Raw genomic sequence first — 284,327 nt, 5'->3', positions numbered from 1 at the left:
TTGTCAGTCTGCGAGAAAGGAAAATACTCTTTTAGATCTTATTAACCATTTTCTCTGGAAGGTATTTCCAGTATATCTGTATAATATGTAGGCATCTCCAGAAGTTTCTACAGCTGAGAAGAAATTGCACTTTTGCTATTTTTGGACGTACTTGAGCATCCTGCAAGTTGAAGTCTAGCCTTGCTTTTACATGGTTATATTAATTAGATTTCTGCAGTCAGCTTCCTGACTTGTCTATTTCTGCACACACTGGCCGCTGAATTGTTCTGTCATTTTGACTTCCGGATTTGTGGCTTTTAACAATCGGTTGAGGCAGTTACCAAGATTTCCCCCAAGAGACAAAGCGAAAACACTCTCACTTTGCAGCTCTGAGACAAAGCAGAAAATACAGGGCACAGTTACTCAGGCAGTGCTTTTCTTCAGAGAGATTTCTCTTCTATGCAACAGCTGCTGTTACAGAAGGAAATTCTGTAAAGCTGCTAAAGGCACACCAGCAGGTAACCTTCCACCCACGGCAGAGCCGATGACCACCTTTTCTGATATTTCTGTCTAAAAGGATGCTTTGATAGATTTGGGGAACGAGGATGAGACTACAGGTGAGAGAGCTGGCTGCCTCTGAGCATACTCTATTCCTTATTTCTTTGACCAAATGACATTTTTCAGTGAATACCATATCCTTAAGGAAAAAGCTTGGAATACTGACTCACGTGGAGCATAACACCATCTGTACCAACGCTGACAAATTTTCCCAGATCTGACCTACTATACTTCTAGTAAATTAAAGTATCCATTCTTATATGTACTCGCTCCTATTCAAACTGTCGCAAATTAGTCATGATATTTAATCTTTTACTCTGGATTTCTATTAGGCTGTTTGCCCTGACAGTGCCTCTAAATACCAATTTCAAATATCCAGGGTTTCTCTTCACTAAGGAAGCACTGCTGATTTCATATTGACATTTTCAAAGGTCTGCTTTTGATCAAAGCAGGAATAGGAAGGCTTAAGCCTTTTCTCTTTCAAGTCAGCTTTAAATGATAAAAGTCTACTGGTAGATTTGCTTCAACGCTAAGGAAAAGCTCAGAAGCTATCTGTTTTTAAGAAGAATATACAAGTTATTTGTAAAATTTGTAACGGGACTCAAACAATGCGTACCAGATGGTAAATGATACTCCCTTTTCACAGGTACATTTGCTCATCCTGTACTTTTCCTGGAAGATTACCTGGGTGGCACACAGCTCGGCAGCCAAGCAGAAAGTTACTGCTCTCGAGCAGATTATGACCTACATAACAGAAGTAAAAACATTAGTTGCCTTGTCAAGAGAATCACTGCTAGGATTGACATAATTTTATGGTCTGCTAATCCGCTGGCAATATTTCTGTTAACTGGGGAAAAAGCTTGATATATTCCTGACACACAGAGCAACCGTTCAGGAGAACTGTATTACCCTGGTAATTGGATCGATTGAGGCAGTTTAACAGTTGTCATTCGGAGATTACTTAACTGTTAATTGAGAAATATGAAGAGGATTCCCTGACTTCTCATTGTATGATTCATGGGTATTAAAGACCTCCATGAGAAACACCTTTCAATCAGGGCAAAGGATATTTCAAATGGTAGACACACATGGATCTCTCTACTGCCACTCACGATGCTCCTATCAAGCAGAAGCCCTTTGCTTAAGATTTTCTGCTCCCAGTACATCCTTTAACTTTTTGGGGGCAGGCAAAGGCAGGGAGGGGGCAAGTCCAGACCAATTTTCATGGACAGTTTAAAACTAATATAGTACCATCAAAGTAACTTGCTGTCCTATTATTACTAAGCTGGGATTTTTAATACTACCAGGATGAACACGTCCATCACTTGACTTACCACCTATATTTTATTTACAAGTTTCCTTTGAACATTTTTTGCCCTTAAGACAGTGCTTTAGAACGGAAAATGAAGTCACAACTGCTTTTTATGGTAAAACCTGAAAGTCTAAAAGTAGAAGACAAATGAAAAGCGGTCACAGACTTGATGTGTGCAGGAGAAGTTTCCCAAGTTCAAAAGAAAACACCAGATGGGCATAATAGCTCTCTGGGTTACAGTAGGGCATGAGATAAGCAATTGACAGGCTACATGTAGTCTGATAAGGAACAAAAGGCATCCAAAAACAAGAAGAAATTATACTTATATCCAAAGTTGCTATAATTTATGACAGATGAATTATGACAGAAGTCCTTTTTTTTCCCCAAGCTAGAACCACCTTCCTGCCTGTTAATTTCACAGTGCAAACTTCGAAGTACGTTTCCATTTACAATATTTTGTGAGTCTGTGTTTAAGATATATCAGCTGAAATTCAAGTTTTAACCTGAGAAATACAGCTAGAAAGAACTGTGTGTGGGTAAAAGCACGCGAGAACAGAAAGCAGTTCAAGAACATTTGATCAAGTATTAATAAAAATATTGCATCAAAACTGAAATTGTTCCTGTTCAAAAAAAACCAACAACCCAACCAAAGCACAGATTAGGTACCATAGGCACAGCAGGTTTATTTGGCAAGGGGCTGTCCTTATTATGGCTTGATTTTTTGTGGAGTTTATATTTTTTCCCCCTTTAATCTGTTGCTATTTTGCAGGTATATGAAGACTCACTAGCAACCTCCCAAATTCTAGAGCTATCCTACCACTTTGCAGCACATCTATATTTAAATTTGGCATTTCTAAATCAACTACTCATTGGCATCAGATGTTTTGCCATTGGGCAACAGTTGCAGCTTGACAACAGAGTTGCGGCTTGCAAATTAGAAACCTTTCAGGCTTCATTTGGAAGTTAGACATGCTGGGAATTGCTCATCACCTTTATCTTGCCTTTGCCTTATACCTGCAGCATTCTGGTGAGACCCGGGAGCTGCTGCCTGGCATTTGTGACTGCTCTTCCATCCAAACCACAGCCACCAGGCTCTAACTACTGCCCAGTGACTGACCTGGGCAACAAGAACCAGGCTGGGAGGGACCTGAATGTCATTATATCATGACTTGGACCAGTCATTCCTGAAACAAAATGTTATTTATTAGCTTTGTCTAGATTAACAACAGAAACTTAGACGTTAGCATGTGTTTCCAGTAATTTTGTAAAAACCTTTCTTTCATATTGCAATACAATGATCCCATATGCTATACCAGCTAAATGCTGATGTACAATTTGGAAATATTGACACTGTATAAAATGCAGCTTTTAAATGTGTTTAAAAACCTAATAGTTGCAGCTCAATACATGACAGGCAGGCACTTTTGTATTTTCTTTGGTAAGGAGCTATAATTTCAGCTTAGAAATTTAAGACCATAAATATTACGTAGTTTAATCAGTCTAAACACCTATATGTAACCAAAGGACGACAGCCTCTAAAGCAGATTCTCCCATCCCAAATATTAAAGAGAATGCTTGCCTGGAAAAAAGTATTGAATTATTTGGGTACAGAAATAGTCTATAGAACTAAGCAATTTGTATAGATGAAGGAAATACTGATTGAAAATTCTGTAGATTCCACTGCATTTTTTTTCCCCCCTAACAATCAGCAGATTTTTAAGGTGAGGAGAATCTGGCTTTCTACTTGAACTATTTCTATGTGGACATGGAGGAGATTCATGGTGTCTCTATTAGCTAAACTTTTCTAATACTAGAAGTTGTAGTCTGCAAATTGTACAAGTGATGTTACAGATTTGTTTTTTTCTCTCCTCAGGTGTTCATTCTTTGTTATAAACCAAACCAGTGTCTTCGTATGCAAATACTTCTAAAGCAGGCAGAGGTAGGAGGTGGAAAAACATCCATATTCATCATTCTTAATGAAACATTTATTTCTGCATGTTTAGTTGAAGGTAAATTTGTCAAATATGATAATTATATGAATTACAGCTAATAGGGTTTAAATCTTGTTCAATTTCCACGGCTTTGCAAACATTATCTATACATTTCACAGAGGGAGACAGAAAAAGGAAGGGGGGAATCATGCTTGAGGCTCTTGCTGCAAGTACAAAGATTAAATATAAGCTATATAAATATACATGAAAGTGTATTAATGTTTTAATGCTTCCAGTAATATATAGCTTTAATTACTATCACATTGAAAAGACATTTTCAGTGATATATTGACTTCTCTTTAAGTTTTATTAGAAAGTAAATTGCATTCTGCTTTGGTAGGATTTTTCATTTGGCTTGATAAGCACAAAAATCGATGTCAGTGAAAGTATATCTTAGCAGCCTGAAGAGATCAGTGTATTGCATAGCTGTCCCAGAGTGTGATACGTGCTGGGGTGCATCATATGCTATAAAATTAACTAGAATGTGTTTGTGAATGATTGAGCAGTGTCTGGGCAAGATGCACAGCAATGGATCTTACAAGTGTCCTGGGTTGAGAGACACAGGACTAACTTTTCTTCTAATACTGGGGAAAATTGCACTTTTAGAAGACTCTAGTGTCTGAATTTGTGAAAATATTTACTTTATAGCCAGCCAGGCTCTGTGGGATTCAAGGTTAGTGTTTTCGAGCCTTGCCAGGTGCAGGGACAAGGAGGAGCAAGGCCTGGGCATTTGACCCAGGCTGGCCAACAGGAGTATTTCATACCATGAACGTCACATCCAATATAAATTAGAAAAGTTTGCTGTGTAGCGGGCTCTCTCCCTGATGGCGGCGGGTCCAGACAACTCCTTGCCCCTGTGCCAGAGCCCTGAGCCCTTCCCTTCCTCCTGAAGCCATTGCGCTCACAGTGTCCGATACTTGCTGTCCACTGCTGGGAGTGCACAGCTTCCTACTGATATAGTCAGCTGAGTATAATTTCTGTATCTCTTATATCAGTATTGGGATTAATACTGGTTCTTTAGTATTATTGTTAATTATTTAGTCTTAGTCTATTAAATCTATTTCTATTTCAACCCTTGTGTTTCTTTGTGTTCCCCGATTCCCCTTTCTGGGTGGGGAGGGGTCATCGGGTGATAGAATAATTGTCTAACAACAATAGATTGTTATGGGTTCTCTCAAACCATAACACTAAGTTAAGGGTAGGAGCAAGACCCTAATATTCTCGAGCAATCAGAAGAATTACTACTGCATTTTAAAAGTAGTATCATAATTTCTGCAGCCCCTGGAGTTTTTTGGGTTTGGTTTTGTGGTGTGGTTTTTTTTTTCCCCCCTCATGGTGACTGATTAACTTACTGGAGGACTGCTTTATGGAGTAGTACTTTTTTAAAAGATAAACTGTGGTCTTAAGATGGAAGACCAGCATTCACAATTTCACCAGCCATTCTCAATGCAAGATTATGGATGAGCCTTTGGAGCAAAAGCTGTAGAAAACTAGTAAAATCACTCTTGTTTCATGACATTTCCTAAAGGCCTAACTGTATTTAGAAGCCTAGACACACAAGAAAGTTTCCACAAGAAAAGTAGCTCTGCTGCTCTAAGGGCCTCTTTTTTACTAGTTTGAGTCCATTACAGGAATATGCATTTATTTCTCTCTCTCCATGTGGTCCAGCCATCTTCTACTCTCCATGTAACAGGATAAACTGGGCATCTGCTTTTATTTTACAGGCTCTGTAGCTCCATGACATTCTGCAGTGCATTCACAAAGCAGCAACACTTGCATTTGAACCTAAAGCATCCAGAAGTACTGTTAAATATGACCAGTGCACACAGCGTACCAACAAACTCACTGCTCTTCAGGGAGTTTGGGCTATGAGGCCATTTGGGCTATAGGACAATACAACTATTAAACAAGGTGGACATACATCTGTGATGTGTGTCTTCCCAACAGTTGTTTAGAGCAACGATTCAGTAGATAGCAACTTATTTTTTATGTATAAAAATATACATATATATGGTTTTTTATATATATCTTTACATATGTGTGTGTATATGTAAAAACAGAAAAGATCACAGTCCTTTCAGTATGTGAAGTATATGGTCAAGCCATTAATCTTTCCTTCTGCACCAAAGAAAGGAGTCTCAGGCATCCCAGGCACATCTGAGCAATTATCAGAGCGGCACAACATCAAAAGCTGTGAGGAAAATCTGCTCTACTCCCCTGGAGAACTTTATCTGGACTGATGTGAACTCCTGCATTTTCTCACTGCCTTTTGCATTGTCACAATTCAATGCATTCCTCCTTTATCATTGCCTCTTTCACATCTGTGCTCTGTTCACAGAAGAGTCAATTGCTGAGTCACAGAAAAATCAACTCACAATTCAATACTTACAAATTTTCCAGAGTGAGCAGAAAGAACACTAAAGCTTCTTGGAGAGAACAAGCTTGGCTTTAGGATTTCTCAAAAGGACCTGAGAGAAAAGTCAAGCAAAGAATAAATCAAGACACAACAAAAACTCAGCTCCCTCAGCCTTTCACAACATTTGAGAGATGGATTGTTTCTGAAAAAAATTACAGCACAGGAAGCAACAAGGAAACAGAGTTGCGCAACAGGATTTCCTGCCAGGAGGCTTCTGTCACAGGCACTGAAACTGGGTAATTTGACGGCTCCTACTTACAGGAGTATGAGGTTTCTGCCATTTATTAAGCTGTCCCTGGGGCCTTACGTTTTCCGTTCCTGAGCAAGCAGTTGCTGCTTTGTAAATATCTTTCTCATATCCAGGAAATTCATAACATACTTCAAAAGGCATGCCTGGAGCTGCCGAAAGAGGAAGGAGTCTGGCATCTTTTCTTATTGCTTTTGTAAAAGCAAGTAATTCCCATAGTTTTAGAGAACGGCAGCACTGTGCCACCCAGCCTTAGATCCATATCTCTGGATCTCTCCATTAAAGCTCAGGGCAATTTTCTTTCAGCTATTCTCACAGCTGAAAGCTTAACAGAATTTGTCTAGAAAAAGCTATTACCTCTTCCTGCAAAACCTCACTTCTGCACTCCCAGACTCTCACAAATTCAGCTTTAAGCTGTTGTCTTGAATAACAGGAGAAATCCATTGCCAGCTTTAAAATTTATATTTTGATTTAAATTATTTCAGCTTATGGTAAGAGAGCGTTATAAAAAATAACCTGTTAACTAGGTTCAGCTACCCAGTACACATACTGGAAAGGAAAAATCACTTGGAAGAGTCAGTCATGACAACCTTGTGGTGTCTTCCCTAAGACTCTGCTGAGTGACGTAGCTTCCATAAAATAGAATTCACCGCCAGCTTCCATCCTGCAGTTCACAGCCTGTCAGCTAAGACATTAATAGACATCAATGTTATAATTACAACTCACTTTCTTCAGATTAATCTTCCAGCACTTGATTAGCACTATCCTGTCTTCAGTTCATTTAAAAAAAAAAAAAAAAAAAAAAAAAAAAAAAAAGACAGGAGAAGAAAAAAAACACTTCCTAATACTGGGGTTTCCTATTTATACTCCAGTCCTCCCAAATTAACACCTACTCAATGGGCACACCTGCAGGAGCTTACTAATCAGATCTCTGATCTGGAGGTTTTTTTAACCCTATGTTTGCCTAAGCAAAAGATACAATGATTTTTCTCTCCCCCCGCCCCTTCTCTTTTATTTAACAGCTATTAAATCTTTCATTCATGCCTCCAGTTTTCTGGGTCCAGAAGCAATGTGTCATCTCACCATGCAGCTGTATTTAAATACTACTTTGGTCATGGTAAATACAAATAAATAAGTAACATAAACAAAAAATATATTCTATGAGTAACTGAGTGTTGATAAAGATTCTACAAGGAAAAGTAAATAACTAGGCCCAGGGTAAAGCATAAACAAGAATATGACAAATCAATATAATGTAATAAAAAAATTTAAGGAATTCATCTGCCAGTTTATTAAAATGTGTGTGAGAATGAAATGGAATGCTCACCCTAGTGTAATTTTTAGCATTTTTTCTCAAGAACTGAGGATGGGATGAGTAATAGGGAAGGTATGTTCTAACCATGGCTCTGACAAGCTCTTTTGTGCCCACAGCCATAGCTCCATGGGGGCTTCAGGGGGTCTAGTGGGCACTGGCGCCTTGTGGAGTTTCTGCCAGCTGCTTGTTCCCATCCTACAGGGTGCACCAATACAGCACCAGTCATGAGCACTGGGAATCCAGGTCCCTAAACCAGTCTGCTCCTGCCTTCCTACCATGGCATTCCTTCCCCATCACCTGGGGGCATGAGAGAGATGAGACAGTGTGTGTTTAGCAGGGGCTGGAAAGCCAGCACGTACTGTGCATCCTTGCACACACGGGAAGTGAGCAGAGGAACCAGCAATTTTCCAGACACCCACTCATGGCTGCAAAATCCGTACTGGACAATAGAATGTGGCACTTGTGATCTCCCCTTGCTGGAGGCTCCATGCTTAGAATGACTTCTCCAGGGCAGTAGTAGTTGAAACTGCCTCAGCACACAGCTGACAGTGTAGGTTTAAAAAGCTCTCTTACAACCAGCCGCATCTTGTTACAAACAAAAAAGCAGAATGAATTAAGTTGTATTTTTGTTTCCCGGGAGTACGTGCTCTGGGGAGGTGAGTGTGGGACCAAAATCTCTGAGAAGTGCTCCATGCAAAAAAGAATTTCCAAACAAAAGATGCTTGGAGCCTGTCGCGTTTGAGCTCTCGGCTTATGCACTGAACAGCTTTTCTTTTCCTTTCTCTTTCACTGTAAATGCTAGGGACAGGCCAAGGCACAGGCCAAGGCTTTCTGTGGTTCTTGTAGCTCATCACCTGTGAGCACCACAGTTCCAAAAATAAAAACTACTGCACTCTCTCTTTGTTACTAATAATAAGACTAAGTAGGATGTTTCCTAGTTTAAAGAAAAACCATGGAGATGACCTGTCTCTTCCGTAAATGCTTCATCTGTCTTTTCTAAAGTGACTCAGTTTGTAAGTGGTGCAGCACCATCTATCCCACCGATCAGGCAAAAAGATCTTATTTTTATGACATCGCAGTCTATTTCCAGGACTATAATTCTCCCATCAACACAGCATTGTGATTGCACTACATTGTAAACATGAAAGGAGTAGGCATTGTGGGGTGAGGAATGCAGCTGTATGTCATTTGAACTGTCTCAGGAACGTTTAAAATAAATATGAATGATGCACAAAATAAAAAGTATATGGCAAAAAAAAAAGTTTCAATATATTTTGCTGTAGAATTCTTGATTATAGAAAATAGCAAAAAAGCAAGAGATGGAAAGACAAATCTTCCTTATGTTTGAGAAATTGAAGCCCCAAGATTCCCACTTGCCCTTCAGACCTGTCAGTATTTAACTTTTATTCTGTAAAGAGAGTGCAATAAAGTTAATAGGAATAGTAATAGTTTGTTTTGGGGTATTGATTTGAAATATTAGGTTTAATCTAAATGCAACTCAAAAAGTTGCCATTGGATATTATCCAAATCATTTTTAGGTAGGAAAGAAAAAGAACAGCAACTGGTTCTAGAGGTTTTTAAATTTTTGTGTCTCGTTATCTATGTGAAGAGGTACATGATGGACAGAACAGTGCTAATGAAGCAGTCATTTAGCCTGGCCAGTATGTCCATTACTGGAGCCATGAACCAATGCCTTTAGCACTGGAGCCACACTTTCAAGAACTGTTTTACACACAGCATGGAGGACCAAGACACTTTTATTATGCTGCAGATCTGAAGAAATACAGAACAGATGAATTTGTAGTGCATCTCACAAATCTGCAAAGCAGCAGACATGCTTTATTTGTTTCCTTCTCCATTTTTTTGTCACCATTGTCACAATTCACTGAGATCTTCCTAGGTTTTATTTCCTCATCTCTTGTTTCCCTGATGTCAGTTTTGATCAAAGACTCTTTTATAACACAGAGACCTGTCCCCTCCTGACACCTGCATCACAGTCAGTATTTATTTCCCTTGTGGAAATGGTGTTGAGCCCAGCTTAGGCTGTTCACAGGTCAGGAAGCACAAAATGTGGAAAAGAAAGGCACTCAGGAGACCCAGGGAAGATTGATGCTCTTAAAAAAAATCATGTTCTATCATAAATATTGATCATTAGCAAAAATGGCAAGAAGGATTACAGAAACTTAATTATTTATTCCATGTTGACTGTACAAACATTGAAGATTGCACTTAGGAAAAGCAAATTGGTACACAATTAGTTTAGCTGTTAATATCGTATCCATTGCTAAAACTCTCACTGTCTGCACTAGGTACATTAAAAATACATCAAGGCCCCTCCAGAGGAGCTCTGCTCTCACTTCATGTTCTGATCAGTGAGAACTATTTACTTGAGGAATTAAATCCAGGTATTGACCTTCCAGGGGGATGTTGCCTGGGTAATTCCATACCTGGGAGAAGGCCCAGACAAAGGGATGGGAAGCCTGTAACGCAAACTGATTGTGGGAAGGCTGGAAGCCAATCCTTCCCTGGCATAACTTCAGTGGGTATATCCGTTCTGATATTTGCCTTTCACAAAAGGTCCACAGCTAAGCAAGAGAGCTTAAATATCTTCACTGATGTATTTCACAGAGGTGGAGCAGTGGTAGGAGGAATGTCTAAGGCATGTTCATGTAGTATCTTGAGGCATGTCCATCCATATGACCTCCTTGAAAGTTGAATTCAGAATCAGGGCTGTGGGGGTTCACTACCTCAGATCCACAATCTAGAACTTAATCTTTCATCCTGCTACTAGATGGAGGATTTCCATGGAGGATATGCAGCAATTATATTTCATCCTTAAAAAATTTCATTCTTCTGTTGGAGTGTAGTTTTTTACTTGGAATGAGTGGCAGGGCATGATGTTGAATTTGTCTGAGCGCCAAAGGTCTGTTCCCAGAAGCTGCTGAGCATCCTCATTTTCCACTGAACTCACTGTAAGTAGTTGTTATTTAGCATAGGATTAGACTTGAAGGAAGTGAGTGTAAAATAAAACCACAAACATTTGCATTTCATATGTAAACTAGAGTTAGTATCTGTATTAACAGATGGAAAATGGTTTGCACTATGAATACAAATACTGTAATGTTCCTCCGTGTTTTCTCACATGGATAAGGGATTCTGCATTTCCATTATTTGCAAAGGTCCAAATCCCACAACCCTCTTCCAAGTTCCTACTTCCTCTCTGCTGGGACAGACAGCCCATGTCTGGACTGAGTTCCTGTCTGGTAATTACATGGAATATTGTTGTTATGCTAGCACTGAAAGGCACCAGTGCTCTGTGCTGTGCAAAGTGCTGAACAAAGGATATGGGGCATATAATTTAGTGTATGTGGTGTACAAAGACCATGGCAGGATGATGCATTCACCTGTGCAACTGTGTGTGTGCATGTGTACGCTCATGGAAGGCAAAAGATCTGCCCCAGGAGACACTGAGGCTGCCCAAGTGCCAGTCTGCTTATTCCTCTGAATTCCAGATCCTCAGTGATTGTGAGCACACTGGGGAGCTCCAGAATGGCCCAGCGTAAAACCCACTTGGATCCACTGAGGATCTGGAGAGTTATCCCCTAGTTTTGCTCTCTCAAGTCACACACTTACAAAACACCAGCTTTTGCGACTCTACCAGTCCCTTGAGTGAACACCAAGTGACTTGGAGTCTGAGGCGAGAGCTGCAAAGGGCTCTAGTGTCCTACTTTGCTAAAATAGCATAATAAATATGTATATGGAAAACAGTAGAGATATATTAAAAGGACATCACTCATGATTGCTCTTTCCCTTTGAATCATTAACTGAAATGATGTCTCTTGCTGGAACACCAAGCACAAGAGTGTCTCTCCAGCTCAGATCCATATGTCAGAAAGTGTTTGGGGACAGAACCAGACCCAGGGATGAAGTTATAAATTAAACTTTTATGAAGGCAGAAAGAACATCCTTATGTTCTTTTTATATCACCATATAAGGGTAATGGTGATAAATTATCTGATGCCCTAGAAGGACATTTTACCCTTGTGCCAACACCGACTGCTTTTCACTTTGCCTTATCTTACTGGAACTCAGTTTATATCTCTGCATCTACTAATGTATTTACAAATTCTTATAAGGGTATGTTTTGCATTCTTGTCCCACCACATTCTTTAGGATTGAAGTATAAATTGCTCTCTTCAGCATGGACAACTCGCTGATATTTTTCTTACTGTACTTTTAGGCAGTCTCACATCTGGGATATTACCCTATACGCCCTTAAGCAGTTGAATGATTAACTGTACGTTAGTAACACAAATGAATACCCAAGTGCAAATATAATTACAAGAACTAAACCTACTATGCATTGTCCATAACCGAAGTGTCACACTTGAAAAAGCATTCAACCACTGTCTGGAGAAGGTCAACTCTATCAATACTTTATAAAATCAAGGAATGCAAAGGAAATACAGACACCATCCATAAAATAGGGATATAAAATGAGCAGAGTTTAAAAAGAACAGCTACGATGGCATGTCCTAAGTTTACTCATCACGTCCAACATTTCTATGTTTGGTGGGTAGAGGGCAAAGAAGGAAAAATTGCTCTCTGAGGCTTTAGAGAAGAGGGCGGGGGGGTGGGGAAGAAAAAAAAAATAAGCAGCACTTCCCTAACTGCCAAGTTTTAGGACTATGATATGGCTCAGGGAAAATTAACTTCTGGGATGGGAAAGGGAAGGAGACAGTGGGTGGAGTCCTGCGCTTGCTCAGTGCAGGAGAAATACAGTGCCACTGAGACCAAGGTGTGATGGTGTCCTTCCCCCAGCTGGAAATGACAGAGGTTACCACGTCCACCATTCCACTTGCTTTGCTGAGCTTTGTGGAAAAATTTCTCAGGTCATACATAGGGACTGTGGGATTACATCCGTGGGGATAAGAGAAGGAAGATTGCTGGTTCACCCTTGGGGTGACACAGAAATAGGGAGTTTAGGGTCATGCTTGTCCTTGGAGAGTGCTAAGAAGGTGTGTCAATCATCTGAGCCTTCTCAAGTTGGTGGATTCTTGCAGGGTGAAGAAAGCAAAAGGGATCAATTCAGAATGTGCTATTTGTAACCTGAAAAGATCAGTATTAGTAGAGAGCTCTCAGGGTGTGAGCACTCAGCACAGACACCACAGAGAAACCGGTCCCTCATCACCACTAACATCAGATCCTTTTTTTAGTGATCTGATGGGGAGCCACACACTGGAATTCGGGTCTGGTGTACCAGAAAATGTCCTTGGTCAGATGCATTAGCATCCCAACACCCCCTTCCTGGCTGGGAGTGCTCTGGCGAGTGCAAACAACCCCCAGTGTGGGGTGAGGCATCTGTTCTGCTGTATAGATGCTGTAAATCGAGCTGAGCACAGTTCAGGAGTGGAAGGGGAGAATTTAGCCAGCAGAGGGCAGGTGGCTTGTTACAGAGGAAAAAGTCACTGGAGATGAGAAGCAAGGTGTCCCTGCAGACGTTCACTCCTCAGCTCTGACATCACAGGCCGTTTCCCAAGTTCATTATGTCACATCACAGGGCCGGGAAGTGAGTAACGCTGCCGGAACATGACCTCTGTGGGACAATCATGAGAGCAATTAACAATGTGTTGGTGAGAGCTTGTTAGCATCGCCCTTCACCTTGCTTCTATTGCCGTCTCCTCTAGTCCTGCAGATAGTCTCCCTCATCAGCAACAGGCTGCCTCCGGATAACTTATTCTAGGGCCGGCAACAACAACAGCTACCTTAACTGGTCCATGGGAAGAGCATCCCGTTTGTGTTTCAGGAGAGTAATTACTTTGGTTCCCATGCACTTTACATGTGCTACATTTCTACTCCAGCTGCACTTGAGCCACTTACAGCATCAAAAGGAGCTGGCGCTGCAATTCTTGGGAACATCTAACGGCCCTTCAACCAGCCCCACTCCTTTCACAAGCCACATTGTGGATATCACCTAAACTGAAAGAGCTGCCACACTCACTGAATACTTCCAAGGACCTTAATTCTGGTGGGATTTACTCTTCCTTTGAGCCACTGTTTATGACTGTTTATATCAAACTTTCCTTGCAAGCCACTATAGAATCAGCCTAGACATTTGGAAAGCCAACAATCTCCTAGGCGTGGTGTCATGGATCACCAATGATTTATAGACCACGGTTTAGCCATCGGTCCAAGCCACTTAACTCCTTCAGAAATAATGGGCTAGAAAAAAAGACCTGACCTTATGTCCAGGGAATGGATGCTATCCTTGCTATTTGAGAATCTACCCGCGAGTGGCTGAATCATACAGCCGCAAGCCACCGAAGAGTAATAGTCACATGAGTTATAGAGTATCAGGAAAATTGCTATGTTGCATCTGTACCTTGTAATGATTATCTAACCGTGGTGCTTTCCTGGTGACTACAGGAAATGAAGAGCAGTGCAAAGTTAGGTACCAGGTGGATCCAGCATTTGAATGAGATTAAACTACAGAGGCACATGGTTCCAGGACTTGGGCTTGGCCTCATCAGTAAAGATGGCCACCACTTAGAGGACAGGAATCACCCAAGGGACACAATCTGTGGCTCTAGCTAACAGAAGCGGTTTTTCTCTGAATCCTTATCAAGCTACCTTAGTGGGCATTTATCAGTAATGCACAATTTTCATGGTATTTCTCACTCCACCATCTGTTTATAGAGTCTTATCCCTCTGCTCTGGCACGGTACTCTGCCATGCCAAGGGGCACAGCTTGTCCAGTGATTGCTGCTTGCACTGGGGTCACAGCAGCATTTCTTAATGTTGTCTGGGCTTCTCGTGCACTGCAAAACTTCCTCAGCTGTAAAATGAGATAACATCCTTGATAAACATAGTCATTGGAAGGCTCAGTTTACTATGTCTGTGAAGTGTCTTGAGATTGCCTGGTAGAAACAGTTACAGAAGGATAAAATATAATTATATTAAAAGTATCCCACAGTGAGTTCTCGTCTAGCTTATCTGATGACTCACCAAGGCTCTTTCCTGACAGTACATAATATATACTTCGGAATTTAAATAGCCCAGTCTAGCCGTAGGTGCAAACTACTGCAGCAATGATAAGACTTCAGCTAGCTGCACGTGAAGCCAGACAAATAAAAGAGCTCCATGAGTTAGCATGGGAAACAGCACTTAATGGTGCTGTTTACCACCCTGGAGCATTAATTGCATAGAGCACCAGGCCTTCTTGACTCTGAGGAACACCGTGGGATCAAAAAGTGATGCTAGCTTGAGGCCAAAGAATTGTCTGCCAGGAAAACGCAGGCAGTGCTGGGTCTCACCACTTCTTCTGCATCTGAATAACAGATGATAACGGCGTAAGGTGGAGAGCACAGCTACTGAGCTGGATGTGTGCCAACAATCACAGAAGCTCTGCGTGTATATATATTTTCACTGGCATTCGGTAGCTTGGGAGCAGGCACATGAAGGTGTGAGCTAATAGAAAATATAGCCTAAGTAGCATCCTCCTGCTGTAAGCATTTAACCCTGCGGAGAACACAGCCTCAGGATGTAGCCCAACAAATGAGACCTGTAAACAACACCCAAACCATGAACAAAAAGGTAGCACCCCCAGAACTGCTAAGTGGTACATAATAATGAGAAACTAGCTAGCCTTGGATGAAGGGGGAGAGAGACCAGAGAAAGCTTGTTGCTCGTTGTTTGGTGGGTTTTGATTTTAATTTTTTTTCCCATCCATCTTTATTCGGTGGCTTTAGTTTACCTACTGAGATGAACTACACAAAGAATGAGAAGAGTTATATACTTGGGCAGTGGTAGAGGTAAAGAGAAGCCAAGAAAACAGCCTAAAGCTATAATCAGCAGTCTGTTTTTCTTACTCTGCAGCATACTTTGCTTCTTTTCACACCAAGGAGCCTGGCTTGCAAGTTTTTAAATGGTCATGTCCTCAACCAGCTGGTAGCTTCTGTTAGAAATAATCTTTTTTCATTACAAATCTTCCTAAATCCCCCTGAAAAGAATACATACCCTTCAGAAGATCTCAGCAGTTCAGCCACAGTCCTGGATGAGATGGCAGCAACTATTGATGCTGGGGAAATAAGGAGAGGTAACAGTGGAAAGGATCCGACAATTGAAAGCTTCGATATTTCAATCACAGTTATTCACTGCAGGTGGGATCCTGCACCAAGTCTGTGGCTGGAGCCTCTGTGACCGGCCCTGTCTGGTAGGCAACACCCATGTCTCCCAGGTTCCCATCTACATACACAATCCAGGCAAAGGCTATGACCAAAAAGGAAGGCTTACAATTCCTTTTCTTAATTTTATTTCATTTATCTAATTGTTTATTCATTTAGGAAATGAGCCACAGAAGTCCATGGAAATCAAGTGTTTTGCTTGAGGTGACAGCACTTGTAACCAGAGATATGTGTCTCCTACATTTCATCCCAGTGCTCCAGTCACATCATCTCCGTTTCTGCACGGCTTAGCAAAAATCAATTTAAACCATGTATTTTCAGACTGCCGTTTTCATACCCCTACCCCTCTACACAGGGAATAGCTTTGAGAAGCACCTGAGGTGTGCAAGGAAATAACAGTATTATAAAGTAACAGTTTCTACTTGGTACCACTGCTGCTTTAAGTGCCAATGTGACAGTATGTGCTCCCACAACAGATTGCTCCCAGTCCTCTGGGATCCACCCAAGACCAGCTGCAGCTCCTGACATGCTCAGTCAGTTCCTCCAAGCAGAAGACAAAAATAACAGCAAGCCTCCCACTCACTTTTGGAAGCCAAGCCCTCACCGTCATCCCAGTAGGGTGCTGGGTGTCAGCATGCTCCGTGCCGCGCGTACCCAGTGTGTCCTTGCAGAGGGAGGAGTGTGCGGGCATGCATGGGGCGGTCCAGTTTGCCCCAGGCTCTTGGCTTCTGGGTTGGACTCAAGTCACGTTGAGGGAAACCAGCCTCAGAAACACTGAAACTCTGAAATGGCATTACTCTGCTCATGCTGCAGGTCAGAAATCCTGGTCTTGTCAGTGGGTAAAGGGCTTAAAATGGGCCTGTGTCTGTTTTTAGAGCATGATCAAAAAGCAAATCAGTGTTGCTCCACTGACTACCAGGGGAGAGGGTCTCAGCTAGACCCAAACCAAGGACTTTTGTTCCTCAGTGTGTTACTGAATGTAACAACTCGATACGTTACTGAAATGTTCTTAATTTTGAGCCCAGTTTACCAAAGTGCTTAAGTAAGTGACTAAGTGAGCAAGACTTTTAAAAATATGATTTACATCCATTCATCAGACATCCTGCTTTGTCAGCCCTGAACGGTGTTTGCTCCTGGCCTCACTCATCACTGCACAGCAACATAAATAGCCAGGGGAGTAGAGCGTGCTGGTATAGCGTGCTCAGCCTAGAGTATGGATTGTTATTCCTATGGTCTATACATGCTGCTACACCATTTTGAGGCAGATCTGGGAAAGTTTAGTCTTAACCTGCATTCTCCATTGAGGTGTTTGTCTTCCAGAGTCACCCATGGAGCTCCTGGTGAATCCACTGGAGGAACAATGCTCTAGACCAGATCCTTCTAGCTGTGGAAGGATCAGGTAACCTTAGTTTTAATCCTAAAGCTGATTTAAAACGTTGGTAATTTCAACATTCTTCACTAGAAGCATGATGAACTGATGAGTGACCTCAAAGAGGAATGTGGAAGCCAAAGCGAGTTGTATCTGACTCCCCCTAAAGTCTATGGGGTTTAGACACTTCTCTGTCCCAAGAAATGAATACAGGTCTATATATATTTTAGAGTGAAGTTTCTCAACCCTTTTTTAAGATGGGACTTCCTGATGCCATCCTGAAAAAAATCCACGTACCATCTTGTGCTGTGCTTTTTTGAGAAACTGTATTTGACAAGTAGTATTTGCAAAAAAATTAGAAGCAGACTAATTTCAAATGTTTGTCTGTTACTTCCACCCACCAGCACACACACGCTTATTTTCTTATCTGCACGTGAGTGTAAATTTATTAGTTCTTTTTTCTGGATCATTGACTGATGTCCTTTGAACCACAAAAGGTTTGCAGGTCAAATAATATTTCTCTATGTCAATTACTACCAAAAGCTGCAAAGAATTAAATTCCTTCTCTGTGACAATCCATACAGTATTATTTTGAACAATTGTATAGGAGGTTGGAGCAGACATACAATTGTATAGAGTTGTTCAATCAATTTATAAACAGCTTTTGGGCTTTCAAATTTATACTGGATTTTTCTATTTCAACAATTTTTTTCTCAACCAATTGCAAGAAATTTGACTATCAGAATCTTGTTTGTGCTGTTAATCTGAGGCACTTTCAAATTATTTGTCCTTCATGAATAAACAAGAGGAAAATAACTGCTATTTTTAAGTGTCCTCAAATTTTCTTTCAGAAGATTTACTGCCCTGTGAAAATGCGCCCAGTACATCTGCACAAACTGGACCAGATTATGAAGAGCGATTAAGAAAACCCCAAAGCTAGTCAAAGAACTGTGAGAATTTACCAGAAAGCAGGCAGCCTTCCCCAGTCCGGAGAAGAAGAAGGAATAAACATTTCTCCCATCGCTTCCCCGGGGCAGGCACAGGCGGGGTGTCCTCGCAGCGCTGCCCCTTATCAGGAGCATTCCAGCCTGTCCTGTTTGTCATAGAAACCGGCCGGAGCGGGAGCGCTCGCAGCCAATGGAGTGATTCAGTGGTGATGGGGAAAGGCAGGTGGAGCAGGTAAGTCACCTCCAGACAGGAAGGTATAAAAGATTCTTGAATTACAGCGGCAGGGCCACTTGTTCGCAGGGAGCTGTTAGAGGTTACTTGTCTTGCCAGCCCTACTGTGCTTGGAAACAACTCGAGAAGCTACCGGGGAGCTCAAATACCAGAAGGCGGCTTATAAATACAAAACAGTCTGAGCCTAAGAATATCCTCTGGAGAGAAGACTCTTCAGGGGTAGAAATCAAGAGCCCAGAACATGCTTTTCTCCTTCTAAACAGCACTCTGAACAGGTATTTATAGACTTTAATCTGCTGTACGCCTCTTAACTTGCTGTGTTTTCAGTTGCTCCGAGTTAAAGATACCATTAGGGAATCATATTACAGAAGAGTGTGGACCACTATCTTAACTGTGTGTGCTCTTTTGTCTGGTTTTATGGTGTGGAAAGAAGTTTTCTAGAACTTGTTGGGGAAGTAGAAATTACTTAACTACTTAGTTTTCAATCTGAGTTTATGTGTCTCTCCTGAATGGTTCAGTTATTTACTGATGTTCCCAAAGTTTCTGGAAAGCCCAGGTAAATAGCTGGGGGAAGTGAGGTAAATAGCTGCAGGGTCTGAGGAAATGCAGTGTGACCGTGGAGGTCTGAACAATTGAAGATATTGTCTTGTATTTTAAAATAAAAATCACGTGATTATGTAGTAAAAAAAAAAAAAAAAAAAAAAAGCAAAACAGAAAACCAAACAAAACCCCCAAACCTTAACTGATTTTGTTGAGATTCCACACTGCATGTCTTCACTGGGACTCTCCAGCTCTAGTGACTGGATCTCATTTAGTAGTACAGCAGTAATACTCAGGAGAACTCCTGGTCCCTGCGTTAGCTGCTGCCCAAACCCAGTTTAACTTTCTGAGCATCAGCTCTACGGCAACACAGCAAAAGGCACGAGAAGCAGGCAGAGGCTGACCTGTCCCGTGTGGCGGATTATGAATTAAAACTGTCTTTCCCATGCCTCAGCTCTGTGCCCTACTCTTTGTATCTTCCCAGTTTAAGTCAACTACCTGCATCATGTCTGATTGAGGTATCACACAACACCAGGATGTTGATAAAAATAAGTAGACTTTAAATTTATTAAAACTAATGAGCATCTATAGTGTCAGGATCAGCTTTAGCAACGGGAAAATGCGGGCAAAAGCTTGTATCTGCATTTAAAAGCAACTGTTGTGAGCAAACTTCCTTGAGTTTACTCTCAAGATACTGCTGTTGTTACAGCTGTCATACGGCAAACTAGTAAAAACCCCAACAGAACAGCTTTTACACATAGGTTGTGAAATTACAGTTTGCGTAAGCAAAGGCTCTCTCTCTGAGGTTACCTTCTGCCACTGGTTCTGCTGCTCATATTTTTTGACAAACACTCCAAGCTGAGGGACTGCAAAGAACTGGACGTAGGGGATGGAGTTCTGCAAAATAGAAGATTTAGCAAAAAAAGAAACCAAACTAAAAACCAACAGAGGTTTCCCTCATCTCTGTGCCAACACGGGTTTGGATTTGTAATTCATCAGCGTCTGCCAGATTGTGCTAAAACATGCATGGAGATCTGTAGCCAGGAAAAAAAATACATTAAAGAAACATTGCAACTTGCTGAAAAGCGCAGATTAGTCTGTGCCTGAAAATTTAACTTGAGGAGGGGCTTCACAAAAATGTCTTAATTTAGAATAAGAAAAGAAAAAGAAGGAAGGTTCTCTGAAATCGGTTTCAGCGCTGGCAATGCTAGCTGTGATGGGAGAGAATACTTCATTCTTAAATAATGGAGACTTTTTTTTGTGCAATGTGAGGAATACATGGTCTTTCTGATACTTTGTTAGCTTTTATGCTGAGTCTCTAGCCCATGCTGGTGAGCCATTGCTGGATTGACCGGAGACCTATAATTACAGCAGCAATCTGAATTTTCTGGCTTGTCACAGGTAAATCTCCCAACACAAAGAATCAAGCCCAGCTAGTTCAGTGACACAGCCTAAAAAAATGTTCCCCAGGCATATGGCGTCAGGGCCATTGGTGCTGGGAATTTCCTCCAGCTAAACACTTGCTTACAGGTAAAAGTACTCAATAGCTGAGAAGTCACATATCTAAATATCAGAATGTCTGCGAAGCTGGGTGTTTAGCCTAGGATAATGGGAATTCAAGGTGATATTAGGCTGCTGATAAGGCTAGAGTAAGTTGTAAACCAATTTCCTAGAACTGGCGTATTGGCCACTCAAGAGCTCGAGGCTCCTGCTTGCACACCACAACAAAGCAGAGAGCACACAGCAAGGCTTGGGCCGGGCTGGCTCTCCTCCAGGGCTGCAGACAGGGAAGAACTGCGTTTCCCTAGGGAAAGCAGAGCAACAAGGAAGCAACGGAGAATTCCCCTTGCTCTGGCACCAAGGCCATTTCCTCCAACATTGCTTTTCTTGCTGTGTCACGGTGACAAGACAGAGATGCTTCTTGTGCTGCTTGGGGTTGAGGATGGAACAGACTTTGCGAGCTAACAGTGTTTCCTCACCTCCCTTGGCTTCTCCTGTGACATGTCTGTCTGTGGATAGACAAAACCAGGCGGCATCGTTGGGTGGTGCCTCCCTTGCCTGCTAGGCAGCATGCAGAACCACGATCCAAGGCACAAAGCTCTGTCTGAGGCACACCAGAGAGAAGAGATTCACACACCACCCCCCCCTCCTGCTACCTCCACAACTGAATAGTGTTATCTGTCTCTTAGGCCTTGCCCATGCTGCCACCATAATATCTGAGTGCCTCCCAGACTAATAGACTGCCATAGTGAGGTCCCTACTTGACCTCATGGAGTCTTCTGCTCTCCTCCCTGCTCAGGTGTCGGGGAGCACCACCTGGGGTAGGTTGTTGCTGTGTTTTTTTCTGCCCAAAAGGAGGCATGTAGGGGGGAAGACTGCACCCATCTATAACGCCATGGTGGTTTTGGTGAACAGGCTTTGGCTGGATGGTGGACCTCTGCTGGTTGCTTGCTTCTTTGCAGGACTTCACCTTTGGTACGCAGCTTCGAACAGGCTACCTGTGTCATTCTCAGCTCTAGCAGGGATCTACTCCAGCCTCAGGATGCAGTGGAAATCATGAACTTGCTCTTTGTTCCTTTTAAGGGGTTAAAACCAGGTCTGGTGACGGGTGTCTTCACATTGTCTAAAATGAAGGCTATGGTTTTCTTCTCTTCTAGAGTCTCCCAGGGCTCTCTTTATTTCCTCGGGCTCCGTCATGTCGTGCTTCACACACCTGTGGCACTCCAACACGCCAGACTCTCCCACCAGCCCAGTCCCTGCCTCTCCAAGTGAAATCCCCATCCCCATCAGCCCCATTGTCGTCACCTCCCCGGGAGATGGCAAGAGGAAGGCAAGGTCCCCAACCGACAAGCCAAGTTCTCCAAACCCAACGTCTCCGAAGCCAGCCTCCCCTGTTGAGTGTTCCATTTGCTTCAACACCTATGACAACACCTTCAAGACGCCCAAGCTGCTCCAGTGCTCCCACGTTTTCTGCCTGGAGTGTGTGGCCCGCCTGAGCAAGGGGCTGCCCCCAAACCACCCAGAGGACCAGCTCCCCTGCCCCTTCTGCAGGCAGCTGACCAGTATCCCTCTGGAAGGTGCCCCAGCGCTCCAGACCAGCAAGGAGCTCCTTGCCACACTGCCTCCTGAACTCCAGCAGGAGAAGGTGCTCTGGATGGAAGGGACCAAGCTCTGCTGCCGCCAGTCATCTGATGACCCTGAGAATCCAGACTCATGTATCTCTATTGATGTTGCCATGAGCAAGCCAGAAAGTCCAGAGACCCCCCCGACAGGGTTAGCTGGGAGGCTGTCCCGCTGCGACATGTGCGATGACTGGAAACGCATAGTCCTCCTCTCTGCATTGATCATCATCCTGTTCTGCATCATTCTGTGGCCGGTCCAGTGTGCCCTGAAGACGGGGAACCTCCGCTGCTTCACGAGGACTGTTGCAATGAGCAGGCCGGAGTATCTTCCCCCTAAACACACCACCCCAGCAGCTCCCGTGACGCAACTCCCTTTCCAGTAGCAGCAAGGCAGCCCCTTGCTCCTGTCTAGTGAGGCTGTTGGATCCCTCCCCACGGCACATCGGGGAGGCAGGAGCAGGACCTGCTGCCCTGATGACATTCCTCGGTTTGCTGGCAGACCCTGTGGCTCGCTCCCCACACTCCTTCTGTTGCCTACAACTTCCAACACCCGCATCCACCTCCAGGAGCTCTGCTGAAGTACTTGCCTGCCAAGCTGTCTCCATCCCAGCAGTGCTCCAAGGAGCTGCCTCAGCATCCGGCTGCCAAACTCTCCATGGAAACCAGAGCTCTGAAAGCAGCAGACAGGGTTTCTAGGACTGTTTGCCTCCAGTGGCACGCAGCCGTGTGCTGGCTGGGCCGATACCAGATGACAGTGGGTACAGTACCTCTAACTCCCTTAGGGAATAAAGGGCTATTTTTGCAAACTGAAGGATCGATATGATTATTCCTAAGAGGAGCTGGGATTGGGAGGGTAAAAACATGTCAAAGTCGTGTAAGAGATGAAAATTATCGTTGTTCCACACGCTTGAAAGCTTTCCATGGTGTTCGTCAATGTTGGAGGTGTAAATGCTGCCTCCTGCTGACAAAACACGCATCTGTCACTGCTACCCACCTGAGCGGTGTTACCACCCCGAAGCGCTTTTGAACAGAAGAGTAGCCATTCTACTCGCTTTTTACCTAAGATGATGCTTAAAAATCATTCATCCCTACCTCTAAAGCAATTCTGAGCACAGGGGGCGAGTTCTGTTAGACACACTGACACAGCAACGTAACCCTGCCCCGAAGTTACCTCATCAGAGACCTTCGTTCATACTTGTCACAGGCAAACCGTTGCCAAAATGATAAAAGTTCCATCTTTTGACAGCTTTACCCTCTTAATCTTAAAATGTGTCAGTATTAAGACACAGGCCAGTTGCTTACACTATATTTTTATTTAATGCAGTGATCTTCTGACAGTGATTAAACAAAAGTCTTCATGATGAAGGCGGCTTACAATTAAATGTTTTCTATTCAGACACGTGGATGTAAGACAGTATTGTATGCAAGTACCATACGTGTATGTATTAAATTATGTTTTATACAAATGCAAGGTGTCAATTTGTAGCAATTACTGCCCATTTCCCTTCTCACTTGGGGTTGGAGGCGTTCACTTCGCAGTCCCGAGTCCAGCTGCATTCCCAGATCGCGGTAGCTACTCAGCAGGCAGCATGTCTGTCCTCTGGCCCGTGAAAAGCTGTCCCAGTGCTGTACAATCCCGCACACGTGGACAGCTTTATCCTGTAAATTCATACTTACTACCATCTCAGCAGCGTTGTCCCAGGTGCCACTTCCCTCTGTCTTTACCCGATTTCACCTGAAAAATGAGAAGCTGCAAAGACTGCTCATCTCGTGCTTTCTCCCACCTGGATGAAAGACACTTCCAGCCTCCCTTTCCCAGAAAATCTAATTGGAAATAGAAAAGGCCGAAGCAACCGCAGAAGTTATCTCAAGTCTGTTGCTATGCAAAGCTTCTGTGGAAAGCTGCTGTGAGTGTGCTGTATCTGCAACACCTTTGTGGTTGAGCTGGAGGCTGGTATTATCTGTGCCAGCCACGCGTCTGCAGAAACTACTCCAGGCACTGTAACAACTTCTGCCAAATTCATTAGGCTTGATGGGGATTCTCGCTTGTATCATCCTGCCCCGTTCCCCCCCGCTCGCCACCGAAAGGGTGTCTTCACAGCACCAATTCTAGTGTGTTCTTGGAAAAAGTGACTCACCAAGACTTAAGGCAGAGAAGACACTTCCATTGTACCCAAGGTGTGTTTGGGACTGAGCCCAGCATGCAGACACTAGTAGAGATGAAATGCTTTGTCATTGTGTCTTTGTTACCATTCAAGTCCCACTGATGAGACCTGAGGGCAGGGGAGAGGGAAATAACATCTTCAGCCTCATTAAAAAAAAAAAAAAAATCTATTTTTATGGTGGCAAACGGGCCACAGAGATGTTCTCACGGTTCCAGCTGTTCCTAGTAGTCTGTCACGGCATCCTTAGGGGGACTGTCCTTCTGCATTTCTCCTTCTCACCATGTGCTTGGAAACAAAGGTTGAAGGTTTAGCTCAGAGGCAGCTGAGCTTCTCGCTCACGCATAGTCACAGGGAAGATTCAAATCAAACAACAACGGGGCCCTGAACAGCCATTTCCCAATAGGAGACATTCAGGATACCCCACTGTCCACACTGTCAATGACTCCCCCCAAAATCAAACTACTTAAAAAGAAAGGAGGAAAAAAAATAAAAAGCCGTGAGAATATTCAACATTTATTAAAAGTGCAATAAAAATAAACAGTTCTCCTGTCCCTGTGACAAGGGACCAGAAAGACCAGCCAGGAAATACAGCCAAGGTATGTCATTGTGCTTTTGTTCAACCCCTTCTGCTCAACACTTGGAACTGGCAACTCCAGGCACTAATACCCCAACCATGCAGCAAGTCCATCCAGTCCCAGACCATCCAGACCTCAGCATCAGCCCCATGCAAGCTCTGGAGGTTCAGGCACTGTCCCTCAGACCCAGGAGGACCTCAGCATCAGCCCCACGCAAGCTCTGGAGGTTCAGGCACTGTCCCTCAGACCCAGGAGGACCTCAGCATCAGCCCCACACAAGCTCTGGAGGTTCAGGCACTGTCCCTCACACCCAGGAGGACCTCAGCATCAGCCCCACGCAAGCTCCGGAGGTTCAGGCACTGTCCCTCAGACCCAGGAGGACCTCAGCATCAGCCCCACGCAAGCTCTGGAGGTTCAGGCACTGTCCCTCAGACCCAGGAGGACCTCAGCATCAGCCCCACGCAAGCTCTGGAGGTTCAGACACCGGTTCTCTGACCCAAGGCTTCCCACAGAACGCACTTTCAGAGACTGATGAATCCTGCAGGAAGGGGTTCTTTGGCAGGGCTATTGTCAGGCCTTAGGGCTGGAACAGCAGGAAGCACTGGCAGTCACAAGTCGAGACTCATCAACAGAGCTGGAACGCTCCACTCAGTGACACACTCATCTTCATGGCACTGGTCAAGTCACAAACGCTCCTACAACACCCCTACTCAGCAGACACAACACTTGCCTTGTCATATAGCTGGGGGTGGGTGGGGGGGGAATAAAGCGGTGACACAGCAAGGTAATGGCAGAGCTGCATCAAGCTTGGAGGGGCCCAGCTCAAAAAGTTCAGCTCGGATTATTATCCTCGGCTGTCACTCGCTTGGGGTGGCTGAAAGCACAGCGCACGGTCAAAGCCCCCCTCTTCAGCGCCCATCAGCTAGGTGGGATCTCACGCAGCTCAACATCCAGAGCCGCGCAGTCAGAGATGGAGATGCTCCCCCCACAGTCAGAGATGGAGATGCTCCCCCCACTGTCTCAGTTCCGCTGCGAATCTCTCAGGCGCACACACACACACACACTCACACACACACACACGTGTGCATCTGCCGTGCAGGGGCTGCTCGGTGCGCTTCGGCAGGGCTGCACAGAAACCCAGAACCCGAAACAGCCAAAAAGGAAGCGTGAGAAGAACAACCAGCGGAGCAGCAAACACCTGGCTCCAGGCAGCGCTCTCTACTTCTCACCCTCACAGGCAGCAAAGCTACTCCGGGATGGAGTCTAAAAACGCTCCTAGCTTTAGAAATGATTGACCTAATGAAAACATTAAAGTGTACTAACGTTTTACTAACGCCCAAAGTGGGCAACCCTGGGAAAGCTCCTAAGCAAATAGTCATTTCCATTCCTTTTAACAATTTGAGTGTAAAAAATAAGAATCTTAAATAAAATAAAAAACCACAAAACCCAAAACTGAGCCTTGATGCCCTAATGAGTGTCCAGAGGCACTTCCACATAAATATCAACCTACTGATACAGGGGAGAAGGGGAGAAGAGCCTTCTCAGGAATAAGTTAGGTCAAGGCATGTTCTGAGGCGCAGGCTCTGCTTCTTACAGCCAGCTTCTTACTTCCTCGCTGAATCCAAGGTGCTTGGGGAAGGCAAGACGGGCAAAAAAAAAAAAAAAAAAATTGTCCGCAGTTGCAGAACTTGGAAAGGGTGGACGTAAACACTGTAAATCCTGCATTCCAAAACAAGGAGGAAGAAGGGTGGTTTATAACCGGGAGAAAAGTGCATTGATAAGGTTCCAGCGCCGAGACACTCCCCAACAAGACTCTCCCACTAGTTTGCATACACAGCACAGTCTGGTTCTCTCAGCCTGACACAACAGTCCAAAAAGTGGATCTCCCCCATCACTGGTACCGCTGTAAACGTGTTTCCCTGTGGAGTTACCCCATTTCCCCCCGTTCTCCCATCAGCAGCTGCCCGCAGCCACATCTTTAAGCTCCGTCAAATTTAATCAAAGCGTAGCTGCCTTCCCGGCAGCAGGGAGAGCCAGGGAGATCTGAAGAGGAGCTGGGTCAAACGCAACGTAAACAGGCTGTGGTGACACTCGGTTAATCAAGGGAAACATTCCTACCTGTACAGCCTCCATACAGCTCACCTCCGGCTCCTTTATCGCCCTGTATTACTCATCCCTGAAACCTTTGGGCTTTTGATGTTAAGGTTCTCGTAGACGGAAGCTGAGTCATCGTCAACCCTGTCAAGAAACAAAGCCTTGTTATTAACAGCCTCCCTGCTCTGGATCTTTTCCCAGAGGCAGGCAGCCAGTGGGAAGCGGGTAATGGCCCAGCCAAGCTCCCTTTTTTCCCTCCCCAGCCTTGTGGATAGGAGTTCTCAATCCCTGTTTTCTCTCCCTCTGGCTGGGCCACCCCTTCCTGGTCCAAACACAGCTCGGGGATGGAGCCTTGACCCTTCCTCCGCGTCAGCCTTTCATGGATGCAAAGTTTCTGCAGGATCAGTGGATACAGCTCCTGGTGTTTCCTACTCTTACTTTCTCTACATACCCAATTCCTCTGGATTTTCCAAAACCTAATGGAAGGAGGGGGCTGCTCCAAAGACCAGATCCAAGTACCCCTAAAGCAGGTTTGACACGCAAAGCTGAACTCACGGGAGCTCTCTGGAACCAACAGTACCAGCCACGTAGAGCTCGCCTTGCTCAGCTCAGTCCCATTCAATCCTCCCCACCCTCATTTATTCAGAGCTGCGCTTTCAAAGTTGGGCATTTTAAACAGGACACGAACGTTTCTAGAGTCCAGCAGGGAAAATCCCGATGTGTGACATCTCCTTTTGCCCCCCTCTCCTCTTCAGTTGGATTTTTCGTTCTGCACGAGCCCAGCAACAGCATTTCTGCCTCCACTTTACACCCACTCCTCTGCTCCTGCCCAGCCAGCCTTTCCTTCAAAACCCCTCCTGCAACTCCAGGTGCCCAGAAGCTCTGATATTGTCTAACTGACATATGTCCCTACCCACTCGCCTTCAACTTATAACCCCCTCTCTATCACCCACGGGTATCCCATTACTTGGGGCAAAAGGAGGAAAAAAACCATAATTTAGGGGATTTTATCTCTGCTAGTGTACGGAACTCATGCTCCTTGGCACATACTCCCTTCTCCACATGGATGCAAATCCTCCTCCCGCTGCTCCCTTCTCGTCTTCCTTCAGAGTTTGCTGTAAAAATCCCTCAGCAGCAACAGCACAGCTTCGCTCCCTAGGTGATTCTCTGGAGACATTCTCCAGAGCCAAGGATATGGGACATTAATCGCTAAAGGCTGGGATCTATTTCCTCCTCTCCTTTCCAAAAGCACAGCACACAAGCACGGTGGGCTGCTCCCATCGCCACTGATGGTGTGGTGGGATCACCTGCTTATTTTCAGCCATTCTCATAGGATAACCAGCAACTGGTCAGGCCAGCAAAGGATAAATACTGGGGCTTCGCTCAAACTGTTCTCCCTCCTGCTGCAGAAGTCCTTAGCCCTGGCAGAGAGACATTCAGCTTACACAGACTGGGTCCGCGGTGAAGGGGGCTGCCCTTTGGCTCTGCCTTTTTCCATAGGAGAGTAGCCGATGTTCAAGTAGTCTCGCTCTTTCCTTTTATTCCTCTAAAAGAGAAAGCAAAGACAATAAAAATCCCACTCAAAGCAGAAGGAAAGCCTTACAAGATCCCAAATCCCAGCAGGGGAGCAGTGGATGTGGAGGGTTGATTTCCACTTGTTCAGGGCAGTATTTAAGTTCCAGGGAGAAGGTGTCGGGAGCGGGGGAAGTGGGGTTTGGTGTGGGTCAAGTTCTGCTCTTGCTTTTCTGATGGAGATGAACGGGACTTGCCTGTTCTTCTTCCAACCTCTTCTGCTCAGCCTCGATGTACTGCTGGACAGCCATGTAAACGAACTTGTACTGGGCCTCGGTCTGCACCATGCCCGAGCGCTGCCGGCGTACCATCTGGATAGTCTTGGGGATGTCGATATCGCAGTCCAAACCTGCTCCGGAGGGAGAAGGTGAGGTTCAGGGAGTGGGAATTAGGTTGAAAAGTTATTTTCTTAAGACAGCTTTGAAAGCTTTCAGTACCTCCCCGCACACAGAATATCGTGAAAGGATTTGGTGCATCTCTGCCTTGCAGATTTTTCTTTTAATTTTCTTTTTCATCCCTGCCAGAGCTCCTTGGACTGAGAATGGCTGAGGCAGGGCTGACTGGCTTGGAGCAAGGGAAGGGGAGTTAGATCTGTTCCACGACAACTTCCTACAGATCCAGACTCGCCACCCTTGCAGTTTAGGAAATAGACACAACCATTGCTGAAGAGGCTCCACGGGCCTCAAGGCTCCGGACCAGACCCAGGAGATACCACAGAGATCTACAACAGCTCGAGAATTTCAGGTAAGAGTGACAGCCCTTCCACACAGAAGAGTCTGGGGCACTTATTTTTCAAAGGGCTACTGGAGTTACACCCTTACTGAACCTATTTCCCCCCCACTCAATAAAAGAGGGTTGTCCAGGAGACCTTGAAATCCTGGCCCCACTGATGCCAAGGAGAAGACTCTCCTGAGTCTTACATTATTGTCCACGTGCAAGTCCTTTTGGAGAGAGCTCACGTTTTATTACGGTAGAGGTTCATTTCTTGGCCCACAGAGAAAGGGGGGAGTGGGCACAGTACAGAAGCCCCTCTCGCTCTGTGTTCAGGCTAAGCCTATCCCCACCGTTTCCCAGAGAAGTCAAACCCACTGCCTGGAGATCAGGTGCCCTCTGCTTGCACAAGAGCAGGGTTACCCCACAACTGGTCAGAGCAAGGTGAAAGCCACGAGACAGACAGGGAGACATACCTTGCCTGTGAATAATATCCACCAGAATATCTATCACTATGATGGTGCCTGTGCGTCCTATTCCAGCACTGGAGAGAGAAAATAAATAAATAATTAAAAAAAAAAAAAAAAAAAAAAAAATCATTGCAGGAAGAAACATTCCCCCAAGTTAGTCAGCTCAGCCCCCACACTCATCTGGTCCATCCCAGGCAGATTTGGCATGGTTCCTACAAGATAATCCCAGCCAAATGCTGACCCGTAAGAGATCACAGACTAGATGGCTACATCAGAGCCACCGACTCCAGATCAGGTCTGCTCTTCCCTGCGCTATCACCAGTGAGGCTCTGGAGGAGGGATGTATCTCCCCATCTGAACACTTGTATCCCTATTGCCCACCATCAGATCACGCAATGGCCCAGCTCCAAGTGTAACAAAAAAAGGAAGAGACACGTTTTTATTACCCATCCCCACTGATGGCCTGCTGGTTCCTACCTGCAGTGCACTATGATGGGCCCCGTGCCCGGAATGCTTCGCTGTGCCCGATTCACTTGGTCCAGAAAGCTCAGAACCCCTCCTGGTTCATTGGGCACCCCGTGGTCTGGCCAGCTAAAATACTGATAGTGCTTCACCAGTCTCGGGCGCTCGTCCTGCGGGGAGCAGAGACCCACCACCTTGTCAGAAACCCCCCTCCTTCCAGGAGGCTTCTCCTTCCTTTCCTTTTATCAAAGCTGGGGCAAAGTGGCCCAGAACTTAAGCAGTGGGACCATTAAGATTAAAAAAACCCCACATACAGAGAAGCCACAGCTCCTCCAGCACCAGCCCGTTCCCAGGACAGTGGGCAGACAGCAGCAGAGGACTCACCCGGTCAGTCCGCAAGATCTCCAGCTCCCGAAGGTAGTAGCCCTGGGCCTCACGCTCGCTCACGTTTCGCACAGAGATGCACCCGTATTCCTTGGTGCAACTCTTGTCTGGCCAGTAGCGGAAGCACTTGTTCTGCAGCAAGAGAATTCAACAGTAATCAAGAGAGCTGCTCGTTAGTCAGGGCTGGGGAGCTGGAGGAGGAACCCCTGAACGCCTCGCTCAGGGATGCTGCTGCACTCCAAGGGTGTGCAGCCCCAGCGTAGGGGTTTAAAGGAGAGCCATGCACACAGAGCATTTCCTTCCAACTGGGGATGTACTGGAAAGGACTATTCCTATATGAAGGACATGATCCCTAAGAGAATTGTCCTCCTCAGCCCCAGCCTCAGGTAGGCACTGCTATGCCAAAGGTATAGTCTTGACACACAGCACCTGAGCTGTTGGTCTGGTCACTGCCTAATTCCTGAGTCAATTCTCCATCCCAAGAGGCCACATAGCCCGTCTGTCCCCCTCCTGTCCCCCAGCCCTTCCCCTCTTTGCTATAGTGACTTTGCTAATCCAAAGGAACCCCTTGGCAAGGGGGGTTGGAACTCAATGATCTTCAAGGTGCCTTCCAACTCTAACCATTCTATGATTCTATCTATGATTCCGAGTAGAGCTATCTTTATCTCATCTCTGTACCAGGCTGCTGGAAGCACAGCCTCCCACTCATTCTTAACTGCTAGTGCCAGTCATAATTAGCTCCTCTCTTTACTAGGGAAGGCTGTTCTGGCAAATGGCTCTGCATAGAATTTCACTGTATTATTGGCCCATCAACCCACTCTTCGTGAAACACGTACAGGTGGTACACAGACAGGTTGTATAATTACTTTTGTCCCACACGCAACCTGCAACACACATCCCCCCTGCTTTCCAGCTTGCTCTAACAAGCACGATGCTTTCTCTCTTTCCCTCTGCCACCTGCAAATCCCCAGAGCCTTGAAGCAAGTCATATGGGGGACACTCCATTAATATTTATGGGGCTGGGGAGACAGGCTGTGCAGAGCAAAGCGGCGTGTTTCTTTCACGAAGAAGAGCTAAAGCAACGACACAAGACAGAGGAGAAATGAAATTAAAGCTTCGCCAGAGACAACTTAACTAAACACAATACACCTTACAAGCACTCACCCTGCCCCGCTCCACCTCCTTGGTTGTCATGACAATGACGTGACTGTTCTCTTGATACACCATGGCCCAGAAGTCATTCACTGTGGTCTGCAGGCAGCCCTGGGTGGCTATATAGATCTTGCAGTGCTCCGAGTTCCTTCCATCTTCAGGGATGCTCTGAGGAGCAAAGGAGAGGGGTAAAAAAAAAAAAAAAAGAAAAAAAAAAGGCAGCGATGCAGGAGTGAGGAACCGAGAGTTGCTGTAGTGCACTTTTAGCAGCAAAGTCAGCACAACTTGCCATGTGGGACTTCTGAGCTACCTGATTTTCCTCTACTCATCAGACCTGAGGACACGAACCGCTCTCATCACCAGCTTCGACAGCATTGCCAGCAAAACGGTCTGGGGACCTTCACGCTGCTGTAAGGCACGTTACTGCCTGACAGAGCCTTGCCCAGAGGCAGCTGCTGAAGTTGCAGGTGGACGTGGCTGGAATGAAGCCACCTTGAAGGTTTCCCAAAAGGCTGGTGCTTAAGCGCCAGAGCAGCGTTGCTGGAAATACAGCTTCAAGCAGCTCTTCGCTTACAGGTGGCAATTATAATTTGACCTCAGAGATAATGTTCAATGGCAGAGAGTCTGGGTCAGTCCCTTAGGACCTCCTGAGCAGGTAAGGAAAGGAGGGGACTGAGAGAAACTCTTAAGAGCAAAGAGGACATGGCAGAATGAGGAGATCCCCTGGGATACAGTAGAAAAATCCAGTGTTTGGCCTGGACCCAGTGAAAGATACTGGTCCTGACCGGCCATTCCCTCAAAACTTACACCATTACTGCACTTACCCCCCAGAAACACAGCACTGGGCTGAAGACAGTCCCCACATGGTGTCTTCCCTTTCCCAAGTACCTTGATATAGTTGGCATTGATGTAGTCTGACCCAGGCACGCTCTCATCTACATCTCGGAGTGCCACCCGCGTGGTATCAACTGAAGGAGAAGAGAGTCCAGGATGAAGAGAGGAGCCTGAATGGGCTCTGCTGCTGGGCAGTCCCAGTGGCTCCCAGCAAGGGCTCCCACAAGGCTCCTACTATGAAGGGACATGGGTAACTACTCCAAAAGAGGGTGTAAAATGCTCTCCTAATGACACTTGGCAGTACTCCACACTACCTGCCTCACAGCCGTGTTGCCAATCTAGTAACTTGGATGGGCATTAGTGATACGCAGCGTTGCAGACAAACCTGAGCTCAAGCTGTCCACTATTTCTTTTGGAAGTTCTAGCTTGACAGGATTTTTGAATCCCACTTGAGCTCTGAAGCATACCTGGACTCACAGCACAAACAGAGGAGAGCAATTTACCAGTTTCCCATGCAAAAGGGATGGAACAGGCTAGAAAGGGGATGGAGAACACCATGAACTAACTGGACCTCTCCACTAGGATAGTGTACACCTCCTTCCAACTCAGCTATGATCAGAAAGCTCTGCAGGGTTAACCAGCCCTAGAGAAGGTTGCAGAAACGACGGTGAAAAAACCCCAAACCAGTGTTGAGTGTCTCCTTACAGGGAAGGATGTTCTTGTAGCGGTTCTTTGCCTTGTTCTCTGGTCGCTGTCCCTCCTTCCTGGGGTAGAGGAGCTTGCACTCTTGCTGCTGCAGCATCTGTGGAGCAGAATACAAAAGAACAAGCTGTTCTGGGCAGACAAGGGCAGTCAGAGGCAAAGGAAGGGGTCTCTCGACCAGCTGCTTGGGTTCCTAATGCTGAGAAGAGCGGAGGGAGTGCTGGCAGGAAGGGAAAGGGAGCCAAGAAGTAGGTTGATGAGGGAGTTAATGAGGGGAGAAGACACAAATCCCCGCAGGGAACAAAAGGCACGCATTCTAGGATGAGGAAAGAGAAACTGCCTTGGACATGAGAAAAAGCAACGAAATAAAGGACCAGGAAGTAACTCAGTTGAGCGTGGAAAACAGGGAAAAGAGAAACAGTGTTGAGAAGAAGCCTTCAGTGCTGGAAAAACCACAACACTCCCATGCAAATCTGATATTCTTCACCCAGAGACACAAGTGGGACAGAGCACAGGAGGATTCTGTACCTCAAACTCTTCCCAGAACCCTTGTTTGGCCTTCTCACTGTGATCTGCCATTTTGTTCAGCTCCTTCACCCTGTTCTCAATGTTAGCTGCATTGATGCGTGTGGCATTGAATGGCTGTAAGACAGATGAAGACAGAATAGAAATCGCTTTCAGTAACAGAAAGACAGATAAACTTTCCCCTTGGAAAAAACAAAAGGGTTCCCAAATCCCTGGGCGTCTTGGTAGGAGTTGGGTCCATTCCTGAGGCCTTGAGTATGGACCCAGGGACCTCTCTGGTTTGTCTCCTGGACAAGCAGGAATAGCAGCCAGCAGGATGTTCTGGGGGCAGGGTGTTCCCAAAGAGCAGGGACAGATCTGTGCACTCCCCCAGGAGTTTGGGCAAGCCCAGAACCAACAAATATGCACCAGAGCCACTATTACCTGCTTCAGATGAACCACAGCTCCCGATTTCTCCACCATTGGGTTTTTCTTATAGTGCTCCACCAGGTCTGTGAGGGTGTCGAACCTCTCTCCTCCTCCCACGTCGTACTTCCCGTCTGGCTGCAGGAGAGAATGACAAAGCCATAGTGACATTCGAATGCACAGCTCCCAGCTGGGTCACCTGCCCAGCCCCTGTGGTGGGGTGAGCGGGGACAGCCCATTTCCCACCTGGTAGTGGATCATCACGTGGGTCACGTGCGGTTTTCGGTCCCCAGTCTCCATCTTATCCTCATTTGTCAGCACCGACAATACAAAGTCTCCTGGTTTGCTCTGGCTCTCCCGCACCAGAAAGCTACCCGGTTTCCCCTTCTCTGTCAGAAGCTTCTCTGCCTCCTTGCCAGTGAGGTGCCCATGGTACCACCTGGGGAGCAGCGATGGAGAGCAAGGTCAGCTCAGAAAAGCACAGAGCATCGCCTTTAGTCAAGAACCTCACTCACTGCTGGGGATGGCGTCGGTGGAAAACCCATTTCCAGGCTCCCAGTCTGACTGCTCTCCCCTCCGGCACGACACCAGCTTGGAGTTATTTTAGAAACAGTCCCCAGTGACTCTCCTCCAACACTTTGCAATGTCACATCAATATCTTAGCCCGAGGCTGGAAGCGTCAGGACTTTGCTCAACCCTCCAGCCAAATGCGAGATGGCATCAGTGTATTAAACTGCCACGTGATGTGTGACAAGCGCTGCCATCTAGGGATAGGGCTCTGACCAAGCTATGAGAAACACAATTCTGGCAGCTCTTACTTGAAGGCGGCCACATTTTCCTCTGGTTTTTTTTAATAAGGAAGAAAAAGAACCTTTGGAGTCAGCAGGCTGTAGTCAGACAGTATCAGACACAGGGCACGGACAACACTGACCGGGAACAAGATGCTTTGATGGGATTTGGGAAGGATTTTCAGAAGGGCCCTCCTGGCTGTAGTTACTGCTGCTCCCCTCCCCGGTCACCAACCTCAGCTCAGGGAGAACAGGCTCTCCTGGTGTGGCAAAACTGGGTTCCCCCCTGTGCCCAGGAGGATTTTCCTCCTCCAGCCCTGCCCGTGGCCACATCTCCGGCCAGTGGCGACTACAACGTGCTGAGGTTTGTGCTCAGCAATTCCCAAGCCTCACCGTGTGGGCATGAGTTGCTCCACCTCTCCGTCTGTGTACATCTGGCACGCACGTGCCCCTGGTTTCTCCATCTAATCTCTCATAATCCTTTCTCTTGGTCTGCTGACACACTCACTCTGCAGCCCCGGTGAAACCCAGGCTATCTTTGAACCGGCTGGGTCAGAAGCCTTGCCACAAACGCCTTGGGGGTTCAGCACACAACGATCTGCCCGTTCCTGGCTGTGTCCTCTGCTTCCCAAAGGGCAGCACTGTTGTCCTAGCTCCATGCTCAGCGAGGCAGCATGTCCCACCTACCCACGCAGCAGCTATCCGGGGCATGCCTCAGGGCTAACACTCTGCTACAGCCTTCCAGAGACACAAATCACAGTCTGGAGTGAAGCTGAGTTGGGTTTGGGGTTGGTTTTTTTGGTTTTTTTTTTTTGTTTTTTGTTTTTTTTTTTTTTTTTGTTTGTTTGTTTGTTTTTGTTTTTTTGTTTTTTTTTGGCCTGGGAGGCTTCAATCCCCACACTCCATCAACACTCAGCAGTGGCTCTGGGCAGATGCCACAGGTCCCACTTTGAAGATGCTGGCTCCTGGCCTGCCAGCCAAGCTGCCAGGAATTCAGAGAGGCTCAAAATAACCTTCCAGGGGCCATGCAATGGCATCCCGTCACATCTCAGCAACTTTGTCCCGGCGGACGAAGTTTACAGGAGAGCAGTCAGTGATGCCGGGCCTTTCGCCTCCTGACTCATCATGCTGCAAAGGCTGCCGTCTCGAGCCTGGATGGGAAAACCTCTAAAGAGCAAGACTGCTTCCTGCAGGCTTCAGAAGACACAAGGATGGTGGGGCTGCCCGAGAGGTACTGCTGCAGAGGGCAGAACGACCCACCGCTGGTGAAGGACCTGGGCTCCTCCTCGTGGCACCGCTGCTATTCGGGCCCAGGTCTTGGAAACGCTGCTACCCTGACGCCCCCCGCTATATTCTGACACCAGCGTCACTTCGTATATTTAGAGGATTTGCACCATTTTCCCCTCCCTTCCCCCTGATGCCACCAGATGCACGGTCTGGAGCAGAGGCATTTATGGAGCTTCCTTGCCAAGCCAGACTTTCCTTGGCGGGAGAAGAAGGGGAAACCCAGCTGAAGGGGGTTTCCACTTTTCCAGAGCTTCTGCTAACGCGAGCGGCTGCCCGGCCACCCTTCGCCCTGCGATCTGGAAGGAGGAAAGAAACCTCCCTGGCAACCAGGGAGCACATGAGCTGGAGGGACTTCCCAGGGCCTCAGCTGACGGTGTGGAGGAGAGCGTCTCCGCTCCATTTCAGGAACCGAGACCAGCCACGGCCTCGGCTTTACCCCGGCTGCTAAAGTTAGAGCACTCAGGAGCCGGCATTTGGCATCGCCTGACCAGGCGTTCCCCTTCCCACCCACCCCGTCAGCCACGCCATATGACACTGGGGAAACTGAGGGGGAGGAAAAGGGGAAAAAAAAAAAAGGGGTCACTGGAGCATCACAGGCAACAAGACCTTCACAAGAAGGTCACTCATCAGCTGACGGAAACATCCTGAAGTAGCCTGAGGGAAGCTGCTTCTCGCAGCGAGCTGGCCATCCCCATCCCTGTGGGACAACAGCGTGTTCCTACGAGGATGAGCAGCGGTGACAGGCTGAGATGGGATGGGGACGGACTTTTTACAGGAGCATTCCTACCCAGCACTCTGCAGGCGGACACAAGTCACTTAAATGCCCTTTGTTTCTTTTAAAACCAAAGCTGCACGGCTCCTAGGATGCACCTGCAGGACCCTTTACAGATGGACTCACACTGTTCATGTTCCCCGTTGCCTCCAAGCTGGAGAAAGCCTCTCAGCTTCTGGGCCTTGCTCGTGTTATCTAGCCAGCTTCTGCAGGCAGAGTTGCCAAAGAACCACATCCCACAGACGTGCAGCTTTTGGGTCAGGAAAGCTAAATCACACCCAAACACGCTCTGTTTCAGGCTCCTTTCCAAACCTGGGCCAGGCGCAGCTGTAGGGTCTGAAGATGGTGTCACCATCACCAGGAGAGGCTGTGGGAGAGCAGGGCTTACCTCTCAGAGGTGGGGTCCTGGCAGTTGAGAGGGTACTTGAGCTCGATGACGTTGCTGTTCTTCTCCCGCAGCAGCCCCTGCTGCTCGGTGTAGTACTGCACCAGCTCAGCAAGGGTGGCGAACTTCTCCCCTCCATACAGGTCATAGTAATCCCCCGTGTTCTGGATCTTAATGTGCGTCACCTCATCGTTTCTTCTGAAAAAGGAAGGCAAACAAGACTGTAAGAGAGAATGGAAACCCAGCACTGGCCTTCGGAGTCCTCCTGAACACCACCGATACTTCTTTAAGCTGCGTCCCGTGCTCTCCATTGACCCACTCGTGCTGGCCTACAAGAGGGGAAGGGATGGATGCTCTTTGGCCATAGGTACTCAGCCAAGAATTGACTCTGAACCTCACAGGCTCCCAGCCTGCTCTGCTTCCCACACAACCCAACGAGGAGGTGAATAATCCCTCCTCTGCCATCCCTTCCACTTCCTACACTACTCACCCTCTCGGCTGGATGAGGCTCTGACCTCACTCTGGTTTATAGTGAACAGCTTTCCATGCACAGGGATACTTGCTATCATCTACTTAGTTTAAAAAAAACAAGGGAAAGAAAAAAAAAAAAAAAAATCACCCAAACTAATATATTACCTGCTATTTGCAAACCCTATAAAACTGGCCTGAAAGGGTTAATGCCTTCCCCTCTCCAGTGGTGCCCTCAAGGCTCAAGGGGAATATGGCTGGGTGCCTTTATCAGCCCCCTCACCCCAGCAAAGCTCAGCCTCCTTCCTCAGAAGACCACACTAACCTCTGAGAGGCAGGTTTAATTGCATTTTAAATGCACTTAGCAGCAGCCCCCCCCTGAGCCCAGGAGAAGTGGCTGGAAGCCCGTTGGTTGACAGACGGGCCGGGTGAGAGAGAGAGAGATTCGTAAATCTGGGCAAATTTCTCCTTCTTTACCGTGCTGAGCTGCTCCCAGCCTCTCTCAATTTGTTGCCAAAGCAACCGTGACAGAGAGATGCAGGAGACTCAAGGTGGTATAAGCAGCGCACCAGGTCAGACAGAAAAGCCATTTCACGGAGTGGGGAACTAGAAAAGCGACAGTGGTCTGTGCATGAGGTTAAATGGGAGAGCTGGACCACGGCAGGGGCTCTGGGGCTCTCAGTAGGGGACCTGCCCCCATTTCTGCTACCTTTCTGCAGCAGGGCACAGCCCTCGTAACAGTGCAGTGAAAGATCAGGTCACAGAATCACAGAGTTGGAAGGGACCTTAAAGATCATCTAGTTCCACCCCCCTGCCCTGGGCAGGGACACCTCCCACCAGACCAGGTTGCTCAAAGCCCCCTCCAACCTGGCCTTGAACCCCTCCAGGGATGGGGCAGCCACAGCTTCTCTGGGCAACTTGGGCCAGGGTCTCACCCCTCTCACAGCAAAGAATTTCTTCCTAATATCTCATCTAAATCTCCCTTCTTTGAGCTTAAAACCATTCCCCCTTCTCATCTGGCTGACTGGGGCACACAGCAGCCCGGCATCAAGATGAGGCCAAGCTGGAACCTGGTGGCGAGATCTCCGAGTCCTAAGCCTCAAAGAGCCCACAGAAGCATCAACTGCCTGCCCGTCCTCCAGACCTGCCTTTATTGGAGAGACCTGACTTACGAGTAGATGGCAACGCTCTTAGCCACACTCAAGCCCTGGTTGCCACATGTCCTGCAGTTCTCCCCGAAACACCTCCCTGACAAATGGCCATATTCCCATTTACTCCATCCCGGTTGCTAAAGAGGACTTTGTCAATGTAGAATCAGCAATTCCAGTTTGTGCCCAACACAGCCCTTCTTGGATACTTCGTCTGGCACTGAGGTGACTTGCAGTTAGTGCCAATTCAGTGGCAACAACCAACCGAGTGTGAACAGCCAGAGAGACAGCGGCCACAGTATTGCTGTCATCGCAAATTAAAAACAGAAAAAAAACAGCAGAAGACTGGCAAACAGGTCCGAGGTGTGAAAATCTGCGTCTGGATCCTGAACGGTCACATTATACCTTGACAACAAGGTCTTGGAGACACAACCCAACCACCTTAATACAGGAAACTGGTGAGTGGCACTCCTGGGTGTTCAGAGAGCCACGGTTAACTCTCCCTGGTACATCTAATCCTAGAATCATAGACTTGTTTTGGTTGGAAGAGACCTTTAAGATCATCAAGTCCAACCGATAACCCAGCACTGCCAAGTTACCACTGAACCATGTCCCTCAGCACTACGTTTGCCCATCTTTTAAACACTTCCAGGGACGGTGACTCCACCACTTCCCTGGGCAACTTGTTCCAATGCTTGACAACCCTTTCAGTGAAGTAATTTTTCCTAATATTTCCAACCTGGCCTGCCATGCCAACTCCAGCTGTCCTATGGGCAGAGACTTCAAAGTTTGGCAACATTTGCATCTCGGGTATGAGCAGAACTCACTAGATGGAAAGGAGAACTGGCTGTGAAATTCAGATCCCAGCCAGCGCTCCGACGACAATGCCTCTTCTCCGAGAGGAGCTGGCACAAGAAGCGCTTTGGCCATTCAGGCCGGCAGCTGGACGTGAAGAGCCTTTGTGTAGCACAGAAGGCAGCAGACGAAACTGTGTCTTTGCCACTTGGCCTGAGGCTCAAAAGCCCCCTTCTCTCCACAGCTCCATCCCCACCCCATTACAGACCTACAAAGGCTCAGTTCACAGACCCACCACCCCCGCCCCCAAGGCCTCTGAGCGCTTCAGGGATGAAAAGCAGAGAGATAATCAGGGTCATTTATGCCATGAGACCTCAAGGTCACGCTAAACACAAAGGGCATTGATCGACGTCCATTTCCTTCCCATTTTCTTCTCTTAAAGCTTGCGTCATCTCCAAACTGGGCAGCAGGACTGGACCCGCAGTGGCAGCATCCATTAATCCGTGCCCTCGACATGCTGGCTGGTGAAATAAAGCATAAAGGAGATGCCCAAAGTCCTCAGCTGCCCCACGCCGGAGGGCATGGCTACTTCTAAGAGACACTGGGCTCTCACACAGGGACGCAGCACTGTTTAACAGCAGATGCCAACTTCTTTGGCAGCTTTGGAGTCAGCCGTCGGAAGAGTGAGAGCTGCCTCCGTTCCAAGCTAAGCTTCTCTGCACTATCAGCACAACTCCTTCACTAGATATCCAGGAGGGTTTCTCGATCCAAAAATATTCCATCTTGGGAATACGTGTCCATACTGCGGTGACCACCAGCGTAGACACAGTCTGCTCTTCTTCGCAACAAAGCACAGTCCATACAAAGAGGACACGCAAGAAAAAACCCCAAACAGACCCTTTTTTGTCACTGATGGAAAAAGAGGCACTTTAAATGTCAGAAATACCTTCGCCTGTTGCATCCCCAGAAGTCTTTTTTGGTCATGTGCTTTTCCTGCCTGTGTCAGACAGAGAAAGCCTAGAACTTCACAGCATGCAAATAGGACCCCTCCGACAAGCTGCAAAAAGCAAACCAAAACCCCCCAAAGATTCTCTACAGAAAAAAACAAGAAGACTCTCCCGTGGCATTTAGAAACTTTGCTGAATGTTTGCTTTCAATTAAATGAGAGCTCAGGCTCTCGGAGAAAATTCAATGTCCACCAACAGAACCAACTGACGTTTACATGCAATTTCATAGACACAACCAAGTGAATTCTAGACATTAGGTACGGGTTTCAAATTCTTCATTCCCGATTCCTAGGAAGAAGCAGTTCAGATGACTCTCCGTCATCATTACACTTCAGCTGCAGTTGCCAGACCCCTTTCCTCCCTGTTCATGTGCTCCACATATTTGCCCAGAGAACAAGACAAGCCAATAAATCCAAATTCGGTACCCATACTGACGTACCACCAGCACTCCAAACAAAGGCTCCTCAGAAACACAGCCCTCCTGGCACTGGACTAGGGCAGGTGCGTCTGATCCTCCGGGTGGAAAAAGCTCTTGAACTTATCTGCAGAGATGTCCCGTGTTTCAGAAGAGGAAGGAATAACAGAAAGAGCCAGGTTTGGCCGATTACAAGCTGCCAGCAGTTTGGACTGAGAGCTGAGGGTTTTTTGAAAAGTTTTGTGGTTTTTTTTTTCTATTATTTTAAGACCAGGACAGATGTCATCCCTTCATTTAATCATATCATATCATGTCCTCTCCCTATGGCTTGCCTCTGCCTGTTAAAAGCTGAAAAAACAAAGCCCTGTGAAGACTTGTTGCTGTAATGGTAAAGGTTGAAAGAGTGCACCGAGGTAAAGAAAAAGAAAGGGAAAGCAGCCACGGAGTTTCATGGAAACCTCCTCATAACTTCTGCAATATTATTTCCTACCTTCTCTTGAGGGACATGTATCTGGACAGACACCAGCACACGGTCACTTGGTGTGTGGTCTGGTCAGCCAAAACTCCATCGCCTGCTCTCTTTTCAGCCCACATCCTCTCTGTAATTAAAAGGAGCTGCATTTCCCCTCACTGGCTTTCAAAAAGCCTTGAAGAAGCTGAAGGGGAGGGGTTGAAAGAAGGAGGAAGAGGTTTTGATTGTTTTCCTAAAGGTACTTTCTCCTCCTGCCACCTCTATTTTAGGTACTTTTTCAAAGGTATCTGTGTTGTTTCCTTTGAAAACCTTTTATTTCTCAGAAAGGGGAAAAAAAAAAAAAATATAGACCTGTCCAGTTCAGAGACAAAATAAAAAAAAAAGCTCTGTCAGGATACAATCCTAGGTGAGAATGACAACACATTGATCCGTGTCTGCCTTCGTAATGTAACAGGGAAAGGGGAAAAACATAGGGGGGATATAGTCTCCCAAGTTTTCAGCTTTCACAGCACATGAAGCTACTCGTTCTATGCTCTGTTGGGTGTTGTAATTCCCAAGGAAATTTGTGCACGTGTTTCAGGACCATCACCAGTGGGAAAAGAGCATATCGCTCAGAGGAAGTATAAACAAAACTGTTCTACCTAACCAGTGACCATGCCCAAGCAGATTTTCCATACCCGAGATTATAGGACAACCCTTGCCTCAAGTCATGGAGTAGAGATGGGATGAGCCAGGACGGGGCAAGGACTTGCACGTAGAAGTAGTCAGTGAAAGAATTATTTCCTTGTCTTCAATTCACGATGCTTCAAAACTCAACACATCGCCTTTACGCGTGTGTGTCATGTTGAATGTGCTTTCCTGGAAACATGGTATGTGTCACAGCTCTGGTTTACTCAGAACTGAGAGAGCTGGTCAGACTTTCCACCCAGTTAATATCTGCCAGCGGGCTGTGGTGGCATTCTTCAATACTACAATAGCAAAGCATTCTGTATTCCTCTGCTCTTCACTTGCAGCTCATTCCTGCAGGGCACCCATCAGGCAGTAAGGGCATTAATTGCCTCCATCTTATGGCCAAAACCATACTGTTATCAAACATTTACTGCAACACAAAGGTCTCCCTGCAGTAGGAAGTGGTCTAAACCCCCTCCGATAATCTGACACTCGCTTCCTCCCCCCCCTCTGCTTTCTGCCACAGAGAAAGCAGAAAGGAGTAAAGAAATAATCAGAATAATAAAACCGCTCTGTAACCAGCCATAGCTGTTCCATGAGGCCAAGCTTTTCTCCACATGCCACAGCTGGACGAGGGGAGGCAGTGGACCAGCACAGGCGAAAGGCAACAAGCCACAACGACAGAAACCCACTGGCTGAGGCACCGGGACAGAGGAAAGGGAAGAAACCAGTGCAAACCTGTGGCCCGACTCCACGGAACAAGGCAGGAGCGCAGTAACGCAGGTGTGGGAACTGGCTCCCCCGGCAAAGCAATTTTCCCTGCTATTCCAGGGTAATTAAGCTGCCACCTGGGCATCTTTCCACACCAGGACACTGTTGCACAGCCGTAACCTGCACCTGCTTGCACATCGCCTGGTCGAGCAGGGCTGTCGGTGCTTCGTTTTACCATCAGATGACACCCTGACTCACAAAATTACACGAGAAGAGGCACTAAGCTCACATGAAGATAACCCCCCCCCCGCCTTTTACACGTATTCCCTCTCTGTCATACCTTGCTCAAGGCACCTCTCTGCGAGTTTATTTTCCATTCCAATTAGAAGCACTTCCTGCCTCTCTCATTAACTCACAGCCACTTCTGATCTCAAGATTACGGGGGAGCTGGTGAAGCCACATCCAAACGCTCCCCGCCCAGGCGATGGCAGGGGAAAAGACGGGCTTTTTCCCTTCCGCCGCCTTTCTCCGTAGCGTGAGGAGCTCCGATGGGTCAGAGCTGCCGGAGAAGCAAAGGCTCAGAGGGCCAGGTTCCATTCCCCAACACAAAAGGAAGCATTTAAAAAAAAAAAAAAAAAAAAAAAAAAAAAAAAAGGCAGCTGCAAAACCTCCCTCTTGCCAAGCTAAGAAATGGCTGCACTTGGCAGAGAGGAGCGCAGGCTCAACCTGGTGACAATTGAAGGGACAGAAGAAACAAGGCCAAGAAGGGTTTCATCTGAGCGGTTGAGGCAACAAGGAGAAGGTGAAGCCTCACCGGTGCCAGCATCGCCAGTGCTCTGACCTGCCAGCAGCTCCCCCAGCACCCAGCAGGGGGGAGAGAGGGGCTCATGTCCCCTTAGATGAGTTGGGGACGTTCAGCCTGGAGAAGAGAAGGCTCCAGGGAGATCTGTGCAGCTCCTCTCCCCTTGTGCATCCATTGACGGGAGCAGGATGCGCTGGAAGAGACCCTTTGCTCCATCCCTCCCCTGCTGCTGTCTGCTTACCTGACCGAGAGTGTGAAATCTCCTGGGTTGCTCTTACTGGGTCGAGCCAGAAAGCTGCCATGGACACCCCTGGTCAGGAGCAGCTTCTCTGCCTCGATTCCGCTGATGTTGGGATGAAACCACCTGCAAAATGCAAAGATGAGATGAGAAAGGGTAGTTAGCCTGAGCCTGCCCCGACTGTCCGCCCTTCCAGACATCATCTGCCTACTCCTATTAGCAGCACGCCCGCCTTCCTCCCCACCACCTCCCAGTAACAGCTCTCACTCAGAAAAGCCCTCTCTTAGGATATTACCGTGGAGAAAGTCTTCTCACACGTCCATCAAGAGAGGTCTCTCTCCCAAAGGGCTTTGTCCTCCTCTCCCTCAGCTCAGGCAAAAACAGGAGCCGTTCAAGCTTTTCGCAGGACAGACGGGAGATTCCCTCTCTGGAGGAAACCACTGGCCGAGAAAAGAGTTTTGGCTTTTCTGGCTGTAGGTCTCATCCTGGCCGGACACTTCCCACCCAGCACCTTCCATGCTCATACCCTCCGAGCCGTCACATTGATGGCAAATTAACTGAGCCAAAGGAAAGACCTGCATCCCTGAGGGCGCTCAAGGCATTTCTTGAAGGGCTTCCTGACACCATTAAAAGCTCCAATATCAAGGGCACAAAACCTCTTGTTCTCCCCAGCAAGAGCACAAGCCTCAGGCTTTCGATCTCTCCCATTTAAAATCTGTTACGAAGAGGGGGATGCTCGGAGCTGGAGAGAAGAAAGGCTTTCCTTTGAGAGTCTGTCCGGGAAGGAAAGGCACGCTCTGGTCTGTGACAGTGACAAGCCCTTATGCTACGAGAGGATTTCTTAAAACGTTGGTGCAAACCTAATGGAAAATGCATGTTCCAGGATCTCCCCCTCTGCCCAGTCCACAGAAAACACCAGGTCTGCTCCAGCCCCAGCTAAAGCAGCTTTGACTCTTCAATTTGTGGGGAAGCAGCTGCTTTTTGACTCTAATCTCTAAAAAGAGCCCAACCGCACAACACCAGCAAATTTCTCTGCCCAGGACCAGCGTACAGCCAGAGAAGCAGCGGCAAAGGGAATGCTGCAGGAAAGCAACGGTGGAGCTGGTGTCCACGTGTAACAGGACACTGTGGAAAAGGGAAAGAGAGACAGCTCACCCTAAGGGGAAAATAGATTCATCGTGTTGTGCGCTACTTTAATGTAATCTTTGTATTTTGAGCGTCATCAAACTCATCTACCGACCTCATTTCTGATGCTATCGGTCTTGATGGAATCGCAAGAACTGGTGTTTCCCCCGGCTTTAACGTGTACTAAATGTGCACACTAGACCAGTGATTTCCCATGTGGCGCCAGTTTTATGGCTCGATTTTTCAGAAGCCACTGAAAATCCACTTTCTAAATGCCAGGCTCTTTTTGAGTAATCTCACGAGTCCCACAGAGAGCACCCCAAACCGAGAGTCAGTCAGTTCTGAAAATACCTCTCAGTTTTCCATCGTGCTCCAGCAGACGCTTCTGCATGGGACCGCTGTCGTATTTTTCATGAGCAAAGAGGAGAAGATGAGCCATAGCTAATGCTGTGTAATAGCAAAACGTGCTTACTGAATGTTTCTGGGCAGGAGGGGAGGCTGCACACCCGAAACTCCCATCAGAGTCGAAGGGCGATGCTGTAAGAGCTCCTGCCCAAGCAGACGGTGTCCCCCAGCAGATGCTTCTGCATGGGACCGCTGTTGTATTTTTTTCATGAGCAAAGAGGAGAAGATGAGCCACAGCTAACACTGTGTGATAGCAAAACGTGCTTATTGAGTGTTTCTGGGCAGGAGGGGAGGCTGCACACCCGAAACTCCCATCAGGGTGAAGGGCGATGCTGTAAGAGCTCCTGCCCAGGCGGACGGGTCGGCGGCACCGCTCTCAACCGAACGACTCAAAAAACCGCAACGCTTCATTTTCCAAGCCAAGTGAAATGCGGGTTCTCATCTCTGGAAACATTTAGTAAGCTCGTTTCTCGTAGGCAGCTGCCCGTGGATCAGATGAGCTGACGCACTGTCGTTCCCCCCCCTCCCTCAAAGGGTTTGCAAGTTTATCCTGAGTATTGCAGAGAAACGCGTAGCCCAGCGTCTCCCCGAGTGCCCGGGTTAGGAAATACACCCAAAGACTAAACCTACAAACATAAGCACACGCACACTCATCAGAGTGTGTTTGTCTCTGAGGTACACACAGAAAAGGTCAAGAAATGTCACCATCTCCTCCACAATTTGGGATTTCCTCCCTCCCACCGCAAGGCAAACAGTTTTGATTAAAGATCCTTGAATTCTGGAGGAGGAGAGGTCTATTAGGGAAGGGCCATGGAAACAGATGGTAAACAGGAATCCCAGTGTTTCCAAGCCTTGTATTCCTGACATCACAAGAGTGACACCCTTTCATAAACCCACCGTCTGCAGGGCCAGCACTTGACCCTGCCGCAAAACTGCTACTGGCACAGGAACGAACGCCTCTAATGGAGCTTAATGGAGCCCAGGGACAAGGCAAAGGGCCACACACCGCGTTTCCACTGAATGCCTAATGGCAATAAAACGAGCACAATATTGCTAGCCAGGACATAATAGGAAAAAACCTAAGGAAACATCTCCGGTAAAACAGTGGGATGAGAAGTCTCCTAGGTACGTACCCACAGCCGCAAGAACACACCAGTTCTGAGAATATCAGGGTGACAGCAGTGTCCTCCCAGGGCTGCATGCTCCTCAGAGGCTGCCACGAGAGCAGGAATCACACATCCCCTCGTCCCCCATCACTCAAGGAAATGCTTGTCATCCTGGGATGCAGGACCTCAGCCGGAGCCAGACCTGTGCGATGCTGAGAAGGGACAACTTTGCGGGGGTCGTCAGTACCAGGAGGAGGGCAGAGGTGCTGGGGCTGCAAATCTTCCAGCATCCAAAGCTCCCACAAGGAAGAAGGCATCAGGAACAAAAGGACCTGATGTCCAACCTCCCTCCAATGGAAGGATGGGTGCCTGGGAAGGGAGGACCACAACCTTCTTCCTTTTCCACCCCAGCAGCTGCCGACCACAGCTACAAAACTGATTCGCATCAGTCCCTTTTCAGCATCGTTTCACAGTGAAATACTGAGAGGGAAGAACAGGGGCCACTTAAAAACTCTCTGCAAACCCTCACGAGTGGGACAGCACTGTATGTATGAGAGGGGGAAGGAGTATATCGGCAGCAAACCTGGGGCTCTGTCAACTCTGATGTTGTCTTTGTTTCACTAAACAGAAACCTGAACACTAAACACCCTTTCCCTTAATGACTCCCACCACTTGGACAGGAACCAATTCATACACGCAAACACAAACCACTTGTTATTTAGCTTGCGAGAAGCACAAACAATGAGCTGAGGAGAAAACCTTTGCAGCCCTCACAAACAGAAGAGGGAGGAAAGGCCATTTCCAAATTTATCAGCAAGAAAAAAGAAGAAAGAAAAAGAGGGAGAAATCCCCTCTGGAATCGTAGACACCTCTCCCGTGGGTTTCCAGAACACAGAAAACCTCCTTGTACGGCTCATCTTGGGAGGGCTGTGTAGGACAGGAACGCATGGCTTGGCACTGCCTTGCACAGGCTGCCTTCTTCAGCCAGGGAAGAAGGTGTGAAAGGGGTATTTTCAAATTCAAGGTCATCTCCATTTAGGAATTATGGTCCTGAAATTGAGCACTTGCTCCCTGGAGGCTTTTCTACCTGGGTTTGAAAAACCACGAGGTTTGTTGCAGTGTGCATCCTCAACCCCTCATGCAGCTCCGAGAGCTACCCATGACCGAAACCCACCCACCTCTCCCTCTCACAGGGTGCTCCGCACACCTATTGCCAGGTCTCAGCCCACTCCCTGGAAACAAGGGGATAAAAAACAACACTGAAACCAGCCGAAAACTGAACTGAAGGCTCTTTGCCCCATCCTGCTCGCTGGGCATACACCAAGAGCCTGCCTGCTCCAAAGCTCTGCCGCTCCATCCTGGTAGCGAAGGCAGGACTACATGGCCAGAGGTGCTTCTCCCAATACAGCTTGTTTATCTCCTGACCTGGAGTACGCTCTTCTTGCAGAAAGCATCTTTAGAGCTGTTCATCATTATGGTTTTTACTGGAGTACATTTGTTGGTAAGCAAAACCCAACCCACAACAGAGCCGAGGAGAGGAAAGCACCAGCCCACGCATCTCTCGCTGAACGGCAAACGCCAAAACCTGCAACCAGCCTTCGGTGGCCCAACGGGCCACCAGCTCCAGCCCTGCACCTGAGGAGCATGACCACTCGCTTGGAGGGGAACCCTGGGCTTGGAGCCAGACCTTCTGGACTCCCAGGCTGTTCGCAGGAAAAAAAGGCATTATTAATTTCACGCCGTAGTTTCGATGTCAGAAATGACACACGTTATTGTGCAGTGGGTCGTTCAGGCAACCACGCAATTGTTAGCGCTTTTTGCAGAACTGAGTCACCCCTGAAGAATTGCTTTAAATGAGAGCGGGGATCTAACAACTTTTCATCTCCACCGCTCCAAGTAAATATACGCTGCCTGCTCCAGGCAATACCGCTTTCCTGCGGAGAGATGCATTTCCCTTCCATCAGTCAATCCATCCAAAGCTGAACTTAAATTAAAAAGCCACCCGCAAGTGCCTTTCAGGAACCAAAGCTACACGAAGAAATTTATTAAAATAAAGAGAGAGAAATATAGAGAGACTTGCATGCAGTGCGCAGTCCCCAATGCAGACTAACAGTAACAGACAGATACTGCTTGGGCTGCGAGTAGGGTTCAGGCCAGGCTGAGCTCTCCGCTGGAGCAGAAAGGTCCTGGTAGCCAGGAGAACACCAGAAAGCCCATAATGAGAAAAATAAAATAAAATAAAAAATTAAAAAAAAAAATAGCTCTGGAAAAGGGAACCTTTCTCTGTGTTAAAAATTATCAAATAATTTCTCTTTAATTACTAAAGTCGTCTTTTCCACACAGTATTACTCATTTCCTCCCTAATGTGAGCAGGAATGCTTCCTTCTGCTGGAACGCATCCTTCTGCCCCTGTCTTGGGACGAAACAGAACAAATAGTTGAGCAACACCGTTACACCCTCAGAAATCCATAAAACAAGGCGTTTTTAAAAGCCTGACTGGGAATCCTGGTATTCTAAACAGCTCCAGCAAACATCCCACAGATAAAGAGCACCGTATCTGAAATTATAGAATCACAGAACTCTCTGGGTTGGAAGGGACCTTTCAGATCATCAAGTCCAACCATCAACCCAACACTGGCAAAAGCCATCACTAAACTGTATCGCTAAGCCACATTTTCTTTTTCCCCTTCTCTCACGCAGCTCAGAGACGACACAAGGTGCGTCTCGCACAGAAGAGAAAGCCGCCAAGTGAAGAACACGTTGGCTGCTGGGACTCCTGGACCAGCAGAGATGGGATGTCTACCCCAGAACATCACACAGGTGAAAGCCCAGCATCACCACGGAAGACCTGAAAGCAAAACTGCCACGGGGCTTAGGAACAGCATGTGACTCGGGTTTCACCACGCTTATTTTGGGGCATCCCCAGAGAGGCCAGCACCAGGTGCACATCTGCTGCAGCCCCTCGAGTGCCTGGGTTTGAAGGCCGATTTAGCCCCGCGTCAGCCAGAGAATCTGGAGCATTTGTAATGGTAAAACTCCTTTTTGTTAGGCTTGGAGAGGATCAAAGCAAATGTGGCTCAAGAGACACCACCTACGCACTTCGTGTGTGGTTAGCACTGTTTGGTTCAACACAAACTCCAGCCCAGCAAGCTGAGGTGGCTCAAGAAACTGGGAGAGGGGGAAGGAGGGGACCAACCCACCACCAGACTTCCCTTCTGCTGTGCCACAGCCCCTCGACACCGGCCAGGAGCAAGGGTCAGTGTTCACGGCAGATGCTGTCGGTACGGGGCAGACGGTCCCCTCCCCGGTTCCACCGGGGTGAAGGAAGGGTGGGATGTGGACCCTGCCCTTGGAGGCAGCCAAGCAAATAAACATCTGAAGCTTCTTCCAGCGGAGAAACGCGGAGGCTGACTTGCAAGAGCAGGCGTAACTTGGGGCAACGCAGCGCTTTGTGAGACTAAGTTTCCCCTCCAGCAGAGAGGAGAAAAAAAAAAAAAAAAAAATAAAAAAATCTTCAGAGCTGCTTAAAGGACCCAGACGCTTACTATTCATTTAAAATAGAGACCCATCAGTCTGCATTTGCAGACAGAGACGCTCCTTTCAGTGCTGAACAGCCAAGTACACACCACCGGAGCTCTCACAACGTAGCTGGAGCAGAAGTGAAGGTGGGACAGTCACAGAAGCAATTCACTCCCTGTAAAGTCATTAATCCACAGAATGGGATTAGTAGGTGCAAAATTCTGGGCTGAGTGAACGCTGATGTCCTGTTCCTGCGACACCTCTCTGGTATGGAGGTGGAACCCCCGTGAATAAGGATCCTGGCTTGAAGAACAGAGAAGCAGCTCTTTTTTGGAGGGAAATTCACTCCGACCCTGCTGCCTCTGGGACCAGCAAGGCTCCCGCAGCACGGTTTGTCCTCTACAGCTCGTACGTGATGCTGGGGAACATCATGCCCACACACTCAGTGAGGCTGATTTGACCTCTCGGCTGCCTGGCATCTCGGCCAGGGTACCAGGTTACAGCAGGAGACCCAACGGCAATATTTGGAGCCATTTATCAGGGCAATGCCACCTGTTGAAGGGACCAGTATCCATCACATCCACTGGTTTCCAGGAGGAATGAAGAGCAGTAGCGTGGGCTGATGGTTCCTCACAGACCACCTGGGGTCAAGCTGAACACTGTGAGAAGTCACCAGAAGAACACATGCTGCCAGCAGCTCTTCGGTTTATAACCCCCCCAGGCTGCAAAGGGAATGACAGAGCTTCTAGAAACTGCTCAGGTCCCCACGCAAAACAGAAAGCATCCCGAGAGTCAGCAGTGCCAACTTCACATCGACATATAAAACTAAGCTAGATGCTAAAACATTGGCCATCAGCAAAAATCCACAGCAAGGTGCTTGCATGGCATGGAATGGCATTTCCCACACCTTCGGGAGGGGGAGGGAAAAAAAGGACAGACTTTCCTAAAGAGACAGAAAGAAGCAATTCCCTGTTATTGAGAAGGGGGTCACGCTTGTGCTGCGACATTAAGGCTTAATTTAGCAAACTGTGTGTTTAATATACAGCAAGGCTGCTCTTGGGTTTTGGGATGTTTCCATGCTGAATTATTAGCGTTCACATCTTTATTGAAAGCTGTTCTACGCAGGCATGGCTGCCTATAAAGCATTTCTCAAACCTGACAGAGCCGCAACAGCCTCCTTTGTTGGTTCTAGCCTGGTTCAATTCAAATCCCATCAGAAGACTCATTATACCAAGCACAGCCCCCAGGGAGCGCATTAAATAAATATACCCTGCAAATCTAGTCAGTTCTACATACAGGTAAATATTTTCATTTTCCTAAAGCAATTAGCATTATGACAGCTAACCGTGCCAGCGCGCATCATCTAATATCCCCCAAGACTTCTGTAAACAACTTTAAAACAAACAAGATTCTTTACTACATTTCTAAATCAGCATATCCATTTCCAGAGCAGGTACCGAAGTCTGTGTCGCATTCTCTGGGGTGCAACAGTCACTTCTATAGAAACCAGCTTGTTTCCTTCCCTATATACTTTACGGAGCATCTCCCTAATGGATCTCAAATGGTGAGAATGGTTAACCACCTTTCCTGAGAAGGTACACACCTAATTTTCACCAAACACTCCAGTAGAATCCTGATGTCCAACATCCTTTGGCTCATTTAGAGGCCAAACCAAGTTCTCAGCAGTAGCACAAACGCAAAAGCAAACAAGGTGTTTATGCAGAAAGCCTGGCCTGTTTCCACACGCAGTGCTGGGGACTCCAACCCTTGAAGACAAGCATCACCACAAGCAACAGCGAAGAGCAGATGGACTGGTTGCTGAGGCCTTGACCCTGAACAGAGGTTGGTGGGATTGCTCCCAACGAGCAGATTCACAGCCTTCACCTACTTCTCAAGTCGCCTCAGAGAGAAGGATGGTGCCTCCAGCCTTCCCAAGCCTCCCGCAGTCACCGGAGCAGGGCAGCGTGCCTTCAAACCACCCCATGCCCCTTCGCCAACAGGTTTTGACACCCAAAGAAAGGCTCCAGTGATTAAAGGATGGACCAGATGATCCTTGAGGTCCCTTCAAACCTGGTATTCCATGAGTCTATGATAAATCCGGGATGCAGAGGCACAGAAGCCTGGGTCATGCAGCACAACCCACACTTCACCTGATATCATCGAGGTCCTCTGGTTCTTGAGGAACCCAGCAATAAAAGTGACACAGAGGAACCGTACAAGAGCAGGTAAGCAGGATAAAGCCCTGCCATGCTTTTGACATGAGTAATCAGCTTGAAAGCAATATTTAACAGCCAGGATGAAAAGGCGTGCTGGGTTGGAAGAGGCCAGAGACCTTTTTTCTGCTGCAGAGCAGAAGTCCAGCTCTCATTTCAGGAGGGGCAGGTTGGCAGTTTTTGCGGGCAAGCTCTGCAGCTATTCACAGGGCTTTGTAGACTCCTCTTTCAAACAACTGATGTACCCCCCCTGGATATAGAGACCACAAGAAAGAGCAGATGTGACCAACGGCCAGCCCAGGCTGAGGACACACACACATTTCCAACCATCAGCCCCACCTCCTCGAGAAAGGCCAGGTTTCCACTGACACCCTGTGAAAAAGAGCTGGGGTTTTGCTCAGCAGTTTGGTTTGGTTTTTTTTTTTAAGCCGTTCAATTTCAAGGTTAGCGAGTGTGTGTGCCCAGAGGGACTTCCCCAGAGAAAACACAGCCAGAACAAAGCAGAGCACTATGTCGGAGAGAAGAGACGAGACAAAGCAGTTCAGCAGAGGCTCAGTGATGCGACAGCAGCAGGCACAGACAGCTCTGGGGTACCAATGAGCTTTACCGTCATCATTAGGCATGGCCGGGTCCTGCAGAACCCTTCTGCCAGGGCTCAGGTCAGGGAAGGTCTCACCCAGGCCCAGCAAAGCAGCAGGAGAGCCAGAGACACAGAACCCAGAGCCCTGGTCCTGCGTACCAGGCTGCTAGCCCACCGGCAAGCCCCGGTGAAGCCCTGAATGAAGCTGTTCTCAACAGCTACCAACGCTGCCGTGGAGGACGACCAGCACTGCCCAGTCTTCATGAGCTGAAACTGCTGTAAGAACTTCTCACAGCCCCTGGGCAGCTTAGACACCAAGCCCTAACCTCCAGGTCCCCGGAGAGCCACATTCCCTTCCCAGCACCCGCTGTCTTCTCGGCAGCTTTTCAAGCCAGCTAGCACACCAGAGCTCAACATCAAGGCAAAGAAAACTTTTCCATTTCATTGAATCCTTCAATGAGACCATCCCCAGCCCACTGCCCTTCTGCAGGATGCGCCACTGATGCTTGCAGCAATGGAAACCTCAGCCCACGTCTCTGCCCATTAGACGATGACCATGAAAGGCAGAGCAGAGCGGCTTTGAGCTGCAGAGCAGCCACGTACCCAACGCTCCTCCGTGTCACGTTCAAAGAGGGGTTTTAACTCACCACCCACGTTTTGGTCTGAAACTCGAATACTACAGATCAGAAACGGTTTCATGAACAGCTCTTCAGAAGAGCTTCTCCATAAATGTCACTTGCAAGGCAGTGCACTGGGCACAGCGGTTTCGGTCGGAGAAACTGGTTTTAGCTAGAGAGCAGCAGCAGCCTCTGACTATAGCTGTAATATCAGTTTTATGACTTTGTCATTTCATTCCAGTTTCGGTCCTGTCCCTGGGGGAAGGTGGCTGGAAGCTGCCATCCTGGGGGAGGGAGGTGGCTTTTGCTGAAGCAGGAAGAGCAGAGTACAGAGACAAAACCCAGAGACGGCAGTAAAAGCCCTCCAGGAGCTCTTTCCTGCAGCCCTTACAGAAACAGGAGCAGGCAACACCCTCCTGGCAGGGAGCTGGTGCAGACAGTTCCCATTTACTGGCTCTGGAGCCTCAGCTGGCATTAATTGTTAATTAATATAAATTCACATCTGTGCTATCTCCCTGACACAGGCAAGATTCTGTGCTCATCTTCTGCCTATGATTCAGTCCTTTTATCTAAATTATTCTAGTCCATGCTTGCCATTGGCACCTGTTCCCTTTTTTTCACGCGCTGTCCCATTCGTTCTCCTTCCGAGCCATCCACCCCATCTTCCCCCACCACCTGAAAGCAGCAACACACTCATGGTCTGTCACAGTCTCTCAGCAGAGGGCTTCAAGTGGGCTAGGTGTCTAAAGCAATGATTTTGCCTAAGAAACTAGATAGCTTGTTAAATCTGGCTGACATCAGAACAGAGAGAAATCACTCCAAGGACAAACACCACAAAAAAAAAAAAAAAAAAAAACCTCCTGCCACATAAACAGCAACTAGTTAAGGCATCAGTTCTTCTGCCTGGGATGGGCAGGCAAATACAGCATCCAGAGGGCCTGGCATCTCTCGGCGGTCCCAGGCTCTCTGCTTTGCAAAGTTGGCAAGGGTTCGCTCTGCTTTAATGCGAAACTGTTAAAATTAGCATTTTTGACTGATGCTCTTTCCACTTCAGAAACAGATCCTGCTCTTTTCTCATATCTCACTCATAGGACCCGAAGCACACAGCTGCAGTGTACCCTCCTTCATCCCTGGAGCCCGGGAATGGCCATCGAACCGTGGAGATGTAGCAGCCACCACTACCCAACAACATCCCCGACAACTAACTTGGCTGCCGTATAGCCAGGACACAGTCTGGACCGATAAAGGTGTAGCCAAGTCCTCCTCTGAGCTGCCCTCAGGGACAAGTGCAGGCACAGAAGCCCTTCATTCAAGAACATTGAGGTAGTACTTTTTGACATCTAAACTCCCTTCATAGCGCAGTCACCCTCAGGAGCAAAGCCCCACCATCACAGGTGCTGCAGAAAGCACCCAAAGGGTGGTCCCTGCACCAGGATCTCACCATGCGAGGCCCAAGAAGAAGAGCATGGGAGAGGCCAGAAGTGGCTTGAACTTGCTGAAGTACACCCAGTGAGACCAGGGCTGGGACTGGTGCTTCACACTCCTATTAAATGCGGCCTCCAAGCTGCATTTCCATTACAGAATTCCATTTTTCCATCGAGGAAAGTGGCACCTAGCAGCGACCTTTGTGCTCAGCCACGGTTCCCTCAACCCAGTCTCCATCCCTGACTGCCCGCTCGGTGGAAGTGGCTCTGCTCTACCCTGGCCAGAGAGGAATAAGCTAAGGAAAGCACGGGAAAACTAGGATGATGTCCTGCTGATGGTTCAGCAAGAGCTTCTGGCCCTTTTTTTCTGACACTCATTTAGTCACACGCCTGTTCCAACGGCATTTCTATCCGGATCCTTTAGCTCTGGTTTTAGAGACAGGGCTCACCCTGGGAGGAAGATCAGCAGCTCTGAAAGGGAGATGCTGATTTCACAGCTACTTGTCCCGGTGGTCCCTCCAGCAGTCGAGGTTAGTTTAGGCTATATCCAAGCTGAAGTGGCTGCAGAGAGCCCGATCCCTCCCCCCCCCAAACTGAGCGTTGTAAGGCTCTGCCTAACGTCGGGACTTCCTCGCAGCCTGTCCCGTACCGCTGATATGGACAACCTCTCTCACCAGCATGTCTTGCACTCCCCAGATAAAGGCCCTAGAGTGACAATAAGGAAAAGAAGCCACAGATAAAGTTAAGATCCAGGACACAAAAATACACCAGCTGCAGACAAAACAGAGGGCGTGCTCCGCAGGAGTAGAGCAAACAGCGAGGCACCGGAGCACGAGTGTGTGACCTGGCCTTCAACTGCAGGCTGAAGCCGAGCTGTGTTATACCCATGGGTGCACGTAAAGGATGTGAAAGAGACTGGCACCTGCCTGCTTTTTTGCCGTCTCCTCCTCACATCATCTCACGAGCAGCTCCTGCAGCCCTCTGGGAGGCTGCCGTAGACGAGGGGCTTGTGCAGATGTAGAAGAAAGGAGAGGGATTATGCCTGTGGCATCACGAAGGTCTACCATCACTCACGGTCCATCGTTTTGCAAACACGGTCTAACAGCTCTTAGTCCTTAGAACTTGTTAAAGCTCAAGCTCTGCCCTTGCTAAAAAGAGTTCCTTCAACAACATCCCGATAGCCAGCGTGCTCGCTTTCCTTCAGCGGCAGCCCTGGGTTTCTCTTTAGCCCGCTCGTGATCCAGGAGAGTCTATCCAAAGGGTGTAGAGGGAGCATTAGGACACAGTGGTGGCACAGGGGACATTTACCACGCATCAGGGAAAAGTCTAACCGATCATCCCACCCTGCTGCGGATCAATGGAAAACGGAGTGTGCCTGTTTGCCTTTATGCTTGGGTATTCCTGCACCCACATTGCCTTGTGGTTACCATATGCAGGATGCCTAACCATAGCCACAGAAGGACACTGTCAAACATCGGGCTCCAGCTGGTCCTCTCTCTTGCCACAGGAAGAGATGCTTCAAACTCAGAACTGAAGGCAGGAAGGAAGGAGGAGTTGTTAGAGAGCTTGGCCTCCCACCACAAATGCAAACTTATATTTTTCACTTCCAAAATAAAATATTACATGCTTTTGCTTGGACGCAAGAGTTCCTTCTTCAGAGCATCACACAGTCACCTATCCCACAAGGGGATCCCCACCAATCTACACGTGTTATCAACAGACCCAGGTCAGAGGACTCCGAGGACGGAGTCACATCAGAAAGAAGACTGTAGAAACACTGGCATATGAGCCATAACAGATGAAAAAAAATTAGATTAGATACTAGGAAGAAATTCTGTGCTGTGAGGGTGGTGAGACACTGGCCCAGGTTGCCCAGAGAAGTTGTGGATGCCCCATCCCTGGAGGGGGTCAAGGCCAGGTTGGATGGGACCCCCCCTCCAGCCTGCACAGCCAGCCCTCGGTTAGCACGGTGATGCTATGGCTGAGGCTGAGAACGGGAAGCACCACGCAAGACCGAAACTGCTGGGAAAAAGACACAATTTTTCCCTGATAATTCTCAGTTTCCAGCCCATGGGAGAGGCAGACCCAGCTGGATCAGGCCAACGTACATTTCAACACCCAGTTATACTCACCTGCACCAGCAGGAAACTGGCAGCTGGGGCTCTTCCAAGTCGCCCAGAGGATTTACACCCATGTTCTCTTAATTAAAAAAGGTGTAGCTGAGTCCCTCAAGCTGTTTTGAACACATCAGCCCCAAAGGTGTGTGAGGTTATTATTTTCAGCTGCAGTTTTCAGTTTTTCTGGATTAATTCTCTGAATAAAACTTATATTTAAATCAGCCTTTTCTACTCAAAGGATATTCCCCTGTTAGGACCACTGTAAACACTGAGCTACACTTTAACCTCAGCCAGAGAAGGCTTTACCTACCAGTCTCAAAAGGTCTAATAGCAGGAGAAATCTCTTCTGAACTCCCTCCATTCATGGAAGTTTACTGGCCTGTATATTAAAGATGTTTTTGTTCTCATAAAGCAAGTTAAAATTAAACTGCAGGCCCACCTGCCAGACAGTTGGGGCATTAAAAATACATATCACCAGCCAGCATCGAAACTAGCCCAGCTGCTGTCTGACTGACAGGCTTCCTCCTGGAGCAGAAAAGTATTTGTTGAGCTGCTTCGCTATGATCCAGTGAAGCAGAACACACCCAAAGAAGAGACCAGAAACTGAGAAACCCGTCACTTCTGCAATACCTGAGAGAACAGCATTGAAATGAGGTTGGTGCAAAAGCCCGGGGATGCTCCTGAGGTAGCAGGGAATGTAAATACCAACAGGCTGTAGTGACTTTTCATCATCTGAATCCCTGCGGAGCATTGCAGAGCAGCCCACGGCCTCTGCACGCCCATGGAAGGAAGGAAGGAAGGAGGAAAACCCGAGGCATGCTCCACATTACACGCCGTGGCAAAGAGCCATGGCCACTTGCACAACGATCCCATCGCGTTTAAACAACCTCAGCCACGGCTTCAGACACAGCCCAGTTCCTGCCCTGGATGCATTCCCTGCCTTTCCAGAGGACAGGATTGCTTTTCTTCACACATCCACTCTCCTGCTGTGCTTCCTAACCTGGCAAAGGGATCGGTTCACTCTCCCATCCCTGCTCCAGCAGACCCTCTCTCATACAGACGCATCTATAGCTCATACCCCCATATAACCTTCCCTATTAAAAACTGCCTTTCCCACTAAATGTTGACATTTCATGCAGTTTTTAAGGACCTACAGAGTTCAGCTAGAGGGGTTCAGCACCTGGAAATGACAATGCTCCCACACAGGCAAGCAGTTATCAGCGCCTGAAAGAGTCCTCGGCCAGAGCCCTGGCAAGGTAAATGAAGAGATAAGCGAGGAACTATTAACACAGCACTGCTAACGAGGTATTACGAGATAAAAATCTAATAACATCACAAAATAACAGAAGGGATAACCTCTGCCAGGCTGCAGTCAGCACCAAAAGCCTCTTCAGTAATCATATTAACAGTAATCATCGTAATCATATAAGCGAAACTGCTAACACGCCGTTTCCCAGTGCTGAAGCCAGCACGAGGAGAAAGTTACCATCACCCATGAGCTGCAGAGGCATCTGAGGGGTAGTTTCCACTGGAGAATCTTGCACTTCTGCAGAGAATTTGCTGGTCTGTGGCTAACGAGCCCTGTTAATCACTAATTCCCACCCTATTAGCACCCACACCTTCGTAGGTGCTCTCTTGACTGTTATTAGCTCACATCCTCCTGTAGCACAAGTGGAACCTTTCTGCGCAATCTAAACTACAGAGATGATCTCCGTGCCTTCTCCCCTTTGCCTTGTTCCCACTCAGAAATACCAGCTTTGTTAAAAATAGAAGCTAGACATAGACGGAACAGATATCCTACCTCACCATAACTGGTCAAGGCTCCTGACCCGGCAGAGAGATTCGTTAGTCCACAGAAACCACAGGACAGCTCAAAAGGCAGTAAGATTCGTAGGATATGGGAGGTGGGGAGAGCTCGCTCTAGGATGCGGAAGGCAGTTTGCTGCCCGATAGGAACGTTCCAGCCTCCAGCATCCTTCAGGAGGGTTGGCCAAGGTGGTGGAGCCTGGAAAGTTTCAAGCGAAGAAGTGACAGCTAGTTATTTACCAAAAAAACAGCCCAGCTTATTCTGGAAGGGAGAGGGGGTGGAGAGAAGAAAAGGAAGTCATCTCGTTCTCTTATCGGTACAAAGCCAGCAGCTGTGAATTAGGTGTTTAGAAGGGGACCGACCGGGGAGGGTAACCACCAGGCGCACATGGTGCATGACGACATCTGTCTGTCAGTTCACGGGCAGCCAAAGCTAAAGAAAAAGAAAGAAAAAAAGAACGGCTGATGGGCCAGGTTATGTTCCATGGAGCTGCTGTATCTGAACAGCACCTCCTATGAAATCTTCCCCCTCCGTGCAAAGCAGCAGGAGATATTTCTGCTCCAGGCCTCCCGTGCAGAAACAGTGGTCATGGCCTTCATCGCTGGGAGGGGAGAGCCCACGGATCCAGGCTCTGCTCCTGTCGGAAACAGGTCTACCGTGCTCCTTCAGGAGGAACCTCCAACATACTCAGGAACACCTTTGCATCCCTGCTTGCTTTTCTGGGTTTCCTAATTTCAGATTAAAAAGCAGTCCCTTCATTTGGTGCTGACTCGGTTCCTCTGTGGGGTTCATAACCCACTGCTTGTGCACCTTATCTCTCCGCCCTGTGAGCTCTTTGGGGGAACATACGGCCCTGCTCCCCACGTTCTGCTGGGCCCCAAAGACAACTGTACCTCGGGCAGAAGCGTTTCTACACAGCTCTTCTGAGCTAGCTTCTCCTGACACGTAGACCACGTAGCTGTAAGGCACCCAAGTTAGAGTCCTGTCTCCTTATTCAGGCATGGAGAGAAGTAGTCACTTAAGGGTGATGCAGAACAGAACCCAATTGTGTCCCCCAAGAACACGGGGACACTCATCTCTGCCACCCAACACAGGTGCCTAAACTTAGATGGCCCAAACATCTCAACGTGTCCAGGTCTGGGGTTTAATGTGGAGAGATAGCAAGGTTTACAGAGAGAGAACATCTTTAATTAGATCAGATGACATAATTGGAAAACACAGACACACTTTCAGGTGCACAGACCTTTCCTCAGGCCACCCCCGGGCAGAAAGAACTAGTGTTCTCAGTCCTGCAAGAAGCCAAAGGCTGCGGTGGCAGAGGATGACTCCACTCTTCCAAACAGAGCCTGAAACCACCACCGATCTCCTTCTCCTGGCTCAGCAAGCTAGGGAGGAAGACACAACACCCAGTCCTAAAAAACTTGGAATTTTTACAGCCCTGCGACTGCATGACCGGCCAAATACCTCGCTCCTGCCTAGTCCATAGAATCATAGAATGGTTCTTTCACATACTTGCATCACCAGCTTCATACAGCTGGAGGAACAAGAGCTCAGAAGGCTGTCCTCCCGTGGGCTGGCAAACAAGTAAATATACATCAATCAAGGTATTAAATAGCCGGGAATGTGGCTGCCTCTCCAATCCTGAGTATTTAGTCCATTATCCCACAGACGCTTAGCGCAATTAGGGTTGCTTTGCGGCTGGCCTTTAACGTGCCAGCGGAGCAGCTGAGGCACAGAGGAGATTAGGGACCAGCAGCAGTCCCAACCGCAGAGCAAAGCCGAGCTCGGGAAGCCCTGTCTCACCCCAGGGAGCTGGAAAACGCTGGGCAGGACTGGGGACTGACCCCATTGGTCAGCTTTTAGGGTCTGTTCCCACCAAAGTAGCTCGCAGAGCAAGAGCTGGGCTTCTCGCCCTGCTAAAGGAGGAAGAGCAGCTCTTGCACCCAAGAAGGATGCTCACTTCCAAGTCAGCAGGAAAAGCTGATGGCCCCAGAGGCAGAATCGGAGCAACTCAGGGGTGTGATTCCCGCTAATGGAGACGATCCAGGCAGCCCCCCAGTAGTGCCAAGCTTCCCCCATTTGCTCCCCGGGTGCTTGATGCAGCTGGTGGGACCAGAATAAAGCTTCAGGATGCTGCGCAACCTGCTGCATCTGTTTTGATGGTCAAAAAGGAGGTGTCCTGGAAAAGCAATCCTGAACTATGGCTCATGGCCAACCCTGCACAGTACTTATAGATCCAGGAGGGCTCAGCGGCCTCTTTTTCAGGGATATTTCTGCGTCTCTTCTCATAGAAACCATTGCTGCACTAACAGGAAAAGAAGGACTCTTACACAGCAATGAAGCCTCAAAAAACTTTTGTCTCTGGGAAGGGCATTGCTTGGAACTGGCACTTGAGCTCTCTTCTTATCCCTAGAATACAAACAGAAGACAGATTTTCTGCAGAGATTACCCTAACAGCCAACAGGCAAACGCTTCCGAAGAGACTCAACAAAATATCCAAGGAATAAAACCACATCCTATCTCTCTCTCTCGGTCGTCATTCCAAGGCTGAAAGCACCACTGAAAACCAAACCATGCTCTGCCAAGGAAGAGCTGAACTGGCGTCTAACAGTCAAGGGCATCAGCGATTTCACAACTAGAACAGGACTTTCCTTTGTTTACTGCCAGCACTTCCTTGCAAACCTGTGCTTTAAAATACACGCCCCGTTTCCTACTTAACCCTCATACATTTTTCCTCTGCTCGTGTAGGCAGACAGTGCTACCTGGCAATGGTCAGGCATCAGAGATGCCGGAGATAACAGCTGCAATGATGCAAGAAAAAAGAGGGGGGAAAAGTAAGCTACGCTGTGCTGGCCCTCTGTGGAGCTGTGTCTTCCCTCTCCACAATAGGTACATCCCAATATATTTCGATATACTGCCCACAGGGCTCAGCTGCCATTATGGCCTTGGAGCTCAGCACTAGAAGCAAACTAACGTGGGACTAAAACTTTTGCCTCATGGAACTCAATATCCAAACCGTGTCGGCACCGAATACGGAGACTGGGCTTTTATTCCCTTCCTCTGCGAGCGGTGCACACGATGGCAAAGCCTGTGTGTTGAAGACATGCATCTTCCATGCCTACTGGAAGCTATTGCTGGGAACTGCCCCTGCTCCCTGCAGCTCCCAGGCTGTGCTCTATCGCTCCTGGGTGGAATGAGCCAACCTGCCCCACGCACATGGGAAATGACCAGGCAGGACATCCATCGCAGGGCTGGGAGGAGAACGCTGAGCCAGGAGACACCTCTGCTTTCTTCAGCATCACCCAGACTCACTGATGTCAACCGTCTAGTCAGTACTGGAGAAGAATCTCCAACTGGGCGTTCCAGGCGCCGTGCTTAAATATGACCCCCGGGACATTTATCGTTTGAAACCAGACTGCTACAGCGAGGGCCGGCTGTTTGTGTGAGATCCTGCGCTGTTTTCCTCAGGCTCTTTCCTCTACGTTTTGTTATCGTGCCTCATTGCTGCAGGATTCTTCACGGGGTTCAAACTCCATCTCCGCTCTCTCCTGCAGTCACTACCTGACAGGATCGTGCTCTCCACTGCTTTTTAGCCATCCCTTCAAGCAGAAACCTGTTCAGTGTTCCCTTCTCCCCCAGCACGCTTGCCAGAACCCTCTGCCACGAGCCAAGTAAACCTGCAGTGACTAAGGCAAGAGCCTTCTTCTGGGATAAATATTTGTAGAAGCCAAAGAGGGGAGGAAAAAATGGCTGTCTGCCTTTACATTAGACAGAGTCACTGCCCAAACACCCCTGTGTGAAGTGCGAGTGACAAGAGGTGGGAATCCTGCCCTGGCTGATGCCACGTCGCAGCTGCGGGAGCTGATGGGTTGGAGGGTGGCTTGTCGCACCGGAGGGACCATATGCAAACAGCCCGCGCTACTATTTGTCCCCAGATCACCAGCTGCCGGCTTCAAGGCTCTCCTCTAAAAACCAGCCATGGGAAATTCCAGACCATTTTCCCTTGCACTAGTCTGAAGATCCTTAGTTCTGTGGTTTATGCCCAGCTCTGCTATACACCAAGCTAGAGGTTTAAGGTTTGGAGATCCCTACTCAAATTCCAGAGATGCATGGTGTCCCTCTTCTTCCAGAGGTCAGGAGAGACACCAAAACCATGATTTCAGCCCAGTCAAACACTTCAAAACTCTGCCTTCCTCACCAAATTGCACTTCTCAAAGTACACCAGTTCCTCTCAGCTTTAACCATCGAGATGACACCACCGATAGTTTCCACTGCTTTAAAGCTACAGCAGGAGCAAGTACTGACACCCCCACTCCTCAGCCCTCCCCGGAGCGGGACCGAAACTGGTCTGAGCCACAGATGACAGCAGGCGTTGGGCTGGTTCAACGAAGACAGCAAACGGGCATTGCTATTGCAGCACATCCTTCCCTTGCCCAGGTTGGAATAAGCCTCGACTGAAGACATGCCAGGGAGTGGGAACCGCAATCTGTTTGGCAGGTTACGACCGAAGGGCAAAGAAGAGGTTTGAAACGCACGTGCAACTGCATCTACCCTGCCATCTCACCAGGACAGCCCCCGGGACAGCCCCGAGCCCTGCTTTCCAGGGAAAGGCCGGAGAGAAGGAAGTCAGTGGCAAGCCTGGCAAGGTGCAGGTCCAGCAGGTGCCCACAGGGCAGCGGTTACACCTCAGTGCCCAAGGGCAGCCCCTGGCCAAAGTGTCAGCCGTGGGTGCTTTAAGTTCCTTTGCTCCATCTGGTGGTTAGAAAGTTTTTAAGGGCGCGTAGAGCAAAGACACGCTGCTCCCTTGTGTGGCCTGCTCATCTTCTGGGCTATCTGTCTGGAGAGGGTGAGGAGAAGCTTGGGGTGAGCCACATTGGTAAGTGCAAGGAAGCATTTTGAGAGAGCAGAAGGATGCTGAGTGCTCCTGTGAGGGGATCACCAAGAGCAGAGGAAAACCAAAACCAGCCCCCAAGGCCAGACAGAAGCCAAGGAGCCCAGGAGCTTTCACCATTAACCAGGTTCCTCTCCAAGGCCAGGTTGGACGGGGCTTTGGGCAACCTGGTCTAATGGGAGGTGTCCCTGCCCATGGCAGGGGGGTTGGAACTAGATGCTCTTTAAGTTCCCCTCCAACCCAAACTATTCTATGATTCTAAGTACCAAAATGAAATGAATAAATAAATAAGGAAGCCACAGGCAAGAGCAGAGCCTGGGATGAGAGGGACCAGACGGGTGGCCTTCTGCTAACAGCATCTTGGCTTCCCCAGGCTCCCTCCAACTTGGCAGCGGGGCCGGCAGGAGGAGAGGAGATCCCTGCGGTGTCACCCCTACCCTGACACGCCACCTTTGCCTGCCACGATGTGTCGGAGCCCGCAGCATCACGTGCCTTCTCCCTGAGCCCAGAAATCCTCAGGCCTTCGGGATTATATAACCCGGCGAGCTAATTAAAAATGAGAAGGTTTATTTCGGACCCGGGCAGGGTGACAAGTCAAAAATATAGCCCATAGCAGGCCCATGTCCCCTTTGAAGAGTCGCCAAGGCTATTTTTTACCTAGATACATCATGAAGAATTGGAGAGAAAAAAAAATACCACGGCTATATTTAGAATTTAATCAGTGGCAGGGCTTGTTACACTTCTTAGAGAGGAGACTGATGGAAATATTTCAGGAGGGTGGGAGGAAGAGGAGAACAAACAAACAAACAAACAAACTACCCCAAAACATCAAACCAAGGACAAATATAGCCCTGGCAACCACCTTACCCGGCAGGGATGCTGCTCAAGGGTGTGAAGGGGGATTTTTTGGTGTTTTGAAATTAAATCTTTGCCACCTTCCCACCCTCTTGAAATCCCCAAGGCCAAACAACATGTTCCGAGGGATGGGCTCGCCTCTGCCCATGTCAAGTATTCATCGTTACCCCAAATCCCGAGGCTGCTCGAGCTGCCCGTTCCCCTCTGTGACATGTGCGCAGGGTGATGGGCTGTGTTGGGGACCAGCAAGCCGTGGCTGGAGGAGCTAACACAGCCCCAGCCTGCGAGAAACCTCACCGTTATCCCGGAGGTGGCATCTAGGAGAGAGACCCAGCACAACGCCTGGTGCTATTGCTAATTTCTTACTCTCCTGTCTCTGTGATCGGGTCTTCCCCCAGTTTCTCTGACCAGAATCGCTCCATTTTCAAAAATACTCCAAAAGGTCATTGCAGCCGGGGGGCGGGCGAGGGGAAAGTTGCACATTCCAATCTCTTGCCTGTCTCCTATTCATCCTTTTAAGGCAGGTCTTTTACCACTGTTTTGCCAACCCAACCACTGACTTTTTACACCCCCTCGGTACCCACAGCACCCATCTCCTCAAACCCGTCTCGGTGGGTGCCCAACCCTGCAGCCCTTACAACTCCTGCTCCGACCTGCACCCCAGAAGGTGAGGGAAAAGAAAATGAGATTTTTCAAAGCGGGGTGGGAAGGGGACCCAAAGACCCTTGTGCCACCCTGGAGGGCAATGGGAGGGAGAGGGGACCATCTCCTCAGTGATGCTGGGCAGGCTGCCCTCCACCAGCTCCCTCGGCTGGGTTAAAATAGCCGGGGCTGGGGAGAAACACTTCCCTTGAAAGCAAACTGGTACGTTCGGTCTGACCAAAAAGGGAACTTTCAAAACACATCATTTTGGAGAGCCGGGGGTGGGGGGAGGGAAGCCACATTCAGGCTGGCACCGCAGATGTGAACTGCGGTTTGCAGCCTTAGTCTCAGCTTTGCCACCATGGGGACAGAGCTAGGGAACGGCCTGGTGGGACAGGGGAGCAGAGAAGGGTACAGAGGGTACAGAGAATGGCTTTCTGGCCCAGGTGACCCCCCCTGACAGATAGAGGACAACCTCTCTCCTCCTGCTGTCTCCACTCACACACAGCTCTCCTCCACACCAGTACAGAGTGGCAGATTTCTTGTTCAGCATCTGCTCACAAGGAGAAACTTCTTCCTATCTAGCTGTTCTGGTGTGGGCTATTGCCAGCCTGAAATTTATTTACATGGACCAAAAAAAAAAAAAAATCTCTTTTGTAGCACCCACAGGAGATTAGCAGACAGCCAAACAGAGCCACGGCACCATCCAGATAAATCCAATGACTGTACATTGGGAACGGGAGGAATTTCCAGAACTTATTCTTTCTCCTAAGGTCACAGGAAGGTTCTCGCTCAGCTGGATAGAAAAAAGGATGGGGTTGCATGAAAGGCCCTCGTGCATCAACAGCACAGATATTTTTCTCCTCCAAATAATACAAAAGGTGATGCCAAGGCATGAAGTTTGCCTGGACTGCAGGAGGAAAGTGAGAGCCCAGCCTGCCACAGCATTCCTGCTGCTGGTGCCTTTTCTCCCAGGTCAGCAAGCAGTCCCACGGCCGTGCTCTCCTTTCCCTTGGGAAGATCAAGAGCCACCAGCCACAGCACGTACAGGCTGGGAACCACCCCCACCAGCTTCGTGCATGGGGAAACCTTGAGCAGATACTTGCTCCGAGACGGGCTCTTCACCTGATAACGTAATCGGGACACTCGCAGCAAACACCAGCCCAACTTGAAAACTCAGCTCGCCCTCTCCTCCCCCGGCTCTTCTTTCAACACCAAGAAGCTGCAACAAGCAAGATAAAGTTAATCACTCCTCGCTGGGAGAGGCTTCCCCAGCCCTGATCCCTTGTGAGGGGAGATGTAGGGAACGCTGCTGTGATTTGCCCTGGGCACCCACCCTCCAGCAGCCACGGCTGGACCAGGGGACCTCCTCCTGGAGGCACTAATATTAGGGTGCCTGCTCACTGCCCCTGGGGATAAGGGCAGGAACAAAGCTCATCTGTCTCCCGGATAAAGGTCCATGGAGGCCCCTCAACCTGTTCTGCAGGACAGACGGAGGGGACAGACAGACAGAGCAGAGCAGAGGGGCTGGGGCTGCTGTATGGAGACAGACCATCCCATCATTAACAACCCCGAGGGCGTTTCAAAGAAGATGCAGTAGAACATGAGGATGATCTGTTTGTCTTCTCCACATGGAAATATCTGGGACTTGACACCACAAAATCTCCAAGATAGAGCCAAGGGGGGCTGCAAGGTAGGGCTCCCCTGGTCCTCCCGAGCCCCAGAAGCCTGATACTCACAGTCCCACATTCCCAGACCACCTGACAGATGTTTTTGCTGCAGCTGGATGGCAGCAACATCCTTTCCACATGGGACCCGCCTGGGACACCTGCGACAGCCCCAGCATCTGCTAGAGGAGAGCAGCAGCTCGGAAAGCCCAGGAGAAGATGCTGAAGCTGAAGCATGTCCCTCAGCCACAACAAGCAGGCAGAGAGGTCTTTGGAGAACACCACCAACACAAGCAGCAGCATGAGCTGTTTGCAGGAAAAAAAAAAAAAAAAGCCTGCCTCTTACAGGAAGCACACGGTTCCTGATTTCCAGCTTGGTTTAATGCGAAGAATTTCCTTCTTCCCTTCAGACTCACGCAGGAAGCCTGAAAACAGACCAGCCCCATGATCTGATTAGCCCCCATCCTACACACATTTCCTGGAACATGCAATCGGACCCCAGGAGCCGCTTTCCATCCCTCCTCTCCGAAGGCAGCAAGTGCAGCCCTGCCCCGAGCCACTGCTTGTGGTCAAGGCAGTGATAAAGCAACAGGATAAACCCATTCCTACTGCAGAAAAAAAAAAAGAAAAAAAAAGAAAAAAGGGATTTATCAATGCGTAAAGAACTGCAACCTTAGGAATACTTCTCCCCCTTACACCCCCAAAGAGCACGGGCCTGTTTTTAGCTTGGAAATATTAGCTCTGTTCATCCCTCAGGGCAGAGATGGAAACCCAGGTGTCAACATTTGGGAAATAAGTTTTTCATGAACCATTTGTGAATCAAAGGGCATCTACACTGCAAGGGCGGGAGGGTGAACCCCACAAAGATGCTGTGGGGATAGGTACTAGATCAGTGACCCAGCTGGGAACGGAAAAGGTCTCAGCTCTGGGTTCCCCACTCACAGGACCCTCCTTAAGAGGTACCAGGCTGCTGATTTCATAGAATACCAGGTTGGAAGGGACTTCAGGGATCATCTGGTCCAACCTTCCCCTCCAAACCTGTTTGCTCATGGAGTGAGTGGCACCACGGATAAAGGAGCCCTTTGCCTAGGCCAGTCCTTTTCAAATCAAGGAATATGTCAAAGCCCCCATTACAGACCACAAACTTTCCCTCCAACTGCCTTAAACTGACTCCACAGTGAGACATGCAGCACGTAGTGGTCAGCATGAAAAGCCAACCTCTGGGAAAAGCTCCGCGAGAGCAGGGTTTGCCTTGCAGAGCAGAGGGAAAGGACAATACCCACCAAGAAGCATCTCCAGCTGGGCTTTGGGGCTGACAGGTCTTCACAGAATCATAGAGTGGTTCAGGTTGGAAGGGACCTTAAAAGATCAATGAGTTCCAACCCCCTGCCCTGTGCAGAGACACCTCCCACTAGACCAGGTTGCCTAAAGCCCCATCTAATCTGGCCTTGAACCCCTCCAGGGATGGAGGTGCTAGAGGCACTGGGCTCTGCTCCCCTTTCCAAGGAGCTTCTGCTGGGCCCCCACCAGCTGAGCCATCCTTGGGGGAGAAAACGCCCACTGGGGGGGAGCTCAGGTGATGGGGGCGTTGGGACCAGCCTTCCCCACGCCTGTGGGCTCACTCACAGTGGTCACACATGTCCGTACGGAGCCAGATCCCCACTCGGACAGCCGGGAGAGCCCAGCTGGCCGAGCTCCGCCGGAGCACAAAGCTCCAATTCATTCATTCAGGTGCCTCCGAGGCTCCCGAGAAGAACCATCTCCTAGAAACCCCGATTAATTTAAACCCTGCTGGAAGCAGCAGCGAGCAGCTCCGGCACCACCCAGCCACAAAGGAAACTCGCCCTCAATATAGCTTTGGCAGGAGGAGCTGGAAGAGCGATTTCCTCCTCGGTGCGCTGTGCCTTACCCTGCCGCTGCAGACGGCGAGGAATTCTCCTTGGCAGCCCGCAAAAGAGATACAGCTGCATCCCAGAAACGCGTTCCAGGGCCGAGAGTGCTTCATTTGTCTGGGGACCATAACGAGAGCAGCTCACTCCGCCCTGGGGGAAACCATAGGATACTGGAAAATCACGGAGGACCCCATCCAAAAACCTCTCCTAGGCAAGGCTAGTGTTCAATCTTGGAGTGAGGCCATTAACTGTTCTTATTCCCTCGCTGGAAAAGGGGAGAGAACAGCGTATTTGCGCATTTCATGACCTGCGGTAAGGAACTCGCCCTGTCTGGAAATAAACAGTGGGCTGGGGGCTCGGAACTGAAGTGTAATTTCACAGAATCACAGAATCTTCATGGTTGGAAAGGACCTCGGAGATCACCGAGTCCAACCGATACTCACACAAAAGACCCCCACCCACAATCTCGGCCACTAGATTTTAAGTTGCTGCCCATGTTCTCCTCCTCATTTTATCATAGTAAAGCCTGGTGAAAAGGCATGTCTGCTCCTTTCACTAACACAGCATCTCCCATCCCTCGCCTCCCTACCTGCCCAGGCAGCCTCAGCGCAAGTTTGCACAAAAACCTTTGAGCTTTGATTCTCCCGTGCTGCTGCTAACGGAGCCTGGGTCCAAAGACATACTCATACAGAGAAAAACAGGGAAAATCTGAGCCGAGGGTCTGGTGAAGCCTGTTTATGGGAACAAGGCACTGGAAACGAAGCCAGGGTGTGAATTCAAGCTGCTGCTGTGCCCCGTCTCCAGCCGCCCGACCCTTTTCGTGATGGACCTGAGGCATAAGCAGCTCCGTCTGCCCGAAGAGATGGACACGAACAGCTCGCGGAAAATTGCCAGGGGACGTTTCTGAGCTTAACACCGGGAACCTGCACCGCAGAGACTCCTGCCAGCCAGAGCCGCAATCCCCCCGCTTCCAGCCACCCTTGCCCTCAGCTCTGCCCACGGTGTGGTGTCGGTGAACATCCAAGACGCCCGAAACACTGACCTGGTTTTGCTTCCTGGAGGACCAGAAATTACCACATCCCCACCACCACCACCCAAGTTGCCAAAGTAAGCAGCTATTGCAAATACTTAAGATTAATATTTACATTTGGCTTCGGCGCAGGAAGTTTTCTCCCTGGTGAAAGGGAGTGGGGAAGCTGGGACCACAGGCTGCCCGGGGGGCTGGCGCTGTATTTCATGTCACCGCAGCAGATGCTCGAGTTTGGAGAGCAAGCAAGGTCTGAGGATACAGCTGGATGCATCGGATGCCCCGGATGCACAGCAACGTGGCCTGCTCAAGGATGGCAAACCATCCCGGAGAAAGCACAGGCAGGACTTCGGCCAATCCCAATTTATTAGCCACGCTGGAGCAGCCACCGCTTCCCACCCCAGTGGCAACAGCAGCCCTGCTTAGGCTCGGAGTGACAAGCGATGGGAGACTTCAAAGGGAACCACCCGCAACGTGCCGTAAAAATCAGCGCGCGCAAAGTAATTGGGCTAAGCGGTAATCTAGATTTTTTTAAAAAGGTTTATCTGAAAACAGGGAAAAAGTTGTCCAACAAACGTTCTCAGCTCTGGGTACGGGATCCCACACAGCAGCTCTTTGTCAAGTCTGCTACGGAAATGGCAGCACTAAATCAGAATACCAGTCCCCCCAAAACCATTCGTTGCCCCAAAAACTGGGAATTTGGGTCCTCTCAGTCTCGGCGCTCCCTTCCCAGGGCAGTTTAACCCCAAAGGTGCTGGAAGCTGCCTGCCACCCCATGTTTTGCTCTCTGGGACAGGAGGTGTGCGATCCAGCATCTCTCCACCCCCACTTTGAAGCTGGCATTTACTCATCTCCTCCAGCCTTTCCCTTCCTCCCAGGCACAGCATCCCAGGAAACCTGGCTGTAAAGAAAGAGCCTGCCCCGCAGACAGGGGCCACGCACAAACCAGCTGCCACCTACCAAGTGCTCCAGGCACCGCACAACCCCTTCCTGGGAAAAGCAGCAGGCAATTTGGGATCTGCAAGCCATGGGGATGTGAGGTTTATCCACTAATATCTCTGTGTCACGGCAAAACGCCTGCGATCGCACCCGGGCGGACGAAAGCACCAAAGCAGAGGAGGGGCAGAGGTTACTCTTGGGCTCTCCCCGTTCCAGAAGAACCGTGATTTCTCCGTCCTTGCTGAGGGGTGGCACGTCCCTGACCTCCAAACCTTCCCTGCAGTTGAGAGGTCACATGCCAGTAAAGCACGGGAGAGGGAAAGAAACGGCCATTCTTCCCACAAGCCGTTTTTAAGAAATAAGGCACTAAGGCCCTGGCAGCAGCTCGGAGCTCAGTATTTGCAAAAGCTTTGTGGTTTAGGCCGACGGCAACAAATTGGCTTTATTTCTACAGCAGGGCTAGATTCTCCCTCGTGTCACACACGTGCACACCCCCCTGGCACTGACTTTCCAGGGTGGCCCCTCTCCTCACCAGCGTGGCCTTGCAGAAGACCGTAACCAGTGTGGCCAGCATCCCCCAGTCCTTCAGACCTCTCCCTGAGCAAGTAAAACACCTAGAAAGAGGTCTATTTCCCCTTCCATGTGCCTTCCTTGAAAAAAATTAGGACACACAGGTGTCCTAGGGTAAAGCTGTTCCTCTCAGCGAGGGAGTCACCCCATCTTCTCCCAGTCCCTCCACAGAGACGCTCCCACGTGGGGAGGAGAAGAGGCATGAAGCAGTGCCCAGCACTCAGCATCAGAGATACTGGTCCCAGGGCTCACAACAAGCCTGGGCTTCCCACGAGCATCGGTTGTTAAGAGAGATGTGCTTATCCAAACAGCTCTCGCACCGGTAGAATCACACAGCCCAGGAACAGGAGGGAGGGTGAAAAATAACCCTTGGGATTAGATATGTCATTCTTTTATTACAGGCTTGTGGCCCACCTTGCCTGCTCCTGAGGTCATTCCCCCAGTTCAGACACCAGTATTACCTTGTCCCTATGCCAGGGCAGAAGGGAACGCAGCGTCCTTCAGTGCCAGCAGATCCTCTCGAAAGCTCAGCTGCATCCACCAGAGCATCCTACCTCGCGGCCATGGGACAGTGCTGTGGCAGGGGGACAGTCACGGCAGGTCACGCACACTCCAGACCCGAGCAACAGTCCACAATCACACCTGTATCCACACCAGCTCCCAGGATTTTTGGCCGGTGACAGCCTCGCAGCAGCCCACCCAATGCAAAGCGGATCCGCAGCCACAGAGGTGGCCCTTGAGGAGAGGGACCAGCACCTCGGTCGGGATGGGGCTACCGAGAAATCACATCCTCACAGATCCCCCTGCTTCACAGTGCCCTCTTTTCGCACAACTGCACCCTGTCTTTCAGCAGCTCCACGCTGCCAGCCTGTGTAAGTCAGCCCCTAAGCCTATTAATGCCAAAGTGCCCTCAATTCCAAGGGTTCCCATACCAGCCTGAACGACCCATGAGAAAGGATGCAGGATGCTGATAATACACAAAGGATCCACTATCTAGTAATTCAGACGGGCCTTACGGTGACCATCCCTCACGAGGGACCACTTGAGCCTCTCATCACCCCACCAGCACAGGTGGAGACCTCAGTAGATCCACCTGGACAGAAGCAGGCCGTGCGTTGAGCCAGAGGGAGAACAGCATCAGCCAGGCTTCAGGCAGAAGAGAAAGCTGCCATACCAATCCAGTAGGTACCCTACGTGTTACTGGGCAAGAGAAGAAAGGCTGTGGCCAAGGAGAAAGGCTGGGACCAAGCCAGTCTTGCCACAAGGCGGGGAAAAAGAACCAGGAGCAGCAAACCCAGCATCCCAGTGGAAAGGATGGGGGCAACAGATGCCGGGAGCAACCCACCCCCAGCACAAAAGCCAACCCACGCGGCTCCGACCCCTCCTCAGCAGCAGGACTACCAGCTTTCTCAGGGTTGGGCTGGCAGCAGCATTACAATTTTGCTGTCTCCAGCACTCTGCTGCCCTCAGAAACTGCTCAATGGGGTGGAGCTAGCAAGGTATAGGCAGCGTGGACAAATATTGACTCGCCTGTGGGCACAGGGAGCACGACCGGAGCCGAAAACGAAATCCAGGACACCCCCCCTCCCCAAGTCCCAGCCCTCTGCTTTGTACTCCATCACCCATCAGCACGTTTCGTAACTTCACGTGGCACCGCCCAGATGAACACTGCCTCTTCCTAAACTTCTTCTGCACACTTGGAGCCAGAGACTCACAAAACACGGCCCAGCGCTCGTACAGGAGGGACAGGCAGTGCTGGAAGGCAAAAGAGACCCCAAAAGCCATAAACCAACCTAAGACCCAACCAATCCTGGCGTTGCAGGAAGGTGCGTGAGGAGAAGCTGGGGTTGTTAGATGTTTGAGAGATGGTGGTGGAACTCATGACCTGCCCGTGTTCGGTCCCGTACCAACACCAAACAAGCACTCCCTGTCCTGTAACCGATCCCGTTTCTCGGCTTGAAGGGACTGTCAGCTGGACGGCTGCTCCCGGCCACCACCCTCCTCGGGGCTTTTCAAAACACACTTGACTTCTAATAGCAACAAACGCTTTTTCAGGTCACCTTAAGGCAGCCCCCCTGAAAGGGACGGCCAAGAACCCCCAAACCAGCTATTAAGAACCCCCTCTCTGCCCTGCAGCAGGGGGGGGACGGGGGACCTGTGCCTGCCACCCGGTACCCTGAGCTGGCTGGCACAGGCACGGAAGGAGAACATCCACCACCCGGTTTACCGGCTATTCACCCCTTTTGAGCAGAAAAAGAGGAACCAGGAAGGGATGATGATCCCAAGTCACACAGGGTCCTGTCCCCACCGAGGGAAAAAAGAAGACCAAAGCTTTGGGAGAAGCTGGAGGAGGCACCAACAACGCACCACATGCACCAAAGTATTTCCTTTTTTTTCTTTTCTTTTTTTTTTTTTTTTTCCCCCCAGCTCTCAGCCCACAAAGATATTTCAAGCAAGTTTTACACCTCGGTGGCGTTTCGGTGTCCCCTCTTCAGCATCTCCAGCACCGCTCACAGAGACAAGATGCTTTAAGGCAGCAGCCAGCTCCCGCGGGCACGGGGCGACCCCAAGCAGCCCGCGGGCCAGTGGCCCAAGGCAGGCTGGCATTAGCCAGGGGCGAAAGGCTGCAGCTTCAGCCCAGCCACCCCCCCCCAGCCCCGCCCGGGGGGAAGGAACCGGAGGAAGCGTCGGCCTCCGGTAGCCACGGGTGCCCCGGCGGTGGCCACCCGCGGGTGCGGGTGGGAGCTCGGTCCTTACCTGCGGGAGGTCATGGCTCCGCGGAGCTCCGCGCCGACTGCGCGCCCCGGCGGGGCTCCCGGGCCCGGGGCCGGCGGGGAAACCCCTCCCTGTGACGCGGGGGAATCCCCGCCCCCCGTCCCGCCCCCCGCCCCCGCCCCCGGACACCCCCGGACACCCCCGGAGCCGGCGGACGGGAGAGGGAAGTCGGCCGCTCCGCACCCCCCCCCCCTTTCACCCCAACCTCCAAAGAAAGGTTGGGAGAAGAGGGAGAAAAGGAGGGGAAAGGAAAAAAAAAAAAAGCAATTTGTGGGTGGAGATAAAGACAGTTTAATAGAAGGGTGTCAGAAAAGGAAAATATCAATAGTAACAGTAATCACAATAATAATAACAACAACAGTACCGACGGTAATAAAAATATTAACAATAATAATAACATAATAATAATGACAATAATAATGACAACAATAATAATAACAACATTAACAATAACAACAGTAATAACAACAACAACAGTAATAACAACAGCAACAACAACAATAATAATAATAATAGAGAGGTCATCTTCCCCCTCTGCTCTGTCCTGGTGAGGCCACATCTGGAGCACTGGGTCCAGTTCTGAGCTCCCCAGTTCAAGAAAGACAAGGAACTGCTGGAGAGAGTCCAGCGGAGGCTGCGAAGATGCTCAGGGGACTGGAGCATCTCTCTGAGGAGGAAAGGCTGAGAGACCTGGGGCTGTTCAGGCTGGAGAGGAGAAGGCTGAGAGGGGATCTCATCAATGCTCATCAATATCTAATGGGTGGGTGTCAAGAGAACGGGGCCAGGCTCTTCTCAGTGGTGCCCGGGGACAGGACAAGGGGCAACAGGCACAACCTGGAACACGGGAAATTCCGTCTGACCATGAGGAAAAACTTCTTTACTTTGAGGGTGGCAGAGCCCTGGAAGAGGCTGCCCAGAGAGGTGGTGGAGTCTCCTTCTCTGGAAATATTCAAACCCCACCTGGACACATTCCTGTCCAACCTGCTCTGGGTGACCCTGCTTTGGCAGGGGGTTGGACTGGATGATCTCCAGAGGTCCCTTCCAAGCCCCACCATTCTGTGGTTCTGTGATTCTGTGAATAACGACACAGGTCACTCTCACCGCCCGGTGAATTAGGACTGTCCCAAGCAGTGATCACAGATCCCCTTGACCCGGCTCTCCCCATTTCTATACTAAGCATGACATCTATGATACGGAATATTCCATTGGCCATTCCATCCTTCTCTCTGTGCTCCTTCTCAGCTTCTATGGGAAGCTGAAAAAAGTCCTTGAAAAAAGATAAACATCACCTGGCGACAACTGAAGCAATATGCATTGTTGACCTTCCTTTCATACCACACCTGAAACACAACAACCACTAGAAAGAAAATTAACTCTGTCCGAAGAAAATTACCCTTCTCCCAGATGAAATCAGGACGCCTCCCCTCTCCCCTCCTCCCTGGAGACCTCCCAGAAGGTCTAGATTTCGGTGTTGAGTTCACAAAGACTGGAGAGCCACACTACCCAAGAGAACGAAGCGAGCCACCAGACACGGAGCACCTGAGGCTGGCAAGGTTCAGCCACGTTTGCTGTTATCCCTAAACACCCCCAGCTCAGGGGTCCCTTTGGAGTCAGGAGGGCACAATGTCCCCAGAGCGGGTTCCCTGCTCTCATCCTAGTGTGAGACAGGGGTGGTGACATCCAAATTTTCCACTGGGGTAAGCTGGGGTCAGGTGTGCTACAGGCACAAATGCTTTATACAAATAGAGCACGTTTTGCCATCTGAAGTGTAAATTCAGAGGCCTTTAACAAACTCACGTCAAATATATATGTTGCTTCAACCTAAAAGACAGAAATCAACCCAAAGAAATGCCCTGAATCTGGCACCTTTCACGAATGCTGGGTGAGAAAACAAAGCCAGCTGTCCAAGAGAGAGAAAAAGCCAGGATACAGCCAGCGAGCCTCCCCCCTCGAGTCTACTCGTAGTGGCAAAAATAGCAGTTTTATAACTATAATAAGACTCAGCGAATTCCATGTCTATTCGGGGAATACCCAGAGAGCTGGCAGCAGGAGCCGGCTCATTTCTCAGCGAGGAGGACCGGCGGGGCGCATAGCTTTCCCGCGTGCCACTGGATCGCTCACGGGGCAACGAGGACCACAGAGGCCAAATAGCAACCCTGATAACAATGACCCCTGTCCTCTCCTTCCTCATTGCCCCCGCCACCGAGGGGCTCCTGGTTACTGGGACCTTCTTTCGAGAGCACTGAGACTTCATTGTGAGGGGACGAACTGTGACTTCAGTGTGTGTCTGTCTCATGTGTCGGGGGGGGGAACAAGACCCTTTCCCGGGGCGATGGACATGGTCAGGGAGGGATTGCTGTTCAGCTTCTTGGTTAAAAACAGATCAAAAGGAAACCCCTGCAACAGATCTCACCCTTCTTGTGAGGTACTGGTTTCTAGACTCTGCAACTGGGACACAGATAACTGGTGGAAATGGTCCCCTCCTGTGTGACCTTAGTCCTCCCGTCTCCTGTCCATTGGAATGCTTTGATCCCATGGAAATACCCAGCAGAGAAATCCAGACTCTGGCCTGGGAGCTCTCTGCAACCAGAACATCCCATTTCGTTGGTGTTGGGATGGTGCCTGGTGTTCAGGTGGACCCCCTGAAACACACCACGACCGCAGCGGAGGTGCTAGGGGTCTGTGTGACCCCATGGGCTCTTCTAACCTGCTCAGTCTCAGCTGGTGGCTGGGACAGGCGTTAGTGGTGTCCAGGTTACACTTGCCCCGGCAAGGACAGATTTTTTTAGGGCTGGTAGGTGGTGGCTGGAGGCACCTCTTCTCCTGTGTGCCCCAGGCATGGGGGAGCAACCAGGCTCCTGTGTGCCTGGCGTCACTGGCCCAGGGAGCAGGAGAAAGTGGGTTTTGGAACCCTGCTCAGGAGCTCTGGAGCCTGGTATTCCTGCCCCAGCCCTGAGGCACTTCCTGCTGCAGGCAGAGGAGGGCATATTTTTGGCATGTTCTCCTGGGAGTATCTACAGGGGTGGGAGAGAGGCTGGAAATGCCATGTGCTAATAGCCAGGACAATGCTGGCGGCCTGTCTAGGAGTGAAGACAAGTGAGAACACTCCTGGGGAGGAATAATGTTTGTCTTGCAATTACAGAGCGTGTGCCTGGGCTGGAGAATTCCCAGGGGACAGGGCAGAAGGTCCCCAGTGAGAACGGGGTTGACGTTCCACCAAAACGTTGGTCACTGCTGGAGGGGAGAAGCAGTCACATGGGACAGGAGACTCGGGAGAAGGTTCATCGGGAACCTTTGTGTCCAGGCTGATCCCTGGATTGAGACACCAGGCTCTTCACAGGGAGCGTCTCCGAAGATGTTAAGTTCCCACAACAATGCTCCCAGGTGCCTTTAATGTTTGCAGTGAGGACAGACATAAAGACCCCGTTTCAGCCGTGTCAGCCATCCAGAGGAGCATCCACTTAGAATTTCCTCCTGAAATAAGCAGAGATTCACACGCTTCCTCTTCCATCTGCAGGCTGGAAAGGGACAGCTGGGTACCAGGACACAGCCATGGCCACATCACGTAGTTCTCCAACAGCTAGTGCTGGGAATGCAGGGGAAGCGACTGGGATTCCCATCTGATGGAAGGGAATTCCCCCAGGTGCCCTTTGGCCAGACATTGTAAACTAGTCCCCTTCCCTCGGGTCCACGTGGGGCTGGGACCCTCGAGTTACACCCACCTGAGAGAGGGCAGCTCGGGCAGCCCAGCACCACGGTGTGTGCTCAGCGCTGGGGAGATGCTTGCCCTCCACAAGCCACAGCCTCAAGAGCTCCATAAACCCTTAAATTCAGGGCATCTACGCAGTCCCGTGACAGGCTCCTTTGATGAAGAGCCAGAAAGACCGCGTTCACGGGCCAAGCTGTCCGCTCACAAACATTGCACAGTCCCTTTTCTCTCTGAATAACCGCCTTTTCCCAGCCAGAGAGGCGAAGGTACGTTACAGAGCGGGGTGATGGATCATTTGGCAGGAGGAGGAGAGTGGGGGCAACCAGTCTGAGGCACAGGCTGTGTCAGCAGCGGAACATGGAAAGAAATCCACGTCTCCCGCTCCCCACCACGCGCTGCAGGATCGGGCCACGCAGCCACGGAGCTGAGGAGCCCAGGTCTATCAACAGCCACAGCCCCAAGCTACAGGGGAGAGGGATGCGGGCCACAGATAGCACCCAGCAGAGATTTAGGTCTGGTCTGCCGTATTCCAGAAGGAGTAGCCCCCACCAACCTGGCTAGTGGCAGCACCCTGGGGAACAAGCAAGTTAATTGCTCTTTCACTTCTCACCAACCAGCTAAGCACTCGGGACAGTGGAAAACTGTAAAAAGCTGATCCACCAGATCAAAGATACACCAGATCCACCGTGGGGCAGCCCTGTGACATCACTGACATGATTGCCAAGGCAAGACACCCACTGCTCTTCGCTTCCCCTGGGTCCCCCCATCACCTTCCCCACCATCCTGCTGAAGCCTCCGCTGAAGAAGAAGGGGGTGAGCTGCTTTTAGCCTCGGGATGAAGGTCCTGGGCACGGGAGACGCTCACAACTGGCTGCCAGGGTTCACTGTTCCCAGAGGTGCCGGAGCAAGTGGAGGACAGGTAAGACCATCCAACCCCAACTGCCCATGACGATCCATGACGATATCGCCCCATTGCCTTTGCTCCCAGACTGGGAAGCCGGGCTTGATGCGCTCGTGGGGTGTTCCTGAGAGCTCTGAGCAGGCTGTGTGGAGCAAGGGCTGCCAGAAAGCCTGCCTGGGCCATTCCCCTGAGTCATGCTTGCTGCTTGCCCAAGCGTGCCCCCAGCACGGCTCCTGTCCTCCTTTCCTTCCTCTTTCCCCTCACAATGGGTTTTTCCAGCCTGTAGTGAAAAAAAAACCCGCAACCATCCAGCTGCTGGAGCTCAGCTTCTCCTTCTGGCCGAGACAACCGTAGCTTTTTCTCCTCCTGCTTTGCAGCAAAGCCGGTGAAACGCCTGTGAAAGAGGTACTGACTTGGCAAGTCCGTGCCTGTTGTGGCATAATAAGGTCATTGTTGAGAAGACGCTGCTGCACCAGGAGGCTGATCTTGAGCAAAGCATGGCCCCGGTTGCGAGTTGTGCAAGCTCTGTGGCTGCTCGAACAGAGGCCTCATTGTTCCCCCATCGTGAGTCTTCGGCGTCTCATTGTCCATTGAAAAGCCGGTTCCTACTGAGCTGGTGCAGGCACCACTCAAATCCGCATCATCGCTGGATATCGGAATGACTGGCTCTGCTAAATTAGCTGCCTCCCAAAGGGCAGGAAACCCACGTTCTTGTCTCGCTTCACACCACTTGGATGATGGCGAGCTCTCGGCTGAACAAAATTCTCCACCTCCCACCTTCTTTTCTTGCAGACAGACGAAGCTGCAGAGATGGGAGAGCCAGGGCTCTGGCCAGGTGGAAAGGCCCCATTATGGAAGACCTTGGTTAGAGCAGGAACTCAGGCGCCGGTACCTCTCAAACGCCTGTGACTGACTTTCCATGGCTCCTCGGCTCACAGAGGGTAAAACCCAGGGCGGGGGAAACTGCTGCCACCGGTGAGAAGCAGGTCACAGAAGCATCGCCTCAGTCTTAGAATCATAGAATCACAGAATGGTTAGAGTTAGAACGGACCTTAAAGATCATCCAGTTCCAACCCCCCTGCCATGGGCAGGGACACCTCCCACCAGACCAGGTTGCTCAAAGCCCCATCCAGTCTGGCCTTGAACCCCTCCAGGGATGGGGCAGCCACAGCTTCTCTGGGCAACCTGGGCCAGTGTCTCACCACCCTCACAGCAAAGAAGTTCCTCCTAATATCTAATCTACATCTCCCCTCTTCCAATTTAAAACCATTACCCCTTGTCCTGTCACTACACTTCCTGACAAAGAGTCCCTCTCCGGCTCTCCTGTGGGCTCCCTTCAGATATTGGAAGGCCGCTATGAGGTCTCCCCGGAGTCTTCTCCAGGCTGAACAACCCCAGCTCTCTCAGCCTGTCTTCGTAGGGGAGGTGCTCCATCCCTCTGATCATTTTTGTGGCCCTCCGCTGGACCCGTTCCAACAGGTCCATGTCCTTCCTGTGTTGAGGACTCCAAAGCTGGACACAGGATTCATTCAGTCTTGTTGATGTGTCAATGGGATACAAAGGCTCTTTTGAAAACGCGACCTAAGAAGAGGTGATACAAGCACACATGGCAAAGGAGGAAAAGCCCGTGGCTATTTGAATAAGTGATACTATTCAGAGTGTGAGCAGGTGGCCACAGAGGAGGAAAAGTAAAGACACAAGGAAATCTTCCTCCTGCAGACATGGGGTGGGCAGGATGGAGGTTGGCACTCGTAAAGAGGCAGCATTTAGAAGACACAGCAGGTACCTGCATAAACCACTCCGGTTCTAAGGGAGATGGAGAGGGAGATGGTGGTCCGACTTCACGCAGCATCTGCCCAGGAGACAGACAGACCCCAGCGAGCAAGCGGGAGGCACACAGCACAAAACAGAATAAAAAAGCAATAGGCCCCTTAAAAAGATATTTAATAGTTTTCAAACTTTATTTCATGGTGATTGACGAAAGACACAAGTTAGTAATGGTTATATCATGCTGCTCCTCTACTGTGCATTGCCCTTCAGAATTCATACAGCAGTTCACAATGGTCATTAATTTACCCTATAAATGAAGCCACGTGGACATCTTTTTTTAAAAAAAAAAAAAAAAGCAAAAAAAAAAACCCAGGAAAAAAAAAAAACCTCAATGTCTTTTTTTTTGTGTGTACATACATGTTATAAATGCTATTAAAAATAAAGCCGAAGTTAAGTGCACAGCCCCTAGGGAGCACTGCTGAATCTGACCTTGGTTCAAGATGCTTGACAACGAGGACGCAAGGTCCTGTTTTAAGGCATTTCCAAGCCCCAGCAAAAGCAGACAGAGTTTTTGTTTTTTATTTAGTTGGTTGGTTTTCTTTTTTTTTTCTTTTTTTTTTCTTTTTTTTTTTTTGCAGTGACCCTGGCTTCATTTCAGTGGCATCCTAGAAAATTAGCAGCTTCCTCTGCGCACGCCCCTTTCCCCCTGGAGTTGGCACATCCAGCCCTCAAATCTCGGCCACCGCCGTGGCATCGCCCAGCAAGAACTCGTGTTCTCCACACACACGGATCGAGGGTCTCCCGCTTCCCTCCCATCCCACCCCCTCTACCTACACCTGGCGACCAAAATGCAGCCGTCCGTCCCTCTCAAAACGCAGTCACAGCAGCCCCCCCCACCAGGAACCACAATTTATATACAGTAGCCACTTAAAATGTGGTATTGCCACACACACACACACACACACACAGGCTCCATCACAGAGGGCATGGTCCCCCGTGAAATATTTAACCACTGGATTTTTAGAGGAATGTCAACAGATTCGGCATAGACCTGGGGGAATGGGGATAGATTCCTTTGAATTAAAAAAAAAAAAAAAAAATAAAAAGGAAGAAAAAAAAAAAAGAAACCCAAGTGGTTTTACGCTACGTTCTTCCCCTTCGTTACGTCTGTGTTCAGAGCTCACCCTGAGAAAAGCAATTTGGCTTTCCGTGGCTCAAAATTTAGTGCCGAGAAACAACATTTGTAAAGAGTGCGCTACTTTGTAAAGGCACCCTACAAGGTGCGCTAGAAATTTATGGCGAAACTGCAAAATGATGGCACCCTGGATATTAATTAGCACTTATTACCTGGCGGGATCCTTCAGATTAGTTCTCTACGCTCCGTAAAGCTGGTTTTACGCAGAGCGATGCCAACTGCCATCTCAGGGTGGGAAAGGGACACAGTTGTGTCCCGGTGGCAGAAAGGGACATACGATGCTACACAGCATCGGCAGATTCCTCCCACGGAGCAGGAAGCTGAATGGAGCGGGTGGTTTCTCTCACAGCTACAATCCATTCATTCTTCTTCTCCTGCTTCCAGGAGATTCGGTGTTTTTGCACGCAAACGCGCTGACGCTCACAAACACACGTACATTCATTCAGGAACACACATACTGGCTTTGTAACTGGCACCACAGTATTTGCTTTCAAGATTTGCGTGGAGGAAGAAAATACTTTAAAAAAAAAAAAAAAACAAAACAAAACCACCAAACCCTCCTCCCCAACCACTCCTGCCTCAGGCCCCGTTCCCATTCCAGCTCCTGCTGCTGGGCCGGCAGTGTCCAGAGGAGCTTTGAGCATGGCATGGAAGACCCTGCAAAAAAACTTGGAAGTCAAAGGTAAAACTCCAATTACTCTTCACGGGAGAGGCTCTACTGCCAGCTCTACAGAGGTTCACGTGCTGGCCAGCTGCAAGCATCCTCACGGTAGGTAGAGGGCAAGTCATGCCCGGAGGCTGGAAAATGGACATGGGTCATGGAAGGACACATCCAAGAGGTTTTTTTGTTTTTGTTTTTTTTTAAGTGAAAAGGGACCCAGTCCCCGTACCCTCGCAGCAGGAAGAGGGAGAGCACTTCCAGCTCTTGAAGACGTGCTGCAAGTTCTCAGTGGTGCATGGGAGGGCAACGCTTGGTACACAGAAGCTCTTGGGAAGAGCAGCCAGGGCAAGCAGGTGGGTTAGGACATGGCTGGATAAACACAAAGCATGGAAATGAGGTTTCACAGCTGCTTCTGCACATGTCCGAGAGGAGGAGGAGGAGGAGAGCCAACAGAGAAACCAACGTTTCCCCCACAGCACCTCTCAGTCCAGCAAACAGTCATAAGACAACCAAAGAGCAATGCTTTCCTGCCTGCTCAGAGCAGACCTTGGTCTCTCTTCCAGTGCATGGCATCCCTGATTTTAACAGAGCATAAAGGAGAAAAGCACTTGAGATCCTTACACATATAAATTATAGTGAGAGGAAGGGGGGGGGAGAGGAGGGAGACAGGGTGAACACAGGGCCAGGAGAAGGCTTGGCAGGGTGGCAATTCCCACTTCTCCGATGGCCACTGCCCTGCTCAGCCGGCACCGCAGAGGGGGCGTTGGGGCCAGGCCTGAGACGGGAAGGCGGTGAATCCACGAAGGCCACGCATCTCGCCAGCACCAGCATCCTTTTTTCCCCCTCAGGCATGAACAACAACCCAAGAACACAAGTAAGGAGGGGAAAAAATACCCTCCCCCCACCAAAAAAAAAAAAAAAAAAAAAAAAAAAGAAGCTTCAAGTATGAATAAGATTTACAATGCAGGTGCAATGGGGAAGTTCTTCTGTCACTTCTTGGAGACTTGGTTCAAGGTTTGTTCTTTGTTGCTGCTGTTTGATTAGAGTCTGACTGACCTGGATAGACTGCAACCGAACAAATAACCCAAAAGAAAAGGTGTTTCCTCCCCTCCCTTTCCCCCCTCCCCCACAAAATATAAAAAGCAATAAGTTTACAAAAATAGAAAATAATTACAGCAATAGGCAGGAGGGAGGGAGGGAGAAGGAAGGGTCCCTGGGGGTCTATTTGGCTGAGCAGTGTAATATCGTGGGGTTGTTTAAAGCGTCCTCCACCAGATGCAGTTCTTGGCGGTCGACAATCACGTCCCTTATGCAGCCAATAAAGCCAGTGCTGTAGGCCTTGGGCAGCTTGTGAGCCACGCTCAGCTTCTCCATTCCCCCTGCAAGAGACAGCCAGAAGGTCAGGTGGGAGGACAAAGGATACCTGTGAATGCCATCCTCAACAGCGGGGAAAAACCTCTCTCCCGGCCAGCACTTATTTTCATTTAAATCGGGGAAATGCCACTTCCAACCAATACCTACAGGTTTTCTGAAGACACTTAGAACAGTAACTTGCATTCTAAAATACCAATCCAACTTCAAATACTTATTTCCTTGGAGGATGGTCCCAAATTCAAACTAAATTTTATTTCATTTACTGAAACATCAACTATGGCTCTTTCCAGGCCCTGAAGTTATGAATGGTTGACTGCAAACAAAGCCTTTGGAAGAGCCAGTGGGGAAGACAACCAAAAAATTTCTCATGGAAAAATTCTGCTTTTCTCATAACTTCTAGGTTGATTTCAGAATGAGAAATGGCCTCTGGGACACTGTCTTTTCAGAGGTAAGGCTACTTTTTTGAACGTGAACTCTTTTTAAGTCAGGTTAGACCTGAAACTACAGGCTTAGACTGGGAAGGAAAGAAGAGATGCTTCCGAAAAGCATAAACAGGATCTAATTCGCTGTTTCTTTATACAGATGATCAAAACCCCCAGGTGAACATTTCTGTCCATGGATTTTTGTGGCCCTTGTGCCCCTTTGCAATCCTGCACGCAAGGGCTGCTACAGCAGCCATGGTGACATGGAAAGGACTGGCATTTGGCAAAGCCAACCCTCTGTCTGACAACCCTCAGCTGTCACCAGCATCCTGCCCCAGCAGGCAGAGAACCAGCAGGGGACTTTTTAGGTCAAGCTTGTCAATGCCACCTGGGAGGCAAAGATGTCCCATTGAAAAGAGTGAGGGAGCGTGAATGTCCCAGCTCCAGCTCTGAGCCTCTCAGCGAGGGGCACGGAGGAGGGAATTTCCACCATTTCCACACCAACTTACCCAGCCACAGGGCCCCGTCTGTATCTAGCTGTGTCGCACCAAGCGGAGAAGAGCCAGCAATGGGGGCTTCGTTGCCAACTTGAAGGGAGCCTTCTCTCTGTACCCTGCTCCCGGAGGGAGGGAAGAAGAAGCAGAAGATGATTAGCAACTCTAGAGGAAAAGCCCAGGAAGCAAAACCTAACCTTAGAGCTAGACCCAGGCACTGGGCACCATCAGCCCTTCTCCACCTGGAGAGGAGCGGGGAGCAGAGGGCATCCCGCAGCCCTGCCAGCGGCCACAGCTTCCTCCAGCCCCACCAGCAGAAATCCCCGGCATGCCAGCCGCATGATCCGCTCACCACTCCCACCACCAATAAAAATAAAAAAGGACAGCTCGGACTCAACCCGAACAGAATGTCAAACCCTCAGCCAGCTAAAATAAAAGGCACGAAACCTTTCGTACCTCCTTGAGCCTGCCCCTTTGACATTTCCAGGCGTGTCACAACACGCACCCCTCCGACGCGGCACTGCCCACATGCCTCTCCTCTATTATTATCATCCAAGAAGAGGAGTGACCCTTGGGGATCACAGGGCACGGAGCCACGGCCGTGAGTCAGGCTCCCTAGCCCACAGCTTGCCCATCCCAGAGCAATCCGCCATGGTTCGGGCTCTCCCCTCCTTCCCACCTGTACGCTTTGATATGAATCCACTGGTTGGTGTTGACGGGGACGGTGGATCGTAGGACGACTGGCTTGGAGCCCAGATCGTAGGTCATTTGTACGAAGCCATCCACTATGGCGAGGGCGATGTAGTCCGATCGCTCCAGCCCTTTCCCGCTCCACAGGATCAGCCCCTGCGTGGCTTCTGTTTTGATGCTTAGTTCAAAGTGGTTGGATTGCAAGGCCTTCTCGCTGCATGGGGAGAAGACAGGGCAGAGTTAAAAACCATGGCTACAAAAGCAACAGGCAGCCAGTCAGCTCCTCGGAGCAGCCTTCTCTGATCCCAGCCAACTAGCTCACCTGCTGAGGATAACCCTCAACCAGCTGTTGGCATCGGGGGTCTCGGTCCCTACCTGCTGCACTTGAGGGGTCACAGCCTTTGCAGTAGTCCAGGGCTACTCAGAAGGCCTGGTCCATGGTGGGGGGAGAAGATGGAAAGCTCTGAACCAGGCCATAGGATCAAAGAAATGGCCCTCTGGAGGTTTCCAACCCATCTCCCACCCAGAGTAGGACCAGTGACAGTGCTAGATGTGGGCAGCTGTGGCTGAGCTTGGGAACACCAAAAATGGAGCTTCTCCATCTTCCTGCTGACCTGAGCAGAGGCTGCACGGTTCTCCTGGGGATGAAGTGCTTTCCCCAACATCCAGCTTGAACCTCCAAAGACATACCCTGGGGCTACTGCCCCTTGCTTTTGCCCTCCATGGAGCACAAGGTTCACACACATCAACCCCTGCAAGCTGTGAAACAAGTCTTGGTTTTGCCTCCTCATATGCATGAGCTGAAGGAAGAGGTCTGTTACATGGGCTAGCCCTTGATTTGGGAGAGGTCAGAACAAAGAAGGCTCTGTTGGCCAGATCGGGAGGGCTGCGGGCAGCAGCTTAGCTGGGGTGGACACCATTTCACCATCCTGCTGGCGTCCAAGGTTCAAGCAGAACTGGGGTGCCTAGGGACCACTGCTCCCCACACCATCACCACACAGCCATCAGCCTTGGGGGCATTTGCTCTACACTGTTCCCTCTGCTTGACCAAAGCCCAACAGGAACCTGAGGCTGGGGACTGTGAGGGGATGAGCACCCTGCGGTTTGATGGAGATGGAGACTGTCCACAGAGGCAGAAAGCCTTCTTTCTCCTAGACACGATGTCTTTTCCTAAGGGAGGAATGAAGGAAGGTCAGGGTTTCCCCCACATTGGCATCCCCATCTTTGCTTGGTTCCTTTTAGAAAAGGCAAAAGGCTCCTGGCAACAGGTGAGGTTGCCATACAGAGCCGCCGTCCGCTCTCCTGGGATGCTCCGAGACAATGTGCACACATAGACCAGACAACATGGACAACACAGACAGCTTTTTATTCCCAAGGGACACTGCATCCAAAGGGCCGGATGAGGGCTCTGTATGAAGCCCGCTCTACTTTCAAGGTAACTCAACCTCTCCCCTCGCTTGGAGCTATTTGCTGTCTAGGTCCCCAGAAGCAAGGGTCAGAGCTGGAGCTGCTGTTCCTATGCTGGAGGCACAGGGCTTCCTTCGTGTTTACTCTCATCGTCTGCAGAGCTGTATCCCTTATAAATAAAAAGCCGAGGGTACGGACACACAGAACACGCACAGAGACAGAGACATGCCGAGGCAGCAAGAGCAGAGCACAAGACACGAGAGCCGAAAGCCTGGCACAGACTCACCTGGGCTCCGCAGGATAGTCCGGCGCTTCGGGACTTAGATGCGGGAAGAAAGGGGAGCATGCGATAAGCGCAGGAGAGCAGAGGAGACCCTTCCCTCCCGCCCCGCTCGACAGCGACAGCTTTTTACCCTACACCGTGTCCAAGCTGAGCAAACCACCCAACACGAGCAGGAAAGCCTCAAGCCACTGCCCTCAGGGATGAGTTTCCTCAAGCCAGCGAGACAAGTTTGCAAGTTATTGCTTAGCCAGGGTGAGCATAATAATGCCAAAGAGGGAACATACAGCCCTGTCCCAGCGGTGCAGGGCTCTGCAATGCTCTCCTGGGTCAGGACTATCAATGTTCCCACCGATCACCCATTGCTGCCCTGCTGGGATGTGCATCCCAGGACAGGACAGAGGGTGGCACTGCTGGTGGAAGGGAGCTTTTGGTCCATAAGGACCCTTTCCTGGGCAGCCCCTGCAGGTAGATCTCAGGCTGGTTCTTTGGGATGCTGCAGAATGGGCTCCCATCTGGGCAGAGAGCTGATTCCACACCTAAGGGCTCTGAGTCAGCCTTGGGGCACTTGGGTGTGCGTGGAGAAGGGGAAACCCAGGACTACAGCTGTCCTGTTGGCACACAGCATTACAATCAGCTCTAACTAGATGTATATATAAAAATGTACACTCAAAAAAAAAATCCCCAAATGTATGGGCATGTCATGGCCAGCAGAGCCCAGAGAAGCAAAGTCCTGCCCAAGGCACACCCCAGTGTCTGCCCAGAGGCAGAAGAAACTACTTTTTATGGGCAGCCCAACGGGTCCTTCAGCCCTGGCTGGGCTAGTGAGTGCCACTGCCAAATCCCAGCAGAGGGATCCAGGGAGAAGCGCTAAGCTCCCTTGCAGGATTGGGCATGCACAGCCAAAATAGGCTGGGCTCAGGCAGGGAGGAGGCTGGGAATGGTGAACTCCCGTTTGCAGAGTGCTGGGAGAGGCAGGACACAGAGGTAGCAGCTTTCTGCTCATCCGCAGGGATGTGGCTCATGCCCGTGCAGAGGGACAGCTGGGCTCTTAGCCACGTGGCAGAGTTGTCCTGCAGGTCACTACATGCCTCTCGTTGCTGTAGGACACCATCTAGCTTAGGAGGATACTTGGCTCCTAGAAAGCCCTTTCCAAAACACCAGAGCAACCCAGAGCACATCCCAAACTGTTGTGGACAAGCAGCTGACGGGCTCTGTGGCTCTCTAGGCGTTGACATGCATGCGTGCATGCAACTCAGCCCCCCGAGCTTCTGTCTGACCCCAGCTTGCAGAAAATGAGGTGGAATGGGGATGTGACAGGCAGGTATCACTCAAAACTCTTCCCCACACTGTGGGGAACACAGCTGCGTGAACCAGCTCTTCTCTTCCACTCCTGCTGTTCAGCAGGACAGACAGACAGCAGATTAACAGCTGCCAAGGCTGTTGTAGGGAAGAACATCTCCCCATCTGCCTGCCCAGGTCCTTCTTCTGCCCTGCCGGCCGCATGGCATGTTGTGAGGGGTTGCCCAGAGCACGCACCCCTGACTGGGGAACACCCTCCTAGCACCCAGCCTGGCCTCCTGGCTATGGCAGCAACACCACATTCATGCTGGAAAAAAACAGGGCAGGATTAGCATCCCTAATTTCCATCACCAATGCCTTTGCTATCGATGGAAGAGGTAAGTCAGAGGAACTTTCTTCCTCTGTGCTCATCCAGTTAAACTAAAGCTAAATCGCAGCATTCTGCTGGGACAACTGCCCGTTCCTGCTGCATCCTGAGCTGTGATCAGTACCTGTGTCCTCCTCCCCCTGGAATGGGAATCCTGCCCATGGTAGACCCTACGGAGAGTGCTCGTATTCCTCCTCCCACCCTTGCCCTGCGTGCCCCTGCAGGTGGGCTGGTGGTCCAGGGTGGCAATGGGAGAGGTGGTGAGGGACAGATGGCTGCAGGGAGGACTGTACTTACGCGGGGATCTCATTGGTCAGGTGGCTTGAAAACAAAGAAACAAGGACATTGAGAAGAGACTGACAGACAGAGACTGACAAACAACAGCTCCAACACAGACGCCCTCCCCAGGCAGGGCGTTAGGACAGCGGGGGATCTGAGGGTATAAGAGACAGAAGGACAGAGCCTTATCCAATGCCCTGCCCCAGCACCGTGGAGCTGGGAATTAGCCACAGGGGCTGTAGGAGCACAGTGCTGAGGAAGGAGACACTACCAAGCATCTCCTGCAGGAGAAATACTCAGCCCAGAGGCTGAAGAGGACCTCAGGCAGCAGCTCTATACCGGGCTCTGCTTGTCTTGAGAGAGAAGCCCCAGGGACCGGTACAGTCACAGAAACCCTAGGGTCCGAATACTAACCCCTAGCCCATGGGTTCAGGGTTGAGCAGATGCTGGAGAAGACTTAGCCAGGTCCCACAGCAGTGACGGCCCGTCCCTGCTGGCAGAACCAACCCTTGATGTGCAAACAGCCAGGGAGACGAAGGAGCTGGCAGACAGGCGTGAATTAAACCCCAAGCAGAGCTAGCTCTCCCCTCAGCACAGCTCACCCAGCCCGCAACCCATTCCTCAGCACGTGGGCAAAGAAAGGCACCGACCAGGCCACATTAACCATCTTCACGGGGTGCACTCAGCCAACTTCACCCCACTCCCAAACCAGACTATGCTAACCCAGAAAGTGGCCCACGTGCTGCAGAACGAGAGCCTCCAGACCTGAAGTTGGCCAGGCACGGCCGTGGTGGGGAAAGCCCTCTGTCAACAAGGCAGCCTCAGAGGGAAGGGCTGGAAGCGAGTGCTCACGGCCCCAGTTTGGCTTGCCCCTCTTTGACTTGTCTCTTTGGATTTCCTCAGCCCTAGCTCTCCCTCCTGCTAACAGCCCCAACTCCTTGTTTCGACCTCGGTTCAGCTCAGCAGCCAAGTTACCTCTTTGTCACGGCATTGTGGTACTCCATATATGTCCTACCATCAAAAGCAATGGCCTCCGCATCTCCAGCAGCCTTCTCGATGATCACTGGAGATGGGAAAAAGAAGAGCTGTCAGGCAACGTAGCATGGCCTGTCCAACCTTGGAGACTAGGAAAATCCCCCTTTACGCTGAGGATTCGTAACAGGACCAAGGCACGCACAAACTTGCCATCCCTTGGGGCATGTCAGCACTATGGCACTGGGAAGGTTTTGCTGCGGCTTTAGAGCCTGCGAGTTTGGACCATCTCCCTGTTTTGCAGCCAACTGTCAGGAAATCTGCAGCCTCGTTGGTTTTCTGGCTGAAGGGAAGGAACATGGGCTTGGTGATGGCCCAAGTGCTAATCTCAGAAGGTAGCAGGGAAGAAACCCTGCTCTGGAGATGGCTTGGCATTGCTCAGCCCCTCCAGCTGAATCTGGTAGGGCACCAAACCGCGTTTCCCTGCCCCAGGCTGCTTCAAGTGAGCACAGCAACACCAGACAGGGTGAGAGTGCGCTGACAGGAGGTGGTGACGGGGCTGGGTGATCTACCCGCGGGCAGCAGCATCTCCCCTGCCCCATGCAGTGCAATGCCTGCATTTCTGAGAAATGGCATAGCCCTGACATCCCCGCTGCAGTGCCAGCCTGCGAATGCCACAGCTTCTTTCCCCTGGATCCCTCCCAGCAGCCGCAACAAGGACAGGACCTCAGGCGGTTGCACTGTCCTGCTGCCACCAGCTAGTCATCAAAGCCGTTTCACTGCCACCTCTGGCTAGTGGGTGAGGGTCCATGTCCAGCCCAGCACTGGCCGTCTCACCTTTCTCGCAGTGAGCCCCGGAGAAGCCCCGCTGGCAGGCACACTCATAGCTCTCTAACCGGGGGCTGCAAGTGCCTCCGTTCTGGCAAGGATTGGGTTTTCGGGTACAGGGGTGGCCTCGGAAGGGGGAGATCTCGACGGCGCTGCGGATGTTCTGCTCCTTCAGCACAGGCACCCCCTTGACAGAGATCTGGCAGGAGGAAGCATAAGAGTCAGCCTTCACCATCCCACCTCTCTGTGAGGCTGGCGGGGGGACAGATACCAGCACCCTCGAGGGAAAGGGGGCGATGGGAGTCCAGCCCTAAGCCCCATGTGTTCCTGTGACAGACCCCCCATCTCCCTGCTTTAAACTGGATGCTGCTGGGACAGCCCGCTCCCAGGCTCATCCTCGCTCTCCTCCAGCGATGCCAGTGCAGATGGCACGTTCCCCAGCCAGATACCTGCCCCAGGCTGCCCAGTAAGGCCTTACCCTCTGCACAGCTCCATTGAAGCTGGTGGAGATGGCGGCTGCTCGAGCTAACTTGCTGAAATCAGGGGCTCCCCCCACATAAAATGGCTCCTTCAGGTTCAGGAAGGTGTGAGGGACCTGGGGAGGAGAAGGGAGAAGATGAGATGGAGAAGATGTCACAGGCTATCCCTGAGCTGCGAGCAGGGCAGCACTGCAGGCAGAGCAGACACCCTGGCATGACCAGAAGCTGGGCTGGTGGGAAGGAAAGCAACACCTGCCTGTCCCCTGTGCTCCCTCTCCCTCAAGGCATGGGCTGTGTCCTGGGGCAGAGGTGGCCACCACTAGCCATCTCTGAGGAGGTCAGAGCAGGAGAGCCCCTTGGAAAGCATGCCAGGGGCAGGCAGGGCTTGGCATTCTGCTTGGGACCAGGTCCCTAGCTTCTCCTCTGCCTCCTGTGCTGCTCCTGCTGGCCACCCTGCCCCAGCCTGGCCACCCCATACACCCTGCAGCCCCCCTGCTCTGTAAATTCTGTTTCAGCCTTGCCAGGGCTAATATTCAAACCCAAACCCATACCAGAGGGATTCAGTTTGGGTTCATCCAGCTACTACAATTCCCCTACAGCAAATGGCTAGAGGAGGTTCTCCTGCATCTCACGTGGCTGTGAGTTTGGAGGAGAAAGACCCCCTCCTCGCTGTCACCCTGTAGCTCCAACTGCCCAGCACGGCAAGTCCCAGGTGAGCCTTCAGCCACACGGTTCACGGGGCACACGACAGGAGCGATGTCCCCTCCTGTGCCCCTGGGATGGAGCCAGAGGCACAGCAGTGAGGCAAGGATGCAGTTATATGAATCACTAGCTAATGCTTTGTGGAGTTAACACGAGAAACATGACCGGATTAATTGAAATGCTTCCGAAACAAAAAATGTAACAACTGGCTGGAAATTAATGACGGAAGAGGAAACAAGTGTCTCTAATCTACAGAGATCCTAAAGCTGCTTGGTCAGATGGGAAGGGGAGCAGGTGAAACACTGAGATCCGAATGGAAAACAAAAAGGAACAATGTGCCAATGGCAGATGAGATGGAGGTGCAGTGGGTCATACTTATCTTTACCTTACGGGATTTCTGGGATCCAGACAGCAGGGGAGGGAAAAATACAAATGAAAATCAAAGGGAGAGAGAGAAAGAGAAAAGGGACATCAGTGGGTAATACAATAACATGCAGGGCTGCAAGACCACCGCTGCACCCAGCGCCCAGGGTAGCCAGGGAGGGGGAAGGGGAACTGCAGAAGACAACAGGAGGGGCTTGCTGCCACCCTGCCAACCAGGTGCATCCCTTGCTTGGAGAGAAGCTTGAAAAGACGAGAGTGAGGGGAGGAAGACATCCCTTCTTTTTGCAGGAGTGCTGCATAATCTTGATGCTGCGCTATGTGGAGTTCAAGGATGAGTTCAGCAGCAGTTGGGGCTTCTCCCCGCATTACCAGCTTCCCCACTGGAAAGGTGGAAGAAAGGCAGGATTTCCCCACGAAACCCTGGGGAGCCACTGTTTATGTGGACACAGAAGCGCAGAGGGGACAGGACACGGGAGAAGTCAGAGAGGTAAACTGCCAGCTTGGAAACAGAGGAGAGGAGGCTCTGATGGGTTCAGTAGCAACAGCGCAACGGGGGTTTTTACTCCATGACCTCCTCTAGAGCCCAGCATCATGGCACAGGCTGAAACCCACGGGGGGCCAACACAGTGGCTACCACTTCCCTTGGCTGCAAGGGTGCCTTGCGTACCTGTCCCACTACAGGGACACTTGGGGACCTGCAAAAAAAAGGGAATGTGTGCATGTGTGTGATGGGAGCTCAGTCAGTCAAACATCCCTGAAACCAAGGACCCAAGAATCAGGGCGTGCGTGTTGCTGGCAAAGGGGCTGCAGCTCTGTGTGGTTGGGGACAAGGAGGGAGGAAGAGCTGGAAGAGGCGTGTGTTGCTGCCCAAGAGGGGCAGGCAAGCTCTGCCCTGTAGCATCCTTTCTCCCACAGGTCTTTCCCACTCCTCCTCCACCCTTAAAGCCATACACCTCAGGGATTAAAAGCCCATGAGCCTGGGAACTTAATTTCACACATGAAAGGAGCGGGGCTGGAGGCCTAGAGAGCTCTCCCTGGCCCATCAACTTACCGGTGACTCTCCCATCACCCTCTCGCCGTTGTTGATCATTACCCCTTTGCGCCCATTTCTCTCCAACAAGACGCTTATCCAGGTGTTGAGGGGAACCGGCTCTTTGCTCCTGGTGGTGAGAAGGGAGGAGAAGACACATGGATAAAAGCTCTGCTGTCACCACCTGCAAATACAGCACTGGAAACCTTCCCTAACCAGCTTGGGCTGCCCAGGCCACCGCAACTTCACCAGCTTGGGTTGTCCCAGCTCGCAGCCACGCAGAGCCTGGCATTAGCCTGGGGGAGAGGTATAAGCCCAGCTCTGCCCTGCCCCACACAGGGGCAGCCAACCAAGAGCCATTACTGCAAACAGCTGAGGCCAGTATGAAGACACTGAAAGCCACCATTGTCCCTTCTCCTGCTTCTGTCACCACCACCACCACCCTGACAAGCAGGTCCCCAGACCGCAGCCCACCCTACCTGAGCACAGCCGCCCCTTTGCCCAGGTCGTATCTGTACTCCAGGTAGCCATTGTGTAAGGCCAGAGAGACAAAGTCCCCTTTGCCGTCTGTCTTCTGCCCATTGTAGAAGATCATGCCACTGGGGTTCTTGGCCAGAAACACAACTTCCATGGTCATTTTGTCCCTGAGGAGAGAAAGATTATGGATACCCTCTAATCCAGCTGCCCACACACTCTCTTCCTTCATCCCCATGTGCCAAGCCCTTGGAAGACCTCTGCCTGCCTGAGACTACAGTCATAGAATCACAGAATGGTTCGAGTTGGAAGGGACCTTGAAGACCATCTAATTCCAACTCTCTGCCATGGGCAGGGACACCTCCCACCAGACCAGGTTGCTCAACGCCCTGTCCAACCTGGCCTTGAACCCCTCCAGGGATGGGGCATAGAGATAGGTATGGCAGAGATGCCACCCCTGTAAGGCACCTTTGCCAGGTAAGAGATACATCTGCCATGTTCAGGATGCTGCCACGTGGTGCCTATTTACCCAGCCCATCCCAACGCCAAGCCCCCGGGGAGCGTTGCTGGCTCAGTGTGGCTGTGGGGATTCTGGCGATGCCAGTCCCTCTGGACAAAACCTCCAAAACGTGTTAAAGGGAAGACCTCTAGGGAGAGCCAGTGAGGATGAGAGCCCAAGCTCTCTCCCCAGATCAGCCACGCAGACGATGCATTCCCCTGCCCCTCTCCTGTTCCCTGGCACTTACTGCAGGTCAGGAACGAAGGTCTGCAGCCCATTCAGCTCCAGGTAGGAGAAGCCATTGAACTCCGGGAGGAAGGGCATGGTGTGGTCCTGCTCTGTCACTGGGCACAAACGAGGGAATGGTGAGGAAGAGGAGGCAGAGCAGCTTCAGCCAGAGCCACAGCAGGCAAGGCCCCCTGGCCACCCAGGGTGGGGAAATCAGCACCTTCAGTTCCACCCCCTTCCCCAGACCCGCTCCTCTGCCAGCTCCCGTCCCACCTAGCTCGCAGAGGTCTCCTTCCCGGCCCATGGGACAGGCGCAGAAGGCACCTCCCTCTGGCAGCACCAGGCAGGTGGCAGAGACGTGGCAGGGCGAAGGGTCACAGGGATTCCTCTCGTCGGCACACGTTGGGCCTGCAGCAGAAAGGGCAGCCTGTCACGTCAGCATCTCAAACCAACAGCCACCAGGCACCGTTTGGCGCTTCGATGTCTCCTCCTGATGGCCCTGACAGCGTTTTTTCTCCTGTCTCAAGTTGGGTTCCCATGACCCAAGAAGCCTCCCACAGCAGACCCTTGGCAGACTACGCTTTGTGTTGCCCCCAAAAATGCAAGGGGAAATTCTTTTGTGCATGAGAACAGACAGAACCCAGCCCTCACCTCACGTGCATATAGGTCTACATCCTAGCAATTTATGGTCTTCGCTGGATGAGGCTTCATCCTACGTTTCTCCCTCTAACCCACTGCTGACACTCCACACTGCATCTACCCCCACTGTAGCTCCCAGTGTGAGTCCCAGAGGCTCTGGGATCCCTCAGGACCAGCCAGCAGGACTAGGACCCCCAGGAATGTGCTGTCTGCAGCCTCCTCCCCCCGTACCGGTGTAGTTGTAGAGACACTCGCAGTGGAACATCTCTGCCTCCTTGACGTGGCAGATGCCACCATGGTGGCAGGGGTTGGGGTGACAGGGGTCGTTGCCGCACTCGCCCACCCCGCTGCCATACAGCACTTCACTGCCTTTCTCCCGCAGGTCGTACATCTGGTTGTTCACGTCCAGGAGACGGATGCAGCCCTTCAGGCCGGTTGTAGCCGCAGTACGATCTGCCACCCTGAGGGGACGAGAGGACAAAGTGGGACAGGGGTTTTGTCCCCAAGGGCGAAAATACAGAGTCCTTCCAAGCATCTGGGTCACAGAATCACAGAATCCTCATGGTTGGAAGGGACCTTTGAGATCATTGAGTCCAACCATGGAAAAAAAAAACAAACCACACAACAAAACAAACCCAAAAACACCCCACACAAACAAACCACAAACAGACATGACCGTCTCAGGCACTAGAGCATGCCCTCAAGTGCCATGTCTACACGTTTCTTAAATACCTCCAGGGATGGCGACTCCACCACCTCCCTGGGCAGGCTGTTCCAGTGCCTGACCACTCTCTCAGTAAAGTCATTCTTCCCAATATCTAATCTAAACCTCCCCTGCCCCAACTTCAGACCATTTCCTCTGGTCCTGTCATTATTCCCTTGGGAGAAGAGGCCAACACCCACCTCTCTACAACCTCCTTTCAGGGAGTTGTAGAGGGCAATGAGGTCTTCCCTCAGCCTCATCTTCTCCAAACTAAACATGCCCAGTTCCCTCAGCCTCTCCTCATATGACTTGTTCTCTAGACCCCTCACCAGCTTGGTGGCTCTCCTCTGGACACGCTCCAGCAGCTCAATGTCCTTCCTGTAGTGAGGGGCCCAGAACTGAACACAGCACTCGAGGTGAGGCCTCACCAGTGCCCGGTACAGAGGCACCATCACTGCCCTACTCCTGCTGGCCACGCTGTTCCTGATACAGGCCAGGATGCCGTTGGCCTTCTTGGCCACCTGGGCACACTGCTGGCTCATGTTCAGCCAGCTGTCCACCAGCACCCCCAGGTCAGGCTGTGCTCCCCAGCAGGGCGTTAAGAGGTCCCCCAGCCCCAGAGAAGCTTTGCTTCACAACAGTCCTCCAGTCTGAAGCCTGGTAGCAGGCAGAGGGCTGCAGCCACCACGGATGCTCTGCCCGCAGATGATGCTGTGACACCCGGGTGCAGTGGTCCAGCGCCCACACTCACACAGCCATTTGGTCCTCCGGCACTCCCCCGATGAAGAGGTCTGTGTCAAGGTTGAGCCCATCGGTGCCCGTCGGGCTCTCCCCGCTGACGTGGGGCTCCCCGTCGACAGACAACATGCCGCTGCGGCGGTTGCGGTTCACCACTAACTGGTGCCACTTGCCAGGCTCAACGCGGACCTTGCTGGTGATGATGCCCGTGCCGGAGCCAGTGTTAAACCTGGAGGAGAAGACGGGGAAGCCTCTGTGCCACCCTGCAGAAAGGTGACATCTGCGCCACGGGGCTGCTGCATCCCAGGGAGAAGCTGGGAGCACTCGGGACCCCCCCTCCCTCCCCACCTCTGGACCAGGGGGTACTCAGAGCATACAACCATCGCCCCCCGCTGAGCATCGGGACTGGCTGCCTGAGAACTCATCCGGACTCTGCAGTCTCCAGAAGTCTACCCTCTACCTCACCTCATTCCAAATCTGCACCTTTGGCTTTTGGAAGTGGAAAAAACATTCATTTCAACTCAGATTTCTGGGCCCTTTCTCCCATTCTTTATTCCCCCCTGCATTTTTTTTTTTCCAGTACAAAAACAGTGCCAAAAGACCTCTCACTTGCTCAAAAAAAAATAAATAATCAACCTCCCATACCCTTCAGCTTTTCAAAATTCAAACTGAAATAAGTGAATTAACTTTGTTGAAAAGTGCCACAGGGAACGAGTCCCCTTAGTATTCCTATTAACTTTGGAAAAAAACAGTCCTCCTTTTCTTGTTTGTTTGATGCTACTGTTTCTTAGCCTGAAAGTTTGAGCCCAGCATCCTCCCAGTGTTCTACGAGAACCATTCCGGCAAGAGGGGCTGCTCTGCTTCCTCCACACCACACGGGGTTGAGGGGAAGCACACCCACCTGAGCTCCACGAAGCCACCAACCAGCGCCAGGGAAATGAAGTCCTTGCCCCGGTTCTGCCCGTTGTAGAGCAGGAGCCCACTGAGCTCCACAGTCCTGAACTCCATGGCGATGCGCACGGTGTGGTACGCCTTCATCATCTTGAAGGCCAGGTAGGACTTGCCACCAAAGCTGGGGATGAAGTACCTGATAGCTGCAAGAGCCCGGGAGGGGAGAGAAAGGAAGAGGGGATGAAATAGAGCAGGGAACAGGACAGAGAGGCCAAACATGAGTGTGTGAACACTTTCCTACCTGCACAAGCACAGAGAGATCTTGAAATAGTAGAAAGAAGCTCACTGTCTCCTCTGGGCCCATGCTCCTGTGAAACTGTCCCCTGTCACTGCCTCCCAGACACTTGTGCTGTTAGCAGTTGACTCCCCTGGTGATAGCATGCCCCCCAAAGATCACTCTCAGGCTTTAGAGAGGCTTTAGGTGTGGTATTGCTCCCCCAGAACTGAGCTTCAGTGGTGTCCCAATGGGCTCCTCCCAGGTAAGGACCAGCGCTGTTGGTCCTCTCCATGCCCAGCTACCACATCCCCTGTGCCCTCAGCTGAGCTTTGCTGCACACACAGTTCCTCATAACTCAACTTCCCCCATCCTTAGGTAATTTTTATCTCTCCTCCCAGAATCCCACACGTCGGATTTACATTTATCACTCCAGGCTTTTATTTATTGCCGCTGAGAATTTCCAAGGGATCTGGAAGGCCAAGCCCTATTAAAACTAACAGGACTGGACACTCACATCCAGTAGCAGCTTTGAGCTTTGGCTTTAGGGACGTGCTTTTCAGGAATAGGAACTCACAACCACCCAGAGCTCCCAGCGTGACACCGGATTGCCCGTGGGAGCTCAGAGTAAGTAAGAACAGCTCTGGTTAAGCACGCTGCCGGTCTGCGGCTGTTTGCTAAGCAGCTCTGAGGGCTGGGGAATAGAGCCTGAATTATCAGCGCACATCTCCTGGTGTTTGAGGTATCTGTTAGACTCTAACTAGCAGCCAGTAGCTGCAGGAGCTACAAGCGACAACGCCACGAGAGGAGATAAAAAAGCAGAAGCTCACACTCCCCATGCTTCAGGGCACGGGTCTATCAGAAGTGGAGCCAGGAAGAAATCGCTCCTGGCACCTTCTTCCCCTGCAGCCTTGCTGTGGTTGCCTGTTAAAATGCACAGTGCACACACAGCCTGTTCTTGGCAGAGTTTAAAAAGCCGGTTAAATTGACCCCTGCCTGGTGCCCGTGAAGTGCCAGCGCTAGTTATGGGGCTGGGATTGCGTGTGCCCCCACGGCTCTCCATCGCCCTTGCAGTCAACGTGGGATGGACAGACGCAGGTCAGAGGCACCTACGTTTCTCGCAGACGGCTCCCCCTTTGCCCGCCGGGCAGCTGCAGGTGAACTCCTTCCCGTCATCCTCGCACGTGCCACCGTGCAGGCAGGGGTGAGAGTCGCAGGGCCGCGAGGGTCTCCTCGTGGTGGGGGGGTGACGCGTGGGTTTCCGCCGGGTGGTGGCTGAGAGGGTGGATGTGGGTCTCTTGGTGCTCCCAGCTCCGGCCGTCTTGGCACTGGGTCGTCCTGCGGCTTCTGGTCGCAGGATGTGGACGGTGGTGGCAGCAGCGGCTGTGGTATACCTCCGGGTGGTGGCGGGTGCCATGGTGGTGGCCGTGGTGGTGGTCACAGTGGTGGTGAAGAGCCTGGGGATCCAGTCTGAAAGACAGCAAAATGTGGGTAGAACTTGGTGCTTTGCAACCCTCTCTGGGGGCAGGGGAAGCCGCTTGGGCTTTTTGGGTGAGATGGCAGCAGGGAGGCTTGGATGGACGGCTCTCCCAGGCTACTGCATGCCCAAAAGCCCAAGAGCCCTCTCCTCTCCACTCTCTTGGCCCCAGGGCTCCCAGTCAGAGCTGCGTGCCCAGTGTGGGTGTAGCCATCTACATTTCTTTCCTGGAAAACCAAGTGTTTTGGCTTTATCAGCAGGAGATCCCATGGACTGGGCTGGCCATCCCCTCGGGAGTACCAGCACTGGGCAGTGTCACATCGCCACGGTGCAGCGCTGCCGCTTGCTGTGGGCTGTGGAAGAGGGGAGCAATTTTACCACCCCTTATGGCCTTTCTGACTTGAGGACAAGTCCGGGCACATGGACTAAGCTCTGAGCCTGGCTCTGGAGGGCACAGTCTGGAGAAACATCACTTACTGCTACAAATAAAAGGACCTGGCAAGACCAGAAGAGCCAACCTGCCCGTTTGAAAGCCTAAACCAAGAGAGGGGGACTGACCGCAGGCAGAGGGGGCTCACCAAAGTCCATGAATTTGACATGCTCCTGCTGAGGCTTCTTCACCAGGATGGTCTTCTTCTTGGAAGCTCTGATCTGCTTCAGCAGGGCCCCTTGGACATCAGCTGCCGTGTAGGAAGTGGCTGATCGCAGCCAGGAGGAGAAAGAAGAAAGCCAAGAGTGAAGATGCAGTCCCACCTAGCAGTTTCCCTCTCATGACCTCCCCACGATGCATCCAAATCATTCCTTTCCCTAGAAAAATGCTTTCAGCCTTCCAGGCACCAGCTTAGGGTGCACCTCCTCCCGGCTCTTCTCACAGCATCTGTTGATTTTGCTGGACAGAAGACATAGCCCTGGGGAATTTTAATAAGGTTTTTTCATGCTTCTTGCCACACATGTGTTTCTCAGGCCGGCAGCCCCACTGGGGGTGCCCACTCCCTCCTTGGGCAGATGGGTGATGCCACAGTGAACCAGCACCTGGAAGGCTCTTACCTGGATCAAAGTGGGACTCCACAATGACACGGACAGCGCTGCTCTGCCCCAGGTCTCGGACACGGATGCTCTTGAAATCCTTCTTAACGTCAGAATTGCGGAAAAGCTCATCCAGCTGGTTGGTCCGAGGTGAAGGAGAAAAGAGAAACAGATTAACGGGGAGATCCTAGGACTTAGGTCCTTTCAGTAAAAGATCTTGAGTATCAGCAAATCTCCATGGTTTTGACCCACAGGAGTTTGCATCCAAGCCTTTGCAAGACATCCCACTGACACGTGCAGGGTGATAATTTCTGATGGTCCCAATTCTTTATGGCCAGGATCCGGAAATAGCATGGGGAAAGTGAGCTGTCCCCATCGTACCCGTGAAGAGCAGAACAGAGCCAGACCAGAGACACCTTGCAGTTCATATAGGGATTTTCTATTGTGTGGCACCTAAGTCTTACTGATCTCTTCTAAAGCTGTGTAAACCTGCTTAGGCACTTCAGAAAATCCCGTAAGGCACCATTCTGCATCGTTAAGTACCTGACTGCCTTTTAAAACTTGGCTCTCAGACATTACAGGATTTGTCTGAAGTCACATGAAGGAGACAGTGACAGTCCAAGCCTTACAGCAAGTCAGGGCCTTAACATCCCTGCCAGCTATCTGCCCAGCCTTGTGTTGGACCAGCAGTCACCAGAGCGAGAGGCCACCACTTCCTTCCTCGGCTTCAAGGCAAAGACAGAAGAAAGTGAAGTAATTAATGGACTAATGCTCCCATGGTATAGTCTCCCCCTATAAATTCAGGCATAATGATCTCAGAAGGGTAAAGGAGCACATCACATCCACGGGCATTTTTGCAGGTAGGTTGCACAGGGACAACAGGTTTCTCCAGCACAGGGCCACGGCAGGAACTCTCAGCCCAGCCACAGATGGACTCCTGAGACAGAGGGTCTGTTCCATGCCTTCATTTCCCCCAGCCTGGGAAAGCAGCAACCAACAAAATTTCCTGCCTTCTTGGGGGGTGAGAAGGGACGAACCAGTGAATGAAGCTTTTGCGTGCGTGTTTGCATCCTCAGAGAGAAGCCAGTGTTGTATTGGGAAATACTGCTATTGTGATACAGAACTGCATGAGCCATATGGTCCATATGCCAGGCACACATCTGCTTATACGACTGTACTGAGGGCTTGCCAACTTCTAAGCGCAGCTTGGAACCAGCTCTAACTACGTTTGTTTCCTTGCAAAGATGCTTTGTATTTGCTGCGCCACACTGCAGGCCACGGTATAACGTCGCCACCCCACCCAGCGCATCCTTGGCATCCCCATATGTAGACATTGCCACCCAAAGTCCACCTACTCCAAAAGCTGGCAACGCAGGGGGGTTCTCCTTAAAGGTGGGAGACTGGATTTACACACACCACTTCTCAAAGCTGTAGCTGAGCTGGAGGGGCAAAGGGGTTTGGGGCACGTTTTTGTCTAAGGGCTTTTCATGGAGATAAGGACACTTTAGGAAATTCAGGGTGTTAAGGCAGAACCTCTCACCTCAACAGCCCAACTACAAATACCAAGCTAAAAAAGGATAATTTGTGACCCAGAACATAACAAAGGATGGAATCCACTGACACAGCACACGGTAGAGGCTAATAATGCACATAGATTAAAAAGACATCAGACAAATTCACACAGGGTACCTCCTAGACAGAACTGGTCCATCATCTCTTTACACTCAAGTGCCCACCCCATGAAAGCGCTGGCCCTGGCGATAAGCTGTGTCCACTCCCAACTTTTGTGGGTTAAGCCCATCTCAAAAAAAACCCCAAAAGAAACCCAACATGGAGCAATGCTTCTCCAAAGCACTCAACACATTTTGCAGATAGGTCTCTGTGCTCTCCTTTAACAGCAATGACGAGCCATGGCCTCCCCAGAAGCCATCCTGAACGAGAAGGCAAAGAAGGAGGAAACCCAAAGCGGTTCCCATGGTGGGGACAGCAGAGTGTCTGCAGTTACAGAGGGTGGTGTTGGCGCAGGGTGCTGTAACACGCACCCAGGAGCAGTGCTCAGAAAGCAGACAGCGCTTGGTCCCTGCAGGGTGGTGGAACGAAGTGCAGGAGGTGGGCAACCTTCCTGTAGAGCACTGGCATCTCAGAGGCCAAGCGGCCACAAGCAGGTGAGCGTGCCACAGGCTGGCTACCCGGGGGAACCCAACCACTTGAATGGAGAAGCCTGCTCATTAGTAGCAACTCGGAGAACTCCTGCTTATTTGAGAAGGGGAGGACTTTTTCTGGAAGTGAACGTTTGGATTTTAGTCATCTGTCCACCACAGTGGGCAGGGTCCTCTCTTGTTTTGTGGAGGCCAGAAAAGCCCTTGCCAGACCCTAAATCAAGTGCAAAGGACTCACCGCACTCTCAATGCTCCTGGCCGTCTCCCCAAAGAGCTCTGACTTGGGGTCAGCCATCTCAGGCGTGTAGAACAGCTCCTGGCCTTCCACCTCCTCCAAGATGAGGACTCCTTGGAAGACTTTGGTAGCTACGGGAGGGAGGGTAAAGAAGACAAACGCCTTTAGTCGGCTTGTGAACAGGGGACAGGCGTGTGGCTGAGAGCCGCAAGGAGTGTTCGAGTCCCTGGGGGGGAAAGGGTGATGGCAGTGTGCGGGTAGTGCCAGTGTTGGGGTTAGTCTGGATGGGTCTGGGAGAGCGCCATGGAGGATTAGTAATCAGAGGGTGCTGGAGCAGATGGCAAAGACCAGGCTGGAGATGGCAGCTTTTACCATACGGTTTCCTCTGAGCTCCGGCCCGGATAGCAGCCCCCCTGCACCGGCTGAGTAACAAGAGAAAGACATTAGCCAGAGCAGCACATAGTCAATACGGCAGGATCAGACACGGGCATGCAAACGGGGGACAGAGGAGGGCAGAAAGTGGACTCTGGGCAAGGAGAAGACCTGTGCTGGGAGAGGGAAGCAGAGACCCTGATAGCTAACAGGTTGTGGCCAGCCTGCAAAACCAGACCGAAACTGCAAGAGGAACCCAAGGTGTGGTTCCCTTCCAGGGGAGCTGTGGGAGCGCAGAGGCAGCTATGGAAAGATGCCCACTGTGGATGATCACATGGGAGTCCCCCAGCAGCTGTCCTTTCTTGGGTTAAAAGGGGAACGCGGTGTCCAGAGGATACGGGGATGTCCTGTTGGAAACCCCAAGGAACAGGGACAGTGAAGAAGGACCTCAGTGAGCAGTGAGAAAACATCTGGATGCCCCAGAGCAACAATTTTTAGGGTAACGAGGATGTATGTACAGGGCAACCAATACTCTGACTGAGCAAAGGTCGCTCTGTGTTTCCTCAACATGGACAGTGTGAAAGGGACTCTAAGCAGGGAAGACAGATCCCACCTAGGTCATGAGAGCAGTGCGCACGCCTGGGAACAACAGCGTGGGTCAAGAAGCTCAGACTCCCCAAGAAGCCCAGCAGGGGCTACACCTGCTCTCCCCACCTGCCCCAGCACCAAACTGGTCCTGGTCCAGCCAGACACAGATAAAATGGGAATCCAAGCAATTCCCTCATCCCCTCTAGAGCCAATCGTGAGCTCTGCAGAACCTGGGCAAAACACTGGCAAAAGGCTGTAGCAGTCAAGGAAGAAAGTGGTCACCCAAGTGAAGAAAACTGTGGAGTGCCCTGGCTCTCCATGTGAGCAGCAGCACCCACCCAAACACCAGGGCTGGCTGCTGGGGGCTGTGGCCAGTGGGCACGTCTGCTGGCTACCACGGCTCAAGCACAGCATCCCACAGGGACACACAGACTGGACACAGGAACCATGCTCACTGCCAGCCGGGCAAGCAGAGCACCACGCTGCCCTCCCCGCTGGGCAGTTCTATGGCATCTCTCCCTCTCCTGCACCCTGCAAGAGCTCAGCCTGAGTCCTGCCCACCCAAAGGGACCCCACAGACCCCAGCCCCGAGGACAAACTCACCCGGACAGTTGCTGCCTTCCGCATCAGCAGCCGCCGTCTTGCCATCAGAGCAGCATCCCAGCGGGGTGTTGTAACACGTCGCCCTCTCGATGGCTGGGGTGGAAGTTACCTGGCTCTCCTCCACCTCCTCTTCCCCTGCAGGGCATTAAAAGGAGCGTTCACCAGCAGGAGGCAAGACCTCACCTCTGTGCCAGAGAAAGAGGCTGAGACACAGCTTCGTTTCATCGTGAGAGACAGGGTATGGTTTAGCCCACAATCATCCTGCCAGGCCTAAGAAGCGCACACTCACCGGCAGAGCCTGCCCCGCTGGATTCCTGGTCTCCACTGATGCCCATCTCTTGGTCTCCACTACCTTCTGCACTGCCTGATTCCACGAAGGGAGGCTGGGTCGTGGCCAGGACCACTGGTGCGGTGGAAAGAGGGCGGATGGTGGTCTTATACACCCCATGGGTCATCCATGGTGTAGTGGCTGGTCTGGCAGTCGTGATGCGCCTTGTTGTGGGGTGACCTCTTTCAGTAGGCCTGGCTTCCAACAGCAGGGAGCTGGTAGCCAGCTCGGTGGGTTCTGGGGCCTGGGTGGTGAGTCGCAGTGGCGGAGGAAGGATTAGCTTGTCCAAGGGCAGTGTGGGCAGCGGGGTGGGTGGTGAGGCGTGGCTGGTGTGAGTGATGGACTCTGAAAGGAGCAGCAAGACAGGGTAGGTAAGGAGGGACAGGTCTGGGAAAGGCTGGCCGTGACACTGGGAAACGTGTCACAAACCCTCAGGCACCTGCCCCAAGCAGAGCATCTGCTGTGCCACGAAAAGAACCTAATGAGGTTCAACAAAGGCAAATGTAGGGTCCTGCACCTGGGGAGGAAGAACCCCAGGCACCAATATAGGTTAGGGATGGATCTTCTGGAAAGCGCTATTGAGGAGAAGGATCTGGGAGTCCTGGTGGATAGCAAACTTTCCATGAGCCAGCAATGTGCCCTTGTTGCCAAGACGGCCAATGGGATCCTGGGCGGCACAGGGAAGAGTGTGGCCAGTAGGTGGAGGGAGGTCATTCTCCCCCTCTGCTCTGCACTGGTGAGGCCACAACTGGAATACTGCATCCAGTTCTGGGCTCCCCAGTTCAAGAGAGACAGGGAACTACTGGAGAGAGTCCAATGCAAGGCAGCTCAGATGATTAAGGGATTGGAGCATCTCCCTTACGAGGAAAGGCTCAAAGAGCTGGGGCTCTTTAGCCTGGAGAGAGAAGGCTGAGGGGAGACCTTATCTACGTTTACAAGAACCTAAAGGGTGGGTTGAAGGATGATGGAGCCGGACTCTTTTCAGTGGTTTCCAGCGATAGGACGAGGGGCAACGGGCACAAGCTGGAACATGGGAAGTTCCATTTAAATATGAGGAAAAACCTCTTTCCGGTGAGGGTGCCAGAGCCCTGGAACAGGCTGCCCAGGGAGGTGGTGGAGTCCCCTACTCTGGAGATTTTCAAGACCCATCTGGATGCAGCCCTGAGTGATGTGCTCTGGGCAACCTTGCTTTATCAGGGGAGTTGGACTAGATGATCTCTAGAGGTCCCTTCCAACTCTGACAATTCCGTGATTCCATGAAAAGTCACGGCACAGTGAGGAACCACAGAGGGAGGCAGCCAGACCCGGGGCTGGTGTCAGGCCAGAGAGCTGGCACTGCCCCAGCACCCAGAGCAGCAGACACTCACCGTGGCACTGCCCCACGTGCTTCACTGTGATGACTTGTCCCTGCCGGCAGGCGATGGTCTTCAGCTGGCACTGGTCCCCGTAAGTGACACCATCTGAGCCACACACCTGGGAGGCAGAGGGGAAATGTGAGCTGTACCTCTGTCCTCCTCCAAGCCCTGGTCAAAATAAACCAGCCTCTAAACGCTGGAAACAGAGGCTTTGCAGGGGTCCCTCTGAGGTCACAGGTGCCAGATAGGGCACAGAGCACCCAGCTCTACTGGGAGACATCTACGACTCACATGTCACCCGTCCCCAGGCACCAAAGATGGTGAAAAAGAGACATCAGACTTCTGCGCTGCCTGCACCAGCCCGACACAGCCGAGTAACCCACACGTGCCCACACACGCCGCTTGTCCCACCATGGCTGCCTCTCCCACAAACCTTGGTCATGTTGGCCTCCGAGCAGAGCGGGGACGGGCACTCGCAGTGGGCAAAGCCATTGACTTCCACACACGAGGCCCCAAACTCGCAGCTCATTTCCTCGCAGGATTTCGGGGCTGACGGGTCTGGGGTAGGGAGAGAAGAGGGAAGAGGTGACCAACAAAGCACAGACCAATCATACAGCAACAGACTATGCCGAATCAAAATCCCTCTCTCCTCCCAGAGGGTCTTGGCTCACCCAGTTCAGACCAGTTCAAACCCTGCAGCAGTACCCAAGCACCCATTTTTCAGTGCCCTGCGCAATCCCTCACCTTTCTCACAGCCAGTCATGCCCAGTTTGCCGCCGTTGGGGCACTGGTTGCATTTCATGCCAGTGATACCGGTCTTGCAGGAGCACAGTCCAGTCATCTGCTCACAGTCATCACGCACTGAGCCCACCGGGTCGCAGTTACAGGCTGGGCGTGAAGGGGGAAAAAAAGACACCGTTTTGCTGGTGGATTTGTAGAGCCAACAGCAGATTCACACAGGTGCCCTAACAGTGCAAGAGAAGAGCGAGGAGAAGAGTCCAGGGGAGGACGATAACACTCACTGCTACCCTGGACTTACTGACCCCACACCAGCAGCAGGAACCTGCCTCCACCCTTTGACCACATCCTATGCCTTGTGATCCCACCTCTGCCCCGCATTCCCATCAGCGCTAAAGATTTACGTTCACCCAGCCCAGGAGACCAGGATAAAGGAGAGGGATGGCAGAAGAGACAGTGGCCATTGGTGTCTGTCTAGCTTGAGGTCAGAGGATTTTACCTACTGGTATTTGGGATTCTGCCTTTAGAGCGAGAGCCCACCCTGATTTTAAGATTACAGGTGAGAGCAAATTAAGTACAGACTTGGGAAGACACTTCAGCAGCGTGATGCCTTTGCTGTTAGAAAGCTATTTCCAATTTAAGCTTTCTGGCTCTGACCTGCACCTACTGAATCCTGACATGCCAGGGTTTAGACAAGCACTCCTTGGGGAGAGGAACCCAAGAGTTTGCCCGCCTGTCCTCTCTCCAAAGCACAAAGCATCCTTCCTACCCTTCACCTGCACCATGGTGTCTCCAGCCAGAGCTTGCTACCTCTGAGCTGGGCGCTTGGATTCAGTCCCTCAGCCGGGGGCTTAGGCCAGGTGGGAGCCTGAGACATACCCAGCCCCCAGCAGGCAGCTATCTGTGATTTCAGCGAGGGATGGGTAGAATCATATTCTCTGTTTTCTGCAATCCCCACCCAGTAACTCCTTTTCCCCCTGGCTGTTGTGGCCTCTACTTTGCTGGCACTTGCTGGATTTCTTGGGTGGGTTTCCAATGCAGTTTGAAATAAACAGAGGGCTTTTTTTTTTTCTTTACTGCTGTTTTCACATGGTTATTCCTGGTGGGGTCAGCATCAACAGGAAAAAATACCACTTGTTCCTTCCACTACCAACCCATTCCTTGGCACCTGCCTGCCCTGCCACATGCAGGGCCACCAGGGCTCATTCTTGCTGGGCTCTAGCAGCCCTGTAGAACATCAGGCTGGGGAGCAGGCCCATGGAAGGAGACACCATCTCCTGGCCAAGCTGCACCATGGGGCAGGAACAGCATTTGGTGCAAGGCTTCAGGCCACCCCCTCTCTCTTGCACAGAGCAAGTCAGCAGGCTCTGCAAAAACAGCCGCTGGAGGTGACTTACAACAGGACCAACCTTAGGGCTCATTTTTAAATGGCACGACATCCCGCCGTGCCTGGAGCCCCACGAGGCAGCCAGGGGAGCTGTGCCGGAAGAGAGATGCACGGGGTGAAGGAAGAGAGATGCACGGGGTGAAGGAAGAGAGATGCACGGGGTGAAGGGTGACGGGACTCACGCGTGCAGCCGCTCTTGCTGTCGGTGACGATGCCACGGAAATTCCAGAAGCCGGGCTCGCAGCGGTCGCACTTCAGGCCCCCCACGCCTGGCTTGCAGGAGCACTGCCCCGTGGCAGGGTCGCAGGCTCCCCCATAGGAGCCATAGGGGTTGCACTGGCAGGTGCCTGCGAGCCAGAGAGAGAGAGAGAGAAAATGTGATGCTGAGTCCTGGCCAAGGAGAAGGGGGGACACCGGGGGCTGCATCGGGATGGAGGGACCGACTGCTGAGCCACCGAGCTGCTCGGGCAGGGCAGGAACGTGGTCTCACACTGGGCAGGAGGTTTCACCAGCTGCTCTCAACACTTCTCCTCTGCCCCAGCTACAAGGGGGAACTAAATCCTCAGGGATTAACCCGCTTGCTTTGCTGTCATCAAGAACTCCTCTCTCATTAACATCAAAGGGGCAGGAAGCTATTAGAAGTTTATTATTAATTCATTAATTAGGAACCTGATGGAGGGAAACGATCCAAAGATAGACAGAGAGACGCTCCCTTTTTCCACAGGGAGCAGAAGAAAGGGGACATGGGGCAGAGCTGGAGAGAAAGGGAGACCTCGGGAGCCGCAAGCAGGGTGCATGTGCACATCCCCAGACTGCCAGGGGCAGGGAAACAGCGTGTACAGAACAAGCAGCAATGGATAAATCTGCCCTAGGGGCTTTAAACTGCTGGTTAAGTGGTAATTACCTCCTGATGTATGCTTGCTGCCCACACAGGGACACAGGCAGGACAGAAACTGGTGGGATACTGAATCCCAGTCAGCTGGGAAGCTGTGTTCATGGATTGGAGGGCAGGGGACAGGATTTCCGTCAGAGACACAGAGGAACATCACTACCAAGGCGATGCTGACAGCGAAATGCTTATCTCCTCCCTAGCACCACTCTGACCAGCTTCTCCCTGCTCTGCTGGCCCCTCTTTCCAGCGCCCGCCTCAGCCTGCAGCCCACCCCACGCACCCCCTGCCAGGGGATCTCTGGACATTCTCGGAATGCTGCTGCTTTTTAAATTATATGGCACATTAAACAGCACTATATCCTCATCAAGCCTGCATTAGCCAGGCCCAAGCACGGCTTGAATCGTGTCTCCACGGGGTAATGTGTTTCCCCGAACAGGCGGCCACAGCCTCAGCTGTTAAGAGTTTGCTAATGCCTTTCAAAATGTGCCTTCTGCTGAAGTGCTGACTCCGATAATTATTTAATAAATATTAATGAAACATTTTCCAGCTCAGTTTCCGGCACAGCGCAGTCACCCACTAGTCACTGGTCCTGGGGTGGCCTGCAGAAGGTCCTAGGTGAACCTGGAAGCTCTGTTTCACCTCAGCCTGCAGTGCAAGGACACAAGCAATATTTTTGTCACTCAGGCTGGTGAAAAGCCCTAAGCCTCCAGCAATGGTCTGGTCTTAGGGGCACCTTCTTGGATGTCCAGCACGGACTCAGCACCAGACAAGTTCTGAGCCATCATCCTGTCTTCCCACGTTTCAGAGGGAATTAGACCTGGAGGTTGACTCAGGGCTTTTGAAAGGACAAGAGCATCACTAGTAGTTATAGAAGGCAAAGTATGAGTGCACATCTCCAGGTGTGCAAGCCGTGAGCCTGGAGCTGGGGATAAAGAGACTTTTTTGAGCCCAAGAGGTCACTAGTTAGCTAAGGAATGGGGAGCATCCACCTTCCTTCGTTTCCCCTGGCATGGGACCCCAAATGCCCCCTCCACCTGATCTCTCCCGCCTTCCAGCTGTCCTTGAAGGTCCTCCATGTCCCCCTCCACCCCCCAGCTGGGAACACAATATTCACTCACTTGGGCATCCAGCTGCGCCCACTCCGAGTGCCAAGGTCATGTTGTCTGGGCAGCATCCATAGATGGTCTGGCTGCAGTGTACAACCAGGAGAGGTGGCGGGGTTGTGGCAAGGGCTGCAGAGGAAGGCAGAGAGGTACAGGTTATCTTTGGCACTCAAGCTGCCGCAGGGCTGTATCACCAACGTATGGATCGAGCAGCTGGAAGCATTCCTGCGTGGTCTTGCAGAGATGCCGGGATGAGGTGAGGTCCTACCCTTGGCCAGGGAAAGCACAGGGTATGAAACAGGAATGATGCAGCGGGGATCAGCAAACCAACACGGACACCGCTGTGTCCTTAGCGAGCACTTCCTTGCTTAACCCCGGGGAAAGGGCACGTGTTACTGCAGGTCCCCCAAGCTGGGGACCAGCACACACAGAGCTTGTGTCAGCCCGGGGGGCTAGCTGCCTTCGGGGGACTCACCGCGGCAGGCTCCTTGGCTAGTGACATAGAGTTCCTGGCGTTTTTCACACCGTGTCTTCTTCAGCTCACACTCGTTGGTGTAGGTCACACCATCAGAGCCACACACCTGCCAGGACAGGGAGGGAAGCCACTCAGGGCAGTCCCTGGCACAGGAAGGCAGGTTCCTTATCCATGGGATGCCCTCTCCAGCCCAGGAAGCATGCGGGAAGGCCACCAGGGAGAAAAGAGGAGGGGAGCGAGGACTGCAGCAGGCAGCCCAGGACTGCTGAGCCTGCTTACCGGGTTGCGTGGCACCGTCAGGCAGGTGAAGTCACACACACAGCGGTCATCCTCTGCGTCCTCATCCCACCAGCCCCCGAACTGCCGGCACCGGTCCTGTTCACACTCGCTACCGTCGCCGGAGCCTGAGCCCCCTGAGCCACACTCTGGAGCGAAGGAGGACCATGGTGAGAAAGGAGCTCCCACCCAGCAGGGCAGAGTTCGGGGAAAGCAGAGGTGATGGGGACAGAGCCCTCTCCCTGACACGAGGCTCTGTCACAGCAGATTGAACCTCTTCAGCACAGGCAATCCCAGAATCCTGGGCCCATGTATATTAGGATGCTTCTGCCCGGACCTCAGAGAAGATCCCTCTCCCTCGGAGAAGGCAGACTCTCCCACTGCTGTCACAAGACTCTGCTAAGCCTACATAATGAAAACTGCAAAGGGATGCTTTAGCAGGTGACCCGAGGTCTTCCTCTCTACAGCATCACCGCAGCAGCAAAAGCAAGGATCCTGTGGCTACCAGCACCCTGCAGGCTACCTGGAGATCAGACAGCTAACAGCCACGCGCAGGAGGACTTGTCACTTGACTTAGTGACAGCTTAACTCCATGCTTTGATCCGACTCCTTCCCCTTACTCTGTCCTCCCAACCACATAGTGCAGCAGCGAGATTGCTGCTGCTAATACAAACATGGAAAGCAGTGCAGAGGAAAGGATGGGGTTTGGGTTTAGTTTGAAGTTTAGTTAGGCAGATATTCTTAACAAGATATAAACTCTGTTCCTAGCCTGGCTGCCCCTCCACAAGATGCTCAGAGCTCCAGCAGCAAGAGAGATGTGGCTGATTTCAAAGGCTTCTTAAAGGGGAAAGGGAGGGGGGGAAGGAAAACCTGGCCCTTTTTATTGAGTGATCAAAGGCTGGGATTTGGCATTACACAGAGAATTATTTAAGATCTTTTCCCAGAGGGACATCAACCTGAAATTCCCCAAGGAGGGCTGTGATCAAACACCATGTTATGTCTTCCCCTCTCCCTAAGCGCTGCCACAGCACTGAAGTCCTCCAGCTAGACTACATGTGCAATGAGCCAGAGAATCTCAGCTCGCCGGGGTCAGCACACCAGAGCAGCGAGGTTTATGTGCCTCCTGTGTTCACATTCAGCCAGAAGTAACCCACAGCTTTCCCCCTACAGTGGGAAAACTCAGCAGGTTCTTAGCTCTTAGCCCAGCCAAACAAGGTACAGCCAACCCCATGACCTTCCCAGGCGCTCAGTACCGAGTCAATAGTGGCCACTGGCCAGGTCCTTGAGGCAGAGGGAAGCGAAACGGCAGCTCCCTGCCCCAGGAACCGCTCCGTTTCCCCCAGCCAAGGCCCGCTGAAGTGTGAAATTAAAGCAGCGATAAAGTCCTTGCCCAGCCGATTAGGCGGCGTCACCTCTCATTAATGCTGGATACAGAAAGACAAAGGGGAAAGGGAGGTGGCAGCAATGCTGGGTGACAGTGGCCAGCTGGCCAGGAGAGAAGAAGAAGGTTGTTGGCACGGGACTTGCTGTGCTGGGGACACCGGGGGTGTCCAGGGCGTTATGCCCGAGCTCTGGGCAGTGGGGCACAGCAGAGCAGCAAGGGAAGAGCCCGCTCTGTGTGGCCTCAACCCTTCCTCACCCTTTCCCCCACCCTCCTGCACCCCCACAGCCGGAGGAACGGTGGCCACCTACCATCTTCACATGGCCCCATCCTGGCAACCTCGATGCTCTTCTTCTGCTGGCAGGAGGCCACCTGCAGTTCGCACTGGTTGTCGTAGGTGAGGCCATCGCTCCCGCAGACCGGAGCGAAGGGCTGCTTCTCGCAGCGCGGGCACACGCACTGCCCACCCACGCACTTGCTGCCGAAGGAGCACACCGTGCTGCCGCAGGACTCTGTGGGACGAGAGGGAGGAACCACCATGAGATGTCATAGGGACCTTTGCAGCCAACTACCCGGTGTCACAGAGCTGGGGACCGTTAATGCCATGTCCTCAGAGGCAAGGAGAAAAGTCTTCCTTCCTCAGAGTGGTTTGTTATTGCTTATTTAAACCCTGTGAAGACTCTGCAACGGAGAGGTGACAGCCCTGAGCATTTCTGGTTCTCATCAGCCCTCACAGGTGGTGTGTCCAACGGCTTTTTCCAGGCCACCAGTAAGAAATCCCATTTACTCTCATGGTGCCTTCAGCCTCCTCCTGCTCGCAGGGTCCACGGAGCACAGAGTCATCTGTCACACTCAGTCACTCTTCTCTCCCAAATTCAGAGAGGGTCTCCATGCACAGTTCAGCCTTGGAACGCAGACCCAGCTGGACAGGTTTTATGAGGCTCAAAGCCTTGCTTTTACTATAGCAGCTTTTACTATATTACTTTGTCCTAATGAAGAACCTAGGCAAGGCTTCTAATTCATTAAATTAGCACAGAGAGCTCCCTGCGCTGGGGAGAGGGGGGGAAACACATGAGCAAAGAGGAATTAACCCCAGGGGATGGAGGGAAGGGAAAGCTACTGAGATTAACCGTGTGATCAAACAGACCCTCGATCCCCTCAGTTCTGGTGGCAGCTATCGACATGTTTTTAGCCTGATTTCTTTGCTTGGCTCAGACAAGTAACAAAGGGGGTAGATACCACCTATGATATATCATTGGGGCTGAAAAGGAGAAGACTCAAGATGGCCAATTTTTGTGAAGCCAAAAGGGAAGACCACGCCAGACAAGGTGAAAAGCTTCAGGCACGGTCTCCGAGTGACCAGCTAGGAACTGCAGCCCAGGGCCAGGCTGCTGGGTGTCCCTGAGCAAGCCCTGTCACTCTGGACCTGATATCCTCCTGGGAAGTCCCAAAAAACAACCAATAAAGGCACCAGAAGGAGCACAAGGGAGACCCTCCACACATCCTGGCCCTGGGGTTGCTCAGGTGCCTCCAAGGGCTGGAAAACCCACGACCGCTGAGCCTTGGATGGCCGTGGCCAGGCGACTCAGCAGGACCCGGGCAACCAGCGGGGGCTGAGCATCCGCTCTCCGAAATGCCACCAGCGGGAGCGCGACGAGGGCGAAGAGAGGGACCTTGCCAGACTCACTGCAGTCTCCTTGGGCAGCCACCAAAATGTTCGTCTGCTGCGTGCAGGCCCGGACGTGGAGCTCGCACTCGCTGCCGTACGTGTTGCCATCTGTGCCGCACACGGGCTGCGAGGAGGGGACGCACTCCGTGGGGCACACGCACCGTCCCGTCTCCGCCTCGCAGATGGCCCCAAACTGGCACTTGCCACAACGGTCTGCGCAAGACAAAGAACAAAGCCAGGAGGTTAAAACAAGAAGTCAGGCAGGCATCGCTGTCTAACGGAAGTGCTAGAGCAGAAATAAAACCCCACGGTGATGCCCTCCTCCAGGTTGAGCCCCTGCAGATGATGCTGTCAGCCTCGTCAGGAGCAGGAGCCCCAGGGCGCAGGGTTGAGGCAAGGAGCGGAGGCGAGGGCTGCAGGAGGAGGGAGAGTCAGGCTCGGAGGCAGAAAGGCAATAACTACTCCTAAAAGCCATCGGGGCCAGGAGTAACGGCAACGAAATGTCACCAGAGCTGTACGCCTGTTACAGCTAAATAGGAGGCGGGAGAGAGAGCACTGGCTGAGAGCAATTACAAGGAGTGATAAATCACCCCCAGCCTTTGGAGGAGGAGCACAGCGTCCCAGGCGGCCAGTCTCCCAGGGGAGAGAGGCGGTGGGATTCACACACAGCAAGCTGGGAGGAGGTGGTGGGCCGGGAAGGGGGATACTGTCTCCCCCTGGTTTCTCAGGGTGCCAACAGCGCTGGGGGCACGTATAACATAACACCGATTCACAGCACCCTGCCGCCTCCCCAGCGGGGTCCCCAACATGCAGACACACACGCAGCACACGTGTGCACGCAGGGTCGGGGCAGAGAAGACATTTATCTTCGTAATAACTCACTTGCAAAAGAGCTATCACTCCTTCCAGGAGAGACTGGACAGCACATCTCCTCTCTCCTGACTCCTTAGTGATTCACGGCTTCGTTTTCTCCTTCAGACAAACACCCCTCTTCCCTCCCCGCCATTCAATTCACCAAGAACTTGGCTCAAAGATGGCTCTTTTTCTTTTTCTTTCACACAGCAGCTGCTGCCTTTGCATGGGGGAGGGAAGGTGCAACAACCCCCTGCTCGGTTTGTGCAGGCTGTTGGCCGGGAAGTTTCTACCTAAAGCATGGAGCTCGCGGTCATGCCCGGGCTCTGCCGGTCGGGAGAGGGGCTGCGCGAGGCAGTCTGTGTGTGGGCAAGGGCAGCTCCTTCCTACAGGGCACTCGAGAGCCTCTGACCTGGTTTGAGGGACACAGGATTAATTTCTCTTTCAGTCATTTTACTTTTCAGTAAGGTCTCCTCTAATGATAGGAAAAAACTGCACTTTTAGAAGACTCTAGTGTCTGGATTTGGGAAAGTATTGACTTTATAGCCAGCTCTGGGGTGCGGGTTTCAAGGTCTCAGTGGTTTTGAGCTCACCAGGTGCAGGGGACGAGGAAGAGTGAGACCTGGGCCCTTGACCCAAGCTGCCAACGGGGTTATTTCATACCATGAACGTCACATTCAATATAAATAAGAAAGTTTGCTGAGTTCTCCCTCTCCCGTAACGTCTGTGACCCCGAGAACTCCTTGCCCCGGTGCCGGAGCCCTGAGCCCTTCCCTTCCTCCCGAAGCCGCAGCGCTCGCAGGGTCCCACATGGGCTGGGAGTGCACGGCTTCCTGGGATGGAATGGGCTGGGTATGATCCTGGTGTATTTTATATTGATATTGAGATCAATATTGGTTCTTCAGTATTATTAATGTTAATTATTTAGTCTTCTTCTATTAAATCTGTTTATATTTCAACCCTCGGGTTTCCTTATTTTTCCCCCGATTCCCCTTCCTGGGTGGGGAGGGGTCATCAGATGACAGAATAACTGTTTAAATGACAATAAATTGTTGTCGGTTCCTCAAACCGTAACACTGACCACGCTGGCAGATTTTGTCCCGGGAGAACCCAGCCAGCTCAGGCTGTGCCTGTCCGCAAACACCTTTCGACTGGCAAAGCTGTGCTGGCACAAAGAGAGACCTTGCAGATGGGACTGCTGTGTCCGGCTCCGAGTTGCCCACGCTACGTGGTGGCAACCAAAGCACAAAGACGCCCCGACAGCCCCCTGTCCCCAAGGCTGGGGTCACGCTCGTGGTAGCAAGCAAACCCAGCTGTGGCCAGCAGCACCAGGAGGAGGAGGAGGAACCCCCCCCCCCGAGATTGGCTCTTACCGCAGGGCCCCTTGTGTTTCACTTTGATCTCCCTCTTGAGGACGCAGGCCATGGAGTCGAGCTCGCAGGGGTTGCCATAAGTGCGGTTGTCGCTGCCGCAGACGGGGTCGTAGCGGCCCTGGCAGACCTGCTGGCACTCGCACACCGCCTCCTGGTTCTTCACCACGCAGGTGGCCCCGAAGGTGCACTCCATGCTCAGGCACGGGCTGGGTGTCCCCAGGTCTGCAGAGGGGACAGGAGAGAAAGGCACCGGTCTCAGTCCGCTGTTTTCCCAGCTCCCCCGGGGCACTGTGCATAGCAAGGCATGCCAGCATCCCCCGCCTCGGGCCCCCATATGCCTCCCCCAAGCCATGGCAAATGCACAGAGCTCTTGGCTTTGGCACCAGCCCAGCCCCTGCACCCTCCATGCCACCCCGACATGCCCAGCTCAGCATCGTCCCCATGCTTGGCAGAGGTTAGGGGTGGGAAGCAGGCACAAGATCTCCTCCCTGCACGCCGTGAACAGGACTTCCACCTCGTCTCCTCCATCCCAGCCATAGGTGGGATCAGCCCTGCGGGTGTCTGCTCCAAACCCTGATGTCTGGGTCTCCCCAGCAGCTCCCAGCCAATATCAAGAATGAGCATCGTGTGCTGAGGGAGGACAACACAGACTGAGGCCCCTCGGTGCCAGGAGGGGAGCTGGCACTTCTCTTCCCGGGCAGCAATGGTGCCACAAGCCTGTCCGTGAAGTCAGATCTGAATGACCAGCTCTGCAGCAGAGGGCAGGGCAGGAGGCAGCTGAAAGTCCTCCTCAGTGTGGGTCCTGGTGGCTCGAGGACACTCACTGCATCGTCACGCCATACCCTCATAGGCAAAAAGCTCATACAGGGATGGTTCCCTTCACTGAGGTCCCACATCCTCAGAATCACGCTGTCCCCTGAGCAGCTCATCCTAATGCAGCGCTGGATAATCCTAATACAGCTCATCCCCGGTGGCCATACCCAGGAATATCTGGCTGGAGAGGACACCTACATGGACAATGCTTTTAGTCATATGGTTTAGTTTTAGGTTGTCCTGCAAAGAGCAGGGAGTTGGACTCAATGATCCTTATGGGTCCCTTCCAACTTGAGATATTCTATGATATGGCTTCACAACACAGCCTGTCTCTCTCCTCTCTCCAGCAGCTCAGCTCCCTTCCCCTCCTCTTGCAAGCTGAGGTTGGAAAGGCCGGGGAGCTGCTGTGTGGCAGGATGAAGAGACCTGGTGTCCTTGCTTCAGCCCAGTCCTCGGGCATCTGGCTCTAGGAGGAGAGCCCTGAGGCTCCCTGGGGATGGGTAATGCCCCACAGCGTGGGTTGGATGCTGAGAGGCAGAATTCCCCTCTGCTCACTCACTGGAGCTGCTTAATCAAAGCCAGCCACGGTGGCACCTTCCCTGCAAGATGCCCGGCAGCAATGAGATGAGCAGCCAACCCCGATGGTGACAGCAAAGAGAAAAGGCTGTGTCCCACTCCCTGGTAGAGCCCTGCGGTTCCACCCGGTTCCCAGCCCTCTTGCTGAAGGCAGACATGCCCCTCCAGGAATGTCCTCCACCATCCAGAAGCCAAGACAGGCAGCTAAAAGGCAGGACTGGTCCGTGCTGCTGGGAACGGACCGAGCACCGCCCGGTGACCCCTTCTTGTGACTCAAGAGAAAAGCCCCGAGGACCTGGGGCAAGGAAAGGACACAGATTTAATCCGTGCTGGACACCGACAAGGACACACGACAACACGGATGTGGGGAACAGATAATGCGGGCAAGGCGAGATGGATGCAACAGGCAGACACAGCACAGCCCCACCAACACCAAACAGCAAGGCAAGCACAGAGCCGGGGTGCAGTGGGAAGGAGAAAGCCCTCCGGAGCCCGCTGGCGTGGCACAGAGAGTGGACAGGGGCAAAACAGGTCCATTTCCCCCCCCTGGTAGGACCACGGTGGCGTATCTACAGAGCAAGAGCAAGGCTTGAGCCCTCAGGAGCCTGGCTGAGTGCTGTCAACCGGTGAGCAAATGGCCCAGAGCGTGGGCACAGGCAAGTCTGAATTTTGGAGCTGGCTCTTTGGGAAACAACTACCAAGTCAACTTAGAGCCAACGGTCCGCAAAGGAACAGGGGGACAGTTCAGGCACATGGCCACTACTCCGAGCCGGCCTTTTCAACTCTGTCCCCAACTTCCCTGCAGCTGAAGGGCTTATGAGCAGTTCCCAAGGACGAGAAACCATTCCCTGCTGTCTTAGCCCTGTGGTGCTGCTCACATCTCCTGCTCGTGTTTGGCTTTTTTAAAAAACAACATCTGTACCACAATCATGTCCCCCAAACACAAGAGACGCACGCTTGCACAGAGAAAGTGCCTCTGCTGGACACAATTAGGCAGTAAGGATATAACGAGCTAGGCATGAAACAAGTGCATTTGCTCATTTGAAATCCAAATTCACACTCTTGTCTTGGGAGGCAAGTGAGCAGCGAGTGAGAGCACAGGGAGGTGCCAGGCCCGATGGAGAACGCTGCCCTGACATTTCTCACCCTTCTTAAGCACGCAAACCTGCAGAGATGCAGCACATGAAGTTCCTTCACAGCCTGAACCCTCAGCCTGTGAAATTTCCCACACAGCCCTGGGCACCTGCAGGTGTCAACGGGAGTTCTGGCACCAGTTTTGATGTGGGTGGATATAATGAGGACCTACTGAGCAAGGACCTGGGGCTGTGCTAGAATCAAGACCTGCTTTGATTCCTGGCCCTTCTCCATCTTTGTAGGCAGGGAAACTGAGGCACAGAGCAAAAACGCTCATTCTGCACCCCGATTGATTCAAGGGTACGATCCCCCACCTGCTGCCAAGCTGTGCAGAAACCTAAACAAGCCCTGGGGACACTGAGGTCTCCTCCAAGCCTTGCCTGTGGATGGCTACAGGGCTCTGAAGGTGCTTTGTAATTCATCATGCCCCACCGATCTGTGCCCATGACACCCAGTGGGCTCCAGCACCAGCTCCTCGGGGATATAGGGGAATAATTCTTCGAGAAGAACCACATCTGAGGGCAGACAGCTCCTCGGTGCTTCCAAAAGGCACACGGTGCTTTGCCGGACACTGGGGAGGGGAGCTGCAGTCCCTGCAGAGCCCCTGCCCACTGGACTTGCACAGACAAGTGTGACACACACTAGGGAGAGCAAAGGGAGAAGCATCGCAGTCCCAGGCAGGCAGAAGTCTCTGGGGAAGAGGAGGTGGGGAAGAAAGGGGGGTTAGTTGGGGGCAGAAGGAGGGGTAAGATCAACCAGGAGCAGTCCAGACTGATGTATGAGCCGAAGATAAGGATTGGGGGGCTCACAGCACCCACCTCTGCTCCCACTCTCATTTGCCTCGAAGGGTCAAGCCACAGCAAGCACCGGACAAGAGCCCACTGCAGTGCAAGGCATTTCCATTCCAGCGGGAAGTGTTTGGGGTGAGGGATGGGAGCAAAACCAGGGCAATCTCTCCATCCCAGGGGCTCTCAAGCAAAACTAGAGAGGAGGGGAGCAGTGAGAAGAGGCCAGGACTGTCACTGGCTATGGAGAAGGGGAGGAAGCCGACCTCCTAGCAGAGATGTCCGGGCAGGGAGCAGAAGGGTGCTGCGAGGACACAATTCCTTCCTCCAAACAGGCAACACTGTAAAACACAAGACACAGACGAAAAAGGAAAGAGAGAGAGCAGAGGGAGAAAGAGAGCAGGGGGAAGAGAGCAGAGAGAGGCAGGGAAGAAAAGACAGATGCAACTACAGACACCTTCCCTCCACCTCCTGTCCACATCCGTCTCATGCCATCCCTTCTTTCTCAACTGCCCCATCACGGTGTAAAAGTAGAGAAGGATTAAACACAAGGCCTGGACTGTTTTGTTTGGCTTTGCCTCCTTTGCCTTGCTGCTGGAAAAAAACAGCAGCAGAACTTAGTTCATTAGACAGGTACATGTGAGAGATTAAAACACTGTGACCATACTAATGGTTTAAGACTAACTGTCTTTCTTTTCCTCCCTTTCCTCAGCTCCGTGTATCTCCTGCATCCTCACAGCACAGAGCCGTGGATGATCTCACCACGCTCCCACCCTGGGTGCTGGATGCAGACACAGCCTGTAGTTCCCTCAGTATCTGGTCTCACCCACTGCCAAGTGTGCCACGAGTCCTGTCCCTGCATCCCAAGGAGGAGAGAAGTCAGCACTACCAGCTGTGCTCATGCTGAGAAGACCTGTCTTGACAGACAGGCTGGAAAGCAACAGCACCACCCCGTTCCCATTTCCGAATCCGTTTCCCATCTCACATTGAGTCTGAACTGGTGACACAGAGGAGGACGTGCTTTCTTCTCATTGAGCTCAGAGAGAAGATGCTTTCCTCAGCTGACGGGGAGGCCAAAGGCTTGCCCACACCTCATGGTGGCTTGCTACAGGACAGCCTGGAGCTGTCGTGTGGACTTTGAAATACCAGGCTTTGGCAGAGCCCCAGCTTTGATTTACTTCCCCCACATGGCAGGCTTTGTTTGCTCCCACTCCATGAGGATGTAGCTCCTGAAAGCAGAGGTGTGCATCTGCTGTCCTCGCCTGGGGGAAGAGAAGTTGGGGGGAAGCTAAAATAAAAGAGAGTAAGATGGAGAGAGGAACAGCAGATGCACACAGACCATATCCTACTGTCCACCAGCCTCACTCCACTGAATGTGGTGGAAATAATGCGTGTCTGACAGCAGGGTAATTAGCAGCATGAGCTCTCTGCTCGCCCTAGAAATTTGGGAAGCCTTAGCAAAGGCCTGACCCTAAAGAATGGCCAAGGGAAGGGTCTGTACAGAGCCCAGGTCACCAGGGACTGGCCACCCAGCTGCAAACCACCACCTGCTGGCCCTGCTGCCCCAGAGCCCAGTGGAGCCTGGCCATGGACCTCACTTCACTCATCCCCCCTGTGCCCAGGCAGCCAGGAGTAGCCCCGTGCAGTCTCATGGCAGCCCCAGAGGCCGGTCACACCTCCAGCAAAGCTCCACAGAGGTGCAACGTGGCTAGGAAAACGAGCACCAAGGTTGCCAGAGCGCGTGGCTTCCTGGCAAGGTTTCTGGTTGCCACCCAGCACCAGCTCCCCGTGTCCCCGGGAGACAGAGGACTGAAAAGTGCCTCTCTTGCCTTCCCCGTAGGGAGAACTCAGGGAACTGGCTCCTAAACATTCAACCACCAGAAACACAAGGAAACGGATGATTAAAAATAACAGTTGTGATTATCTTGAGTGTGATTTTGGGAGCCTGACAAACAGTTTTCAAGCAGCTGGGCCTGGCAGCGTTAAAAAACCTACTGCAGGAGCACAAAGCCAACAAAACAGACCCACAACACGGGGCTTAATTTCCAAAGTACTTCAGAAGGTTTGATACATCTGACACCATAGAAAACACCAGCTTAAAATAATAGGACACGGTCCTAGATCTAGTAAGATACAATTTTGAGCTGAAATGAACAAGTCCTTCCAACTCATACAAATCAATCCAGTGACTGCGTTTAACCTCCTCAATTTTCTGTGCAATAATTTTTAAATTGGAGGTTCCCAACATCCTAGAGATCCAAAGCCCCATCCTATCGCATAAGCCTGAAAAAGTGTCCTCATGGAAAGGTCAAAAGCTTTTCCCAGAGATGAGACAAAGACACGGCGAGGCCTCCAGAGAGCGGGCGCGCTGGGAAGAGTTCCTTACGGAGAGTACCTGGAGCTGAGAGAAGCAGGCGGGCATGGAGGGGGAAGCATGGAAGGAGCTTGGGGACTGGCACTACCCTGGGAGGAGAAATGAATGGCGTGGGCTGCACGGGAGCTGCGTGGTGGTGAACGTGCACCTGGCCGTGAATGAGAGAAACCGGCTGGACATCAACGCTTTGGTACTGTTTAAACACAAATGATTCTTCCCCGTGTCACTGAGCACATCAGACAGAGACGAGACCAAGGAGGACGACATGCACATACACACACACACGCACACACACGAGGACTGCTGGAAGGAAAAAGAACAGGAAGGAAGGGATATTCAGGGCTTTAACGGCCGCAAGAGAGCCTGTGGCTTGCTCAGACGGTGGGCACCCAAGTCACAACTTACCTGCAGCTTTCCAGCATCACCGTGGCCTGCAGGGAAGGGGCTGACGCAGGCTGGGCTTAAAGTGGCTGCTGGGGCTGGGAAATGAGAGGTGTGGGGGTACCAGTGTTCCTGCGGGCCACCAGCCCGACGGTACCAGTGCTTACCACAGGGTCCACTGTGTTTTACTGGGATGGCAGCCTTCTGGTGGCACTCAGCCTTCTGGCGCTCGCAGTCGTTGCTGTAGGTCCGGCTGTCGCGGGCACAGACAGGCCGGTAGGCACCATCGCAGGTGATGCGGTCACAGGAGCATCGCGTGGTGCCCCGGCGGTTCAGGCAGACAGCGTTGAACTTGCACTCATCCTTGCATTTGTCTGGGAGGAAAGAGGACAGCACCGCTCACACCCGCCCTGAGGACAGGGGAAAGGGGGTAAAATTGCCAAGATGCTGGCACAGAGCGGCAGGGAAGGTCAGGAACCCAAATTCTCCCGCTCCCCAGGAAGCAGAGAGGTACTTACCCTGATGCTGGCACTGCCCTGAACGCACCTTCTGGATCTCCAGTCCTCGGATGGCCCCCGAGCGCCCCATCACGCACTCGTTGTCGTAAGTCTCCCCATCGTCGCCGCACACAGGCTCCCTCTTTTGGGGACAGTTCTCGGGGCGGGAGAGCAGCTCTGCCTTTCGGGTGCGGGGGTTCACCCGGCAAACACGATTCATGTCGTTGAGGACGCCTTTACAAGGGTCTGCGCACGGAGCCAGAGCAACACTCACACCCTGCCCAGAGAGATGCTTCCTGGCCTCCCTCCTCCCTCCCAGCTGGCCCCAAAAACCTCCAGCCTTCCCCGGGAGCGTTCAACGTGTGCTCATCTCCTTGGGACCGGACATCTGTAGGGCTCTGCACACGTTAGGACTCATTTTTTACTGAGCTGCACACACCGAGGACACACGACTTTTCCAAAGTGACCGCTGGATGGGATAAGCTCTGCCTTTTTTCCCATCCTGAGCTGCCTTCACTCCCCTCTGTTTGGGGAATAGGGCTCTCTCCCGCAACCCAGGCAAACATCCCGAGTCCAAGGGACATTTGCTGGGTTCACAAGATGCTTGGTACTCCCATCCCGCTCCTCCCACTCTCCCTCCCATCTTTCCAAAGTGCTGGAAGAGCCCTGAGGGCAGCCAGGGCCACACGCTGCCTTGGCCCGCTGCTCCAATCTCGGCTTATCCGGATCAGTCTCTCTGATCAGCTGAGCTCACATTATCATACCAAAGAGATGGGCAAAACAGGTGCCGACTGCTCGCTAATCCCTGCTCTAGCCCTGGGTTTCCCTCTTCCTTGTCAAGCAGGTACCTGGAGAGTGCTGATTCATTTTCTGCAATCACAGAAACATCATCGAACCTCTCCACCCTTTAATCCCACCAGTCTGAAATCCCTGCATGGAACACAGTCCCTGACTGACATGGGGAGGAAACGATACAGGATCCCCATTTCCCCAGCTTCTCACACAAGCAGAGGAGGGACCTCCCTTTCAGTCACTCGCACGTCCCTTGGAGAAGGCTGGTGTAGGACAGGGTAAGAGCTGAAGTCTTTTTCTTTGTCCGTTTTAGCATGTGCAGTAATCATGGAAATGAAGCAGACAAAGGAGCTCCCGCAGGACCTACCCACTCCATCTCCCATTCCCCCTCCGGCAAGAGCTGCCCATGCTCGCTGCTGCCCTGCAGTCACACCAGCAGACTGCCAGGGATGCGTTACCTCCCTGGAGGCCTCTACGAACCCCCAAAACATCATGAGAACATCTCGCGTGGACCCAGGGAGCTGTGGGTAAATAAAGCAGCTGTAGTGGGGCAGGGATGCAGTACTGTTAAGGAGATGGGGACCGCATCAGAGGGGTTCGGGGGGAGGAAAACACACAGACATATCTTGGGGACTCCACGATGAGGATATTCGAGATGTGCTCTGCCTGCACTGCTCATCCCCACTCTCTCCCCTACCTTGCAGCACATCCTCAAGCTGTACAGCACACTCAACAGAATCCAAATGCCTTCAAGTAGTTTCAGGTTCTACAGCCCGGCTGCTTGACCTGATTTTCTGCTGATGCCCAGCTAAAATCAGGAGGACCTCAAAGGAGCAGCGAGGCTCAAAGCCTCTTCTGTGCCCTAGAAACCAGGGGCACCCAGCGTGGCATCACCTCTTTCACACCTCCCACTTGCACCCATCTCGCCCTACTTGGGACTGAGCAGTACAAGTGCAATTAAAGCTCTTCCAGGTTTGCAGCCTGCCCATACACACTCCCACACTCCTTCCCCCGGGGACAAACACTGGTCTGGCACGTGTCCTGGCTGATCTCATGGTTTTCCTAATGAATACGGTCGCTTTTAATTACAAGTATCCACCAGCCGTCGTTAGCCAAAGAGGAAGCCATCCTCGGAGTGACTGTGTTTGCGCTCTGGGATCTGTGCCTGTCGGGCTCCTTTAATTAGAGGGAGCTGCTTGCCCGCAAGCCCTGGGACGCCGGCTAGCAGCGGGCTTCTAGCCAAAACCTGCAGCCGGTGGGGGGACCGCAGCCAGGGAAGATGGCAGGAGGGAAAGGAGGTGGCACAGATGTTGCAACTGCTCTCTAGGTCAGTGGGTCCCGAGCAGAAGCGCCTGCAGCCAAATGCCACGGGGGGAAACGCTGGCTTGGTCTGAATTTCAGCAGCCGTCACCCACAGACCGACCTTTTTCTGCCCAACCCGCGTTTTTGAGCTGATGACAGCAGGCAAGTTTTTCTCCCCAACCCTTTGCCATTTCCCGCTGCTCTGCCCTGGATACTCCTGACGCGGGAGGAAATGTTTTTAAAGCAATATCCCTTGGTGGGGGGTGGAAGAGGGAACTCACCACAGGCGCCATCGAACTTCTTGAAAACATTCTCCTGCTTGTCGCAGGCGTGCTTGTTGAGGTCGCACTCGCTGCGGTAGTCCTTGCCGTCGCTGCCGCAGACGGTGCTCTCGGGCACGCCGCTGCAGGACGACGGGCAGATGCACTTGGCCGACTGGCCGTCGGTGGAGCGGACGCAGGTGCTGCCGAAGCTGCAGGTCACCTCCGCGCAGGGGTCCTTGGAGCCTGTGGGAGAGAGGAGGGGGCACGGCACAGGCGTAAGCACAGTGGCTCCCGTCCTGCCCTCTCCCACTCTTCTCATGGGATAAATAAGCCCAATGCGCCACAGTGTCTCCCTAGACAGCCCCAGTCCCTCTGAGCACCCATAAAAGCACACGATGGCAATGGATGTCCTCCCTTTCCCGGCCACTGAAGTCAGTACCCAGTGCTGAGCAGGGGGGCTCATCCACCCCAATATCCATGGAATCATAGAATCATAGAATGGTTAGAGTTGGAAGAGACCTTAAAGATCATCGAGTTCCAACCCTCCTGCCATGGGCAGGGACACCTCCACTAGAGCAGGTTGCTCAAAGCCCCATCCAGCCTGGCCTTGAACCCCTCCAGGGATGGGGCAGCCACAGCTTCTCTGGGCAACCTGTTCCAGTGCCTCACCACCCTCACAGTAAAGAATTCCTTCCTAATATCTAATCTAAATCTCCCCTTTTCCAATTTAAAACCATTACCCCTTGTCCTGTCACTACACTTCCTGACAAAGAGTCCCTCTCCGGCTCTCCTGTGGGCTCCCTTCAGATATTGGAAGGCTGCTATGAGGTCTCCCCGGAGCCTTCTCTTCTCCAGGCTGAACAACCCCAGCTCTCTCAGCCTGTCTTCATAGGAGAGGTGCTCCATCCCTCTGATCATCTTCGTAGCCCTCCGCTGGACCCGTTCCAACAGGTCCATGTCCTTCCTGTGTTGAGGACTCCAAAGCTGGACACAGTATTCCAGGTGGGGTCTCACGAGCGCAGAGTAGAGGGGTAGAATCACCTCCCGTGACCTGCTGGCCACGCTTCTCTTGATGCAGCCCAGGATGCGGTTGGCTTTCTGGGCTGCCAGTGCACATTGCCGGCTCATGTTGAGCTTCTCATCCACAGCAGGATGGATCGTCAGGCAGGATGGATCATCAGGCAGGATGGTGAGGCTGCAGGACCAGCCCCGACTCTGTGGAAGGCGAGGCAGGGAGCTCGCTCCCCACCTGGCACTTCAGGCAGAGCTTCTCCTTTCTAAACCTCTCAGCCTCGCTGCTGCCAGCTCCCTGCCCTGCACATGCTCCCCGAGAGCCTCTTGCTCCAGCAAACGAGCAAAATGAGGGTCCTTAAGGCACCTCCTGCAAACCATAATTAGAGGAAGAGCTCAAGGAGCAATTTCCTCACTGATGGGGAAGGGTCAAAATTTATTTGCCAGCTTCTTTGCTTTTATTTTTCCTTTATTTGTCACTTTTTTATGATTATTATTTTAAATAAATCACTCGGCAGTCTCTCCCCTCTGACAAGAGCCCCAGCAGGAGTTCTGGGTGCAGATTTATTGCAAGCCAGAGCGCCGCGTGAGAGAAAGGTCAAGTTAATTTACTCTGAGATGAGGAGACTGGGGTCTCATTTACACAGCTCCTTGCTCACAGCTGGTGAATGCCAGGCTGGGGAAGGGCTTTCCTCAGCCTCTGTGTATGCCTGGTCCCTCCAAGTCCTAGCCATGGCAGATGTGCCCCACTCCAGGGTGGCAGAGCTGCCCAAGACAGAGGGCTGTTCCCCACTGGGCTGTCACACACCTCTTGAACATCCCTTGGCCACCAGTTTGCCTGCTTATTAAACTCTGCTGATCACTGAGGCAGAGCTAGGGGTTCTTTCAGTGTCTCGTCCCACCAGACTTGTCCCCGGCCCCAAGGACATCACCAGCACCACAGTGATGACATGAGCCTGGGGACAAGTCTCCCTGGCCTCCTCACGGGGTCACCTCCTGAAAGCAGGAGAGCCTGCCCTCCCACTCACCGCATGGTCCCTTGCTGATGACTTTGATCCGCCTCTGTTGGTTGCACTGGGCCTTCTCCAGCTCACACTCGTTGCTGTAGGTGGAATAATCCGAGCCACAGACAGGAGCCACCACGATGGGACAGGCCGTCTTCTTGCAGACGCAGGAGGCTTGAGAAGGGTCGGTGGGGCTCCTCTCGCACACCGCCCCGAAGCCGCACAGCATCCCTCGACACGCTGTGGGCACAGACATGGAGAGAGGTGAGCCATGGGTGCTCCTTTGTGAACACGAGGGGTGCAGACCAGCACCCAGATCCAGGCACCCACCCGTGCCTCCCCTCCCCATGTCTCCAACCCCACTACAGACATGGAGGAGCATCCCCAGGGCTCTGGAAGGCATTTGCTCTGCCTTGTCCTTAAGCCTTTGTGATTCCTCCCCAACACAACGTGTTTTCTGCTAACCAACAAGAGAAAGGAAAGTCAAGGAATGGCAAAGAAAGCATCCTCACCTGTCCCAGCGGGGGACAGATGGTCCCCCACGCACACACACCGCTTTATTCATTGCCATTTATGTAAAGCAGCCGAATCACGTGGCTGGTGCCTCTCGAAAGGAGATGCACAAATCTCTTTATCGCATCCACTAATCAGAGCAGCCAGCACAGACCAGTTCAGCATCTGAATTGCTAATGCGCTAGGAAATGGAATTCTTCGGTTGGAGGGAGGAAGGGAGAGGACAGGTGACTCCAGACCCAGCGGTCTACAGGTGAGACAGCGAGAGATGCCGGAGCTTTCTGCCCATGGTCACGGCCCTCCACTCCAACCACGCACTGTCGGGCACGTCCATACGTCCAGCCAGCACCCTGTCCCTGTGCCCAACGCCGTCCCTGTCCCTGGGGGCACCTCCTGCCACCCCCAAACCACCCCGCGCTCTCCTACGCACACCGCACACGTTAGAAACGGAGACTGACCTACATAATGAGAGAAAGAGAAATCATAAAAGGCAAAATAAAATGCTCGACAGCGGCTCATTTACACTTCAATTCCCGGGCGTTTGCCTTTGACTGCCTTGAGATTTTGAGCTCATACGCACAGCAACAATGCGCCGCTAAAAGACTAATATCATCACATAAAAAGGAACTCTCTTTCTCTCCTGCCCAATATCTAAAAGCAATTCATCATTTTTATGAAGCGCTCTGGATAGTCTCTCCTTCTCTTTCTCTCTCTCTTTTTGTTTTTTTTCTTTTTTTAAATGCAGATAAGCCCGTTGAACTCCGAGTTTAGAAGGTGCAGGGGAGGTGTGCAAGTGAGGAATGTGAAATGCAGGAAAAGTCGGGCTTTCTCCCGTCCTCCCCACCCCGAGGCGCAGGTCTGAGGAGCAGAAACGTAACTGTGTAGTGCATAATCAGCTGCCAGTCACCGGGGAGGCAGAGATGGAGCTGTCTTAGAGACTGGGAAAAAAAAGGAAAAGGGGAAAAAAAGGAAAGGAGCTGGTGTGTGCAGCAGATGCAGGATGTAGAGCCAGCTTGGAGTTCAATCAGGTGCCTGCTCATGGGCGAGGGGCAAGAGGTGCCTGTCTGCAGGCACTTGCCTTCAGGACACGCCAGCCCAGGTTCAGCAGCACTTTTGCAGATAGGAAAGGAAACCAAGGTGGGAAGCATGTCCAGGGTTTCAAAGCAGGTGACAGGGACAGCTCTTCTGTTCCTGTCTTTTGGCGCAGAGTATGGCAAAGGAGCCTCATGCATCCAAGGCCAGGGGCTTCCGAAGCAAACGGCCACCCCAGGTCTGGTCTCACCCAAACGGAGGGTTTTCAGTGGGACCCAATTCAAGGCAGCACCGAGCATTTCAAAAACCCCATCGTAAGACCCTGGTTGCTATTTTTGGGTGCATTTCCTTCCCACCCAGCTCACGCATCAACACTACTTCTGCCTTCAGTCCCTTGCCATCCATTCCTCCTGCCAGCCTACAAACCTGGCAGGGAAAAAAAAAAAAACAAAACAAAACCAAAAAAAACTTTCCAGCACTGGAAAAGACTTCTGAAGAAATTCAAACATTGCTCATAGTTTATACTCTCCTTCAAAGAAACTTTAAAAATTGTTCATTCCGATTTGGAGCCAAACTGGGTCTCGTCACCTTTTCAGTGATCCTCCCTGTAATTGTTTTGCCCACACACATTTAAGAATCTCTTAATCTGAAGTGATAAAAGCAATGTTAAATAATAAAAAGGCCACAAAATATTATAAAGTTAATTGGGTCAAACCACATAAAGAAAACTGATATTTTATAGTTTCAGTCTATCCTTGCCCCCAGAATCACGTTTCATAAACACATTAGGGACATAATAGGCCAATATACGAGCAAAAGAGACGCTATAAAGGGTATTTATTTACCTCCTGTTCTGCATCAACCGAATGTTGTAAAAGTGAGCTTTTACAGCGCCGGTGTTTGACAGACACCTTCCCACTCCCTGTCAACAAGCTCCATCCCCAGGAGAGAAGCTTGGACACCACGATGCCTTGGAGCTCATCCCAACTCAAGGGGACAGCCCGGCTGCCCCACGGACGCCCAGGCAGGACAAAGAGTGGGGCTACGGCAGAGTGTGACCCCCAAACACCCCCCTAGGGTCCTTCCTATGGATGAGGACCCAGCTTTCAGTGATCAGGCTGAGGAGGAGACAAAGGGAGAAAGAAATATGTTTCAAACCAGAAACAAATTGTGACAAGCAAATTGGTTGTTTAAGTTTCTTTCACTTCTGATCATCGCTGGTGCTACTGGTGAAGAAGCCTATTTGTTCACAGCAGATGATTTTCGAAACTCACCCATCCAGTGCTGCGATGCAGCTGGATGATGCAAGCTCAGGAACACCGACAGGAATAAAACAAAATGCCTTAATTCCCCTGCCAGACCCAGGAGATGAAACAGGTTTATTACGCCTGCTAAGATGACTCAACCCAACAAGCTCTGCAAAGGATGAAATTCAGAGGGAGCTTCCTTCTTCCCCAACATCTCTCTCAATCTCTCTTTCTAATTTTACCTGGGAGGATGCAAGAAGCAGGAGGAATAAAAGCTGGGAAATTAGAAGCAAAAAGAAGAGGCTACCAGCCCAGTCCCAGGGTAGCCAGCATGGACCAAGCCTTCACAGAGCCACCCCAGATAGAACTGCTCTGCTGGGTGCAGGCAGAAGGCGGCAAGAAACGAGGCACAAAAAGATCTTGTCTTGTCCTAACGCTTGTACAGGACAGCCTGAATAAACTCCAGGCAGCAAATAAAGCGTACAGAAGTGCAAGGACCTCTTTAATTTGATTCCCCGAAGCTGCTGGTGGAGACAGTGCTATCAAAAGCAGCCCACAAGTGAGGGGCTGCAGGTTGCTCACCATTGCTATCTCAGGCGCCCAGGGCTGGGCCATGCTCTGCTGGGTGTCAGGCCAAGATACAACAAAGGGACCAGCTTCACCTTCATGCTCCTGAGCTCGAGAAGAGACGGTGCAGCCTCCTGCCCTGCTAGTGTCATCTGTACAACATCACCAGGGTAGCGACCACATGATTTCCTACCAGCATGCCTTCTACATCACCCGACAGACACGCCAGGGCAGGGCTTGGTTGAGACCAAGCCCAAAGTCTGCCTTATCCACAGCAACACTGCAGCTGGAGGCTCTGGAGCCACTGGAAGGCAGTGGTGAACCACAGTCAGTGTGATCTTGCAACGGATGGAGTCCCCGCTTGGGATGCTGGAAGCTGCAGCCTCTTGTGCCGGTTCCCCGGTCGCAGAGGGGAGGTGGGATCTCTCAGAGGGATCTCTCTCACAGTTTCAAGACTGTGCTTCAAAAACTTCTACAAAGCACACAGCGAGGCTGGGCAGCAAGGTCAGAGAGCGGGCTGGATCTAAAGCAAAGCACGGCTCTGGTTAAATCATCCCAGCGCGGCAGAGACCGGGCGCAGCAAGGCATCTGGCAAACAATGAGAGCTCCACTTGTCTGGAGCAGAAAAAAGCTACAGCCAGGAGCTGACCTTTCCCAAACCTCCCGAGCCGCCGAAGATGAGGGAGAGGAACAGCTAAAGTGAGGTATCTTATACAACACTCCAGCAAGCTGCTCAGAACAAAAGGGAGGGCTCGGGCTTATTGTAACCACGCTGAATACCAGCCAAGCCTCTCCATGTCTCTTGGCAGCACCCGAGCAGAAACGGGACAATAAATAACAATAACAACAACAACGATAATAATAAAAAAAGACTGCGCTTGCTGGAGAGGAGAGGAAAAGCAAAAGGTGTTGCTACAAATAATTCACGGTACCGTGCTTCCCGCCACAACGGAGTCAGCGTGACTCCACGGGTGGCCAGAGCAGTCTCCTCACCCCTCAGCAGCCCCAGCCTGAGCCTGAAAAAGCAAGAAAGGCTTTTAGAGGAGATCAAAGCTAAGGGAAAGACCTGACCGGGCTCAAGAGCCTTGTTCCAGCTCTGCTATGCTATGTTCTGAGGCTCCACCTTGTGTCCTGCAGTGACCACCTAGACCTTCGGGGCTGAACTAGATGATCTCCGATGGTCCCTTCTAGCCCCTACCGTTCTGTGATTCTGGTTCAGGGCAAAGAGCACAAAGGAACGCTAACGAGGGTTTCCTGTCCTCTGGCTAATTGGGGAAGGTGAGGGCCACAGCGAAGCGCTGTGGCCTCTCCTCCGAAGAGCCCAGAGCGGAGGAAGGTCAGGGCACTGCTGCAGCCTGGAGAACATGCGGCTGCATTCTCCAACAGGCCAGGGGAGCTCCCACCCCGCAGCAGCTGGAGCCACGGCTGGCCTCTGCCTGCCTGCCAGCTGCCTCCTGACCCCAGAGACGAGCAGATGGGGCAGTGAACCGTGCCACTATGGTGTCCCTTTACCGCACAACCACCTGCAGGGTGGACCTCGCCTGGCCTGGGGGCTCACAGCGTGGGGTGTTCATAAAAAACACTGGGACAGAGGAGCAGGCACGTCAACCAAGCGACAGAAGCCACCTACAGGAACACTTTCTCTGGACCGATGCACGGGAGGCCAGAGTGGGATGTGAACCGCAGAGAAGAAAAGGGGAAAGGAGATGAGCTGAGAGGAGCCTCTGGGAGCATATCTACATTGGCAGCTGAAACTGAGGTGGGAAAAGGGAGAGTCAGGGCTGCAGAGTGCTTCTTACTGGGGTCTGGGCACAAAGAAGAACAACACGACCCAGCAATGTGCGCTTGCAGCCCAGAAAGCCAACCGCATCCCAGGCTGCATCCCCAGCAGCATGGCCAGCAGGGCAAGGGGGGGGATTCTGCCCCTCTGCTCTGCTCTGCTCTGGGGAGAACCCCCCTGCAGCAGGGCTACAGGAAAGATGGGGAGGTTGGATGGGGTGCGAGCAACTTGGCCTAGTGGGAAGTGGGGTTGGAACTAGATCTTCAAAGTCCCTTCCAACTCTAACCATTCTGTGATTTGATAACTACCCATTGCACCAGGTGTAACGACACCGGTTCAGATCCAAGCCTCCCACCCCGTCCGTGACACTTCCTCAGGCAGCCCCTAATTAGCACCAGGAAGGGAGCAGGATGCTTCATTACCAGGAAAGCCCCTGCCAAGGTTCAGCTCAGCATTTCCCCGAGCAGGCTGTGCGGGCACAGGTGGCTGGTACTTCATGAGTAGCTGCCAGGGCAGATGGCACCAGCTCCACCTCCTTGCGTCCGACAGTGCCTGCAGATGCCCAGAACGGCTGGAAGGACAGCTGAGAATAGGATGGCTCTGCCATCAGGGAGGGCCAGAGCCACCACAAGAATGGCTAGGAGCCGCTGAGGCTCCCGGCATGCAGAGAGATGCAGGACTTGGTGTGAGGATGCAGGCAGCTCGGGAGAAGATTGATGTTGTAGCAAAGGTCCCACTTGAGCTGGGTCCGAGAGACCAGGCAAAACGAAGATGCTGCACAGCACGCCCACATATAGTTCCCCATCCCTGGAGGGGTTCAAGGCCAGGTTGGACGGGGCTTTGAGCAACCTGGTCTAGTGGGAGGTGTCCCTGCCCAGGGCAGGGGGGTTAGAAGTAGATGAGCTTTAAGGTCCTTTCCAACCTAAACCGCTCTATGATCCTGGAGCACTCCTGGGCCAGAGCTGGCAAGACTATTCTGCCAAGTGAGAGCACTTGGGTGAGCTTCTCAATCCATCTCAGCCTTCTTCTGAGCCTCCTGGACCGGAGCAGTGAGGACAGGCAGCAGGGAGACAGCAGCCGGCTGCAGGCAGGAAGGATGGAGAGCGGCTTCATCTTCAGCTTCACTCCCCCACTCAGTTCTGCACCTTGGTTCTTCCATTTACAAAAAACGCAGATAATAATAATCACCAAACCCCCAATGTCAGTAGGTAAATAGCTCAACATATACTTATAGGGATTAATAACAAGCTGGCTTCCTCAAGTGCTTTGAGATCTTGAAGTGAAGAGCTCTATATAATAAGCCCCAAGCATTCACATTAAAATGTTTCTCCAGCTTAATAACAATCATCATAAATGTAATGTCAAAATTGCTCTTTTCCACCGTACAGAAAAGGAAAAAAATGCTACTGGAGCAGCTTGCTGATTACATATTGCACCCTGCCAGGCTCTCTGCCAACTGCGCCCTGCCAACTGTGCCCAGCCAGGCCACCAAGAGTGACACCTTCCAGGTTGCTCAAATCCCCATCCAGCGTGGCCTTGAACACCTCCAGGGATGGGGCATCCACAGCTTCTCTGGGTAAATATCTACATTAGAGTGAAGCCACCATCATGGAGAAGGCAAGAAGCCACCGAAATTGCTGAACAGCACCTAGGGCCTGTGAGGATGCCGCCATGGACAGTTCCTCAGCCAGAAGACAAGAAGCTCAAGCAAGGTAGTAGCAAGCACATGTAACAGCAAAGGGCAAGGACACGTGCACATAAACCCCAGGGGCTGAAGTCCCCGGTGGTAGATGCCCCATTCCTGGAAACATTCAAGGTCAGGTTGGATGGGGCTCTAAGCAACCTGATCCGAGTTGAAGATGTTGCGGGGGTTGGTCTCTTCTCCCAAGTCACAGGGCGACAGGACAAGAGGAAACGGCCTCAAGTTGTGCCAGGGGAGGTTCAGATTGGATATTAGGAAAAATTTTTACACTGAAAGGGTTATTAAGCATTGGAACGGGCTGCCCAGGGAAGTGGTTGAGGCACCATCCCTGGAGGTGTTCAAAAGACGGGTTGACATAGAGCTTAGAGACATGGTTTAGTGATGGTTTTTTATCAGAGTTAGGTTGATGGTTGGACTCAATGATCTTAAAGGTTCCTCCCAACCTAGACGCGTCTATGATTCTATGTCCCTGCTCATTGCAGGGGGTTGGGCTATATGGCCTTTAAAGGTCCCTTCCAACCCAAACTAGTCTATGATTCTATGTGGTCAAGCCTTCCTTCTGGAGAAGGGGCAAAGCCCCTCCACGACACCCTAAGCAAGCCTGCCCTGCTGCCATCCATTATGGAAGGCCACCGCCGGCGCAAAAGGCAGGGGAAGGAGGGAAAGGGGAGGGCAGAGCTGCTTTCGGGGCTCCCTTGTGCCGAAAGGGCAGAGGGAAATGCCAGGCCCGGGGACGGAGCCGAGCGCCTGTGTCAGGCCGGCATTAATTCTGCACGAGGTGCCCGTTGCCATGGAGACTGGCTCGGCCGGCACTCCAGCCCAGGCTCTCGCCGCCTCCTCTCACCAGGCCCACCCTCCCTGCCATCAATATTAATTGCATCAGCCGGGGTCTGCTCGGCGAGGGAGAAGGAGCCGCCTGTCCCGCTCAAAGGCCTCTGCCGTGGGGCTGGGAGAGCCACACGTGGGCACCGGCAGCGTTCACCCCACAGCCCTGGCTAAACACCGAACCCATGGTGGACGGCAGGCATCCACCATCCAGTTTGGACGACGCGTTCTGAGGATGGAAGGTCCTTAAGAAACTGAGAGAATGGCCCACTATCTAGTTCAGGAGCCTCCGAGAGGCTCTCAGCTCTCCAAAGATCTTACTTGTACAGTTCTACACGTGATGCCCAGGAAACCAAGCATCTTCTCATTGAGTACCCTGTCTAAACAAAAGTACTTTAAACACGCAATAGAAATAGTCCTCTGTTGATTTTGCCACTTAATCCAACATATCTTACTTTGACTTATGCTTGTTAACCCTTATATAAGGTTTATTAAGCATTGGAACGGGCTGCCCAGGGAAGTGGTTGAGGCACCATCCCTGGAGGTTATTTAAAAGACGGGTTGACATAGTGCTTAGAGACATGGTTTAGTGATGGTTTTTATCAGAGTTAGGTTGATGGCTGGACTCGATGAGCTTAAAGGTCCCTTCCAACCTAGAGAATTCTACTACGATTCTCCTCAGACCACAGCGTGGTAGCTCAGCCTCACAAACACACCCTGTGCTCCTGTGTCACAGGGGAAGCCCAGAAACGTGGGCATCACCAGCCACATCCTTAAAAAAGCCCAGCTGCCTGAAAAAAGCTCTTCCCTTCTAAAAGCCACCATGAAGGAAATCTAACCCATGAGCAGCAGAGCGGTCAGCACCGCAGGGACAACACCGGCCGTGGGGGCAGCACGGGCCAAGGCGGACCAAGGAGGAGCAGGAGGGAGGTCATAATTGGGGGTCAGGAGGGGCGGACAGCAAGGGAAAAAGTTGATCAGTCGGAAAATCTAAAAGCAAAACCACGTGCTGGAGGGCAGAGAGATGGTAGTGAGCAAGGTGAAGGCAGCACCGGGCAGGGCAGGGTGGAGCGGCGAGGAGTTGAAAGGATCTGTGTTCTTGGGTCTAAAACATCAAAGTCACTCTTGCAAATCAAACATCATCTTAAAAGACTCTCTCATTAATCTGTCACCAGCGCCCCCCCCCCCCCCCCCTCTCCTGCCCCTGCAAGAGCTGCTCTGAGCAGACTGCCATGGCTCCTGATCACTGGAAGAATTCATCAGCCTCATTCAGAGAGAGGAGAAGTTTGGAACTGTGCTCCACAAGGGATGGGAGCGAGAAGGCTCCTGCCACCCTGCCTGCCCACCCCAGAGCACCCAGACACACCCCCCACCCCCCCCCCCCCCGCCCAAGCCTCACCAAAAGCAGGAATCTGCCCCCAGGAGCCACGCCACAGCAAAACACCCAAAGCTCAGCGCACACAAAGAGCGCGCCCAGATGGGACAGCAGCCCGTACACAGCCCACGCGAGGGAGGGAGGGAGGGAGGTAAGGGCAAGGAAAAAATAAAAATAAATACTTGGATGGTTTTAACCTGCTCCCACCTGCCTGGGGAGGCTGCGCTCCGCAAAACGGAGTATTTACAAATCAGGGAGATGAGAGAGCTCAGCAAGGGAAGGTGGGCTGCAGCAGCCTCCGGGCGCCTGGAGGGAAAGACGGCTGGTCCGAAGCAGGTCCGAAGCCAGCACTCAGCTGCACCGTCAGCAAAGCCACCACGCCGCCCTCTGCCCACCTCTCTCAGGCCACCGGGCACTCTGCAAAGTCTACTCACACTCTTTGCAAGGAGCTTGCTCCTACCCTGGGGGTCTCAGCCAACTTCACGCCTCCTCCCGTCCTTTACTCTCCCTCTGCACCGTCATATTAAGTATTAAACGTAGCAACTCCATCCCTAAGCCACAGGTCTAAGCCCAGCCTCCCCTCGGCTGCACGCTGCCTCCCACCGCACACCAGCGAGACCCCTTGTGTCACTGGGACCTGGAGCCACGTTCCTACAAAACCAACGTTCACTTGGCAAGAAATCCTCTGCATCGGGCAGTATTTGCAGTGGGATAACTCGGGAGCTGGTAGCGATGCACTGGCTCCCTCCAAAAGGTATCACGCGCCACCTTCAGCATGGCACGGCCAAGGGGAAGAGAAGACAAAGCAAGACAAATGCTGTTCCTTTGTCACAACGCTCCGAGACTAAATGCCAGCAGGATAGTCCTGGGAGATATGAGGCAGAGATGTGGGGAGAGAGGTGATCTTGGGGATCCGCAACCTTAGCAAGGACCTGATACAGGGGAAAACAGCAACACCTTCACAGCTCTCCCACCTACTCCTCCTCTAACACTTAAGCCACGTAACATGAAAGTGCATAAATTGATCCCCAGGAGAAAGCTCAAACCTCACTGTAAATGGAGAAGAAAATGCTCTCAAGAGATCAAAAGTGGTGTCTAATAACTGCTGCTACCTTATCTACCGCTCAGCTTTTGAAGAGCTATGTTTAGCATCTCTCCTCTCTCCAGAGCAACCCTGAAGCAGTCTGAGCTGAAGCACATTTTTGCCGCGGTGCTCAGGGTGCAAAACCCAGGCAGAGAAAGTGTCGTTCCCACCGCGGCAGTGGGCAGGAAAGCCAGGCTGGGCCACGGGACGAGCAAATGGGGGTGAAGCTCCACAAGCAGATCCCAGTCCTGGCTACTGACCTGTTGCCTCACTGCCACAGGGTGCGAATATAAGTAAGACAAAAGGAAGGGGAAGCCAAAGATGTAACCACGGCGACTTCACCGCAGGACCCCCTGGACCAGCTAAGGGATGGATGGCTTCACCTTGGAGGCATGAATTGCCCAGGATGCTGGGGCAAACAGGAGAGCACCCCACGTCATCCCATGCCCATGCTGCAGGTACAAGCACCACACCAGCAGCGCAGGAGGTCAGCGTTTCACTCTCTGTTGCAGTAAAGTCTTAGAGGAAGAGCCAGCACTATGTAATTAAAAGTGAGCAGCTGCCAAGAAGCCTGGTACAAAAATTTCACCTTGCACAGGGAGAGTGATTTTTTTTCTGTTTCATGATGTGTAACAAGACTTCCCACCACGCTCCGATGCTCCCAGTCCCTCCTCGCTCAGCAACGCCAGCCTGGCACAGCCAGAGGTGCAGAAACACTTCCACCGCTCACGCCGCCGGAGAACTGCCCCTCTGCCTGGGGACGGGCTACCCCAGTGTCACAAGACTGGGGGCAAACCTCTCCCTGCTCCCCACCATGCTCTCCACATGTGGCTTCAGCAAAGGAGTCACTTCTCAGCTTAACGGGCCTTGGGAGGGGAATACCGGCAGCACAGTCAAGCAGGAGAGCATCTCCACCGACCTGCTGTGGTCCTGGGGCAGCCTCAAACACACGTGCCTCCACGGAGCATCCCTTCCCCACACACACCTGATCCATTTCTCCACACGGAGAGGTGACAGCAGCCCGGTGTGCCCACTGCAAGGAGCACTAACATCACCCCTACTGTCCCACAGTGTTTGTCAGGTGGGGAGTTGACACGGGTGGACACCACAGCCCGAGGCAGTAGCGAGATGGATTACTGATGGAGTGGATCGCTCTCCCTGCTCCTGCAGGTCTGCTCCCAACATTTCAAACCACACGTGCGGAAGAGGGCCAGGAAAAGCACAGGTGGGAAAGGAAGAGAGTGTGGGTGGTCAGAAGAAGACCAAGGGCTGCAAAAGGCATCTGTGGGCAGACAAAAAAAAACACCCGACGGGTTCTGCAACACCTTCCCATTCTACTGAGATCAGCCTGCGCTATGAATTAATTCTGCGGCATCCAAGTCCTATATTGGCTTGTGTCAAAAGAGAACTAGGCTGGGATTAGCAGCCAAAGCCAGCAGGGTGTTCCAGTACCGCCAGGCACAAAGGGAACAAAACTGAAGAGCCTGGGGTTTATTTTAAGTTACATTTTCATGGCTCTCTTCCCAGGTCAGTCGAGTGTCCCCTCCTCTGACCCCCTGAGCAGGCGCAGAGAGCCACCTGGCTCCTCTGAGGCACTAAAAACCCAAGGCTGCCTCCCAGTATTCTCTCCGACAGGGACTGGAGGAGGAAGGGCTCAGCAGGAGGAGGGTACACCAGCACACATCTCTCGGGGCCAGGCCCTCTCACCGCCATCACGCCGCGAGGTTTAACTTCAGGGCTGCAGGAGAGCTGTGGGCAGCACGTGTGACCAGGCAAGGGGAGGTAAGGACCTTACATGACTTCTAAGCCCAAGACGATTATTTCTCCCTCATTACCTCCGTGCCAGCAGGTTACTGGCCAGGGGAAGTTGTTCATCAGAATCATAGGATGTCAATTAAAAACAATCAAATAAAAGGAAGGAGTATCTTTTCCCGGTGAAGAATCAAACAGGAGGAGCAAGATCAGGACCTACCAGTCGTGAAACATCATTTCCCAAGGCCACTTGGCTGTCCCTAGCAGAACGGTCCCCTTTGCAGGGCGGCAAGGCACACGCACCCTCCAGGCTGCCTTGCTGCCTCAGCACAGCCCAGGTAACACGCAATCTGCCCAAATTTATCGAGTCGTCTGCAGGTGGGGAGTATTTCCCAACACCCCTCTGGCACAGAGCAGATGCTCCGTAACTTCGGCACCATTTGCACCCAAGGAAGGCGAATGATGGCCACCAGCAAGGACACGGGGAACCAGTCCTCGCAACGCTGCAGGTGGCTGTCTCTCAATTCACAGAGAAGGGATGGCGGCTGGAGAGGGAGCCGCTGGAGGGGAAAGGGAGCTGGACTCGATGAGACAAAGCCATAACAGGGTGCTGAGGAGAGGGCAGCCGGCAGCCAGGTGAAAGACAATGCACAGGACTAAGAGCATCGCTGGATTAATCCCCTAACTGATTTCCTACGCAGACTTGAAAAGCCACCTGCACCAGCATTTTCTCTGCCTAACACCAACGTCTGGACCAGTTCTGCAAACCCTGTATTTGATGGGGCTGCCAGGCACAAGAAAGCATTTTTCCAATATTTAATTTCTCAGATGTCCTCATCTCATGCATCAATGCTGCTTTTATGCGCCCATAAATAAGCGTTTAGCGCTGCTCCCTTGGCCTGGTGCAACGGGTTGGGCCAGCATCCCTCTATCCACGCTTGCCAAAAGGAAATGCGTATCCAGCCCTCTCAGCCTTCTCCGACGTTTCCAAACCCAGCAGAGACAGGACCCACAGCTGGCTGGTGCCATTAGCACATCTGCAAAGGTGCACAGATGCCAGCGAAAGGGTTGGCTCCCCCCACCCTGGCAAGCTATCATGACTCTCCCCGTCCATGAGGGATGCTCGCTCGAGACAGGCTGAAGCAAGATGTAGCTGCGAGATTAGGATGCACTCCTGTCCTCCATCCAGAAAGCTGCTGGGGCCTGCAAGAAACCCAAACCAAAGAGCTGGGGATGGCATCACGGGTGGAGGGTACTGCCTGGACCCTGTCAAGGAGGCTCCAGCCTCAGTTTATCCTGCGTTGCTCCACTCCCAGTCCCGGAGAACAGGGGGAGGCTTAGCCTGCACCAGGAGCGGGAGAGGAGCATGTGTGCAGGCACGGTGAGAGCCAGAACTGCCACCAGCGAGGCAGAGCTTTGCTCTCCTCATGTGAAAAGGAGAGTTTGTGCCCCGCTTGCTGCTCTCAGCTCCGGAGCTGCCTGCCGATGGCCATGCCATCGCACTCGATGCAGACCTTGCTAACAAGTACCCCAGCCGAGAGGTCTTCCCTCACCCCTGCGGAGCATCCGGAGGAGGAGGAGGAAGGTGGCAGGAAGAGAGGGATGATGGGGAGCTCACCCCGAGAGCCCCGTGCCTCATCCTATTGATCCACCCGAGCAGCCAGCCTGGCCCTCACCAGCATGGCTCCGAGGGGGATTATTGTTCTCCCTGCCCTCCGAGGAGCAGACAACAAACCCCACCTCGCCTCCCGCACGCGACTCCGCCAAGGGATGCTGCAAACAAACAGAAACCTAAACCTCTTATCACAGACACTGCGAAAACAAGCAGAAGGGAGGAGGTACCCTCCAAATCCTCCCCCCCCACCATCGCTTTCCCCCCACCCCCTAGGGGATGAGGGAAGGCGCAGCCCACCCTGTTTGCCCCCTGCACCGCAGCTGCCAGAGCACTGCTGCCCTGGGGGGGGTCACAGCTGAGCCAACAGCCGCCCCCTCCCCAGGCAGACACTCCCCAGCTCCTGCCTACCACTGATGAGAGAGGAGACTGAGCCAGCTTGGATGCCACGGGCCAGTCCCTCAGGTGGGGAAAAGGCAACAGCCTTCATGGAGCACCACGTTTAAGAAAGCCAGGCTTAAGACCCGATAGAGCTTAACAAGCCCCTGCCCAGCTGCGGGAATGCCAGATCTGGGAGAAAGCCGTGAGTTAACAGCATTAATGGCCTTTGTTTCAAAATGAAGCGGAGACGACTCTATAAATTAACGTGGTGCTGAAGAGTTTTCTAGGGTAGAAATTGGTATTAGAAGAACAGGATGAGATAAATAGCACCTGAGTGCTAATTAGAGGCACCTCCCTGCTGGCTAATGAAGTCTTTCACCTCCAGTAGAGCAGGAGCACCTGGAGAGCAGTTATGGCTGCAGCACCTTTTGGTTATGCAGGACAGGGTCTTGGCAGAAGAGATGCCCGAAGTGCAGGAAGCCACTGCCTTCAGATGAAAACTGAGGTCTGACATTGCCAGGGCAGACCATGATCTCTGTCCCAGCTTTGCACCACCGTTCGGAAGGGGAAAGGACCACAGCAAACCTTCCAGTAGCAGGGTTTCCAGATAGCAACACCAAGTTGCAGATGCTCAGCTGGTACCAGTGGGCAGAGATCTGTTGGCTCCCAGCGCAGGCTGCCAGCTGGTGGCAACCTGGTGCTCACCACAAAGCAGACTGGGAGAAGATGAGGATCTGGCCCAGAAGATGAGGAAGAGGAGAAGAGAAGAACCCCTTCACCCCAGGAGGGACCTCTTCCCCATGCCCTCTGCTCCCCTCTTCCCAGAAACACTTCCCAAAGACAACGCGAGGCATTTGCACTGTGTCAGACTGGCAAAAGGAGGTGCCTCCTTTGGCAACCCACCAAGGGTGGGAGTTTTCCATCTCCTGTGGGGACCAGTGATCTTTTGGAGTATGTCATCTGGATGGGCTGGGCTTCTAATATTTTGGAGCCCTAAGCTAGGAGTTACACCTACGTTCGTTTTTATTTTTGCTTTAGATGTCTTCTCTGGTCCAATTATAGATTAATCACATTTTATCTAGCATCCGTTTCTCCCCCGCCTCTTTCCCCACCCCCATCAGAGAAGGAAAGAAAGAAAGAAACAAACGTGTTATTAATTGGCTGCTGTTTGCTGCTGGGTTCTTATCTGCGCACGTGAAACTAGGGAGGCTGGGGAAGGTGACTGAACAGCCTGCCAGCAGAAAACAGGGTATTTTAAGCCTGATTTTCAGAGAAAATAAAGCTCCTGTGATGACATTATCTGAGCATGTTCTTGCCTGCCTGCATCCAACAGCCTCTAAAGCCAATGACTGATAATAGCATGGCCTCAAAAACCAAAGTTCCTACAGATCTGTGAAACTGGAAGTTCTTTAGTAAGCCCAGAGAAAAGGTGTGAGGTGCTGGTGAGTCCACGGCTCATCAGACACCAGGGAATCCACAGGTGAGAGCCACAGGTCCAGGGAAAATGCAAGTCTATAGGAAACCCAGGTGCTGTCCCACCTGCTCTGCCAGGGAAGGACTAATAACTCTGGAAGAGGACAAGGAAAGCATCATACTGCCTGGCAAGGTCAAAATCTGGAGGTGGGGAGGGAATTGTTAGGAGACCCCGGAAGCAGAAACCTGTGGGACCCAAGCAAGGATGGGAAAGGAAGGAGGGCTGCGTTACAGTTCCCCAGAATTTATGTGCCTGCTCCCTTTCCAGCAAGGGCAGTGGAGATACCTGGCGTCCAGCAGAACACCAGCTTCCATTCTTGCTCTTGATGCTGACAAGGCTGAAACCTTTTGCCAGCTGGAGCACAGACCCAACAGATTATCTGGTAGCACTTATATAGCTTCAGCAGCCGACTGGTCCAAGACTGGATGGGCTGGGATGATTCAACTTTGGCTGCACAGAAGCAGTACTTTAATGAACTGCCAACAGCATCTCAGCAACCTCTGCTAACCTCAAAAATCACCTCTCCCAGCCTCAAAAATCCTCTCCCTGAGCTGCCCAGCCCACGTCCCACGCACTTGCGCTGCTTTGTGCCCATTTAACCTCCCGCTGCCAAGAGCCAGCACAACCCACTCCAGTCCTTTCCCAGCAAGACCAAGACCTGCTAAGGCAGCAGAGAGTCCCGGGGAAACACCCCGTCCACATCACTTCCCTGAATTAGCATCCTGCTTGGCCTACGCCTGCTCTCCGGACAGGGAGGACATCTGCTGCCCAGGTCACAGAGAGATGTAGCCTCGAGCTCCAGGTTCCACAAGCTCAAACTAGTCACCTCCCTCGCTGTTCTCCTCTGGGTTGCTCTGATGCTACACCATAAAAAAAGGAGGGACCAAGGGAGGCAGAACACCATTTCTGGCTATTTCCTCATGCTAACAGCCCATCACCTTCTCATGGTCCTTCCCTCACCTGCGATGTGGTATGTGCCACATACCATGGGCACACGTGCCATTTGCTTTTTATTTTTAAATCTGTGCTTGCAGAGCACCAAGTCTTTCTGCACCTCCTTCTGCTTCCCTCCTCCTTTTGCCAGCATCCAGGAAGACACTCAGGGGCAAATACAGAATAGCCACTGGATTTAACACTGCTGCTTTTAAGGATAAGGTCCCTTTCTCCAGTCCATTTTCTTTGTGGCATCAGCAGATGAACCAATAAAGCTCTGCAAACCACTGGAGCACGTGGAAGATCTTATCTCCCTTCCCAGCTCTTCCCCACCTCCACCACAGCCACCCAGGAAACTCTCTGCTGAGAAGGGGCTGCTGTGCCCCCCAGGGACAGTGGCTCTGCCCTCCCTCCTCACCCTGGAGAGCATCCCTGCATCCCCAGGGCAAGGGCACGGGCATGATCCGGGCACCGAGAGCAGCCAGTCAGCGGGAAAATAGATCACTGGGTCAGGAGTGCATCCAGCATCAGCTGCGGGAAGCACGAGAGGCTCAAGCCATTTGCTCTCAAGCGCATCCTGAGCGCAGGGACCGAGCTCCAGCAAGCGACGGGATACTCACCATCTCGCGGCGTGGGCGGCGTCTGAGTAAAATAACTATTGGGCTTGTCTGCAAAGAAACAAAAAACACTATTAGCAGTTCCCTTTTGCGAGTTCTCCCTTCTTCCCCCTCCCAAGACCTCTGTCCACAGCTCCCCAGCAGTTTTGGGGCCAGTATTTCATTCCTTCAGCACACGTGCGCTGCACAAACAGGCACTGACTCCCAGGGAGGTCCTGCAGCAAGAAGGGAGCAGCAGGAACAGGAGCCAGGAGCCCCAGCTCTCCCACTGGTATCGATGGAGCATCTCTGGCTTGGGATCTGGCAGCAGCCCTCTTCTGCCTGGCAGGGCTGGGGCTTGCCTCAGCCCGTCGTGTGCCATTTCACTGGGGCTACGATGCAAATCGTGCTGTGTATCACCCCTCACACACGCACCCAACCTGGGCACCGTCTCACCACATCATTTGGGTTGAGCAGGCGGGAATGCTGCAGCCTCCAAGGGAAGAAGGTGGGAGAAAGGGGTAGCCTGGGGCAGCAGAAGGTGAAACCTCCCATGGACGTGACCCAGAGCAAGGTGGCACAGCCTCGCCACCAGCCAGTCCTCTACATTTGGGTAACCCCTGATTAGGCAGAGGAGCAAGAAGATTTCCACTGAGGCAGTTGGCTCCACAGGGCCTGTCATCCTGAGTGGGAAACACCCTAAAATCAGCATCAAACTGTGCTCTGCTCTTTGTTAAGTGATGTGCCCAGGGCAGCAAAGCCAGGCTGTGGCAGAGGACACACCACTCATTACTGGCCAGGCCTTTTCTCTACCATCACCTGGGCCCTGCTCCTGCCAGTGCTTTTTAAATGCATTTGTGTATTTTACAGTTTTACCCATTTTTATTTTTTTTTCCTAACCACCCACACACAGCACGGGAAACAGCGCATCCCAAAGCCAGGCTGGAGGATTTGCCTGCCCTCTAAAGGTTTTTCTCACAGTAGGTGTTTGGCACTTGCCAGCATCACGGAGGTCAAAGACGCCGCTCCAGGATGGAGCCTTCCTCCACAGGCTGTGCCTAGAGCAAGCCAGCCGTTGGGAGGCCGAGCACCTGGGGAAGGATGAGGCAACACAGTGCCTCGAGCAGCCGGCAATACGGGGACGTGCCCACACCCAAGGGTGCGACCTACGCAGCCACACCAGGGATCAGATCAACAGCCTAACCTTGGGGAAAACTCCCTCCTGCCCAACCCTCTTCAGAGCAAGAGAGCGTACAGAAAACAGGGATCCTGAAGCAGGCAAGGAGACCCATCTCCCACCCATCGCGTACAGTGACAGTGACAGGAGGTTGTAACAAGGGAGCAGCAGAAGTCCCTGGTCAGAACAGGACTCTCAGAAGACCATCTTCTACCCCTCACCCCCTAAAACAGCCCCGCCAAGATCCCCACCTCCCAAACAGACTGACCGCATCCCTCCCAGGAGCACCACCCACATTCAGACCTCAAGCAGCAGGTTGGGAGACACAGCATTTGGGGAGGGGGGGGGGGGGGAATGGGATACGGGACACAGAGGGTGCTGTCAGAGCTGAGAGCGTGAGCACGGTGGGGAGCTGGAGCCCACGCACACCCGCCTTCGCAGCTCTGCTGTTCTGGGCCAGCATCACCTCAGGGAAAAGTGGGGCAGAGCTGCAGAAAGGGCTGTCGCCTCCTCAGCTTCTCCCCAGACAGCAGAAGGCAAGCGATGAGCATCTGGGAGGAGGGTGAAACTCAACCTAAGGCTGGCAGCGTTGGGAGGGCTGTCCTGGCACACCGGCTGACCTAACCCCTGCCTCTCCCTCCCCTGCTCCTCCCACGCCCCCAAGGACACCTACAGTTGTTGAGGAAGAGCAGGACGGCAAATCCCAGCGTCGAGGTGGCCAGGAGGATGAGGCAGATGTTGCAGGGGATCATGAAATACCGCACCACCAAGGAGACCTTGTGCTGGTACATCCGGTCCCGCTCCAAGGCCCCCGGCGCCATGGGGTACTGGCAAGCCGTCATGCTCGGCCGTCACGCTGCAGGCCAAAGCTCAACCCGCCACCGACCCATCCAAAGCAGAGTAGCCACAAGGCTCACATGGATCCCTCTTCCCCGCCCCTCCCCAGTTGTCTTCGGAAGCCACAGGATTTAAGTTTTCCCAGAGGTTCCCATCCTCCGCTCGCAGGAGGGGGCCAGGGGCACCTTCAGGAGTCAGAGTTTGTCCCCACGTCTGCCATCTCAGAGGCACAGCCGAGGGGTCAGGTCCGAGCCTGCTCCAAAGGTCCGGCCCCACAGTCCTGTGGGGTCAGCAATCCCTCTTCCAGCCCAGGAGGTCTCAATCCACACCTGCCCGCGGAAAGCAAACTAAACAACCCCAGGCAAAAGTGCTGGGAGCTCAAGTTCTGCGGCCAAACCCACCGGGACGGGAACAAGCTGCTACCAGCGCAGGAATAGCCCCGGCACCAACACACACCGGCTCCTGAGAGCAGGGCTGGGAGAGAGATGGTGTGAGGGGTGCTGGCATGGGACTCCTCGCAGCCTCGGCAGCATCCGTATCCTCTTGGCAGGGATGGGAGGGAAGGTCTCGCTGCCCCGGCAGCGTGCGGCTGCCTTTCAGCTCCCCGCTCAGGCTCCGCACCAGCCTCGCTGAGCTTCCCCCGCTGTCCACGCGTCTCCTCCGGAGCAGGCAATTCCACGCTCACCGGCTTCTGAGCAGCCAGGAGCAGCCCAAGGGTGCCGCTCAGTTATCCCACCCCCCGGGAGAAGGCAGGCGCTCCCCCTTCCACGCCGAGGCTCCTTTTACAGCCGCCGTACATCCATCCCCGCTCGGCTCCGCTTTCCTCCGGGGCAGCCGATGCACAGCAATCCCCCGCCGTCGCCCCTCCTTCGGCAAACCGGGCGCCAGCTCTCCGGTACCCACCAAACCCTCCGGTGAGCAAGAAGGGACCGCAGCCCGGCTTCTCCCCCTCGGTGGGCTGTCGCCTCGCAATCCTCGCCGGCGGAGAGCAACGCTGCCCACCGCGGGGACCGTGGCAGCCACGGCTGGGACAGGCCAGGTCCCCTCCTCACCCCGCTGTGACATGCCAGTCCTTCCCAGAGAGATTCCAGCTCCCGGCGGAGCCCGGCATGGAGAAGCGGTGATAGCAACGGGAGCGGCGGCTGCCCTGGGTGGGTGGGGGAATAGATGGATGGATGGATGGGTGGGTGGGTGGGTTATCGTGCGGAATGAGCTCAGAAACCCTAATTCCAGCGCCCGAGGATGGCCCCACGCAGCATCAGACAACGGAGCCAACGAGGAAAGAAGCCCAAGCCCGAACGCCCGCCCCACGCCCTGAAGTTTCCCCGCCCGCTCCTCTGCCCCGCGGGGGCCGGCGTTGTCCCCCCTCCCCTTTCCCTTCCCTTCCCTCCCTCCGCCGGCACCGGGGCTCCACGCCCGCCCCCCCGGCTGCAGGCTCCGACCCCCGGCAAGCTCAGGATGGCGGGGGGGGGGGGAAGCCAGCCAGCCCCTCCCGAGCGCTCCGGCGGCCAACAAAGGGGAGGCGAAGGCGAACGGGGCGGCGCGGTGAAGACAAAGAGCAGGAGGCGGCGGGGTCGCGCTGCCCCGGCTCCCCCCGGGGGCGATGGGGAGGGGGTGTGGGTGTGTGTATGTGTGTGGTGGTGGCGACGGAAGACCCTCTCCCCGCCCGGAGAGCCGATTCACCCACTCGAGATGCTGAGAGGTGGAGAAAGTCCTTCCAGCCTTCCCCAGCATCGCTCCCGGAGTGGGGCGAGACCCCCAGGGACAGCAGCAGAGCCAGGCAGCGAGCAGGAGCAGCCCCTAGTTACTATTTTCTAGGACGCTTATTCTAGAGGGAGGCAGGCACACCTGCACACCCCGGGTAGCCCCAACACAAACACCCGGGGGGCAAGTCCAGGAACCCGCTGAGTGCCCTGGGTCCCAGCACGCCAGCTGAGAGCACGGAGGGGAGAAAAAGGATGCTGGGATGCAGATGCACCATCAAGCTGTGCTGCTCCCTTCCTCCCCTACCTGGGTGTTCCTGCCCTTGGGAAGCCAGAGGTCTCTGGTCACCGCTTTCCTTGGGCAGGACGCTGCCAGTAAGGACAGGAAAGCTGCCAAGAGAAAAGCTGGGCTGAAAGCTAGAGGAAGGTCAGGGCCAAGAGCCAGCTTTCTTGAGTGAAGGTCCAGCAACAGGGCAAGAGCAAACAGCTCTGCTACAGCCCAAGCAGTCCTAAAGGCAGCGATATCTTAGTTAGGTTGATGGTTGGACTAGATGATCTTAAAGGTCCCTTCCAACCTAGACAATTCTATGATCCTATGATCTGGTGCCCACAAGACAAGGCCAGGCTCCCAGGACCTCCACTCCATACTTGTTCTCCACAGCATCTCTCCAGGCTGAAGCCCCATCTCTGGTGAGAAGACATCCCTGGAAAAAGACACAGCCCCCGGCAAGCTGGTTCCCTGCCCACAATACCACCCGTCTAGAGCACCGTGACCTGCTGCCTCACTTCTAAGGCACCATGGTCCTTAGCAAACAGGCCGAGCTCTTCCTCAGCATGGAGGAAGAAAGCAGTTCTGGAGACTATGAACAAAACCCTGAGAGAGGAAGGCCCTCCGGTTACAGAGCCGCCCAAACACAAGACTAGGCTGACTACACACAGTTTCAGAGGCTGGGTTTATCATCCAAGCCACGGGACAGGAGGATCTTGCGGCTTCCTCTATCCCTGAGGTGCTGCAGAGGGACTGTCTGTACCCTGCTGTGTCATGAGCAAGGCAAGGAAGGAGTCCTCAAACACCCGGCCCCGTGCCCGTAGGTCAAGATGAGCACTGTGGAGATGTGGCAGCGGGCAACCCCGCTGTGGTCACACTGGGAAGCTCACTGCAGAGAAGCTGCTTGAAGTTCCTCCTGTCTCCCCCTGCAGCAGCGATGGGGCAGCTGCCGCAGCCAGGAAGGGAAGCAGAACTTCCCCATGGCCACTGCTGGTGGCCACCACGGCAGACCCAGGTCGCGGTGTTGCCCCATGGCTCGCCAGCGTTCTCCTCTCCCACCAGGATGTCCGTGTGCCATGGCTCCATGAGGCAGCTGCTCTGCCAGCGACTCCGGCTGCAGGGACATCATGGGGGGGGTGTCCAGCAGCACTCCCACCACCCACACTCCTCCAAAAGGCAACAACAACTTGAGATGGGAGAACAACCCTCGCTGGCAGCATGTACCCCCCCCTTCCCAGCCCCAGCCTGCTCTTGCCGTGCTGCCCCTCCCTCCTTCCCTCACCTTGGCAATTCAGCTGGAGCCTGAGGGATACAAACACCAAAGCTGAATCCGCCCACTCTCCCCCTCCCACTGGGAGATGCAGAGGAGACTGGGTGGTCCTCTAGCAGGGCATCTCAGGTACCATGAGATGGTGGGTTGCAGGGTCTGCTGGTGGGATTGGCACAAGCTGCCCTACGGCCACACCACAAAGCCACACTGCTCCTCTGCTGGAGACGTGGGCTGAGAGCATCCTGGGCATCCCAGCACCACAGATGCCACTTGCCAAGAGCAGTACAGCAGAAAGAGGGAGAAGGGAGGAAAGAAATCCAAGTCACGTCCCAGACATTGCTCCTCTTTAAACCTGCATCGCTCCCTCCTCTCCCTGAGGACTCGCAGAACATGATCCCAGCTTGCTGCGAGGCATGGGCTGCATCCTAACCACCCTGCCAGGAGGAGAGCCCACACGAGCAGGGTGCCTGATGGCCTCACGTCCGAGCAGGAAGGCAGATGGGCATTCACTCCGAGAGCCATTCTCCTCCCGACACACACAAGGGCTGCAAAGAGCCCCCGAGAGCCCAAGTGCTATGAGTTCTCAGCAGGAAACACCCTGCCAAGCTGTCTCTCCCAAGCAGACCCCTGCCAGGAACCCATCTCTGGAGCCCCGTCACAAGCAAAGCCCTCTGCCAGGGAGGGTGCTGAGGAGCCAGGTAGAAAAAGGCTCCTCAGCCAGCACCAGAGGCCACCAGGCTGCCTCCTAGGACATGGCACAACACCCCTCCCTTCACCAGGGATGAGACACGGCTGAACGTGTCCTGGTAACTGGATGGAGACCCTTAACCTCACCACGCACAGACCCCCTCATCCCTCCAACGCAGTATTTTACCCCTCAAAGGATAATCTTAAGTCCCCACCGCTGCTGCCCTCCCAGTACCCTCCCCAGCTACCGCAGCCCCCTGGGGATTTCTGGAGCATCACACAAGAAGCCAAGGCCTTCCCAAAAAAGCGAGCAGAGTGCACTGGCCCTCTCCTTTGCTTGGTCACCATGTGGCCAGCTTGGCCTGGTCCTGCATCCTTCTGCTCTGGGACACAGGTCCCAAACTCCTGCCCAATGCCTCCACCAGGGTACTTGCCGTGCTGATGCCGGCCCAGCAGCATCCCTCTCCCCCCCTGGGTAGGGCTTCGGAGCCATGCTTCCCTGGCAATCCCAGCACGTGCAGGCTAAGGCCAAAGGCTTGGGATAAAGAAAAAATTCCCCAAAGGGAAGCGAGGGCATTTGCATCCTCCTGCGTGCATGTTTACACATGCAAATCAGCCACCACACAGTCCTCCCTTTCTTCCCAGGTCTGCCAGGACTCTGTCCCCTCCAGCCATTTGGGGGCCACTCTTAGGGGCAGCACTGCCTCAGATCTGAACAGCCTTTGTGTCCTGGGGGAGGCAGGTCCAGACTCCAGCATGGGCAGATCGGCTCATCACCCTCGGGGGAAAGACAAAACCCTTGCTTCTTTGCTACTTGAGAGTCTTTCAGATGAGACTTTATAATCAGAAAAGCCATCTACACCGGGGAGACATCACACTTGCCTGGTCCATCCATGTAGGTCATCGTTTTTGTCCGTAATCGCCTCCCTCCCCAGAGCTGGCTCCATGTAGACATCCCTGTACATCTCTGGTGTCTCACAAATGCCCTCATCCTTTGGAGCCAGCTACAGCACACAGGGACAGCCAGCTTCCACCCACTCCCTCTGCTGACCATGCCCTTCCCTCTACACTTCTGACACCAGCACGTGAAGGACCAGGCAGGAAAACACAGCAAGACCTGACAAGGTGAAAAAGCACATAAAAAAGCGCTCCATGATCTCGGCTCGGAGGATGGCTCCATGACCTCGGCTCAGAAGTGAGCAGCTCGGAAGAGGTGGCCAGCAAACCCAGCAAGCACTGGGGGACACACCACCAGCTCCAGGCCAGTCTGAAGTGGAAAGAGGTGGATGTGCATGAGCCAAAGCATCTGAGACATGAGGAGGGGATGCTCAGCCCCCCTCCCGGTACCTCCACATCTGGCTCAGTCCACAATGGGACAGCCCAGCCCGGCCAGCCCCGGGTAGAGGGGACTTATCCCTCTGCCACGCCAAAGTTCCAGAGCATCCCTGCTTTCAGCATTCCTCCCTCTTCCTCTTCCTTGGGGCTGGAAGGAGCCTGGCTGAGGCTGCAGGTGTTTGGAGGAGGGCCAGCCCCAGCAGAGTGCGAGAGGCAGAAAGCCACCACGTCTGCCAGGAAAGAAGAAGAGGGAGGGACGGGGGACAGCGTAGCATCCCTCAGACACAGCTGCTGTTCCCTCTACCACAGGCAAGGAAACGTTCTCTTTCAGCTCATCCATATTCCCCCCTGCCCAGTTTTCTAAATGAAAGTGTTGAGTGCATTAAAGGCCTCCGTGTGGTGACCAGCCAGTTTAAAGCCTGGTGCCATTAATGGGTCTGTTTCCGGGCTTTCACGGCGAGGATGTCACGGCTGCTGCCAAAATGCAGGAGCCGGGCAGCAGGGGCTGGGTAGTTCTACCCTCTCGCTTCCGAAGCACAGAGCTGGCAGGAGTCACGTCCCCCACATCAGCTGCCCTGCACCTCCGCGCTGACCTCGGATAGGGGTGGCATCCCCTGGGACCCCGCATCCTTGAGCCACCAGTTACTTGGGAAGAGATAACGCCAGCAGGAGACACCTCTTTGGTTTCCTTCCCCTCCCCATTTCTGCCCACCAGGCGCCAGATACCAGCCTGCGACACCAAAAAAAAAAAAAATCAGTGCTGCTTTGGGATGTGACTGACAGCCGCCAATCTCTCCCTCCTCCCCAAGCGAGAGACCTCGCAGAAGCCCCCAGCTCCTGCTGTTGCCAGGCTGATTCCCCACCTGGCTCCCTTCTCCCTAATCCTGTTTGGCAGGGAGCTAATTGGGATTTATCTGACAGCACCCAATGCCTAGAGAGCCATTTTGAGCTTCCTCCAGGGAGGGGGAAGAAGAGGAGGAGGAGGAGGGAGCCTGCAGAAGGCGTTTGCACATTCTCCTTTCCCCATCCCCTCCTGCAGTTTTACAGGCTAATTACCAGCATTACAGAGAAAGGAGCAGGAGGGGGAGAAAGTGGGGATTTTAATTATTTCATTTAACACTTGGCAGGACCCAGCTTGACTCCTGCTGAGCAGCGCTTGGAAATAAAGAGCTTTTAAACCCTATCAATGGGAGACGGGGGAGAGGGTGCTGGGGTGGCCAGCCTGGTGTGTGTGCCGGGAAGGAAAAGGGGTGTTAATTCACACCATTCCCAACAAACAGCCATGCTGGAGGACAAGGGGAGCCAGGCTACCCCCCTTTAAGAGGGGGGGTCCCCATTTAATGATTTTGTCCTGGAACAGCCCCCTACCACGAGACACTGGAGCATCTTCCAGGTGTGCTTAAGGATGCCCAAGCATGGAGCACGTGTATCCTGGGAATACAGGTCACCTTCTCCCAGCACTGCAGGTCCTTCTCCGAGCTGAAACACCACAGCCTGTCCACATGCTGTGGGGCAAGACAAGCCCCTCCGTTCACACATGTCCCCCCACAAGCACCGCACAAAGCCCACCCCTCTTCCACCTAACCCTCCATACGTAACGGTGAATGGGTTTTATGAGGTCTCTGCCTCCTCCCTTAAAAAAAAAAAGGAAAAATAAAACAAGGTTTGCACACAGAACTGGGTGACCAGATCTAAAAGGACAGGGCTGCTGCCCCACAGCAGGCACGCAGCAAAGCCAAAGCAACCCAGGGGAGGGAGGTGACAACTCAGCACCAAGCCACACAGCTCCCCGTGGTTCTGGCCAAGGAGCCCAAGCGCTCTTTCTCCAGCCCTGCCATCCTCTGCCTTCGCAAAGATAAACCAGGTGACTGCTCACACAAACTGCTGGCACCCGCACTCCTGGCCCCGGCTCCTTGCTCCCTGTGAGCCCAGCTTGCGGGCTCCGAATGAGGCAACTGGGCTTGCACCCACAGTTCAAGAGGACTTTTCAAACCAAGGCACCAAGCTAGGAATGTCCTGCCTTCAGTGGCCACTGCCTCCTTCCTCCATGGTTCCCAGGAGAACCCCGTTACCCGCTGGCTCGCTGTGCTGTCAGGACAATTGCAGGACTTGCATTAAGGAGCGATGCCGAGAACAACACCCAGGCTGGAGAGAGGAGACCCAGGGTGATGCTGGCCCCTCAAACCTGTCCCCTCACATTCTCCCGATGCTCTGAGGGTGTCCGGAGCTGGCTGTGAGGCTGCACAGAGTGGAGATGTGCTCTGAGCTGCAGCCTGGGATGCGAGCCCGCAGCCCTCGGCTCCTCGGCAGGCTCACACTGCCACCTGCCGCCCTCGCCAACCCTGCCGTGCTGCCAGAAACTCGGGCTGAGAGCTGAGCACACATCACACCACAGCATCTCCACTGCGAGCCCACGGCATCTCCACTGCGAGCCCACGGCATCTCCACTGCGAGCCCACAGCATCTCCACTGCGAGCCCACGGCATCTCCACTGATGGTGCATGGAGGGGATGATGCTAGAGCAACACGAGGGTGATGAGGAAGGGAAGCCTCTCCCCTCGCTGGGGGACAACCAACCAGACCTTCCAAACACCTCAGGGGTTACAGTCTGCCCTGAACACCGGGTCTACAGGAAAGCTGGGGAGGGACTCTTTATCAGGGAGTGTAGCGACAGGACAAGGGATAATGATTTTAAACTGGAAACAGGGAGATTTAGATGAGATTTCAGGAAGAAATTTTTCACTTTGAGGGTGGTGAGACCCTGGCCCAGGTTGCCCAGGGAAGCTGTGGCTGCCCCATCCCTGGAGGGGTTCAAGGCCAGGTTGGACGGGGCTTTGAGCAACCTGGTCTGGTGGGAGGTGTCCCTGCCCAGGGCAGGGGGTGGGACTGGATAGTCTTTAAGGTCCCTTTGAACCCAAACCATTCTATGATTCTATAATTTACATTGTCCTGTGGCTACCGTTTCCCAGAGACACCACTAACTCCTGACTACTGGAGTGGCTGAGAGCGAATCGTCCAAGCCTTCCGCCTTTCCGTGTGCCGACTGAGTTGGCTGAGCTGGAAGACATCATTTCTGCCAACCCTCTTCCAAACGCACACCCGTTGCTTTGCAAGCTGATGTAAACTTGCTCATCTGCAAGGGGGGCGTGAGGATCAGCTGGTGTGGCAGCGTTCCTCGAGGATATGATCACATGGAGGGGGTGCAAATGGGAAAAAACAGTAGAAAACAAATGATGAAACAAACCTACAGCACATTTCTGGAGCAAACACCCAACAGGCTAAAATTAGCCTGTATCCCTGGCACTCCGGATACCTTCCCACCAGGAAAGCTGCTGTCACCGGAGTGCTTCCAGACAATGAATGACATCCTTCAGCGGTGGGAGGGGGGGTATGTCTCATTCTGGGTCTGCCCAAAAAAACAAGCCTTGGCTGGAGTGAGGGTACTGCCAGGAACCTCACACGGGCCTCAGAGTCCTAAAATCACATCAGCAGAGCCCAACTAGTGAGAAAACACATCATGCCAGTGAGAACCAGGTGTACAGAGGGTATGAAAGCAGAGATGCCTCACTAAACACCTCAATTCCTACCCACTCCGGGAGCTGAGTAGCGGCAGCGGGAGCGATGCAGGAACCACCAGCACGAACCCTGCACAAAGGCAACACATCCCGGCGGCAGCAGCAGCATCCCTTTGCCAGGCCGGCTGTACAGAGTGCTGCAGGCAGAGGGAGCGCTGGGAGCAATATTCAGGGAAGGAAAGGGCCTGCCAGCCTTCAACCGGAGCCGCTCCAGAGAGCAGAACCCGAATGCCATGCCACGGGGCAGCTCTCTGCTACCTCCTTCCAGCCAGGGCTCCCGCAGGGGAGCACCCAGTTGCTCCCAGTTCAGCTGGACACCTCATGCTGCTCCCAATCCTGGAGCAGGAGCCGAGTCACACCAGCCCAGTGCTCTCTGTGCACCTCTCCCAAGAGACAGCCCAGCCACAAGAGAGCCCACACCAGCTAAAAACTACACCGGCACCCTCGAGTGATGCTGTGCCAGCCACAGAGACATGGCACAGGGCTCCCATGGAGCGGCTCGGTTGTGGCCGTGTCCAACACCCATCACAGACCAGAGCATCAGCCCCGGGCTCTGGTCCAAGCAGAGCTTTGTTAACCGCTTCCCATAAAGCAGACAGACCGCAAGAGCCACGGAGCGGTGCGAGACAGGCCTCCTGGGAAGGCACAGAGCCAGACTCACCAGCGTGGCATCGTCCCCTGCCACAGCGCAGGGGAGGAGACGCAGCCCGTCGCCCAGCTCAGACAAAGCCAGGGCAGGCTGCTTCCCCGGGGAGATCAAAACCTGCCAGTAAGGTGAAAAGAAGAGAGCTTAAAGGATATCATTAGAAAGGAGAAAGGGAAGACAGCCAGGGTACTCCTTGAGGAGGAGGGTAGGTGCTCCCGTTAGATTGGGAAGGCAGGGAGAGCCGCAAAATCCTAGGGGAAGGAGAGGAAGGGAAGGGACACCCTCTTCTCTGACCAACTATGGTCCTGCTTGGAGATTGAAGGGCTTACACATTGGATGGGGACACAGCAAGGGGGAGTGGGTAGCCCCAGGAAGCCAGACCCTTTTTCTTCTGCCCGCTTGCTGTCTGGGAGAGCCAAAAGCAGTTGGCATCCAGCTTTCATGCTGTCAGCCACACACGGCTGGAAGGAAAACGTTTGTGCCGGTGTTGCAAGCAGTGAACGGCACCCAGGAGGAGAGCAGAACGCTCTCCACTCGGTTGATGCTTTTCAGGGTAGAAAGGCATGGAAGCATTAGCCGGCAGGGGATGCTGTCGGCTTGGATTGCTGCTCTCCTTGCTCCTCCCGGACCCAGAGAGGCCCAGGGTCCAGGCCAGGAGTAGGTGGCTTTCAATAAAACTTTTATGTTCCTCTTGTTCCCTCTCCAGTGCCTTTGCAGCGAGGGCAAACGTCCAAGCAAACCCTTAGCCTACCCCTCCCGATCTGCACACTACAGCCTATACATTATACATAATGAGGGGCACAAAACAGGGGGGGAAATACAGCAGCGATAGCTTTAAGCAGCTCACCAGCCCCAGCTGGTCCAGTCCTGGTGGAACTCCCTTTTCCTCGGTTCAGTGGGGTTTGGCACAGCCAGCGACGATGCCCAGACCAAGGTGAGGTGAGCTGCCACCGCTCCGTCCCGCCCCACATCACACCAAAAAGCCATCTGCTTATCCAGCAATATATGTGGCTGGGTCAGCAGAGAACCTAGAGGTCTCGAGATGAGGACAGTGTGGGGCAGAGGAGCAGCCCCAAAATCAAAGCTGGTGCAGAGAAACAGTTGGATACCCAGACCTGGCCATACAAGCAGGGCACAGCTGCCTTGGCCGTGGCAAACACAGACCTGGGACCACTTGCCACGGCAGAGGGGCTGCCCAAGTGCGCTGGAGAGGGGAAGCAGCACCGGGAGACGTTGCGCTTGCCCCGTCCTCCATCCCCACAAAGGTTTGTGCATGGAGGGGGAGGGCGTGAGACAAACCGCCAAGCCCCAACCACATGCCAAGCGCCTTCCTTTACATACGCTCCGTATCCACAGCCACCAAACAAAGGAGCTTGGCCACGAGGCTCCCGGGATGCCAGGATTCCCAGCACCAGGGATGACAGGGAAGCGGGCACCCGGCCAAGCCTGCAGCCACGTACACCCCTTGCCCTCTAAGGGCTGCTCTCGTCAGCCGGGGCACGCACACGGTTTGTTTTAATGACCGGGAGTCACTGCTTAAAACAACTGTCTGTGCAGATGGCAGCTGAGGAAGGGATGAGGCGCTGCGGACACGGTGCAGGGCAGGCGAGGGGACCAGAGGAGTAGGGACAGGAATACCTTGGGGGCTTTGGACCCGCGCCCACACTTCACTTTTTTTTTTCTAGAAAGATGCCCAGAACAGTCTGTGGTGTGTTTGCCCCACACCTGCAGCTTCACAGCTCAGCCAGGATGGGGGGCGCACACAGCCCCTGCCCTCCATCTGCTCTGCCCTCCTTCATTAAATCCATCAAGCGCGGCCACACACACCCCCCCCCCCCCACCACCCCGGGCCAGGTCAACAGCCAAACCCGTCCGCTTTACCCCCAGTATGAGCTGGGACAGTGCTCTCCCCCACCCTCCCCAGGCAGCTGGTGACGGTGAGAGGCTGAGGATGGAGTTGGACATGAGACAAGCACTAGGTGAGAGGTGTCCTTAGATCACAGTTTGGCGCTCCAGAAGCTTGGTGCCACACCAGCCGGAGCTTGCCAGGACAGTGGCAATCCAATTGAGCCCAAGGAATAATATCAGGCTGGGCAAGGCGGAGGCAGAGGGGAAAGGAGTTCTGCAAACTGTGATCTAAAAGCAATAGCTCCCTTCCAGGCGAGCGCACACTCTGCAGCCAAGAGGCCGTGGGGATGGGTGTGCCCTGTACCCACCTCCAGAAGGTTTCTATTGCCCCAGCACATCCTGGGTGGATGGAAGAATGACAAGGACTAGCCAGCGAGTCTGATGGTGGATGGAAAAAATGGCATTTTTTTTTTTTTTTCATGACACACCATCACTTACCAGCAAGAAGCTTCCTATGTTCTTTAGAAAGCAGGGGAGGAGAAAAAGGAGAGAACAAAACAGTTAGAAACAAGAAAACAGACAGCTGACCCAAAGCCTTCCGACCCTCCCCAAGCCCCCTCCTCCAACGCTCTACTATCCACACCACCTGGGGCAGCTTCCATCCACCTCTTCCAGCCCTTTCCAGGCAGCATCGGGCTCTAGCTCCCAAATCACCCTGGAAGATCGTGACTGGGTTGCTGGCCTTTTAAGCCCATTGATTTAAACATGTTTTCACAGCGCGACGGGCTCCCAAATCTGCAGATACCCAGAAAACAGCTGGAGCCTGCTGTTGCTGATGATACTGCACACTGCAACAAGGACGGCTAAAGGAGGTCCTGGAGAAAGTAACAAGTGCAGCCAAGGACTCAGAAGCCAACATGGATTAACCGTTCAACTTCGTGGGTTTCCTTGTCAATAGACGATTTTCTGAAACCAAACTCAGAATTTGGAAATATTCAGGACCTAAGCCTGAAGCTACCTGCAGCCGTGCCAGCTCCCAGTAGAGGCTACCGAGCATCAGATGTTTCCCATTCAACTCAAAGGGGCACATCCTTCACCATAGCAGCTTGGTGCCTCCTACCCAGAGGCACCACCTGGGCTGGAAGTACTTTTGAAGTCTGGGAAACCAGGGCACAAGAGGAAACAAGGTTCCCAACGCACAGGATGAAGGGTTAACAGTTAAACAGCTGAGCATTTTAATGGTTGTTATCGAGCACAGCTTATTTATCTGCAAGCAATTTATGGCAGGATGGAAGTCCTGCAACCATTATAGCATTCATTCTAGATGCTTGTGGAAATCGGAGCGGTCATCACAGCCAGGTCTGCATCCCACCAGGGCATGGGTATCCCCTAGTGTGACATGCAACTCTTAACTCCTCTTTTCTATTCCACCCAGACCATTCTGCTTGCTCCCAGGACCACGCATTGGCTACCAGACAGCTAAGAGCAGGGTGGAATTTGAAACAGATGGTGCTTCTTGGGTGCTTTTCTCAGGCTGGATGCTCAAAGGTTGCTGAAGGAGGACCAGGGGAAGCATGGCCAGACTGGTGGGATGCTGGGGACAGAGGTAGGCGACTTCCCAGGGAAAGGGAGCATGCTGGGCCACATAGTGGAGGAAAGGGAGGAGGAGGAAGGCAGGGATGCAGCTGGAACCCAGATCCTCACCCGCTGCCCCGGTACCCGGGCTGAGGAGCGCTGAGGCCCCCCCGCCGTGCTCTGCATGCCACGTTAGCAGCAGCTCCCACAATGGGCTGTGGGACGGGGGTAATGTGACACTGTGAAGAGCCCTGACAGCTCACTGAGACTATGAGGGGAAAAACAAAGTGAGCATTGAGGGCTGGAGACGGCCCCATGCCAAGGAAGTGACGTGCAGCCTTCTCCATTGGCAACCGGGAGCCCTCTCAGCTATAAGCTGTTGGGAGACGCAGGGAAGAAAGGAAGAGGGGAAAACAGCTTAAAATATCCCAGACCAGCACAGTTATTTTGGGATTTTAATTTATAAAAAGAGGAAGAAAAACAGAAATGAAAGCCAAGACCCCATGGCCAGCTCTGGCGCAGATGAGATAGTAGTGTCTGGCTGCAGGACTGCAGCGCTCCCTCCCTTCCTTTGCTCTGATGCCTCTAAATTAAAATTATGTGGATTGTGCTATCTCCATCACTTCCTTTTGTCACCTGGCAGAAGAGGTGGCTCTCCCCTGGACAAGGCAGCACCTCTGGAGAACACTGCTGTCGAGGCGAAAGGAAGACACGAGCAGCAGCAACACGTTTGGGACAGCAGAATAGACTTGATTTTGCCACTGCGCGGGGAGGGGTCAAGGGCTTTTCCTGGGGCATTCAGGTACAGAAGCCCTGGGGACAAGGTGAGCTTGGTTGGGGCCTCCACAAACCTCTCTGCCCAGTGTGTTTCGGGGGATTTAACTTGACCACTAACCCTTGCCACCAAGGGAAAGGACGTGAATGTCAGCGTAAGACAGAGGCAGCCACCGCGGGAACAGAGGTGCTGTATATTCTGGGGGATGTTCCCTTTGAGCAGGGGAAGTCTCGCGTCCCCAGGTCCCCCACCTTTGCTCTGTGTGTGTGTGTCACCACGGGCATCGTGGCAGAGAGCCAGCAGCCGCCGCACAACGCTCGGTCACACACCATTTACTGCGCACACAGCACTTCTCACCCCCAGCAGCGCAGCCCTGGCACCCCGGGGAACCCCCACCACCACCCCCGGCAGGGCACCACGTCACCCCACTGCGGTCCAGACGTCCACACCACATCCCCTAATGTACAGGATAAGTGACATGCCCGAGGCCACCGAGTGAAGAACGGTGGCAGAGGGGTATGGCAGAACAGAGGGTAAGCTGGAAGCAAAGACCTCATTTCCCATGTGCCAAAGCACGGCATTCCCAAAGCAGCACCCTTTCTTGCAGGTACCCCTGTGGCACCCTAAGGTGTGGGGACCCTCGGGTCCAGCTGGGGGTTTGTGCTGGATAAAAAAAAAGTGTCACTTCTGCCCACTCGATAGCGACTGGAGCTTTCACATGCAGATACCAAACCCTGATGTTCACTGGGACTGCAACAGCAACTGCTTTTCAGAGTCCAGGGAAAACCAGAAGGAGCGAGATGGCGACAAAGAAAAGATGAAGTTGCCTGGCCAAGACCCCTGCAGAGCTGACAACTTCAGTGCTGCAGCCCTCAGGAAAAGGGAATTGGAGTTTTGGAGCACCAGGACAAGAGCCACGAGTGCTGCTCCGAGCCCAAATCCCACCCGGCTGCAGAACAACTGGGAGGAGCACACGGGATGAGCTCCACATGGATGGAGAAGAGGGTCAGTGTCCCCTATAAGTGCTGGTAGCTCTAGTTTATGGGTGAGGAACAGAATCCCAGAAGGGTTAAGGCACTTGAGATGCACCCACTCAGACTGGCATTGCCCCAGAAAGACTGAACGCTTGACCCCGAGGAGCCAGAAGTCGCCGGTGACTCAGGGAGGTCACCAGTGACTCAGGGAGGTCCCCGAGCCCAAGGCGGCCCCGACCACTCTTCTACTCAGCAACAGCCACCCACCCACCCACCCAGCACTGCTCCAGCGCCAAAGCCACCGGATGGAGCCCTGGACAGCCCAGCACCTCCCCACACACGCTGACCTGTAGAGCCTCCACCCAGCAAGCTCCTGCTCCTTCTTCCTAAGGCTCGGGAGATCACGCCAGCCCGGCTGGGTACACGCATTCCCCCCTCTCATTTTTAGAACAAAAGTGCAATTGAGATGAGTAACCCCAGAGCCTGACCTGCCTTTCAACTCCAGCAAATTTCACTGGGCTTTGATTTATTATTTCCCCCCCCCCCCCCTTTTGTTGTGCCGTGGCTGTTAACATCAAGAAGGGGAAAATAAGTTTCATTTTGCTATATATTAAATAAAACAAAGAGGAAAGGAGAGCAGGAGGCTCTGTTCCAAGGTCAGGCACTTGACTGCAGAAAGTTTTCCTGGACAGAAACGCACTCGGAGCGGGGGAATGCACTCGAGCTTTGCAGAGAAGCGATGTGGAGTGGGAAGCTGGTGCTGGTGCCGTGCCATTCCGTGCCTGGGGAGCACGGGCCAGGCACACAGCCACGGCTGGAACAACGCAGACCTGGATCACCCAGGACATGCTTTTTGAGTTACTCCTGCCAGGAGCTGAGCTATTATGTCATGAAGAGTGGTACTTCTGAGAAACCACATGTGACTTGGACCAAGTCACCCAGCTCCAGCCTTGCAGCAGCTGTGTTACCTCCTGCCTAAACAGCTCAGTTCCTGAGACAGTCAACCAATGCATATCCCAGACCATTTCCCAGAAAGAAGCATTTTCCAGTCAGAAGAACTCACCAAGGCAAGCTGTCCTCCGGGAAAACCCTGCCTGGAGATCCCAGCCTGAAGAGGAGGACCTACGAGTTGGCCCTTGAAGAAAGACAACTGCTAACCAAACACAGGCTCAGCCCCGGGGCTCTACGCAGGACAGGAGGTCCCTCTGCAAGTCTTCCTCCAAAGGGGGAACCCACATCATGCTGGTGAAGGGCACGGGGGGTGGACATCACCCACCTGCACCCCAGGTGCCCCCAGACAGTGCGCCCAAGGGAGGCCACCTGCAGAGCCAGAAGAACCAGGCTCCGAGGAGCCAGGAGGGGTCCCTGATGGATCCCAGGAACCTGACAGCACCGTGTTTTCTTTGCCTTCACGCTAATGCCCCCGAGAAGCCTGCCGGTGGGGTCCAGGTTGGACTGTCTCATTCCCAAGGAAACAAGCCAAGGGTTCCCACGCCACCTTCCCGCTGCTCAGTGCACAAAAGCAACACAGACTTCCTGAAATCCCTCTCTCCGTGACCCTCCCTACTGTTTCCCTGCATCCTGCTCCGAGGCCACCCTCCGGACTGAGATAACAAGGCGCTCGGCTGCCAAAACCAGCAGCCAGAGGGGCCCAGGATCCACACAAATATGCATTCAAACAAAGCCCCCATCTGAATGATCAGAAACCAGAGTTGAAGCCCTGCGGCTCGGGCTTACCTAATCCATGCTAAGGCCAGCATGGGATCTCTGGAAGAGCTCCGGGGACCCGGGAATTGAGGTCCCAGTGGAAGCCAGGGGCATGCAGGCACCCGTCTCCCAGCCAGCAGCCGGGCTGAGAGCTCAGTCCCCCCGGGGAACAGGCAGCTCTGCTGCACCTTCCGCACCCAGCAACCCAGAGAAGGGGCTGGAGAAAGTCAGAATCGCCAGTTTCCATCAATTTTAATATTAAATCCCTACACAAAGACCTGAAACCCAAGCAATCGCATGCTAAAAAAAAAAAAAAAAAAAAAAAAAAAAAAAGAAATTTCTCCATTTTCTTTGCAGTTGGCACTTAATCTAGAAATTTTCTTAAGTCTGGGGCATCCAGCCGTCCCTGCATTTGTAAATTACACACTAATTAAACACATTACACTCTCTCTCAAAAACATATCAATCAATTGGCACGCGATCAGCATCCAATAATTGCTGCTGCTGCTGAAACGCAGCCTCCCCGGAGAGGTGCAATTTTCTGTGTTAATTGTTTAGGTTTGGCAAGCGAGCTGGGAGCTAACGAGCAGCCCAACCGCCACCTTGGGAGGAGGGTGCTGCTGAAGGGAGAAGAGGAGGCAGGGATTTTCCCACCTTCCTCCATTCCCAAGCTCTGAAGAACAGTCCCCAAAACACTGCCAGAATTGAAACCAGATGTGTAGGAAGTGTCTCATTAGCAGTAATTGCTTTGCAAGGATTTGAGGTTTCCCCTCTGTGCCACCACCAAACACACTTTTAAGAAGCTGCCGTGGGTCGGGTACTGGGACGCACTGGTCGGGGGGAGGAAAAAAACCCACAGGGCAGAGTCTCTACTACACTAACATTTTTATTGAAGCCAGGGAAAGTTTACTCAGACCGGGCTGGCTGTAGGCATCGGTGGCAGAGGATCACCACTCCGGCAGATTAAGCTGAAAAAACTCAGCATCTCAAACCCTCTTTCTCCACTGCGGCTCATCACGGCCAAATGATTCGTGAAATCACCTCGTGATTAGCTCCCTTGCACCCTCCCTGCTTTCACAAGGGAGGGGGAAAAAAAACAGGCACGAGACACTCCGGGAGCTCGTCTCCTTCCCCACAACTCAAGGCTGATTAGAGGACCTAGCAGGGAGTCTAGGCTTCCCTAACCCATCCGTCCCCGCTTGTAATTTTACCCGTGGAGTGATTTTCCTTGGATTACAGGGCTGAACCCAGAACAAATCAAAGCCAAAGACACAAATAGGAACAGGTCAATCAGGTCCTTGCACAGAACTGCAGAGCTGGTTCTGTTCCCCGGCATAAGGAGACCCAAAACAAGGCAGGATAGCCACGAGCCGCCTCAGGGACCGGACCAGACCCCTTCTGCTCAGCCCTTGCTCCTATAGCATCAAGAGCCATTATTTTCTCTGTGCTGCACAAGTTCCCCCCCCCCCCCCATCAGGTGACAACTTACCACCTATTCATTTTCCTAAATCATCCCTTTGTTTTTGTGCTGAATTTCAACTTCTTCAAACAAAAGCGTAGGCAGAATCTCTGATTTATAGCAGGCTATCTCCATAACTCCGCCTTCCTGCCCCCCAACTCTAGCTCTGACCCCACGGCAGAGGGAGATGGACAGGGGTTAAGGAGCCAGCACATCGTACTGCTGCCCTCCACGGCTGGTCCCATCCCCTCCCGGGGGGCTGAACCGACCCGCAGACCCACTGCCCCTGCTGTGGGGACCTGTGGTTTATTACCCCAAGACAGAAAAACCTGGGAAGCAGCTCCTTGTGCTCTAAACCCACACCAGAATCACCCCCGATGTGATGGGAACGAGCTATGGGGATACAAAGCTGAATGGGAGAAGGCATTTCCTGCTGCAGGGAAGATGATGCTCACCAGCAGCTTTGTCACCTCACTAGAGATGGGTGAATCCATGCCCTAAACCATTTCCCTGTCCCAAGTGCCAGTCCCTACAACCAGGGTCGCGTGAGGGACCCCAGATCCAGCTGGGTTGTGCTCCCAGTGGAGACCCTTACTGTAGGACCACTCTGCCCCCTCATTTCCTTCTCCAGCCCGTGCAAGACAAAGGACCCAGTCTTTGCTAGACAAAAACTAGCTGTAACAGCCACCCCCAGGGACAGGGTGGAAGAGCAATTCGAATGTCAAAGGAGGAGTAGGCACCCGCATTATTTTTGGTGAGATGAGCATAATTGAGAGCCTGCAAATCTCCCCTATTCCTTGGGCTCCTTTCTCAAGTCCCTTTAGCATGCCGTATCCCCTCTCCTCTCCCCTCCCAACGCCAGCAGAGCTCAGATCGCAGTCTCCGGGGCTAAGACAATAGCTGCTTATGTTCTAAACCAGCGCTGCTTTCTGGGAAGAGAGCCAGGGCTGGCAGCTCTCAGCAGCAGGGAATAAAAGACGTGTTTGTGCTACGGAGCCCCTCTGCACCAGTGGGGCACCCTCAAAAGGGAGGCGAGGCATCAGCCGGCTGGGGAGCTGAAACAGAAAGGCAGACAGATGCCCTGGGCTTAGTGAGAGGAGAGTGAGAAAGACCACAGGACCTAAAAGCAGGCGTCTTGTTGAAGGAAGCGAGCTGTGCAACCAGCAGCAGGCAAGGCACGGGCAGACGCACAGCATCCCCCCCCTCCAAGAGCCACAGGAGCCACGACCGCAGCACCTCGGGATGCTGAAATCGGTGGGAATTGAGGATGCTCTGAACACCGGGGCCATTCGAAGCAGGAGGCAGGGGCACGGCAGGGCACGGGCACAGTCCCCACACCGAGAACAAGCTGCATTCCAGCAGGTCCCATCTGAAAGTGAACAACGGGGATGGTGGCTGCGGCGGAGCTCCCTCTGCCCCACGGCGAGGAGCGTCTCGGGAGGCAGCAGGCAGCCCTGTGTTTTGCCAGCCGTTTCTCCACCCTCACTACTCCCAAGCCCAAGCACAGTCCCAGAAGATCTCCTCCGCAGCGTGGCACTCTGAAAACCTGTATCACAGGCTGGATAAGAAGAGGTGCCTTTTGCTTCCCCTAGAAGTCCCTGGAGAAGCACGAGGTCCCACCGCGGATGTCCTAGTGGTACCCAAGCCTTGGCAGCAGCAGACCCCACCTGAGAGCCTGGACACAGCTGCAGCATTTTTATGCCTTGCAAGTCAGCTGCCCAGCATGGATACTGTCCCCCATGTCCCCCTTTTTGCCTCACTGGGCTCTTTTGGTACCTCTACCATGCCCCAGGCAGTACACAAGTCATCTCCTGATATCTTTCCTCCTCAGCACTGCTGTCAGATGCAATAACCAACACCACTGCCTTTAAAATGTCCATGTTTCACTGCAGTGGAACAAAATGCAAATCAATTAATCTTAAAAAAAAACCAAACATATATATCAAACTGGCCTCTTATTTTCCTCTCTTTTTATGAAGCTTTAAAGTTACTTTTCGACTGTCCTGAATAATTGAAGTTAACATGAAAATTTAAAGTCTTTCAAGATTTCATTAAAATTCATTCTCTTTCCCTGTGGAGAATTGTCATTGCCAGAGTCCCATGTAGGGCAGACAGCACGAGCAGCTGCCTCTGTTCACAGCATTTAACTCTGTTCTCTCTGGCTAAAGAAAATTCTCTCTTAATTGTTTGATGGAGACCCTGAAATAACACCCTTCACCACTCCCCATCATCAGCCTCCTAATCCCACTCCCACCTGATTCCAGCACAAATCCTGCATTTACCCGCCTGCCTCAGCAGGCAGTTGCTCACCTCCTTCCTAAGGGGAAACTGCCACGATGTAGAACCACAGAATGGTGGGGGTTGGAAGGGACCTTCTGAGATCGGCCAGTCCAATCCCTCTGCCAAAGCAGGGTCACCCAGAACAGGCTGCACAGGAACGCATCCAGGCAGGGTTTGAAATATCTCCAGAGAAGGAGACTCCACACCCTCTCTGGGCAGCCTGTTCCAGTGCTCCAGTACCCTCAAAGTAAAGCTTTTCCATGTGTTCAGATGAAATTTCCAGTTTGTGCCCATTGCTCCTTGTCCTGTCCCCGGGCACCACTGAGAAGAGTCTGGCCCCATCCTCTTGCCACCCGCCCTGTAGCTATTGCTCAGCATTGATGAGATCCCCTCTCAGCCTTCTCCTCTCCAGGCTGAACAGCCCCAGGTCTCTCAGCCTTTCCTCCTCAGAGAGATGCTCCAGTCCCCCGAGCATCTTCACAGCCTCCACTGGACTCTCTCCAGCAGTTCCTTGTCTTTCTTGAACTGGGGAGCTCAGAACTGGACCCAGTGCTCCAGATGTGGCCTCACCAGGGCAGAGCAGATGGGGAGGATGACCGCCTTCCACCTGATGGCCACACTCTTCTTAATGCATCCCAGGACACCCTTGACCTTCTTGGCCACAAGGGCGCATTGCTGGTTGATGGACAACTTGTTGTCCACCACCCAATTAAGTTTCTCATGAGAGAGTGACCCTAGCCCAGGAAACCTAAGAAAAATGGCAACATTTTTTAAAAAATGTATCTTTAAATTGCAAGGCTCGAAGTTGTCTTTAAAAGGCCAAAATGTGCCTCCCTGGAGCATCTGCAATGCAGGAGGGGTGGCCCTGGGTAGACCTAAGGCACACCAGGAAAACAGCAGAGACCAGAAAACAAAATTAAAGGCTAGAACTGGTGTTAGTGCCCTTAAAATGATGATGAGGCCCATAAAACCCTGTTGGGCTTTTCAACGGGAGCACCCTCGGTGGCTGCTGGACGTTCCCAGGCCACTGCTCCTCCAGCATGGCTGGGCTCCAGAGGCTGTGCGGAAGAAGGTCAGGTTGCCCATTAAATCACAGCACCGGACTGGAGGCACTGTTACCAATTAAACCTTATAACCTTCGGCGAAGCTCTCCCAATATACCCCACTTGACCAACTGACCCTGAAGATTTTGAGCAGCCTCTATAAATCCTATTGATCTTTACCGAAGTCAAACCCATGTGGGCTTTGTTTGCAGAAGGGAAGTTATCAGGGAGCGAGAGTGTCGTACTTGCACTGACCATTAACCTCACACTTTCCTTTTAAGCATTCGCTGACCCTTTTCTCCTCCTGGTAAAGAAACAAGCTGGCACTTCAGAACAGAGCTATGCTGAGAAAAACCCTCCCACCAGCAATACAAGCACCGAGTGTTCACTTCACACATTTATTCACTTCACACATTTATTCACTTCACACGTTGTGGATTACCCATCCCTGGAGGTTTTTAAGGCCAGGCTGGATGGGGCTTTGAGCAACCTGGTCTGGTGGGAGGTGTCCCTGCCCATGGCAGGGGGTTGGAACTGGATGATCTTTAAGGTCCCTTCCAACTCTAACTATTCAATGAGTCTCTGATTCTTACATATCCCTATGGGGAAAACCACCGTCCCTCCAGGTGCAAGGAGAGACAGGGCAGAGGCTGCCTTCACTCTTGGGGTTGATACATTCCCTCTTCCAAGAGGATGTAATGAGGAGCAAACTACAGCCGTTGTGCCCAGGCCGAGGACTATGGGAAAAGACAGAACACAGGGCAAGGACAAAGCGCTCTGGTCCCCAGGGCATTTCCTCCCTGATCCACCAAGGCAGGGCAAGTCCAGCACACAAGCAATTAGGAAAAGAACACCCAAAAGCAGGACATCTCCCACTACCACGAGATCTTCTGGACCAGGAGTGGCAAGCCATAAGAGATTTATAGTTGTTTCCAGGTACGTGATGTACTTAAGGGTGCAGCAAAATCCAAGAGACAGATGCCAGGATGCAGAACCGTCTCCTGCTGCAAAATGCGGTGAGCAGACAGGGTTATTATAAGGGATCATTAGCGTGAAAGGAAACAGGCTGGGAGACAGCATGGCACAAAAGCCCACAGCCAGGTAAAGCAGGATTAGAGAGGCAGCAGCCAGTCATTCCAAGCAAACAAGTTTTGGGCCAGCACCAGAGGCCAGCAGAGCTGGCAGTGAGGTTCAGTGAAGGACTTGTAGCTGCCCACTACCAGAGCCTTAGGGGTAAAGCAAGGAAAAAACCCAAATAAACCTCATTAAAAATGGCCTCCTGCCTACTTCTCTAAGCCACCGGTGGTACAAAGCAACAGCCTGACAGTATCCAATGGCACTAGCTCCCTTCTGCTTCAGAGTCCTGCGACTCGCGGCATTTCCTCTTGCCTGCCCCTAACATGCTCTTCTGCAGAACTTCTGCAGAACTTGAAAGGCTCTGCATCATTTCGGCCTGCAGGAGGGCCAGGAAGACAAGCTGGGGTCTCTTCTGTGATCACGGAGCATTATGATCCTACCAGGAAGCTGAGAAGACCGTGAGTATATATATATATATATTTATGTAAGATTTAAAACTAGACAGAGAAGAAAGCTTTAATCCATCTGTAAAGGATGTCTGGTGTGGGTTCCAGTCATGCAGTAGGAATGTGAGAGCACCAAGAGAAGCCAGCCCTATCGCCTCTCCTGGGATGGGGAGCATCACTACCAATCGCTGCTGGTGCGGAGATGCGGGAGAAAGCCCCCAGTTTAACGCATTCCAGGTATCCTTATCTCCATCCTCATGATCCCTCCCCGGCCACCGATGCTTAGTCAAGCAGTCGATACCCAGGCACACCCCATCCTATAAAACTGAAGTTTTATTCCCACTCCCCCTAACAACAAGGAGAAAGGGGTCTTTTGTGGCAGTGGGCAAATGGGACAAGGTCTCTCTCCCCTCCTTCCCCGTGTGCTCTGCTCACCCCGACACCTGCACAGGAGAGCTCCCTCCAGGCTGAGAAGCCCCCCAGGCACCCACACATGCTCCTGGGCTAGCAACTGCCCAGGAACATCCTGATCCAAGGAATCAGCCTCCCACACACACGTACTCTGCTCCTTCGGAGCTGTAAGTTCCCATCACACAAAGCATCCTTGTGTGTCAAGACCAAATGCATCCCAGCCTCCCCCCTGCCCCACTTTCAGTCCAAGAAAGGAGATAAATGCTGTTCTTACCTAGTAATGAATAATCCAGAATCCACGGGGGAGAGGACGGCACATGTGGAAAAAAAAAACAGAGCAAAAAAAAGAGTTGGTCAGAACAGAGTAAACTTGCCCCTCTCCTCCCCGGGCAGCGCAGGCTGGTTCTGGTGGTCATAAGGAAAAGCTCGCCAGAGTTGGGGCGAGGAAGGGGGTCACCGAGCTCAGCCAGCCCCCCAGGTCCGACTCCTCAGCCCTGCATGAGAGGTTCCCCACTCCTGGAAGCCTGCAGCCCCCCCAAGGAACAGCCAACTGCTCGGTGGATCCGCAGAGCATCACCCTCACCCACCCCAACGCCAAGTAACGCTGTGGATCAAAGCCCCGTGAAGAACAGCCTGGATAAAAGCAAGAGAGAAACCCTGACCCCTGAAGATCTGCCGGGACTCCGGCAGAAGGCAGATAAGGCTTACCAGCGGCACAGAGGACAGACGAGTCCCTGGTTTGTGCCACTCTGGTGACAAGTGGCTCAGGGAGCATCCCTGACCCCTGCAGAACTCCCCTGGGAGTCCCAGGGGCAGCAGCCTAACTGCACCTCCTCTTCTGCGTGCTACAGCCAAAATTAACCCAATAAGGGAGAAAGCAGATGAAGTGACGGAAGAGTTTGACACGCTTTCCTTTCCCTGGGAAAGGGAAAAGGCTGAGCTTTGCTTGAGCCCACCAGACAAAGAAGGAGGTGCCCACTAAAACCCAGGCAAAGAGCGTATTTGGTGGCAGGGAAGAGGAACGGCCGTGTGAAGGGGGGTAACATCAGTCAGTGCGGTGTGAAACGGGTCACACAGCTGGAAAAGGATCCAGCTGCCAAAGAAACATCCGAGCGGCATCTATGAAGAGCCCTGCCCAGGATGGAGGGGGTATCGCCAAGGGTAGCCCAGGACACGGAGCAGTCAAAGGATGCACACGCAGTGAGGATGGGGAGGAAGAAAACAGCGGCCAAGTTTATTTCTCTTCTAGCAGCTCCCCTCGCGCTGGATTTCCACAAAGCCTCAGACCCCTCTGTGCCGAAGGAATGCCCTCTGCAGCACAGCAGCCAGGGTATTACATGGGATCTTGGCAGAGATGGAGATGAGCAAGTGAGCCGATCTCCTGCCCTGGAGTTCCCAGGTCCATCTGTCTCACACCACCACGGGCACCAGACACCCAGCTCCTACAGCAGAGGCTGCCGGGACCTCCGAGGGCTGTTGCTGGCAATTCCATTATCACCTCTTCCTCTACAAGAGTCTTATTCCATAATCCCCTCTGAGGGTTGGGACAAGGCAGGCAAAACGCAGGAGACTTTAGGAAGCCACTGAACCACGATCAGCTAGAGGAGCTGAAAGCAAGAAACTGCTGCCGGCCGACGCTGCATCAGTCTCATTTCCTAATAGCAGGTTTTAATCTCCTAATTGGGCTGCAGCAATGCTCCCAGCACAGGGACAGGCTGCTGCAGCTGAAGTCACCTGGATGGTTCAGAAAAACCTGGGCAAGGAGCCAGGGCTGGAGAAGCCCCAACGCCTCCACCAGCGCTCAGGACAGCCCAGTCCTCTCACTCACCCTCCCCTGGAGACAGAGGGACATTGCTCTGCTTCAATTAGGGAAGAAACCATGGGACAACAGGGACACACCTGAGGTGACCTAAGGATGTAAACGGTAGGTTCCTCCAGTGGAGGAGGACTTGGGCCCTGATCCTGCCCCAGCCCTGATAGAGCAGTTACGGACCCTGGTAAGTGCTCTCGCCATCTACTTTGGGTGACTGCATATTTCCCTGCCCATCACCTAAAGACGCAGCACGTCTGAGAAGATGCTGAGAAGATGCCTTCAGACATCCCTCACCCTCCCCTGCAGGAGAGGGACAGACACAGATTAACTGTCCTCTGCAGAGAGGCAAGACACGGGACCCCAAACACCCCAGGAAGCGAGACACCAGTAGATACTCCCCGTGTTTAACTGAAGGGACAAGCCACAGGGTGGCCTGGTTGGTCTCTCCTTGCAGCTCCAACTGCCCAGGCATGGAGCCCAGAACGCTGTGCTCAGCAGGGAGCTGGCTGGTGCCGTGTCACACTGTGGGACAGTGCTCTGCCCTGGGGACAAGCCCACCCACTCGGTCCCTCTGGGCTATGGTGTGGCATGAAGGTGCTCAAGATCAAGAGCCATGTCCCACCCTACCGGTGGGCATGCCCTTGGGTCAACCTCACTCCATTTTAACGCAAGGTCCTAAGCTGAGGGTGTCGTTCCTGCAGCTTCTCTCTTTGGGGAATGAGGAGATAACCCTGCAAGAGGCTGCTGAGGTTAAAATGCAAGTTAGGGGTGCTCCAAAATTCCCTTAAGATCAGCATGGTGGACAATACAGACTCGGAGAGCAGGTAGAAACACCGAAGTAAACCGCCTGGAAGGGGTTTGGGAGCAGCCACATACCCATAGCACATACCCTGGCTCCCGCAGCGAGGGAATGGGCATCTCTCCCAAAGCGGGAAGGCCAAAAGGGCAGCGAGAGCCCAGCAGAGCCGGGGAACAGCAGCAACCAGCTGCTGCCAACGCTCCGGCCGGCAAAGGGTTGCCAAGGCTGCTGGGCTCTGTATATGCAGCAACAACCTTTGAAGTCAGGGCAGAGGAATGTGCCCTGCTCCTCTCCGCCAAGGCAGGGCAAGAGAGACCCAGGAGAGACCGTCCTCCTGCAGCCACCTCTCTGCTCTTCACCTGCCGCCTACCCTGGGACCCTCTCTGAGGTACACAGAGCTGGGGGTCCACACTCCATCTTTAGGCAGAAAGCCACAGCAGGCCAGAAGGAGAAAGCTGTGACCATCTTGCCACCTTAAGCGCTTGCTTCCCAGGAATACGGCACTTGGGAGCCAGAGAACGTGCCCACCAGCCTGGCCAGGTCACACTGCTTGCCCCAGCACATCGGGCAACAGCTCTGCCATCTCCAGCCCCGCAACTGCGGTTGGAACTCGATGATCTTTCAGATCCCCTCCAACCCAAAACCATTCTATGATTCGACAATTGTCCCATCTCCAAGCTGCTCTGACAACCCCTTCTCCGGGGGAGGGAGCCCCCTCTGCCACATCCTTTATTGATTGAGGCCCCGGGCTCCTTCTGAACAAATTCCAACAAATTTTGGGTGTTGATTCCCATGTAGGCAGCTTTCTGCCTGTAAACAATTATTCCTGTATTTTGACACCCCCGTAGCGTAGTCAGACCATCTGTCTGAACTGCAAGGCTGTTAACTGGCGTTAAACTGCCATTAGCTGCAGATGCAGAGCTCACCCTAGGATTACTTTGAAACAACCACCAGACCCCCCCGAAAAAGCACATGCAAGTGAAGATGCAGCTGAAACGAGCCGGCAGAGCTAATTATCTCTCCCCTATGGGTATTAAGTGCCACGCAGACCCCCAGCAGCCCCACCACGCAGCTTCCACAGCCTGACTTTGCCTGTCCCCTTGACCAAGGCTCCCACGGAGCAAAGCCAATCGGTTCCCACCCCAGTTAGGAGCAGCAGCCCAGGTCTCCCACGTTGTACACGGGCATGATTCCTCTAACAGGTCAGCATTACAGTGGCCAAGTTTCCAGCCTGGCTCCAGGGCAAAGAATGTAACACGTTAAGATGTAAGACATGCGAGATTTACTGTGAAGGGAAAGCCTTTCATCTGAGACAGGTTCCAAGCAAGTGCCAGCTCCTTTCAACTCTATGCAAAGCTCCGACGGTGCCAGGCTGTGCCCGAGTCCCTTCTGCAGGGTGCCCTCCTGCAGCAAGGGCAAGCCACACACCCCTCCTGTTCAGGCAGAAACGATGCAGGTCCCACAAACACTGTGCACATCCCCGGTGCCCTTCGACAGCCGCTGCAGCATCCTTCCTCCTCCTCCCGTGCACACTCCCAGTGGGGAGCTCCCAATCCCCCCCTTCCTGCCCCTGGAGCCGCGAGAGGCAAGTGAGATCTCCTGCATAAAAGCCTCAGCAGCCTAATCCTCATCCTTCTCTCCTTGGCAGGCCAGAGGTGGCCACATCCACACTCCTGGGAGCCCTCCGCATGGACAGACTGACCCGCGGGGGTGCGGGAAGCACCCATGTTCCTCAGCAGAGTCCTTGCGCAGGGTCATCATGCAGACCTCTGTGGTGGGGAAAAAAAAACAAAACAACCCAGTGGAAAGCAGAGAAAAAGGCACAGAGTATGTGAAAAGGAGCCAGCCAGGACTCTGCTAGGGAAACAGAAGCCCCCGAACAGTGTTTTCTCTTATCGTGACAGATGCAGTGGCCAGAGGGTCCCCAGGGGCTGGAGTCTCGCTGGCCGGGTTCACAGGGCAGGGGGCTCCAGTCCACGCTGCTGCTTCCCTTCGCCCTCCGGCAAAAAGACACCAACGCGCTCGGGGGACCCATTTCCGCAGACAGCGCTTCACCAAACGGTTCCCACGCTTGGGCTGGGCGAAGGGGCTGGGACATCCAACATCCGCGCTTTGGGGGATAAGAAAGCGCTTATCACGCGCTCCTCTCTCTGCAGAGGCGGCGAAACGCGGCACACGCTGGCAAACGGCAGCTCCCTTCGGGCACGGGAGAGCCCAGAGCTCCCAGCACCACCACCAGCCATCCCTGCCAAGCGTGATGCTCCCAGAGAGCGATGCCGGGCTCTGCGGGGGCACCAGAACACTGGCACACTCACCAAGGTGACACTCGCCGACTCGGGCATGGCCACTGTCCCTCTTGCCATGAAGAGCAAGGCAGGAGGGGGGCACAACCACAGGCTCCTGCTTTCAGGGGCAGCCTGTCCACTGGCCTGCATCAGCAGGAGAGGTCCAGCTGCCATCATCAAGCATCTCTTTTGTTTCCTCCACTCTTCTGGTCACACTCCTGTAGGTGGGGTTGTAAAAGCCCAGCCCGGAGCATAAATGTAATGCTCCACAGAAAACAAGCACGTCGGGAAAATGGGCTAAATCCAGATGGATTTGCAGTTCCTGCACTGGACTCTGCACGGCAGTAGCACGTGGGTGGGCACAGTGTTAAGACAAGATGGGTTCAGAGCAGCTACACAGCACAGAAGCCAACACCGCACACCCTATAATCCCACTGACAAGGCTGTTCCCAGAACCCTACCCTTGAGCAGAGGATGCTTCCAGCTTTTGGAAGGCTACACGTCACCAACTGTGCACCCCAGAGTCACAGCCAGCTTCTCCCACCGGTCCTGCCCCGCTCCCTTCTGCCTCCGTGGTGTTTAAAAGCAGATGCCACGAGCAGAGTTGGGCGACGGGACGGTGCTGAGAGCATCACCCGAGGGAGCCAGGCTGCACCTCCATGAGACCTTCGCAGAGTCTAGAAGAGACTCCCTTGGGCAAAGAAAGTGCAAGTCCAGCTGGCTAGGAGTCTAACCCAGAGCTGTCTGGGAGAAATTATCAGTCTAGAAAAACAATCCCAGCCTGGGTTTCTTTAGATTCCCCTCCTGCTTCAGTGTCTGGGAACTGGGTCCCAGCCAGCAGCTCTGAGCTCAGCAGGGCAAGGGTTCTCATGAGCCAGAAGAGCATGAAGGAGATCAGCTGGTGTCAGTAGGAAGCTTGGGATGAAGGCAGGGTTTAGGAGGAATTCAGCAGATACTTTCCCCCTCGCTTGAATCCAAACCAGAGATGCTCCCAGGCAACCAAAGTTTCATCCGCTAACAAATCTCCGAGCTATTTCTATCTACAATCAGCTTCACTTTCACCCGCAAACGGAAGGGCTGTGTTCTGTCCAAACCAATTTGCCCACGCTGCTGTGAAACCCCGCTGAAAACAGACAGGCTCCCTCGTGCTTCACCCCAAAGATCACTCGAGACCTGCACGCTTGCCATTCCGACGCAGCCCTCAGCACAAGCGAGCGCCGAGAAATCGGCCGTTTCTCTCCCCTTCGCTGAGCAAACAAGGTGTGTTACCCTGGAGAAGGCAGAGCAGGTACCTGGGCACGTCTGCAGCGAAGCTTCAAGTGTGCCCAGGGCAGATTCCCTTTGCAACGAGGTCAGCGAAAGGAATGGCAGCTTTAAAATAACAGGGCGAGCTCGAGATGTATAACCTATTATACCCTTCATCCCACCGCGGCGGCTCAGAAAGCCGTCCTGCAGTCTGTTAGCAAATAAAGCCTGGAACATGAGCTGGCCTGGGAACTGCCCTGCCGAGGGGAGAAACGCCCTGCCAGAGCCCCAGCCGGATCAGAACTAGTGGCAGGACCCTGCAGGGAAAGGAGGGGGAAGCAAGACGGCTCCTTTCCCAGGGGATGAGAATTCAGTATATTTGGAGAGAGGAAAAAAAAAAAAATAAAAAAAATAAAAAAAAAATAATCAAGTTGATCTGAAAAGAGAAACCACAGTGTGAGACTGGGAAGCGCGTGTTTACCCTGCGCCACATCAGCCAGCCAGCTCCTCCAGAGCACCCTCCTAGGCTTCTGCAAGGAAGCCATTAGTAGCAGGGAGTTTGGGTTTTAACTAGAATCGCAGGCTTACAACAATAGCGGTATCAGGATTAGCTAGCTGGAAAGCCAGCTTGCAGCTGGGGAACAAACCGATGGAGGACACCAGGAGGGCAGCTGCATCGCCTGGGCTGCCACAGGGAGCACATCGCATCTCCGCCCGGGAAAAAGACCGAGGAGGTGGCCGGTGAACCTCAGCCAGCACGGGGCTTGATGAGCAGGGGCAAGAAGAATGTCTCCCCGCAGGTGAGGTGGGGAGAGGCAGGGATCCAAGCCTGTGAGTCGGCACTGCCAGCCCCGAGTCACCGCCCCAGAGCCTCCTGCCTCCCAGCAGCTCGGTTCAAACAGAGCCCTGTCTTCTCTCCAGCGATGGGAGAACTGCTGCCTGTAGCTGGGGAGAGGGTGGTCGACAGACCAACCTGGGCCTATAAGACCTTCTCAGGTCTTGCCATCCATCCCTAACAATCCAGAGAAACCTCAAAAGCCCAGAGATGCCACCTCAGAAGCCACGAGAAGCAGGATTCTGCCACACACAGGCTCTCCAGCCCGGCGCTGGGGCCAGCACCGGCTTCTCCCCATGCTGGCAAGCGGTGGCCCTTGCCAGGCTCAGCAGTGCCAGCCCCTGTGGTCCCAGGCTGAAGAAACCTGCCCCAGGTGGTAAAGTGGCCTCAGATCCCGAGGGATGCCCTGGTACCCAGCAGCTCTCATCCCTCTGCCCCACCAGCATCAGTCTGACATCAGGACATGCGATTTGATCTGGGGGCCAGGAGTGTCTCCCAAGGGCTCAGCTTTTCGCAAACCAGTGAAAGCATCAGATCCCTTTGATACAGGGTCTAAACTCAGACATTCTTTTTTGTTTCCTATTTATTAGAGTCACTTTCTGGAGGCGGAAGCTGCTCTCTCTCACATTCCCAGGTTCGAAGGCTTGCCCAGGACTCTCTTGGTACCTTTAAGGCCGACCTGGGTTATTGCTCAAGATGCCTCAGTGTGTGTAGAAGCGAAGCGGGCACTTGCTCCGATGGAGGCTTTTGCTCCACCATAAAGCAGCACTACCCCCAGGCTCCCCCAGCCACGGACTTCCCCGAATAAGTGGGTGGGAAAAATCCAGCCTTTGATGTTCCACTGAGCGGCTCCAAAACAAAGATGGACTACGGGAGATAAAAAACACCAAACAAACTTCACACCAGGATATATCCGGTAGATAAAATGGGAAAGAATTTCATTTCCACGGAAAGGCAGGCTGCATGTGGTCCGTGCAACAACCAAACGGCAGCTGTTTTCCACTCCCAGCACACAGACGTGGCACCAGCAGAGCACAGACTGGGTGATACAGACAGCCCCAAACCCCAGCCAGGGTTCCAGGAAAAGCCATCCCAACAAAGCTGCTCCCAGCACGTGCGCTCAGCGGTTCTGGGCCAGGCAGCTTCCCTGCAGCCTTATCTCTACCTGCCCAGGGAGCAAGAGCTTTTCCCAGGTACCTGCAGCTGGGCGTTCCCCAGCTCATCCTTCACATCATCAGCACAACAGGCATCGGGTTGAAAAACGCAATCCGAAAAACACCAGCAATCCATTGCTAATGTGGATTTTGGTCCTAGAAACCAGAAGGAATGATGGACTAGCACAGACCAGGAGTCGTGGCTGCTCAGTCTAGCAGAACAGCAGAGGGGAGAGGTGACCAACTGTTTTCAAACATATAAGCCGTTTCTAAGCAGAGAAGGGGGGAGGCTGTTCTCCGTATCAGGGAGACAGGTAAGATGCTCTGTGCAAGTTGCTACCGTTGATTCAGACAGGCCACCCCAGAAAGCAAGTTCCCATCCTATTTCTGTCACCAGTTCCCCACCTTTAATGACCTTCACAGTAAGAAGATTAAGTTTGGCTCCATCTTCCAGCACCGTGACACCCCCCAGGCAGCACAGCAAAGAGAGGACGGTGCTTGCATCAACACCGTGCCCGAGCCGGGCATTTTCTGGGTGGACGGGGCAGCATCACAACGCTGCTTTTCCTCCCAGCTCCAGCAGGGCCCACGGCCACCCTCTCTTTCCCTCTCACCATCCTCTTCCCCCTGAAAAGAGCCCCAGAGCTCAGCAGTGACACAGCTGAGCCCAGCACATGGGGTTTTGCTGCTGCAAAGCCCAGCTCAAGGCAGCGGGGAGGGAAGAAAGGACTAACGAGTGACAAGCAGTGCCGCCTCTACCACCTTAAGCTGCAAGCAGAGAGCCCTCTGCCACCACCACCTGTGTGATAATTAAAACACATAAAACCAGCAGAAAAGGAAGTTTTTATGAAGGTGAAAGAAGGGCTGTGACATGGCAAGGCTCGATGCAGGAGCTTTGTGCACATCACTGTCGTGTTGCGCCCCGGGCTCTGTTCCTCTGAGAGGGACCAGCTGGTGCAGAACATCTCCGTGACCATCAGGGCTTGCCCAGGAAGCAGAGACCCCTCCATCCCATGTGGTTGCTATTTATTGCTCTAGTTCACCTGTCAAGAGAAGGCTGCACACAGCCGAGATGCTGGTGTCACCCAGTGTTGCTCCACAGAGCATCGTGTCCCCTGGGGCTACATCTGGCCACGCAAGATGGACCAGGAGGCTCAGCCTGGCAGCCCCTGTTCAGTACAAAGCAACGGTTCTCAGGAGCGTTATGAAAAGAGAGAAGCCTCCACCACCAGCAGGACATCTACCATTGGCACCCCTCTCATCCCTGCTCTCCACTCACAGGCCACGAATAACCTCACGTGCTCAGCTTTTGTACCCCAAAAAGGGCAAGTCTGGGAACAAGCGACCACCTGAGTTCAGCTTAAGGCGGCCAATGGATTCAGACCTTGCAATTCTTCTGCCTGGAGTGACAGCACAGTCCAGAGGCAAAGGTGAGCACTTGAACCACCTAACCTGTGAGATCTTAGTCCAAACAGCAGAGCACAGCCCCAGCCAACAAGCCAGTGCCGTGAGCAGGAGACCTGACCAAGCAGAGCAGAATTCTGCTTTTCATGAGAAGTACCTCTAGGGACACGGGGTAGTCCTTCAGCATCCTCCAAGGAAACCAGCTCCAGCCATACTATTCCACCAAGTAAAACAGGGCTCGTTCCAAGAGCTAAATATACGCCTCTGTCCCTAGGGTTTGCTGACAAACCCTGGCAACGGGACTGCAGGAACCCTGATAATATTGTAGGATTTGCCCAGCCCTCTAAGAATAACTGCGCTGCCTGTGAGAACATCACAGGAATTAGCTGCCTCCTGCCCACTACACCCCTGGTACCACGCAGCAGCCAGGAACCCGCGACTCTGGGGCAGGCACTGAAAGAACATAGATTTACAAACCAGTCCAGCATTGCCTCACATGGAAAATTGCTTTTTTTTCCTACAGGATTACAAGTTTCACCCTCGCCTTCCTGCAGAGAACAGTGCAGCGCTGTGCCTGGCGCAGTCCCGCCTGGGTGTCAGTGGAAAATAACCAGCAGTTCTCTCTGTAAAGAGATTAAAACCTTTCCCCCCCGCCATGAACAGCAAGCCACGAGGGAGGGAAAAGGGGAACTCTGCGGGAAGCGTGTGCACACAGGACATCGTACTCTTCAGGCACGAGCTGCCAAGCCAGGGACAGGCGCTTTGGGAAGACAGAGCCTGACCCTTCCCCAGCAGGGACTGTTCCCAGTTTCCCCAGCCGTCCCAGGGCAGCGCTGCCGTTCCCTTGCTGGAGCTCCACAGGGCATTCTACAACTCCATCTCCCCACCCCGCGGCCTCCCTCGCCTCCCGTGGAGGGAGAGGAATAGCTCCCAGCCTCGCAGCGCCCGAGCAAGTTCGCACAAGACGTCCCCGGCGAGGCAGGGATGCCAATGGCTTCCCAGCAGCCTCCCACCCTAACCAGCAGCTTCGCACCAGCACTTCAACTGGGCGCCTTCCCCAGCTCGGCAGAGGGGCTGCCTCCCTTGCATTCCCCTCTGACAAGCTCCGGCATTGCCCAAATTCTCTCCGAGAGGCACCGGCGCCGCAGGAAAGCTACTGGGAGCAACTGGCACGTGTCAAGCGGGTGTCTGCCTCTGCATCCAGGGGCGCTGAGGGGATGCATAGCTGGCATTCCAGGCTGGCAGAGAGCTCTGCCCCACATAATCCACCTGACCAAGGCACATGCCAGAACAGGTTACGCAAACAGAGCAGGGGCACACAGCGAGGGAGAGCAGTCTCGGGCAGGGAAAGTGGGGGGAAAAAAAAAAAAAAAAAAAAAGGCTGGAGAAAGAGCTGCATCTTGGTACGCATTTAAGGGTCCTCAACAAAAAAAGTCCGTCCAGGTGGGGTGGGAGCACTCCGACCCTTCCAGCTCACCACCAGCAACAGTTTTGTCCTTTCTGTGCACCACAGAGGGAGAAAGATGAGATTCAACCCCATCTCCTGGTCTTGCCCCAGTTCCCCCAGTGGCAGGAACGGAGCGGGGCTGCTCTGCCAGCGTGGGCACTGTGACCACAAGATGGGACATGTGCTCCAACGGGACCCACTGGGATGCTGCAGCATCCCCTTTCCTCCCTTCTGGCCTGCAGCGCGGAGCAGAGCACGGAGAGGTACATGGAGGATGGACCACAACCCATGGCCCATGTGGTCTAAGGTACATCATGGCCAAGTCATCACTCACCCCAAAACCTGCAGCCTGCTGGGCCAGCAGCGTGGGGGAGGACAGGCACAACTGAAGGGAAATCAGGCCAGGAGGGGACTGGAGAGGAAGAAACTTCTTCGGCAAGTTTTTGCAGCAGAAGGACCTGCCCAGCCCTGCGCTGAGGAAGCCAGGCGCCCGAGCATGCACACACAGGCAGGTGTGCAGCCTCCCCGTTCCTCAAGGCTGGGGCACCCCAGGTCACCCCAGGAGGGAGCACTGGGGGGGACAGATGCCTTGGCAAGCCCTGGATGAGAAGGTGGCTTTGCATCCCCCTCCCTGGGCCTGGGGACAGTGTGTGACAGCCACCGCTCCCACGCTGCAGCTCACCTTCTTCCAAGCCTTACGGTGACAACACTGGAGGAGAGAAGGCGAGGGGACACCGTGGCAGGACCAACGATCCCTCTGGTTCCTATCCCACTGATGGCTGCTGGTAGCAGACGTTTAACGGAAGAGTGCCAGAGCCAAGGAAGAGCAGACCAAGCTTGCCTGTATCCCGTATCAATCTGGAGATCATCTCTTCAGGGACTCCCTCAGCCAGAACCAGCTCAGCTTACACAACTGCCAAATACCTGATTGACCCACCCATCGAGACTTTGCCTAATCCTTTTTCAGCCCCTTAATATTTCTGGCTCTCACACCATCCATTGGAAACGAATTCCTTAGTTGAAGGAATCAACATGGACTCATCAACTCATCTCCATGTAAGAGTGGCCACCCTTCGAGCCTGTTGCCTAGTTCCTCCACCCTTCCAGTCTTCACCAGGAGAAAACTGACCTCCTATACACCAATCTGCATCCCTCCCTTTCACACCGACCTCTCTAAGCGAAAGCCTGCCTCAAGCCAGGAGGCCCCAGGACCTGCATGGGCAGAGCTATGGGCTGCCTGGTCCTGCTGAGACGTGCCACAGCGGTGCCCAAAGGCAGGGGAGATGCAGGTGTTTAGAAGATGGGGACTGTCCTGGTTTGAGCAACACAAGACAAATTACTTTGCTAATGCTTGGGAAATCTGAACTTTTAGAAGACTCCAGTGTCTGGATTTGGGAAAATATTTACTTCATAGCCAGCTTTGGAATGCAGGTTTCAAGGTCTCGGTGTTTTTGAGCTCACCAGGTGCAGAGATGACGAGGACCAAGACCCAGGCACTTGACCCAAGCTGCCAACAGGATTATTTCATACCGTGAATGTCACATTCAATATAAATTAGAAAGTCTGCTGAGGATTTTTCCTCTCTTCCTTGACGTCTGTGACCCCGAGAACTCCTTGCCCCGTTGCCGGAGCCCTGAGCCCTTCCCTTCTTCCCGAAGCCGCAGCGCTCGCAGGGTCCCACATGGGCTGGGAGTGCACGGCTTCCTGGGATGGAATGGGCTGGGTATGATCCTGGTGTATTTTATATTGGTATCGGGATCAATACTAGTTCTTTCGTATTATTAATGTTAATTATCTAGTGTTATTCTATTAAATCTGTTTATATTTCAACCCTTGGGTTTCCTTGTTTTTTCCCCAATTCCCCTTCCTGGGTGGGGAGGGGTCATCAGGCGATAGAATAATTATCTAAACAACAAATTGTTGTGGGTTTCTCAAACCGTAACAGGGATGTTTCTCTTCAAAAGCAGGGCTGGAAGTCCCCGCAGTGGGCAACCTCTGCCAGGATCTCCCCTCTCCCTGCCATGCCCAGGGCCACCAAAGCTGGGACCTGCCAGCAACACAGCAGAGCGGGTGGCCCAACTCCAGCCCCACGACTCCCTCCTCCCCTGGCCCGTAGCTGCAGGCACAGGGGACCTCACATTTGATGTCCCCAATAAGAAGCCATACTGAGTGACCAGAGATTTCCCTCTCCCTTCCCAAGCTTTGCAAGGATCCAGGAATTTGGCACCCAAGGTGGAGACTGAACCCAATGCGAGGGAAAGACACCCCAGGGAGCTGCCAGGGACAAAGGGACCCCTACGGGGAAGGGGTCTCTCCTTTGCCGGGGTTACGTCACCCGTCCCAGCATGGGGACAGCATCTCGGTGCCATTGTTTGCAGGCAACCTCACTGCCCAGGAATGCAGCAGCCCGTGGGGGCTGGGAGACGGGGCCAAGGGTGGGAAATGCTTCCTGCACAGCAGAGCTCACTCCTCGGCACATCTATTAAACAAAGCCACAAGTGACCTGGCTACTTATCGGAGAAAACGGGCCAGCCGCCCCCACAGCAGAGGGCTGATAGACAGCAGCGGCTCCCAGCCCCAGGCCTGGCTGCAGAACCCCACCATCAGTCAGTTCACAGATGCAGGAGCCACATCCGCATGCATCCTGGGCTTCCCCACACCAAAATCCACCTTTTACCCAAACCCATTTAGTTATACATCCTCCGAGACCTTTAAATGCCACGGATGCTCTGCTTGCTGCAGAGATGCCCTGTAAGAACCACTTGAGCTTTGTTTTATGGCTTATTGATGAAGGCAGCCCCCGGGCTTTCACGACACATTAAAACTCATACTGGAGAAAACTACTCTGCAGGTTGTTCCCTGCAGAGAAGCAGGGATGGGGTCAGGGAGAGGGAGCAGCAGGCTGGGGGGTGGGTATGGGGGCTGTGGGGTGGGTATGGGGGCTGCAGGCCACTCGAGAGACACAGCCCATGGTCACTGCATCCCCATGGACCACCCCAGCCCAGGCAAACACCTCTCTCCCAAGGTCCTGCACCCATCAGCGTGCCTCGCCGCTGCACCGGTATTCCAACCACAAGGCAAAGGCAGCAAGAAATAGGGGATTTCTGCAAATCTTGGTCTCTGGGCTTAGTCTGGGACAAGTCAGTTCGGGAAGGAACCACGCTGAAAGCAGCAGAAGCTCTCACCTAGACGGAGCTCAGATGGCTCCTCATGACAGAGTTTCCCCCTGCAACTGCCAGGAGCTTCCACTGATCCTAGTTTATCTCTTAGATAAACAGCATCAGTTAAAACAATTTGCTCAGGGATTTTATCACTACATAAACAGACAGCCCAGTGTAACAAGGAAAGCTGAGAGAGAAACCGGCTGTAAGCAGGAGAGGGACAAATAAAACAAAGAACCTGTTTTCCCCAAGAGCACAACTGTCCAAATGAAGCTACAGCCTATCCCAGGGCCAAGCTCTCGCCAATCCCAAGCCACACGAGTGGCTCCCACAGCCCAACCAAAAGGATTTGCTTGGGTAATTAACTGAGCAGAAAAAAAAAAAAAAAAACAATCCAACTCAGTTCTGACCCCATAGCCTTGATAGATCTGTTTGTTATAAAGTTTTTAAGTACCAACAGAATGAGAAGTGGCAGAAAAAGGACTCGGCCAGAACGAATCCCCTGGCAAAAATATCACTGCAGAAGAGATGGAGCCACCGCACAATCCTGCATCGCCTGGAGAGGAAAAACACCACCATGATAAAAAAAATGCCACTGAAAACACTGAAGAGGGTCCCAATTATATGAAACGTAGCAGTGAAGGAGCCATTCCCTCTGGGAAGGCACACAGGCAAGAACAGGCTCCCCAGACGCTCACCTTGGTCTTTAACTGGACTGCAGCATCCCTGGGCATGGCCAGACCAGAGCCGGGGACACGGCCAGGCCACTCCAGCTCCTTTCCTGCTGGGCATCCATTTCAAATGCAGCCACCCAGGAGTTACAGGACCAGTCCCAAATTCAAAGCAAGGACCCTTCTGGTTTGCTGCACAGTGTCAGGCACTGGGTTTTCCCTAGAAATCACTGTACTAGCATCAAAAAAAATCAGCATACGTCCTCTTCTAACAGCCACCAAGAGAAAGAAGCCAGCACTGCTTCGCAGGGTCCCAGGGAGGAGAGGATCAGCAACAAGAGACCACCCCACCCCAGGAATGGCACCCCTGGGCTATCAAGTGCCACCCCTGCTGCTGGCCCATCACCCCAGCACATCTGGGAACCCCTTGCTCCCCACATCGCCCCTTTCCTGCGGGAAGGCTGCTCCTCCTACACCTCACTCCACAGATCCCATCCAGCAGGGCTTCTCCTGCCAGCCTACCTGGCTGAGCTATGACTGGAATGCCGCCCCTGGCTGCCCGCCCGGCCGCTGCCCATTAGCGCAAGAAGGGATTAAGATTTATCGGCAGAAAGGTACTGCCGGCATGCAGCACCCAGCCAAGCCCAGGGAAGCACCTCTCTCCCCGGCTGGCTGCACGGAGGGACAGGAAAATGACCTCCAGATAGAGAAATCCTAGGAAAAGGTCCAAACCCATCCTTGCACACCTCTCTCAGGGGTGCAAGACACACACCTTGCACAGGCACTTCGCTCCCTCCCCGGAGGTTTCTCGCTGGTACCCGTGGGAAATCCTGCCCAAAGGATGAGGCAGGGTGAGCCCCATCCTGCCCTGACCCTGGGGGGCAGTCCCAGACCCCGGCAGGCACTGGGAGCATGGGGGTCAGCACCACAGAAAAGGCAACAGAGGAGCCAACCCACCATATGGATAAAGGGAGCCCCCAGTACCAAGGCACAGCCCCCAGAACATCTTTTGCTCCTCTCTTTTCTTCCCAAGCTCGCATGATTTTTGCCTTCCATAGAAACCAGGAGTCTCACCCCATTTCCAGCTCCATGCATTCTCTGCTAACACACCTTACAGCCCCAATACGATTTTCCATGCCTGTCCCCCATCACTGCCAGCTGCTTCCCAGGCCACACAAATCAGGGAAGTCTGTTTGGGGCCATCCTGCTCGAGGTGGGAAGCCAGGACAGATCCAGCTTCCCGTATGTAGTCAGGAGATTCATTCAGATCACTTCTACACTCCCACCACCACCACCATCACTCCTTTGGGGTTGATGCTTCCTTTGTAATGCAGTCATTCCTTGATTTAACAGAAGTACTTGAAGGCCTGAACGGACCTAAGGCCCCAGAGAATTGTTTTTTTTTCCCAGAAACAGAGCGAGATATGGTGCTTCTTGGCTACAGAGAACAGCTTCAGAGCCAAGGCAATCACAATTTGGCAGCTGAATTAGAGTTGGCAAGCGATGTATTGGTTGATTTTTCTCCCCTCTCTGCCCTCCAGTGACTTTTCTTCTGCACTTTGGGGGTTCACAAGCTCTGCAAGCGCTGGAAGGCCCCAACTTACTCAACCCTTTGGTTACCAAAGCTGAGCATCTGGCAGTTTCTGCTCCAGCAGGAGTTAACACGCACCCAGCCAGGCTCCAGGCTTTGGCTACGATCCTCCACCTGCAACAAACATCGCCGCAGCACAGGGGGGGCCAGGAAGAAGTTTAAAGACTAGTTTTCCCAGCGTGAATTTGGCCTCAGATGGGGGGGTTTTGTTCAACACCACACAGCACACACACACCAGTGGCTACAGATAAACCCCTCAAGCATCCCTCCTGGCCTTTGGGATCTGCAGCGTGAGCTGTCCTTCCAGCCTGCAGCTGTATTTTAGAGGAACGCATAAATTGCATTGGTGGCACTTATGCTAGAAGGAAGGCAGGAACTAGCTCCAGCCATCCTCCTCTTTAGCTAAAGAGCTGAGGAAGTCCAATTTCAACACCCTTATTTGCTTATTCCTCCAGACCAGCAGGGATGCTGGGATTTTACACAGGCAGAGAAGAGAACAAGCCACGGTATAAGGTCCAAGAGCCCGTTTGGCAGACACCCCCCCCTCCTGGCACCACGTATGCAGGATCAGTGTGTGGCTCCCACAGCAACCCTGTGCTCCTGTTGCTGCGGATGGAGTCAGGAACAGGCGGACAAAGCCTTGTGGGCAGCCTGGAAGGCTGAAGGAGAAGCTGGCAGGAGGACACCCAAAGCACATGGACGTTGATGGTGCACCCAGGGGAGCACCACAGCAGGGAGAGTCCCACAAATAACAGAAAAGGACCCACAGCAACTCATCGCTATGGCAGTGAGGAGCCTCAACAGCCCCTCAAGGGAGACACCCCCCCCACCATCAGCTCTCCTCCCAGTTATAGGGCCAACAGCCTGGCTAATTATCTGTAAAACTCTGCTATTATTCCAGCTGCAGCATCAAGCGTCTGTCCCGTCCATTCCAAGTCACGGTCCATTCCAAGCCACGATGCAGGTGGGTGATAGCAGTTATCCTGGTGGATAAGTGCTGGGAGCCTGCCCACCCAGTTCAGACTCCCGGGTCCCATTCCCTGCTTGGTCACAGGCTTGGCTCTGCAAACCGGGACCACATTGCTGCTTGCTTTCCATAACCTGTCTCAGCCTGCAGAAGAGCAGACAGCACCTCGGGGACTTAAATGGCTTGTTAACAGGGACAAATTGCTTTAAAGCCCTTAAAGGAAAGATAACCACTTTACTCTGTTCTCCAACAAGTTCTGAGGCTCCCTCTCTCCCCAGGAGGAGCAGTTTGGATGAGGCCCATTCCAACCCTGTGTGTCCAAAGAGAGTTTCACGCTCGTCTGGCTCTGCTCACCTGAAACACAGAACTGAGGACTAAATACCCAGAGAAGCAATGCACTTAGAAGCGCAGAGATCAGCAAAACCTCCCTCTGCCTTTTTTTTCCCCCCTCTTCCCCTTCTTTTAATTGAGTATCACCCACAAATCAAAGACGCTGAGGCACAGCCAGTCCTCCCATTCACTTAAGCTAATTAGCAGCCCTGCAAGACAGAGAGAGCACAGTGGTCTAATATTAGACAGAAGATGCACTTATGGCCCATCAAGATGACACAACATCCTCTGGGAGTGTGCAGTTCTCTTCCAACATCCACTGCCACACAGCAGGGGGGAAAAAATGGGATAGGAAGAGGCAGTTGGTTAGGAAGATGTTAAGGTTTGTCTCCTGAATGAGGAGAGGGGGCAGCAGAGCCATTTTAACCCGCTTTCCTTCTCCCGAAACTGCAGCCCAAGATGAGACATTGGAATATGCAAGTTCCAGAGCGGGGCTATAAGCCAAGCCCAGCTGTGAAAGAGCACCACAAGCCTCTAAACAATGAGTAGCAGTGCCAACCCTTTTTTGGGGGGGCACAAATCCACTAAATCCAAATCAGAGACTGGAACAGGCTGCCCAGGGAGGTGGTTGAGTCACCATCCCTGAATGTGTTTAAGAGCCATTTAGATGTGGTGTTGGGGGATATGGGGTAGGGGAGAACTTTGTAGAGTAGGGTAGATGGTTGCACTCGATGATCTCAAGGGTCTTTTCCAACCTGAATGATTCTATGATTCTAAATCCAGCCAAATCCACACGGCCTCAGCTTGAGGAGAAAACCCACTGCCCAGTTACTCTGCGAATGACACAGGCAGGCTCTGCTCTGCAGACACCATCCACGGCTCCTGCTCCACCAGCTGCTTAAAGACAGAGGTAACAGCCACCGATATGGCAGTTTGTGTTGCAGAAGACCTTTTACCAGCAGGATCCAGGAGATCTCTGCTGCCTGGAACTGCCTCTGGGATGGGACAAAGCTGCTGTGTGTCACTGCAGGCAGCACATGGCAGGGGGGTTGGAACTAGATGATCTTTGAGGTCCCTTCCAACCTAAACCATTCCATGATTTACTGACCCAAGAAAGTAGCTTTCTGGTGAAGCTACAACATGGACATGTAGTTTGGAAGCTACAACAAGGAGGGAAGGGGAATTAGCAGGGCTGGGATCCGGCCGAAGCACGAGGGCTCACACAGAGGTATTGGAGTCTCAGCTGCAGCACTGATGGGTAAAGCACCCAAGCAAGAAGAGAAAAAGTGGTTGAGACACTGGGTGGGAGATTGCAACCTTGGAAAGACCAGTTAATTCACCTGGGCTGGAGGCAGGACCGGGGATGGAGCCCAGGTTGTGCCCCCCACGCACACCCGAGCACGCTGTTCAGCTTGTGAGATTAACAGGGACGGATGTGGCTGCTGGACACAGGAAGAGCCAGGGGAGCAAGAATTAGAAGGGAATAAGAAATTCTTATTCACTTTGTAGTCTGCGCTGCAGCCGGACTGGAATTAGTCAAATTGGGTATGAATTATTGAAAGCACTGGAGCCCCATTTCCTTTGCTAATCAAAGAAAATTATTCCAGGGAGCTAAAAATGCGGGAAGAGACACAGTTTTTCAAGGATAAGAGAAAAAGACACTGCTCAGTTGGTTCCTGTAAGGAGGGCACAGAGCACCATTCGCCTCCTCCAGCCCCTTCTCCCTGCCCAGTTGCCCACAGCCCATCGGGGAGAGAGGGGGGGCTAATCCATCCAGTCCTGGGGGCCCACTCCATCCCCACCCCGGCCACGAACCACATCAAAGAGCTCTCCTGCTCCTGGAAGTCATCCCAAAGGAATGCAGGATCATTGCAGAGTGTTTAATAAGATAAACAGACCAAAGTCCCACTCCGGGTAAGGATTAGCACAGAGCAAGCCCGGGCGGGTGCCAGCAGTCCCAGCGGGCGCCTGGCAGCTCCGGAGGCAGAGCTCTGTGGGGCTCATGGGCAAAGACTGGCCCACCCCATGTTGCCCATTGCCCCTGGACATCCCAAAGGCTGAGGCAGGTCAGCTCTGTCCTCCCTGCCAGCAGAGCCCAGCTCCCGGGCTACGTTTGGAAAACAGATGAGAACTGAGCCATTTCACAGAATCATGGAATAGTTTGGGTTGGAAGGGACCTTAAAGACCATCCAGTTCCAGCCCCCTCCAGACAGGGTTGCTCCCACCAGACCAGGTTGCTCAAAGCCCCATCCAGCCTGGCCTTGAACCCCTCCAGGGATGGGGCAGCCACAGCTTCTCTGGGCAACCTGGGCCAGGGTCTCACCACCCTCACAGCAAAGAATTTCTCCTAATACCTAATCGAAATCTCCCCTCTTTCAGTTTAAAACTGTTACCCCTCGTCCTGTCACTCCACTCCCTGACAGAGTCCCTCTCCATCTTTTCTGGAGCCCCTTTAGGTACTGGAAAGCTGCTATAAATGCTGCTTCTCTGGGCATTCCCACCAGCCAGGAGGTGATGTACCAGTCCCAGACCAGCACCGATTGGTACCCAGCAGCTCCCAGATGGGAAAAACACAGAGCAGAAGGAGGCGCAGAGCCTGCCAGAGCAGCAGCTCCCCTCCATAGCACAGCACACAGCAAGCCACCGTCCCCCTCCCAGCTATTAGTGGAGCAAACAAAAAAGCAGAACCAAGAAGCCATGGCCGGGGCCCAGCACTTGCCATAACTGCACGGCCGGCATGCCCGAGAGATACGCCGTCCGTGCTGCTGACCAAGAAGCCCCAGCCGATCCCGCCGAGAAATGCGGCAGGACGTGCCAGAGCGGGAAGCGGGACCAAAGGAGCCTTCCCAGACCAGTAGCCTCCCACACCAGATTAAAATTCCATAGGAATTTGCTAAACAAATGGACTCTCTTAGCTACCGCCATAAACCCATGGGATGTTTTGCATTACGACCACGCAAGGGAGGGAGGAAACAGTCCCTCCTGCTTGGCCCACGCACAGGGCCCCCCTGTCCCCCCCCAACTCCATGCTATCACCTCCTGCAGACACTGGTCCGGCCAGTACCAGGCTGAATTCGTCAGCCACAGCACCCGCCTCCATCCACCCCTGAAGTCCCTGGCTCTCCCCAGTGCCAGTCTCAGAGGTGGCAGCCCCAGGAAACCTGCTCCAGCCTGGACCAAAAGGCAGGATGCCACCCCCCACCTCTTCCCCCCCCAGCCCCCCGCCTAGGATTGTCTAGTGGTGGATTCTCTCCTCTCCATTTACCACATTTTACAGCTGCTGGCTAATTCTCCCACCCTCCCGAGACGGAGGTGTTGATGCTGTTCTCATTATCTTCAATTCAAAACAGAGCCAAGAAGAGGAAGGGAGGGGAGAAAAAAAAAAAAAAAAGCCAACTTATTTAAGAAGAAACCCACACACTAACCCTCTTCCAGCCCCCCCTCCCTCGCCTGTTCTGAAGCACAATGAAACTCCAGGGATGGATTCAAAAAAGAAATAGTTGCAGGGGTGGAGAAGGGCTGCAGAGAGACCAGAGCATGGGAAGTGACCACAGCCCGAATCACCTAACGCAAACCCGTGCCAGCAATTTCCTTGCTGAGAGGAGCCCACTGTGCAGACCTTCCAGTCTCTGCAAGGAGCCTGAAAAGAAGATTTTGCATGGGCCGGTTTACAAGAACAAAACGTCTCAGTTCTACGGAGGCAGAGACCTAAAAAGAAAGAGAGGACAGAATAAAAGTGAACAGGCAGAAGACAAAACAGAACAGACAGTGTATAACTTAAAGGGAGATGCTTTCAAAGCTAGTCCCGCTTCCAAGAAGACACGGGAGAGCCGAGGCTGCAGGAGGGGATGCAATTCTTCCACCGGAGTAATTAAAAGGGTTGCCACAGAGATGAAGAGTCAGAGGAGAGCTCTGGACTGGCTGGCATCAGAATTTCAATAGCAGCTAAGTGACATTTTTAAACACATGGAGCATCTGCAGCACGCTGCACGGCCAACACAAGCCAGAGCATCTTGACTATGGGCATCGATACGGAAAAGAGTTTCAGAGAACTGTCTGCTGTCCTCAAAGCAGCGCCCCGAGACACCACGTTGGCCCCCTTCAGGTCCTAGGCAGGGTGACACACAGCACCCAAAGGTGACCGTTCCAGCACAGCACACACACGCCTCGGTGCCTACCCAGAGGAGGTACCGAGCACCGTGGAAGAACAAGCACAGCAGTGGCCGTGACCGCTCTCAGCAGCCTGGGACAGTGGACAGTCCAGAAAGGGTCGGCTACTACACGTGCACATAGAAGGTCGGTCCTCAGCCTTGCCCTCACTGCAGGCATCGTTCCGGCATCACCCCCAAGACAGGTGGATCCACCCTTGTCAAAAGGCTTAACAACCCCCCAACTTGGTCCACAGGTCCCCTTTTCCACGTCACCTGGGATGCTGAGGTGACACCGCACTAGTTAAAGCCCAGAGCGAGAGTTTCTTGAAGATCTGTTGGACACGCTGCTCGGGGACAAGGCTCTCAAGCCACCAGTGCTTACTGTACCCAACGCTAGCAGGTTTCGCTGTGCACTGCACTCGTAAAGCCAACGTACGTGGCTTTTCCCAGGGGGTTCAAAGTCCACCCACATCTCCAAAGCCAGCAAAGCCGTCTTGGCCGGGGCAGCTGCACCGGCGTTAATGCAAATCCCACCACAAGCAAGCCACTATTTAAAAGGAGACCTGGGTTCTCATTAACCGAGGCCCTAACAAAGGTTTAATCTGAACTTCCTCCCACCCAGACGGCTCCGTATGGAGTCGACGCACGGCCCCTCCCACACCATACACAAAAAAAAAAAAAAAAAAATCTTGATTTTCTTCAAGTGGAGTCGCGATCAAAGTGAAATATGAGACACACACACACACACACAGGGGAAGGAGCTCTCGGGGATTAGTCAGCTGTTGAACTCCAGAAGAACGTGCTCGATGGTGCTGTCAGGGGAGAGCGAGGAGAGGGAAGCACCCAGCATGGAGCCGGCTGGTGCTGTGCCTTGGGATGCTCCAACATCTGCACAGCGATCCCAGCCCTCTCCACGCAGTCCCAGCGCTCAAGGCACAAACGCAGCGAGGCTGGGGATTATCAGGCTAATTCTTTCCCCAGGAAGCATCATCCAGATGTCCTGAAGGAGGAGAGGAAATCCACTCCCGCTGCTACACAGCGCTACGTGCTGCTCGGAGCTGGTTCCCTCTCCACGCTTTCCCCCGCATGGAAACATCCTCCTTCGCCCAAGGACCCGGTCCAAGCCTGTGTCCCAGCCTCCTCCACAAGCCCCAGAGCTGCTCCTCTGCCCTTCAGCACCCAAAAAAATTCCCTCCAGGCACCCTCAGAGCTGACCCAGTTTGTAGAGCTCAGCTCAAGCCTCACATTTTGACTACAGCTGGTCAAAGCATTTTTTTTTTTTACTACAATTAAGTGTAAACAAAATACCCTGTTTTTACCTCTAACCTGAGCTGTTTCACAGAGATGCCCCGGTTTGAACTCCTCTCTTAAGACAGGAAAGATTTTGATGTCTAGGATTTTTCCAAGCTGGAGCGACAGGAGATGAAGATACTCAAAACATTCATGTTTTTCCACTCAGCTGCCACCATTCTTCCAATTCTTTCTGCAAAAGCGCTCAAAGGTTTGTTTTTAAACACAAAGTGCAGCAGAGAGCAGCGTCCTGGGCAGCTTTGCTTTGAACCCTCCTGTGGGGAGCTGATGGGAAACAAGTCCCAGAGCTAAATTCTCAGACTGGGGAGCTCAGGAATGGTTCCCAGGCTGGCAGGAGCAGGTTCTCATGGCTGGTTTTGCATCGCCTCGCAGAAGGCAGCAGGACAGCTGTGCTGGGCAAGCCCAAAGGGACTGTCACAGACCTCAGGAGAGCCCTGAGCTTTAGGTAGAGCTCAAGGGAAACCGAGATTCTGAGGGTCAGTGTGTTCCATGCTCTCTACAGCAAACCTGGTAGCACCCAGCATGTAGGATACTCATGCATTGACCAGGCTTCCAAGATGTGGGAAGAAGAAAAGCGACTCCACAGGATATGACAAGAAAGGTGGGTTTTTCAAGGCAAGTGAAACAGTGACTGCCAAGTCAGTGGATGCCAAAATAAGAATCGCTGCATCTCCCCCAAGCAACGCTTTTTGACCTACCTGAGACATTAGTAACTCAAAGGCTGCCTTGTTTTTTATTGTTTCTCAGCAACACAGTCTGGAAAGGTCTCCACCAGTTTGGAGAACTCAGGTCCACCACACATGGCAAATTGTCTGCAGGCTGTTTTCCAGCCCTCTCCAGTCCCCACAGCAGCCAGGCAGGCTGACGCCCCGTCTCTGCATGCCAACAGCATCCCGGTGAGCCATCGGGAAGAGGGGCATAATTAGTCAAAGGAAGCTATATATATATATATATAAAAAGCAAGCCATTCAGCAAGTGATCTTCAGAGAAGAGGGGAGTCCCAGAAAGAATCATCTACCACCTGGTATCAGGAAAGGTTAACAGGAGGAAAGATAACCCCCCCCTATAACTGCACAGACCTGCAATTTAAGCACACAGGAGGGAGAGTTTCACATGCCCAGCTTTGGCACCTTCAACCCCCTCGCACAAAAGCATGGGAGCGACACTAAGCGAGCCTTTCCTGTGGTCCTGCATCAGAGGACATGCTTGTAGACACATTCACCTACAGCTTGGTGTACCCAGGCACTTTGCACCTCTCCCCTCCTGGGACCGGGACACCAGCCTGCAGGGTATAGTACACCAGTACTGCAGGGTATAGCACACTGGGAATGACAGTCCCATCATACCTATACAAAAGGTGTCCCTGGCCAGGACATGTCCCCAACTGCAGCACGCCCCAGTTCACAAAACAGCCAGCCCCAACACACCGGGGGCTGTAACGAGCATTACACCAACACAACACAATGTTAAATCTTCCCCCATGAAAGGCAAAAGCAGGAATGGGTCCCAGGGACAAATTCTACATTGAATCTACAACATTAGGAGGAAAACATCTCCCATCATCTCCCGGGGGCCCTAAGAGACAAAGTCCTTCCCCATGAAGGGGAACCACCTAGCTCAGCCCCCCCAGCTCACATCCAGTGCGTGCAAAACGAGCACGCCAAAGGACACAGCAAACGAGGTGAAGACAGAATTCTTCCCAATGTTTGCTCAGGTTTAACAGAAACAGCCACACACTCGTCTTTCTCCTCCCTCCCTCTCCACGAGGTGGAAAGAAAGGGTAGGACTGATACCTTTCAAGTGCAAGATGGAAAAAATATATATATAGGCAGAAAGCCTCCATTGTCCCACCCTCTTACAAAAACCACTCGAGATGGGGTGCCTCTTGTGAGCCACTTTGCTGAACCAGCTCTCTCCCAGCCCGAGAGCTCGGTCATTTACCTCCGTCAGCACTCACAGCTGGAAAAAGGGGGTTATGGCCTCCCCTCTGCATGTCCAAGGGGGAGGAGGGAGCCATTCCGCGTGTTTATTTGTTGTCTGTGCAGAATTCCTGCATTCCTTCCCTTGTTTACTCATCTGCTCTCAGAACATACTCAGACCCCAGCAAAGGGCTTTTGGGGCACCGCATTCCCCCACGAGCTCAGAGCTCTTGCTGGAGACCAGGACAAGCATGAAGAGGGAAGAGAGAAGCCAGCAAATGGGTGATTACAGAAGTATGTTTTCAAGGTGGTTGGGCAACAAGTAGAAAAAGGATCAATTCTCCCCAGATCTGCTCTCCATAGAGGCACATCTCCACACCTGGGAGGTCTAAGACCCTATTAAAGAGGACATATGGATTGTCTCATCCTCTTCCCAACAGCTATGCTGTTGCACCCACAGCAGCAATAGTAACTCAGCCACCCTTTGGCACAGCCATGCCAGCACTCCTCACGTTGTCCCATGGACAACTGCAAGTCAGCCCACGGTCCCTGTGCTCCGCATCAACATCACAACCCACCTCATCCGAGATGTTTTGGGAGCAGACGCAGAGGCTCCAGAGAAGTGAAGGTGCAAGGGTTTCACCAGGACAATACAGAAGCACAGCTCATACCCCCTAAAAATCACTTAGCTCTTCGGCTTGGTTCTGACTTAGTTGTACCTTGGAGAAGCAAACTTCACCCCCACGCAGAACTCGGCTGGCTTCTTGGATCCCTGGAAGAGTCCACAAGGCTGACTTTGCAAGTGAGGAAGCCCCCAGAGGAAGCCAGGTGTGACTACCATGAAGGACAGGCCTTCACCCCAGGATTAACCCATTAACTTATCAGCTCTAAACCTACAGGAAAATCTAACTCGGGTGTGAGGAGCCTAAATTCCCTGGTAAGTGCTTGAGACACACTTGTGTCGGGACAGGACTTGCAATGGGGATGCTCCCAACCACATCAGGCTCATTGCAGAGGGGACTGAGAACCTGCATCAAATCTGGAGCGAGCTGTATCTTGGCTGCAACCACTGTCTTTGACAACAAGATCAATGCCAGGCACTGTCCCCGTGACCAGCGAGTCCACAGAGCAGTACAGCTCTACCCCAGACACACGTAGAACAGCAGGCTAGATATGCCCCATCACCGGCAAGATCACTGGCCGATCAATCATTTACAAGCTAAGCACACAAGGTGCTTAGCCAGGGCTTGGCCACTGCTGCCTCTGGGTGCTCAGAGCCCCCCGGGGAAAGCCAGGCACCCTCACTCCATCCAGCCTCACCTTCCACGCAGTGCTCCACCTCCTCCAGGTTGCGCAGCGTTATCCGCATGAGGCTGGAGTTCAGCATCAGCTCGTTGCGGTGGGCCGGCCACATGTACTGGGGGGCTGGGTTGACGAAGAAAATCCGCGTGTCCCCAGTCGAGACTTGGTTGTCGCAGATTAAGGGGTCCCCGAAGCCGCCGATGACCACCTTGTTGCCACCATCCAAGAGGATCTCGTGAGTGACGATGTCTTTGCCTTTCAGGTAACGCCAGACTCTCACCTTGAATGAGAAGGAGAAAGAGGACGTGAGACCATTTCCCAGCCACAGGCAACCGGCACCTTCTGGCCCAGTTAATTTTTATCATGTTGTCACAAGATGCACGGGAGCAGTTCAGGCTGGCAAAGCCTTCCAGCAGAGCTAATTTCGTTAGCCATCCCTCTAAAAGCACAAAATGCGTGGGCAACAGACTAAAGCACATACTACTCTTTCTGCCAAAGCTGCACCCAGCTCTCCAACCCTTGGTGCTCCTGCCAGCCTCACGTCACAAGGGGTCCCTCAACCACACAGGCTCTCCAGCAAGGGAGAGAGACCCCCATTCCCTTGTGTGCGCCTCCTCTTTGCGCTGGGATGCACCAAGACCCAGGATTTGCCTTCCCTTCCCACCTCTCCTCCCTTGGAAGCACGCTCCAGGCTCAGCCAAAGCCAAGCGTGTCGCCAGCCCAGTCGCTGCCGCTACAGCCTTGAGATGAAGAGCTGCCCCACATCAAACCCTGCCTTGACTCACCTCCCCGGAGGCCCACGAAACCAAAATATCCCTCTCCTTCCTCTTCTCTCATCACCAACTCCAGGAAGGACTCGCCTTCCCCACCCCAAGTGCAAACACGGGGCCGGCGGAGGGTAGCAATGTCCCTTCCCTTTGTTCGGGCAAGAACATCGGCTCCAGATAAGCTGCCACTTCTCAGCAAACACTTGGGGGCCACCAGCAGGTGATACTGCTAGCCAGAGACCAGCCTCCTGCATGGCAGAGGAGACCTCGGACGGGCCAGCAAGGTGGTGGCTCCCATGGGAGAGCGGAGCAGAAGCAACCAGGCAGAGGTGGGGTGGGAAAAGGGGGAGAGAAGACCCCAGCAGCCTCCATGGCACAGCTCAACTCAGGCCAGGAAGGCTGCTCGAGAGCTTCCCTGGCAGCAGAAGGCTCTGCTGCTCTTTTGCCTTTGCTGTACACAACCAGCAGGACCAAGGATGAGCTCATCAACCTTTTCCCTCTGATGTTGTTCTAACCTTTAGGCCCACAACAGCCCTTCCAGTTGCCACATGAGTGGCCGTGGCAGGGAACGCTGCTCTCTGACAAGGGACACTGCACTGACCCAGGGGAAGCTGGCAGAGACTCAACCAGGAAAATAATTTTAAAAAAAAAAAAAACACTTCAGAACTGACCTGCTCCTGCCCATTATTAATAAAGAATTCAAATTCATAGCAGGAGATCCACCCCGGTCTGGATGCTCGGGCAGAAGGAAGAGACAACTCACCTGCCGTTAACCCTTTCCACATACATCAGCTGGAAGCCCAGCCTCTACCGACACTGACCATGGGGTGAGGGACATGACTCAAGCCCTACGAGGGGAGCAGGCAAACCTCAGCCTTGCCAGAGGAACCCCCCGCTCCCTTCTACTCCCAGGCAGCAGCATCCGAGGTGACAGACTCCAGCTGGTACCGCTCTCCCAGAGACATCCTGACTCGCACCAAAATCTCAGTGGTGAAGCGTATCAAAGGAGGAGAAAACAATTCTGAATTCAAAAATAAAAAATAAAAATCAAAGCTTTGAAGGGAACATTAAATGGCTGGAAGTCCCCAGTGAGGGAAGGCTGCACAGCTGAGGAGAACCGTGTCCATCCACGAGGGAGGCTTGGAGCCTTTAAAAGAGGGGCAGGAGGAGGCAGGTGGGGTGGGTGAATGAAATTAGGGGGTCTTCTGGCTCTGACACAGCACCGGTACCTTGAGAAGATGAAAGGCAGAGCAGACACACTCCGTGTAGAATTGTCAAAGGCAAATTATGTTCCTATAAACGACTAAAGAAAGCCCTCTGTGGATTTGCTAAAATGCAGGGAGGATTTGGCAGCAGGAGCCGGTTTCCCTTTACTCATCCAAACTTCAGGAAGAAAAAAAAAATGAGTCCTGGCCACAAGAGTTAGTGCCCCTCCTGCTGCCAGCGGTTCTAGAGCAGCTCCTTGGACCTCGCTGCTGGCTCGTCCCCCTGCCCAAAAAAGGCGAGATTTGCACAGAACCACAAGCCAACCTCTCTCCAGAGCCACGCTTTCTGCGGCAAATTCTCCCCAAAGAAAGAAACACCCGCGCGGGAGGGAAGCAACAGCCCTAAAATGAATTTTTACTGCACGTGGGACACCAGAGACATGTCTGATGGGTTAGAAATCCTCCTGCCGCCGCTGCAGTCCTCTCGCAGGGGAAAGATGACACAGAGGCGAGTAGCATGTAATGGGAACAGCTCATCAGAGAGCTGCCTGAGGTTTCGGCTGGGAGCAAGGGCGGGCTCCCTGGCAAGGGTATTAGTGTGACCGCAGGCATCCCCAGCCTGGCATGCTCAGAGCGTGCTTTATCATGCTCTTCTGCTAGCATCTCCCCTCCTACCGCAGTCACCTGCATTCCCCAGCCGTCTCCACCGCCCAGAGAGCACTTCAGCCCACTGTGCCAAGCACCACAGCACTCAGGGAGAGGGCGGCTCGGAGATAAGGGGGCTCTCAAGCCCCTCTCCGAAACAGGCAGGCACGTAGGATCCCTTGGGAATTGCACTCTGAAAGGAAGGCCAGGGGAGGAGGAAGGATGCTCACAGGGGTGCGGGCAGACAGGTCTCTCCCGACCCTGGGGGACACCGGGGGTGGCAGGGAGGCAGTCAGACCTTTCACTACAGCTTCTACGCTTGGCAAAGGGGTTGAGGTGCGGGGACTTGTTACAGGTGAGGAGGAAAGCACAGAGCAGACGTTATCGCACTCTAGAATGTACCATTTTTATAGTCATCTGCAACTGCAGCTCACTGGCCTCTGCCTTGCATGGCCCTTCAAGTGCATCATGTTCCTCTCTGGGCTTCTTTGAGACCATCCAGAAAGACTTTTACTCTTTGCCAAATACCTCCACACCATTACTCAGTGACTACAGAAGACACACAACAAAATCTGACACTGCAAAGTTCAAATAAGAGGGTAAAAACATGTCAGGGGCTAGGGGGAACACAAGTCTCATGACCTTTAATCAACCTTGTAACTTTCTGAAGTCCAAAGTCCAGAATTTCATGGGGTGGGAGCTCAGCACCATCTCAGTCCTGAGCAAGAGGCTTCAGGGTCCAGAATGATCTAGAGCTGAACTCCCCTCACTCTGTCCCTACCATGATTAGGAGTAGGCACCTACAGCTCCTGGGGCAAGGGAACTGGGCCATCCCCACCACCACAGGGGCAAGCAAGCTGGGGTGAGACCCTCCTGCTCACTGTCGGAGCCCAGCACAAAATTCACCGTCCAGCAGAAAAAGGGAATGAATTTAGTGTTGCTTGTACTCTACAGGTGCAACTGAAGGTGAAGAACAAAGTTAAGGAGTGTATTTTATTCTCAAATCACACCTTCTCCTTCAGGTGTAATATTTGCCAGACCCAGAGAAGGACTCAATTTGATGGGTCTCAGCCCAGCAGGTCCTGTGATCCCAACAGCAGCCGCTGTATCTCAGTGAGGTGAGCCCTGTTCTCCTGCATACCTGAGATCAAAAAACCACCCCAGGTATAAACACCACCGTGACAGCTCCTCTTTGGATGCCGCACATGCCCTACCTGCCCCAAGACAGGGAGACAGACGTTCGTTAGAGATGTACTCACATGCTTTCACACTCATTTATCTTCCACCACGAAGGGGGAGTCGGCTCCCCTTGGGCCAGCGCTTCTCAATGCCACAGCAACCAAAAGACAAGCAATAACTTATACACGGGCTACCATCCCTCCCCACACGCTCCAAGTCCAAGCTGCTGGGCTGGGGGAAGATGATGGGGAGAGAAAGTGACGCCTTCAGAGCCTATTCCAGCCCGAGAAGAACCTGCTTTGGTTGCACACAGCATGAGCTCTTTTCTCGAGGGAGATGGCAGTCAACCAGCGAACAGAGGGAGCTTCAGATGGCAAGGAAGGGTAGCTGTGACAGGCAGCTTCCCTCCCTTCTGATCTTACAGGAATCCTGGTATCGACAGGGAGACATCTGCTCCACCATATGCAGGTGGTGCCACCCGAGGCAGCCCCCCCCATACTTTTTCAAAGAGCCACCTGGGAGGATGGCACCCCAGGTGAGGCGAGGAGGCAGGGTGCTAAGGAGCACAGATTGAACAGCTTTAGCAGAAGCTTCCCCCACCCGGGACCAGCTGGGTCTCCAGCTTTTCTCGCAGCAGCAGCAGCACAACTCCCTTGTGGTTGCGGCTCCTTCCCCACAGTCAAGTTCAGACACCTTCCTCCAGCCCCACCAGCTCCACCTCCTCTTCCTTCGGCAGCAGCCCCCGGGGCAGGCGCTCGCTGCGAGGAGGTGAGGGGCACAAGCAACCTGGGAAAAAAAAAAAAAAAAACAAAAAACAACCCCAAAAAACCAAAAAACCACACAAACCCACCAGGAATACAAAGCAGACAAAAGGGGGGGGGGGGGGGGGGGGGGAATAATAATAATACAGGAGGCAGGCAGAGAACACAGCCCGAGGCTTGTGCTGAAAGGTAGCAGTCGGGCATTTTCACAGCTAGGTCTAAGGCAGGGGGAGAAAGACTCAAGCCTACCCTCTCTTCTGAAGCAGATGGTAATTTGAGTTAATTAGCCTGGCTGTTCTAGTCATACACCTCAGAGCCAGGCCACAGCCTTCAACAAGCAACATCAGAGTCCACCAGCTTTCTCCCCCACCCTTATCCTCCATAATGAATGGATGTGAAGGCACCAAAGACCAAGCAATTACCTGTAGGGCATCCCATTCATCATCACACACAATTAAGACTTTGCCGCTGGTGACTCACGGGCTACATCAAGGATTGGGGAAGAAAAGGGAGAGAGAGAAAAAATTAGGCTGGAACCTAGTTCCAAGAGGTCCCTTCCCTGTAGCAGACTCACTCTTTTGCCAGCGAGCACATAAAACACTGGATTAAGGCTGTTTTACAAGACTCCTGGCAGCTACAGGGAGGCAGAGTGAGAACAGCGAAGACTTTATTTAAGCAGATCCTTGCAAGGGTGTGTTTTAAGTGCAGCACAAAACCCGAAAGTAAAAGGATTTTCCAATGTGCCACAGGGGTCCATCCCACGGCAGGGAATGGGACCCCCTGGACTGGCACGTGCAGTGCCCCCAAAATTCCTGCCAGGAAGATGCTTTGAGAAGTGCCAGGCTTGGTCTCGTAACGAAAGATGAGAAGTTAGAGCATAGTCTCCTTGGGAGGAGAGCTGTCACTCTGGACAGAAGTAAAAAGGGTCACCACGAGCATCAGCTCTGCTTGAAGCTTCACAGGCAGCTCTGCCAAATCCTTCCCTCCCGATCACACATCGTCCCTCTCCCATTGTCACTCTCTGTGCCTTTCCCCAGCAGAAGCCAGCACAGCACCAAACCCACCTCCCCCAGCAACTTCCACATCCAACAGCGCCGTTACCCCCCGAAATAGGGGCTCTATTGTTGGGAACAGGATCCACATCCTTTACAACACTTCCTATAGCACATATAGAACCTGTATTTGTCCTATAAATAGGAGCTCCCTTCATAAATATCAGGTCAGACCAGAATAAGGCACACCAGAGGACTCAAAAGCAGGAAGGGACAATGCCAAAAAGGCAGGCTGTAGATAGGATGAAGCTTGGGAAGAAGAGCAAGCCCAGCACCCCGGTTCCCACGTCAAACCCCTCGGTGAAGCGGCACCCATCAGCCAGTTTCAATTTCGGGAGTCCTGTCAGCCTGTTCTTCCTTATTATTCATCTCCTCCAGCAGCACACGAGTGGCTGGTAGCTATTTAAGGGCGTTTATCTAACATTAACTTCACATTTCTCCCGGGTTGTAATGTGCTTATCTGCCTCTATCAAAGGCTTCAGCTGGGAGGGTTTTGAGTTTAACTGGGAAGAACAATACAGTAAGGCAGCACCCGCAGATATTCACATGCCCGCTCCCTCGCGGAGACCACCCAGCACCAATAACACTCGCTATTTTGGGTGTGGGCTCCAGGGAACTCCCACCGCACACTTGGCCCTTGCCTTTCCTCTTCAGATAAAGAAGAACCCGAGGAGAGATAACCGTGGTATTTGGAGGTAACCCCAGGGCCTGGTTACTGGAACATCACAGCGAGGAAGCGGACGTTGAGTTTTCTCAGCGGATCCCTCCTGCACCTCGGCTCGCTCCGGCTCCGCAGGGCGCCCGGGAGCCAGCAGTCAGGTTTAATGCCCAAACTGCCCTTTTGGAATCTAAGTGCTTGGTAAAAAAACAAAAGAAACCAAAATACAAGTGTGTCTAACCCAGCATCAGCTACTTCAATACTTTGAGAGACCTTAGAGTGAAACAGGCTGCCACAAAGCCACGCATTGACAAGTCATGAGCATTACGCCCCGCTAAGTCACAGTTAGGAGAGATTTATCTGCTTTCAGATCCTTAAGACACTCCAAGTGTCTTTCAAAGCTTCTTTTTTTTTTTTTTCCTGCACACTATGAACATACCATAAAAATTCACGTGGAAGAGACTGATGTGGAGGTAAAGGGACTGAAGAACCGCTGTTCTAAGAAAACTGCTAAATGTCACAGCGTAACCGGGGGAGCCACCAGCACTGCCACAACGAGATGGGACGGGATGGGCACTTCCACCCAGGGCAGGAGAGAAGGTTTTTCTCCTTTCGCTTTCTTTTACAGCAACGCTAGGACTGGAAAGGTACCTTGGTGCCAGGTTCTGGCCTTCAGGTGCTGCTATGAAACTAAAAATCCCACCGTTAGCTCCAGAGTAAGTAGCAGGAGCCTTCTCCGCAGCATTGCTTGGGATAGCTCAGGGAGAGCCAGGCCAGAGACTCCCTTCCCAAGCTGAGCAAAGTAAACTGTGTCTCAACTAAAGCCACCACCCCGCAGACCAGGTTCCTCCCCACACCTTGCTCCCTAGCTGCTCTCACTTGGACTCGACTACATCCTATCAAAGGCAGAGATGCTGAGCAAGCAGGATTTCCCATCACAGGAGCGTAGGCAAAACCGTTTTCCCAGCCCAGGGTCTTGCTCCGATGCAGCAAGATGAAGCCTGGATTTGACGCTGGCCAGACACCGCGCCGCGTCCCCGCAGTGGGAGCAAGGACACCCGTCTCTTAAATGAGCATTTCTGCCTCATCACTAGCCTCCCTGGACCACCTCCCGCCTCCTCGCACGGCAACCCCTTGCCCCAGCGTCAGGTGGCCCGCATCCACCCAGCCATATGCCCCCTCCAAGCTGCCGCAGGACACCGGCTGCTGGCAGCAGCTTATTAGTTTTCTACGTAGCACCCAGGATGTGCCAGACACTTTGCAAACATACGCTCCCTGCGCGAGCCCGGAGGGTCCGTGATTTAATTTACGAGAGCCGGGTACAGATTGTACCACGCAGAATCGCATGGGGCAGAGCGGTGGGGAGCGAGCGCGAAGCAGCGGGCACCAGCTGGACAGACAGAAGCTTTTTTTTTTTTTTTTTTTTTTTAACTAGTTTATTGGGCTGAGAGATGCTCCAGAAGAGAGGGCATGGTATGAAATAAACCTTCCTCTCCACCGGCAGATCTCTCCCCACCAACGCGCTGCTGCACATCACCCCAGGCCCCGCTTAGCACTAACCGCAGGCAGGAACCGCAGTACTTTTGAAGGATGGGCAGAAGAGGGGACGGGGAGAAGAGAGGATTAAAACCAAACCAAAACAAAACAAAACAAAAAAAAAAAAGGCAATGTAGCAGCATGTCCTTGCAAGTGAGATTCCTGCCCCGGGAAGGGTTAAGCCTTACAGCACGTTTTCTGACAACCAGGCGGATGGTATTTCAGGTTGCTCAGTACTCTACCGTCTCCCAGCTTGGGGAGGGGGGGGGGAGAAAGAAAAAAAAAAAAAAAAAAACCAAAAAAAACCCATAGCCTGAGGCCAGATTGGTAGTTAAACAATAGCTTGAGCTCGAGGAACTCAAGATGCTGCTAAAGTAAACAGGGAGCTACACGTAGAGGCAGCGAGCGGCTCCGAACACCTTCCCCGGCAGCCCGAACCCTGGCACAGCAGAAAGTTGGGAGCCAGCTCCGCATGATGGAAAGGAGGGAAATGCCCATAAAAAGCAACCTTGAAGAGATTCCCCTCCGCACAGCTGTGGGAGCTCTTAAGCGGGGAGAGCGACTCCGCAGGCTAAAAATACATAATTACACACCAAAGCTCCGGCGCATACAATAAAAACCACATGCCGCCCGCCCCAGAAGGCGCCTGGTGGGGGCTGAAAGTTTCTCCCCCCCCCCCCCCCCACCACCCCTTACCTTGCAGGAGTAGGTGTGGTGGACGGGGTCCACGTTCATGATCTCCTCCACCGTGCCCGTCAGCACCACGTTGGCCTCCTCCTCCCTCCGCTCCAGCTCCCGTTCGGGGCAGCTGGCCCCGCCGCCGCCCAGCGCTAGCCCTAAGAGGGCTAACAACGCCCGGGCGACCGCCGCTCGCCCCCCCATTAGCCCGGCCGAGCCGCGGCGGTTCGGCCCAGCCCCGGGCAAGCCCCCGACGGAGCGGGCAGACAAAAGCGAACCCGCTCGCAGGCAGGGCTGGCGCAGAGAGAAGGGCTACTTTTGTTCGAGGAGGTGAAAAGGAGGAAAGAAAGAGAGGGAGGGAGGGAGGAGAGGGGAGGGGAGAGCAGGGGAGGGGAGAAGGAAGAAAATCCCAAGAGGAGGAGGAGGAGGAGGAGGAGGAGATATCTCTCCCCCGAAGCCGCGGCCGGGGAGAAGCGCTCGGTCCTCTGCTTTGCCCCTGTAAGAAAGCCCGCAGATTTGCATGCAATCTGAATTGCTGATAAGGAGGGAGCGGGGGCAGGGGGGGGAGAGAGAAAGAGAGGAAGGAGGGAGGGAGGGAGGAAGGCAGCCAGCCCTGCTGCCGGCTCTTATTGCAGCGCTGCCGCGGACGCCACCCCCAGGAAAGGGAGCCCGCATCAGGTTAATGGATAATCAGCGCGCCAACGTGAGGAGACTTTTAAAGGTGTAGGGACCGCTGCCGAGCAGCAGCCTGCCTCCCCGCCGCCTGTGTCCCCCCCCCCAGCCCTCTCCCGGGGTCCCCCATCCCGGTCCTGTCCGCACCCCGCACCCGCGGGGATGCGGCTGCAGGAGGTGGGGGTCGGAACCCGGAGCTTCTCCGCATCCCTCCCTGCCATCCCCCAGCTCATCCTTGGCATCGCCGAAGTGGGGGGGGGCTGCTGCCAGGGCTGCTGCCCGTTTTCCCTATGGGGAAACTGAGGCCCGGGCTCCACAAAGCTCCCACGAGTGCTCCATCACGGGACAAACCGGGTCAACCACGCCTGGTCCGTCACGTCTCCTCAGTTTCCAGGGGGACAAGGCGCTCAGGGGTTCCCACACTTTGCCCCCACACAGGGCAACGCCACCTTCCCGTGGAATGGCCTGTGTCTGCCCCTGGACCACCGCGACCTCCTGCCCTGGCTTTCCCCGGGGACTGGATGGCAATTTTTCCAGATGTCGTGTGCAATTACTGCAAATATAAAATGAAAAGTTAAGTGGCACCAGGGGAGGGATATTGTTTCTCCCCTCCATAAATTAGCCATCCCCCGGAGGCATTTTACAAGGCTGTTTTACTTGATGGCCCTAAACAAGTCATGTTGGTGACCCAGGGCTAGCGGGTGAATAACTGATGGCTGGGTGAAGTTTAACCACGCCGATGCCACGATGCCAGCAGAGGAGATGACGTGCCCCATGTCATTCTCTGATGAGCACGTGTCAATACACAGCAGCATCCTGCACTGTCAGGCTCTGCAGATGACCGTCCATCCTCTTTGTCATCTTGAGTTTCGAGCAGTGCTCTTTGTGCTGTTCGCCCCTGCAATTGTGTATGTGCCAATTCTTTCTTTTTTTTTTCTCTCTCCCCTGGAACATAAACAGAAATTAACTACAGGAGAGGAATAAATGAATCTTACCGAGTGTTCAAAATGCGGTCCAAGCCTACCTTCTACCCTGAAGAGGATGAAATCCCAGAGATCGCATAAATCTGTCTGGAGAGATCACAACCGCTGTGGGTTTTACAGGGAAGTCACACTGTGCGTATTCTGCCTTAAACTGCACACTTGGCATTTCCACCACAGCGACTTTGGTCTCAACACTGGAACTCTTCTTGCAAACCTCCCGCCCTCTCCCAGGTCCCCTTCTTCTCCAAGCTTCAATTTCTGTCCCGTAAAACTAAATTCCAAGTTCCTGTAGAAACCCCAGGGAGGAACAGGTCCCTGCGCTCACCCCTGCCGAGAAAAAGGTCCCACCGGGCAAAAGCACCCAAAGCAGGATGCACAAAGTCAGGTTTTCTGTCTGTGCCAAGGGAAAAACTTCATCCAAACGTGTGGTTTCTGGCTGAGGGGCAGGGGAGCAGCGTCCAGCTGCGGTGGGAAGGCTCCATCCCAAGCCAAGAGCAACGCGGAATCCGGGCTCCGCAGTCGTCACCGTTAGACAGCGGAGCTTTAGCACAAAGGACTCCATTATTACATGGCTGCTATTATAAACTCAGGCAATCAGCTAAAAATATTTCGGTGCCCGACAGATTATTTTTGCTATTTTAATTATTAATTTTTATTGTATTCTTCGAGCGCCGTTCGACTGTAAATCACAGAAACAACCACCGTTCAAGGTGGAAGAGACCAGCTGTACCATTCCCGCTCCCACACTCTGCGAAGGGGAGAGGGGGAAGAATTATTTACGCTGTGTTTGTACTATTTTCTGTTTGTTAGTTCTCTCCTTCTAGCCCCACCCCGCCATCTGCTTTCAAAGCTGTGAAGGGAAAAATGGATTTCGCCAGCTTTTCTGATGTATTTACCCCTCTACGGTCAGTTCTTTGAGTGGATTTACTCAGCTTTGCAGGCTTTGTAGCAAAGGTGCCCCCCCCCCCCAGGACCTCAGCTTCCCATGAGCATGTTTAATAAAGCTCCTAAGGAGAAGGCGGTTGGGGTTTTCAGCACCAAAAGTCACCCCGAGCATCCCTCTGAGGGACAAGGTGAGCCGGGGAGTGACACGGAGCTCCGCATCGCTCTGCTCCGCCAGCGCCAGCCTGAAGCATCGCCCCGACGGAGAGCCAAGAAACTGGTCGTACTGTGGGAAAACCCAACCAAACTATTTGGCAGATCAGCGGACAAAATAAACAGACTGCATAACTGACAAAATAAAAAAAAGTAATCCATAAATCACTGGGGTTTGTCCCGGCTCCTTACAAGCCAGCTATTGTAAACCTGGGGCTGGCAAAAACTTCCCTTGAATTAAGCAGACGAGCGAAGTGGCTCAGTCAGGTCCTGAAAAAAATCAGGAGGTCTTGGAAAACTGACAGGGATTTATGCGGTGTTTGCTTTCTGACACCTCTGCACGCGTTGGGATGGCATTTCCATAAGTTGCTTGCAGGTGTGGGCTAAAATTTTGAGGGAAAGGAGATGGAGAGGAGACGGAGAGGAGAGGAGAGGAGAGGAGAGGAGAGGAGAGGAGAGGAGAGGAGAGGAGAGGAGAGGAGAGGAGAGGAGAGGAGAGGAGAGGAGAGGAGAGGAGAGGAGAGGAGATGGGATAGAGGAGAAGGGATAGAGGAGAGGAGAAGGGATAGAGGAGAGAGGAGAGGAGATGGGATACAGGAGAGAGGAAAGGAGAGGAGATGGGATACAGGAGAGGAGATGGGATAGAGGAGAGGAGAAGGGATAGAGGAGAGGAGAAGGGATAGAGGAGAGAGGAGAGGAGATGGGATAGAGGAGAGGAGATGGGATAGAGGAGAGAGGAGAGGAGATGGGATAGAGGAGAGAGGAGAGGAGATGGGATAGAGGAGAGAGGAGAGGAGAAGGGATAGAGGAGAGGAGAAGGGATAGAGGAGAGGAGAAGGGATAGAGGAGAGAGGAGAGGAGATGGGATAGAGGAGAGGAGATGGGATAGAGGAGAGAGGAGAGGAGATGGGATAGAGGAGAGAGGAGAGGAGATGGGATAGAGGAGAGAGGAGAGGAGAAGGGATAGAGGAGAGGAGAAGGGATAGAGGAGAGGAGAAGGGATAGAGGAGAGAGGAAAGGAGAGGAGATGGGATACAGGAGAGGAGAAGGGATAGAGGAGAGAGGAGAGGAGATGGGATAGAGGAGAGAGGAAAGGAGATGGGATAGAGGCGAGAGGAGAGGAGAGGAGAGGAGATGGAGGAGAGGAGAAGGCTCTGATACTTTGGATTAGGTGGTCACAGCAGCCAGTGGTTTCCCCCAAAACCCCCTTGACATCGTGGGACCATGCTAGCACTGTCAGGCCGAGCAACGCTGACCTTTAGACACCTGCGTAGCTCCCAGCCCTCGGCAAACTCCGGCGATGTCTGCGGCTTTTCTTACACATCTGAAGTTCACTGTCCGGGAAAGGCTTGGCCTGATCGGGGCTCTCCCCTCCAGCAGCAGCAGCTGTCACGTTTTCGACAGGACTGTAATTTTTTTTTACATCCTTTGAAGATTTTTTTTTTTTTTTTTCCAATTTTAACAACTCAGGGCACAGGCAAATGAGCTTCTTTCAGGTTGGGCTGAGTAACTTTGTGAAGGTCTCTCATTTATTGCGAGTTATTGCCTCCTCGGGATGACTGTACAGACACTCCTGCTGCGCTCAGCAGTTTCGTGCCAGCATCTCTCTGCCGTTTGACCCCAGAGCACTTCCCTTTCAAGATATTTGTTATCACAGCTCTCAGCCAAGGCTATCGCAAGTCTCATACCTTCATTCTCCAGCTGCTTCCCTTGGTGGGCAGGTGCTTGCTGAGAGCAGATCCTTTAAGGTGTATCGGGTCAGGTATTTAAAAATCACCACGATATGGGTAACCACGGGGTAAATACCTCCATCTTCTCACCCCTCGAGTGCAGCCAGGGGCTGAAGCAGAGCTCTTCATTCACACCGGTACGGCACGCACACACGTCACAGCATGAAACCCACAGGATTTTAGGCCAAGCCTTCAAAGCAAATAAAAGACCTGGGCAAATACTCTGGCAAAGCGAAAGAGAGCCCCGACGTCAGTCGGAAATACTTCCCCAGGAGTGAGAGACAGCGTCCCCATCCCGGCTTGGGCTGGCCCCCAATTTCTTCCCTGGTTGCCTCTTCGCCCCACCAGCTGTTTTTTTCTGCTCTGAGGCTCTCCATCTCTGATAAGCCCCAAGATATGTTTTAATGTGGTGTGTCCCCCCCCTTTTCTCTTTTAAGTTAATCCCTCTTGGTGGTTCCTGACATTGTCAAATGGCTTTTGTGTACTGTCAGAAAATCTCTTGATGTAGCTACAGAGCAGCTGCTAACAAGTTGCCCCTGGGACCCCGCATCTATGAGGCTGTCTGCCTGTATAATGATTTTCAAATAAGTAAATCTATTAATGAGATCTCGGTGGGCGCAGGGCTGAGGGAGCAGGACCCGCACAAGAGGGACTGGCAGCGGGTTCCCCTCGGCCAGTGGCCAGCGCAGCATCACAGGGGGGTCACGGGGAGGTACAGGCAGCGGTGGGGGACACGAGTCTCTCGGATCAGTGGCCACCACTGCCTGCAGCCCAGGTACATGGCAGTGACACGTTCAGCCCTTTCCCCTTAATTACAGGGGGAAAGCAAGGAATAAATGGGGATCTGCCACATAAGATTCGAGACAAATTCAAGAAGTCAGCCTCTTCCTCCCCAAATCAGTACTGAGTTAAAAAAATCAGAGCTAATCTTCAGGATTTGTCCGTTTTGCCCCAAGGTTTAGGAGCAACTGGGATCCAAGTTTTTCTCAACAGCGTGATCCTAAACCTTTGGGCTTTAAAGCAGGAAAGTATGATGAGATTTGCACATCTTCACATGGAGACGGGAGTATAAAAGCCCAAACCACTGAGTATCACAAATGCTGGGATAACAGGCTACAAGGAATTCAGCCTGGACACATCCAACCCCCGCATCCTGGTTTATGATGGAGATGAAGGGCTGCACGGGGAGGTGGCCTTTTGTGCCCTTATGGGGTAGATCAGCCCTGGGTTGGTCCAAGGGGGAGTCTTCCAGCTCACAAAGATGGGCTTGGTTTAGCATCGGGAGAGGGACAGGGCATCATCACAGCACACACACACACAGGTGCCATCTCGTTGTGCTTTCAGTGGCCATGAACCTCCAGCATGGTTTAGGACTTAACCTAGCAACCCCTCAGCTTGGAGGCAAAAGCATCTAGTGAACCACAATGACTCTTTTAATTAAAAAAAAAAAAAAAAAAAAAAAAGAGAGAGGAAGAAAAAAAAAGAGAAAAAAAGAAAAAAGAAAGAAGCGGAAAGAAAATTCAGCGTGAACTTCAGGGCAAATGATCCTCCATTATCAAATCCCATCTTAAAAAGTGCATGGGGCTAATTGAATTACTCTTGCTGGATTTCTATGTAGCCATGAAGGCTTCTTAATGTGGATTGATAGCATAAATCTGTTCTCCATTGAGGAAAAAGTGAACGCTGGCCCCTGACATCTATCTTTCTTTCCAGAAATCCCATCTAACTGGACGTCTCCCTAGGCCACTTCCAAGAGAAAGATGTCTCTATCCATTACCCCTGACACGCAGCAGCAAAAGGAAGTGAGGTTCGTTCACATCTAATTACTCCCATTCCTGGATTTATTACAATCATGCCAGGATTAATTGAGAAAGTAAAAATGCTTAGTTGGGTGATCAATCTTCTCCAAGTTACTTACCTTGTCACTCGCTAATAACTGTAAAATAAAAATGCCCCTCCTCGCTGCATCTCAGCAAATGGATTTCTCTAATACATCGCTAGGAATCTTTAAAAGGCATTTGAAAGCAGTAAGGAGACAAATTGGATTAGCTGGAGAGAAAGTGCAACCAAAGCATTTTTTTCATTACCATAAAGCAAAAATTTCAGCTCCCCAACGCTCAGGTGGCGACGCGGAGATGGTGCCCACCCCTGTGATGTGCTTGGGGACGCTGGCAGTGGCCCCAGCACGGTGTCTGGGACGGCGCTGGCAGGAGCTATGGGGCAGGAGGTCGCGGATGCAGCGATGGGGGGCTGAAGAACACTCTGAGTGAAACATAAAGAACATATCCTGGTTTAAAGACCAATGCTTTTTTGACACCAGAGACACATGTTCTTACGTACCGGGGTTTTTGCCCAGCTGAAACTGGACGTACCCAGTCGCTGCTCTCATTTTGCCCACTTCCCACCATAGAATCACGGAATCCTCTAGGTTGGAAGAAACCTTTCAGATCATTGAGTCCAACCATCAACCTAACACTGATGAAACCACCAGTAAACCACATCTACCCATCTTTTAAATACGTCTAGGGATGGCGACTCCACCACTTCCACCATGGGGCTCCCTGGGTTCCCCCAGTGTGTCCTCAGGAGCCAGGGCAGCTATTTCAGTTTAGATCTCCTAGCTAGCAAGGCCTCGTTTGCCCCAAACGGCCACCCCATGTCAAGGCAACTCGAAGGATGTCAGTATCTTTGAGGCCAGACCTCTCAAATTTAGCCCAACCTTTATTGCAAGAAACCCACATGATGCGCAGTGCTAATAACCCAGTCTCATTCTTTCACAAAACCGTGTCTGAAAGAAATATCCCACTTTCCTTCTGCAACAAGCTCTTTAAAATAACAAATATCCAGGAGCTCCCACAGCCCGGACAGTCCCAGTTGGTACCCATGGCATCCCCTGGCCTGGGTATCACGCTGCCCTCGGTGGCGCCAGTGGGGTCCAGCTGCAGACTCTGGGTGCGGAGGGATGCAGGAGAGCCAGGGTGGAAAGCATCAAGGGTACTGGGAAGCAGGACTCCAGCTGAAAGAAGAGATTAAGATTCAGGGCATGCAGGGACTGGGTTTGGGTTTTTTGTTTTGGGTTTTTTTTTGTTTTTTTTTTTTTTTTTCTTTTCCCTCCCTTTTTCGAGGAGCCAAGGTTTTAGCATTCGGTTAGAGGGCCCTTGGCAACCCCTGCAAAGCTGCTGGTGGGCTGGGGCTGCTGCCCAGCTCCTCTCTGCTGGGCTCCTCTGACAAAAGGTCTGCGTGGTGCCCGGCGAGGCTGCCGGGCTGGAATGCCCACAGGGAGGAACCCAGCCCTCCCGCCTTGTGGTTTCACACTCCCCTAAACCCATTTCATAGTTAAAGGCAGGATTTATTGGACCAGACTCTCAGGGAGATGGAGGCTTTTGTGTTGAATTTTATCCAAAACAGTTAATGCAGCTGCTGCTGTTGCCATTAGTGCGGGAAAAAAAAAAAAAAACAAGAGGGGAAAAAAAAAGGGGAAAAAAGACATTGAAACTATCAGCTCTTTTCTATCTGAAAATCAATTTCTTAGTGCACACACACAGAATGACCAGGAAATATTTCATCCTCTCAGTGCCAAGCTGAGAGAAGCCAGTTCTGGGGCAATGCTGCCTCGCATTGAATCTCCCAAATGCTCTCCCCAGCGTTCATTATTCCAGGCACACACTTGGAGCCGGGATACGGGCTGAGTTAACCTCTTACTGCCTGCTCTTCCAGGGCAAAGCGAAGGGATGCTGCTGAGACAGAGCAGGGCCACCCAGCCCTTGGGCACCGGGCAAGTCACTGCCCTTCTTTGTCTTACCTTTCCCAGGGTGTAAATTGGAGATAATATCGAGGATCCTGTCCTCAGACGAAGCTTTGTGTCAATCTTGATGGCCCATCAGGCTGGTGTGGGCAGGGCAGGGGGGTTACAGAAAGCAGAGCTGCCAAGCAGCCCCTCGAGTGGCTGCAGGGTGTTCTGCTTGGGTCAGGCTTTGCACTAGACTTTAAAATCGAGCAAGATCCAAAACGCCACTTGACATCCCTCTCCATCAAAGATTTATCCCAGGCTGAGCACTGTGCCATGGGAACCCACATCCAGCTTAATGCCTCCTGATTTAATTCAGGTGATGCAGGGAGAAGGGGCAGGAGACCCAGGAGCTGAGGCTGCTCTCTGCCTCCCGGCCAGGGGATGAGCTGTAGGTAGGAATCTCTCCCCAAAAATGCAGCATCCCAAGTTCCAAGTCCTCAGGCAAAGCCCAGCTGGGCCTGGAATGCATTTCCAGAACAATTGCCAGCCCAGGGTCTGGCTGTACCCAGCAACACGGTCAAAGAGGACGGAAGAAGGCAGCCTGCTCTCCGAGTGCCCCTGCCCAGCTGGTGCCTAATGGACTCTCCAGAATTATCCTTTCCCCAAACCTCTCTGCTGGAAGCACTGCAAGGAGCCGGATCCAAATAAAAGGCCTGGTGTCATCAAAAACTGACGAGAGAGGGAGAGAAAAATCAGCCGAGCAAAAGGGGAGAGTCAGCACCACGCGATGTACCAGGTCGGAGCAGGAGTGATGGATGGACACAGCATCGTGCCTCTGCCCAGCCCCGTTGCGAGTGGTCACCCCACACACCTTGCTGGCTGGGCTTTGGCAGACCCCTGCATCCCACCCTGGCCAAAGCAATTGCTGCTCCCACAACACAAAGGGAGCTGAACACCCTTTCACACCTTTCTCTTCACAACTCCTCCCTGAAGGAGCTCCTGCACAGTCGTATGGGCTCTTATCCCCCTAGGAAGCACTGGCAACGCTAAGAGACTGATAACAATAAAGGAATGAAAGAAACGATAAAGGAATTCTGAGGCACAGCATCAACCAGAAAGATGCTTTCCCCTCTGACCTAACCCAGTCTGGAGTGAGGTGTCCTGGAGCCCAGCAGGGAAAGCGGTGCGGGTCTCTTCCCACACCACATAAACTGCTGCATCCATGGGGGGAGCAGTCAACCCCCTCCCAGAGGCAGCATCTAATGGATGCAGGGCCATGGGGCGACTGCGGCAAGAGACTCCCAGCAAGGAACCGCCTTCCTGCCAAGGCGACTCAGCTTGCTGCAGGGAGCAGGAGGCGAGCCAAGGAGCCCGAGACAGCAGGGTTGGGGACTGAGCCTCCATATATTGTGTCATCTACTTAGGGCCTGTCAGGGGAACCACATTCCGCCTCCCTTTGGCAGCAATAGGCAGAGCCTTTCAATTAAACAAAGTGCTTCAGTGAATTGCCGCCTCATCCATTAGGCTCATCTGACTCAGGCACTTGCAGGCTGTCTGCTCCCCGTAGCACTTCATTTGGGAAATTGGTTTCTTTAAAAAAAAAATTTAAAAAAGGCAGAAATGAAGAGGAAAGGATGAAATCTGTGCAAGGGGAAAGAAATGACCCCCTCCATGACAAACCAAACCTTGCAGGTTGGGCTTTTAGCTCTTTAACAGCAGAGGCGGCTGGTGGCAAACTGGTGCCGTGTCCAGGTCAGGGGGAAAAAGTGGCAATATTTTCCATTGGGGGTGACACATGATGCCAAAGCAGAAGGTATTGCCCGTTCAGACGTGTGGGTCACCCCTCTGGGCACACTGTCACATCTGGCGGCGTGGGGTGGTGCAGGGCTGGCAGGTCCTGGGCGATGCTTGCGGCAGGGTGTGAGGTCAACACACGTGAGGAGCATCTCAGCCCCTCGGTGGGCTGAGGAGACGTCGTTCCTAAGCTACGCTGCTCTCAAATCAGATGGCTGGTACAGAAAATAACCAAGTCCTGTTCTTTTCCTGCAGTCATAAAAGTTTTCTTTGTTAGGCAATAGCTGGAAAACAGCTGCTCCCGAGCTGAGGGCTTGTTCAGACACATAATCCTCGCTAAGGAGCCAGGCCATTTACGAGGGTGAACGGCTCCGTGCTAAGATCTTAACAACTGAGCAGCTCCTCATGCCCTGGCTGTATCAATGCGCCCACGCTCTTGGCTGCCAAACTGGAGGCAGTGGGGACAGTGTGTGCATTCACACCCCGGGGAGGCCGGGCAGCGGTTAGGTCCCCAGCAGGCAGCTGGGTGCCAGGGACACCCCTGACCCGGGACCAGCACCACAGGGAAGCCGGCAGCCCCTGCCAACAACGGCTGGGCTCTGCCGGGGGATGTCAAGGGTGGAAATTTGGGCAGGAGGAAGGCCCTGGTAAACAGACCTGGTCTGTGCCTGGGGCTGGAGGAGCTGACTGCAGCCACTGCAGTTCTGCCCCCACTAAAAGAAGGGTTCCTGGCTCTTCTCACCCCCTTCCAGAGCCGTAAAGAGCATTAGGAATAAGTTGCTGCATTGCAGAGCTGTCAGAACTGGGTTTGACCCTGTCTCATTTACTGGGTGGTCAATAAGGTAGAACTACAGTAAAATGTGCCCAAATCGTTCAGAAATGGACCAGAGCCAGGCATTTTAAATCTTTGGTGGAGGAGAGGTAAGGGAAGCTAATCAGTCTTGTTGCTCTTGGTTTAGTAGTTCAAAGCAAAGTTCAGGCCTGGGACAAGAGATTTGCCCAGGGCTTGTTTATGGTCTAGCCAAGCAGGATCTGTTGCACGCAACTTACTCTTCTTTTGGCTTTATAATTCAGTCGGTCAAATCTACTTTTGGAAACCATTAGTGCCCTGGATCTCTCTCTACGGCAAGCAGGAGATGTCTCCCTCCCGGATGCTGAGAGCTGCGAGAGCATCAATGGCAGGGCTGAGCCCAGGCTGAGAAAGGCTGGCGTAACCCATCCACTTCTCCCTGGCAAGGCACTATTATTAACTGTACTTACACTTATTGTAGCGAGCGTGGCCAAATCAGGCTTGCTGGTGCTGGTGCTAGCCCCTGTACAGGAACAGGCTGGCGAGTCTCAAGCCTCAGAAAAAATCCTCTCGCGTCACTCTGATGTCCTGCTATTACGAGACCAGCTTCACCTCAAGCCAGAGCACCACTCCCAGTCAGAACCAGTTTGAAGCCAAGCCAATATTTCCTCCGGAGCTGTGTTTTTCTCCCAGTTGGGGTGGTCTGGGCAATCTCATTCATTCTAGTTGCACCAGCAGGAAAGAACAAGAGCTGTGGGGTCTGGAGGCAACGTCTCTCTCCCCTCACCTACCACCAGTGTGGGGACAAATGATGCCGAAGCCAAGGGAGATGCCTTCAAAATGCAACCAATTCCAGTGCTGGTCCTGGATTGGGGATTAGAAGGAACACGTTGCCTGCTGTGGCCAGGCAGGACAGGTCACTGTAACAAAAAGCAGATATAACTCCAGCATCCTTGAATGTCAGGACACAGGCCTATTCTGTCTGGATCAGAGGGGACAAAGCTCTCTCCAAGTCAAGTCCCCCCCTCACTTCTCTCCCACTTGTTTTCATCGGGACCTTCCACTTCATTCCTCTCCTGTCCAGGGAGCCGGTCCCACCAAAGGAGGGTCCCTCTCACAAGTGCTATCCCCGGGTCAGCCAACGCCTGGAAGAAAATCAAGGCTGAATTTGCAAAAGTGAGACAGGAAAAGAATGTTCAATTAAAAAGCACAATATAAGTAGGGCTGACCCAGGAGAATTGCTACAGCTAAAGTAAAAGGCTGGCTTGAGGCTTTGGCAGCCGGAAAGCTTCTGTGAAATGAAATGCCATAAACCTTTACCAAGTGGGGAACAATAATAGCGCCAAGATGCAGTACTTAGATATTACTCACGCTGATTGAGTTATGGACTGGCTATTGCAATGCAGCCTCAGCGACAGAGAGGAGGAAATCAGGCCCTAAGTAATTAACGTGCCAGCACAGGGGGAAACTCAGGAGAGGAGAAGGGAGGAGCCAGGAGGACAGGAGTGTTGCTCTCCACCACTGCATGAGAACCAACCCAGCCTACTCCTGCTCCCGAGCAGGATTTCCCAAATAGAGGACACACTGCAGGTCACCACAGAGCAACACGCGATGACAAAAGGCATTTAAGAGATTCCCAGCCTGTTCCCTGGGAGCAAAGCCCACGGCGAGCACAAGCAGCTCAGATCTTTCTCCAGCACCGTAGCCACGGGTTCCCAGGGAGGGGTGAGACCGGGCACACAGAGGCAGCTTGGCGATTCTCATCCTGGTATTGCCGCGGGGCTGGCGAGACCCAGACATTAGAGTAACCCTGGTGTCGCACTGCCTCGTTCCTCTGGCTGCCAGGAGAGAAGGGCGCAGCCCCTCACGTAGCACCCAGCCCTGCTCCTTTCCCGCAGACAGGAGGTGGCTTTTCCAGCTCTAGCGCCCTGTGCTGGGGTGAGCCTTTCTGGGCCGCCATCCAGCTGCGTGGCTGGAGGAGAGAGACAGCGCAGAGCATCCCTTTGTGAGCGAGCTGAAGCTCACATGGCCCTGGGCTATTTGCCTTTCCAATTAACCAGCCTGTCTCCTTGCCAAGAGCTGACCCTGCAGCCTGCCAGGCAGCCGATGGCCACGGGTGGCCCTCAGGCTTCGAAGTGTTCCCACTCAAACTTCTGGTCCTCTGCTAAAAGCCCTTCTTAGCCCCTTCGGCAGCCCCTAAACACAAAGCCACATTGTTTTGGGGGTTGAAACGGTGAGATGAGCGAATTGCCCTCCCAGGGGTTTATCCCTGCAGGGCACAGCGGGAAGTGTGGCAGTGGATGTGAGTAGAGGCATCGCTGACATCGGAGGTGGGATACAACCCCAAGACGGGTCTGTGCTGCTGGTTTTCTGGTCCCACCTGGCTCTCAGCCTCCTGCAAGTAAGGTGTTCCCTAAGCAAGCCAGGCAGGAGGTGGCTGTCCCAACAAAAATGCCAATGCAATTTCTTACCAAATGCTCTCTTACTTGCGTGAAGCAGCAGAGAAAAGCTGGGAAGGAGCTTAGGCAGAAAAAATCACAGCCAGTCACTGGAAGAGACTTCCAACCCCAAGCCTGGGACAGGCTGTCTTCTGTTCTGGTCTTCTTTGCCCAAGTGAGTGCATGTCCTTCTTCCCAGCCTTTCCCTGGCTGGGGAAGGCTTCGGTTTTTGGTTTTTTTTTTTTGCTGCAGGAAAGTGGCCTCTCGTGGATGAAAGCTGCCATGCACCGCGGGCCAGCGGCTCCGCACGGAGCGCATCCCCCCCCCGCATCCCGCGGGAGCCGGGGCCGGTCCAGCGGTACCCACGGGCTGGCACCTCGCCCCGGCCCCAGCGCTTGGCACAAACACCCTGCCACCGGAGCCCCCAGGAGGGATGCGAGCAGGGAATCCTGCACACCGGGAGCCGCCTGCCCGCCGCCAGCAGCGGGAAGGGGCCGGCAGGGGGCACGAGTGGCCCGCAGTACCGGGGGGAGCCGGCGCCCCGCATCGCCTCCCTCCGCTCCCGGCTGCCCCGGAGGGATGGGGAGGACTTTTTTCGCCTTTTGCATCCATGAAGCATCAGCGTTAGGTCAAACACCTTATTAAAACATCAGAAAGGACAGCCAGCCAGCAGGAGACAAACCGGTGGAGTCAATGAGCCGTACTGGGATAGCTCTGGCTGAGCATCCCCTTCCTCCGCGCTCCCAGACCTACTTGCTGCTTGGTGGAGGGAAGGGGCTTGCTTTGTCCAGGTTGGAGCAGAAGGAGAATGTGGCTGAGCTCTGCACTCAGAGATCGTTTTGTCCTGAACAGCAGGATAGCACTCTGGGAAGAAGGTTCCTGCTGGTGATGTTACAGCTTGTCTCAGGGCATCTTTGGCACGGATGGTCCAGATCACAGCAGCCATCACTGGGGAGACCCGATACGTCCCTGGCATTCTACTGTCCCCAAAGTTCTCAGAACCTCCAAGCAGCCCGAATGCTAGACGGTGGTCAAGACACAGGGCAGGTTCATGACTGTCCTGCACATCCAGAGCGAGCCAACAGCAGCAGGGCTCATTAAAGCACAGCTCACAAGACACTGTCACACCATGTGCCTGCCCCTTGCCGGGGTGCACAGCGCCTAAAGAAAACACACTAGGTTGCAAAACACAAATATTTGGCACAAAGTAGTACTTTGCTGTGGGTCCCAGACCATGGTGACATTCCAGCCTGAAAGCCCCTGTGTTTGCATTTCTAAGAAAGCATCATGATTTCTTATCCTTCTCTCCTTCCCTGGCACAGCCAGCTGCCAACTGGGATGAGGGACCGTGATCCCATAAGGGGGGAGTGATGTGGTGGGAAGGGGGGATGCTGCCAAACTGGAGAAGGATCAGTCCTCCGTACCCAGCCTGGATCCCACCACCACCACCCCCACCCGCACAATGCGGGCCGGCCCCCGCTATTGTCCAAGGGAGGCCGAAGGGGTTCATGGCAAATATTCTTCTGCTGGCTGAGATTCATCAAGTCGGTGGCTCGCTCATGGGCATAGAGTCATCAAAGCGTCCATCAGCGCTAAGCGGCACTGACAGCCGCACAGCGGGAACAATGGGGCCATAACACTTATTAATCATATCCCTCCCCATTGAACCCGACCCATCAATCAGTCGCCTTGGTCTTGTACTTTGAATTCCCCGAGCGGCGAGTTGCCGATCCCATGGCTCTCCCGGTGGGGGACCAGACGGAGGGACACGCCGTTGCTGGAGCAACGCTTGCCACCGTTTCCTGTTTCCCCAGATGTCAGCCATGTGTTTCCATAAGAGCTGGGATTGTCCCCAAACCAGATGGAGCCACAGGGCGCTTTCACGGGCGCTGCGGCAGCTGTGGCAGCCTCTGACACACAGATGTTGTCATCTATTCTCTTACTTTGGCTGTCCCTGTATCCTGGTGGCCATTCTTACTGGCCTGTGCCCATTCTTGCTGGCCTGTGAGGATGCTTCTAAGAGCCTCCAAAACACAGTGACTTCTCACAGCATCTCATGGCCGGTGTCTGTCTCACCAGCAGATCTCCAGCTGAGGGTGCCACAGAGCACTGGGATGGGGATACCGAAACGCCTCTGACATCTTTCTTCACGACTTCAACCCACAGCAGGAGTCTGGGTATCCATTCCACAAAGCCTTGGGCCTTTCCGAGAAACTGGAAGCCCTGTCCCTCAAAGCTTCAAGCCCATCTGCATCAAATAGCCCAAGGTCAGGCTGAGTAACGCATCAAAGTGTGGAAGTATGAGGTCTGATTAAAGCTTTTTCAACACAGCCATTCATTTTCACACACACCCCCCTTTTTTTTTTTTTTGGTCTCTTGGCTTTATAACCATTCCCTCCATGTGCTCGAGACATATGGGGAGCACATTGCATAGGAAATGGCACACGCTCCCCACATGGATGGCTCCGGAGCTCCCCCGGGAGCCGAGGGCAGGCCAGACACAGCCGGAGCGCGCTGCCAGGGCTACTGTTTGCCTTACGGAGCAGGGCCACGGCCGCTTGCTCTCCACGCCTCCGTGCTCAGCATCAGAGGCTGTGGGGAACTCACAGCCCATTGTAATCACGCGAAGGAGCTGCCTGTTTTCCACCCAGCCATCCGCCTTCCTTTGCGCTTTGTCCTTTGGGCTGCCAAGACTCTGCTTCAGAAGATGCTTAAAGCCTCCTTCCCCACGGCCGTGTGGGGCAGGCTGGCTGCCGAGAGCTGCAGAGAAGGGACAGCCACGCAGCAGGCTGAAGGCAGGCAGCTCAGATAAATAAGAGATGTCCTTGTTGGATCCTGTAGAATTCCTTTTGGGATAGACAAAGGATTTGGTCCCACTGAAGGGATCTCACCATCCACCTCCGCTGAAATCCCCTAGGCAGAAATCGGTGAATGTTGTCTCTTCTTTCTGCCTAAAGCCAAGCTGAAACGCTGGGTCCAAAGCTCAGAACTCAGGAGACAGTCCTTCTACACCCAGAAGTTGTACCGTAGCCCTATCTCATGTTGGGAGTGTCCCAGGAAAAGTGCCCCCCAGAGTCCTGCTAAAGGTTTGAGGGTTCCTGAGAGAGCCCATCCCTCTGCTTCTTTGTTAGGGAAAGGCTGTGTCCCTGAGTGCAAGGGCTGGAAAACTGATGGTGAGGGACACATGCAGTCTGGTTCCATCTCTGAGTTACCGTTTTGCTCTCTTTCTCTCTTTCCTTGAGCCGTTTGCTCTGGAAGGAGGGGACTTAGGGACAGCCACCCCGACACTGCAAGCAGTGCTGATGGAGCGGAGAAGTCTCGCCTTGCTCCTGTGCCGAGTGGGACCCGCTGGCAAACCACTGCTGGAAGATGCTGGCTTCAGGTGATGCCTAGTCCATGCTGGTGGGTACAAACGAAGCTCCTTTGCAGCCCAGAGCCGGGTGGAAGATGGATATAAAGCAAGATGGGGAGCAGGATCTAGCACCCAGCACCGCATCTGCCCATCCACGGCACGGATGAGTGTGGCCAAAGGGGTTGTGAGTCCTGGGTGGAAAAAGAGCTGCTGAACTTGCCTGGTTCTCCTGCCCCGAGGTAACGTTCACATCTCCCCCTGTCCCGTGCCCTTCCCCGCAGCCCTGACCCCCCCTCCCACAGGGAGCCCCCATCCCCTTCATCCCTAAGAAAGGAGGTTCCCAGGTTAACTGGCCTTTTTGTGCCTGGGGAGCGAGGGGTGCCAGGGGCCAGCGGAGCGGAGCTGCCCTCGCCCCGTGTGCGGGATTAGAGCTGGGGAACAGGTGGCTAATTCCACCACCCCCCCACCCCAGCACAATGCAGCGTGGTGACCCAGGCAATGCCGCCGCTGACCCACGGGCCACAGGAACATGTTAACAATTTCCAGGTCAGCGGAGGGAAGGAATGGCAATTTTTTCTGCTCCAGAGGATAACGGGATATGGTATTCACAGCCCCCACCACAGCCCAGAAGGCAGGTTCAAGGAACAGCAATGTTATCCTCGCCTTCCCTCGCCCTCACCCCCAGGAGGACCAGACTCCTCCATGTCCCCAGGCGTGAGGACCAGCCTGGCACTCGGGTCCCAGGGTGGGAAAGGTCTCACGCTCTCTGCGGTGGTGGCCATCCCTCCTGTCTAGCGCAGGGCAGAGGCAGTGCAAAGAGATGCTCCTGAACACCTCATCCACCCCTTCCTCCCGGAGACCTCATGGCGCTGACACCTTGGTGGCATCCAGACACCGGCTGGTGTTAGCATCGTTCCCGCAGAGCCACCCACTGTGGCTGTGGCCACCCCTCTGGCACATACCCGGTTGTGCCGCAGCTTGCCAGGACACAGCCCACGGCTCACAGCAGTCACGGGTTTCTTCAGGTCACGTTCCCACGGAGCCCTTGTAAAAAGCTCTTTCATTTCCACAGGCCCTTCATGCTTGAGCTGGCAGGCAGCAGCCAGGCCAACGCTGGTCATTATGTCTCCCTCCTCCTGGTTTCTTCTTTGGAAGGAGCTCTTCCAGGCAGGCAGGGCTGAGGAGCAGAGGGAAGGTTCTTAAAGCAGGTGAAAAACAAAGACAAAAATAAACATTACTCCATTTCCTCATTTTGTTTTTCTCTTACCCTGACTTACGCCAGAATGTCTGCATTTGCTGGGATTTGTGAGGGTCCTGTCCCTCTGGGCAGCCACGCATGGATGTTATTATCCTGTTGGCTGTGAAATAGCTTTGTAACGCTCCAAGCAATAAAACACTGAGGCTCAGAGGAGAGCTAACGAGACCTGCTGCGGTTTGAGGGTGCTGACAGGTGACCTCAGGCACCACAAGTCCTTTCCTTAAGTTTGCTTCAAGAATAACCTACGGCCAAGTGCCTTGTACCCCTTGCTCAGCCTGTAGGGGCAGGGGCTCTCTCTGACTGCGGCCATACAGCGTCCAGAGGAGGAAATCAAGGGATTATTCCCATCCCTATCATCTCTGCAAACCAGCAGGCCACGAAGGCAGGGCAAGGGCAGCCTTCTCCTGGCACCAGGACAAGCACATGGGCAGGATCCTAGGGGGACTCTGAGGACAGACAACCCCCCGACTTCTGTCTCACATGGTTTGAGGCACAAACGGTTTCTTCAAGCACTTTCTGAAGTGACCGAGTTTAAGCAGCTCTGCTGCAAGGTCACGGCCTGTCTCTGTCCTGCCTGATGCCTGGCTGGATGAGGCTGTGACACCTTCACCTCTCCAGCCCTCCGGCAATCCCACTCTCCAGAGTAACATGGGAAGAGAAATCAGTGGTGGGAGAAGGTGTAAGGAGGTATGGACACTCCAGGTTCAGTTCCCCGCTCTCTCAGACCTGCTGTGCAACCTCAGCTACCCTCCTCCCTGCCTCTTTTCCCCACCTGGAAAGCAGGGATGATGATACTTCCTTTCCATTGGGTCCTGTGGCAAAAAGAGGTGCTGGAAAAGGACAGAGCAGCAGCTCTCCTCCCACACACTGCATTCCCACACTTGTTTCTCTCTCTCTCTCTCTCTTTTTCCCTTTAATGAGATTAAGTGAGAATAAATTATGCAGACCCCACCCCTCTCTCCTCACCCCCACACCTCCAAGAGGCTGCCCTGCATGGTTTCTAATTAGCATCATTAATAGGGGTGGGGGCAGCCTTGCTGCCACAGTGCTTTAACAATCAGAGCTGTCAGCCAGGCCCTCGGTGCTGTTAAAGTGTCCCAGAGCTTTTGTCCCCGGGCAGAAGGGAGCCCTGGACTTAAGACCACTTTGTGCTGGGAAGGGGGAGAGGGAGGAGAGGGTCTCCTTTCCCTTCGTTATCCCTGGGACCACCAGGAGAGTGGGATGGCTGATGCCACTAAAGCCCCTTCTCTGGCCAGGTGACACCTGGCTCAGGGGGGGATGCCCAGGGCTCCGGCCAGAGGAGAGTGATGGTTAGATGAGCCCATCTCTCTCCATCCTGCATTTTTCCGTGGGATTTCAAGCTCGGCTTGGCTCACCAGAGGATGAATACAAGCAGGTGGCCCTCCCCGGGTCCGTCCCGGGGGTGGCACGCAGCAGCGGCCGTCCCTGCCATGGCCCCTAATGAGCAGCAGAAGGGGGCACGTCGGGAGCGGATGTGTTAACGGTTTCTGGTTCAATGGAGGGAAAAATCCCCACAAAGGAAGGTGTACAAATATTGTGGGAAATCTATTGGCCCCTTAATATTTGATGAAGGCCTGGGCCATTCAGGCAGGGTGAATTCCGCAGCAAGGTCTCATTCAGCCGGCATCAATGGGAAACTTTTAATTGAGAGGCACTTCATTCAGGGCCTGTGGGTCATTCAGTGTGAGGGGCTTTCAGGGAGAACAGAGAGCCATGTCTTTCCAAGTTGCACCAGAAGAAAAGCCACTGTTTCCTGCGCTGGGAGCTTGAATGCTGAGGGCTCTTAATCCCCCCAAAGGGAAAACTGATTCCATTTTTTAAAATTCATTTCTCAAATAACAAAAAAGGGAGGAAGGACAAAAAAGGGAGGTGGCAAGGGATGGGGCTGGGCAGGGGAGCGCTTCCCTGCAGGGGTGGCTCCATTGCCGGGAAAAAGGCTGAACGCCCTCGGATGCCCTTCCCTGGGGAGCAATCCCTCTCCCCTGATCTCTGCCAGGCTCCAGCGCCCGGACACCTCTGAGGTTCATCTTCCCAGGGCCACAGAGGAAAGGAGCACGGCCATGCAGCCCCTCTCCCTTTGTGCCCCGTCCCCAGTGGAGCTGGGTGCCCCCGGCTGGGGGACAGCAGAGGGACGCTCATTTGGCAGGAATGTTTTACTTCGCTTTGGTCTTTTCTCTCCATTTTTTGGGGGTGGGAGGCCTTGCAGGAGGCACGGGGGTATTGCTGCAAGAGCCAGTGATTGATTCCTTTTTTTTTCCAGTATGGTGGGAGCAACCAAAGGGACAGCCGAAGGGCAAGGACAGGCATCTCTCCCCTGGGAAAAGGGACACGAGGGCACCATCAACCTGTCCGTGCAGCAGCCAAATGCCTGCCTGGGCATGCTGCCTCCGAGGGGCAGGAGGTTAAAGCTTTGATGCACATGAGGAGGCAGCAGGAGCCTTTGCTTCAACTTCTAAGAGCTTTGGAGCAGGATTTAAAAGGCGGCTTCCTCCATCCTGCAAGAACCCGCGGCGCAGAACGGCGTGTTGGGGCAGGGAGGGAGCTCAGCTGCACAGCCCTGGGGTCAGCACGTCCCTGGGGGGAACGGTACTGGGTCCAGTTCTGGGCTCCCCACTTCAAAACAGACAAGGAACTACTGGAGAAAGTCCGGCAGAGGCTACAAAGATGCTCGGGGGACTGGAGCATCTCTCTGAGGAGAAAAGGCTGAGAGACCTGGGGCTGTTCAGCCTGGAAAGGAGAAGGCTGAGAGGGGATCTCATCAATGCTGAGCAATATCTAAAGGGCAGGTGGCAAGAGGATGGGGCCAGACTCTTCTCAGTGGTGCCCGGGGACAGGACAAGGGGCACAAACTGGAACACAGGAAGTTCCACCTCAACATGAGGAAAAACTTCTTTACTTTGAGGGTGGCAGAGCCCTGGAACAGGCTGCCCAGAGAGGGTGTGGAGTTTCCTTCTCTGGAAATATTCCAGACCCTGCCTGGATGCGTTCCTGTCCAACCTGCTCCGGGTGACCCTGCTTTGGCAGGGGGTTGGACTGGATGATCTCCAGAGGTCCCTTCCAACCCCCACCATTCTGCGATGCTGTTATCCCTCCTCCCCATTAGTCACCTGAATTTGAATCTGAGTCTAAGAACCTACGTGCTTTTAGGCAGCACGAATGAACATGTTTGTGTCATTGCTCCGTCCCCGGCGTGCCTTCAGATGCCCCAGTCTCGAATGCATCGATTAGATACCACACTTGTGGGAAGGGCCAAGGGAGAAAGAGGTGGGAGCCCACGTTTTTTCCCCCCCTCTCTTGTCTTTTTTTGAGGGTCCCTTCTGGGGCACGCAGCACCCTTTGCATGACCTCCTTTCTCGTCCCTCCCCCTCCGCTCCCGAGGCATCGCAATAAGTTATTGCGGCAGCTGGGTTAAAAAAAAAAGAAAAAAAAGTGCTTTTCTAAGGCTAGGTGTCATAAACTCACAATAGGTTGGGCTGAGGGGGACACCCTGCCCCGCCACTCTGCTCTTCACTCCCCCCCGGGCTGTAAAGAAAGATGAAGAAGGAATTAAAGCGCGGTTGGAGGGGAGGGACACTCCTCATTATGTCTCCTACGCTGCGGTTTCCAGGGAGACGGCTCCTGGCGCTGCATCCCTCTCCCATCCTGCTGCGGCCCTTTGCAAGTTACAGTAGCGGCGGCTGCTGTTTTCCCTCTGTTCCCAGCTGTCTGCCAGGCGCTCTCCCAGGGTCTCCATCCCAAGGTGGGCTTGACACCATATGGAAGAGAAAAGAGCCACCCCCCTGCACCCCCGTACATATGACCTGCTTGGAGGGGGAAGGAAAGGGAGGTCGAGTTCAAAGTGAGCCTCTCCGTGTCTCTGGACGTAGAGGAAAAGGCAGGTCAAGGCACTCAGGAGCCCAAGGAGTGGGGAGTGGGTCACATCACGTGTGGAAGATGCTAAAAGGTCATCCCTCTGCTCTGGAAAAATATCGGAAGGTTCACAAAGGGGCAGAGATTGCAGAGCTCCCGCACAGCCCTCCCCGAGCTCTGAATTAGCTACTCTGAGTAACCGCAGCAGCAACCAAGTGCCTGTCGTGCAGGCAAACCCAGGGCCCTGCATGGAAACACAGAAAGCCGGAAAGTGCATTAATTATACATTAATTAAATGTAATTTACTGCCTTTTTTTTTTTTTTTTTCCCCTCTCTGCATCCTCCCAAGTGCCAGCGTACTGGCTTGAAGTGCCTGTGCAGCGTGTCACCACGCAGCAGCTCACCGGGCAGAGCTTTAGTGCAGATCAGGTTGGTAGAACAATAGCAGGACGTCTTGGTATGTCTGTGGCCACAGTGGTTTTACATTTATTTAAATTTTATCAATTTAAATTTTATAATTTTTATAATTATTATAAATATAAATTTTAAATTTAGAAAATTTACATTTTACATGGTTGGACTCGATGATCCCAAGGGTCTCTTCCAACCTGGATGATTCTATGATTCTATGATTTATTGGTATGTGCATGCACAGAGGTAAGATCCTATACATCAGAACAGAGCAGTAGACACACGCCTGATTTGTCCCTCATCCGTATGTGTGTGTTTCTGTAGAGAATGTTTTTAATAACAGATGCCTGAACGCAGCAAAGCCATTAGTGGCTACTGACAGATCTTGCATACGCATGAGTTTGTTTATGTATCTATTAATGAAGAAGCGATACCCAAACTTGGAGCTGAGATCTGACTTCTCCATCACATGAACAGGGTGAGCAGAAGGGCAGTCCAGAGCCTGGCTCAAGCTCCACTTGGGAATTGCTGCTTGAAGCTCAACCAGCTGCTGCTTTGGGGGTTGAAATCTCCTGTATGCCATGCACCTTCCCTGCCTTCAGGAGCACGTGGGCACCCATGGAGGGGAACCCAATGGGATGTTATGGTTTGAGGAACCCACGACAATTTATTGTCTTTTAGACAATTATTCCATCACCCAATGACCCCTCCCCACCTGGGAAGGAGAATTGGGAAAAAAAAAGAAGGAAACCCGAGGGTTGAAATATAAACAGATTTAATAGAATAACACTAGATAATTAACATCAATACTGGTTCTTTCGTATTATTAATCTCAATACCAATATAAAATACACCAGGATCATACCCAGCCCATTCCATCCCAGGAAGCCGTGCACTCCCAGCAGGGACAGCCCATGTGGGACCCTGCAAGCGCTGCAGCTTCGGGAGGAAGGGAAGGGCTCAGGGCTCCGGCACCGAGGCAAGGAGATCTTGGGATCGCAGACATCAAAAGAGAGAGAGAGAGAACTCCTCAGCAAACTTTCTAATTTATATCGAATGCAACGTTCATGGTATGAAATAGTCCTGTTGGCAGCCTGGGTCAAGTGCCCGGGTCTTGCTCCTCCTCGTCCCTGTGCCTGGTGAGCTCAAAACCACTGAGACCTTGAAACCCGCACCCCAGAGCTGGCTATAAAATAATTATTTATTTTCACAAGTTCAGACACTGGAGTCTTCCAAATGTGCAGTTTTCCCAGGCATTAGAAGAGAAATTAGTCCTGTGTCACTCAAAGCAGGACAGGGGACATCTGTAGGGGGATCCCAGGCAGCCCCCACCCACCCCTGGGCACCTCTGCTCCATCTGCCACAGGAAAGAACCACAACTCCCGGCATCCCCGACGTGGGCACGGCGTGCACAGACGGCCTCCCAGACCGATTCCTTTACACCTCAGCACCCCATCAAGTCACGCATGAGCACCCGGTTTGTACATGCATGAGAGCCCAGCGTGTCCACGCATGACCGCCCGGCTAATTTATGCATGGGGGCCCAATTAGCCCACACACAGCACCTGATTAGTTTCATGCAAGAACACCCAATTAATTTATGTTTGATTGCTCAATTACGTCACACATGAGCACCCAATAAGTTCACATATGAGCTGCCAGCTCGTGCCTGAGCTCCCAATTAGGACATGTATGAGTGCACATTCGCATCACACCTGAGCACCCAATTAATTTATGCATGAGGGTCCAGCAGCATCATGCCTGGGCACCCAATTACATCCTGCATGAGTGCCCAATCAGTTCTTGCATGAGCGCCTGATCTCTGCCTGCATGACCAACTAATTATCCATGCATGAGTGCTCCATTAGCGCACACCCGAGCAGGCGATTCGCTCATGGATGAACCTTGTGTTGGATGTCCAGGGCAGGTCTCCAGCAGCTGGGAGGTGACATGTGGGAGGAAGGCAGGAGCTGCACGTCTCCATCCCAGTTGCTTCCAGTCAGCTCAGAAACCAATGCGGTGCCCCATGGCGTGCAGAAAGATCAGCCCACCAGAGCACACCGTCAGCCACGATGGGAAGAAACTCCAGAGAAGACATGCAAGGAGATGCGGAGATGGTGGAGGAGACCTACTCAAAAACCCAACTCTTAGGGAAAGTTTAATTAAGAAGGGCAGAGATCTTCCCAAAACAAGGTAAAAACTATGCTAACTTTCTCCATATTTCACTTTTCTTTTTCCTTTGTGAATGGGATGGCGGAAACACATTCTGGTGAGCAAGCAATAAATGAGGCCTCGGTCCCTGATGTCCACAGATGGGCAGAGTCCACACGCAGACCCCCAGAGCTCCCCCCACTTCCAGCCGTGACATTTCCAAGATGATCCCTCATTTAGCAATCCGAGCATCCACCGAGCAGCTCTCTCCAGCTTTTGCACTGCTCTGCTTTCTTACTTTTCCCCTCAAAACGCCTTTGCCACGGCTCCCGGGCAGATGTTTTAACTTCACTCTTTCTTTGGGGACACTCCGGTGAGAAGGATTTACCTTGTCCTCGCTGCCTCGGGACCGACACGCGGCAGAGCCCACCCCGGGGTCAGCCACACGTTCACCCCGTCTCCCCTCGCCAGAGCTCCCTGCGCAAAAGGGGATTGCAGCTTTAATGAAGTCAGGATTTATGCAAGTTGATCTGGGGGTGACCTGTCTGCCTTGAGCGGGTTGACATACACCCGCAGCCTCCCACCGGCTTTGCCTTACAGCTCGGCACACGTAACCCCAGGGGGGGTGTCCGGCCCTGGGGGTGAGGGGGGTGGGGGGTCGGCAGAGAGCTGTCAGTCGGCCACCCGGAGACCCGTGAAGAGCCAGGGCACCTCCTCATGCATGGAGTTCCAGAGGTGCTCCAGGATGTCCCCAGCACCAAGCCGGTCCTTCAGCCATAAGAGGAGCCTCTAAATGCTCCCGCCTCCCACATCTCCATAACCACGGGTCACTGGGTTAAGAGAAGTGACTCTTCAGACATTTTTACTTATTGACACATGGGATCAAAGCCCTTTTTGTCCCAGGAGGTCTTGGGCCATGTCCAGGGCCCTTAACCCACCTCCCCACCACTGGCAGAGGCTGGCGAGGACACCTTCGTGACTATTAACACTGATGGACAGAGGAAGTCACTCGCCAAATCTCTTCCCCAAATTAATCCAGGGTTGATTAGTGGAGTCTCCTTCTCTGGAGACATTCAAAACCCGCCTGGATATGGTCCTGTGCAACCTGCTCTGGGTGGACCTGCTTTGGCGGGGGGGGCTGGACTAGATGATCTCCAGAAGTTCCTTCCAACCCCATGTGATTCTGTGATTCTCTTCTGCTGCCAGCACAAGGGAAAGCCCCCAGCCGTCCCAGCTACTGGCAATGAAGGATCCTCCCCCTGGCTACCCTGCGTGGGAGACGGAACACAACGTCCCAGCTGCTGTGAATCGGTGCTTGCCCAGGTACCAGGCAGGTAGACAAGCCTGTCCAGACCTGAGCAGACCTGCCCAGGTGCTTAAACAGAGCTCCTGGGTTTTAAACTGGAGGGTGGGGGGGGAGCCCTAAGCCTGGGCTTGGCCAAGCCCATCAGACCCCCCCCGAGAGGGCAAGGCTGGGTTCGGACCAATTTGCCCAGTGAGAAATCAGCTCCGTGCACAGAAGAGTGTGCTTCTCCAGCCGCTTGCTCCAAACACAGAGATGCTGGGGTAGAAAAGGAGGAGGAGTGTCAGGGCAGGAAGATGCAGGGGCTCAATTACCTCAATTTCTGATAAGGTAAATCTCCCCTTTAAGAGATCTTAAAGGGGATCTCTTTAAGATCTCCCCTGGAAGCAGGTCACACGTCCTCTGCAAGTGGCCTGGGAGGAGAGGTCTTGGTGAGCCAAAAGCCAACCAAAGATGGCCACCAAAGGGCTCACCGGGAGGAGAACAGGGAGGAGGGAGACAACGGCAGGCCACCGGAGGAAAAAGGTGCAGGGAAAATAGAGAGTTACAAAGAGCATGAGAGAGCAAAAACAAGCTATATAAATACTGAGGGAAAAAAAAAAAAAAGGAAGAAGAGAGGGTGAAGGAGGGAAAGTAAGGCGAGCAGAGGAAGGGATAAAGAGCTGTGCCAAGCGTTCCCCATCTTGTCCTTTAAGCCCTAAGCTGATCCAGCGGAGGCAGGTATTTACAGGACGGGCTCAGCTTTCCCAGCTTGTTCCCAGTCTTGGCACAAAGGCCAAGAGTAGACGCAGAAGGAGGACAGAGAATGGCAACAGGGCCCATGAAAGCCCCCGACAAACCCCATTGAGGTGGCTGTCCTGTTCCCATCTGTCAGCAGCCACTCAGTGAAAGGGTGTGAAGGGGAGGGGGGCAGGCGGTGTGAATCAAGGGCTGACACAAAGAGGAAGAGACTGATTATGCTGTTATTTCTCCACTTTCAAACCCCATTAGGGGACATGCCGGGCTTTTCTCAGGGTCTTTGGGATGCTTAAGCTGCCCATTTAGCAGCAGGAACGGTCCAATTAAAAGAAAGACAAAGGCGTAGCCCAGCCTGTCTTAATTGAAATGGGTTTCAGTCTAATGAGGATTAGGTTCAAGAACAGACCTAAGGGAGCAATCCAATACCCATTACCCTCCCGGACTGTACCACCGCCGGGCCCGCTGGCCATGCCGCCAGCCTTTTAGCCAGCACACAGCGTGGCAAACTCACAGGCTAGCAGGGAAGGAGAGCAGCCCCTTCCCCAGCCACCAGCCCCAGGGACAGCAGCTCAGGCTTTCAAACTTTGTCCTTGCAGGCGAGCACCCCGAGTTTACCCATCCCAGTGCTGGGCACGCTGTGCCGAGCAGGGAGGAGGGCAGCCGGCTCAAACAAGGAGTGTTGCCCGCTTCCCCTTGCAGCCTGCCAGCTCCCCCCATGCCCTGCAGAATGGACACGCCACTGAATTTCACTGGGGAGCCTTAGCTGCCACTCCTGGGTCTGGGAACAGGCTGAGGAAGGGTTGGTTTCCCCAGCCCAAAGCTCAGTCGAGTCCACTTATCCTCAGCCTGCATCTCCCTCCCCTGCAGCTCTCTCTCAGCAGAGCCTGGAGACAGTCAGGGCTTCCCCTGGCTCCCCATCACAGCGACTGGTCCCAGCCTCCCACCTCTCGTTCCCACATCACCCTCCGCACACCTCATGCCTTCGCTGTGAGCTCTACCCTGCAATCACACACACCTGCACTGTCAGAAAAGTCTTATTTAACTCGGGGTGGGATGTGCACAGTGATGCTTCGCTTTGCAGGCTTTTTAATTTACTGAAATCCTGCAAAATCTCAGCTCTACAGCTGTGGAATGAAGTTACATAAATATATATATTATATATATATATATAAAGATTTAGCATTATCCAAATTAGGCTGGATTTTCACAGGGATGGCAAAAGCATCTCTCTGATACAGGGTTCTCCCTCATTCCTCTCCCCTGTCCCAGTGTGAAGTTGGAGAATGTTGGAACAGGCCAACAGAGAAAAGCTAGCAATACTTTTTTCTTTTTAATTTGTGCAAAACCTGGTTCCACCCCTCTAAGAGCCAGCTGAATGATTTTGATAAGCATTTTTCCAGCAGCCTTCCTCCTAACCCAGCAGAACAAAGCAACTAGGAGCACGCAGCCACTTGCTCAGTCCCCCCAGTTGGGATGGAGGAGAGAATCAGAAGGGTAAAAGTGAGAAAAAACTCATGGGTTGAGACAAAGACAGTTTAATAGATAGAGCAAAGCAAAGCAAAACAAGGAATTCATTCCCTGGGCAGGCCATCTCCAAGAAAGCAGGGTTCCATCACGCATATCTGTGTCTTGGGAAGACAAATGCCGTCACTCAGAACATCCAAACACCTCCCGGAGGGAAGGGTCCTTCTTCCCCAGCTCCATGCACTGAGCATGACATCCCATGGCATGGAATATCCCTTTGGCCAGTTGGGGTCCAGCTGTCCCAGCTGTGTCCACTCCCAAACCCTTGTGCCCCCCAACCCATCACTGGTGGGGTAGCGGGAGGGGCAGAAGAACCACAACCACCCCTGCCCTGTCACACTGTTCCCATCCCAAACCCAAACACAGCACCAGCTGCCAGCACCAAAGTCAACCCCATCCCAGCTGAAACCACGACGGTGACCCTTCCACCTCCGAGAGGGCTTCTCTCCTTGGTGGTTTTGTCCCTGCCACTGCCACTCTCTCCGGTCCCGGTCCCGGTCCCCATCCCGGCCGCCGCGCGGGGGCACTCGTAGCCCGGCGGCGCCGCCGCAGCGGGAGCCCTTGGCTTCAGCCGCTGTCTCTGCCCATTCCCGGGATGCTCTTGCTTCCCTGAGGATTATTCCCGGGCTGTAACCCCCGGAGAGAGGCCCCGGTTCCCGCGGGGGTGTGTGTGTCCCCGCCCGGCAGCAGCGCCGTGCCGCCGGGAGGGCAGCGCACACCGGGGCCGGTCCCCCTGGGAGCGGGGAGAGCCACCGGGATGGCACGGAGGAGGGTGACAGCCCTGCCCTGCAGAGGCAGGGCCTCAGGACACGAACCTGGCCGGAGCTGGTGGAGCTGTTTCACGTGTGGGATCTTCAGAAGACGTTTATATTCTCCTTTACGTTCCATATGCAGGCAGCAGTGGGAAGGAGATGAGCTCAGAGCCCAGCCGGGCTGGGGCTGCTCACATGCTGCAGGATGCTTCGCTGCCCGTAAAGCCCCAGAGGGAACCTGAGCTCCTCTGCCGGTCCCCTGGTTGCGCTGAGATTCCCTGCCTGGTTAGGCTGGAAGCAGTTTATAGCTGATGCTATCTAGTCGTAAACAGTAATAAGAAGGGCAGGACCACTTATTGCTAATAAACCACTTAATTCTGCTGCCAGATCCTGTAAGGGTGGACCGAAGCAGGCAGCAGAAGCACAAGTGCCAGCACTGAGTATCTCAGGGCTGCGGGTCTGGTCCTAATCCCACCTCACCCTTCCCCACAGCTGCCCTCCATCCCCTTCGCTGGCAGCTGCGGAGTGAATTTGCAAGGACCCAGCTCTCCAGAACCCCAGGAAGCAAGGTTTTAGAGATCATCTGGATTCTTGTGCGCTTCACCTCTCGGCTGCCAGGAGCTGGGAGGGAGGGAGGGAGCAGCAAGCAGGCTGGGCAACCTGGGAGGCAGCTGGGATGAGAGGCGCATGATATTTTTCCATTTTCTCATCTGAATTACGAGCTCCAATAAATAACCCTGGAAATCTCGCAGAGCGCGAGCGCTGGCCTCCCAGGTATCCCATGGTTTGAGTCAACAGAGGTGGAAGCAGGTGGCATGCACAATTTATCATTTCCTGGGGGGGGGGGGGGGGGATTTCTCGTGGTGACTGACAAGCAGGTCCTTTCTGTTATTGTCGTTCGTCTCTGTCAGCCCTCCCTTATCAGCACATTGCTAGGTCTCTCTCTGCCTCCCCCTCCACATCCCCCCCCCCCCCCCAGCATTAATCATTCTACTGATGCTGCCCACGCCTCTGCTGGAACCAGGTCGTGAAACTCTCATCCCACCCACTTACCACAACCCAGCTCCAGTCACGTTTCAGCCTCCGGCAAAACCATGTGGGGCTCTACACAGTGGGAAAATCCCGGCTGCTCTTTAACCCCTGCCACCCCGAAGCCAGGCGTGCTGTCCCCGCTGCCTTGGGGGGGGGGGATTGTCCTGCGGGTGGGAGAGGGCCAGCCCCAACGCTGGGGTGGCGAGGAATGCCATCCACGCACCGAGACGCCGTCCTTGCTGCCTCTGCCGCCCAGCCAGGCAGGCCGCTGGCAACGCCGAGACCAGACTACAAGTGATGATTGTCTCTGCGTGTGGCCACAAAATGTGTCTGAAGCTGCCGCCTGCTAAGTAGCTGCAAACCCAGAGCTGCAGGCGGAGGTGGGAGCCGGAGGAGAGGCTACCAGGGACCTCCCGGGGACCAGGAGGGAGGGAGAGAGATGCTCTGGGGTCACTAATGGTTATCTGGGGCGGGGGTCCGAAGCGCTGCCGGGAGGGGGAGAGCTGGTGTCTTGCCTGAGCCCCACCGTCCTTCTCTCCCCTTGAAGATGGGCTTGGGGTCCCTGCTCTGCTGGGGACCGGGGTCGGGGAGGAGTGCGTGAGGGATGCAGTAATAAGGGAAGCCCGTGTCAATGCGAAGGGTCGGGTTTAGCACCCTGAGATCTATGCCAGTGAGGAAAAAATCCATGTCACGGATGCAAGGGACATGCCCAGAGGACCCTGGGCTGCTCTTTCCCCTTCTCTGGTGGACCCCACATCACAGGTATGCGACCTCCCTGGCGTTTTAGTGACCACGCAGCTCTCTGGCCCCAACAGTTCTTACTGTCTTGTACGGGGGGAAAATTCCCTCCATCAGGTCAGGGGATAAAATAAACAGAGCAGGAAGGCTGGGGTGTTCTCACCTGGGCCTGGGCACCCCCCCAGGGAGTGGGAGCTGGAAAATGAGATTAAAAACAGCGATTTGCTTTCCCATGCTGAGAGGAAAATAGGGACAAGGGATTAGCCCCCAGAACGAACGTGTCACGCCACACCTGCTGCTGCACGGCCAGCGGGACCGGAGAGAGGGACCGGAGCGAGGGACGGGGACAGGCTTAGCAACCGGCCACGTCGACTGCCCGGCTTCCAGGATGGAGCCTGGAAGGACGAAAACATCCTGGAAGAGGGAGGAAACTCTGAATTTTAGACCTAGACTCCAGGGCTGCTGCGGGGCTGAATGGAACCACAGATGCAAACGTACATTTCCGGACCACGACCTTGTGGCCTTCTCCTCCACGTCTTGTGTGCGAGGCTTCTGGATGGTGAAAATACTTTCACCACATCCCTGGTCCCAATTTCTCATTGTGCCTATTTATCTGGCCAGAACACGGGGCCAGCAGCATTCCCAAGCACATGGGAAGGCCTGGAGAATGTCTCTTTCCAAAGGGGGTATCAGGCTTTGCATTAAAATACAGCAAGAAGCTGAGAGAGGGCAATAAAAGAAGATGAATGATGTGCAGGTGCTGGCTGGGATCCCTTGGAATGAGCCGCACTAAGTCCCCGGCTCCGTTCACCATCCTGTGTGCTTTTCCCACTGCCTTCTTTAGCCGGGACTCCTTTTTTTTTTTTTTTTATTACTTCTTTTTTTTGAAGTGTGTGGCTCATATGCACCGAACGTGCTGGGAATTTCCACCCTCTGGTCCCGAGTTAATGGATCCAGCTGCAAAGATACTGAACGTTCTGGTCCAGGGTTTGCTTGCTCCAGGTCTGTCTCTCATTTCATTGTTAAACCAAGTGAAATGTGACAGATTTAAAAGTGAAGACACGGAGCAAAGCTTGGTGGGGAAGAACCTGTGGAGGTTTGAAAGCTGAGTAGGAAGTTAAATGGAGCTGCAAAGCTAAGTTTTGTGCTCTGCAAAAAAAAAGTTTACCTTTTCCAGACCTGTTTTAGTTCCAAACCACTGTTGGTCGCAGCCCCTAAATTATAGTCAAACAGAAATTTTGAAACTCTAGGACATGGGAACACAGCAGCATGTCACTGATAATAGACTGTAAGGCACACAATACAGTAATGCTCGATGGAGTCACTAAATGCTGCACAGAAATGAGACACTCCAGCAGGTTTTCAGAGCGCTCCCACCTGCATTATCATCGTGCTGAACCCCCCCAGCACCTCCATCTCCCTCTGCCAGACATTCCCTGCCTGCACCCCTCCAGGGATGGAGCATCCACAGCTTCTCCGGACAACCTGGGCCAGGGTCTCACCACCCTCAGAGTGAAAAATTTCTTCCTGACACCTCATCTAACTCTCCCCTCTTTCAGTTTGAAGCCATTACCCCTCGTCCCGTCGCTACATGCCCTTGTAAGAAGTCTCTCTCCAGTTTTCTTGTAGGTGCCCCTCAAGGCCAGGTGGGATGGTGTTTTGATACCAACATAAAATACACCAGGATCATACCCAGCCCATTCCATCCCAGGAAGCCGTGCACTCCCAGCCCATGTGGGACCCTGCGAGCGCTGCGGCTTCGGGAGGAAGGGAAGGGCTCAGGGCTCCGGCACCGGGGCAAGGAGTTCTCGGGATGGCAGCCATCAGGGGAGAGAGAGAGAACTCCTCGGTAAACTTTCTAATTTATACTGAATGTGACACTCACGGTATGAAATAACCCCGTTGGCAGCCTGGGTCAAGTGCCCGGGTCTTGCTCCTCCTCGTCCCTGCACCTGGGGACAAAACCACTGAGACCTTGAAACCCGCACCCCAGAGCTGGCTATAAAGTCAATATTTTCACAAATCCAGACACTAAAGTCTTCTAAAAGTGTGGTTTTCCCAGGCAATTGGAGTGAGTTAGTCCTGTGTCGCTCAAACTAGGACAACCCAACTCCCATCCCTGATGGATCCCGGCATCCATTGGGATCGAAGGGCCAGGTGCTCTGCGGGGGCAGTGGGCTCGGTGCCACCGACAGCAGCCGCCGGCCCACGGCTGACGCCGTCGACGCATCCGCAGCCAGCAGAAAGCTGCACACGTGTGCCGGCGGCACAGGGGCTCCGGCAAATTAACCCCTTGGCAAATTAACCCTGTGGGTCCCCGATGTCACCCTCGGCGCTGGCACTGACCACCCATCTGCGTGGGTCGCTGCAGCCGGGAAGACGTGGAGGGGGTTGGATTATCGGCTGCTGAGGATGCGACACGGGGCAGGAAGGGGCCCTTGATCCCCTATCTCTCCGGCAGCAGCCCCGTCCCTGGTCGCCTGCCAGGCTGGGAGGGTGGAGAGGGCTGACTCAGCAGCTGGATGGAGCCTGATAATGCAGCGTTATCGCTCGGGACCCGATTTGGTTGATTGTTGTCTTGGGTGCTTTCCAGATCTTGATGCTTCAGGGAGCTGCAGTGACTCACTCGGCGGGCGCGTCGGGAGGAGGGCACGCTTCTCGCGGCGCGTGTTTCAGTGTAGATTGCCCTCACCCCCACCCCCCCACCTCCAGCTTTCAGTAAACGAGTAGATTTTATTTATCGCAAGCCGTGGTGTGCTGCCTGCCACCGCCGCGCATCCGAGGGGAGCGTGCCTGCCTGACGGAGACATTTCGAAATGGATGCTGACACCAGCCCATATTTCAACCCGCGGCGCAGGCGCCAGGGGATCAAACAGCCACCTCCCTCTTTCCATTTGTGCGGCGAAGGCAGGGACGTCGCACGTGTCCCTGGGTGACATTTATCACCGAGCGAAGGCAGAGCAGCTCTACCACACGTTTCTCAGCCCTCCGGAGCGTCTCGGAGGGTTTCGGCTCTTCCTTCATGCCCTTTCTATGCGCGGTGCTGCTCTTCGGCGAAAGGGCTGGGTGTTTGTCCTGGGGCTGGCTGCCCTTTGCAGGGTTTGCATGTTCAGCAGTGAGACACGTATGCAGAAATCCTTGATCCGATGAAAGCAGAGACCCCCCCCCTCCGGTGGGAATCCCCTCTCAGGTACTCTCACGTGAAAATGGCACCGCTCCGGGATAAGCCAAGAGGTCTGAAAGTTCTCCGGTTTGGACAGGAACCGGCTGACTCACAGTCAGGAGCTGGTTTGCTGGGAAATTGGTTCTTCTTCACCTGCTTACAGGGGGCAATGCCTCCCTCTGGCCCTCTGCTGACACCAGCTGGCCTCTGATGGCCTTCCGTTGGCCCGCCTGCATGTCAGCCCCGAGATGCAACCGGCTTGAAAACTCCCCTGGGGTGCCCTGGGCAGACAGCGGCAAGAAAAGCCTTCCGGGAAGGCTGGTTTTCACAGCCCCATCCCTCCTGCCCCTTTTTTTTAAATTTTTTTTATTTTTTTAATTTTCCCACAGGGCAAGATGTGAAGATGGGTTTTTGCACGTGCTGAGCACATTCCTGCTGTTCCCTTATCAAATTTCATCCCATCGATCGGAGGGATGACTGCTAGCCAAACGCAATTTCTTCTTAATGCGTTTCTGGTGGGGAGAAGCGTTCCTAGCAGGAGGCACCCAGCCAGGACCTCCTCAGCCTGGTGGCTCCCAGGACCTCCCTAGCCTGTGTGCCCACATACTCCTGCATGCTCTGGGTAGGGTGGCTGGCACCTCTTCATCATCCTTGCTGTGTGTCACAGTGCCAATCCTGAAGAGAGTCCTTATGGATACGCAATTACCGTGGTCCCTCTTGTCCAGCCCCATAGAATCATAGAATCCCAAGTTGGAAGGGACCTCAAGGATCATCTGGTCCAACCTTTCTTGACACGAGCATGGTCTGGACTAGATGGCCCAGCGCCCTGTCCAGCTGAATCTTAAAGGTGTTCCACTGATGGGGACTCCACCACTTCCCTGGGGAGATGTGGGATGGTTGTGGAGCTGCACCTACAAGGAGCCACGATGGGATGGCTAAAGGGGGCTCTAGAAAGTGCTGGCAGTTGGCAGCTCTCACCCCTCATTGAACCCTGCCTGGGAAAATGGGTTCTGCCACCCCAAGTGGCCTCTGGCTGTGGAAGCCACCAGCCAAACCCCTTGGGTCTGCCCTGGGCTCAGCCAAGGGGATCCATTGGGTCTCCCCATAAAAGGCACAGCTCCTGAGAGAGCTCTTTGAGAAGCCCATTCCCTTCCCAGCTGGGTCAGCCGGGGTTTGCCACTTCTAACCTGCACCTCCGCCAGATCGGGGCTGGAAGCTCACAGGCAGGAACATGTCCTCCTCTCCAACAAAACCTGCCGAGCCCCACGGGGCTGCCTTGCAGGTCAGCAGCTGAATCACCTCTTTCTAGTTTCATGCCTGCTGGAGCAAATCTCTAGCACAAGGACAGAGCCGGCCCGGCTTGTCTGAGCACCCCACGTTCATTGTCCTCTCTGAAAATTAACCTTTTTGTGCCTGCCACTCCCCTCCACCCCATTAGCCAAGTTATTGCAATGGGCAGGGCACGCTGACTGGGCGCGCGGTGTCCCTTGGGGACCTTGTGAACATCTGTATGCGTAGCCTCGGAGACCAGGAGTGTGGGGTGTTGCAAGGACGTGATTGCAGGGTTCAAAGACGGGCCTGGAGACCAAAGAGCCTGAAGGGCCAAGCTCATCTCCCACCTTAACTCCTGCCCTGACGAGCAGGTCGTGTACTGCTCTGCCGAGGCACCTCGGAGGCCCCATCGGTAACAGCCACAGTCAGAGATGGGATACTGAAGGACACGGATTGAGGAGCTGAGCCCTGCTGCAGGGAAGTGCTGCTGAGCAGCATCTTGGACCAACATTGAGGAGGGCAAGGTCCTTGTTCCCACGCCTTCGAGTTGGGAAAGGCACAGGAGCAGCAAACCATATAGATCCAATAGCATGGACTGAGCATCACAGGACCCCCTGGCTCTAGTAAATGAATATTGCAGCCCCAAAAACCCAGCTCTCTGTTATTAGGAGAGGAGCCTTTAAAAACCTCAGAGAATCCATGCCTGACAAAATTTGGGAAATGCAAACCAGATTTGGACGGGGGTGGGCTGGTGGGGTTATTTTTGCATCCGGCATCCCAGGGCAGACGTGCAGAGAGTGCAACACAGATGTTGGTATAGCAGGGACAGCAGCTGGGGGTTGTCTGGCTGCAGAGTGTTTATCATGAACAAAAGGAAGGAAAAGGAAAAGGGGAAAAAGGAAAAGGAAACGGAAAAGGAAACTGCCACAGACTCAACCTCAGTCGATCTGCTACTGCTTTCCAGCGGAAACACCTCTCAGGACCCCCCTCGCTATGACAGGTCCGGTCCTTGGGCTACTTCCCAGCGACTGCTGAAAGAGCAAACCAGGCTGCAGGTTGAATTTATTGGGCCTGAACAGGGCAAGATGAGGCCGCTTCGTTTTGAGCCCCCTTAAAACAGACATCAGATGGCGATAGCGTCTGGCTTCTAGTGACCTCGGCTGGTCTGGCTACCCACAGCGTGGGGGGCTCCATGCTCTCACACCGCCTGAATCCCACAGCTCGCGAGCAGAAGGGAGATATGTGCAAACTTCATGTCCCTGCGAGAGGACATCAGGCTTCATGGACGAGGCAGCTGCCACCAGACCAGCAACTCTGGGAGCAGAAATCCAGCCGTGCCTCTGGGCACCAACTCCAGCCTCCCCCAGGGTGGCTCAGCACTCCAGGCATCCCTAAGTTCTCTGCCCGTTCCTTCCTAACATTTTTTGGATCAAGTGTTTGTTTCAAGGGTCAAGGTCCCAAAGGAAGCTTCCAAAGCTCAGCAGCCAGGCAGATAAGGACCATCGCATTTCCCCTCCTAATCAATACTGAGCATCTCAAAAGAAGCCTTGAATTCTCCCCCCCCCCCAAGGCAGAAGATATCGTTAGTCCTGTGTTGCAGAGAACAGGGAAGCTGATCCCTTTAATCCTTCATCTGGGAATGGTTGCAGCATGGAGTTGATGGGAAATAATGGCTCTAGATGACTGCATTTCACGGTGAGGAACGCTGCAGACGTTCACAATAGCTGCAGTTTTACTGGTGTGTCCTCTGGGAAGAGGTGAACCTCAGGTACCAATTTTAATCAGCAATTAGCATTCACTGCCAATGAATGAAACTGCGTTTAGCCTCTGAGTCAGAGAATCCCTGAACTCCATTAGTCTCCACGTCTCCTTCCACCCAGCTGCCTGGTCGTGGTCGTTGTGCCGGGTCTTTGGCCACCCAAGCCCTGCTGATGGCAGCTCCTCAGCAAGGAGCGCAGCAGCAATAGAAACCACCAAGTCGCTTTTGCCTGAACAGAGCAAGATGAAGTCGCGTAGTTTTGAGCACCCTAAAAACAGACATCTTTTTTTTTTTTTTTTCACCGTTGAAGGTCTGGGTTCCCAGCGGAGACGTGTGTTGGGGCTGATCCCAGGCCAGGCTGCAGAGCTCCCAGATGTTCACTCCAGGAAGGCCACTGCTCTCACATGCCCTGACCTGCTCCGAGGCGTGCTATTCTAGCCCTTTTGCTGAAAGAAGCAGCGTGGCAGATAAGCAAATGTCAGGAGCAGGGTTAGAACCTGTCCATCTCCCACCTCACTGCCTGGACATGCAGAGAAAAAGCCATTTGGAAAAGGTGGTGAAGGCAGTAATCCTAAATTAGGAAATTAGGAGCAGGCTTGAATTTAAGTGCTTAAGTCGGTGGTTAGTCGCCACTTTGAGGTTTCTCCAGATAATCTCCGGTCTCCCAGAAGCCCTGGCCTTCCCGCAGTGCTCTCCAGGAAGGCAGGAATGGCTTCCAACAGCCTGGTCAGCCCCCGGTGATACCCCTGTGCAGGGGAACGGTGCAGGATCCCTCTCACCCCTCAGAGGTGACCAGAGTCCGAACGCTGTGTCCACGGAAAAGGCCAATTGCGATGTGTGAACTGCTAATTTGTTCTCAGTGGTGCAGCCGTGGAAGGAATTCCAGCTGAATAAAGTCCTTTCTGCCCTGATTAATTGTCCCCCTTGGTTATGAACAATGCAGAACAAAATAGGGATAATATTCATGCGAGGGAAATGGGGAAGACAGTCACCCAAATGCAGCCATTAACGAGCCCAAATAACCAAGGCTGATCCTGAATGCATTAAAGTCGTGGAGGAAGTCCTGGGAGGAAAGAATGTCCCCTATTAGCCAAGCTCCTAGTGTCTCGGGTATTACAATAGCGGAGCGATTCCTCGCTCCTCACTGCCTGCTGCTGCCCTGGGTTCAGTTAAATGTCAGCTCAGCATCGACAAACTACAAATTACCAGAGGGCGTGTAGCTCTTTCAGTCCCACTGAACCCTATCAACGGGGAAATAATAATGTGTCCCCCAGGCTGGCTGGGATGGAGGCACATCCCTGGTGGGACGGGACCGGGATCGCTGCCTCCTGCTCCAGGCGAGGGAGGAGGGAGCAGCCCCAGCCCCTCCAGGCTTCCCGGAGAGAAGAGAGCATCTCCCTTCCCGGGAAAACCTGGGTGCCGGGAGAGCCATCCCGGAGGGATCCATAGCCTGACCATGTCCAGCGCAGGCTCTGGTTCCCTGCCCAGTGACAGGAGGGAGCGATGTAATATGCCTCCTCCAAAATATGGAAGAAAATGCAGAAAGCATCACTGGAGCTGATAGGAGGCTCAATCTCACGAGGGGGACCAAGGTTGTGGCTGGAAAGCTTTTGGTTTTCCTTGCTTCCGAGATATCATTTCCTTTAGTTTCTCCAGGGAATTTATTTCAGAGAATGGCAGATATTAGGAAGTGGAAGCCAAAGGAAATAGTAGCTCTTTGCTTTCCTCGTGGGGGTGGGTGGGGGAATAAACCCATCCGTGATGCTCCCACGCGCGGGTCAAGCAGACTGGGGCAGGCAACAGAAAAAACGGCTGGAAAGCTCGGCCAAAATTTTCAAGGCTTCCTGCAGACGTGGAGTCCCCGAGACGGAGCCGGGGTCCCCAGAAGTCGCTGCCTCCGGTTGCGGTTACCTGCAGGGCATGAGGACTCCCGGTGAGCCGGAGCCGGGCAGCCGGCCATGCCCCCGAGCCCCAGCTCCGTCATAAAAATGCACAATTTAGAGCAGCCTGGGGTAGTTCTCAGGGGAAAAGAGAGGCTCCAGGCAATAGCTGGTCTCATCAGGAAAGCGAAATATGCTGGCCAGGGCGTTGATACACTTATTTTGCCATTGTCCCTGGAAAAGGAGCCATAGTGCTTCCCTGCTGCTGGTTTTAAACTAATTACATTCCCTTTAAAGCAGGAAAATAAAAGGTGCTTCGTTTACTGGGAAGCCTGGTAGCATTTTACAATTGCCGCCAAAGCGCTGAGCTTTTAACCACAAACCCTTACATACGCTGCCCCTACCTAAAATCGCCTTGGGGCAGCGACCTCCGTGGCAGGGGAAAGATTCCAAGCAGTTGAAAAGCGGTGTAAAGATCGCACTTTATTTTTAAATGCTGGTTTTCAGCGCGTAATCTTTCATTCCAGGGGTCCGTCGGCTCTCCCGGAGCCAGCCCCTCTCCTGGCCCTCACCCATTGTTCTGAGCTGTTTATTAGTTTTCAACAGATGCATTTTTAACTGATTGCTAGTATTTCCGTGTTCCTCCCCCCCCTTTTTGCATAGGAGCACCCAAAAAGCACTGAGCTACCCCTCTGCTGCTCTGGAGTATGTCTCACCCGACCCGTCCACCTCTGTGTCCCACACTTTGGCTTGCTCTGGGGCATGCAAAGGGTAGATGGCCATGGATTTGTTATGCTGTGGTACCATCCATAGGTGTAGGACTGAGATATGCTGTCCCCGAGCAAGGCAGCTGGTTGCTGGGAGGAGGACCGGGGTCCCTGTGTCCTGCCAAGACACGCAGTGGAAGTGGCACCTGAAGGCAAAATGTCAGGAGAAAAATCCCAAAGTTGCCACCACCACATGCATGTGGTACCTGGCTGGACATTACCCAAGTGGTTCTTCCTAACCATTCCTTGTCCAAGGCCAGGTTGGATGGGGCTTTGAGCAACCTGGTCTGGAGGGAGGTGTCCCTGCCCAGGGCAGGGGGGTGGAACTGGGTGATCTTTAAGGTCCCTTCCAACCCAACCCATTCTGTGATTCTATGATTCCTGCTTCCCGAGTCAGTATGGCAACAGGTCCTTCACTTGTGTTCATGTTCCCTACCCAGTTTGCTTCCAATTCCAGCCCTGGTTGGACACAGATACAACCGTTACTGGGACCTCAGACAAGTCACCAGCACGATGTTCTTCCCATCTTTGCCCACTCTTCCCTCTGCTCTGGCCCTTGGACCCAGCTGCTTTGACTCCGTGGTCACTCCCGAGGTGGTATGAACGCTTCTTCTGCAAATCATTACGGCAAGTCTCTAGAGACCCAAACCTTGCTGCTCGCCCTTGGCAAGAAGGAGAAACTGGGTAAAAAGCAGCTTTGGAAAACTACAGTGAGTGGGAATGGGAAAGGGAAGGTTTATGGTGACGCTGGGGGACTCTGGTCGAGGGCATCTGTCACACAGGGAGGGCTTTGCTGTAGCATTCCCATGAGAACGAATTTCTGTGCTGAAATGCCTCAACCTCCCCTCCCTGCCTCTCTCCCCTTCTTAATTGGTTTGCAAATGTTAAATGTTTTGGCTCTGTGTTCAAACCCCTGTCTGGCTCCTGTAGATACAGCCTAACCCTAGGAGTTCACCCGGGGCTCCCGGCCCCTCCAGCTCCCCCTCTTTGCCATAGCAGCAAGCCCCCGCCGGGCCAGCCATTGTGTCCTCCTCCCCTCGCCGGAGCACCTGGAGACCTTCTTGTAAAAACTTCATTTGCTGGGGGAAAGCTTTGATTAAAACAGCCTGGCAGGGGGCTCCCCCGCTCCCGAGTCAATATTGGTTTTGGAACAGATGGGGGTGACGACAGGACCGGGGTTGGGGGGGGGTGGGGGGGGAGCGGAGCAGCCCGAGCTGCAGCCCCGGTGGTGCCAGCGTTGGGGACCGGGTTTTTGCCGTGGGTTGGATGCCTGTGTCCCCATCGCCCCGGGAGTGGCAGGAGGCCCTTAGCAGCGCTGCCGAGATCAAAGTGGAGCAGCCACCGAGAGGTGGAGCAGCCCTGTGTGCTGGAAACCTCGGGGAACAAAAGCATCAAAGTAAATCAAATGAAACTAATTGAAGTGCTTTAACATTAAATAATGAGGGAGAGGCTTTCATGAAACGCCAGCTTCTTCCCGTCAAAATCGAGGGACATGCTTCCAAGAAAACCAAAGCGACAGCCTCCCCACACACCCCCCCCCAACAACAACAACAAAAACAACACCCCGAACCCAAACATCTTGCACAAAAGGGCAAGATAATTCCGGCTGGGTGGCTGCGTGGTCCCTCCCGAAGCGCGGAGCCCTCTGGTCCCACAGCTGAACCTTCCTGAGAGGAGACCAGAGACCAGTGGTCCGTTTTCCCAGTCTCCTGCAGGCCCTGGGATGGGTGGGAAGCACCTTCTCCAGGCACTTCACAGGTGGACGTGTGTGGCTTGGGTGAAGGCAGCCCGTGGTGCAGCTCAGCCCAGGGCTCCGTGGGTGCAAGCCTGCCCAGTGCCATGGCTAAACCTCGGCTCTGCCAGGCATGGACCTCTCGGCTTCTGGGGAACCCTGTCTTTGCAGCACAAAGGTCTGATAATTGCTGGGATTTAAGGTTCAACCTGGCCTCCAGAGGTTCCCAGGACAGCCTGGGAGCAGCAATTGCCATGACCTGCATGCCATTGCCGGAGAGCAAAGGGAAGGATGTGGCAAGTCCACTCCATGCCGGCTGGGAGCAGAGGGCTCCAAGGAAGCACCTCTGGTTGTGGTTTACCTATTTCTGCAGCTCCTTGGCTCCAGCAGCAGCAAGGAAGGACATTAATGGCAGTTTCTCATCCTTCTGGCCAGGGCTTAGGATTTGCATGTTTGCAATTATTCCCAGCTAGGCGGAAGGTAGAGCTGTTTGTCCCTCCCTGCTCCCTGAGAGCAGAACATGAGCCATGAAGCAGGATCAGCCGTGGGATCCACGCCAGCGCTCTCCCCTCCTTGATTTCTCGGATCTTCTGAAAAGTATCTCTGTTCCCCTTCAGAGAGCTCCTACCAGCCCTGCCCTGGGAAACTAAAAGAGAAGGAGGCAGCAGAGACGGACTAGCCCGACACCCATTGAAATGTCCTTGTTAGCCGCTGGCTAAACCGGATTGTGGCCATGATGAAAGAAACCCACATGAAGACAATTAGACTAAATTATGTCCAGTCGCAGAAGACAAGTTAGCAGTGAAATGTGAGGTAGTCCGACTCCAGCCAGGCTCAATGTCTGGCTTGCCCCATCGCTGCCACTCATACATCACCGATCAAGGGAAGCCCCTGCAGGTTGTTTTAAACCAGGGCCAGCAGGAGGTTGGGCTAATGAGTAAAATCTGAACATTCCTCAAATTTCCCATCCATCCCGAGCGAAGGGAGGGTGGAGGAGGGGGATGGGGACAAAGCACCTCTCTCCGGAGACAGGCTGATCCTAAGGGAGGGACAAAATGCTTGTGCTGAGAACGGGGAGCTGCTAATCCCAGGCCTGACCCACGCCAAGCCATCCTCGTTCTGCACCATGAAGATCTCCTCAAGACGGGAACCCAAACCCTCTCCCCTTTCCCTCCAACCCCACGGAGAGACCAGTCCTCCCACAGCTCTGAACCCAAACTGGAGGTTGGCTGGGAGACAGGCACTTGGTGGGACCAGAATTCTCCACGACAGTGGCTTTATCCACCAGAGCCTCCTCTTCCTCCTGGGAGCATCCTGGGAAACTACCCAGCTCCAGGTTGGGGGGCCGGGGGCTGAGACAAGGGCTGCACAGAGCAATAACGGGGCTTTTCAGCCTCCCTCAGGAGAGTAGCCCCGGCCCCTCTTATTGCATTATTCCCCCAAAGATGACTTACTGGAGGAAGAGGCTGTTCAACACCCAGCCTCATCCATAGCAAAGCCAATAAATAAACCTCGCCCACCTATTTAGAGTTCTTTAAAAAGGGGGATGTGGAGGAGGGGAAAGGTAATTAAAAGACATCAAAGAGGTGGCAGGAAGAAAAAAAGCCATTTTAAAGGGGAAAGAAGAGGGAAAACAACTATTCCTGATCAATACAATTACAGTGCTTCAGAGAGCTGCTTTAAAGCACAAGCATCCAAGAGCCCAGCACCAAGCAGCTCAGCTGCACGTCTCTGCTGAGGACACACCAGGTTTCCAGGAGCATTGGGGATCCTGGGGCTGCGGGGGTTGTGTGCCAGCTCCGAGAGCTTTAAAAAGACCTCCAGAAAAATGAGTTTCCTGATGTTTCCATCCCCGGCCGGTCACTTGGCAAGCTGAGGCAGCTTTTTAAATCTTGGCTTGGCTTTTGTAGCCAGCAGTCACCACTAGCTCCCCTCCTTTAGCGACCCTGCACAGTTACGGTGGCAGGGGCTGGAGCCAGCCTGCTGCAAGGCAGGCAAAGGTGATTTTTGGCTTCCTAAGGATGAGAGGATGGCCAGCTCATTGGGATGTGGGGTACCAATTGAGACCAAGGGGAAGATCTGGAGAGAGCTGGGCTTGCTGCTCCTGTGGTTGCTGAAGGGAGCGGAGAGACACAGGACAGTGTGAGAAGAGAAGGTCTAAAGCTGTCGCTGCTGCCAGAGTCCTTCTGAAAATGGCTTTCTGCTTCACGTGGGGCCAATTCCAGCAAAGCTGCTTTCTGCTGAAGAATTCCCGCCCCAGGTTCCCAAGCGCTTTGCTCTCATGCCTACGAAGCAGTGCCTGAGCCCTCTCCTCATACACATGCCACTGGAAGAATTTGGGAGGTGTCTCCAGCAGACTTCCCGCAGCTCATCACCTGAAATCCTGAGCCTCTTAAACCAGGGATGCTCAGAGGACAAATGGTTCTTTAATCCACCGGCAGCGGCATGAAGTTTTGGAGGGCAAAACCTCATATCTGGATGCAAAGCCCGCTGGGGCTGGGTTTACGTATCAGGTCAGGCTGGACGGTTATACTTGTCCTTCAGGCTTTAAATCCATAAATTTTTTTAAAAAGGCAAGTAGAAAAGAGGAAAAGACAAGAATTTATTGGTAATAAGTTTCTACCCTTTTTCTTCATTAAAAAAGTCAGCACCTGGTTCCTATCCTGAAGACTGGCCGCCTCCTGTTACTTGGTTCCTCACCCTCCACCGCTCTTTCTCCCTCCACCGCTCTTCTGTGCGTCTCTGTCTCCATCGCTCTCTCCCTGGGATTTTAATTACATTCATCTATTTCCACTCACTAGGTCTGTCACTTTCCAGCAGGACTGCTGTAATTATATTGTGGGAAGCACCGTTCCCTTTGCTGAAGCCTGAGCGGATTAAGGATCCTCCGCGCCTTTTCCCACCCCTCTCTGCCAGGTACCTGCACAAAGATGACAGATGGTCAGGGGCCATTTATTTCCTCTAATGAGCTGGTACAAAAGGAGATGGCTCCCAAAACACATGTATATTTTCAGTTAACTAAAAATGTCCCAGGCTCCCAGGGCTTTGCCTGAAAGATGGGAAGGGTCTGAGCCCAGGAAACGTGCCAGCAGATGGAATGAGGGGTTTTCAGGCGTGTGAGGAGGAGCCCAGCTCTGGGTTCAGCCTGGACCACAGGAGCGTGTCCTGCCCTGAGGTCTGCTCCACACCAGCGTTCCTCGAGCTCTCGGGGGCTAAGAAAAGCTGACACATAGAAAGGTATTAAACAGAAGTTCTGAACCTTGCCTGCGTGATGGATATCTCTTAAAAGCAAACCTTGTGTTCCTCTCAGGTGATGAGGAGAGAGCTCTCTAGCCTTATCTCCATGTCCCTGTTAATGTGGGATGAGCTCCAGTGGGGTTTAGCTTTCCCAAGGACCATGAGACACAGGGCATTCTCAACGGTGGTCCAGCAGAAGCTAACACAAACAAGAAACTTAGGCTGATGCGGATGATAGAGGGCTGTTGGTGGGCATCAGAGGATGCCAAAGGATGAAGAAGATAATTCCAAGCATAAGCATGTGCGGAGATTACAGCATGAAAAGAGAGGGTGGCTGCCTGTAGCCTGAGCTGATGTAAAGCACCAGAGCTTTGAAGGATCCACACAGATTTATGCCAGCTGAAAGCTTAGCCTCAAAAGTGGATTCAGTTTAACCCTCTGGAAACACGCTATTAGACTGTGAGGCACTGGGGAGAAAGGAGGAACCGCATCCTCCCACTTTGCTGTAGCTGGTATCTTGACCCTAACCCAGCTGAGGGCTAAGGGTGGTTTAAAACACACATATTGTCTTCCAGAGGCAAGGTCTGTCAGTGGTGGAGATGGAGGAGTTCCAAAACCCACACACGCTGGTTGCCCCATTTCACACCCTGCACCCAGTGTAGGTGTTGTCCCCCCCCCCCCGCCAGTCCCCAGCCAGCCACCTTCTTGTCTGGACTCTAAGGTTCCATTTGCCAGTTGTCCTTCTCTTTGCCATTCAGAGGAAGCAGAAGCTCGGTTGTCCCCTCACTTAGCCATGAGCACAGCAAGGAGGTGACTGGGATCTCCCCTTCCCGGGCTGCCTGTGGGAATGGAGGGAAAACCGTGCCGGGAAAAGCTTTCCTAACTCCATTCTACACGGCCACCACTTAGCACTGCTTTCAAGGTATCCCTTGGACAGGCGTTGCTTCTGCTGACTATTGCCCAGGAGAGAAAGAAATAAATGAAACTAGAGTTTAAATTAAATCACATCAATTGAAAAGTACTTGCAGGGCTGAACATGTCTCTCCCAAGTGTCTCCAAGTTCTCTGAGCTCTACTCAAGCCCGCAAGGTGCAGGTGGAGCCAAGACCTCAACTTGCCTCTTCAAAATGAGCCAGCAATGTGCCCTGGCAGCCCTGAAAGCCTCCTGCATCCTGGGCTGCATCCCCAGCAGCGTGGCCAGCAAGGCGAGGGGGGGGATTTTGCCCCTCTGCTGTGAAGACAGGCTGAGAGAGTTGGCAGGGTTCAGCCTGGAGAAGACAAAGCTCCAGGGAGACCTTAGAGCCCCTTCTAGTCCCTAAAGGGGCTCCAGGAAAGCTGGGGAGGGACTCTGGATCAGGGAGGGGAGCCATAGGAGGAGGGGTAACAGTTTTAAACTGAGAGAGGAAGGATTTAGATGAGATCTCAGGAAGAAATTCTTTGCTGTGAGGGTGGTGAGACCCTGGACCAGGTTGCCCAGAGAAGCTGTGGCTGCCCCATCCCTGGAGGGGTTTGAGGCCAGGCTGGACGGAGCTTTGAGCAACCTGGTCTGGTGGGAGGTGTCCCTGCCCAGGGCAGGGGGGTTGGAACTAGCTGGTCTTTAAGGTCCCTTCCAACTCTAACCATATGATTCTATGAAGTCTTCCCATTTTTATCTGGGCCTGGCTTATAAGGGAAATACAGGCTCCAGCTGCTCAGCATTTTCCACAGTGAAGGCGGGCACCAGGTTCTGGAGACCTATCTCCACATGCAACTTTTTCCTGGGACAAGAGTGTCCTTTGTGCCCACAGATCTTTGGCCCCAGCCACGGGGAGATGCTCCATGGAATTGCGCGGCTGTGGCAGAGGTTGCCTCAAACACTTACCTCCAGCCCGTCTCCTCTGGGGGTCTGCAAAACAGATCCCCGGAGCAGCAAGCCTGAAACCTGCTCGTCAGATAATCCTCGTTTGCTCCTTCTGTGTATTTTCAGGAGGTGGCACCTGTAAAATTGGGACAATTCAGTGCTCTGAAGTGCTGCAGCGGGCCCCTGGGCCGCCGGCGATGCTGTCTCAGAGATGAAATGTGCTGGTAAAACCAAGGGTCTTGACCTGCGGTGGTAATTAAAGATCCCACAGCAGTTTTTGCAAGAGTAAGGGAACTAGCCCCGCTGTCCTGGCCAAAATCCAGCTTGGGTAATTATATTCACCCCCTCGACCCCACCGGGCTGGGTCCATGGCAGCTGTGACATGACATAGTGTGTGCTGGGGCTTCAGAGCCCAGCGGGAGCCCGGCTGGCCACAACTGGGGGGACCTGGGAGCAAGATAAAAGGTGAGTTGAGGGTATTCAGCGCCTAACCCTGCTGCTAGCTCATTAAAAGACAACATTTGCAGGTCCCCTTTAAACTGTTTATCCATTATTGAAAATACCATATGTTACATGTCCATGAAGATCAGCTTTCAGCCGCAAGATAAGCTGCCTCCATTTATTGTTCTTCCCTCTCTCCCTCCTCCCTCCCTCCCTCTGGGCTTTTAATTACATCCATCACCTCCCACCCCTCTGGTGGAGCTGGCTTCTTGTCTCATCAGCCCAGCGAGGGAACAAGGCCCATTTTTTCTCTTGGAAGGGAGCAATTGTTTCGCTTCCCGCACACAAGTCCTAGAGCGAGAGACATTTAGCAGCCGCTGTGAAATTTCAGCCAGGATTGGAATTTATTTTAAGACGCCGGCCTTTAAATTTTTCATTAAACCTTTTTCCCCCCGCCATGCAGCAGGCTTCTGCAGGGACCAGGGGAACGCCGTGTTTATATGCCCGGCACGTCGGGAGAGGAGGGAGGATTTCACACCACCCTGGGCAAAAGCTTCCCAGCGCAGTGGTCCACAGCCCAGTGCCCAGCACCACAGCCCAGACCCGGGAGGGCTTGCATTTTTTAATGCCTTGAGTTTCTAATAGCACCCACTTGGCTGGAGCAAGGCTACCTTGGAATTTGCTTTTTCAGTCAGCCCATTTCCAGGCGCTGGCCATGTCCTGGCCACCGGGCTTTTTGGCCTCTCAGGGTGCTGAGCCCACGGTGCGGTGCTGTGAGTTGGCAGCCGGGGCCAGAGGGGTGGCTTGGAGCGCTGCCCGCCGTCGGGATTGCTTGAGGCATCCTGTTATGAGACCTCGGGGTTTTGTTGCTTGTAACTCTGCCAGACCTCAGGTTCCTGGGCTGAAATTTTCCCTGCGAGGTGTCTGCTTTCACAGGGAGGGAGATGCCGGCAGCAAACTCGAAGGGGATGAAACTGCCTGGAGGAGATCTTCCTTTTTCTCCCCGTGTGCCCCCGTTGCATCTACCTTCCAGATCCCGCTGTCTGTGAGCCAGGGGCTTGGCAAACATCATGATCAGGGTGATGGAGCTGGACTCTTTTCAGTGGTTTCCAGCGATAGGATGAGGGGCAACGGGCACAAGCTGGAACATGGGAAGTTTCATTTAAATATGAGGAAAAACTTCTTTCCGGTGAGGGTGCCAGAGCCCTGGAACAGGCTGCCCAGGGAGGTCGTGGAGTCCCCTTCTCTGGAGATCTTCAAGACCCGCCTGGATGCAGCCCTGAGTCATGTGCTCTGGGCAACCCTGCTTTAGCAGGGGAGTTGGACTAGATGATCTCTAGAGGTCCCTTCCAACTCTGACAATTCTGTGATTCCATGATTCCGTGATCAGCCAAGCACCGGGCACAAGGTGAGCTGGGGCTCCTACAGAGACACGGCTCATGGCCACGGTGTTAAAGACACGAAGGTGCTGAGACGGGGCCGCCCTCGTGAGCTGAAGTAGCATTTCCAGAGGGCTGCGTGCCTGACTTTGCAGCCTTGACCAAGTTCTCTCCTTCTGGCATGCAAGAATTTTTTAGTATCAGCTCTTCTACATCGCTGGCTGGGATTTCTATTTTCCTGAATATGGCCCAAAAACCCCCTGCGAGGGAGTGCACCATTTTGGCAAACCAAAAGGAAAATCTTCATTAACCCCCCCTTAGAAATCTGCTGGCCCAAATTCGGTTGTTTCAAACCAGGGCCAGCAGGAGGTTGGGCTAATGAGTAAAACCTGAACATTCCTCAAATTTCCCATCCATCCTTAGTGATGGGATGGGACACATGGATGGGACCAAACCCCCCTCCACAAGACCCTGGCTCCACAACGGTCCCCATGGCCAAGGAGGGTGGTTTAAACACAGCCCAGTCCCACCTACGCACCCAGATCACGTTAACAGGGATTTAATCTCTCTTGCAAACGAAGGGTGCCTTCCCCATGAAGCATCCCAGTCCAGAGCTTGCTTTCTACACACCGTCCAGATGATGAGGGGCCTGGAGCATCTCTCTTATGAGGAAAGGCTGAGGGACTTGGGACTTTTTAGTCTGGAGAAGAGAAGACGGGGGGGGGGGGCATCTGATCAATGCCTATAAATACTTAAAGGGTGGGTGTCAAGAGGATGGGACCGGTCTTTTTTTCAGTGGTGCCCAGTGACAGGACAAGAGGAAACGGGCACAAACTTGAATGTAAGAAGTTCCACCTAAACATGAGGAGGAACTTCTTCACTTTGAGGGTGGCAGAGCCCTGGAAGAGGCTGCCCAGAGAAGTGGTGGAGTCTCCTTCTCTGGAGACATTCAAAACCCGCCTGGATATGTTCCTGTGCAACCCGCTCCTAGGTGGACCTGCTTTGGCAGGGGGGTTGGACTAGATGATCTCCAGAGGTCCCTTCCGACCCCATGTGATTCTGTGATTCTGTGAACCCGCACTAACGAACCCGTCCGCCCGCACCCAAGCACTCGGCCAGGTTTTTGCGCAGCCGCAGGTTTCAGCTGCGAGCTGCCATTGTGTTGATCGTACAGCAGCGAGGTGTATCATTAATTTATTAATTATTCACAGAGCACCAGACGGGCACGCAGAAGATCAGACAGGACGAGCTGGCTCCCAGCGAGCTCCCGGACTCTCCTTATGTCAAGACTTGCTCTTCAGTCACAGGCACGTTGTCACTGGCCACCTGCACATGACGGGACAATCTTTGTTAAAACCCCAATTAGCAAATAATAAGGCAGGCACAAAACCTGACTCTCCCAAACCAGATGGGCCCCCGCTTTCCTTTCTTTCCCCATTTTAAACAAAAGGTTTCCTGTCGTTAAAACTTTGGAGTAAGAACACAGCATTGGATGAGTGGTGGGGGACTTTGGTGGGAGCGAGACCCTCTGCGTGCCCCGAGCCCGAGGCCACAGCTTGTCCCGTGGGAGCCCAGGGAGGCTCTGGGCTGACCATCCAGCCCTGCCATGGCCACCAGGACAGTTGGCAAGAGCCTGGCAAGTGGCACTCCCCCAGATTCCCTTCGAGCTGGTCAAATGGCCCCGGCGTTCTCTGGAGGGGCTGGTTTTGTTATCCATCCTGGGAAATGAAGAGGGTGGTTCAGAGGCCCTCAGCAGCCAGAGCAGTTTCCCTTTCACCGCTTGCTCCCAGTTGCCATAAACCATTAATGTCGGGTGATGAAGGACGAGTACAGCAAACAGGCCAGACGGCAACCGGCAGCCCTTCCATCCACACATCACCTTGAGGATGCAGGCTCCTTCCATGTCCTTCCAGCTTTGGAGTCCTGAACACAGGAAGGACATGGACCTGTTGGAACGGGTCCAGCGGAGGGCCACGAAGATGATCAGAGGGCTGGAGCACCTCCCCTACGAAGACAGGCTGAGAGAGCTGGGGTTGTTCAGCCTGGAGAAGAGAAGGCTCCGGGGAGACCTCATAGCAGCCTTCCAATATCTGAAGGGAGCCCACAGGAGAGCCGGAGAGGGACTCTCTGTCAGGAAGTGTAGTGACAGGACAAGGGGTAACGGTTTTAAATTGGAATAGGGGAGATTTAGATTAGATATTAAGAGGAAATTCTTTGCTGTGAGGGTGGTGAGGCACTGGAACAGGTTGCCCAGGGAAGCTGTGGCTGCCCCATCCCTGGAGGGGTTCAAGGCCAGACTGGATGGGGCTTTGAGCAACCTGCTCTAGTGGAGGTGTCCCTGCCCAGGGCAGGGGGGTTGGAACTTGATGATCTTTAAGGTCCCTTCCAACTCTAACCATTCGATGATTCTATGATTCCCTATAATCCAAGTGGAGCAGCGACAGAGCTGTTTGGCCGGGTACATCGGCAGGGACATGGTTGAGGGATGAAGGAGGAACCCTCACGGGCCGTCCTGGATGGATGGGGAGGACCGGCTGGGAGATTGGGGGGTGTCTCCAGAACACTTCAGGTTAGCCCTGGTCCGAGCACCGCACATCACCGGCAGCTTCTCAGGGTCTCACAGATTAACTTGTACCAGGATCTTGCCTGCTTGTCTCTGGGTTTGTCCATTTTCCTTCCTCCTGTGCCTCACACACACTGAGCAACCGGTTGGGTTAAGCGCAGGCTTAAGAATGATTCCTTTGAATTCTACTTCCTGCAAAGTATAAATCCGAGACTCGTTTTTCTCATCTTATTTTCAAGCAGGCTTTAATCCAGGCATAATGTCCTGAGTAAGAATAACAGGCAGAAACCGGAACGAAAGTTAATATTTTGCCTGTTCAGAGGAAGTTTAGAGCATTCAGGTTCAAAGTATGGAGAGAAAAAGCTACATGAGAAATGTCTGGAGATTCTCTTTGCGATGCTTAGGGGAGCAAATGTGTCCCAAGACCCTAAGCCAGGGAGGGACTGTGACTGTCACCAGTTTGCAGGAGGTGGGAGGTGTGCCACGTTGGGTGTCCTGTCTCTCCCACCCAATTAAGACAACTCTTTTTGACATCCAATGCAATTTTTAATATAAAGCTGATACCATGAAAAATTACGGTCTTCTTCCTGGGAGACAATAGGGTATTTTTCAGGGAGTTGTTTTGCTCATTGTGTGCATTGTAGGGGCTTCTTTGCTTATTTTTGACTGGGGCAAGTTTTATCAAAGACATGAAATGACTCTAAGTCACGGTGACAATGGCAGGGGGATGAAGTCACAACGTTAATCTTCTCTGTGCAACTCTAAAGAAGTGGAAACTTCCACTGAATGCCATGAAATCCCCTCCACAATGAAGTTGTTCAGACATGCCAATCACAAACTCACAACAACTACAGAAGTGAAAAATCTTGGAAGGAAAAGGTCTGGCGCGATGCTAATAAGAGGATCTCTAGATGTCGAAACGTGTGCCTGTATGGGGTGGTTTTTCCAAGCACAAGTGCCAGCCCACACCTGTAGGGCAATGGGAGGCTGGGAGAAGGAGAGGTTGGGCTCTCTCCTCTCCCCAGCTTTGCAGGATGCTCTGTTCCTGCACCTGCAGGGATGAGGGGGAAGACGGGTCCCGGCACCCACCAGCCGGCCATCGGGCTGGCTCACAGTGGTCCCCCTTTCCCCTTGGCCTGCGGCCACTCTGGCTACTGAAGCACTGGCCGCAGGGGATCATCACACCCGCAGCTCAGGTGTGGTGGCTGCAGCGCTCCATGGGGGCTGGCATCGGCACTGTGCCAGGGCTGGCTGCAGCACTTTATCGGGGACGACTGCATTGATGCATGGGGGCTGGCTGCAGCACTGCATTGGGGCTGGCTGTGGGGCTGCGCTGGGGCCAGCTGTGGCATTGCATTGGGGCTGCTGCGGTGCTGCACTGGGGCTGGCTGTGGGGCTGCATCGGGGCTGGCTGCAGGGTTGCACTGGGGCTAGCCGTGGCACTGCATCGGGGCTGGCTGTGGGGCTGCATTGGGGCTGGCTGTGGAGCTGCATCGGGGCTGGCTGCAGGGCTGCACTGGGGCTGGCTGCGGGGCTGCATTGGGGCTAGCTGTGGGGCTGCATTGGGGATGGCTGCAGCACTGCATTGGGGCTGGCTGCAGCGCTGCATTGGGGCTGGCTGTGGGGCTGCATTGGGGATGGCTGGAGCATTGCATTGGGGATGACTGCAGCGCTGCATTGGGGCTGGCTGTGGGGCTGCATTGGGGCTGGCTGCAGCGCTGCATTGGGGCTGGCTGTGGGGCTGCATTGGGGCTGGCTGGAGCATTGCATTGGGGATGACTGCAGCGCTGCATTGGGGCTGGCTGTGGGGCTGCATTGGGGCTGGCTGCAGCGCTGCATTGGGGCTGGCTGTGGGGCTGCATTGGGGCTGGCTGTGGGGCTGCATTGGGGCTGGCTGCAGCGCTGCATTGGGGCTGGCTGTGGGGCTGCATCAGGGCTGGCTGTGGGGCTGCATTGGGGCTGGCTGCAGCGCTGCATCGGGGCTGGCTGTGGGGCTGCATCGGGGCTGGCTGTGGGGCTGCATCGGGGCTGCTGCGGTGCTGCGTGGGGGCTGGCTGCATCTGCTGGATGCCCGTGGCCTGCATCCGAATTCCCCGAGGGAAAAGAGTGCTTTTTGCTTTCTGCCACGCGTGTTAACCCCGGCCTTGCAGTCACACTCATCTCCGGCTAAAAAGTAAAGGAACAATCCCTGAAATTCCTTGTCCCAGCCGCGGTGCGTCAGAAACCTTCAAATTCCGGACGGCAGCTCCATCGTGTCTCCTGGGCTCCAGGTCCCACGTCCGCATAACTGGAGGTTACAACCCCCCCCCCCAGGCCACCCCGTCCTCCCACTGACAGCGGGGGAACCTGTGCTGGTGGCTTTAATGGGACAGGACCAGACTCTCGAAGCGAAAGGCAGAAGGCGAGTTCGCGGCGGCAGCATCCCGAAACGCCTCTCGGATGGAGGGAGGAGCATCCCATCGGGATCAGGAATAGCCGTGCGGGAGGGTCCCAAACGGGTCTTTTCCCGGCGCCTGCCAAAAGAAAAAAACCCAGGACTGTAAAAACCGGTCAAGAAGCTGTCACTTTGTTTTCTGCCTTCTCCTGAGCTCCTCGTGGGTTTGTCGGAGGGGAAGGGCGGGCTGGGCAAAGAACAGCCACCAAAGCGTGTCCCAGCACCCAGAGAGCTTCAGAGGGAGACGGCTGATTTCATTAGCGTTGTAAAACAAGACGGACTTTTTCCAAATATTTATTTTGGGGAATCAAATTAAATGTTCCAGCTCTTTGGGAATTCAATTCCCTCTTTCTGCGGGTGCTAGTCAGGGCTCCCAATGCATCAGTGCACGGCTTTAAAGGCATTTCTCCACTCTTTTGGATTAGTGACCCATTCTAACAGGTCTTCATTGACGGGGAGTGTGGGTCTCTCAAAGAGTCCATTGGATACAGCTTACAAAAGAGTTTAGGCAGAGATGAAGAGTTTACAAAAAGTTTGTAGGAAACCGTGGAGTCCTTTTAAAAGAGAATAAACTGCCACTGCTGTGTCTGGGTTGAGTTAATCTGATTAGGCCAAGCTCATCAACAGGCTCGCTGAAAAGAATGAGGCGGGGGGAAAAGCAAGCTGGGGACGGGCCCAGGAAAAAAAAAAAAAAAACCAAAAAAACTAGGGACCTTTTTACCAGAGAAGTCAAACAAAACCCATTGTTGCAGAGCATGCTTGCCTACAGATGGCAAAATGACAAATCTTTTCAAAGGCAAAGCAAATATAATTGATGGCTTTTTTTTTTTTTTTTTTTTTTCTGCAGGTATGGGAACAGACACTTAATAAGATTAAGGGAAACCCAAAATGAAAGGGGCTGAGAAATACCGCAGACACTTGTCCTGGTTGTTGGGATGGGGCAGGCTGATGGAGTTTACCTACTCTACATAAAACCTTGAGAAAAAAAGACTCTATCATGTATCATTTCTGCTCCTCGGTCCCTTGGGAAGTGTTCCTGTATCATTCCTCCCATCCCCAATTAATGCTTTTGCTCTTCCAAACTCTAGGAGATGGCAGCACCCAGGCAAGGAAAGGAGGAGCAGCCCGATGCGACAACCCACCTGCCCTGGGAGAGCTGGAACCCTTGGGAGACAATGCCATCCCTTCATCCCTGGCTCCTGCCCCGCCACCTCCAGCTCTGCCCTGGGCTGGGGAGGGCCACAGATTCCTCCTCTTCCTCCTGCTTTAGCCCAGGCAGCCCCAGCTGGAGCAGAGGGAAGCAATGCAGACCCCATCCCGATGGCATTCAGCTGCTGGTTTCTCCCTGGAGGAGGAGAGAACCAGCAAAAGGGCAGGTTTTCAGGACCCTGCCCGTGTCCTTCTTTGCCCAGCACAGGGCTACCACGTGCCCGTGATGTCCCAAGACCTGGCAAGCAGCAGCGGAGCCCCGGTGGGCTCAGTACCAACGTGGTGCCACATCCCACGTTCAGCACTGGGACCTTCATCCCCTGCTGGGAGGGAAAGGACCGGGCAGGGTCAGGTGCCCCGGGCAGAGAAAGGGGGTGATGGCATCATCGCACCCGCTCATTTTGGGATGTTTATTGTGGGCAAAATAAAAAGGCTAATTTAAAGTCCTGCCGGAAAGTTACATCACCTCCATTACCTTCTCAGGAGATATTTTAGGCTCTATATTTAGAGGAGCTCGAGTTGTGCTTGGATTTAACATAGGCAGCTCCTTAGCCAATATAATTAAGAACAGTATCAGTGGAAGGCATGTAAGGAGATTTTCTCCCCAAGGCCACCTAATACAGATGTAATTGACTCTATTTTCTGCTTTCTGCACACAGATTGCCGCAACTCAGCCCCTATTATCCGTCAACAAATGAACAGGATCCAGTGAAAGGGACCTCTTCAACCAGGACTGGGTTGAGAGAATGGAGCACTGGGCTGTGTTAAATCTGGACACAACGCGGCTTCGTTCCCTTCCTTTTTATCTCTGCCGCCTTTTCAAGATGTTTTCCCGTTAAGGGTAAGTCAGCAAATATGTGTTTGGGCAAAGTGTTGGCACTCGCTAAAGAAGAGAACATCTGTCTCAATCAGCTGGTCTATTCTATCCCTGCAGCTCCAGGGAGGCTCTCAGCGCTGAGAGACAAAACCAGGGCGACGTCTTCAGAAAGGGGTTTTTGTGTACGCCGTTGCAATTTTCTTTCTGCTAAAATTTTCCAGGGCGGGGCGGGAGGAAGGGAGGTGAGAAAAGAAATTAAAACCCATTTGCTTCGGAGCAAAAGAGCCCCAGGGAAGAAAAAAAAAAAAAAAAAAAAAAAAATTAAAAAAAAAATAAAAATCAAAAATCTCCATTTCTAATGTTGCAAAATTCCTACCGCGTTGCCATCGTCTTGCGTTCCCTCCCGCAGCCCCGTTTCGCAGCCCTGAAAAGGATGTCCTTAATGACAGCGGGCGCGATGAATAATAGTTTATTAGCGCAGAACGGTAATTTTCTTAGGAATATCTTTGCTTTCGGCTGAAGGAGCCCTGACGTGCCCTGGGAGGCAAAGAATGCCCGGGGTTTATTCGGATTGGTGCGGAGGAGGAGGGTGCAGCCCGAGCGGTCAGCACGTGTTGGACGCCAGGAACGTGCCGGGCGCCGGGCTGGAAGCAGATGGAAATCCCGGAGCGTGAAACCGAGCAAACGGTGGGGAAAAAAAACTTCTGGAAGACCTCCGGACATAGCCAAGGAAGAGCCCCTGCCTCGTCAGAGCCGGCCTCGAACCCCTTTCTGGGCTTGTTTGATGTTTTCGAGCCATAGCACCCTGATAATTAATTTCAGCTGATTAGAGCGGTGAGCTCCAGGGGGACAAAAGAGGCCGTGCGAGGTTTGAAAAGGGATGCTCGGGGCAGAAGGCTGTACTGTAATTTGTTAAAGAACCTCCTCACAATCTGCCCGGCCTTAATGTCTTAATTTCTCCTTCAGCATTCCCTTTGACACACTAGCCAAAGCGATGTATGGCTGGAAAGGGGGGGGGGGGGGGGGGGGGGGGATTGATTGCGCGGGATCAAGCTGAGGGAAATCCCGGAGGGATTAGAGCCCAATCCCTGGGCAAACAGGGGCTGGAGTGGCTGAGCACGGCCACAGCTGTCTGCCCCACAATACCCAGAACAAACAGGGGGCTGGGGAACAAGGCACGGCCAGGGGCACGGGCGGGCAGGACTCGGAAAGGAGGACAAAACCCTGCATTCAGCCTCCCCCCCCCCACCCCACCCCCCCCAACCCTGGGGACCCCGAGGTGGGGGGGGGGGATGCCTTTTATGAGTTTTTTCACCCCAGCTGCAAGCTTTGGAGTTGCGCTTCAAAATTTCAGAAGCCTGGCTGCAATCAAATCGGGTTTAGCGATCAAAGAGGGGCTGGAGACGCAGCGCGTATCCGGGCTGGGAGAGAGGACAAGTGGGGACCGCCACCAGCAGTTTGTCCTCTTCTGTTCTCTCTCGTCTCACCAAACGCCGATATTAGGATTAATAACCTGTCTCACGTCGCCAGTCTTCAGGCGGAAAGAGCCTTTAAGCTGTTCTGTTTGGGTTTTTGTTGGTTTTTTTTTTTTTTTTTAAAAAAAAAAACCAAACAAAACCACCACAACATGTATGAACGTGATGGGTTTTTAAGGGATCAAGATTAAATATATAGGCCATGCCCAGAGAGGAATGACAGAGACTTTTCACATAAGCCTTAAGAAGGAAAATCCCAGGTCTCCACCCGGAGACGAGTTAAAGGCTTTCACTTTCCCAGTGCGTGTTCAGGACAGGTTGTCGGTGACACAAACTGTAAACCCCAAATTATACCGAGCCGGAGTAGTACTGATTGGAAGTGAATAATTGCATGGGAGTAGTATTAAATGGAGGTGAATAATTGCGATTCCAGTTGCACTGGAATTCGCCAATCATGATTTTTCTTTCCTCGGCATCTCCTACGGACCTCGCCAGCAAACTACATCACGATAAAACGGGATGCAGGTGATCTCCAGAGGTCCCTTCCAACTCCGACAATTCCGTGATTCCATGATGACCTGTGATGGAGAAAAGCTGCTTATGAGGAGAAAAGCCTTTGGGAGGAAGAGTCTGCCCACCCTCTGCTGGGCACCACTCTCTGCCCTCATGTCCCACCAGCCCCACGTTTCTTTGACTCCCCACAGGCCGCCAAAATCCCCAGGGACTTGGCACGCTCTGGCCAGTCCCGATGGGCCCTTGCACATCTCCCCTAAGCAGAAATCCAGGCTGGGTGGAGAATGGATGGAGAGCAGCCCTGAGGAGAAGGACTTGGGGGTGTTGGTTGATGAGAAGCTCAATATGAGGCAGCTCCAATCCCTAAAGGGGCTCCAGGAAAGCTGGGAAGGGACTCTGGATCAGGAAGGGGAGCCGTAGGAGGAGGGGTAACAGTTTTAGACTGTAAGAGGGCAGATTGAGATGAGATCTCAGGGAGAAATTCTTTGCTGTGAGGGTGGTGAGAGCCTGGCCCAAGTTGCCCAGAGAAGCTGTGGCTGCCCCATCCCTGGAGGGGTTCAAGGCCAGGTTGGACGGGGCTTGGAGCAACCTGGGCTGGTGGGAGGTGTCCCTGCCCAGGGCAGGGGGTGGCACTGGATGGTCTTTAAGGTCCTTTCCAACTCTAACCATCCTACGATTCTATGATCTCCTGAAAGTGAATCCAGCTGCAAACAGGACACCCAATTACTCCTCACCCCCTGGGCAGTTTCCGTTCTCCTTAGACCATGGCTGGGGCCAGGGGGGAGTTTCCCAGTCCCTGTGTGCTCTCTTCCAGCCTGGGAGCCTGCCCCGGGGTGGGAAGCAGGGAGCAGGAGCAGCTGGACACAGCCGTGTACCTCCATCTCTCTCGCCCGTGCAGAATACTGGGGTCGCAGAGGGGAAGGTGGGGTGTTGTCCCATCCTGTCACCGGGATAAATTGCCACCAAAGGGATGTAAAATAATGCTGGGAAATAACCCTACGTCCTTTAACACCCCTGCCTCAACAGCCCACCGCATTACAAAGCACGAGGGGGGTGGGGGGGGCAGGACAGAGCCTTACGGTGCACCCCCAGAATCCAGATAAGGAACCAGTTCAGCCACTGGGCGGCTGAGCGTTACTGGGCATTGCAAAAACAGGGCTCCAAACCGCAACTGGGCTTTCTCCCAGTTCCAGGAGGGGTTTGCAATCGGCAACTGGGTCAGGTTTGGAGCTGCAACATGATGGAAATGGGGGCTGAGGCAGGAAGGAGACTCGGTGCAAAGCAGCACGATAAATGAGATAAATGCGTGACAATAAATACCCGTCCTGGGGTAGGACGGAATTCTGGCTTAATCTCAAGTTATTTAAGGAAATGAGAGTCTTTCCCCAGATTTCACTGACCTTTGGAACCTGAACATGTTCGGAATTTGGGGAGAAAGGCTACGTGTTATGTCAGAGGTTCAGAACGACAAAAATTCTCCCAACTTTGTCCCATGGAGAAGAATTCTCTCCGGAGAGGAGAACTGTCAATAATCACTGCTCCCAGCCAGGGAATTGCATCACTTGATGTAGATTCTGTTGAAAAACTTGTTCATTTAATGTTTGGGGTTTTTGGGGGTTTGTTGTTGTTTTTTTTTTTTTTTTCCTCGCTTTAATTATGTAATTAATGCCTTCTGAATCAACTGTCAAAGGAGGGACACTATTTTGGTTATTAGTTATTTCCTCACAGTATTCTTACACGAGCGAGGGAGATTGCACAAAGGGCTGTTGTTCTGCATTTTATTGCTCTCATAAGGAAACAGATCCCTGAACCTTTCCGAGGAGACTTATAAAGCAAACACTTATTATTCTTCAGCAAGACAACATCCACCCCCCGTGCCCTTTTTCCAAAGGGATAGGCTAGACTTTGTGGGCATTTCAATAAGTAGCGCTTACCCGGTAAAACACCATACCTCCCGCAAACCTCTCTCCCCCCCCACCCCCCTCCGCCCCCCAAAAATCACAATTCAGCCCCGAATTGCTGTTTCCGTGGTCACGCGGGTGTTGGCGCAACGGAGGAAAAGGATCCCGAAATCAATGTATTCCCTCAGACCCTTTGATGTCTGCGGGAAGACGCTGCTGCTTCAGACAGCACGTCTCGCCCGTGTGCGTTTTGCAGCCTGGATGTGGCAAAACCACCCGAAATTGCACCTGAAATGAAATGAAATGAAATGAAAGGCCCGGGATGGGACGCGGGGAAAAGAATGGAAATGCTTCCCAGAGTTTTTCCTTCTTTTTTTTTTTTTGTTGTTGTTGTTGTTGCTTCCTTCCTTCTGTTTGGCTTTCTGGGTCCCTCCAGCCACCCCTCGTAGCCGGGGCCGCAGCACCCATCGCTGCCTGCAAGAGGGCTAGCCCCTCCGGGGAGGATGCTTGCCAAGAAGCCACTGGCCTCCTCCTGCCCCCCTGCAGGAGACGGGAATCTGGGACACGTTCCAGGGGCTTTATCCCGTTTCTGGCATCCCTTTGGGAGGTGCGGGTGGCAAACCCTCCATCGGCAGGAGAGGATGGAGGGTCTCTCCCCACTGCCTGACACCTTCAGCTTTGCCTGGTCCTTCTGCAGCTCTGCAGCTCTTCCCCCCCCCCAGCCCCTGAGCAAGGCTGAGGCCGGCAAACTCGCCACACTTGTGCTTTCAGACCAGAAAAAGGCTCTTTCGGTGCGTGTTCACAGCAGGGTGCACCCACCCCAGCTCGGGGTGCCCGAGGAGGGAGGCGGGTGGCAGATGGGCAAGAAGGTGGCATTCCCGAAGGCTGCTCCCCAGGATTGTCCCCTCGCCCAGCGTCGCAGCCGTGCCAGGATCCCACGCGCGAATCCCAGCCCCGGCTGCAGAAACGGTGAAGGCGAAATGGGAATGATTCATCGGAGCAAAATTAAAAGCAAAGCAGGAGAACGGGGCCGACAATAGGGGCTTAAATGCAGTAGGTGGGTTCCCTTCTCCTCCAAAAAAGCCAAAAATTGTCCCCCAAACTAAGAGGGGGAGAACCGGCCGCGGTCTCACACTGGAGTTTTCAAGGATTTTAGCAACTGATTCTTTTCTCCTTCCTTCAGAATGGGTAAGAAAAGGGGAAAAAAAAGAAAAAAAAAGGCGTTTCAAGTCAAGATATCACTCGGAATTTCAGACGTCGGCCTCTGGAAGGCTAATACCCAATTTATGATTATTAAAAGGTTTAAGGCTGCAGCAGAGAGATTTAACACACGTGCTGCATCCTCTAAAAAGGCCTTTAAATAGTCGGGTTTTGGAATCAGCCACGAGCTCGAAGGCGGCTTAACGATCCCGGCCCCCCCGTTAAATGAAGTTATTTGGGAGCAGAACTGACGGATTTGGGGCCGCGCTGTGCCCAAAGTGCGGGGAGACCACCCCCCCAGCCACCAAAGGCTGGGTCCCCGGGGTGGCAGCCACCATGTCCCCAGTCCCTTGGCTGGGTCACAGATGGGCTGGGGTGTCCCAGAGCACTGTGACACCCATGGGACCCCCAGGGGGGGTGGGAAGAAGGGGGGGGGTCAGCCCGGGAAAAGGAGGGAGCTTTTGCACCTTGCATGACGTCACGCTCTCATTAAGGTTTAATCTCCCTTAATGAGGAACAGCAAGAGCGAGAGGCCGACTGTCCCCAAGCGGGGGCACAGCGGGGACACCGGTGGGTGACGCTCACCGCCGAGCCCCCCCTCCTCGTCCCGCTTTGGGGGGGGGGAAAACCCACCCGCCGGTCCCGGTCAGCGCCTCCACAGAGACAGGCGGGGACTCTCCTCCCCGGGGGGGGGGGGGGGGGGCGGTGACCGAAAGGGGGTGTCGCAAGACCCCACGGGGACCCTGACCTTCCCGGACCGTGCCCGTGGGAAGGCGCTGGCTGGGGGCTGCGGTTCGCCCCCGCAAACCCCCCCGCCCACACCCCGCGGGGGTGCGCACACTGCCGCACACCGGCAGGTCGCCGTACCCCCACCGTACCCCCTTTACACCCCCCACCCCTCCCAACACGTACCTCCGGGAGCCGCATTTGATCCCTCCCGCCGCCGCGCACCGGGGACCGGAGCGGGGGGGGGGGGGGGGGACCGGAGGGGAGCGTTTGTGCTTCCCGGGGACTGGAGAGGCGGGGGGGACCGAAGGAGGGGGCGGCATGCTTCCCGGGCACCGGAGGCGGCGGTGGGTGGTCCTTCCCGGGAACCGGAGGGGCGGGGGGTGGCTGCCGGGGACCGGAGCGGGGGTGTACGTGTGCTTCCCGGGGGCCGGAGGACACACAGGGACGGAGGGGGGGGGGGGTGGTTGGTGGTGTTTCCCGGTGACCGGTGCGGGGTGTGCGCGGTTCCCGGTGAGCGGAGCGGGTGTGTGTGTGTTTCCCGAGCCGGGGGGGGGGGGTGGGGTGGGGTGGCGGGCAGCACGCCCGAGCGGCGGCCCGGTGCCCCCGGCGCGGCGGGGGCGGGGTTTTCCCATGGCCGCCCCGAGCGGCGGCGGCGGCGGCGGCAGCCGGGGGAGCGCTCCGGCACGTGCTCCGGCGGGAGGGGGGGAGGAGGAGGAGGAGGAGGAGGAGGAGGAGGGGGGGGGGGGGAGGAACCGGGGGAACGCGTCCCGGGGGCGGAGGCACGAGCGCCGCCGCCCGCCTGATTGACAGCGGGGGCGGCCGGCAGCCAATGGGCGGCCTCGCGTGCCGCGCCAGCCGCCGCCGCCGCCGCCGCCGCCTCCCCCGGGGGGCGCGCCCCCCTTCTTCCAGCTCCCATTCCCCCCCCCCCCCCCCCCACGTGGCCGGGCGGGCGGTGGGCGTGGCCGGCGGAGGGACGGCGGGCCAATGGGCGAGCGGGCGGCGCGGAGGGCGGGCGGCGATTGGCGGGCGGGAGTGTGGGAACGGCCGCGGCGGCGGTTTCACACGAATGGGGAGCCGCCGGCGGGTATAAAAGGGCGGGGGGGCGCCGGCCGCCGCCACTGTCGGCCCCGCTGTCGCCGCCGCACGCGCGTTCCCGCCGGCCGCACGCGCCCCGTTTCCCGCCCGCCGCACGCGCCCCCGTCCGTTTCCCGCCATGCCCGCCGACACGGGCATGGAGAAACCCACCGCCTCGCCCATCGCCGGGGCGCCGGCCAGCGCCAGCCACACGCCGGATAAACCCCGGAGCGCCAGCGAGCACCGGAAGGTAAATGGAGGGTGCTGCCGGTCCGGGCGCAGCGACGGCGGCGCTGGATGGCGGCGAGCCCGCGGCCGTGCTGAGGTCGGTGTCGGGGCCGGGGCGGTGGGTGCTCGGGGTGGGGGACACGCGCAGGGGATGGGACCCGCCCGGGGGGATCTGACCGGCTCCGCTCTCCCCGCAGTCCTCCAAGCCCATCATGGAGAAACGGCGCCGGGCGCGGATCAATGAGAGCCTGGGGCAGCTGAAGACCCTCATCCTGGACGCGCTGAAGAAGGATGTAAGTGGGGTTGGAGGGGGCGGTGGGAAGGGGAGGCGGGGGACACACACACCCCCCCACCACCATACCTTGCATCGGGAAGCCCTGACCGGCGCCGTTCTCCTCCCGCAGAGCTCCCGGCACTCCAAGCTGGAGAAGGCGGACATCCTGGAGATGACCGTCAAGCACCTGCGAAACCTGCAGCGGGCGCAGATGACGGGTAAGCAAGCCCTGCCGCTCTGGAGGGGGGGGGGGGGGGCTCCGGGATGGGGACAGGGGACCGAGGTCGGCTCGGACGGGGCTATGAGCAACCTGGTCTAAGTGGGAGGTAGCCCCCCCCCCGCCGCCCATCATGGCAGGGGGCTTGGAACTAGATGATCTTAAAGGTCCTTTCCAACACGAACCGCTGTGGGATTGTATGAGCGGGGTCCTGCCCTGGCTCACCCCCCGTCCCCTCTGCCCCTCCAGCTGCGCTCAGCGCCGACCCCACCGTCCTCGGCAAGTACCGGGCAGGATTCAACGAGTGCATGAACGAGGTGACGAGGTTCCTCTCCACCTGCGAAGGGGTCAACACCGACGTCCGTACCCGTCTCCTCAGCCACCTCTCGGCTTGCTTGGGTCAGATCGTGGCCATGAACTACCCGCCACCACCACCGCCGCCACCGCCGTCCGGCCAACCCGCACATCTGGCGCAGCAGCCTCTGCACGTCCAGCTGCCCCCCGCCGCAGCCGTGCCCGTGCCCTGCAAACTGAACCCCGCCGAAGCCCTGTCCCCCAAAGTCTACGGCGGTTTCCAGCTCGTCCCTGCTACCGACGGCCAGTTTGCTTTTCTCATCCCCAACCCGGCCTTCCCTCCCAGCTCCGGACCCGTTATTCCCCTCTACGCCAACGCCAACGTCCCGGTATCCGCAGGCAGCGGCTCGGGGAACGCTGCTGCTGCCGCCACCCCATCAGCATCCCCGGTGCAGGGGTTGACATCATTTGGGGGCAGCATTGTTCCAGCGTCCCAGGCGGGAAGTCCCATCGGAGAGCGCAGTGAATCGGTGTGGAGGCCTTGGTGACTTGCCTAAAATGATTTCTCCCCCACCTCTCCCCCTCCTCGCCCCCCCCTCCCAAAAAAAAAAACACCCCTCTTCTGTTGGCTCCGTTGTATGGAGCCCTGTTATGTTTGGGGTTTGTTTTTGTTTTTTTTTTTTTTTCTTAAAGCAGACTTAAACAGAAAGGAAAAAAAGGACCTCGCTATGAACGTGCTATTTATTATTTTCAGAGGTTGGGATCTCGACTTGTATTTTTACTCCTTTAAAATGCCTTTATTTGAGATACCTTTTTTTAAGGGAAAAAAAAAAAATAAATGAGAAATAGTTTTGTAACAAATATTCAAAAAGTATAATGCCAAAGTTGTTTGTATCCCGTTTGTCTGTGTGTGTGTGCGTGCCTGTGTTGAAGACTTCTGGAAAAAAAAAAAAAAAGAAAAAAAATTGCAGGTGTTTAAATAAATAAACTCTTTGAAATAGATTTATTTCCCCCCCCCCCCTTCCTTTCATTTTGCTGGGTTGAGTGGGCAGGGACAAGCTCATCCTGTGTATGCAGCCCCCTCAAAAAAAAAAAAAAAAAAATAGGAGTGAACTTTATGGCCTTAAATAAGGCTGCTGGAAGGGATTCCTGTGGAAAAATAGTTGGGGGGGGGAAAGATGATGAGGTTGAGGGGAGGTTCTGGCAGGGTTAAATGTCTCCCGAGAGCTTTGCAAGTGTTGTGTTCCAAATCGGAAGAAAAATATTGTTTAAAAAATGTGCTCCTGGAGCTTGAGGAAATGTGTGCTACCTGCTCAGAGAACTGAAATAACGCTGCTCTGCTCTTAGATTTCATTCCTTACCACCTTGCCCTAGGGATTTTGTGCTGGGGGGGCGGGTGGTGGTGCTCGCAAAAGTTACTATCTCGCCTACAAAAGAGGCAAGAGAGTCTGTCCCTATTGTGAGGAGGGTAATTAGAAGGTATAAAGGGTCTCATCGAGTATGCAGCGGGCTCTTTGGGAAGTTGGGAACCCTATTGAAACGCCTGGGAACTGGGAGCTGAGGGTTAATGTGTGTCTTTTTTTTTCTGGCCACTCTCATTGACAGGGCCAGATAGACTCTGATACTCAATGCTGTTGTAAATTCAATTGCCTGCCCTCACAATGCCTACCTCATAAAAGAGAATAACTTGGGGTTGTGGCTTTTTTTTTTTTTTTTTTTTTTGCTTTTTCTTTTTTTTTTTTTTCCAGTAAGCAAGGGAACTGAGGAAAAGACAAGTTTTGCCACCCATTCTGACTCACCCCCGGTACTTGAATCCTGGCCAAGTGGAAGCAATTGCAGCCTCACACACACAGAATTAACCACTTCCAATTGTCACCAATTAATAAGGCCGTGGTGTGGAGAAAGACCATTAAAGAGTGAATGCGGGGTAGGGAAGGGAAAGCTTTGTGTGTGCTTTGCTCCAAATTTATGAGGTGGGGCTCTCGTGTAATCTTGGAGAGCAAAGCCAACAGATGACATGCCTGCGTGCCAAAGCCACGTCCAGAGGCAGAACCCAGCTTGGCTGGGCTTCCTCCATCCTCCAGCCCCTGGGATCCCCGTAGGCAAAGCCCATTCTCCTGCCCCTCTCCTTCCTCCCTGAGTCCTGAGGGTTTTTCCTGGCGATGGGGTGGCGGTGGGACCAGCAGCGTTTCACAGCTCGGAGACTGGCTTGATGTTTGCAGAACATCCCATTAATTCAATGGGCCCGGGGATTTTTATTTATTTATTTTTTTTTTTCCGAATGGAAATGCGATTTCATCTTTCAAGGTCTAGTTCTGTCAGCAAGCAGGTTCTGTGAGAAGGTGGCATTGTGTGTGTGTGTGTTGGGGGGGGGGGAGGGAGTGTGTGTATAAAGCAGATTATCCCCTTCTGAAGGCTTTTTTACACCTTCCTGAGGTTTTGCCCAAGGTTAGATACAGGAGCACAGGTTGCTCGGAGCCTGGTACTGATCCAGTCCAGCAATTCCTCTGTACCGGAGCGTGGGCAATCGATCAAGGCTGAAAGTCCTCCATGGCACCACCAGAACTAGGTATCCATTTGAATCAGGAGGTTCCCAGGAGGTTTTGTTATGCAATCACAGACATAAAATCATGTTACAGCAATTCTCCTCCATCCCCCACAGCCAGTCACTACCCCTCCTCTTCTGTCTGAAGAAGGCTTGGAAGAGCAGATGAAAGCCTGCCTGTCGCCTGCCTGTAACCGTATACCCCCCCCCATCCCCCGGGGCAGGACCGTGTCTCGGACTTATCCCTCACTGCCCAGTCCCCTCCAGACCTCCCCTTAGATTCAGCAAATTTCTTCTCTTGATGAGGCACCCGGGCCAAAAGCGAGCCTGCCAAGCTCTAGTTCAGGCAGAGAGAAAAAAAAAAAAAAAAAGAGAACAACAACAAAAAAAAAAATCCAAAAAACCAACCCACCACTTTCTTTTCTGAGTGGGTTTTGAATGATGGCAGCGGTGCAAACACGACACACGCCGCGGCGTTCCTCCGGGACGCTCATCTCCCAGGGCGAGGGAAGCAGTCAGTCACCGCTCTGCCTCTTCGGCGAGACCCTCAGATGGAAGCACGGATGCCACCGTCATTTCAGCCTCCCTAGAAACGCAGCAGAGCCCCAGCACCCGACTTTTACATCCCCGCACAGCCACCTGCTCTCTTTTTGGCCTCGGGCAAGTCATAGACTTCTCCGTGCCAAGGTCTGGTGGTCCAGAAGCTGGGCATGAGGCGCGTGGCACCAACAAACTTGCACGCCAGAAGCTCGAAATCCTTCTGTAGCAAGCTTGGGTTCAATGATCTTAAAGATCTTTTCCATCCTAAACGATTCTATGATTCTAAGGGATGTTGCTGCCCTTAACTCCAGACCGCTTTGAGGACGTACAACTCGGGTTCAACCTGGCTCTGCCAGGCTGTTCCTCTACAACCACGCTCCTTCAAGGCTTTCTGTACAGCTGCTTTTCCAGATTGTGCTAAATTTGGTCTTATCCCTTTAAAGGTGCCGTAAAAGAGCAAAGTGTGCCACTGCTGGGAGGTAAAAGTCCAAAGGGATGGACACAGCGCCAAGGCGATAATGGCTAGGCTGAGCGCAGGCAGCCAGAAGTCCATGGGTGTAATGGGCACGACCTGGGTGTGGTGGAGGAAGGTGAGGTGGAGGAAGGCAGTGGTGAAACCCAGCTGGCCCGTGATGCCTCCTTCAGCTGAACTTAACTACAAGAGCTCTGCCCTGTTCCAAAGGAAAGGATACGGGGAGAGCCGTTAGCTGGCCGTTTCCAGAGCCCGCAGAAGGCTAACCGGAGCAGGGAATTTACTTCCAGCCCCAAAACTCAGTGAAATACTTAGTGGTAGTTCAGCTGTGGCTGCACAGCGCCGTGGCCCCAACAGGCACCCCCTAAGAAGTACTCTTTGGTGCAAGGGAAGAGTCTCCTGCAATGTCCTGGGCAAGAAACAAAGCCCATTTCAGCTTCTGGGCTGGTCCAGTTGACCAGGCAAAGAACCACCTGGGAAAAGCACCCGAGGCTTCGGCTGCAGGCTTTTTCCCATCCCATCTCCCTGCTGCCTTTGCCTTCTTCTGCTTAGGGGTTTCACAGAGGGGAAATTTTCTGGGGTTACCCTCCTGCCTGCGCCCTGCTCCCTGCCTCAGGCAGCTCCTTCCTTGCCCTCCATCTTCTCCAACTTCAGCTACATCTTCTCTGCTCCTGCTTGGCTGGTCCCCTTCTCTTCCCTGATGCAGCCCGCAGGAGAACCAGGGGGGAAACCAAGGCCCGGGGGGTGCAGGAGCTGCCCACCCCTCCCTTCCCGTGGGGTCTTACCCCCCCACCGTAATATCCCCAACCCCTTCGACCCGAGGTGGCCAAGGCGGGCACGCCGGCACCCACCGCCTGGTCCTCTGGGGTCGTGCATCCCAGAGAGCAGCCGGGGAGAGGGAGCGGTTCCTCCGGCTCAATGGATGCAGCCAGATTTACTCAGGCTGTTAAGTTGATTAATTGAAATGAAGTTCCTCCAGAGAATCGGCGTGTTCTTTGAGGTCAGGGTCACAACACTGAGACGCTTAATCAGATCTTTCCATTTAGCCCCTCTTAGGCAGGCTGGAATGCAGGCTCTTTCAAAGCAAGGCAGTTGGCGCCAAATTTCTGCTCTGCTATCTTGCCTCTTCCATTACATTTAACCAGCACATCCATCATTATGAAATAAAACCCAACACTACAAAATCCAGCTCAGGTGATCTTTCCGCAACCGAAGCCGGTAGGAAAAACCAAATAAAAAACACAAAAAAAACCCCAACCACACAACTCCGTCCAAGCTTGATGTTGCTGTTGTTTTTAAAAAGCGACGCAGAACGGTGCAGAAAGGGTAACTGTCACTCTGAGTCCGTCCTTTCGGAGGCAGGGGGCAGATGTTTCTGTGCGGATAACAAATTCCTTTATCTGACTGAAGCATTTCTCTGGGGAAGGTGGGGGAGGTTATTATAAGGTTACCCCCGAACTATTGTCAAAGAAAGGGGTTTTTCATTGCAATTCAAGAGCCCATCATATTACCCAGAGATAAAGCACCCCTGTGTGGCTGTGGAACAGCTCTTACGCAAGGGATCTGGATCCCACCCGCGCTAAAAAGCACTGAAAGCTTCTCCATTGTATAACTGATGGGCCAGAAGTTAGCGTATCCAATTAGCACCTACGCTTCTGGGGACCTCTTCCCGTTCCTACTTCGGTCCCTGTCAGCAGAAGGACGTTTCTTACATCTGAATGCATTGATTGAAATTAAAGTCATTGCTCCTATTTCTTTACTTTTATCAGATGACGTGGAGCCAGTATTTCCATTTTGCTCTACGGCAAGATGTTTATAATTTCAGAGGCAGGATGAGAAGTGCAATATTATGTGCATCGCATCTTCAGGCAGAGCTGCAAAAGCAATCAAAGGACCCCCCTAAGATCTTGGTTATGCTGGTTGGGGTGGGGGGCTCTCCCAAAAACCTTCCAACCTTTTCCCTTCCACTACTCCAAAGTCCAAGACAACAGCCACAAAGTGTCTGTATCACAGACACAGACGAGATGTGGATCTGCATCCGTCACAACCAGGCTCTGCAAAAGCTGGCAGGGCTTTAAGGAGGTCTGATCTTCAAGAACTGCTGAGTTTTGCTCTTTAAAAATCAACCTCTTTAAGGCACCTTAGACTGAAGAGCCACATAAAAAGTGTCAGTCATTATTAAGGTACCAGCCCTTAGTGTAAGCTTTTAAAGCCTTGAGAGTCTGTTTTCAGCTTTAGTTTTTAGCCAGGCCAGGCCAGTCCCACTGGGCTCCTCCATCAGTTGGAGACATCCCTTTGCCAGGTGGGGCTGCCCCACTGGGCTGGCCACAAACTGGGCGGGAAATGGCAAAAATCCTGGCTTCTCCACAAGCGTCTCCACTGGAAAAAGGTTATCTTACATCCTTTTAAGTAACCTAAAGAGATACGGAGTATGCAGGAATATATTCTACAGTAATTCTACTGGGCTCCCCAGTTCAAGGACAGGCAACTGCTGGAGAGGGTACAGCAGAGGGCTACAAAGATGATGAGGGGCCTGGAGCATCTCTCTTAAGAGGAAAGGCTGAAGGACTTGGGTCTTTTTAGTCTGGAGAAGAGAAGACGGGTGGGGATCTGATCAACCCCTATAAATACTTAAAGGGTGGGTGTCAAGAGGATGGGACCGGTCTTTTTTCAGTGGTGCCCAGTGACAGGACAAGAGGAAACGGGCACAAACTTGAACATAAGAAGTTCCATCTAAACATGAGGAGGAACTTCTTCACTTTGAGGGTGGCAGAGCACTGGAAGAGGCTGCCCAGAGAAGTGGTGGAGTCTCCTTCTCTGGAGACATTCCAAACCCGCCTGGATATGGTCCTGTGCAACCTGCTCTGGGTGGACCTGCTTTGGCAGGGGGTTGGACTGGATGATCTCCAGAGGTCCCTTCCAACCCCATGTGATTCTGTGATTCTGTAATTCCTGTTGTTCATTCTTCTTGCATAGTAAAAATTTCGACTGCGCATCCACAGTTTATTCCTTACTGCATCAGATAGCAAACAACTTGCATCTGTCTTTGCTCTTGTTTTTATTTTCTGATTTGTTAGCAGGCAGCTCGGGGGTGAGCCGTCCTTTCCATCACAAACGAGGCCTTTCTGGCTTCTTTGGGGGATCACACGCATCTGGATGTATACGGGGTCCACGCAGCGATGGGCGGTTTTTCCTTCTGCCTCTTTGAACGGCAGAACTTTTCTGACGCAAATATTTGTAAACAGCCTTGTTTTCAAAGAAGGGAAAGGTTTCAAGGCCAAACCGTAAAAATAGACCGCAGCAGATGGGCAGAAGGCATGAGAATCCACGAAGGTTTAACAAAGGCTTAAATCAGGGTCTCTGAGCACCCCGTGGGGTTTTTTTTGCTGGCATTTGGGTGCTAAACCAGCTGAGAAACCCTAAGAGCAGAGGCTCTGCCACCCATTCCTCGCGCCTTATGGAGAGACAGGGGCAGGTGAGGAACTCCGGAGCAGCGTGGGTGGGATGGTGCGAAGGCAAAAAGCGTTCCCCAGACATCTAAAATCAATTAGCAGCATTTAGAAGCTATATTTAACTCTGTTTCTGAAAGCAGGCCGGCAGATCTTGGTTTACAGTTTTCTCATTAAGGCTGTTTACATGTCTAGAGAATTTGGTCTCCCCCCCTGACCCCCCCGCCCCGAATCTGGGGAAGATAAAACAAGGATGAAGTAGTCTGCTCACAAAGGGGCAATTGCTAGAGCACAGATTTTCTCCGGGAAGACAAAGAAGCATCAGTTTGGGGATAGTGGGTCAGATTCTGATCCTGCAGTCGATGTAATTGAGTTAAGAACCTGTCCCCATGTATAGGAGGAAGAGGACAAAAATTATACCAAAGTTCCACCTTCTCTTTGAGAATCATAAAGTCCTGACCTACCGTGACGTGCTGTATGTATCACAGCATCCTTTTTATTCCTCTTCCATTTCCTCCATATCCTTCTCTCCCCTCTGCTCCTCGCACGCCGCATGCTGGGGTTTGGCACTGCGCTGGTGCCACGTATGATGCGAGGAAGACTGAGCTGCTTGGGTTCTGGAGGGGTTCCCCTCTTGTCCTAGGGCCTGGGGCAAGAGATGAAGCAGCGAGAAGGTGGAACGAATCCAGACGCTGACGGTGAAGGCAGTGACCTGTGTTATTGCTGCTGTTATCTGCGTGGGGTACGTGAGCATCAACTTAAACCTCCAGTCAAGGAGTCGGGACCCTGATCTGCAAGACACTGACACCCGAAGAAATCAGAGAGGATGTGAAGAACGGCCACAGCCAGCAAGTAATTTTTTAGGATATTTTGCTTTGTGAACAGCTTTTCCCACTCTAAGTCCAAATGGGAATTATCTATCCATCACAGCCGGCCATCAAAAGCTTCATCGCTTTTTTTTTTGTGTGTAACAGCTTTGGAAAGACAACAGCACAGAGCTGTACGTGGGAGCTGCGGGGTGACACAAACTGCTATTTAGGATTCAAACAGACTAAGACACGTCTATTGACTGGTTATTTTTAGTGGGGACCAAAGTACAGCGACCTGGCTGTGAGGAGGGTAAATTCAACTGCCTTGGAGCAACTCGACTTGATTGGAAAGAGCAAGCTGTTAGAAACGGTCCTGGCTGGTGCTTCTTTCACCTACCAACGTGACCTGTGCGACAGACCTCGCTGTCTTTTCTTCCTCCTGCCAAAGAGGACTATCCTTCAGTTCCAGCCTGTTTACACGTCCTGAAGTGCCCTGGCCCCCGGCTAGAGGAGAACTGGAGCTGACTGTGCCCCTTGCACACAAGTGATGCTGGAAGCGCAAGGTCAACCCACTAAGAAAAGAGGCAATGACATCCTTTACAAGCTTTTGCTTCTTTCCCATTGCCATACACTTACTACTGTTAAAACAGCTGACAACATCTGTTAATGCAAGGCAGGGTAACGTAACTTTGCTGAAGAGGGAGGCCCGCTCTCGGAGGAGTGTGACTCAGCCCCACGGCGTCCTGCAAGCAAGGAGGGTCCTTAATTAAAAATAAGCGGCCCAGAAAATACACAGGCAGATTTGTTTCCATAATTTCTTTCTCTAGATGTGGCCTTTGAGGGGTAGGACTTCAAGTGGCTCAGTCCGGAGGGGAAAACAAAGGGCTACTGAACGCGTCGTGCAGCTGTGGTGTGGATGCAGAACGGGCTATCGGCAGCAAGCACGCGGTGGCACGGCAGCTGGTCCCCGTGTCCCCGTACCTGCGTGTGCTCCCGACCGGAGCCAGCAGCGAAACCCGCCCTTCTGTGTCTTCTGCAGCTTAAGAGAACAAAGTTTGGAAAAAGCAGTGCACCGTGAATGCCCACCCGTGCTGGTAACATCTGCGTGCCTCCCCCTCCAGAGTTAGTTAAGGGGATGGTTGAAGCATCTGCATTGCTCTCAGGAGGTGGGTGCGCATCCCATGGGAATGCCCATGTCTTGGCTTTGCTCTGACTAGCAGTAGTGCAGCAAGTTTAGGACAAGAGGAAACAGCCTCAAGTTGCTCCAGGGGAGGTTGAGATTGGATATCAGGAAAAATTTCTACACCGAAAGGGTTATCAAGCACTGGAACGGGCTGCCCAGGGAGGTGGTGGAATCGCCATCCCTTGAGCTATCTAAAAGATGGGTAACCGTGGTGCTGAGGAACATGGTTTAGTGATGGCTTTGTCAGTGTTAGGTGGACGGTTGGACTCGATGATCTGAAAGGTCCCTTCCAACCTCGACAGTTCTAGGATTCTAAGTCTGGGATCCCATCTGCACCTTCAGTGGTTGCAACCCAGGCTGTCGTACCTTTCCTGTTTACATCTGAGCTAATAGACTAAAGATTTGTCCCCCAAAAACAAGGGTTCTACACACTGTTGAGGTCCTTCTGGTTCCTTCACTGAAAACATACTACATGGGAGCTAGATGACTCCAATAGCAGTGGGGGAATGAACCCGATTTTCTAGATGTGAATTGCTGTTTGGTCTAAGGTCAGATATGAGGACATTAGTCCCAGTGGAAGGTTTATGAAAAGATACAGATCGGTGTCTGTCTTGGGATGGATAACTCTGCTTTCAGCAAACTGGCAGCTCACTTTTTTTGTGTCTGATGGTTCATGCGGAGCCCATGTGGTAGAAAAGACCCAGTCTTACCAAATTACAGATTGTGGCTTTGAAGGCAGATTCTGCTCAAGATAAATGGAGCTCTTGTACCTTAACTTTTATCCTAAATGCTCTCAAGACTGTGGGATTCTCTCTGAGCTCTAAGGTTTCAGCAGCTTTTGCTGTGAAATCTCAGAGGACCAGTTGGAGAGACATTATGCCCTGCTGCTGGAGAATTGATTTCCCACATCAGCTGATTCGTCATTAAGAGCAAAGCTCTCCAGCACAGAGCCCTCCCGCTCTGAAGCAGACCAGGTCAAGAGTTCAGGCTGTTGGTTGGGCCGGGGGTTGAGATACTGTTATGGTCTGAAGAACCCACAATTTATTGTCATTTAGACAGTTATTCTCTCACCCAATGACCCCTCCCCACCTGGAAAGGGGAATCAGGAAAAAGCAAGGAAACCCAAGGGTTTAGATATGAATAGATTTAAGAGAATAAGAATAAATAATTTATATTAATAGCACTAAAGAACCGGTATTGATCCCGATACCAATATAAAATACACCAGGATCATACCCAGCCCATTCCATCCCAGGAAGCTGTGCACTCCCAGCAGGGACAGCCCATGTGGGACCCTGCGAGCACTGCGGCTTTGGGAAGAAGGGAAGGGCTCAGGGCTCTGGCACCGGGGCAAGGAGTTCTCGGGATCTCAGACATCAAGAAAGGGGGAAAAATCCACAGCAGACTTTCTAATTTAAATTGAATGTGACATTCACGGTATGAAATAATCCTGTTGGCAGCTTGGGTCAAGTGCCCGGGTCTTGGTCCTTGTCATCTCTGCACCTGGTGAGCTTGAAAACAATGAGACCTTGAAACCCGCACCCCAGAGCTGGCTATAAAGTAAATATTTTCACAAGTTCAGACACTAGAGTCTTCTAAAAGTACAGGTTTCCCTAGCACTTACTGAAAAGTAAAATTATTGAAAGAGAAATGAAACCCATGTGGCTCAAACCAGGACAGGTACCGTTCCCTGCAGCGCAGCACATCGCAGGAAAGACATCCCTTGCTCTGAGTTTTCCACACAACTACTTCTTTGCAGAAGACATGGGGGCTCAAGCTGCCTAGTCTCCATTGGCTCCTTGTGTCCCTGGACAACCACTTTACCTCCTCAGAAGCAGAAGGTACCAATGCCTATGGTTTTCCTACCATGATGATTCACCCATGGAAAAGGTGCCAAGGAAAATGCACCCAGCCAGGGATGTATTAGAGACCAGCCCTTTATTTTGAGTAGGGACTAAGTCCCGTCAGCATCGGGTCCCACTCCCTGGAGCCATAAGGAGTCCTAGAATCACAGAATGGGTTGAAGGGGACCTTTAAGTCCTGCATGAAAGAAGGAGCTGCTGAAGAATGGGTGGATGCCTCACCTTCTGCAGCAGAAGGTTACTTATCCATTTTTTGTGTCCCAGGGGAATGTCTCCCTGCAAAGCTATATTAATTTGCAGACAATGCGTAAGGCTCACAGCATGGTGACTGAAATCAGTACAGAAACCAGGTGCCCCTCGCTTGGAGCCGGGGACCACGTCGGCTTTGCCAGGGGCGCCTGCTTTGCTTTGCGAGAACACGCAAAGGGCTCCTCGGGGAAGGTGACGAGGGATCCCTGCCAGGCTGAAATGACTGCGGATTAGCGAGCGCCCGCCTCGCCGTGTCCCTGCAGCGATTTAAAAGGCGCGGGTTCCCACCGACTAAGCGAGCCCTTCTGTGGCAGGGGCAGAGGGATTTCCCACCGGACCCGGGTTTGGCACGTTAAGCCTGGTGTGCCTTGCTCAGAGCATCGGGGGAGACAGCGCAGCTCTGCCTGCTCCTGCCGGCGGGTCCAGCACTGATTTATAGTTTACAGCCAGTTTATGGCAAGAAGGCTGCCGTAGCAGTGGCTTTTGGAACAAATGGCTCCTCGTGGCATGGGGGAGCAGGGTTAGAAGGTAAGAACATCACTAGCAGCTAATGCCCAGGGCAGCGCAGAGCAGGGCACCCTCCTCTCCAATGTCCTGCATCGGGAACTGAGACCCCTCGCGAGGGAGGAAACTGCATGGGCTGAGGAGAAATTCAGATAGACCCATTTTCCCAGCCCTTCTATATTTCTTCATCTGTCCGTTCATCTATTTACCCAGCAAGCTACCCATCCATCTGTATTTATGTATCTAATAGATATACTAATACACATGGGATTTTATAAAAACTCACTCTTATTCAGTGTTCAGCGGTTTTTGACCAGCGTGTTTGGAAAAGTATCGAGTACCTTCTTCCTCCCCTCCATCTCACTGGAAATCCAGGCATCCAAATTTGGTCACTTTCAAAATGAAGCAGATCAAAGTGTTTGCGAATGTTATTTTTAAGCGGAGAAATATAAAGCCAGTTGTGGGTTCAGTTCTGCATTTGCTGGGTTTCAACTTCTCCCGAGCCAAACGAAGTTGTTATGATTGAGTTGCGAGCATAAACCTCGCTAATTACAGTCCAAACAAACCTTTGGGTCTCTTCACCAGGAAATCAAAACATGAGGGTTGTGTGGGATGGAGGAAGCTATTTTTATGATTTGCCTTTAATATCTCTTTGATACACAGTGCTAGAAGCTGACCTCTATGTTCAAAAACTAATGTATGCTTGGTTTCCAAAGGTATCTCCGTGGTCCAGTCCCATTTCTGGGGCGACAAAAAAAGTCCAGATATAGGCATCACTGCTCTGTTGTATCCAAGCAGGGATGCAGAGATACCTCCCAGGCACTGGGCGAGAGGCTGGTATATATTAGTGCAAAAATTCCATTGGCTTTAGCAAGAATCAAGACCCAGCCCAGAGTCGCTAGTGCTATAAAAAGGACAGAAAAATTTGCGGGGGACCCGAGATCAAACTCTTCCTGAGCCCAATTGACTCCAGGCTAGGAATTTGCTAGTGGCTACGCTTCCTTGGAGGACAGAATTTCTACTCCAGAGGACAGGTAGCTTTTCTACTACACTTTAGATGTCCTTTTAATTCTGAATCTGAACAGAAAGATTTTCAAAGGTCCTTGCGAAGAAAAAAAGTTGCCAAAAATAAAAAGTTGCAAAAAATACTGTTCTGGAAACAATCTTTTTTCTAAGATCTGTCATAATAATACATCTCAGTATTAAAGCATTCACGTGAAATAATATTTATAGTATAAAAAAGAAAAATAAGCTTAAAACAACTAATTTAACAAGTCATTGTATTTTCTTATCACTTGAAAATTTAACTGAGGACATCGACTTGCGACGGGTTCATTCCCAAGCTGTGGCTCTCAGAGGTGAGCTGCCCTCCTAATGCTCACCGGGTCCTGAAACATGCACCTCTTTGGGATCACGTTGCACCCAAAGCCCGACTCAAAGTTTATCAAGATTAACTGGAGTCTTTCCATTCCACTGATTTCTATGGCCACTGAGCTAGTATGCGAAATCCATTAAGTGGTAACTCAAACTTTCTCTCAGAACTCATCCCAACTTCCTTGTGACCAACAAGCGTGGGTCGCTCTCTACTTATCGTTTCCTTTTTCCACACAGTTCTTTGCAAAGGAGGATTTGGGCTGGTTCTTATGGAAAATAAAAACACGGGAAGGCAAACGAGAGAGCTCTTTTGGAGCTCTCGCAGTCTGTATAAAAATTTGCTAAGCCACCATATCTTGGGGCTTTCTAATGAAAGGCCTTCAGAGATCTGCTCCTCTGCAGTGATTCTCTTCCCATACTCCGTTTCTTTGTCAACCTGCTGCCTCAAATTCCTTCAGAGGAGTTAGGACAGAAATGGATATCGCCTGGTTTTATTTGCTGACCCTCCAGGATTTGCCTGACCGAGGTCCATCGGCCTCCGCCCCCTTCCACTGTCAAATCCTATATCTCAGGTTAACAGGGATGCAGAAGAATGCGAGGGCCTGAGATGAGCTGAAAAATGATTTGTTCGAACCATCTCATAATATATGGATGATGGAAGTCTCCCACTGATGACCTGTCAGGCAGCGCTCCAGCACTGGGTGCTGGATGGGATGACACATTCACAGATAACAAACTTTGCTGTCAATCACTCCCGTTGTTAGACGTGGACTTGACGTGACAGCTATGGCTAACAACAGTTTTGATTGACGTGTATCCGAATTGCAGAATATAGAATGTGAATAGAAACAGGACTCATCTCCAACTGGACACAGCCCTTGCGCATTTTAAAACCCAGGGCAAAAAGCAAGCAAGTTTTGAGGTACCGTGGGCAGAGCACCTTGCCATAATGCCGTACTGGCATTCGCTTTGATTACCTGTTGGGAAGCATTAAGCTCATTGCTTTCCGTGAGGGCTGCTTCATCGCAGTTGCTTAATAGGATCCTGATGGGAAGTCCGAGCACGGTAGGTGGTAGGCAGGCGAGCGCCAGCCCCGCGTTGTTGTGAGGCAGTCCTGTGCTGACACTGCAGACTGCTGCAATACGCAGGGTTCCTCCTGTCAGTCACCCCATAATGAGCTGTCTCCTAATCTCACCGCTTGGCCCCAGGACTGGCCGCATCCTCGAAAACTGGAGCAGCCATCGCTCTCCACCGCGGAGGGCAGGGAACCCTTCTTGGCATCTGCTGCCACACTTGGTTTTGCATGTGGTGGCAGCGCTGCCCTCTTCGCCCTGCTTTTTCACACCCATAAACCTCCCAGTAGGTCTGGCTTCACCATCTGGGGCCAGCTGTACAGTCAGGGGTTCCCAGTTTGGAGAGGACATAATTCTCTAGAGCAATAGATGCTGCTGCTCCGCTCTGGCCCCGGAGCCGGTACCCAAGAAAACCCAGCTGAGGAACTCCATCCAAAGCTCTAGGTTAAAGCGGGGAACATCAGGCCAGAAAGGATGGAGGGGGCCAGCCAATTAAAGCAACTTCTGCAAGTTTTGCTGGCAATACCCCAACGGCTCGTCCTCACCTGGCTGCCACTTCTAAAAGCCCCACTCAGAGAGTGCATTTCTGCAAGCTCGCAGGGCTTGCTCTACGCTTCTCTGCGCCTGTCCTCTCTGCTGCCTTTCCTCTCCTCTCTGAACCCGCTCAGTTATTTTAGGCGAGTGACGGAATCCAGACAGGTCTGTCTCCCGGGAGGGGAGCGGAGGGCGGTGGAGCAAGGCAAAGGAGGGGAAGTCAGCTGGTGAATCAACAGCAGGCCAAGGCATGCTCTGGGACGTGGCTTCGGGGAAGTTATTCATCTTGTAATTCACCCTTGGGTTCTCTTGGCCTCATTTTCCCATCGCCGGGTCTATTATTTCAGTCATTGTGAAGGTATCCTGTCGGAGCTGTCAGGCGGGGAGTGGCCCACCTCCCCGCTGACAGAGGGCAGAAGGCATGGGAAAGTGTCAGCCTGCCAAGATTGCGGCGCTCGGAGCGGAGGCTGCTCGCCTCACGCTGGAAACTTGCCGGTGGCAGATTGTTAATGTCATTACAACACTTAACACGGGAGCAGCAGGTTTCGCCTATCAACCTGCTGCAGGGAGGAGAGCGGGGAGGGAAGGGAGGGAGGCAGGGGGGACGGGAGTGGGCGCCCGGAGAGGAAAGGCGGCAGAGAGTCGCTCGGGAGTCTGCAGACGTGGAGCTCACAGCCACGTGCCCTTTCTGCCTTCTGACGGGTGGTTTAACAGCATCCGCCCGGACCCTGCACGGAGGCATCTGGGGCAGAAGTCCTTTAGAAATAGAATCATAGAACGGTTTGGAAGGGACCTTAAAGACCATCCAGTTCCAACCCCCCTGCCCTGGGCAGGGACACCTCCCACCAGACCAAGTTGCTCAAAGTTGCTCTAAGCAATCCTGCTTCAGCAGGGGAGTTGGACTAGATGATCTATATGGTCCCTTCCAACTCTAAAAAAATTCAGTGAAATTCAGTGAAAGCCCCGTCCAACCTGGCCTTGAACCCCTCCAGGGATGGGGCAACCACAGCTTCTCTGGGCAACCTGGGCCAGGGTCTCACCACCCTCAGAGTGAAAAATTTCCTCCTAATATCCAATCTAAATTCACGCTCTTCCAGTTTGAAGCCATTACCCCTCATCCTATCGCTACGTGCCCTTGTAAAAAGTCCCTCTCCAGCTTTCTTGTAGGCCCCCTTCAGATACTGGGAAGCTGCTGTGAGGCAGGTGCTGGGTGGAAGGAGGATGGGATGGGTGGGAGCACCAGCACCCCTCTGTCTCCATGAGCACTGAAATATAAACTTCAAACGGAAGAGAAAAAAAGTCACCGGACTTTCTCGGGGCATATGGGATGGCTGGGCACTCTCCCCAGCCCCTCTGTGGTGGGTAAGTGCCCCCTCTGAGGCCACGCTCCATCTCCCGTGAAGAAAAAGGAGGACACAGAACCACTAGCGCTCCCTTTCCCGTGCCAGGACACGGGGGCTATGGCTTCTCTCCCTGGTCTGCCTGCTCTCTGCCCACAGAGCCAGCTGGGGAGGCCAGGTTGGCAGAGTCACCCTCTGCCAAGAGAGAGGAATCGGATTTTGAGGGCAGCCACAGCTCTCAAGCCAGCTCACATCGCCACGAGCCTGCCGAAGATGCCACGATAACCGGGGAAAAGGGCTGCTGCGTGGGACCGGTGCCTGGCACGCTGAGCCCTTCCTCCACCTCCTGAGCATTGCTGCGGGGGAGAGATGTGCCTGCACCCTGCTCCAAAAACCCCGGGAGCCTTCAGGGCAGCACTTTGAATGGTTAAGCAGGTACCTTTTCTTTTCCTTTGAATCCTTAGCCTCTTAAATCAAATCTACCTCAGGTTCAGTGCAAAACCGACGAGGGAAATCCGGAGCTGCTTGGGGCAAAAGCTAATGTGTTAAGCACTGAGATATAGTCCAGATGTAGAACTCTCCAGGGCAGCAACGGGTCTTTGAGCTGCTTGTTTGACACCTCTGGTTTAGACATTAAAAGTCCCACCGGGGAGGAAATCCTCATGGCCTGAGTTATGTGCTATTTACGGATGGGGCTCTGGGCAGCCCTTGAAAGAGCTTGTAATAAAACCTGGAATAATAGTAAATTATTAGCATAGACTAGGAAAGGGGCTTTATATTTTAAAGCAGCTGGTTTTATAGATTTTTTTTTTTTTTTTTTTAATGCTGGATGAAGATAAAAATCCTTCTGCCTCTGAGGAATAAGAGAATGCAGAGGAGGCAGAGAAGTGTGTGAAAGCTCCAGGTCCCATTTGGAAAAGCACTCGGCAGGCAATAAAACCGTGTTTCTCGAGCTAAATTGTTTGCATGTGATAGCAGAGGCTTTTCCTCCCCAAGTCAGGTCTGGGGCTCACTCAGCAGTTACTGGCTGGGTGCTTCAGCTTCCCGTTCGGAGCTCTGTGAATCTCTCCCTCTCTCTGCTCCTCTCCGGATGCCCGGTTTTCCCCTCTGTTCCCCACCTATGAAGGGTTCTCCTCCATGTCCTACTACTCTACTGCTCTGTCCTGGTGAGGCCACATCTGGAGCACTGGGTCCAGTTCTGGGCCCTCCAGTTCAAAAGACAAGGAACTACTGGAGAGAGTCCAGTGGAGGCTACAAAGATGCTCAGGGGACTGGAGCATCTCTCTGAGGAGGAAAGGCTGAGAAACCTGGGGCTGTTCAGCCTGGAAAGGAGAAGGCTGAGAGGGGATCTCATCAATGCTGAGCAATATCTAAAGAGTGGGTTGCAAGAGGATGGGGCCAGGCTCTTCTCAGTGGTGCCCAGTGGCAAACTGGAACATGGGAAATTCCATCTGAACATGAGGAAAAACTTCTTCACTTTGAGGGTGGCAGAGGCCTGGA

The 284,327-nt window shown here is 52.9% G+C and overlaps 4 protein-coding genes across 5 annotated transcripts; 2 read left to right on the top strand and 2 right to left on the bottom strand.

Moving 5' to 3' along the window:
* Window positions 1-21,358: 21,358 nt before the first annotated feature.
* Window positions 21,359-22,594, top strand: RNF223 (ring finger protein 223). Its single transcript, XM_074161769.1, has 2 exons — window positions 21,359-21,410; window positions 21,747-22,594. Exons 1-2 carry the CDS (start codon window positions 21,359-21,361, stop codon window positions 22,592-22,594), a joined length of 900 nt encoding a protein of 299 aa, XP_074017870.1.
* Window positions 22,595-24,869: 2,275 nt separating this feature from the next.
* On the bottom strand, window positions 24,870-59,617 carry LOC141473891 (tyrosine-protein phosphatase non-receptor type 11-like). The gene is given in 18 exon segments (XM_074161514.1): window positions 24,870-26,670; window positions 27,070-27,189; window positions 28,491-28,591; window positions 28,815-28,966; window positions 29,805-29,872; window positions 30,276-30,430; window positions 30,645-30,776; window positions 31,809-31,964; window positions 32,685-32,764; window positions 33,336-33,432; window positions 33,861-33,974; window positions 34,281-34,400; window positions 34,509-34,701; window positions 37,498-37,692; window positions 44,223-44,346; window positions 59,374-59,512; window positions 59,515-59,580; window positions 59,582-59,617. Coding segments are annotated over 17 exon segments (2,013 nt in total). The 3' UTR covers window positions 24,870-26,670; window positions 27,070-27,104.
* A 24,230-nt stretch (window positions 59,618-83,847) lies between these two features.
* Window positions 83,848-204,657, bottom strand: AGRN (agrin). The gene is given in 40 exon segments (XM_074161589.1): window positions 83,848-84,005; window positions 84,932-85,035; window positions 85,596-85,820; window positions 90,217-90,304; window positions 91,051-91,240; window positions 91,520-91,636; window positions 92,608-92,619; window positions 93,658-93,766; window positions 94,116-94,280; window positions 94,857-94,953; window positions 95,111-95,245; window positions 95,708-95,937; window positions 96,931-97,146; window positions 97,819-98,011; window positions 99,196-99,552; window positions 100,138-100,257; window positions 100,607-100,721; window positions 102,983-103,110; window positions 104,543-104,677; window positions 104,832-105,215; window positions 106,238-106,343; window positions 106,659-106,783; window positions 106,970-107,113; window positions 108,533-108,697; window positions 110,361-110,474; window positions 110,821-110,926; window positions 111,100-111,245; window positions 112,789-112,989; window positions 114,165-114,359; window positions 116,372-116,593; window positions 122,602-122,808; window positions 122,953-123,177; window positions 125,307-125,531; window positions 127,328-127,543; window positions 144,201-144,248; window positions 158,021-158,041; window positions 195,673-195,934; window positions 204,154-204,380; window positions 204,383-204,459; window positions 204,461-204,657. Coding segments are annotated over 40 exon segments (6,507 nt in total).
* Window positions 204,658-265,926: 61,269 nt separating this feature from the next.
* On the top strand, window positions 265,927-267,888 carry HES4 (hes family bHLH transcription factor 4). 2 transcript variants are annotated; one of them, XM_074161561.1, is made up of 4 exons: window positions 265,927-266,205; window positions 266,306-266,401; window positions 266,513-266,600; window positions 266,849-267,882. In XM_074161561.1, exons 1-4 carry the CDS (start codon window positions 266,020-266,022, stop codon window positions 267,439-267,441), a joined length of 963 nt encoding a protein of 320 aa, XP_074017662.1. In that variant the 5' UTR covers window positions 265,927-266,019; the 3' UTR covers window positions 267,442-267,882. The 2 variants fall into 2 exon arrangements, with proteins under 2 accessions (XP_074017662.1, XP_074017663.1); XM_074161562.1 differs by having other exon boundaries at window positions 265,930-266,130; window positions 266,849-267,888.
* The last annotated feature ends 16,439 nt before the right edge of the window (window positions 267,889-284,327 follow it).

The sequence above is a fragment of the Numenius arquata genome, chromosome 20 (assembly GCF_964106895.1).
Source record: "Numenius arquata chromosome 20, bNumArq3.hap1.1, whole genome shotgun sequence".
NCBI classification, from domain to species: Eukaryota; Metazoa; Chordata; class Aves; order Charadriiformes; family Scolopacidae; genus Numenius; species Numenius arquata.
This window is presented reverse-complemented; position numbering and strand designations above follow the sequence as displayed.

Bases quoted from the DNA above. Each gene is read 5' to 3' on its own strand.
- RNF223 (XM_074161769.1), top strand. From the start codon at position 21,359: ATGGAGTCTTCTGCTCTCCTCCCTGCTCAGGTGTCGGGGAGCACCACC. The intron at 21,411-21,746 runs GTAGGTTGTTGC...CTTCTCTTCTAG, and splicing joins GTCGGGGAGCACCACCTGGG to AGTCTCCCAGGGCTCTCTTT.
- HES4 (XM_074161561.1), top strand. From the start codon at position 266,020: ATGCCCGCCGACACGGGCATGGAGAAACCCACCGCCTCGCCCATCGCC. The intron at 266,206-266,305 runs GTCGGTGTCGGG...CTCTCCCCGCAG, and splicing joins GAGCCCGCGGCCGTGCTGAG to TCCTCCAAGCCCATCATGGA. The intron at 266,601-266,848 runs GTAAGCAAGCCC...CTGCCCCTCCAG, and splicing joins GCAGCGGGCGCAGATGACGG to CTGCGCTCAGCGCCGACCCC.